This window comes from Haliotis asinina, chromosome 6 (assembly GCF_037392515.1).
Source record: "Haliotis asinina isolate JCU_RB_2024 chromosome 6, JCU_Hal_asi_v2, whole genome shotgun sequence".
Lineage (NCBI taxonomy): Eukaryota > Metazoa > Mollusca > Gastropoda > Lepetellida > Haliotidae > Haliotis > Haliotis asinina.
Window position 1 is genome coordinate 25997732 of NC_090285.1, and position 257481 is coordinate 26255212.

The following is a 257481-nucleotide window of genomic DNA, read 5'->3' on the forward strand; positions in this document are numbered from 1 at the left end:
CTCAGCACCATGGACATCATCATCCTGGGGGCAGAAATGGACCATGAAGTCCCCCAGAGGCAGTGACGACTGCCGAGAAGAACTCCATGGACAGAAGTATACGAAGCTGACAGAGGACCATAAAGGCAAGTAGACATCAATTAACATCAGTTATTTCAAACATTAAACTTCTCATTTTCTTTGCTCTCAGCACCATGGACATCATCATCCTGGGGGCAGAAATGGACCATGAAGTTCCCCAGAGGCAGTGACGACTGCCGAGAAGAGCTCCATGGACAGAAGTGGACCCAGGAGGGAGGGAGGGAGGGAGGACGAGTGCCACGAAGCCGACAGAGGACCAGGGAGGCAAGTGTTTCAATCTTTTCATGTTCACCATGACGTCATGTGCCCGTTACAACATGCATTTCAGAATACAAATTTTTCCATAATTCTGTATACATGTATATACATACTTTTGGCATTCATTACCTATGTAATCAATGTCAATGATTTCAAACATTAATTTATTCTTTATATATACAATTAGGACCATGGGCATCATCATCCTGGGAGCGAGAATGGACCGTGAAGTGGACCCAGGAGGGAGGGACGAAGGACCACTGCCACGAAGCTGACAGAGGACCATAAAGGCAAGTAGACATCAATTGACATCAGTTATTTCAAACATTAAACTTCTCATTATCTTTGCTCTCAGCACCATGGACATCATCATCCTGGGGGCAGAAATGGACCATGAAGTCCCCCAGAGGCAGTGACGACTGCCGAGAAGAGCTCCATGGACAGAAGTGGACCCAGGAGGGAGGGAGGGAGGGAGGACGAGTGCCACGAAGCCGACAGAGGACCAGGTAGGCAAGTGTTTCAATCTTTTCATGTTCACCATGACGTCATGTGCCCGTTACAACATGCATTTCAGAATACAAATTTTTCCATAATTCTGTATACATGTATATACATACTTTTGGCATTCATTACCTATGTAATCAATAGCAATGATTTCAAACATTAATTTATTCTTTATATATACAATTAGGACCATGGGCATCATCATCCTGGGACCGATGATGGACCGTGAAGTGGACCCAGGAGGGAGGGACGAAGGACCACTGCCACGAAGCTGACAGAGGACCATAAAGGCAAGTAGACATCAATTAACATCAGTTATTTCAAACATTAAACTTCTCATTTTCTTTGCTCTCAGCACCATGGACATCATCATCCTGGGGGCAGAAATGGACCATGAAGTCCCCCAGAGGCAGTGACGACTGCCGACAAGACCTCCAGGGACAGAAGTGGACGAAGCTGACAGAGGACCATAAAGGCAAGTAGACATCAATTAACATCAGTTATTTCAAACATTAAACTTCTCATTATCTTTGCTCTCAGCACCATGGACATCATCATCCTGGGGGCAGAAATGGACCATGAAGTCCCCCAGAGGCAGTGACGACTGCCGAGAAGAGCTCCATGGACAGAAGTGGACCCAGGAGGGAGGGAGGGAGGGAGGACGAGTGCCACGAAGCCGACAGAGGACCAGGGAGGCAAGTGTTTCAATCTTTTCATGTTCACCATGACGTCATGTGCCCGTTACAACATGCATTTCAGAATACAAATTTTTCCATAATTCTGTATACATGTATATACATACTTTTGGCATTCATTACCTATGTAATCAATGTCAATGATTTCAAACATTAATTTATTCTTTATATATACAATTAGGACCATGGACATCATCATCCTGGGAGCGAAAATGGACCGTGAAGTGGACCCAGGAGGGAGGGACGAAGGACCACTGCCACGAAGCTGACAGAGGACCATAAAGGCAAGTAGACATCAATTAACATCAGTTATTTCAAACATTAAACTTCTCATTTTCTTTGCTCTCAGCACCATGGACATCATCATCCTGGGGGCAGAAATAGACCATGAAGTCCCCCAGAGGCAGTGACAACTGCCGAGAAGAACTCCATGGACAGAAGTGGACGAAGCTGACAGAGGACCATAAAGGCAAGTAGACATCAATTAACATCAGTTATTTCAAACATTAAACTTCTCATTATCTTTGCTCTCAGCACCATGGACATCATCATCCTGGGGGCAGAAATGGACCATGAAGTCCCCCAGAGGCAGTGACGACTGCCGAGAAGAGCTCCATGGACAGAAGTGGACCCAGGAGGGAGGGAGGGAGGGAGGACGAGTGCCACGAAGCCGACAGAGGACCAGGGAGGCAAGTGTTTCAATCTTTTCATGTTCACCATGACGTCATGTGCCCGTTACAACATGCATTTCAGAATACAAATTTTTCCATAATTCTGTATACATGTATATACATACTTTTGGCATTCATTACCTATGTAATCAATGTCAATGATTTCAAACATTAATTTATTCTTTATATATACAATTAGGACCATGGGCATCATCATCCTGGGAGCGAAAATGGACCGTGAAGTGGACCCAGGAGGGAGTGACGAAGGACCACTGCCACGAAGCTGACAGAGGACCATAAAGGCAAGTAGACATCAATTAACATCAGTTATTTCAAACATTAAACTTCTCATTTTCTTTGCTCTCAGCACCATGGACATCATCATCCTGGGGGCAGAAATAGACCATGAAGTCCCCCAGAGGCAGTGACAACTGCCGAGAAAAACTCCATGGACAGAAGTGGACGAAGCTGACAGAGGACCATAAAGGCAAGTAGACATCAATTAACATCAGTTATTTCAAACATTAAACTTCTCATTATCTTTGCTCTCAGCACCATGGACATCATCATCCTGGGGGCAGAAATGGACCATGAAGTCCCCCAGAGGCAGTGACGACTGCCGAGAAGAGCTCCATGGACAGAAGTGGACCCAGGAGGGAGGGAGGGAGGGAGGACGAGTGCCACGAATCCGACTGAGGACCAGGGAGGCAAGTGTTTCAATCTTTTCATGTTCACCATGACGTCATGTGCCCGTTACAACATGCATTTCAGAATACAAATTTTTCCATAATTCTGTATACATGTATATACATACTTTTGGCATTCATTACCTATGTAATCAATAGCAATGATTTCAAACATTAATTTATTCTTTATATATACAATTAGGACCATGGGCATCATCATCCTGGGACCGATGATGGACCGTGAAGTGGACCCAGGAGGGAGGGACGAAGGACCACTGCCACAAAGCTGACAGAGGACCATAAAGGCAAGTAGACATCAATTAACATCAGTTATTTCAAACATTAAACTTCTCATTATCTTTGCTCTCAGCACCATGGACATCATCATCCTGGGGGCAGAAATGGACCATGAAGTCCCCCAGAGGCAGTGACGACTGCCGAGAAGAACTCCAGGGACAGAAGTATACGAAGCTGACAGAGGACCATAAAGGCAAGTAGACATCAATTAACATCAGTTATTTCAAACATTAAACTTCTCATTATCTTTGCTCTCAGCACCATGGACATCATCATCCTGGGGGCAGAAATGGACCATGAAGTCCCCCAGAGGCAGTGACGACTGCCGAGAAGAGCTCCATGGACAGAAGTGGACCCAGGAGGGAGGGAGGGAGGGAGGACGAGTGCCACGAAGCCGACAGAGGACCAGGGAGGCAAGTGTTTCAATCTTTTCATGTTCACCATGACGTCATGTGCCCGTTACAACATGCATTTCAGAATACAAATTTTTCCATAATTCTGTATACATGTATATACATACTTTTGGCATTCATTACCTATGTATTCAATGTCAACGATTTCAAACATTAATTTATTCTTTATATATACAAATAGGACCATGGGCATCATCATCCTGGGAGCGAAAATGGACCGTGAAGTGGACCCAGGAGGGAGGGACGAAGGACCACTGCCACGAAGCTGACAGAGGACCATAAAGGCAAGTAGACATCAATTAACATCAGTTATTTCAAACATTAAACTTCTCATTATCTTTGCTCTCAGCACCATGGACATCATCATCCTGGGGGCAGAAATGGACCATGAAGTCCCCCAGAGGCAGTGACGACTGCCGAGAAGACCTCCATGGACAGAAGTGGACGAAGCTGACAGAGGACCATAAAGGCAAGTAGACATCAATTAACATCAGTTATTTCAAACATTAAACTTCTCATGATCTTTGCTCTCAGCACCATTTACATCATCATCCTTGGGGCAGAAATGGACCATGAAGTCCCCCAGAGGCAGTGACGACTGCCGAGAAGAGCTCCATGGACAGAAGTGGACCCAGGAGGGAGGGAGGGAGGGAGGACGAGTGCCACGAAGCCGACAGAGGACCAGGGAGGCAAGTGTTTCAATCTTTTCATGTTCACCATGACGTCATGTGCCCGTTACAACATGCATTTCAGAATACAAATTTTTCCATAATTCTGTATACATGTATATACATACTTTTGGCATTCATTACCTATGTAATCAATGTCAATGATTTCAAACATTAATTTATTCTTTATATATACAATTAGGACCATGGGCATCATCATCCTGGGAGCGAAAATGGACCGTGAAGTGGACCCAGGAGGGAGGGACGAAGGACCACTGCCACGAAGCTGACAGAGGACCATAAAGGCAAGTAGACATCAATTAACATCAGTTATTTCAAACATTAAACTTCTCATTATCTTTGCTCTCAGCACCATGGACATCATCATCCTGGGGGCAGAAATGGACCATGAAGTCCCCCAGAGGCAGTGACGACTGCCGAGAAGACCTCCATGGACAGAAGTGGACGAAGCTGACAGAGGACCATAAAGGCAAGTAGACATCAATTAACATCAGTTATTTCAAACATTATACTTCTCATTATCTTTGCTCTCAGCACCATAGACATCATCATCCTGGGGGCAAAAGTGGACCATGAAGTCCCCCAGAGGCAGTGACGACTGCCGAGAAGAGCTCCATGGACAGAAGTGGACCCAGGAGGGAGGGAGGGAGGGAGGACGAGTGCCACGAAGCCGACAGAGGACCAGGGAGGCAAGTGTTTCAATCTTTTCATGTTCACCATGACGTCATGTGCCCGTTACAACATGCATTTCAGAATACAAATTTTTCCATAATTCTGTATACATGTATATACATACTTTTGGCATTCATTACCTATGTATTCAATGTCAACGATTTCAAACATTAATTTATTCTTTATATATACAAATAGGACCATGGGCATCATCATCCTGGGAGCGAAAATGGACCGTGAAGTGGACCCAGGAGGGAGGGACGAAGGACCACTGCCACGAAGCTGACAGAGGACCATAAAGGCAAGTAGACATCAATTAACATCAGTTATTTCAAACATTAAACTTCTCATTATCTTTGCTCTCAGCACCATGGACATCATCATCCTGGGGGCAGAAATGGACCATGAAGTCCCCCAGAGGCAGTGACGACTGCCGAGAAGACCTCCATGGACAGAAGTGGACGAAGCTGACAGAGGACCATAAAGGCAAGTAGACATCAATTAACATCAGTTATTTCAAACATTAAACTTCTCATGATCTTTGCTCTCAGCACCATTTACATCATCATCCTTGGGGCAGAAATGGACCATGAAGTCCCCCAGAGGCAGTGACGACTGCCGAGAAGAGCTCCATGGACAGAAGTGGACCCAGGAGGGAGGGAGGGAGGGAGGACGAGTGCCACGAAGCCGACAGAGGACCAGGGAGGCAAGTGTTTCAATCTTTTCATGTTCACCATGACGTCATGTGCCCGTTACAACATGCATTTCAGAATACAAATTTTTCCATAATTCTGTATACATGTATATACATACTTTTGGCATTCATTACCTATGTAATCAATGTCAATGATTTCAAACATTAATTTATTCTTTATATATACAATTAGGACCATGGGCATCATCATCCTGGGAGCGAAAATGGACCGTGAAGTGGACCCAGGAGGGAGGGACGAAGGACCACTGCCACGAAGCTGACAGAGGACCATAAAGGCAAGTAGACATCAATTAACATCAGTTATTTCAAACATTAAACTTCTCATTATCTTTGCTCTCAGCACCATGGACATCATCATCCTGGGGGCAGAAATGGACCATGAAGTCCCCCAGAGGCAGTGACGACTGCCGAGAAGACCTCCATGGACAGAAGTGGACGAAGCTGACAGAGGACCATAAAGGCAAGTAGACATCAATTAACATCAGTTATTTCAAACATTATACTTCTCATTATCTTTGCTCTCAGCACCATAGACATCATCATCCTGGGGGCAAAAGTGGACCATGAAGTCCCCCAGAGGCAGTGACGACTGCCGAGAAGAGCTCCATGGACAGAAGTGGACCCAGGAGGGAGGGAGGGAGGGAGGGAGGACGAGTGCCACGAAGCCGACAGAGGACCAGGGAGGCAAGTGTTTCAATCTTTTCATGTTCACCATGACGTCATGTGCCCGTTACAACATGCATTTCAGAATACAAATTTTTCCATAATTCTGTATACATGTATATACATACTTTTGGCATTCATTACCTATGTAATCAATGTCAATGATTTCAAACATTAATTTATTCTTTATATATACAACTAGGACCATGGACATCATCATCCTGGGAGCGAAAATGGACCGTGAAGTGGACCCAGGAGGGAGGGACGAAGGACCACTGCCACGAAGCTGACAGAGGACCATAAAGGCAAGTAGACATCAATTAACATCAGTTATTTCAAACATTAAACTTCTCATTATCTTTGCTCTCAGCACCATGGACATCATCATCCTGGGGGCAGAAATGGACCATGAAGTCCCCCAGAGGCAGTGACGACTGCCGAGAAGAGCTCCATGGACAGAAGTGGACCCAGGAGGGAGGGAGGGAGGGAGGGAGGACGAGTGCCACGAAGCCGACAGAGGACCAGGGAGGCAAGTGTTTCAATCTTTTCATGTTCACCATGACGTCATGTGCCCGTTACAACATGCATTTCAGAATGCAAATTTTTCCATAATTCTGTATACATGTATATACATACCTTTGGCATTCATTACCTATGTAATCAATGTCAATGATTTCAAACATTAATTTATTCTTTATATATACAATTAGGACCATGGGCATCATCATCCTGGGAGCGAAAATGGACCGTGAAGTGGACCCAGGAGGGAGGGACGAAGGACCACTGCCACGAAGCTGACAGAGGACCATAAAGGCAAGTAGACATCAATTAACATCAGTTATTTCAAACATTAAACTTCTCATTTTCTTTGCTCTCAGCACCATGGACATCATCATCCTGGGGGCAGAAATGGACCATGAAGTCCCCCAGAGGCAGTGACGACTGCCGAGAAGACCTCCATGGACAGAAGTGGACGAAGCTGACAGAGGACCATAAAGGCAAGTAGACATCAATTAACATCAGTTATTTCAAACATTAAACTTCTCATTATCTTTGCTCTCAGCACCATGGACACCATTATCCTGGGGGCAGAAGTGGACCATGAAGTCCCCCAGAGGCAGTGACGACTGCCGAGAAGAGCTCCATGGACAGAAGTGGACCCAGGAGGGAGGGAGGGAGGGAGGGAGGACGAGTGCCACGAAGCCGACAGAGGACCAGGGAGGCAAGTGTTTCAATCTTTTCATGTTCACCATGACGTCATGTGCCCGTTACAACATGCATTTCAGAATACAAATTTTTCCATAATTCTGTATACATGTATATACATACTTTTGGCATTCATTACCTATGTAATCAATGTCAATGATTTCAAACATTAATTTATTCTTTATGTATACAATTAGGACCATGGGCATCATCATCCTGGGAGCGAAAATGGACCGTGAAGTGGACCCAGGAGGGAGGGACGAAGGACCACTGCCACGAAGCTGACAGAGGACCATAAAGGCAAGTAGACATCAATTAACATCAGTTATTTCAAACATTAAACTTCTCATTGTCTTTGCTCTCAGCACCATGGACATCATCATCCTGGGGGCAGAAATGGACCATGAAGTCCCCCAGAGGCAGTGACGACTGCCGAGAAGAGCTCCATGGACAGAAGTGGACCCAGGAGGGAGGGAGGGAGGGAGGGAGGACGAGTGCCACGAAGCCGACAGAGGACCAGGGAGGCAAGTGTTTCAATCTTTTCATGTTCACCATGACGTCATGTGCCCGTTGCAACATGCATTTCAGAATGCAAATTTTTCCATAATTCTGTATACATGTATATACATACCTTTGGCATTCATTACCTATGTAATCAATGTCAATGATTTCAAACATTAATTTATTCTTTATATATACAATTAGGACCATGGGCATCATCATCCTGGGAGCGAAAATGGACCGTGAAGTGGACCCAGGATGGAGGGACGAAGGACCACTGCCACGAAGCTGACAGAGGACCATAAAGGCAAGTAGACATCAATTAACATCAGTTATTTCAAACATTAAACTTCTCATTTTCTTTGCTCTCAGCACCATGGACATCATCATCCTGGGGGCAGAAATGGACCATGAAGTCCCCCAGAGGCAGTGACGACTGCCGACAAGACCTCCATGGACAGAAGTGGACGAAGCTGACAGAGGACCATAAAGGCAAGTAGACATCAATTAACATCAGTTATTTCAAACATTAAACTTCTCATTATCTTTGCTCTCAGCACCATGGACATCATCATCCTGGGGGCAGAAATGGACCATGAAGTCCCCCAGAGGCAGTGACGACTGCCGAGAAGAGCTCCATGGACAGAAGGGGACCCAGGAGGGAGGGAGGGAGGGAGGACGAGTGCCACGAATCCGACAGAGGACCAGGGAGGCAAGTGTTTCAATCTTTTCATGTTCACCATGACGTCATGTGCCCGTTACAACATGCATTTCAGAATACAAATTTTTCCATAATTCTGTATACATGTATATACATACTTTTGGCATTCATTACCTATGTAATCAATGTCAATGATTTCAAACATTAATTTATTCTTTATATATACAATTAGGACCATGGGCATCATCATCCTGGGAGCGAAAATGGACCGTGAAGTGGACCCAGGAGGGAGGGACGAAGGACCACTGCCACGAAGCTGACAGAGGACCATAAAGGCAAGTAGACATCAATTAACATCAGTTATTTCAAACATTAAACTTCTCATTTTCTTTGCTCTCAGCACCATGGACATCATCATCCTGGGGGCAGAAATGGACCATGAAGTCCTCCAGAGGCAGTGACGACTGCCGAGAAGAACTTCATGGACAGAAGTGGACGAAGCTGACAGAGGACCATAAAGGCAAGTAGACATCAATTAACATCAGTTATTTCAAACATTAAACTTCTCATTATCTTTGCTCTCAGCACCATGGACATCATCATCATCGTGGGGGCAGAAATGGACCATGAAGTCCCCCAGAGGCAGTGACGACTGCCGAGAAGAACTCCATAGACAGAAGTGGACCCAGGAGGGAGGGAGGGAGGGAGGGAGGACGAGTGCCACGAATCCGACAGAGGACCAGGGAGGCAAGTGTTTCAATCTTTTCATGTTCACCATGACGTCATGTGCCCGTTACAACATGCATTTCAGAATACAAATTTTTTCATAACTCTGTATACATGCATATACATACTTTTGGCATTCATTACCTATGTAATCAATGTCAATGATTTCAAACATTAATTTATTCTTTATATATACAATTAGGACCATGGACATCATCATCCTGGGAGCGAAAATGGACCGTGAAGTGGACCCAGGAGGGAGGGACGAAGGACCACTGCCACGAAGCTGACAGAGGACCATAAAGGCAAGTAGACATCAATTAACATCAGTTATTTCAAACATTAAACTTCTCATTTTCTTTGCTCTCAGCACCATGGACCATGAAGCAGAAATGGACCATGAAGTCCCCCAGAGGCAGTGACGACTGCCGAGAAGAACTTCATGGACGGAAGTGGACGAAGCTGACAGAGGACCATAAAGGCAAGTAGACATCAATTAACATCAGTTATTTCAAACATTATACTTCTCATTATCTTTGCTCTCAGCACCATGGACATCATCATCATCGTGGGGGCAGAAATGGACCATGAAGTCACCCAGAGGCAGTGACGACTGCCGAGAAGAACTCCATGGACAGAAGTGGACCCAGGAGGGAGGGAGGGAGGGAGGACGAGTGCCACGAATCCGACAGAGGACCAGGGAGGCAAGTGTTTCAATCTTTTCATGTTCACCATGACGTCATGTGCCCGTTACAACATGCATTTCAGAATACAAATTTTTCCATAATTCTGTATACATGTATATACATACTTTTGGCATTCATCACCTATGTAATCAATGTCAATGATTTCAAACAATAATTTATTCTTTATATATACAATTAGGACCATGGACATCATCATCCTGGGAGCGAAAATGGACCGTGAAGTGGACCCAGGAGGGAGGGACGAAGGACCACTGCCACGAAGCTGACAGAGGACCATAAAGGCAAGTAGACATCAATTAACATCAGTTATTTCAAACATTAAACTTCTCATTTTCTTTGCTCTCAGCACCATGGACATCATCATCCTGGGGGCAGAAATGGACCATGAAGTCCCCCAGAGGCAGTGACGACTGCCGAGAAGAACTTCATGGACGGAAGTGGACGAAGCTGACAGAGGACCATAAAGGCAAGTAGACATCAATTAACATCAGTTATTTCAAACATTATACTTCTCATTATCTTTGCTCTCAGCACCATAGACATCATCATCCTGGGGGCAGAAATGGACCATGAAGTCCCCCAGAGGCAGTGACGACTGCCGAGAAGAGCTCCATAGACAGAAGTGGACCCAGGAGGGAGGGAGGGAGGGAGGGAGGACGAGTGCCACGAAGCCGACAGAGGACCAGGGAGGCAAGTGTTTCAATCTTTTCATGTTCACCATGACGTCATGTGCCCGTTACAACATGCATTTCAGAATGCAAATTTTTCCATAATTCTGTATACATGTATATACATACTTTTGGCATTCATTACCTATGTAATTAATGTCAATGATTTCAAACATTAATTTATTCTTTATATATACAATTAGGACCATGGGCATCATCATCCTGGGAGCGAAAATGGACCGTGAAGTGGACCCAGGAGGGAGGGACGAAGGACCACTGCCACGAAGCTGACAGAGGACCATAAAGGCAAGTAGACATCAATTAACATCAGTTATTTCAAACATTAAACTTCTCATTTTCTTTGCTCTCAGCACCATGGACATCATCATCCTGGGGGCAGAAATGGACCATGAAGTCCCCCAGAGGCAGTGACGACTGCCGAGAAGAACTTCATGGACGGAAGTGGACGAAGCTGACAGAGGACCATAAAGGCAAGTAGACATCAATTAACATCAGTTATTTCAAACATTATACTTCTCATTATCTTTGCTCTCAGCACCATAGACATCATCATCCTGGGGGCAGAAATGGACCATGAAGTCCCCCAGAGGCAGTGACGACTGCCGAGAAGAGCTCCATAGACAGAAGTGGACCCAGGAGGGAGGGAGGGAGGGAGGGAGGACGAGTGCCACGAAGCCGACAGAGGACCAGGGAGGCAAGTGTTTCAATCTTTTCATGTTCACCATGACGTCATGTGCCCGTTACAACATGCATTTCAGAATGCAAATTTTTCCATAATTCTGTATACATGTATATACATACTTTTGGCATTCATTACCTATGTAATTAATGTCAATGATTTCAAACATTAATTTATTCTTTATATATACAATTAGGACCATGGGCATCATCATCCTGGGAGCGAAAATGGACCGTGAAGTGGACCCAGGAGGGAGGGACGAAGGACCACTGCCACGAAGCTGACAGAGGACCATAAAGGCAAGTAGACATCAATTAACATCAGTTATTTCAAACATTAAACTTCTCATTTTCTTTGCTCTCAGCACCATGGACATCATCATCCTGGGGGCAGAAATGGACCATGAAGTCCCCCAGAGGCAGTGACGACTGCCGAGAAGAACTCCATGGACAGAAGTGGACGAAGCTGACAGAGGACCATAAAGGCAAGTAGACATCAATTAACATCAGTTATTTCAAACATTAAACTTCTCATTATCTTTGCTCTCAGCACCATGGACATCATCATCATCGTGGGGGCAGAAATGGACCATGAAGTCCCCCAGAGGCAGTGACGACTGCCGAGAAGAACTCCATAGACAGAAGTGGACCCAGGAGGGAGGGAGGGAGGGAGGGAGGACGAGTGCCACGAATCCGACAGAGGACCAGGGAGGCAAGTGTTTCAATCTTTTCATGTTCACCATGACGTCATGTGCCCGTTACAACATGCATTTCAGAATACAAATTTTTCCATAATTCTGTATACATGTATATACATACTTTTGGCATTCATTACCTATGTAATCAATGTCAATGATTTCAAACATTAATTTATTCTTTATATATACAACTAGGACCATGGACATCATCATCCTGGGAGCGAAAATGGACCGTGAAGTGGACCCAGGAGGGAGGGACGAAGGACCACTGCCACGAAGCTGACAGAGGACCATAAAGGCATGTAGACATCAATTAACATCAGTTATTTCAAACATTAAACTTCTCATTTTCTTTGCTCTCAGCACCATGGACCATGAAGCAGAAATGGACCATGAAGTCCCCCAGAGGCAGTGACGACTGCCGAGAAGAACTTCATGGACGGAAGTGGACGAAGCTGACAGAGGACCATAAAGGCAAGTAGACATCAATTAACATCAGTTATTTCAAACATTATACTTCTCATTATCTTTGCTCTCAGCACCATGGACATCATCATCCTGGGGGCAGAAATGGACCATGAAGTCCCCCAGAGGCAGTGACGACTGCCGAGAAGAACTCCATGGACAGAAGTGGACCCAGGAGGGAGGGAGGGAGGGAGGACGAGTGCCACGAATCCGACAGAGGACCAGGGAGGCAAGTGTTTCAATCTTTTCATGTTCACCATGACGTCATGTGCCCGTTACAACATGCATTTCAGAATACAAATTTTTCCATAAATCTGTATATATGTATATACATACTTTTGGCATTCATTACCTATGTAATCAATGTCAATGATTTCAAACATTAATTTATTCTTTATATATACAATTAGGACCATGGACATCATCATCCTGGGAGCGAAAATGGACCGTGAAGTGGACCCAGGAGGGAGGGACGAAGGACCACTGCCACGAAGCTGACAGAGGACCATAAAGGCAAGTAGACATCAATTAACATCAGTTATTTCAAACATTAAACTTCTCATTTTCTTTGCTCTCAGCACCATGGACATCATCATCCTGGGGGCAGAAATGGACCATGAAGTCCCCCAGAGGCAGTGACGACTGCCGAGAAGAACTTCATGGACGGAAGTGGACGAAGCTGACAGAGGACCATAAAGGCAAGTAGACATCAATTAACATCAGTTATTTCAAACATTATACTTCTCATTATCTTTGCTCTCAGCACCATGGACATCATCATCCTGGGGGCAGAAATGGACCATGAAGTCCCCCAGAGGCAGTGACGACTGCCGAGAAGAACTCCATGGACAGAAGTGGACGAAGCTGACAGAGGACCATAAAGGCAAGTAGACATCAATTAACATCAGTTATTTCAAACATTAAACTTCTCATTATCTTTGCTCTCAGCACCATGGACATCATCATCATCGTGGGGGCAGAAATGGACCATGAAGTCCCCCAGAGGCAGTGACGACTGCCGAGAAGAACTCCATAGACAGAAGTGGACCCAGGAGGGAGGGAGGGAGGGAGGGAGGACGAGTGCCACGAATCCGACAGAGGACCAGGGAGGCAAGTGTTTCAATCTTTTCATGTTCACCATGACGTCATGTGCCCGTTACAACATGCATTTCAGAATACAAATTTTTCCATAATTCTGTATACATGTATATACATACTTTTGGCATTCATTACCTATGTAATCAATGTCAATGATTTCAAACATTAATTTATTCTTTATATATACAACTAGGACCATGGACATCATCATCCTGGGAGCGAAAATGGACCGTGAAGTGGACCCAGGAGGGAGGGACGAAGGACCACTGCCACGAAGCTGACAGAGGACCATAAAGGCATGTAGACATCAATTAACATCAGTTATTTCAAACATTAAACTTCTCATTTTCTTTGCTCTCAGCACCATGGACCATGAAGCAGAAATGGACCATGAAGTCCCCCAGAGGCAGTGACGACTGCCGAGAAGAACTTCATGGACGGAAGTGGACGAAGCTGACAGAGGACCATAAAGGCAAGTAGACATCAATTAACATCAGTTATTTCAAACATTATACTTCTCATTATCTTTGCTCTCAGCACCATGGACATCATCATCCTGGGGGCAGAAATGGACCATGAAGTCCCCCAGAGGCAGTGACGACTGCCGAGAAGAACTCCATGGACAGAAGTGGACCCAGGAGGGAGGGAGGGAGGGAGGACGAGTGCCACGAAGCCGACAGAGGACCAGGGAGGCAAGTGTTTCAATCTTTTCATGTTCACCATGACGTCATGTGCCCGTTACAACATGCATTTCAGAATACAAATTTTTCCATAAATCTGTATATATGTATATACATACTTTTGGCATTCATTACCTATGTAATCAATGTCAATGATTTCAAACATTAATTTATTCTTTATATATACAACTAGGACCATGGACATCATCATCCTGGGAGCGAAAATGGACCGTGAAGTGGACCCAGGAGGGAGGGACGAAGGACCACTGCCACGAAGCTGACAGAGGACCATAAAGGCAAGTAGACATCAATTAACATCAGTTATTTCAAACATTAAACTTCTCATTATCTTTGCTCTCAGCACCATGGACATCATCATCCTGGGGGCAGAAATGGACCATGAAGTCCCCCAGAGGCAGTGACGACTGCCGAGAACAGCTCCATGGACAGGAGTGGACCCAGGAGGGAGGGAGGGATGACGAGTGCCACGAAGCCGACAGAGGACCAGGGAGGCAAGTGTTTCAATCTTTTCATGTTCACCATGACGTCATGTGCCCGTTACAACATGCATTTCAGAATGCAAATTTTTCCATAATTCTGTATACATGTATATACATACTTTTGGCATTCATTACCTATGTAATCAATGTCAATGATTCTTTATATATACAATAAGGACCATGGGCATCATCATCCTGGGAGCGAAAATGGACCGTGAAGTGGACCCAGGAGGGAGGGACGAAGGACCACTGCCACGAAGCTGACAGAGGACCATAAAGGCAAGTAGACATCAATTAACATCAGTTATTTCAAACATTAAACTTCTCATTTTCTTTGCTCTCAGCACCATGGACATCATCATCCTGGGGGCAGAAATGGACCATGAAGTCCCCCAGAGGCAGTGACGACTGCCGAGAAGAACTTCATGGACGGATGTGGACGAAGCTGACAGAGGACCATAAAGGCAAGTAGACATCAATTAACATCAGTTATTTCAAACATTATACTTCTCATTATCTTTGCTCTCAGCACCATGGACATCATCATCCTGGGGGCAGAAGTGGACCATGAAGTCCCCCAGAGGCAGTGACGACTGCCGAGAAGACCTCCATGGACAGAAGTGGACCCAGGAGGGAGGGAGGGAGGGAGGACGAGTGCCACGAAGCCGACAGAGGACCAGGGAGGCAAGTGTTTCAATCTTTTCATGTTCACCATGACGTCATGTGCCCGTTACAACCTGCATTTCAGAATACAATTTTTTCCATAATTCTGTATACATGTATATACATACTTTTGGCATTCATTACCTATGTAATCAATGTCAATGATTTCAAATATTAATTTATTCTTTATATATACAATTAGGACCATGGTCATCATCATCCTGGGAGCGAAAATGGACCGTGAAGTGGACCCAGGAGGGAGGGACGAAGGACCACTGCCACGAAGCTGACAGAGGACCATAAAGGCAAGTAGACATCAATTAACATCAGTTATTTCAAACATTATACTTCTCATTTTCTTTCCTCTCAGCACCATGGACATCATCATCCTGGGGGCAGAAATGGACCATGAAGTCCCCCAGAGGCAGTGACGACTGCCGAGAAGAACTTCATGGACAGAAGTGGACGAAGCTGACAGAGGACCATAAAGGCAAGTAGACATCAATTAACATCAGTTATTTCAAACATTATACTTCTCATTATCTTTGCTCTCAGCACCATGGACATCATCATCCTGGGGGACGAAATGGACCATGAAGTCCCCCAGAGGCAGTGACGACTGCCGAGAAGAGGTCCATGGACAGAAGTGGACCCAGGAGGGAGGGAGGGAGGGAGGGAGGACGAGTGCCACGAAGCCGACAGAGGACCAGGGAGGCAAGTGTTTCAATCTTTTCATGTTCACCATGACGTCATGTGCCCGTTACAACATGCATTTCAGAATACAATTTTTTCCATAATTCTGTATACATGTATATACATACTTTTGGCATTCATTACCTATGTAATCAATGTCAATGATTTCAAACATTAATTTATTCTTTATATATACAATTAGGACCATGGTCATCATCATCCTGGGAGCGAAAATGGACCGTGAAGTGGACCCAGGAGGGAGGGACAAAGGACCACTGCCACGAAGCTGACAGAGGACCATAAAGGCAAGTAGACATCAATTAACATCAGTTATTTCAAACATTAAACTTCTCATTTTCTTTGCTCTCAGCACCATGGACATCATCATCCTGGGGGCAGAAATGGACCATGAAGTCCCCCAGAGGCAGTGACGACTGCCGAGAAGACCTCCATGGACAGAAGTGGACGAAGCTGACAGAGGACCATAAAGGCAAGTAGACATCAATTAACATCAGTTATTTCAAACATTAAACTTCTCATTATCTTTGCTCTCAGCACCATGGACATCATCATCATCGTGGGGGCAGAAATGGACCATGAAGTCCCCCAGAGGCAGTGACGACTGCCGAGAAGAACTCCATAGACAGAAGTGGACCCAGGAGGGAGGGAGGGAGGGAGGGAGGACGAGTGCCACGAATCCGACAGAGGACCAGGGAGGCAAGTGTTTCAATCTTTTCATGTTCACCATGACGTCATGTGCCCGTTACAACATGCATTTCAGAATACAAATTTTTCCATAATTCTGTATACATGTATATACATACTTTTGGCATTCATTACCTATGTAATCAATGTCAATGATTTCAAACATTAATTTATTCTTTATATATACAACTAGGACCATGGACATCATCATCCTGGGAGCGAAAATGGACCGTGAAGTGGACCCAGGAGGGAGGGACGAAGGACCACTGCCACGAAGCTGACAGAGGACCATAAAGGCATGTAGACATCAATTAACATCAGTTATTTCAAACATTAAACTTCTCATTTTCTTTGCTCTCAGCACCATGGACCATGAAGCAGAAATGGACCATGAAGTCCCCCAGAGGCAGTGACGACTGCCGAGAAGAACTTCATGGACGGAAGTGGACGAAGCTGACAGAGGACCATAAAGGCAAGTAGACATCAATTAACATCAGTTATTTCAAACATTATACTTCTCATTATCTTTGCTCTCAGCACCATGGACATCATCATCCTGGGGGCAGAAATGGACCATGAAGTCCCCCAGAGGCAGTGACGACTGCCGAGAAGAACTCCATGGACAGAAGTGGACCCAGGAGGGAGGGAGGGAGGGAGGACGAGTGCCACGAAGCCGACAGAGGACCAGGGAGGCAAGTGTTTCAATCTTTTCATGTTCACCATGACGTCATGTGCCCGTTACAACATGCATTTCAGAATACAAATTTTTCCATAAATCTGTATATATGTATATACATACTTTTGGCATTCATTACCTATGTAATCAATGTCAATGATTTCAAACATTAATTTATTCTTTATATATACAACTAGGACCATGGACATCATCATCCTGGGAGCGAAAATGGACCGTGAAGTGGACCCAGGAGGGAGGGACGAAGGACCACTGCCACGAAGCTGACAGAGGACCATAAAGGCAAGTAGACATCAATTAACATCAGTTATTTCAAACATTAAACTTCTCATTATCTTTGCTCTCAGCACCATGGACATCATCATCCTGGGGGCAGAAATGGACCATGAAGTCCCCCAGAGGCAGTGACGACTGCCGAGAACAGCTCCATGGACAGGAGTGGACCCAGGAGGGAGGGAGGGATGACGAGTGCCACGAAGCCGACAGAGGACCAGGGAGGCAAGTGTTTCAATCTTTTCATGTTCACCATGACGTCATGTGCCCGTTACAACATGCATTTCAGAATGCAAATTTTTCCATAATTCTGTATACATGTATATACATACTTTTGGCATTCATTACCTATGTAATCAATGTCAATGATTCTTTATATATACAATAAGGACCATGGGCATCATCATCCTGGGAGCGAAAATGGACCGTGAAGTGGACCCAGGAGGGAGGGACGAAGGACCACTGCCACGAAGCTGACAGAGGACCATAAAGGCAAGTAGACATCAATTAACATCAGTTATTTCAAACATTAAACTTCTCATTTTCTTTGCTCTCAGCACCATGGACATCATCATCCTGGGGGCAGAAATGGACCATGAAGTCCCCCAGAGGCAGTGACGACTGCCGAGAAGAACTTCATGGACGGATGTGGACGAAGCTGACAGAGGACCATAAAGGCAAGTAGACATCAATTAACATCAGTTATTTCAAACATTATACTTCTCATTATCTTTGCTCTCAGCACCATGGACATCATCATCCTGGGGGCAGAAGTGGACCATGAAGTCCCCCAGAGGCAGTGACGACTGCCGAGAAGACCTCCATGGACAGAAGTGGACCCAGGAGGGAGGGAGGGAGGGAGGACGAGTGCCACGAAGCCGACAGAGGACCAGGGAGGCAAGTGTTTCAATCTTTTCATGTTCACCATGACGTCATGTGCCCGTTACAACCTGCATTTCAGAATACAATTTTTTCCATAATTCTGTATACATGTATATACATACTTTTGGCATTCATTACCTATGTAATCAATGTCAATGATTTCAAATATTAATTTATTCTTTATATATACAATTAGGACCATGGTCATCATCATCCTGGGAGCGAAAATGGACCGTGAAGTGGACCCAGGAGGGAGGGACGAAGGACCACTGCCACGAAGCTGACAGAGGACCATAAAGGCAAGTAGACATCAATTAACATCAGTTATTTCAAACATTATACTTCTCATTTTCTTTCCTCTCAGCACCATGGACATCATCATCCTGGGGGCAGAAATGGACCATGAAGTCCCCCAGAGGCAGTGACGACTGCCGAGAAGAACTTCATGGACAGAAGTGGACGAAGCTGACAGAGGACCATAAAGGCAAGTAGACATCAATTAACATCAGTTATTTCAAACATTATACTTCTCATTATCTTTGCTCTCAGCACCATGGACATCATCATCCTGGGGGACGAAATGGACCATGAAGTCCCCCAGAGGCAGTGACGACTGCCGAGAAGAGGTCCATGGACAGAAGTGGACCCAGGAGGGAGGGAGGGAGGGAGGGAGGACGAGTGCCACGAAGCCGACAGAGGACCAGGGAGGCAAGTGTTTCAATCTTTTCATGTTCACCATGACGTCATGTGCCCGTTACAACATGCATTTCAGAATACAATTTTTTCCATAATTCTGTATACATGTATATACATACTTTTGGCATTCATTACCTATGTAATCAATGTCAATGATTTCAAACATTAATTTATTCTTTATATATACAATTAGGACCATGGTCATCATCATCCTGGGAGCGAAAATGGACCGTGAAGTGGACCCAGGAGGGAGGGACAAAGGACCACTGCCACGAAGCTGACAGAGGACCATAAAGGCAAGTAGACATCAATTAACATCAGTTATTTCAAACATTAAACTTCTCATTTTCTTTGCTCTCAGCACCATGGACATCATCATCCTGGGGGCAGAAATGGACCATGAAGTCCCCCAGAGGCAGTGACGACTGCCGAGAAGACCTCCATGGACAGAAGTGGACGAAGCTGACAGAGGACCATAAAGGCAAGTAGACATCAATTAACATCAGTTATTTCAAACATTAAACTTCTCATTATCTTTGCTCTCAGCACCATGGACATCATCATCCTGGGGGCAGAAATGGACCATGAAGTCCCCCAGAGGCAGTGACGACTGCCGAGAAGACCTCCATGGACAGAAGTGGACCCAGGAGGGAGGGAGGGAGGGAGGGAGGACGAGTGCCACGAAGCCGACAGAGGACCAGGGAGGCAAGTGTTTCAATCTTTTCATGTTCACCATGACGTCATGTGCCCGTTACAACATGCATTTCAGAATACAATTTTTTCCATAATTCTGTATACATGTATATACATACTTTTGGCATTCATTACCTATGTAATCAATGTCAATGATTTCAAACATTAATTTATTCTTTATATATACAATTAGGACCATGGTTATCATCATCCTGGGAGCGAAAATGGACCGTGAAGTGGACCCAGGAGGGAGGGACGAAGGACCACTGCCACGAAGCTGACAGAGGACCATAAAGGCAAGTAGACATCAATTAACATCAGTTATTTCAAACATTAAACTTCTCATTTTCTTTGCTCTCAGCACCATGGACATCATCATCCTGGGGGCAGAAATGGACCATGAAGTCCCCCAGAGGCAGTGACGACTGCCGAGAAGACCTCCAGGGACAGAAGTGGACGAAGCTGACAGAGGACCATAAAGGCAAGTAGACATCAATTAACATCAGTTATTTCAAACATTAAACTTCTCATTATCTTTGCTCTCAGCACCATGGACATCATCATCCTGGGGGCAGAAATGGACCATGAAGTCCCCCAGAGGCAGTGACGACTGCCGAGAAGACCTCCATGGACAGAAGTGGACCCAGGAGGGAGGGAGGGAGGGAGGGAGGACGAGTGCCACGAAGCCGACAGAGGACCAGGGAGGCAAGTGTTTCAATCTTTTCATGTTCACCATGACGTCATGTGCCCGTTACAACATGCATTTCAGAATACAAATTTTTCCATAATTCTGTATACATGTATATACATACTTTTGGCATTCATTACCTATGTAATCAATGTCAATGATTTCAAACATTAATTTATTCTTCATATATACAATTAGGACCATGGGCATCATCATCCTGGGAGCGAAAATGGACCGTGAAGTGGACCCAGGAGGGAGGGACGAAGGACCACTGCCACGAAGCTGACAGAGGACCATAAAGGCAAGTAGACATCAATTAACATCAGTTATTTCAAACATTAAACTTCTCATTTTCTTTGCTCTCAGCACCATGGACATCATCATTCTGGGGGCAGAAATGGACCATGAAGTCCCCCAGAGGCAGTGACGACTGCCGAGAAGAACTCCATGGACAGAAGTGGACGAAGCTGACAGAGGACCATAAAGGCAAGTAGACATCAATTAACATCAGTTATTTCAAACATTATACTTCTTATTATCTTTGCTCTCAGCACCATGGACATCATCATCCTGGGGGAAGAAGTGGACCATGAAGTCCCCCAGAGGCAGTGACGACTGCCGAGAAGAACTCCATGGACAGAAGTGGACCCAGGAGGGAGGGAGGGAGGGAGGGAGGACGAGTGCCACGAAGCCGACAGAGGACCAGGGAGGCAAGTGTTTCAATCTTTTCATGTTCACCATGACGTCATGTGCCCGTTACAACATGCATTTCAGAATACAAATTTTTCCATAATTCTGTATACATGTATATACATACTTTTGGCATTCATTACCTATGTAATCAATGTCAATGATTTCAAACATTAATTTATTCTTTATATATACAATTAGGACCATGGTCATCATCATCCTGGGAGCGAAAATGGACCGTGAAGTGGACCCAGGAGGGAGGGACGAAGGACCACTGCCACGAAGCTGACAGAGGACCATAAAGGCAAGTAGACATCAATTAACATCAGTTATTTCAAACATTAAACTTCTCATTTTCTTTGCTCTCAGCACCATGGACATCATCATTCTGGGGGCAGAAATGGACCATGAAGTCCCCCAGAGGCAGTGACGACTGCCGAGAAGAACTTCATGGACGGAAGTGGACGAAGCTGACAGAGGACCATAAAGGCAAGTAGACATCAGTTAACATCAGTTATTTCAAACATTATACTTTTCATTATCTTTCCTCTCAGCACCATGGACATCATCATCCTGGGGGCAGAAATGGACCATGAAGTCCCCCAGAGGCAGTGACGACTGCCGAGAAGAGCTCCATGGACAGAAGTGGACCCAGGAGGGAGGGAGGGAGGGAGGACGAGTGCCACGAATCCGACAGAGGACCAGGGAGGCAAGTGTTTCAATCTTTTCATGTTCACCATGACGTCATGTGCCCGTTACAACATGCATTTCAGAATACAATTTTTTCCATAATTCTGTATACATGTATATACATACTTTTGGCATTCATTACCTATGTAATCAATGTCAATGATTTCAAACATTAATTTATTCTTTATATATACAATTAGGACCATGGGCATCATCATCCTGGGAGCGAAAATGGACCGTGAAGTGGACCCAGGAGGGAGGGACGAAGGACCACTGCCACGAAGCTGACAGAGGACCATAAAGGCAAGTAGACATCAATTAACATCAGTTATTTCAAACATTAAACTTCTCATTTTCTTTGCTCTCAGCACCATGGACATCATCATCCTGGGGGCAGAAATGGACCATGAAGTCCCCCAGAGGCAGTGACGACTGCCGAGAAGAACTTCATGGACAGAAGTGGACGAAGCTGACAGAGGACCATAAAGGCAAGTAGACATCAATTAACATCAGTTATTTCAAACATTATACTTCTCATTATCTTTGCTCTCAGCACCATGGACATCATCATCCTGGTTGACGAAGTGGACCATGAAGTCCCCCAGAGGCAGTGACGACTGCCGAGAAGAGGTCCATGGACAGAAGTGGACCCAGGAGGGAGGGAGGGAGGGAGGGAGGACGAGTGCCACGAAGCCGACAGAGGACCAGGGAGGCAAGTGTTTCAATCTTTTCATGTTCACCATGACGTCATGTGCCCGTTACAACATGCATTTCAGAATACAAATTTTTCCATAATTCTGTATACATGTATATACATACTTTTGGCATTCATTACCTATGTAATCAATGTCAATGATTTCAAACATTAATTTATTCTTCATATATACAATTAGGACCATGGGCATCATCATCCTGGGAGCGAAAATGGACCGTGAAGTGGACCCAGGAGGGAGGGACGAAGGACCACTGCCACGAAGCTGACAGAGGACCATAAAGGCAAGTAGACATCAATTAACATCAGTTATTTCAAACATTAAACTTCTCATTTTCTTTGCTCTCAGCACCATGGACATCATCATCATCGTGGGGGCAGAAATGGACCATGAAGTCCCCCAGAGGCAGTGACGACTGCCGAGAAGAACTCCATGGACAGAAGTGGACGAAGCTGACAGAGGACCGTAAAGGCAAGTAGACATCAATTAACATCAGTTATTTCAAACATTATACTTCTTATTATCTTTGCTCTCAGCACCATGGACATCATCATCCTGGGGGCAGAAGTGGACCATGAAGTCCCCCAGAGGCAGTGACGACTGCCGAGAAGAACTCCATGGACAGAAGTGGACCCAGGAGGGAGGGAGGGAGGGAGGGAGGACGAGTGCCACGAAGCCGACAGAGGACCAGGGAGGCAAGTGTTTCAATCTTTTCATGTTCACCATGACGTCATGTGCCCGTTACAACATGCATTTCAGAATACAAATTTTTCCATAATTCTGTATACATGTATATACATACTTTTGGCATTCATTACCTATGTAATCAATGTCAATGATTTCAAACATTAATTTATTCTTTATATATACAATTAGGACCATGGGCATCATCATCCTGGGAGCGAAAATGGACCGTGAAGTGGACCCAGGAGGGAGGGACGAAGGACCACTGCCACGAAGCTGACAGAGGACCATAAAGGCAAGTAGACATCAATTAACATCAGTTATTTCAAACATTAAACTTCTCATTTTCTTTGCTCTCAGCACCATGGACATCATCATCCTGGGGGCAGAAATGGACCATGAAGTCCCCCAGAGGCAGTGACGACTGCCGAGAAGACCTCCATGGACAGAAGTGGACGAAGCTGACAGAGGACCATAAAGGCAAGTAGACATCAATTAACATCAGTTATTTCAAACATTAAACTTCTCATTATCTTTGCTCTCAGCACCATGGACATCATCATCCTGGGGGCAGAAATGGACCATGAAGTCCCCCAGAGGCAGTGACGACTGCCGAGAAGACCTCCATGGACAGAAGTGGACCCAGGAGGGAGGGAGGGAGGGAGGGAGGACGAGTGCCACGAAGCCGACAGAGGACCAGGGAGGCAAGTGTTTCAATCTTTTCATGTTCACCATGACGTCATGTGCCCGTTACAACATGCATTTCAGAATACAAATTTTTCCATAATTCTGTATACATGTATATACATACTTTTGGCATTCATTACCTATGTAATCAATGTCAATGATTTCAAACATTAATTTATTCTTCATATATACAATTAGGACCATGGGCATCATCATCCTGGGAGCGAAAATGGACCGTGAAGTGGACCCAGGAGGGAGGGACGAAGGACCACTGCCACGAAGCTGACAGAGGACCATAAAGGCAAGTAGACATCAATTAACATCAGTTATTTTAAACATTAAACTTCTCATTTTCTTTGCTCTCAGCACCATGGACATCATCATTCTGGGGGCAGAAATGGACCATGAAGTCCCCCAGAGGCAGTGACGACTGCCGAGAAGAACTCCATGGACAGAAGTGGACGAAGCTGACAGAGGACCATAAAGGCAAGTAGACATCAATTAACATCAGTTATTTCAAACATTATACTTCTTATTATCTTTGCTCTCAGCACCATGGACATCATCATCCTGGGGGAAGAAGTGGACCATGAAGTCCCCCAGAGGCAGTGACGACTGCCGAGAAGAACTCCATGGACAGAAGTGGACCCAGGAGGGAGGGAGGGAGGGAGGGAGGACGAGTGCCACGAAGCCGACAGAGGACCAGGGAGGCAAGTGTTTCAATCTTTTCATGTTCACCATGACGTCATGTGCCCGTTACAACATGCATTTCAGAATACAATTTTTTCCATAATTCTGTATACATGTATATACATACTTTTGGCATTCATTACCTATGTAATCAATGTCAATGATTTCAAACATTAATTTATTCTTTATATATACAATTAGGACCATGGTCATCATCATCCTGGGAGCGAAAATGGACCGTGAAGTGGACCCAGGAGGGAGGGACGAAGGACCACTGCCACGAAGCTGACAGAGGACCATAAAGGCAAGTAGACATCAATTAACATCAGTTATTTCAAACATTAAACTTCTCATTTTCTTTGCTCTCAGCACCATGGACATCATCATCCTGGGGGCAGAAATGGACCATGAAGTCCCCCAGAGGCAGTGACGACTGCCGAGAAGACCTCCAGGGACAGAAGTGGACGAAGCTGACAGAGGACCATAAAGGCAAGTAGACATCAATTAACATCAGTTATTTCAAACATTAAACTTCTCATTATCTTTGCTCTCAGCACCATGGACATCATCATCCTGGGGGCAGAAATGGACCATGAAGTCCCCCAGAGGCAGTGACGACTGCCGAGAAGACCTCCATGGACAGAAGTGGACCCAGGAGGGAGGGAGGGAGGGAGGGAGGACGAGTGCCACGAAGCCGACAGAGGACCAGGGAGGCAAGTGTTTCAATCTTTTCATGTTCACCATGACGTCATGTGCCCGTTACAACATGCATTTCAGAATACAAATTTTTCCATAATTCTGTATACATGTATATACATACTTTTGGCATTCATTACCTATGTAATCAATGTCAATGATTTCAAACATTAATTTATTCTTCATATATACAATTAGGACCATGGGCATCATCATCCTGGGAGCGAAAATGGACCGTGAAGTGGACCCAGGAGGGAGGGACGAAGGACCACTGCCACGAAGCTGACAGAGGACCATAAAGGCAAGTAGACATCAATTAACATCAGTTATTTCAAACATTAAACTTCTCATTTTCTTTGCTCTCAGCACCATGGACATCATCATTCTGGGGGCAGAAATGGACCATGAAGTCCCCCAGAGGCAGTGACGACTGCCGAGAAGAACTCCATGGACAGAAGTGGACGAAGCTGACAGAGGACCATAAAGGCAAGTAGACATCAATTAACATCAGTTATTTCAAACATTATACTTCTTATTATCTTTGCTCTCAGCACCATGGACATCATCATCCTGGGGGAAGAAGTGGACCATGAAGTCCCCCAGAGGCAGTGACGACTGCCGAGAAGAACTCCATGGACAGAAGTGGACCCAGGAGGGAGGGAGGGAGGGAGGGAGGACGAGTGCCACGAATCCGACAGAGGACCAGGGAGGCAAGTGTTTCAATCTTTTCATGTTCACCATGACGTCATGTGCCCGTTACAACATGCATTTCAGAATACAAATTTTTCCATAATTCTGTATACATGTATATACATACTTTTGGCATTCATTACCTATGTAATCAATGTCAATGATTTCAAACATTAATTTATTCTTTATATATACAATTAGGACCATGGTCATCATCATCCTGGGAGCGAAAATGGACCGTGAAGTGGACCCAGGAGGGAGGGACGAAGGACCACTGCCACGAAGCTGACAGAGGACCATAAAGGCAAGTAGACATCAATTAACATCAGTTATTTCAAACATTAAACTTCTCATTTTCTTTGCTCTCAGCACCATGGACATCATCATTCTGGGGGCAGAAATGGACCATGAAGTCCCCCAGAGGCAGTGACGACTGCCGAGAAGAACTTCATGGACGGAAGTGGACGAAGCTGACAGAGGACCATAAAGGCAAGTAGACATCAGTTAACATCAGTTATTTCAAACATTATACTTTTCATTATCTTTCCTCTCAGCACCATGGACATCATCATCCTGGGGGCAGAAATGGACCATGAAGTCCCCCAGAGGCAGTGACGACTGCCGAGAAGAGCTCCATGGACAGAAGTGGACCCAGGAGGGAGGGAGGGAGGGAGGACGAGTGCCACGAATCCGACAGAGGACCAGGGAGGCAAGTGTTTCAATCTTTTCATGTTCACCATGACGTCATGTGCCCGTTACAACATGCATTTCAGAATACAATTTTTTCCATAATTCTGTATACATGTATATACATACTTTTGGCATTCATTACCTATGTAATCAATGTCAATGATTTCAAACATTAATTTATTCTTTATATATACAATTAGGACCATGGGCATCATCATCCTGGGAGCGAAAATGGACCGTGAAGTGGACCCAGGAGGGAGGGACGAAGGACCACTGCCACGAAGCTGACAGAGGACCATAAAGGCAAGTAGACATCAATTAACATCAGTTATTTCAAACATTAAACTTCTCATTTTCTTTGCTCTCAGCACCATGGACATCATCATCCTGGGGGCAGAAATGGACCATGAAGTCCCCCAGAGGCAGTGACGACTGCCGAGAAGAACTTCATGGACAGAAGTGGACGAAGCTGACAGAGGACCATAAAGGCAAGTAGACATCAATTAACATCAGTTATTTCAAACATTATACTTCTCATTATCTTTGCTCTCAGCACCATGGACATCATCATCCTGGTTGACGAAGTGGACCATGAAGTCCCCCAGAGGCAGTGACGACTGCCGAGAAGAGGTCCATGGACAGAAGTGGACCCAGGAGGGAGGGAGGGAGGGAGGGAGGACGAGTGCCACGAAGCCGACAGAGGACCAGGGAGGCAAGTGTTTCAATCTTTTCATGTTCACCATGACGTCATGTGCCCGTTACAACATGCATTTCAGAATACAAATTTTTCCATAATTCTGTATACATGTATATACATACTTTTGGCATTCATTACCTATGTAATCAATGTCAATGATTTCAAACATTAATTTATTCTTCATATATACAATTAGGACCATGGGCATCATCATCCTGGGAGCGAAAATGGACCGTGAAGTGGACCCAGGAGGGAGGGACGAAGGACCACTGCCACGAAGCTGACAGAGGACCATAAAGGCAAGTAGACATCAATTAACATCAGTTATTTCAAACATTAAACTTCTCATTTTCTTTGCTCTCAGCACCATGGACATCATCATTCTGGGGGCAGAAATGGACCATGAAGTCCCCCAGAGGCAGTGACGACTGCCGAGAAGAACTCCATGGACAGAAGTGGACGAAGCTGACAGAGGACCGTAAAGGCAAGTAGACATCAATTAACATCAGTTATTTCAAACATTATACTTCTTATTATCTTTGCTCTCAGCACCATGGACATCATCATCCTGGGGGCAGAAGTGGACCATGAAGTCCCCCAGAGGCAGTGACGACTGCCGAGAAGAACTCCATGGACAGAAGTGGACCCAGGAGGGAGGGAGGGAGGGAGGGAGGACGAGTGCCACGAAGCCGACAGAGGACCAGGGAGGCAAGTGTTTCAATCTTTTCATGTTCACCATGACGTCATGTGCCCGTTACAACATGCATTTCAGAATACAAATTTTTCCATAATTCTGTATACATGTATATACATACTTTTGGCATTCATTACCTATGTAATCAATGTCAATGATTTCAAACATTAATTTATTCTTTATATATACAATTAGGACCATGGTCATCATCATCCTGGGAGCGAAAATGGACCGTGAAGTGGACCCAGGAGGGAGGGACGAAGGACCACTGCCACGAAGCTGACAGAGGACCATAAAGGCAAGTAGACATCAATTAACATCAGTTATTTCAAACATTAAACTTCTCATTTTCTTTGCTCTCAGCACCATGGACATCATCATTCTGGGGGCAGAAATGGACCATGAAGTCCCCCAGAGGCAGTGACGACTGCCGAGAAGAACTTCATGGACGGAAGTGGACGAAGCTGACAGAGGACCATAAAGGCAAGTAGACATCAGTTAACATCAGTTATTTCAAACATACTTTTCATTATCTTTCCTCTCAGCACCATGGACATCATCATCCTGGGGGCAGAAATGGACCATGAAGTCCCCCAGAGGCAGTGACGACTGCCGAGAAGAGCTCCATGGACAGAAGTGGACCCAGGAGGGAGGGAGGGAGGGAGGACGAGTGCCACGAAGCCGACAGAGGACCAGGGAGGCAAGTGTTTCAATCTTTTCATGTTCACCATGACGTCATGTGCCCGTTACAACATGCATTTCAGAATACAATTTTTTCCATAATTCTGTATACATGTATATACATACTTTTGGCATTCATTACCTATGTAATCAATGTCAATGATTTCAAACATTAATTTATTCTTTATATATACAATTAGGACCATGGGCATCATCATCCTGGGGGCGAAAATGGACCGTGAAGTGGACCCAGGAGGGAGGGACGAAGGACCACTGCCACGAAGCTGACAGAGGACCATAAAGGCAAGTAGACATCAATTAACATCAGTTATTTCAAACATTAAACTTCTCATTTTCTTTGCTCTCAGCACCATGGACATCATCATCCTGGGGGCAGAAATGGACCATGAAGTTCCCCAGAGGCAGTGACCACTGCCGAGAAGAACTTCATGGAAGGAAGTGGACGAAGCTGACAGAGGACCACAAAGGCAAGTAGACATCAATTAACATCAGTTATTTTAAACATTAAACTGCTCATTATCTTTACTCTCAGCACCATGGACATCATCATCCTGGGGGCAGAAATGGACCATGAAGTCCCCCAGAGGCAGTGACGACTGCCGAGAAGACCTCCATGGACAGTAGTGGACCCAGGAGGGAGGGAGGGAGGGAGGGAGGACGAGTGCCACGAAGCCGACAGAGGACCAGGGAGGCAAGTGTTTCAATCTTTTCATGTTCACCATGGCGTCATGTGCCCGTTACAACATACATTTCAGGATACAAATTTTTCCATAATTCTGCATACATGTATTTACATACTTTTGGCATTCATCACCTATGTACTCGATGTCAATGATTTCAAACATTAATTTATTCCTTATATATACAATTAGGACCATGGGCATCATCATCCTGGGGGCGAAAATGTACCGTGAAGTGGACCCAGGAGGGAGGGACGAAGGACCACTGCCACGAAGCTGACAGAGGACCATAAAGGCAAGTAGACATCAATTAACATCAGTTATTTCAAACATTAAACTTCTCATTTTCTTTGCTCTCAGCACCATGGACATCATCATCCTGGGGGCAGAAATGGACCATGAAGTCCCCCAGAGGCAGTGACGACTGCCGATAAGACCTCCAGGGACAGAAGTGGACGAAGCTGACAGAGGACCATAAAGGCAAGTAGACATCAATTAACATCAGTTATTTCAAACATTAAACTTCTCATTATCTTTGCTCTCAGCACCATGGACATCATCATCCTGGGGGCAGAAATGGACCATGAAGTCCCCCAGAGGCAGTGACGACTGCCGAGAAGACCTCCATGGACAGAAGTGGACCCAGGAGGGAGGGAGGGAGGGAGGGAGGACGAGTGCCACGAAGCCGACAGAGGACCAGGGAGGCAAGTGTTTCAATCTTTTCATGTTCACCATGACGTCATGTGCCCGTTACAACATGCATTTCAGAATACAAATTTTTCCATAATTCTGTATACATGTATATACATACTTTTGGCATTCATTACCTATGTAATCAATGTCAATGATTTCAAACATTAATTTATTCTTCATATATACAATTAGGACCATGGGCATCATCATCCTGGGAGCGAAAATGAACCGTGAAGTGGACCCAGGAGGGAGGGACGAAGGACCACTGCCACGAAGCTGACAGAGGACCATAAAGGCAAGTAGACATCAATTAACATCAGTTATTTCAAACATTAAACTTCTCATTTTCTTTGCTCTCAGCACCATGGACATCATCATTCTGGGGGCAGAAATGGACCATGAAGTCCCCCAGAGGCAGTGACGACTGCCGAGAAGAACTCCATGGACAGAAGTGGACGAAGCTGACAGAGGACCATAAAGGCAAGTAGACATCAATTAACATCAGTTATTTCAAACATTATACTTCTTATTATCTTTGCTCTCAGCACCATGGACATCATCATCCTGGGGGAAGAAGTGGACCATGAAGTCCCCCAGAGGCAGTGACGACTGCCGAGAAGAACTCCATGGACAGAAGTGGACCCAGGAGGGAGGGAGGGAGGGAGGGAGGACGAGTGCCACGAAGCCGACAGAGGACCAGGGAGGCAAGTGTTTCAATCTTTTCATGTTCACCATGACGTCATGTGCCCGTTACAACATGCATTTCAGAATACAAATTTTTCCATAATTCTGTATACATGTATATACATACTTTTGGCATTCATTACCTATGTAATCAATGTCAATGATTTCAAACATTAATTTATTCTTTATATATACAATTAGGACCATGGTCATCATCATCCTGGGAGCGAAAATGGACCGTGAAGTGGACCCAGGAGGGAGGGACGAAGGACCACTGCCACGAAGCTGACAGAGGACCATAAAGGCAAGTAGACATCAATAAACATCAGTTATTTCAAACATTAAACTTCTCATTTTCTTTGCTCTCAGCACCATGGACATCATCATTCTGGGGGCAGAAATGGACCATGAAGTCCCCCAGAGGCAGTGACGACTGCCGAGAAGAACTTCATGGACGGAAGTGGACGAAGCTGACAGAGGACCATAAAGGCAAGTAGACATCAGTTAACATCAGTTATTTCAAACATTATACTTCTCATTTTCTTTCCTCTCAGCACCATGGACATCATCATCCTGGGGGCAGAAATGGACCATGAAGTCCCCCAGAGGCAGTGACGACTGCCGAGAAGAGCTCCATGGACAGAAGTGGACCCAGGAGGGAGGGAGGGAGGGAGGACGAGTGCCACGAAGCCGACAGAGGACCAGGGAGGCAAGTGTTTCAATCTTTTCATGTTCACCATGACGTCATGTGCCCGTTACAACATGCATTTCAGAATACAAATTTTTCCATAATTCTGTATACATGTATATACATACTTTTGGCATTCATTACCTATGTAATCAATGTCAATGATTTCAAACATTAATTTATTCTTTATATATACAATTAGGACCATGGTCATCATCATCCTGGGAGCGAAAATGGACCGTGAAGTGGACCCAGGAGGGAGGGACGAAGGACCACTGCCACGAAGCTGACAGAGGACCATAAAGGCAAGTAGACATCAATAAACATCAGTTATTTCAAACATTAAACTTCTCATTTTCTTTGCTCTCAGCACCATGGACATCATCATTCTGGGGGCAGAAATGGACCATGAAGTCCCCCAGAGGCAGTGACGACTGCCGAGAAGAACTTCATGGACGGAAGTGGACGAAGCTGACAGAGGACCATAAAGGCAAGTAGACATCAGTTAACATCAGTTATTTCAAACATTATACTTCTCATTTTCTTTCCTCTCAGCACCATGGACATCATCATCCTGGGGGCAGAAATGGACCATGAAGTCCCCCAGAGGCAGTGACGACTGCCGAGAAGAGCTCCATGGACAGAAGTGGACCCAGGAGGGAGGGAGGGAGGGAGGACGAGTGCCACGAAGCCGACAGAGGACCAGGGAGGCAAGTGTTTCAATCTTTTCATGTTCACCATGACGTCATGTGCCCGTTACAACATGCATTTCAGAATACAATTTTTTCCATAATTCTGTATACATGTATATACATACTTTTGGCATTCATTACCTATGTAATCAATGTCAATGATTTCAAACATTAATTTATTCTTTATATATACAATTAGGACCATGGGCATCATCATCCTGGGAGCGAAAATGGACCGTGAAGTGGACCCAGGAGGGAGGGACGAAGGACCACTGCCACGAAGCTGACAGAGGACCATAAAGGCAAGTAGACATCAATTAACATCAGTTATTTCAAACATTAAACTTCTCATTTTCTTTGCTCTCAGCACCATGGACATCATCATCCTGGGGGCAGAAATGGACCATGAAGTCCCCCAGAGGCAGTCACGACTGCCGAGAAGAACTTCATGGACAGAAGTGGACGAAGCTGACAGAGGACCATAAAGGCAAGTAGACATCAATTAACATCAGTTATTTCAAACATTATACTTCTCATTATCTTTGCTCTCAGCACCATGGACATCATCATCCTGGGGGCAGAAATGGACCATGAAGTCCCCCAGAGGCAGTGACGACTGCCGAGATGAGGTCCATGGACAGAAGTGGACCCAGGAGGGAGGGAGGGAGGGAGGGAGGACGAGTGCCACGAAGCCGACAGAGGACCAGGGAGGCAAGTGTTTCAATCTTTTCATGTTCACCATGACGTCATGTGCCCGTTACAACATGCATTTCAGAATACAAATTTTTCCATAATTCTGTATACATGTATATACATACTTTTGGCATTCATTACCTATGTAATCAATGTCAATGATTTCAAACATTAATTTATTCTTTATATATACAATTAGGACCATGGGCATCATCATCCTGGGAGCGAAAATGGACCGTGAAGTGGACCCAGGAGGGAGGGACGAAGGACCACTGCCACGAAGCTGACAGAGGACCATAAAGGCAAGTAGACATCAATTAACATCAGTTATTTCAAACATTAAACTTCTCATTTTCTTTGCTCTCACCACCATGGACATCATCATCCTGGGGGCAGAAATGGACCATGAAGTCCCCCAGAGGCAGTGACGACTGCCGAGAAGACCTCCAGGGACAGAAGTGGACGAAGCTGACAGAGGACCATAAAGGCAAGTAGACATCAATTAACATCAGTTATTTCAAACATTAAACTTCTCATTATCTTTGCTCTCAGCACCATGGACATCATCATCCTGGGGGCAGAAATGGACCATGAAGTCCCCCAGAGGCAGTGACGACTGCCAAGAAGAATTCCATGGACAGAAGTGGACCCAGGAGGGAGGGAGGGAGGGAGGACGAGTGCCACGAAGCCGACAGAGGACCAGGGAGGCAAGTGTTTCAATCTTTTCATGTTCACCATGACGTCATGTGCCCGTTACAACATGCATTTCAGGATACAAATTTTTGCATAATTCTGTATACATGTATATACATACTTTTGGCATTCATCACCTATGTAATCAATGTCAATGATTTCAAACATTAATTTATTCTTTATATATACAATAAGGACCATGGACATCATCATCCTGGGGGCGAAAATGGACCGTGAAGTGGACCCAGGAGGGAGGGACGAAGGACCACTGCCACGAAGCTGACAGAGGACCATAAAGGCAAGTAGACATCAATTAACATCAGTTATTTCAAACATTAAACTTCTCATTTTCTTTGCTCTCACCACCATGGACATCATCATCCGGGGGGCAGAAATGGACCATGAAGTTCCCCAGAGGCAGTGACCACTGCCGAGAAGAACTTCATGGAAGGAAGTGGACGAAGCTGACAGAGGACCACAAAGGCAAGTAGACATCAATTAACATCAGTTATTTTAAACATTAAACTGCTCATTATCTTTACTCTCAGCACCATGGACATCATCATCCTGGGGGCAGAAATGGACCATGAAGTCCCCCAGAGGCAGTGACGACTGCCGAGAAGACCTCCATGGACAGTAGTGGACCCAGGAGGGAGGGAGGGAGGGAGGGAGGACGAGTGCCACAAAGCCGACAGAGGACCAGGGAGGCAAGTGTTTCAATCTTTTCATGTTCACCATGGCGTCATGTGCCCGTTACAACATGCATTTCAGGATACAAATTTTTCCATAATTCTGTATACATGTATTTACATACTTTTGGCATTCATCACCTATGTACTCGATGTCAATGATTTCAAACATTAATTTATTCTTTATATATACAATTAGGACCATGGGCATCATCATCCTGGGGGCGAAAATGGACCGTGAAGTGGACCCAGGAGGGAGGGACGAAGGACCACTGCCACGAAGCTGACAGAGGACCATAAAGGCAAGTAGACATCAATTAACATCAGTTATTTCAAACATTAAACTTCTCATTACCTTTGCTCTCAGCACCATGGACAGCATCATCCTGGGGGCAGAAATGGACCATGAAGTCCCCCAGAGGCAGTGACGACTGCCGAGAAGACCTCCAGGGACAGAAGTGGACGAAGCTGACAGAGGACCATAAAGGCAAGTAGACATCAATTAACATCAGTTATTTCAAACATTAAACTTCTCATTATCTTTGCTCTCAGCACCATGGACATCATCATCCTGGGGGCAGAAATGGACCATGAAGTCCCCCAGAGGCAGTGACGACTGCCAAGAAGATTTCCATGGACAGAAGTGGACCCAGGAGGGAGGGAGGGAGGGAGGACGAGTGCCACGAAGCCGACAGAGGACCAGGGAGGCAAGTGTTTCAATCTTTTCATGTTCACCATGACGTCATGTGCCCGTTACAACATGCATTTCAGGATACAAATTTTTCCATAATTCTGTATACATGTATATACATACTTTTGGCATTCATCACCTATGTAATCAATGTCAATGATTTCAAACATTAATTTATTCTTTATATATACAATAAGGACCATGGACATCATCATCCTGGGGGCGAAAATGGACCGTGAAGTGGACCCAGGAGGGAGGGACGAAGGACCACTGCCACGAAGCTGACAGAGGACCATAAAGGCAAGTAGACATCAATTAACATCAGTTATTTCAAACATTAAACTTCTCATTTTCTTTGCTCTCACCACCATGGACATCATCATCCGGGGGGCAGAAATGGACCATGAAGTTCCCCAGAGGCAGTGACCACTGCCGAGAAGAACTTCATAGAAGGAAGTGGACGAAGCTGACAGAGGACCACAAAGGCAAGTAGACATCAATTAACATCAGTTATTTTCAACATTAAACTGCTCATTATCTTTGCTCTCAGCACCATGGACATCATCATCCTGGGGGCAGAAATGGACCATGAAGTCCCCCAGAGGCAGTGACGACTGCCGAGAAGACCTCCATGGACAGTAGTGGACCCAGGAGGGAGGGAGGGAGGGAGGACGAGTGCCACAAAGCCGACAGAGGACCAGGGAGGCAAGTGTTTCACTCTTTTCATGTTCACCATGGCGTCATGTGCCCGTTACAACATACATTTCAGGATACAAATTTTTCCATAATTCTGTATACATGTATTTACATACTTTTGGCATTCATCACCTATGTAATCGATGTCAATGATTTCAAACATTAATTTATTCTTTATATATACAATTAGGACCATGGGCATCATCATCCTGGGGGCGAAAATGGACCGTGAAGTGGACCCAGGAGGGAGGGACGAAGGACCACTGCCACGAAGCTGACAGAGGACCATAAAGGCAAGTAGACATCAATTAACATCAGTTATTTCAAACATTAAACTTCTCATTACCTTTGCTCTCAGCACCATGGACATCATCATCCTGGGGGCAGAAATGGACCATGAAGTCCCCCAGAGGCAGTGACGACTGCCGAGAAGACCTCCAGGGACAGAAGTGGACGAAGCTGACAGAGGACCATAAAGGCAAGTAGACATCAATTAACATCAGTTATTTCAAACATTAAACTTCTCATTATCTTTGCTCTCAGCACCATGGACATCATCATCCTGGGGGCAGAAATGGACCATGAAGTCCCCCAGAGGCAGTGACGACTGCCAAGAAGAATTTAATGGACAGAAGCGGACCCAGGAGGGAGGGAGGGAGGGAGGACGAGTGCCACGAAGCCGACAGAGGACCAGGGAGGCAAGTGTTTCAATCTTTTCATGTTCACCATGACGTCATGTGCCCGTTACAACATGCATTTCAGGATACAAATTTTTCCATAATTCTGTATACATGTATTTACATACTTTTGGCATTCGTCACCTATGTAATCGATGTCAATGATTTCAAACATTAATTTATTCTTTATATATACAATTAGGACCATGGGCATCATCATCCTGGGGGCGAAAATGGACCGTGAAGTGGACCCAGGAGGGAGGGACGAAGGACCACTGCCACGAAGCTGACAGAGGACCATAAAGGCAAGTAGACATCAATTAACATCAGTTATTTCAAACATTAAACTTCTCAATACCTTTGCTCTCAGCACCATGGACAGCATCATCCTGGGGGCAGAAATGGACCATGAAGTCCCCCAGAGGCAGTGACGACTGCCGAGAAGAGCTCCATGAACAGAAGTGGACCCAGGAGGGAGGGAGGGAGGGAGGACGAGTGCCACGAATCCGACAGAGGACCAGGGAGGCAAGTGTTTCAATCTTTTTATATTCACCATGACGTCATGTGCCCGTTGCAACATGCATTTCAGAATACAATTTTTTCCATAATTCTGTATACATGTTTATACATACTTTTGGCATTCATCACCTATGTACTCGATGTCAATGATTTCAAACATTAATTTATTCTTTATATATACAATTAGGACCATGGGCATCATCATCCTGGGGGCATAAATGGACCGTGAAGTGAACCCAGGAGGGAGGGACGAAGGACCACTGCCACGAAGCTGACAGAGGACCATAAAGGCAAGTAGACATCAATTAACATCAGTTATTTCAAACATTAAACTTCTCATTATCTTTGCTCTCAGCACCATGGACATCATCATCCTGGGGGCAGAAATGGACCATGAAGTTCCCCAGAGGCAGTGACGACTGCCGAGAAGAGCTCCATGGACAGAAGTGGACCCAGGAAGGAGGGAGGGAGGGAGGACGAGTGCCACGAAGCCGACAGAGGACCAGGGAGGCAAGTGTTTCAATCTTTTCATGTTCACCATGACGTCATGTGCCCGTTACAACATGCATTTCAGAATACAATTTTTTCCATAATTCTGTATACATGTATATACATACTTTTGGCATTCATCACCTATGTACTCGATGTCAATGATTTCAAACATTAATTTATTCTTTATATATACAATAAGGACCATTGGCATCATCATCCTGGGGGCGAAAATGGACCGTGAAGTGGACCCAGGAGGGAGGGACGAAGGACCACTGCCACGAAGCTGACAGAGGACCATAAAGGCAAGTAGACATCAATTAACATCAGTTATTTCAAACATTAAACTTCTCATTACCTTTGCTCTCAGCACCATGGACATCATCATCCTGGGGGCAGAAATGGACCATGAAGTCCCCCAGAGGCAGTGACGACTGCCGAGAAGACCTCCAGGGACAGAAGTGGACGAAGCTGACAGAGGACCATAAAGGCAAGTAGACATCAATTAACATCAGTTATTTCAAACATTAAACTTCTCATTATCTTTGCTCTCAGCACCATGGACATCATCATCCTGGGGGCAGAAATGGACCATGAAGTCCCCCAGAGGCAGTGACGACTGCCAAGAAGAATTTAATGGACAGAAGCGGACCCAGGAGGGAGGGAGGGAGGGAGGACGAGTGCCACGAAGCCGACAGAGGACCAGGGAGGCAAGTGTTTCAATCTTTTCATGTTCACCATGACGTCATGTGCCCGTTACAACATGCATTTCAGGATACAAATTTTTCCATAATTCTGTATACATGTATTTACATACTTTTGGCATTCGTCACCTATGTAATCGATGTCAATGATTTCAAACATTAATTTATTCTTTATATATACAATTAGGACCATGGGCATCATCATCCTGGGGGCGAAAATGGACCGTGAAGTGGACCCAGGAGGGAGGGACGAAGGACCACTGCCACGAAGCTGACAGAGGACCATAAAGGCAAGTAGACATCAATTAACATCAGTTATTTCAAACATTAAACTTCTCAATACCTTTGCTCTCAGCACCATGGACAGCATCATCCTGGGGGCAGAAATGGACCATGAAGTCCCCCAGAGGCAGTGACGACTGCCGAGAAGAGCTCCATGAACAGAAGTGGACCCAGGAGGGAGGGAGGGAGGGAGGACGAGTGCCACGAAGCCGACAGAGGACCAGGGAGGCAAGTGTTTCAATCTTTTCATATTCACCATGACGTCATGTGCCCGTTACAACATGCATTTCAGAATACAATTTTTTCCATAATTCTGTATACATGTTTATACATACTTTTGGCATTCATCACCTATGTACTCGATGTCAATGATTTCAAACATTAATTTATTCTTTATATATACAATTAGGACCATTGGCATCATCATCCTGGGGGCGAAAATGGACCGTGAAGTGGACCCAGGAGGGAGGGACGAAGGACCACTGCCACGAAGCTGACAGAGGACCATAAAGGCAAGCAGACATCAATTAACATCAGTTATTTCAAACATTAAACTTCTCATTATCTTTGCTCTCAGCACCATTGGCATCATCATCATCCTGGGGGCAGAAATGGACCATGAAGTCCCCCAGAGGCAGTGACGACTGCCGAGAAGAACTCCATGGACAGAAGTGGACCCAGGAGGGAGGGAGGGAGGGAGGACGAGTGCCACGAAGCCGACAGAGGACCAGGGAGGCAAGTGTTTCAATCTTTTCATGTTCACCATGACGTCATGTGCCCGTTACAACATGCATTTCAGAATACAATTTTTTCCATAATTCTGTATACATGTATATACATACTTTTGGCATTCATTACCTATGTAATCCATGTCAATGATTTCAAACATTAATTCATTCTTTATATATACAATTAGGACCATGGGCATCATCATCCTGGGGGCGAAAATGGACCGTGAAGTGGACCCAGGAGGGAGGGACGAAGGACCACTGCCACGAAGCTGACAGAGGATCATAAAGGCAAGCAGACATCAATTAACATCAGTTATTTCAAACATTAAACTTCTCATTATCTTTGCTCTCAGCACCATGGACATCATCATCCAGGGGACAGAAATGGACCATGAAGTCCCCCAGAGGCAGTGACGACTGCCGAGAAGAACTCCATGGACACAAGTGGACGAAGCTGACAGAGGACCATAAAGGCAAGTAGACATCAATTAACATCAGTTATTTCAAACATTAAACTTCTCATTATCTTTGCCCTCAGCACCATGGACATCATCATCCTTGGGTGCAGAAATGGACCATGAAGTCCCCCAGAGGCAGTGACGACTGCCGAGAAGAGCTCCATGGACAGAAGTGGACCCAGGAGGGAGGGAGGACGAGTGCCACGAAGCCGACAGAGGACCAGGGAGGCAAGTGTTTCAATCTTTTCATGTTCACCATGACGTCATGTGCCCGTTACAACATGCATTTCAGGATACAAATTTTTCCATAATTCTGTATACATGTATTTACATACTTTTGGCATTCATCACCTATGTAATCGATGTCAATGATTTGAAACATTAATTTATTCTTTATATATACAATTAGGACCATGGGCATCATCATCCTGGGGGCGAAAATGGACCGTGAAGTGGACCCAGGAGGGAGGGACGAAGGACCACTGCCACGAAGCTGACAGAGGACCATAAAGGCAAGTAGACATCAATTAACATCAGTTATTTCAAACATTAAACTTCTCAATACCTTTGCTCTCAGCACCATGGACAGCATCATCCTGGGGGCAGAAATGGACCATGAAGTCCCCCAGAGGCAGTGACGACTGCCGAGAAGAGCTCCATGAACAGAAGTGGACCCAGGAGGGAGGGAGGGAGGGAGGACGAGTGCCACGAAGCCGACAGAGGACCAGGGAGGCAAGTGTTTCAATCTTTTCATATTCACCATGACGTCATGTGCCCGTTACAACATGCATTTCAGAATACAATTTTTTCCATAATTCTGTATACATGTTTATACATACTTTTGGCATTCATCACCTATGTACTCGATGTCAATGATTTCAAACATTAATTTATTCTTTATATATACAATTAGGACCATTGGCATCATCATCCTGGGGGCGAAAATGGACCGTGAAGTGGACCCAGGAGGGAGGGACGAAGGACCACTGCCACGAAGCTGACAGAGGACCATAAAGGCAAGTAGACATCAATTAACATCAGTTATTTCAAACATTAAACTTCTCATTACCTTTGCTCTTAGCACCATGGACATCATCATCCTGGGGGCAGAAATGGACCATGAAGTTCCCCAGAGGCAGTGACGACTGCCGAGAAGACCTCCAGGGACAGAAGTGGACGAAGCTGACAGAGGACCATAAAGGCAAGTAGACATCAATTAACATCAGTTATTTCAAACATTAAACTTCTCATTATCTTTGCTCTCAGCACCATGGACATCATCATCCTGGGGGCAGAAATGGACCATGAAGTCCCCCAGAGGCAGTGACGACTGCCAAGAAGAATTCCATGGACAGAAGTGGACCCAGGAGGGAGGGAGGGAGGGAGGACGAGTGCCACGAAGCCGACAGAGGACCAGGGAGGCAAGTGTTTCAATCTTTTCATGTTCACCATGACGTCATGTGCCCGTTACAACATGCATTTCAGGATACAAATTTTTCCATAATTCTGTATACATGTATATACATACTTTTGGCATTCATCACCTATGTAATCAATGTCAATGATTTCAAACATTAATTTATTCTTTATATATACAATAAGGACCATGGACATCATCATCCTGGGGGCGAAAATGGACCGTGAAGTGGACCCAGGAGGGAGGGACGAAGGACCACTGCCACGAAGCTGCAAGAGGACCATAAAGGCAAGTAGACATCAATTAACATCAGTTATTTCAAACATTAAACTTCTCATTTTCTTTGCTCTCAGCACCATGGACATCATCATCCGGGGGGCAGAAATGGACCATGAAGTTCCCCAGAGGCAGTGACCACTGCCGAGAAGAACTTCATGGAAGGAAGTGGACGAAGCTGACAGAGGACCACAAAGGCAAGTAGACATCAATTAACATCAGTTATTTTCAACATTAAACTGCTCATTATCTTTGCTCTCAGCACCATGGACATCATCATCCTGGGGGCAGAAATGGACCATGAAGTCCCCCAGAGGCAGTGACGACTGCCAAGAAGAATTCCATGGACAGAAGTGGACCCAGGAGGGAGGGAGGGAGGGAGGACGAGTGCCACGAAGCCGACAGAGGACCAGGGAGGCAAGTGTTTCAATCTTTTCATGTTCACCATGACGTCATGTGCCCGTTACAACATGCATTTCAGGATACAAATTTTTCCATAATTCTGTATACATGTATATACATACTTTTGGCATTCATCACCTATGTAATCAATGTCAATGATTTCAAACATTAATTTATTCTTTATATATACAATAAGGACCATGGACATCATCATCCTGGGGGCGAAAATGGACCGTGAAGTGGACCCAGGAGGGAGGGACGAAGGACCACTGCCACGAAGCTGCAAGAGGACCATAAAGGCAAGTAGACATCAATTAACATCAGTTATTTCAAACATTAAACTTCTCATTTTCTTTGCACTCAGCACCATGGACATCATCATCCGGGGGGCAGAAATGGACCATGAAGTTCCCCAGAGGCAGTGACCACTGCCGAGAAGAACTTCATGGAAGGAAGTGGACGAAGCTGACAGAGGACCACAAAGGCAAGTAGACATCAATTAACATCAGTTATTTTCAACATTAAACTGCTCATTATCTTTGCTCTCAGCACCATGGACATCATCATCCTGGGGGCAGAAATGGACCATGAAGTCCCCCAGAGGCAGTGACGACTGCCGAGAAGACCTCCATGGACAGTAGTGGACCCAGGAGGGAGGGAGGGAGGGAGGGAGGACGAGTGCCACAAAGCCGACAGAGGACCAGGGAGGCAAGTGTTTTAATCTTTTCATGTTCACCATGGCGTCATGTGCCCGTTACAACATGCATTTTAGAATACAAATTTTTCCATAATTCTGTATACATGTATATACATACTTTTGGCATTCATTACCTATGTAATCAATGTCAATGATTTCAAACATTAATTTATTCTTTATATATACAATTAGGACCATGGGCATCATCATCCTGGGAGCGAAAATGGACCGTGAAGTGGACCCAGGAGGGAGGGACGAAGGACCACTGCCACGAAGCTGACAGAGGACCATAAAGGCAAGTAGACATCAATTAACATCAGTTATTTCAAACATTAAACTTCTCATTTTCTTTGCTCTCAGCACCATGGACATCATCATCCTGGGGGCAGAAATGGACCATGAAGTCCCCCAGAGGCAGTGACGACTGCCGAGAAGACCATGGACAGAAGTGGACGAAGCTGACAGAGGACCATAAAGGCAAGTAGACATCAATTAACATCAGTTATTTCAAACATAAAACTTCTCATTATCTTTGCTCTCAGCACCATGGACATCATCATCCTGGGGGCAGAAATGGACCATGAAGTCCCCCAGAGGCAGTGACGACTGCCAAGAAGAATTCCATGGACAGAAGTGGACCCAGGAGGGAGGGAGGGAGGGAGGACGAGTGCCACGAAGCCGACAGAGGACCAGGGAGGCAAGTGTTTCAATCTTTTCATGTTCACCATGACGTCATGTGCCCGTTACAACATGCATTTCAGGATACAAATTTTTCCATAATTCTGTATACATGTATATACATACTTTTGGCATTCATCACCTATGTAATCAATGTCAATGATTTCAAACATTAATTTATTCTTTATATATACAATAAGGACCATGGACATCATCATCCTGGGGGCGAAAATGGACCGTGAAGTGGACCCAGGAGGGAGGGACGAAGGACCACTGCCACGAAGCTGCAAGAGGACCATAAAGGCAAGTAGACATCAATTAACATCAGTTATTTCAAACATTAAACTTCTCATTTTCTTTGCTCTCAGCACCATGGACATCATCATCCGGGGGGCAGAAATGGACCATGAAGTTCCCCAGAGGCAGTGACCACTGCCGAGAAAAACTTCATGGAAGGAAGTGGACGAAGCTGACAGAGGACCACAAAGGCAAGTAGACATCAATTAACATCAGTTATTTTCAACATTAAACTGCTCATTATCTTTGCTCTCAGCACCATGGACATCATCATCCTGGGGGCAGAAATGGACCATGAAGTACCCAGAGGCAGTGACGACTGCCGAGAAGACCTCCATGGACAGTAGTGGACCCAGGAGGGAGGGAGGGAGGGAGGGAGGACGAGTGCCACAAAGCCGACAGAGGACCAGGGAGGCAAGTGTTTTAATCTTTTCATGTTCACCATGGCGTCATGTGCCCGTTACAACATGCATTTTAGAATACAAATTTTTCCATAATTCTGTATACATGTATATACATACTTTTGGCATTCATTACCTATGTAATCAATGTCAATGATTTCAAACATTAATTTATTCTTTATATATACAATTAGGACCATGGGCATCATCATCCTGGGAGCGAAAATGGACCGTGAAGTGGACCCAGGAGGGAGGGACGAAGGACCACTGCCACGAAGCTGACAGAGGACCATAAAGGCAAGTAGACATCAATTAACATCAGTTATTTCAAACATTAAACTTCTCATTTTCTTTGCTCTCAGCACCATGGACATCATCATCCTGGGGGCAGAAATGGACCATGAAGACCCCCAGAGGCAGTGACGACTGCCGAGAAGACCATGGACAGAAGTGGACGAAGCTGACAGAGGACCATAAAGGCAAGTAGACATCAATTAACATCAGTTATTTCAAACATAAAACTTCTCATTATCTTTGCTCTCAGCACCATGGACATCATCATCCTTGGGGGCAGAAATGGACCATGAAGTCCCCCAGAGGCAGTGACGACTGCCGAGAAGAATTCCATGGACAGAAGTGGACCCAGCAGGGAGGGAGGGAGGGAGGACGAGTGCCACGAAGCCGACAGAGGACCAGGGAGGCAAGTGTTTCAATCTTTTCATGTTCACCATGACGTCATGTGCCCGTTACAACATGCATTTCAGAGTACAAATTTTTCCATAATTCTGTATACATGTATATACATACTTTTGGCATTCATCACCTATGTAATCAATGTCAATGATTTCAAACATTAATTTATTCTTTATATATACAATAAGGACCATGGACATCATCATCCTGGGGGCGAAAATGGACCGTGAAGTGGACCAAGGAGGGAGGGACGAAGGACCACTGCCACGAAGCTGACAGAGGACCATAAAGGCAAGTAGACATCAATTAACATCAGTTATTTCAAACATTAAACTTCTCATTTTCTTTGCTCTCAGCACCATGGACATCATCATCCTGGGGGCAGAAATGGACCATGAAGTCCCCCAGAGGCAGTGACGACTGCCGAGAAGAACTCCAGGGACAGTAGTGGACCCAGGAGGGAGGGAGGGAGGGAGGACGAGTGCCACGAAGCCGACAGAGGACCAGGGAGGCAAGTGTTTCAATCATTTCATGTTCACCATGACGTCATGTGCCCGTTACAACATGCATTTCAGAATACAAATTTTTCCATAATTCTGTATACATGTATATACATACTTTTGGCATTCATCACCTATGTAATCAATGTCAATGATATCAAACATTAATTTATTCTTTATATATACAATTAGGACCATGGGCATCATCATCCTGGGGGCAGAAATGGACCGTGAAGTGGACCCAGGAGGGAGGGACGAAGGACCACTGCCACGAAGCTGACAGAGGACCATAAAGGCAAGTAGACTTCAATTAACATCAGTTATTTCAAACATTAAACTTCTCATTATCTTTGCTCTCAGCACCATGGACATCATCATCCTGGGGGCAGAAATGGACCATGAAGTCCCCCAGAGGCAGTGACCACTGCCGAGAAGAACTTCATGGAAGGAAGGGACGAAGCTGACAGAGGACCATAAAGGCAAGTAGACATCAATTAACATCAGTTATTTCAAACATTATACTTCTCATTATCTTTGCTCTCAGCACCATGGACATCATCATCCTGGGGGCAGAAATGGACCATGAAGTCCCCCAGAGGCAGTGACGACTGCCGAGAAGAGCTCCATGGACAGAAGTGGACCCAGGAAGGAGGGAGGGAGGGAGGACGAGTGCCACGAAGCCGACAGAGGACCAGGGAGGCAAGTGTTTCAATCTTTTCATATTCACCATGACGTCATGTGCCCGTTACAACATGCATTTCAGAATACAAATTTTTCCATAATTCTGTATACATGTATATACATACTTTTGGCATTCATCACCTATGTAATCAATGTCAATGATTTCAAACATCAATTTATTCTTTATATATACAATTACGACCATAGGCATCATCATCCTGGGGTCGAAAATGGACCGTGAAGTGGACCCAGGAGGGAGGGACGAAGGACCACTGCCACGAAGCTGACAGAGGACCATAAAGGCAAGTAGACATCAATTAACATCAGTTATTTCAAACATTAAACTTCTCATTTTCTTTGCTCTCAGCACCATGGACATCATCATCCTGGGGGCAGAAATGGACCATGAAGTCCCCCAGAGGCAGTGACGACTGCCGAGAAGAACTCCATGGACAGAAGTGGACCCAGGAGGGAGGGAGGGAGGGAGGACGAGTGCCACGAAGCCGACAGAGGACCAGGGAGGCAAGTGTTTCAATCATTTCATGTTCACCATGACGTCATGTGCCCGTTACAACATGCATTTCAGAATACAAATTTTTCCATAATTCTGTATACATGTATATACATACTTTTGGCATTCATCACCTATGTAATCAATGTCAATGATTTCAAACATTAATTCATTCTTTATATATACAATTAGGACCATGGGCATCATCATCCTGGGGGCAGAAATGGACCGTGAAGTGGACCCAGGAGGGAGGGACGAAGGACCACTGACACGAAGCTGACAGAGGACCATAAAGGCAAGTAGACTTCAATTAACATCAGTTATTTCAAACATTAAACTTCTCATTATCTTTGCTCTCAGCACCATGGACATCATCATCCTGGGGGCAGAAATGGACCATGAAGTCCCCCAGAGGCAGTGACGACTGCCGAGAAGACCTCCATGGACAGAAGTGGACGAAGCTGACAGAGGACCATAAAGGCAAGTAGACATCAATTTACATCAGTTCTTTCAAACATTAAACTTCTCATTATCTTTGCTCTCAGCACCATGGACATCATCATCCTGGGGGCAGAAATGGACCATGAAGTCCCCCAGAGGCAGTGACCACTGCCGAGAAGAACTTCATGGAAGGAAGGGACGAAGCTGACAGAGGACCATAAAGGCAAGTAGACATCAATTAACATCAGTTATTTCAAACATTATACTTCTCATTATCTTTGCTCTCAGCACAATGGACATCATCATCCTGGGGGCAGAAATGGACCATGAAGTCCCCCAGAGGCAGTGACGACTGCCGAGAAGAGCTCCATGGACAGAAGTGGACCCAGGAAGGAGGGAGGGAGGGAGGACGAGTGCCACGAAGCCGACAGAGGACCAGGGAGGCAAGTGTTTCAATCTTTTCATGTTCACCATGACGTCATGTGCCCGTTACAACATGCATTTCAGAATACAAATTTTTCCATAATTCTGTATACATGTATATACATACTTTTGGCATTCATCACCTATGTAATCAATGTCAATGATTTCAAACATCAATTTATTCTTTATATATACAATTACGACCATAGGCATCATCATCCTGGGGTCGAAAATGGACCGTGAAGTGGACCCAGGAGGGAGGGACGAAGGACCACTGCCACGAAGCTGACAGAGGACCATAAAGGCAAGTAGACATCAATTAACATCAGTTATTTCAAACATTAAACTTCTCATTTTCTTTGCTCTCAGCACCATGGACATCATCATCCTGGGGGCAGAAATGGACCATGAAGTCCCCCAGAGGCAGTGACGACTGCCGAGAAGAACTCCAGGGACAGAAGTGGACCCAGGAGGGAGGGAGGGAGGGAGGACGAGTGCCACGAAGCCGACAGAGGACCAGGGAGGCAAGTGTTTCAATCATTTCATGTTCACCATGACGTCATGTGCCCGTTACAACATGCATTTCAGAATACAAATTTTTCCATAATTCTGTATACATGTATATACATACTTTTGGCATTCATCACCTATGTAATCAATGTCAATGATTTCAAACATTAATTTATTCTTTATATATACAATTAGGACCATGGGCATCATCATCCTGGGGGCAGAAATGGACCGTGAAGTGGACCCAGGAGGGAGGGACGAAGGACCACTGACACGAAGCTGACAGAGGACCATAAAGGCAAGTAGACTTCAATTAACATCAGTTATTTCAAACATTAAACTTCTCATTATCTTTGCTCTCAGCACCATGGACATCATCATCCTGGGGGCAGAAATGGACCATGAAGTCCCCCAGAGGCAGTGACGACTGCCGAGAAGACCTCCATGGACAGAAGTGGACGAAGCTGACAGAGGACCATAAAGGCAAGTAGACATCAATTTACATCAGTTATTTCAAACATTAAACTTCTCATTATCTTTGCTCTCAGCACCATGGACATCATCATCCTGGGGGCAGAAATGGACCATGAAGTCCCCCAGAGGCAGTGACCACTGCCGAGAAGAACTTCATGGAAGGAAGGGACGAAGCTGACAGAGGACCATAAAGGCAAGTAGACATCAATTAACATCAGTTATTTCAAACATTATACTTCTCATTTTCTTTGCTCTCACCACCATGGACATCATCATCCTGTGGGCAGAAGTGGACCATGAAGTCCCCCAGAGGCAGTGACGACTGCCGAGAAGAACTTCATGGACAGAAGTGGACGAAGCTGACAGAGGACCATAAAGGCAAGTAGACATCAATTAACATCAGTTGTTTCAAGCATTAAACTTCTCATTATCTTTGCTCTCAGCACCATGGACATCATCATCCTGGGGGCAGAAATGGACCATGAAGTCCCCCAGAGGCAGTGACGACTGCCGAGAAGAACTCCATGGACAGAAGTGGACCCAGGAGGGAGGGCGGGAGGGAGGACGAGTGCCACGAAGCCGACAGAGGACCAGGGAGGCAAGTGTTTCAATCTTTTCATCTTCACCATAACGTCATGTGCCCGTTACAACATGCATTTCAGAATACAAGTTTTTCCATAATTCTGTATACATGTATATACATACTTTTGGCATTCATCACCTATGTAATCCATGTCAATGATTTCAAACATTAATTTATTCTTTATATATACAATTAGGACCATGGGCATCATCATCCTGGGGTCGAAGATGGACCGTGAAGTGGACCCAGGAGGGAGGGACGAAGGACCACTGCCACGAAGCTGACAGAGGACCATAAAGGCAAGCAGACATCAATTAACATCAGTTATTTCAAACATTAAACTTCTCATTATCTTTGCTCTCAGCACCATTGGCATCATCATCATCCTGGGGGCAGAAATGGACCATGAAGTCCCCCAGAGGCAGTGACGACTGCCGAGAAGAACTCCATGGACAGAAGTGGACCCAGGAGGGAGGGAGGGAGGGAGGACGAGTGCCACGAAGCCGACAGAGGACCAGGGAGGCAAGTGTTTCAATCTTTTCATGTTCACCATGACGTCATGTGCCCGTTACAACATGCATTTCAGAATACAATTTTTTCCATAATTCTGTATACATGTATATACATACTTTTGGCATTCATTACCTATGTAATCCATGTCAATGATTTCAAACATTAATTCATTCTTTATATATACAATTAGGACCATGGGCATCATCATCCTGGGGGCGAAAATGGACCGTGAAGTGGACCCAGGAGGGAGGGACGAAGGACCACTGCCACGAAGCTGACAGAGGATCATAAAGGCAAGCAGACATCAATTAACATCAGTTATATCAAACATTAAACTTCTCATTATCTTTGCTCTCAGCACCATGGACATCATCATCCAGGGGACAGAAATGGACCATGAAGTCCCCCAGAGGCAGTGACGACTGCCGAGAACAACTCCATGGACAGAAGTGGACGAAGCTGACAGAGGACCATAAAGGCAAGTAGACATCAATTAACATCAGTTATTTCAAACATTAAACTTCTCATTATCTTTGCCCTCAGCACCATGGACATCATCATCCTTGGGTGCAGAAATGGACCATGAAGTCCCCCAGAGGCAGTGACGACTGCCGAGAAGAGCTCCATGGACAGAAGTGGACCCAGGAGGGAGGGAGGACGAGTGCCACGAAGACGACAGAGGACCAGGGAGGCAAGTGTTTCAAGCTTTTCATGTTCACCAGGACGTCATGTGCCCGTTACAACATGCATTTCAGAATACAATTTTTTCCATAATTCTGTATACATGTATATACATACTTTTGGCATTCATCACCTATGTAATCAATGTCAATGATTTCAAACATTAATTTATTCTTTATATATACAATTAGGACCATGGGCATCATCATCCTGGGGGCGAAAATGGACCGTGAAGTGGACCCAGGAGGGAGGGACGAAGGACCACTGCCACGAAGCTGACAGAGGACCATAAAGGCAAGCAGACATCAATTAACATCAGTTATTTCAAACATTAAACTTCTCATTATCTTTGCTCTCACAACCATGGACATCATCATCCAGGGGACAGAAATGGACCATGAAGTCCCCGTGAGGCAGTGACGACTGCCGAGAACAACTCCATGGACAGAAGTGGACGAAGCTGACAGAGGACCATAAAGGCAAGTAGACATCAATTAACATCAGTTATTTCAAACATTAAACTTCTCATTATCTTTGCTCTCAGCACCATGGACAGCATCATCCTGGGGGCAGAAATGGACCATGAAGTCCCCCAGAGGCAGTGACGACTGCCGAGAAGAGCTCCATGGACAGAAGTGGACCCAGGAGGGAGGGAGGACGAGTGCCACGAAGCCGACAGAGGACCAGGGAGGCAAGTGTTTCAATCTTTTCATCTTCACCATGACGTCATGTGCCCGTTACAACATGCATTTCAGAATACAATTTTTTCCATAATTCTGTATACATGTATATACATACTTTTGGCATTCATCACCTATGTAATCAATGTCAATGATTTCAAACATTAATTTATTCTTTATATATACAATTAGGGCCATGGGCATCATCATCCTGGGGGCGAAAATGGACCGTGAAGTGGACCCAGGAGGGAGGGACGAAGGACCACTGCCACGAAGCTGACAGAGGACCATAAAGGCAAGTAGACATCAATTAACATCAGTTATTTCAAACATTAAACTTCTCATTATCTTTGCTCTCAGCACCATAGACATCATCATCCTGGGGACAGAAATGGACCATGAAGTCCCCCAGAGGCAGTGACGACTGCCGAGAAGAACTCCATGGACACAAGTGGACGAAGCTGACAGAGGACCATAAAGGCAAGTAGACATCAATTAACATCAGTTATTTCAAACATTAAACTTCTCATTTTCTTTGCTCTCAGCACCATGGACATCATCATCCTGGGGGCAGAAATGGACCATCAAGTCCCCCAGAGGCAGTGACGACTGCCGAGAAGAACTCCATGGACAGACGTGAACCCAGAAAGGAGGGAGGGAGGGAGGACGAGTGCCACGAAGCCGACAGAGGACCAGGGAGGCAAGTGTTTCAATCTTTTCATGTTCACCATGACGTCATGTGCCCGTTACAACATGCATTTCAGAATACAAATTTTTCCATAATTCTTTATACATGTATATACATACTTTTAGCATTCATTACCTATGTAATCAATGTCAATGATTTCAAGCATTAATTTATTCTTTATATATACAATTAGGACCATGGACAGAAGTGGACGAAGCTGACAGAGGACCATAAAGGCAAGTAGACATCAATTAACATCAGTTATTTCAAACATTAAACTTCTCGTTATCTTTGCTCTCAGCACCATGGACATCATCATCCTGGGGGCAGAAGTGGACCATGAAGTCCTCCAGACGCAGTGACGACTGCCGAGAACAACTCCATGGACAGAAGTGGACCCAGGGAGCAGGGAGGGAGGGAGGGAGGACGAGTGCCACGAAGCCGACAGAGGACCAGGGAGGCAAGTGTTTCAAGCTTTTCATGTTCACCATGACGTCATGTGCCCGTTACAACATGCATTTCAGAATACAAATTTTTCCATAATTCTGTATACATGTATATACATACTTTTGGCATTCATTACCTATGTAATCCATGTCAATGATTTCAAACATTAATTTATTCTTTATATATACAATTAGGACCATGGGCATCATCATCCTGGGGGCGAAAATGGACCGTGAAGTGGACCCAGGAGGGAGGGACGAAGGACCACTGCCACGAAGCTGACGGAGGACCATAAAGGCAAGCAGACATCAATTAACATCAGTTATTTCAAACATTAAACTTCTCATTATCTTTGCTCTCAGCACCATGGACATCATCATCCAGGGGACAGAAATGGACCATGAAGTCCCCGTGAGGCAGTGACGACTGCCAAGAACAACTCCATGGACAGAAGTGGACGAAGCTGACAGAGGACCATAAAGGCAAGTAGACATCAATTAACATCAGTTATTTCAAACATTAAACTTCTCGTTATCTTTGCTCTCAGCACCATGGACATCATCATCCTGGGGGCAGAAGTGGACCATGAAGTCCTCCAGACGCAGTGACGACTGCCGAGAACAACTCCATGGACAGAAGTTGACCCAGGGAGCAGGGAGGGAGGGAGGGAGGACGAGTGCCACGAAGCCGACAGAGGACCAGGGAGGCAAGTGTTTCAATCTTTTCATCTTCACCATGACGTCATGTGCCCGTTACAACATGCATTTCAGAATACAATTTTTTCCATAATTCTGTATACATGTATATACATACTTTTGGCATTCATTACCTATGTAATCAATGTCAATGATTTCAAACATTAATTTATTCTTTATATATACAATTAGGACCATGGGCATCATCATCCTGGGGGCGAAAATGGACCGTGAAGTGGACCCAGGAGGGAGGGACGAAGGACCACTGCCACGAAGCTGACAGAGGACCATAAAGGCAAGTAGACATCAATTAACATCAGTTATTTCAAACATAAAACTTCTCATTATCTTTGCTCTCAGCACCATAGACATCATCATCCTGGGGACAGAAATGGACCATGAAGTCCCCCAGAGGCAGTGACGACTGCCGAGAACAACTCCATGGACACAAGTGGACGAAGCTGACAGAGGACCATAAAGGCAAGTAGACATCAATTAACATCAGTTATTTCAAACATTACACTTCTCGTTATCTTTGCTCTCAGCACCATGGACATCATCATCCTGGGGGCAGAAATGGACCATGAAGTCCCCCAGAGGCAGTGACGACTGCCGAGAAGAACTCCATGGACAGAAGTGGACCCAGGAGGGAGGGAGGGAGGGAGGACGAGTGCCACGAAGCCGACAGAGGACCAGGGAGGCAAGTGTTTCAAGCTTTTCATGTTCACCATGACGTCATGTGCCCGTTACAACATGCATTTCAGAATACAAATTTTTCCATAATTCTGTATACATGTATATACATACTTTTGGCATTCATTACCTATCTAATCCATGTCAATGATTTCAAACATTAATTTATTCTTTATATATACAATTAGGACCATGGGCATCATCATCCTGGGGGCGAAAATGGACCGTGAAGTGGACCCAGGAGGGAGGGACGAAGGACCACTGCCACGAAGCTGACAGAGGACCATAAAGGCAAGCAGACATCAATTAACATCAGTTATTTCAAACATTAAACTTCTCATTATCTTTGCTCTCAGCACCATGGACATCATCATCCAGGGGACAGAAATGGACCATGAAGTCCCCGTCAGGCAGTGACGACTGCCGAGAACAACTCCATGGACACAAGTGGACGAAGCTGACAGAGGACCATAAAGGCAAGTAGACATCAATTAACATCAGTTATTTCAAACATTAAACTTCTCGTTATCTTTGCTCTCAGCACCATGGACATCATCATCCTGGGGGCAGAAGTGGACCATGAAGTCCTCCAGACGCAGTGACGACTGCCGAGAACAACTCCATGGACAGAAGTTGACCCAGGGAGCAGGGAGGGAGGGAGGGAGGACGAGTGCCACGAAGCCGACAGAGGACCAGGGAGGCAAGTGTTTCAATCTTTTCATGTTCACCATGACGTCATGTGCCCGTTACAACATGCATTTCAGAATACAATTTTTTCCATAATTCTGTATACATGTATATACATACTTTTGGCATTCATTACCTATGTAATCAATGTCAATGATTTCAAACATTAATTTATTCTTTATATATACAATTAGGACCATGGGCATCATCATCCTGGGGGCGAAAATGGACCGTGAAGTGGACCCAGGAGGGAGGGACGAAGGACCACTGCCACGAAGCTGACAGAGGACCATAAAGGCAAGTAGACATCAATTAACATCAGTTATTTCAAACATTAAACTTCTCATTATCTTTGCTCTCAGCACCATGGACATCATCATCCTGGGGACAGAAATGGACCATGAAGTCCCCCAGAGGCAGTGACGACTGCCGAGAACAACTCCATGGACAGAAGTGGACGAAGCTGACAGAGGACCATAAAGGCAAGTAGACATCAATTAACATCAGTTATTTCAAACATTACACTTCTCGTTATCTTTGCTCTCAGCACCATGGACATCATCATCCTGGGGGCAGAAATGGACCATGAAGTCCCCCAGAGGCAGTGACGACTGCCGAGAACAACTCCATGGACAGAAGTGGACCCAGGAGGGAGGGAGGGAGGGAGGACGAGTGCCACGAAGCCGACAGAGGACCAGGGAGGCAAGTGTTTCAATCTTTTCATGTTCACCATGACGTCATGTGCCCGTTACAACATGCATTTCAGAATACAAATTTTTCCATAATTCTGTATACATGTATATACATACTTTTGGCATTCATTACCTATCTAATCCATGTCAATGATTTCAAACATTAATTTATTCTTTATATATACAATTAGGACCATGGGCATCATCATCCTGGGGGCGAAAATGGACCGTGAAGTGGACCCAGGAGGGAGGGACGAAGGACCACTGCCACGAAGCTGACAGAGGACCATAAAGGCAAGCAGACATCAATTAACATCAGTTATTTCAAACATTAAACTTCTCATTATCTTTGCTCTCAGCACCATGGACATCATCATCCAGGGGACAGAAATGGACCACGAAGTCCCCGTGAGGCAGTGACGACTGCCGAGAACAACCCATGGACAGAAGTGGACGAAGCTGACAGAGGACCATAAAGGCAAGTAGACATCAATTAACATCAGTTATTTCAAACATTAAACTTCTCATTATCTTTGCTCTCAGCACCATAGACATCATCATCTTTGGGGGCAGAAATGGACCATGAAGTCCCCCAGAGGCAGTGACGACTGCCGAGAAGAACTCCATGGACAGAAGTGGACCCAGGAGTGAGGGAGGACGAGTGCCACGAAGCCGACAGAGGACCAGGGAGGCAAGTGTTTCAAGCTTTTCATGTTCACCATGACGTCATGTGCCCGTTACAACATGCATTTCAGAATACAATTTTTTCCATAATTCTGTATACATGTATATACATACTTTTGGCATTCATTACCTATGTAATCCATGTCAATGATTTCAAACATTAATTTATTCTTTATATATACAATTAGGACCATGGGCATCATCATCCTGGGGGCGAAAATGGACCGTGAAGTGGACCCAGGAGGGAGGGACGAAGGACCACTGCCACGAAGCTGACAGAGGACCATAAAGGCAAGTAGACATCAATTAACATACATCAGTTATTTCAAACATAAAACTTCTCATTATCTTTGCTCTCAGCACCATAGACATCATCATCCTGGGGACAGAAATGGACCATGAAGTCCCCCAGAGGCAGTGACGACTGCCGAGAACAACTCCATGGACAGAAGTGGACGAAGCTGACAGAGGACCATAAAGGCAAGTAGACATCAATTGACATCAGTTATTTCTAACATTAAACTTCTCGTTATCTTTGCTCTCAGCACCATGGACATCATCATCCTTGGGGGCAGAAATGGACCATGAAGTCCCCCAGAGGCAGTGACGACTGCCGAGAAGAACTCCATGGACAGAAGTGGACCCAGGAGGGAGGGAGGACGAGTGCCACGAAGCCGACAGAGGACCAGGGAGGCAAGTGTTTCAATCTTTTCATGTTCACCATGACGTCATGTGCCCGCTACAACATGCATTTCAGAATACAAATTTTTCCATAATTCTGTATACATGTATATACATACTTTTGGCATTCATTACCTATGTAATCCATGTCAATGATTTCAAACATTAATTTATTCTTTATATATACAATTAGGACCATGGGCATCATCATCCTGGGGGCGAAAATGGACCGTGAAGTGGACCCAGGAGGGAGGGACGAAGGACCACTGCCACGAAGCTGACAGAGGACCATAAAGGCAAGTAGACATCAATTAACATCAGTTACTTCAAACATTAAACTTCTCATTATCTTTGCTCTCAGCACCATGGACATCATCATCCTGGGGGCAGAAATGGACCATGAAGTCCCCCAGAGGCAGTGACGACTGCCGATAACAACTCCATGGACAGAAGTGGACGAAGCTGACAGAGGACCATAAAGGCAAGTAGACATCAATTGACATCAGTTATTTCAAACATTAAACTTCTCATTATCTTTGCTCTCAGCACCATGGACATCATCATCCTTGGGGGCAGAAATGGACCATGAAGTCCCCCAGAGGCAGTGACGACTGCCGAGAAGAATTCCATGGACAGAAGTGGACCCAGGAGGGAGGGAGGGAGGGAGGACGAGTGCCACGAAGCCGACAGAGGACCAGGGAGGCAAGTGTTTCAATCTTTTCATGTTCACCATGACGTCATGTGCCCGTTACAACATGCATTTCAGAATACAAATTTTTCCATAATTCTGTATACATGTATATACATACTTTTGGCATTCATTACCTATGTAATCAATGTCAATGATTTCAAACATTAATTTATTCTTTATATATACAATTAGGACCATGGGCATCATCATCCTGGGAGCGAAAATGGACCGTGAAGTGGACCCAGGAGGGAGGGACGAAGGACCACTGCCACGAAGCTGACAGAGGACCATAAAGGCAAGTAGACATCAATTAACATCAGTTATTTCAAACATAAAACTTCTCATTATCTTTGCTCTCAGCACCATGGACATCATCATCCTGGGGGCAGAAGTGGACCATGAAGTCCCCCAGAGGCAGTGACGACTGCCGAGAACAACTCCATGGACAGAAGTGGACCCAGGAGGGAGGGAGGGAGGGAGGACGAGTGCCACGAAGCCGACAGAGGACCAGGGAGGCAAGTGTTTCAATCTTTTCATGTTCACCATGACGTCATGTGCCCGTTACAACATGCATTTCAGAATACAAATTTTTCCATAATTCTGTACACATGTATATACATACTTTTGGCATTCATTACCTATGTAATCAATGTCAATGATTTCAAACATTAATTTATTCTTTATATATACAATTAGGACCATGGGCATCATCATCCTGGGGGCGAAAATGGACCGTGAAGTGGACCCAGGAGGGAGGGACGAAGGACCACTGCCACGAAGCTGACAGAGGACCATAAAGGCAAGTAGACATCAATTAACATCAGTTATTTCAAACATAAAACTTCTCATTATCTTTGCTCTCAGCACCATGGACATCATCATCCTGGGGGCAGAAGTGGACCATGAAGTCCCCCAGAGGCAGTGACGACTGCCGAGAACAACTCCATGGACAGAAGTGGACGAAGCTGACAGAGGACCATAAAGGCAAGCAGACATCAATTAACATCAGTTATTTCAAACATTAAACTTCTCATTATCTTTGCTCTCAGCACCATGGACATCATCATCCTGGGGGCAGAAGTGGACCATGAAGTCCTCCAGAGGCAGTGACGACTGCCGAGAAGAACTCCATGGATAGAAGTTGACCCAGGGAGGAGGGAGGGAGGGAGGGAGGACGAGTGCCACGAAGACGACAGAGGACCAGGGAGGCAAGTGTTTCATGCTTTTCATGTTCACCATGACGTCATGTGCCCGTTACAACATGCATTTCAGGATACAAATTTTTCCATAATTCTGTATACATGTATATACACACTTTTGGCATTCATTACCTATGTAATCAATATCAGTGATTTCAAACATTAATTTATTCTTTATATATACAATTAGGACCATGGACATCATCATCCTGGGGGCAAAAATGGACCGTGAAGTGGACCCAGGAGGGAGGGACGAAGGACCACTGCCACGAAGCTGACAGAGGACCATAAAGGCAAGTAGACATCAATTAACATCAGTTATTTCAAACATTAAACTTCTCATTATCTTTGCTCTCAGCACCATAGACATCATCATCCTGGGGACAGAAATGGACCATGAAGTCCCCCAGAGGCAGTGACGACTGCCGAGAACAACTCCATGGACAGAAGTGGACCCAGGAGGGAGGGAGGGAGGGAGGACGAGTGCCACGAAGCCGACAGAGGACCAGGGAGGCAAGTGTTTCAATCTTTTCATGTTCACCATGACGTCATGTGCCTGTGACAACATGCATTTCAGGATACAAATTTTTCCATAATTCTGTATACATGTATATACATATTTTTAGCATTCATTACCTATGTAATCAGTATCAATGGACATCATCATCCTGGGGACAAAAATGCACCGTGAAGTGGACCCAGGAGGGAGGGACGAAGGACCACTGCCACGAAGCTGACAGAGGACATTAAAGGCAAGTAGACATCAATTAACATCAGTTATTTCAAACATTAAACTTCTCATTATCTTTGCTCTCAGCACCATGGACATCATCATCAGACCAGTTAATCCCATCGCCCCGAGCAGGTGAATATTCATAATGCACAGACCAATTAATCCCATCGCCCCGAGCAAGTGATTTTTCATAATGCACAGATCAGTTAATCCCATTGCCCCGAGCAAGTGATTATTCATAATGCACAGACCAGTTAATCCCATCGCCCCGAGCAAGTGAATATTCATAATGCACAGACCAGTTAATCCCATCGCCCCGAGCAAGTGAATATTCATAATGCACAGACCAGTTAATCCCATCGCCCCCAGCAAGTGAATATTCATAATGCACAGATCAGTTAATCCCATCGCCCCCAGCAAGTGAATATTCATAATGCACAGACCAGTTAATCCCATTGCTCCGAGCAAGTGAATATTCATAATGCACAGACCAGTTAATCCCATTGCTCCGAGCAAGTGAATATTCATAATGCACAGACCAGTTAATCCCATCGCCCCGAGCAAGTGAATATTCATAATGCACAGACCAGTTAATCCCATCGCCCCGAGCAAGTGAATATTCATAATGCACAGACCAGTTAATCCCATCGCCCCCAGCAAGTGAATATTCATAATGCACAGATCAGTTAATCCCATCGCCCCCAGCAAGTGAATATTCATAATGCACAGACCAGTTAATCCCATTGCTCCGAGCAAGTGAATATTCATAATGCACAGACCAGTTAATCCCATCGCCCCGAGCAAGTGAATATTCATAATGCAGATTAGTTAATCCCATCGCCCCGAGCAAGTGAATACTCGCAATGCACAGATTAGTTAATACCAATGCATCTATTGTTCTGCAAACCTGTGACGGGTGTGGGAAATGGTCCTACTGGTTACAAAACAGATGTGGGGAAATGCCATGTGGGAAACTGTCCTGATGGGAACATGGTCTGCACTCGTTTCAACTGGTTGTCGTGAAGGGGTGCAGCTTTCTCAGTCGATTATCAACCTGTCCGAACAGCCGAGACTACTATTAGATTACTAGTGGGTTGCTGTTTGACATCTCAGTGTCGAGAAATAGTCAGCCATTTCCTTACCTTCTTTAATAAGAAAAATTACAGATGGTTTAATGGTTCCAATGCATGCATGTTTAGCAACGAACGCAACATTAATAACATCCTCCACTCTCCTATTCTAATGAAATTAAGTCGACCTGCCACGTGTGATGTTTGACCTCCCGGGTCAAGCTGAACAAGGTGTAATTAAGCATCCCCAGTATTTGGTGGGTTTTGATGGGGATTCCACATGTGCATCAAGCTTCTCGTGGTCATGAACACAGACTATGAGTTTTCTGACCTGTATGATTCCTTGAATAAAAACAAACGACAAAAAGATTGGAATTCATGTTGATTTAATTGCTCATGGACAAAATCACCTATTTCCATACAAAACCATGTCTGAACAAGTATGACACTGGAATCTTTTATGTTGAATTTATTGGTGAATGTGTACATTCACAATGCCGTATTGCGTCTGACACGATTCATGGTCAATGCAGAGTGCAACCTTTATGCGCCTGCATGACAGACAGCACTCTCCACCTTCCACCTCATACCCCATGTCAGCCCCCTGATCCTTTGAAGTGACAGCCTACACCTTTTATCGCGTAGAGAAACTTCCAGCTGGACCAGGCTCTGTACAGGGGGATTCCTTTGTTGAACTAATCATGTCCCAGATATGCTACAATCTGCAAGTATGTTAACATGCCTCCAATGAGCCGAATAGAATAACGATGAACATAAGTTAACATCCACGTGGGTGGGGCCGCACAGATTGTCCTTATTGCAAGTATACATCAAAGCTGATCATTGTGCACATTTCATATTTCTTCGATCCTGGAAAGTATAATCCGTTAGTGGTAACCAGTTCTTAATGAGGAGGAGCTCCCCTAGATTGTGTACGACCATGGTCACGGCGGCTATTCTGGCTACAAGACTAAATGGATGCACAACCGGATAGATGTCAAGAGATGGTCACTGTGGGAAATGAAACGTTCCCCACTGCTACACCTGGGAAAAACCATGAATTGAACTTCCAACTTCCTCATATGAAACAAGTGGAGCAGGGGTTAGGGTTACATTCAGTTAGAATAATGAGAAATGAAGGTTGAATCAACTTAGACGAATGTGAGGAATCAGAATACATGAATAACAAGGACTGCGTATGCTTGGCATAATATATGCTCATTTTCAGCTTTGTTACGTCTGGGATGTTATGCCTTATCTTATGAAATTGGCCTGTAAAGAGCAAACTAAGTATCTATGTCTTAGCGAAACCTAATGAACCTGCATGTCTTCTGCACGTTTCCTAGTCCAGATGCCACACTGACGATTAAATATTAAAACTTCCGAAGGATTTCACCAGAGATGGAATTAAATCCGTACTTGATGAATTGTGGAGCAGTGATGATCCCAGGCCTGTGCGATATCGTGGAGGCTGATGGTTGAGCCCAGGACTTTAAGAGGTTAAATTGTTCCTTGTCAGATGGCAACAGGATTACCCTTGAGAACATCCACCCAACATCTGTGATACCAGTACGATAATCCCCAATCGTACCCTACTTCCCACAATCACAATGTCACTTCTTACATTAGGCTACATAAAAAGAAGTGAAATGTTTCTTGGGCATCAGCATGTCTATTTTATTTGTGCAAGTAACATTTTTCATTGCCATATTTAAAAAAATGACTTTGCCACATTACTATCATCCATTTGTCCACTATAAGAATGAGTGTCCGTAAGAACGAGTGTGACTGAATATACAACTGATTGGCACGTGCTAAAATTTCCAAGCTGTACTTCTGAGTAACGTTTCATTTTTTTTATACAGCCTTAACAATCTTCATTCTAATATCAGTATAAACCATCTTGTCCATCACGATGGGGATTCCTGTACAACCAAGTACATGCACGTCCCAGTGTAGATGGTGTCAGTGTGTGCCACATACGACAAAGGTAGCTCATTTCAAGTCAATGTTTCGATATTAGTGTTACATGACACTGATACACAGTTTGAGCCAGCAAGATAAAACATGCATTATCAATTTCTTGTTAGGCCCGCCAGTCCCCAGGAGATTTCGACCTTTGAATTCACCTGTCATCCATCCATCCATCCTCAGCTTGGACAGATCACATTAGTATGTATCCAAATACAGTACTAAACAAATACATCCAACATGTTACTTGTATATACCAGCTTATGAAACAGATCTATTCAACATGTCACTTTATTTACCAGCTTATGAAACACAGATATATTCAACATGTCATTTCTATTCACACAGAGTCAAAAACAGCTCATGAAGCAAACATATACTTGACTTCTGGTATATATCACACAGAAAAACTATAGAGAACTTATGATTCTTTAATGACATAATGAGTCCAGCAGCACAAACATATGATGATAATGTATTTTGTGTTGCTGTCTGAACAACAGTTAAATCAAGCCACAATCTAGAACACCAGCTGGACACATCACAGTCTAGTCATGCTCTAGGACACAGTACTGTCTAGACAGCCAGTTCAATACATCAGTGGCTAGTCAGCCAGATGGACACCTCACTATCTAAACAGTCAGTTGGACAAATCACTGTCTAGACAGCCACTTGGACACTTCATTGTAGAGACAGCAGTGTGACATATAACTGGTGTAAAGTCAGTCTTTGTGTAGCTCGCATCTACCTCTTCTGTCTACCACCAACTTGTTTAAACATCTTTGCTTTCTTTCCAAACTTGTCCTTGCGATAACCATATGATTCTTCGCGTCCTCTACGTAAGGACGTCCTTCCTTTTAATTCTGGTGCATTGTGTTAAGGAAAAAACAGTTTGCATATACATGAAGTCTAAAGTGAACAGGTATGACCTTTGTTAAGAAATTGACTAAAATATCACGGTGATCAGAGTAACAGGACTGGGTGGTCAGGCTAGCTGACTTGGTTGACAAATATCATCATAGGGGTGGTGGAGTAGTCTTACGGCAAAGACTTGGGTTTGATTCCCCTATGTGAAGTCCATTTTTGGTGCTCCTGTAGTGGTATTGCTGGAGCATTGGTGAAGCAGTGTAAAATCATACTCACTCACTCTCCTCATCATATCCCCATTGCATAGATGGATGCTCACAAACTATATAAAGCACTATATAATACAATGCATCTTCAGATTCACTTAGAACACATTTTTCATAAGTTCATAAATATCACTTCACTTCACTTAAAGATTACATATTCTCTACTGGGTGCAAATGCATAAATCACTCATTGACATCGTTATAAATGAAAACTGCTCATTGCGATCTTTAATTACCTCATAGATCGACCTTTTTGACAACAGTGCACAATTCTCAACTGCAAATGAAATTTCAGTGTGAGTGAGTGAGTTTAGTTTTACGTCGCACTTAGCAATATTCCAGCTATATGGCGACGGTCTGTAAATAATCGGGTCTGGACCAGACAATCCAGTGATCAACAACATGAGCATCGATCTGCGCAATGGGGAACCGATGACATGTGTCAACCAAGTCAGCTAGTCTGACCACCCGATCCCGTTAGTCGCCTCTTACGACAAGCATAGTCACCTTTTGTGGCAAGCATGGGTTGCTGAAGGCCTATTCTACCCCGGGACCTTCACGGGTCAATGTAATTTCAACCAACTAGAGAGGCGAGTCTCCGTAATGAAAGAATAGGTATAGACATGAGGGTCTGTGCAGAATTCATCTACATTGCAGGGGGTAAACTATTTCATTTACAAGTTTGTACAAACCTGAAATCGCGACAGCTGTTGTGAAAAATGAGAGTTGTATGTTCTCACAATCCACTATCGTTTAGCTTTGTGTCCTGCTTTGCCTAGTTTCCGAGTTACAAACCTTGTTTTCATTAACGATTCTGTCAAAATCACTTGGTGTCGCTAGGTCGTAATCTGTGTTAGATGGTATAAACCTACATGTTACTTGTCATCATTCACTTGATACTCAGTTAATGAATTTATAACAGGTATAATTATTGGTAACGCCACTTAAATTACCCAACAAAGGTCCCCATTTGGGGTTTCTCGTCTGGATTGATCAAAGGATTAACCGATAACATGCTGATTGATTAATTCTTTTATGCAGATTTAAATGGGGATTTGTCAAAAGGTAGTGTTTATGTATGTACATGTACTAATCTATACTGAATACACTCTGTCGTGTCTGTGTCTATGCATAAACAAAAATCTTCTTTCCAAGGATTAACCGCCAATACATTGATTGACTGCTCATTATTGGCTAACTAAATTACTCTTTTGAAAGAATGACACACATTATGCAATTAGTTGCCAGGTGTGCTATCTTGGCTGACCAATGAGACTATACAGCAATATGAAAAACCTGAAACGATACATCACATTTTCCTACATTAGACTGTTAACAGACATCACTTGGGAAGAATGAGGAGTATGATTTATGGATATACAACTTCTTTTATTATGTGAGTGTGACAAGCAAATGGTACAGGGTAATCACCTCAGACATGCCTTCACAACCTATAACGAATACCCGCATGCCTTCACCTCAGATACGTCTTCACAACCTATAACGAATACCCGCCCTCCTTTGTCAACCAGGCCATCAAGGGCACCCTCCATCCAACCACCAAGAGCCCCAGATAATAATCAGCTCCCTTCACCATCAGCACCCCCTACACTGGATCAACCAGGAACCACATCCGCAGACTCCTGAAACAACAGGCCAACACCATCCAGAACCTCCTGCAAGCAACAGGCAGGCCCACAGCATCCCAGAAGCCAGAACCAGCAGGTGTAGTGTACCACATTGAATGTGATTGTGGCGACACCTATGTTGGTGAAACCTCCACACCCCTCATCCATAGACTCAAGGAACACCAGACCTCAGTTAGTAAACAGGACTCCAAATCAGCCATTGCCGACCACATCAGAGACCACCCAAACCACTCCATCAACTGGAACAACACCAAAATCTTAGAAAAGAACGAATCAGACTACAAAATCCGCAAGCTACTAGAGGCACTCCACATCACGTTATGCTACAACTTGTGTCATGCAAACTCGTTTTGGTCATGATTCAAATGCATATTTAACTACTAGTAGCAAGTAGCTTTGATTTTCTAAATTGATGAAAACAAACCATAATCTCATTAATTCAAATGGACTTTAGTCCGTGACTTCACAATTTTCATTGGCTGCGCCCTGTCTGAGGATGAATTTAAGTTTGTTTTCACCAACTAACAAGATCAAACATACTTTCTACTGGTAGTAAAATATGTATTTTATTGATGGATAATAGGATTTTGCTTATAACAAGAATTACACTCTTGGAAGTTAGGTGGAGGTCATTATGATATTACTTACCATATTAATGTCACTTTGTCCCACCTTGCTTCCATGGAAGAAGTCGTTATGTTACAAGTGTTGTCATGCAAAATCCTTTTGGCCATGATTCAAATACATATTTAACTACTAGTAAAAAGTAGGGGTTTTTTCCTAACTTGATGGAAACAAACCATAATCTCAATAATTCTAACGACTTCAGCCCGTGACTTCACCTTTTTAAAAAATGGCGTCGGCCTGTCTCAGGATAAATGCTATTTAAGTTTTTTTCACCAACTTACAAAATCAAAATTACTTTTCACTGGTAATAAAATACGTATTTTATTGATGGACATTAAGATGTTGCATGACATTGGTTATAACATAACAATTTCACTCTTGGAAGCAAGGCAGGGGTCAATATAATATTACTTCTGATAATATTGTCACTATGACCACCCTCCCTGCTTCTGAGGAAGAACACACACAAACAACCAATTGTGCATAGTGACACCTTCATCCGACCCTAAGAAGCAATTGACAGCAACACAACAATTCGGCATGTCTTTGGTGATGTCGAGAAATCAGCAAAATGAGCTTCCTACACATTTTCTATACAACTAACTGAAAATCGTTCCTTCTATGACGTCACTGCAGGGCTCTGGCGACAGAGTTACGTAACCCGTCTGTGGTTTCGTTTCCAAAAGACTAGCAGACAGCTTTTTAGCAAGTTTTAAGCGCTTGGTATTAATTAACCACATGTTTACTTTTAAAAAAAATGGACTTCCGTTTATGACTAATCAGAAGTCTTTCATATGCAGTGGTAAAGAGAGTACCAAAAAATTGAGTCTATTTGTTCTTTAAAGAGACAGATTGTGGGAGACAGCTCTTAAAAATTTCAAAATGTCCAAAGAGTTATATTTTTCAACAACACTTGCATGTCTCTTGGGTTTGTCACAGTACACTATTCTTTCGGGGGAAGCAACTCGCAACTCAAGACATTAAATTTAATTTAACAATCCTATCAAGATGGATGCCAGTTTCTTAGCCAGTTTGTTACTGAAGGTACTGTTTGTTGATAAATGTAGTTAAGTTATCTGATCAACAACACATTGTGTTCATGGATATAATATGAGATCCAGTTGAATAAATGGAACCCTAGAGGTGAGGAAGTGGGGAGTCACTTTTAGTTCTGATGGGGAGGACTTGTCCTAGGGGGCAGTTGTCCACAGGGTAGTTCGCCTGATACCCATTGGCCGCATAGCAGTCCCGGACAGACCACTTGGGTCTCATACACACTTTTATATTTAGTAAGTGAGTGAGTGAGTGAGGGGAAATCCTGAAGGTATCCTGAAATCCCAAGAGTGATGCAGGTATCAAATGAGGGGAAAACCCAAAAATGATGTAGGTATCAAATAAGTGGACGGCCTGAAGTGATGCAGGTATTAAATGAGGGGAAAGCCTGATATGACGCAGGTTCAAGTGAGGGGAAAGCCTGAAGTGATGCAGGTATCAAATGAGAGGAAAGCCTGATGTGATGCAAGTGTCAAATGAGAGGAAAACCTGAAGTGATGATGTAAGTATCAAATGAGGAGAAAGCCTGAAGTGATGCAGGTATCAAATGAGGGGAAAGTCTGAAGTGATGCAGGTATCAAACAAGATGAAAGCCTGAAGTGATGCAGATATCAAATGAGGGGAAGGCCTGAAGTGATATCAAATGTTTACCACTATGGTTCAACTCACAAGCACAGGTATGTCAGTTCAGGCCTTGAACCAATCAGTATGAGTGAAGACAGATGCAAACCCAAGATAATTCCCTGTATAGGAGTCATGTCACTGTGTACTGTAACTGGACCCCACAACTTTTAACAGGATCCTTAACAGAGGTTCTCATAACACCTAGGTATATAACACCTGTGACCTCCATATTCTAAACCCTTACTTAATGCTCCCTTGTCAAGTTCTGAGTGTCCAACTTTGAACAGAGACTTATCAGTGACTAACAGAAGAGAAAAGAAAGGAAAGAATGAGTGAAACTCCTGCCCACACTGCAGCAGAAAAATTGCTTCATCAGCCATCTCCACACTCATCCTCAACATCCATGACCTGAAGTCATGGTCATCTTTGCAAGTGACCATTATCTAATGCAGAATAAGTCCTGAACGCATTTTCCAAAGGTTTCTCTTTCCAGTCTTGATATCTACTGTGACACTTGGCAACTCATTGCTGTATGATCGCAGCCACTTAAATGTCTAGATAACTTTCCAATGTTTCCAATGGTCACAAAACCAACTTATTAAATACCAGTAATTTCCTTGATGACTGTAAACACTAGTCCAACATCCTCGATTACTATAAAGTTTTGAATCACAATGATAACTTTACCCTCTGACATACATAAAACATAACGTGTTTGGGGATGTGAGTTGCGAGGAGAGCAGACCAGCAACTATCATAGGCAATGCTCATGAGTTCCTAGGTGTGTACTTCAGTAAGACAAAAGGATACCCATGTTGGTCTGTGGAGGAACAGTCAAACCAAAGGAGAGAGCGACTTTCTTCAGGTCCAAAGTGCTGACATCAAATATCTGTTTTAGGCTATGACTTGCATATGCCCGGACATAAGACTTGTAAGCCAAGTCTGCTGATTTGTGTAGAAAGTAGTTCTGTGATATCAGTTTCTCCAGCTGAAACATCAAATAATTACCTTCACTACTTCAAATTGCAAAGGGCTGATTCACAGCGAATCAAACTGAAGTGATGTCTTACAGATATTAACATTTATATAAAACTTTCAACTTTCAGACCCTTTGCTTTTCTGAAAATATGGTCTGTTAAACTGGTTGACTAAGATCTGCTTTATCTTAATAAACCTGTAAAGTAATGGATTCAAACAAAATATATACAAGTTTCAAGTCCAGCACTTGCAACAGAAATATGAAGCACGTGACAGAAAAACTCTAACAGCGAAAAATGAGAAGTAGTCACGAGATAAGCTAACAAGGCACAAGTTAGCCATAATGAATAATCTGACTGTGAAGTCATCCAGTCCTACTGCCCTCTAATTCAGCGTACAAAATAAGTTGAAAATAAACAGACATCAAAGGTACATCAACCCACAGGCGATCGATGCATGGGGTATGCCCATATACTACTATAAGAACAAGGTAATTCTCCCACCATTTTGGATACGTCCATAAACATTGATTCTCGCTAATTTCTCGCTTGACATGGATAAACATGGATATAATCCGCGACGTGAGTATTTCCTTTTGCTCTACAACTATGGCTCACCTTCATAAAAACCTTTTATTTTGCCTTATTACGTCGTTTTGACCGCTTATAGACCGGTATCGCATTTCTGTAAAACAAACGTTTGCTTTACTCGATCCAGGACTCCGCACTGAGTGCCACTGAGCTCTCTGATTGGTCCACATTACGATCACAACACAACGCACATGGCAAGGTTGAAAATGTCACCACGTTAAATTTTCAAGGTTCTTATCGATGTCATATGCTTGGAAATGTATTCTTTAAACGCTGAACAGACACTTGCATATGAACTGATAAAACGTCAAAATGTAGTTGTTTTAAGACAGACTGGCACTGGAAAATCTCTTCTCATAAGGGAAATCTCCATCTTACAGAAATGCGATACCTGTCAATAAGCGGTCAAAATGGCGTAATAAGGCAAAATAAAAGGTTTTTATAAAGGTGAGCCATAGTTGTAGAGCAAAGGGAATACTTACGTCGCGGATTATATCAATGTTTATCCATGTCAAGTGAGAAATTAGCGAGAAACGAAGTTTCTGTGAATTACCTTGTTCTTACAGTCGTATTGGGGCATACCCTATGCATCGATTACATGTGCATCAACCCATGGGCACCAAGGGACCAGTGAGCAACACATTTACGTTACTGAGCACCTCAATGTTAATTTTAAAATGTATGAAGCATGGGTACAAAACTTTTTATGTAGCCATCGCTACATTTTGCAAATGATAAGAAAAACAGATTTGGAGTTATCTCCCTTCCATTGATTTGCACTTGCAAAACATCAGTAGTTTCCGTAGATCATATGTTAATGGAGCCAAAGAATTACTACCACGAAACACCAACTGAATTCGGCATTCCCCACTCAATATCATAGAAGTGTTACATGCTTGCAAGCTGGGTACACTGAAAATAGGGGAGTGCTCAGCCAATCAGAAAACAATACTTATGTGTGAAGTAAGATATATGAGTTGTCCCCTGGTCATGAGTGGGGCATGGGTTGATGTATCTTCGATGTTTGTTCATGCTGGAAGGTACATCAGCTCATGGGCCCTGATGGACCAGTGCACAATTTATCTATCTTACCGAATACCTCAATGTCTATTTTGAACTGTTCGAAGCATGGGTATCGAATCATACTATTCAAATCTTGCATCTTGCTGTTTTCCGGCAGGTACTGTCTTAGGAAAATGTAATTCATCTTCTTAATATTCACAGGGACAACATTTGAATGTCTTATCAAAATTTATATTTTGGAATCTTTTTGTAGCCATTGCTAGATTTTGCAGATGACACAAGCTAAACAAATTAAGAGTCATCTCCCCTCCATCGATTTGCATTTGCAAAACATCAGAAATTTCCGTGCATCTTGTGTGATTCAATGTTATTTGAGATAAAGAAGTACTACCATGAAGTACCGAATGAGCTGCCATTGGCAGAGGGGTCATTGAAATGTACCTCGCTTGTAAGTGGGGTACACTGAAAATAATAGGAGAGTGCTTAGCCAATCAGAAAACGACATTTATATGTGAGGTAAGATAATGAATGATCTCATCATGAAGTAATCCAGTTCTAATGTGATCATATAAAGTGTAGCATGAAGGGGAAGATACTGTGACTCACCTGAGGTTGGATGTTAGAGATTTTACTCCATGCAAATTCAAACTCATGGAGTGGGATTTTGGCTTGCTTCAGATATCGAAGGAAGCCTAGCTCTTCTGGTCGCAGAATGAGCAGTGCATGTCCACATCCACCATCACCACGAGCAGTTCTGCCGACTCTATGAATGTATTCCTGCAATATTTCATTAACTAGGATCATTTTAAAGTAAGTTTCTTATAGTTTACTTATACATATCTTCTTAATGACATATTACCACAAATCCTTCAAAATGATTCTACACACTAAACAGATCAACTGCATCTTGCAATGGTCAAATCCTTCATTGTGAGTTCAACATGACAATGTTCACAAACTGACAATGCAAATATAGTTCCAAACGTTTAAAGCAAGGGCTGACTCAATACTGTATGATGATGTTGATACGGTAAACACATTTAAAGCGAGGGCTGACTCAATACTGTATGATGATGTTGATACGGTAAACACATTTAAAGCGAGGGCTGACTCAATACTGTATGATGATGTTGATACGGTAAACACATTTAAAGCGAGGGCTGACTCAATACTGTATGATGATGTTGATACGGTAAACACATTTAAAGCGAGGGCTGACTCAATACTGTATGATGATGTTGATACGGTAAACACATTTAAAGCGAGGGCTGACTCAATACTGTATGATGATGTTGATACGGTAAACACATTTAAAGCGAGGGCTGACTCAATACTGTATGATGATGCTGATATCAAGGACAAGGTCAATAAGTTAGCTGATGATGTAGCGCATGTGCCAGATGAGGCTGCATGTAAAACATTCAGTGTTAGGTGAGCGCCAGTTCACACCAGTAAGACATGTAACACTCATCAGCCCTGGTTCAACAAAGAATGCAGTGATATGAGAAGACTCTACCATAATGCAAAATAACAGTACAGAAAAGACAGAAATCATGTTCTTATTATCTCCAATATGGAAAGTTGTAAAAACATGCTTAAACAAATATATTCAAAGATACAAAGATGAAACAAGCAATATCTTAAGAAACCAATATAAATATTTTCCCAAGCAATTCTGGACACCCTTATTAAAGAAAGAAGAAGAAAGTAGTGTCATTCTCCAAGTTTGAAAGAATTTCATGACTTCCTTAAAAGAATTAATGAGAAGTGTCACAATGATCTAAATGACATTGATAATACTACTTCTATATTACCTTATGATAATACTAAATTGAATAATAATATCACTGAGGAAGAAATAGCCTCAGCAATAAAAAAACTAAATCGCAATAAATCAGCAGGTTTTTACCAGATTGAAAATAACTATTTCATTGACTTTCTTTTTACACTTTACGCAACTTCTATATGTTTCGTATTTTAATTTGATTTTTTTTTTCATCTGGCATTACACCTGAAGCCTGGTTAACTGGGATCATCCGGCCTACATAGAAGAACAAGGGGAACTCCTCTGATTCAAACTCATACCAGCCAATTACCATTCTCAGTTGTTTCAATAAACTGTTAAAATTACTTTGAATGCAAGACTCAGTCAGAAGGAATTCTGATTTAGCCTATGCTTTGGAAAATACTAGTTCCATGCCAAGACACTGGCTTTGTCTCTGTAGTACAACTGACTATAAAACATCATGTTATACAAAAATGGATTGAAACCATATACCATAGTTCTAAAGGCATTTATTATAAACTATTCAAGGATAAGCCAATTGAACAAAAGGTAACTTGAATGCCTTGGGGCTCTTACCAATGTGATATCAAATCATTTATACAGTACAACTTCATAATGACTTAAACATATATACTATAGTGTTCTCATCAGAAGGAACATTCATGTCATGTATCAACTCTATCAGCATGATCAGTCAAGCAGTATCTGAGGAGACAATAATTAAGTTTATGCTGAGAGGACACCGCTCCACAGCAGTGACTGGGTTACCACAACACACAAGGCAATGTACTTTATACCTACTCCTTCACTAAGCCATTTTGCAGTGCCTAAATCCCCTACCCTCCACTGTTGAAATAGTATTCTCACTAACCAAGGGTAACTAACCAGGGTAACTAACACATCTGCCAAACCAGTCATGGAAAATAATAAAATTACACTTTTGTATGCTCTGAGTTTGATTTTCTGACATATGAAAAACTATCTTTGCCTATGTTTATGTTGATAAAAGAACCTAAGAGACAAGCAGAAACTTAGTAGGAGGGTGTTGCTACACCAGTCTTGATACAGGGGGTGAGGCAGCTATGTTCTGACAAGTCTATCTCACCTTGGGGTCATCCGGGGGATCATACTGTATGATCCAGTCAACAAGTGGGATATCGAGTCCACGGGCAGCAACATCAGTACACAATAATATCGCTTCTTTGGAATTGCAAAACTGGAAAAATGTCTGTGTTCGTTTACTCTGCTTTTGTTTACCCTGAAATAATAAAATATGATTTCTAAAGTAAGTGCTTATACATAGGACCAAAACATTATCAGGTGCTGCCACAGCATTATACTATCATCTACGATGTCTTCATCGCCAGAAATGGGCTTCACGCTATATTTTGCAAATGACAAAACCAGATATCACCCTTCAATCAATCTGTATTCGCAAAACATTGGTAATTTCTGTACATGACATGTGATTCTAACTTATTTGAGACAAGGAATTACTACCATGAAGTACTGAATGAGGTCGGCATTCCCAATGTGGTACATATAAATGTTACTCGCATGTTACTTTGACAGTAACAGAGGAGCGCTCAGCCAATTAGAAAGCTACATTTATGTGTGAGCTAAGATAAAATACATTGCTGTTTGATGTGAGACTACAGTATGTAACATATGACCTACTGTACATACATGGATACACATGACGGGCAGGTCAATGTAGTTTAGAAGTTCATTGTGGAACTTCACTGCCATACACGAACTGAAGAAAACCATTATCTTCTTCTTACGATTCTTCTTCAGGAAAGTGAATAAGAGTAGGAATCGTCTGTCTGATGGGGATACAACATAGCCCTGAAACATATAACAAGGCATCAAAAGATAAAGATTAGCAGCATCCAAACATACAACATAATCAAGAAACATACAACTTAACTTTGAATCATATGGTCCATCCCGATATCATCTCACCCATCCCTTGCCATCATCTCACAAATCCCCTTAGATCATCTCACCCATCCCATCCTCTCATCATCCCTTGCCATCATCATCTCACCCATCCCTTGACATCTCATCCACACCCCGATTTCATCTCATCCATTTCATGACATCACCTCACCCGTCCAATGACATCATCTCACCCATCCACTGACCAGTCCCAAATCTCATCCCTCCCATGACACCATCTCACCTGTCCCATGACATTTCATCATGCCATGACATCATCCTGTCTGATGGCATCAACCCGTGACCCAATCCCATGACATCCAGTCTGTCCGTTGACATCATCTAACCAATCCCAGGACACCATCTCATTTGTCCTATGACACAGCCCATCTGTCCATGACATTTCATTGTCCCGTGACACCATCTCACCTGCTCTAAGCCCTCTACTGTTGCAGATTCCTTCCGGTCATCAACACCCACATACAATGGTTCCTTTTTCAGTGACACTCGGGCGAGATCTTCTGTTTTTCTGGTGGGCGTTGCAGAAAAAAGCATGGTCTGTCGTCTTTCTGACAAAGTACATGAATAACTTTGCTAGTCTACAGAATCCTGAAGATGCACAGTGGTCCTGGAATGGTGACTGTCTACAGCCAAATACAAGATCAGCTAACAACAGTCATCTAGCTCAGGACGGGGAACTATTTCAAGAGCAAAGCACAGGTGCTGCACTGAGACAATGGCTGTCTATATGCCCTATCAGATGTGAGGTAACTTTGCATTGCATAGCTCTAGACTGTACCAAACATCATTTGTTGAACATGCGCAATCAACAACTGATAGACATTGTTTCATCTGTGTTAACCATTTATGTGGTCTGAGCAAACATGACATTACTGCAGTGTCTATGGGTCTTCTATACAACATGCCACTGTAAGCTAAGTTATAATATTCCGTAAAATTTCCTTTATGTTTTGTTCATGTGGCAGTTCTGCCGCAATGTTGTTTACAGATATAGAGATTATTACACAAGCAAGTGTGTCATACAATTTCATGCACTTTCTGGTGTAATAAATTCTTCATTATCCATTTTATTAATGTACATTTGTGTACTAAATCATTGTTGGCAAGTGTGACTGCCCTGTTCACTGATGTCACGTTCAATTGTTTAATGATGTCACAGACAATGAAATACAGATACAATGGTTGTTAGGCAAAACTGATATGTGCTCATGTATATATATAACATATGACAGATTGACACTGGTTAGGTAATACAATAATAGGATATGGGTAATAAATCACTATAAAACTCTGCTGGAGGAGTTAAGATAAGCATGAAGTCCTCCACATGAGACTGTCTGAGCATTGGGATTCCAAGACAGTGGGACAAGATTTAATAGACATAGGCAAAACACTGGAAGCAAGAAGAATACAACTTGGGATTACAGGAGCACTGTCTATCAACCAAATCATACGATGTTCTGTTGTCTGAGACAAAGGGAGGTAACTCAGTGAACTATTTTAACAAGAGTCATCAGAAGATTACACATTCCTCCGCCCCCAACATATTTGAAAGGAGAAATTATCTGACAATTTCTTGATGTTTTTTAGACTAAGTTTGAATCATTTCCATGGAAATCATGAAAAATCTAAATGCCATATATCTGTTAACAGCAAAAGGTACCACTTTAGGATCTGTCTCATGTATCTGCCAAGATCTGTTGAAAATATATGAAATGGGTTTCGAGTTGTGCTCTGGAAACAAAGCCCTTCCCTACCTTTTGAGAGTAAGTACTAATTGTTTCCATGGAAACCCAGAAAATGATAAATCACCAAAATCTGTAAATAGCAAAATGCATCACTTTGGGGTCTGCAACACATATCTACCAGGTTTTGCAGAAAGATATTAAGACGTTTTTGAGCTGCGCTCCGGAAATGAAGCCCATCCAAAACATTTCCATAGAAACCGAGAAAATAATAAATCACAAAAACCTGTATAAAGGGAAAAGGTACCACTTTAGGTTCTGTCTGATATATCTTTGACCAAGTTTAGCAGAAAAATATTGAATGGTTTTTGAGTTATGCTCCAGAAGTGAAGCCCACGCCTTCCATTAGACTGAGACAAATAAACAATAATGCCAAACATCTGTAAATAGCAAAAGGTCCAAACCTAGGTTAAGTTCATCATATCCATCAATTTTGGTCTAAAAATATTGAAAGGTTTTTAAGGTATCCTTTGGATATCCATTACACATGGGCAGATGGATGGACAGACAGACAAGGTGTCGCCTATATCCCCCTTCGCTACATCCCTGGGGGATAACAATATAAGTTATCACATCGTGTCGAGGGAAATACAGGGTTTTATCAGTCATAAGTAAGGTTGTATACAACCTTACGAGTGACTGATAAAACCCTGAAATTCCCTCGACATGATGTGATAACGCATTTATCTAGCTGAATCTTTTCACTAAATCAAAACAAAACACGCATCGAATCGACTTGCTGCCATGTTGACACCAGCTGATCGTTTGACCTCAATGCACTGGACGTTACTAAAGGCTTGTCGATGCATGCTTTTCTCACTTCGCGTCGTCACCAAGGCGTAGCAGGGTGATATGACTTTCGTAGCGGGAGTACACAACATATATGCTCCAGCTCGCGGATCGTGATGGATGTACATGGTATTTTATCATCTTACATGAGGCTAGATAATGAGTCATAGGACTGAATCATGTTGTTGCAGGATGTGAAATAATGTAATTTTCTGAATAAAATTGATATTTTATACTTATCTTGACTCATGCTTAATTGCTTATCTCCTCTTCCTGGCGAAGGTAGTGGAACAGTTGAAATCCCTTGAAATTCCCTTCTAAAAGAAGCTGAGGTAAAATTCACACTCACCCATATATTACCTCCCCTCACATGCACATGGTCAGCTGACCGCCATGATACTTCAATTCTCTCCTATAATCGCCCGACACGCAAATATGAGAATTCTGCGTGTCTGTGAGGGGAGGCTGTGAGGGCTTTCGCTACGAGTCAGGATAAGCATAAAATATCAATTTTACTCAGAAAATTACATATTTTTCCTTATCCTGACTCGTGCTTCATTGCTTGGGTCAGACCAAGCTGGATTCTGCTGTCTGTTCCAAATTACGTCCAATAATTTCCCCCCAAATGGGAACTTGTAACGACGATAATTCAGTCCTAGTCTTCTAATATTCATTGTAGATTTTGGGGGAATCACATCCAGTCGAACTTGTCTTCCATAGAAGGCTTTGTTGACATGATGGCACATGATGACACCAAAAGTAGCTAGCGTCCTGCTAGTTTCTGATGCAACTAAATGTCAAGACATAGCAATCGAGATTAGTTGCGACCTTTCTTCATGTTCACATATCTTCATAATGAATACAAGGTCCTAATCACTCATGCTAGTCTGTTCAAGATGTGTGCATAGACTTTCCACCAAAAATACTCCGCAGAGCATCTGTTTTTCACAAGTCACGTGATAAACCAGGTGAGTTAAGTCAACATCGCCAGGGAACTGTTAGTTGCTGAGCAATGACAACTGGTCCAAACTGATGAATGCCAGTGACGTCCGCCGTGGCTATGTCTTGCAGGTAATGGTTGGCAAACACTGTGTTTGACTTCCAAAAACAGCCTTCCATAGTAGTAGATAGCGATAGTAGATACCAATTCCCATGTAGCGCTAGTGTGCAGGCTAGGGCTGATACTTCATGTGGATTAGAATCTCGCGGCTTGTCTAATCCTGCTGCTTTATATGTTTTAAGTATAACAGTTCTAATCCACACTGAGATAGTGTTGCAGGATACTTCCATGGGTGTCTCAGTAGATATAGGGATAAACAGGATTTCTGTAAGGCTAAGGTGACTGTTTTCGCTGCTCTCACCGAATATCCTCTGCGTTTCAAACATGTCTTACTACGGTCCATACATGAAGACGAAATAATGCTGGTTGGCCGTGCATTTGCTTTGAGCAGCGGTGGAAGAGAAGATTCATCCACTCTGGTAACTGTAGTGTTGGTTGTCCTAGCTCTTCTATAAGCATGATAAGTGTTGGAAAGCAATCTCTCATTGGCCGGTAGGGCGCGACCAAAATCAGTTGTAACCTCTTCCTTTGTCTGATTTTCTCGATGACTTTGTGGTGGATGGCATGAATGACCGCTTTCATTTCCTGCTAGTTGATGTGAAGAGCCTGTTCCTCTTCGTTCCAGATTCCTGCTGCTACCTTGTTTCCTAGATGAGCTCCCCATCCTTGTAGAGATGCGTCTACATAGAGGTGGGTGTTGAATACCGGCTTTAACACATAGGTTCCTGTGCAGACATTTGATCGGCGAGTCCACCACATCAGAAAAGGCTTCAGGCTCTCTGGGAGCAGAATCTGTCCTCTGTTGTTGAGATGAAGATTCAAGAATTGTTGTAAGGGACGCAACTGCAGTCTTCCTCTTCTGGTCATATCTTGCACTGACGTGAGCAGACCTAGTAGACACTGCCATTGTCGAAGTGTTAACAGAGAGAGTAGACCTTGCATTATCATATCTTGAATCCTGATCCACCGGTCCTCCGGAACTACAATCTGATTCAATGTAGTGATGAAATAAATCCCGAGTAATCTGATATCTTGTTGAGGTTCCAGTTTCGACTTTGGGTGATTTTCTGACCAACCCAGTTGTGTTAGTAGCCTGATTGTGAAGTCAAATAAAAGTCTGAGCTGACTTTTCCGTTGATGCGCTTGTATGCCGTTGTCCAGATAAAAACCACTGCATAGCCCCCTGAGGTGTAGATAATTGACGATGGGTTTGGTTATCCATGTAAATAGCCATAGGGCCAAAGATATTCCAAACGGTAATTGGTAATGCTGGCCGTTGAAAAGGAAGCGCAGATATTTCCTGGATTCTCGATGTATCTGCTGGATTGTAGATCTATGCTGGCTAGATAATCTGTTGGTCAGATGAGGAGTCTTAGTTGAGGAAGATGTAACACCATGGAATGTTTTGGCTTCCGTAGAAATGTTTTGTTGAATTCCTTCATGTTGTAAATGGGCTGGAATTTCTCTCTGTGGAGAGACTCTGTGACTGTATTACTTCTACTGCTCCCTTCTGCAACAGTTTTGATATAGCATCGGTCAACTTGTCTAGGTGATTGCCTGTGTAGATGATGGGAGTTGGTAGTTTTGTGAGCGGAGGTGTAATCTTGTAGCCGTCTCGTAGAATATTCATGACATAGTTGTCATTGAGGATTCCCCAATTTTGCCAGTAGAGATGAAGACGTCCACCTACTTGAGACGGTCGTACGGGAACGGTTGGGGGTGGAAGCATTTATTCCCTCCACCGCCCCTATATGATCTTCATGACGTCTGAGAGCATTATTTCCTCCAAGGGGCGATGAAAGGAAGAAGACGATTTCTCCCCTCGATCGTTGAATTTCTTGTCCCTCGCTCTTTGAACCCTGGTGAACTTGGACTTGTTTGTGTAACGCTGATTTGTCTGTGTAAGGACAGAAGTCAAAGTGTCGATGAATTTTATCGTCATAACTTCCCTTAAATCTTGACTAACTGATCCTGCTACCTCTTCACTCCTTCCGTCAAACACAGTAGGTGCAGACAATGGGGCTTGATACAAAGACTTTGTGAAGTTCTCACTCCATGGTGCGGCAGACAGGAGCCCCTGTCTCCGAAGTAGATTAATACTCACAGCAGTAAAGGATAGATGTTTGGGCATAAACTGTTGATCCCTCTTCTGTGTAATAAGTGCAGACAGGATCATCCTCTCTTTCTCATTGCTGAAGTTTGTGACGAGAAATCTCGTTGATGGCTCTAGATCCAGCTAATCCGAAGAAAGTTTGCCTCGTAGCAGTGTCAAGTAGCGCCAGTCTCTTGTCTTCTACTTTTTAAAATCTGCTGCGAACTGATGATACCTTTATAACATTCCTCTTCATCAGGTGCTCTGATAAATGGCTCCATGTGATGAAGAGGGAAATGATGTGCGCTAAAAGGCAGCACATGCTGCTGTTAAAACTTGGTTGCTGATCTAAATACTGTAGACAAAGTCTCAGGGATCATAGATACAGGAACTATCGGTGGGAACGTTAACGTATCAATGTCATCATTCTTCATTTTATACGTGTTGAATTCATTGGAATCCTTAGATGGTGAAACAAGGTTTAAGCCATCCGTGATCCATGATGTGACTTCTGAGTCCAAAAATAGGGCTTCCTCCAGTGACAAATCATGAGTAAGATGAATTCATAGATTGCTGATGATCCCAACTGTGTGAGTCTAAGTCCAAAGGGGAGGATGACTGCATACGGCGTCTTCTATGAATAGGGGAGACTGAAGGAGACCTTCTCCGTTGACGAGTCCATCCACAAGTGCACTCACGCGAGCGCTTGAGTTGTCTACAATGCCCGAGATTGCAGCCCACATCTGCGATGTCTGTTGTAGATGAAAAGGATTCTAAGGCGTTGATGATGCCGTCGGTGTCGATCTAGTTGCCGATGTCCGTTGACTGCGTCTTCACTCCGTATCATCAACGGAGACTCGTAAAAAAATTGACATTCCTCTAAGGGGGATGATCTCTTCCCTGAATGATTTCTTCATCAAAGAGGGATGATTCTGCGATGATCTTACAGTCGAAGATTTCGACTTTGATGACTCAGATTTCTTGGCCTGCGAGTCTTGGGAGGGTACTTGCCTGACCCTGGACACAACCTCAGAGATATGGCTGGCAATATCGGTGGAATGAATCTCAGCATCAATAATTAAACGGTTTCCCGATTTTATTTCACCAGACTTAGACATGGCTAATGTGAGCCAACATCGTTTATCTCTAGCACATCTGTGAACAGACCATAAATAGACTAAGAATTCTGCTTCAGACAAATTAATACAAAATTTACGAGTATGAGCAGAACATAAAGGTTTACATGCCGGGTAAAGTAAACGCAGGTCAACCGCAGACAGCCGCAACCTGCACTGAAAATATGTGTTAGAAAAGGCACAATCATCACAAATTTGCATAATAACAATATATATAAGCCAAAAATCACATACAACACAAATTTAGTTAGAAAAATCAAAAGAATGAAAGACTTGTCGCCGCATATTGCCGTATCGCCTCGTCGGGCGATAGAGAGTGAAGTATCATGGCGGTCAGCTGACCATGTGCAAGGGAGGGGAGGTAATACATGGGTGAGTGTGAATTTTACTTCCGCTTCTTTTAGAACAAGGATAAGGAAAAATTTGTAAAATCCTCCAAAGACTTACTTGGCAACAGTTTGATAATTTGTCGCATTTCTTCTTCAAATCCCAAATCCAGTATTCGATCAGCTTCATCAATGATGAGGCACTGAAGGTTCTTGAACATGAAATCTGGAGTGTTCTGAAACACAATTAACTTCACTTCAAATATCATGGCCAACATTTGCACTTCCCAATTGTTAACCTGGCAACTGCTAAAGTTGGGTGCCTGACACACATCTCCCACGAGGAGTGTTTGACATGAGCGCTACAATAAGCACATGCATACTCACCTGAAGATGGTCAAGTAGGCGTCCTGGGGTGGCTACCAATATGTTGATTCCCTTCACCAATTTCTTCGCCTCCTGTTTACGATCTGTGCCCCCCATAATGAGTCCATAGGTGTGGCAGTGGTACTTCAACAGCTCCTTGAGCACCCCAAATGTCTGCATGGACAATTCCCGAGTTGGTGAGATAATGATGCACCCAGTTCCATTGCGAGGCATGAACTTGAGTTTGTACATCAAGTCAACAGCAGGAATAAGGAACGCCAGTGTTTTGCCGCTTCCAGTCTTCGCAGCTCCCATGAGATCCCTGCAAGTGTAACAATTTATTAAATAAACTTGTGAGGTTCATGATCTGTGCAGTTGAAGCAGCTGGGTCCACTGTAAGAGGGACCAAATTGTGCAGAATCGCAAGCCTGACACTGGGAAGTATGAAAATAGGTTTGAATACAATAGGGGTTGATGCCCTATATCCCGATATCAAATTTTCAAGATTAGGCTCGTGGTGACATGTTCGCCTCCCCTTGCTGCCACCTTTGATGTTATTTATGCAATTTCAGGATGCTATGGTTGCCGTTTTTGGATGCTGTGACTACCGTTTTGTGAGCTCGAGCGCTTTTGTAGCTGACACGCGAGTTTTGTTTCATTTCAAACTATTAGTTTTCCATTACAGAGCATTTGTTTCGGTTTAAGAGGCTATTGTTGCAATTTTTTGTGATTTTTTGTTTCGTTTTGGTGTATATAACTTTTCATGAGTTCAGTTTTGAAGATTTGTTCACCGTTTATATGGTAGGCCTGTAGACTTAACCCTGTACCCTATATATGTAATTCTTAGCTGCTCAACCTTATCAACACACGATACTGGAGGAGAGTTGTGAACATGATACACAATGAAGGACAAAAACAAGTTCTACGGATAGTCAATTTCTTTTATGGAAATGTTTTAGCATAAGTACTAAGTGACTTGCTTGATAAGGACGTCAGTACCTATGCTGAAACATCTCATTCATTGCAATAACGAAGTTGATTATCCACAGAACTTGTTTAGATCTTTACAACTTCTGTAATGGCTCTCAAAGAAGATATTATACACAATATTCGCATAGTACATAGTCAAACACTGAACACAGAAACATGCGGTTTGCTCTGAGTCTAGAAGACATAATGACCAGCAGATCTTACCTGCCTTCCAGTAAATGTGGAATGGACTTGGCCTGGATCTCAGTCATGTGGCTGAAACCCATATCTTCTATTCCTTTCAAAGTGTTTTCAGCCACTTTGCCCTTCAGACTTGCAAATGACAAGTCAGACACTATGCCAGCTCCAACACTGCTTCCTGGCACTGAAATGGGTGATAACAACAGTTACACACTTCCTGAGACCATCCTTGATGACTGTTGACAGATCACTACATTCTGTATCGCACCTAATTTTATGTGGAATGGAAAATTATTATTGAATAAAAATATGAATGTTGCATCTGGTTCATGGGAGTTGAGCTTCATAAATTGAAAAATTGTCTGTTAATGCCACATGTGGTGGGCAAACTCAAGTTTAACAATGTCTGTCAGAGTTAATGAGTACATGCTGCTTTTCCTTAAACAGCATTAGAAATAAGTATAGAAGTGAGCACAGTTCACATATCCCTGCTTCCCACTTTGGGACATGGAAATGACTGATATTGGAAATTTTAGCTAAAAATTCTATATTTATATATGTTTTTGTTGTTGTTTCCATGAAAACATGACTTGGTGCAAAATGTGTTTGATGGTTACCTGGCCACAGCATACCACCGAAACTATACATGTTAGGTTCACAAAACTTCATACATGACCCACAGATATGCCACAAGCTATTTATTTGCAAAATTTGATTACTGAAAGTGAGACACTACCTTCTCACTTTTTGTGTCTTTCTTTGTGTCATATGTACCATTATGTGGTTTACTCTCTGCATCTACACTAAGCAAAAGGATGCAGTTTGGCGGGGAATTAATGCCACCACAACATGATTTTATCAGGAGACAACAGTGATCTGGCACCCACGTAGTGATACATTCACATACAGGTGGTGAAACGGCATCAACGGCTCTAAACAAACACTGCCGCAAACATTCGATTCTTGCATCCACCATAATAGATGAGAATGAAGCTTCCTGAGTAACATGATCAATGCAGACAGGTCGCCCTTCCTGATATGAGGAGCAAGAAACATTTGCAAGGGTCAAAGCTGAAGTTGACCCTGAAAGTGGGAGCCTGAGCAGACGACAGTAACCCCAAAAGCTCCTGCCATTGCTGGAGCGTCCTGGGCTGAGACAAGGCAAGGGGAATCAGACGTAACATCTTATCAAACCTCCCTCTGCACAAAAAGTTTGCGGACCTCAGTGTCGAATATCGCCCTGATGACCTGCAGACGGCGTGCAGGGATCAGTTCCGACTTCTTTAGATTCACCAACCAGCCTAACTGGCGAAGAAGCCGCATCGCAAACTCCAGTGAAGTAGCAGAATGCTAGCGTTGTTCCGAGTCTGGATGCAATTGGCCCCTGCGATGCAGTAATTTGGTGATCGGCCTTGTGACCCGTGTGAATAGCCACAGGGTCTTTCAAAATCGCCAGATTTCATGATAAAAGTAGACAATGTATCATCCGAAGACACTGTAATTGTAGTTTGTCAGTGATCCACACAAGCAGTGAGGACGTATCAACTGCATCAAAACTTCCATCAGAACTCAAAGAACCATCTGACGACGGAGATGGTGAGATGGTGTAGCCGATCGCCGAAGTCTAGCCAACTCACGAGACGCTGTAGTCTGTAACGTGGTTACAGGCAACGGATCCTGAAGCTGAAGCGCCGCAATACAAAATCATCAAAGTCCATGGGCTGTGATGTAACTGCTTCCAATCCTGGAACCCATGAAACTGGTAAGCTAGGCACAGCAGTTGAAACCGGTACACCATACATTGTGAAATGCCACATTGATTCAAGAGGTTGAGCGAACGCCACATTATGTGGTTGAAACGTTCCCTATGAATCGAATCACTACCACGCAGAAGATGGGATAACTTTCTCAAAACAATTCCCTTCGTCTACCTCACACACTCTGGGATGTCACAATCTCAAGTAGACGATCAAAGCACATTCGAAAAGAATGCCGATCAATCTGCTGAATCAACAAGTGATCCGGAATTGTAACGACCGACATCGGGTGGGAAACAACCGGTGGTTGAGAAAGCACTACCGTATGTGGTGGGGACGAAACTATGCTAGCATCCCTTAAACTCCCCGAAGTCGGCAAACGAAATAACTGCCCGAGATCTTAAGATAAGAATCAGATGCCTCCTGTAAAAAGTCTTCATTTGTTGACCAAGATGCAGAACGCCGTGCCACCAACTTAGGGCGATCTTTTTGTTTGCCTTCTTAGATGAAGAACCATCTTCTGCCCTGCGCCTATCTCTATCTGACGTCCTCCTCTTATTCACCCGCTGGTACATATCATATTCATCGTCATCTAATCCCATACACAAACTACATCTAGATGACCTCTCAAACAAGCCAATACAGTCGACACAAGAATTGTGCAGATCTGCTGACGAAAAGTTGCAGTTACATTCACCACAACGCTTGCGTTTTTTAGCAGTTTTCTTCTCTTTAGGAACACCCATCGTAAATCGCTAAATCAAGCAATCAATTCTCTCGCAAAACAACATGTCCAGTTTGTGGTGTGTCAACCACATAATGGTAAACCACATAATGGTACATATGACACAAAGAAAGACACGAAAAGTGAGAAGGTAGTGTCACACTTTCAGTAATCAAATTTTGCAAATAAATAGCTTATGGCATATCTGTCGGTCATGTATTAAGTTTTGTGAACCTAACATGTATAGTTTTGGTGGTATGCTGTGGCCAGGTAACCATCAAACACATTTTGCACCAAGTCATATTTTCATGGAAACAACAACAAAAACAAACAAACAAAATCTGAAAAAGATTCAAAAGGCACATCTATGGGTAATGATTAACGTGTGTGTGAATTTTGGTGAACCAAGCATGTAAACTTTAAGAGATATGTTCTGGACAAAACCATCAAACACATTTGGCCCTAAGTCTTGATTCCATGGTAACAGCACAAAAACACAATTCTGGAAAAAACTTCAAAATAGTAAAAGGCACATCTATGAGTAATGATTACCTGTGTGTGAAGTTTGGTAACATAGCATGTAAACTTTAAGAGATATGCTCCGAACAAAGTTTCAGGATAGATGGACAGATGGACGGATGGAATAAACATTATATACCCCACATTATTTTGTAGCTGGGGCATAATAATGCAACTGTTTGTGGCAATAACTAGGATGAAGTAATATTACTCTCCCTCAATGTATAACTTGAAATTCTGTGTCAAAAAAAGTGATGATCTATTCTACTGGAAATGGGCATAGGAACACATGAAAGTACTACAAGTGTTCCTGTATTATTTATCAGGTTTCATTGCATTGCATGGTCGGTGAAAACCTGGGAATAAATAAAGAAACACTTGTATTTCTGCTTAGGCCCTGGTGTGAAGTTTCTTCATGTTGAATCTGCTTGAAACTGATTCCTGTCAACTACCTCATACTTAGAGAGAAGTATCAGTTTGACCATATTCATACTGATGGACCTGTTCCCGTTTAAACTGCATTCAATGAAGGACTCACACTGAAACCTATTTTGGTAAACTTTTAGTGAAACCGAAAATGACAGCGAGTAGGGGGCCGGTGGAAATCGGGGCTGGTGGAAATGTAAATCAGGGAATGGGCTCTATAGGTTTGCAGAAATATTTGACCTTAATCAAAACGGCAAATCTTTTCATTCTTACATTGTGATATTTCCATTGTGTGAACAGAGTTGTCACCCTGGTCTTCTCCTGAGGTGCTTGAACTGTCATCATCAGTATCTGTATTGACTTCATCATCACTGACGTCAGCAGGTGTACAGATCTTCTTGGCTGCTTCTGGTGGAAGGAAATATTGCATGTTGTTCATCTAAATTAAATAAAAACACACTGTAGCTCACCTCTCTTCTTGCAAAGTTGCTGAAGTCAACATCCAGACAAAACACAACTAAAATACTGTGTTCAGCATCTCTACTGATGATTAAGATGACAATGTCAAGCATAATCCAGGAAAAGAATTACCTGAATGTTTATTAGTCATCAACAAATGAAGGAAGATGTTATATTCTGGTGTTGGCCTCCTGGCAAAAGTACCAACAGTTTGATGGCCAGTCAGCAGTTTAACATCATTTTCTTACATTTACCAGCTTTACTGCTAGTTTACCCTTATCTGGATAACGACTGACTTTCTGCAAAAAGGTGTGATATCATCGCAACAGTCTTTGTGACAGTATTACATATCTTCCAGAATTTTAACATAATTGATTAATGTTGAGTGAGAACTAAGTTGTAACAGGTAGCCAAAACCTCTGACCTTTGTCAAAAAGCACCTTGTCAAAAGTATATGTCTTGTAGAGAGGCTAAATAGAAGCTTCCAGTTGCTTAGTCATGCTTATGTTGAACCACTTAGCTTTTGAGAAAAGGCACACTTGAAGCACCCATATGATATGGCTTTTTGGTTTAAACTTACTTTATCTTGCCATGTAAATCTAATGATTCAACAAATTTCTTATCAATTTTAATCGAAGTAAAACAGAGATAAAAACATTCTGTCCGTCTCATTTTCAACAATGTACTTAGAAATATATCAAGAATATGCAAGCACATATAAATATTCAAACAGTGTAAATGCTGATGTAAGGATTCACTCACATCATTAGGATATGATGACACACAATCAAGCAAGCCACTGATCATCCAAGTACTGAGTAGCTTCAAAGAAATAACTACTTACAAGCCCTGAGGAAAATGATTTTGTTTACTAGGGAATAGTTTCCTTAGTGTAACTTGTTTGCTTGGGTTAATATTAAAACCTGAGAATGTATGGAAAGTGCATAAAGACACTCGTTACATCCAGTGTTATTATGGTGTTCTCAATAAAAATGTTAGCTGCATGCCATTTTTGGTGTTGCCAAATCATCTATATTCTTATTTTGATCCATAATATGAAAAGAGGTTTTTTGAATAACTATTACTTCAGCACAAATGGAAAACATTTTATTGACTCTTGTGACCTTAACTTAATAACAACAAGTGAAGAAAACACAAAACCAAAGAGTCCAGCTTGTGTACATAAAGGTCAAACAGAAACTAAAGAAACCACTTCTCACAACTACCTGTATCACAACCCTGATCCACAGGCTATTGTGGACGTCCATGATCATTGAGACATTGCAAGAAAATATTGTCGGTATTTTTCTCAATTTGAACAAATACTTTCTTGGCATTTGTGCCAGGGGCCCTGATGTTCACATATGACGACAAAGCTCAAGATCAAGATATTTTTAAATACATGCTGAAAAAATACTTGCAAACTTGTTCAATCCAAAAACCAACTCACCTGCTCCTTTGATCTCGAGAGGTTTGGATGGTTTTCTCTTTCTGCCAGCACCATCAGCTTGTCTTGTTATCTCTTTACCTGAAAACAGGGGTCAGACTCATCAAAACAATGGCCACAGTGTCTGTTCAATGTCTGTGATGTAATTGGTTGTGTTACTGATTACCTCACTACTGTATCACCATGGCAGTCCAAAATGGATTGGACTCGTGAAGATACATGTTAAAATCTTCAGCAGCCAGTGCGAATCAAACTAGGACTGACCGTGCTTGTTGTAAGAGGTAATTAACACAATGGTTAGGTTAGGCTAGTCACTAAACTGTCTGATCCAGAGCCACTTTCATACTGACTGACAATATCTGTATAATACAAACCTTAGTGACTCAGAATATTGCACTGTCACCAATAATGCCATTATCAAATGTTGACAACCGATTAGTTGTTTGCTCTTGAGAAATATTGCAAGTTAGTCACTCATACACTTAGTGCAAAATGAGATGTTTACACTTGCAACAGTCAGTAAAGATATCTGTTTCACTTTCAAACAATGAAGTGCAAGTACCACAGACATGTCAAGGGTCAACTACAACAACTACCAAGAGACTTACAGTGAGACACTTCACCAGTAGACCAGCTGAGCAAGTGGACCAAGCATAATTACAGTGGAAGCCCTCAAAACCAGCATCCCTCCATTCCAGCATGCTCTCAATATGGGCACTAGAACTTGGTCGCGGCAGAAGCTAGTTAATATATGATCATTTGCAAGCCCTCTACTTCAGTGTCAGCCCACTTGGCACAATGAAGACGCACCATTTGACACTTTGTACACTACTTAACGCTCACAAAACCAGCATCCACTATCTTGGCTCTCATGTTGACTGGATTACAGTTAAGTACAGTTGTTATGTTAAGCATAAGTAGGCAGGGTAAATTCGTGGGCGGCATGTGTCACTTGGCAAATTAAATCAATTGGCGTCTCCCAGTTTGTCAGTCCCTCACTGTGTCACGATGGCTTGATGACGGTCGCTGAGAACATTGCTCTTGAGACAAAAGCAAAGAAACAGCAAGTAAAGCCTCCTGACTTTGTATTAGTTTTTAAAGCCCTAAATTATATACATGTATACTTGTGTTGTACTTTTTAATGTCATCTTTACTGATGAATAAAAAATATGATGAATATCAACACGCTGTTGAATTGTATTTTATGGCATATGGAATATCATTCTCAGGTTGAAAAGGAAAAAGTTCGCTAAACCGGTACACTCGCTTTACCAGCATATTTTGACAGCCCTAACGCATGCCAGTTTAGAGAACTTGCACTGTACACAGTTGTATTAACATGAAAACATCGAGCTGGAGTTCAGCAATAATTATGACGTCCTTTTTAATGTTCTACAGTTTGAAGACATTCATGATGACTATTTCTCCCCTACTGTTACCTGAATCCTCTATCTCACTACCCGTCGTCAGATCAACAGCCAGTCTTTTCTGTATTTTGGCCTCAAGTTTCTTCAATGTCTTCAACTCTAGTAAACAAAACAGGAAGAAATCAAGTAGTTGTCACAAATGTAATAATGACATTCCCTGTCAACATGAATTGGTTGAAATGAAATTGAGAAATTATTTTACAACAAATAAATCTGTTAGTATATATACTAAGTTATACAACTATAAGCAGTAGGGTTGTGCAGTATTACTGGTAAATTGCATTATTACCCACATGGTGAATGTATGGGTAGCTGCATACCAGCCTCATACATCACATGCAGGGACTGTGAAAGAGAACTTTGACAATGGGCCATTTTCAGGAATATTAGCCATTTCCTGAATTTTGTATGGGCCACTGAACTTGTATCAATAGCAAACTTCCTAATTTCAATGGGCCATTTTTCATTCCAATGTCACATGAGTGTCATATCGCATTGACCTGTGTTGTAACGATTTGACCTGAGATTCTAATGATTTGATGGGAAAACCATTGGCCTCTCAATTTAGATCACTATTATTTCATTCATAACAAACATGTAAATTCATTTATTATACAACATTGTGGCAATGTAAACACTGCAAACACTGTTGCTGATAAATTGTGAGTCGAAGTGTGACTGAAAAACAAACATAATGTTTCCACCAGTGATGTTAGCCATGTGAAGCAACTGCAAACCAAGAAACAGGGTGCTACAAAGCAGTTTACTGCAGGCAGCTGTACAAGGCGATAACTGAAATGCATCGTGACATCAGTTACCATGGGGCAGGTATAGTAACATCATTACAGTGTGATGTCATGCAAAAAGTATACAACAGTATAAAATTCTTCTGCAACATCTTCATGGAACCGGTTGCAGTTCGAAACCTAAAATTAACAAAAATATGCTACTTTGTCAATTTAGTGCATGTAAGATATGGATAATAAATAAAATACCACACATTGTCTCATTACAAATGAATTATATAAAACTTTTGACCTCCTTATGGTATCTGGCCACATGAAAGCTTGGTCAGATACCACAGGAAGGTCAAGAGTTTTGTATAAATTGTATGTACTGATATCTTCCATAGTATTCTCTCTAAATGCTTTTCAAACGACACTTATTGCAATATATTTTTTGGCAACTTTTATTGGGTAAAGATCATATTTGAAGTTTTTGTGATTATCATTATGGTTTAAATTAAAATGTACACACACTTTCATTCACAACAGATGTTTTTCAACAACAAAACTGCATACTGTAACAGGGATTTGGAAAGAGAACTTTGCCAATGGGCCATTTTCAGGATTATTAACCATTTCATGAATTGTGAATAGGCCACTGCCCTTGTATCAATAGTAAACTTCCAAATTTCAATGGGACATTTTTCATTCTAATATGCAAACATAAGATATATGTTTATGGACATGTAATGTAGAAAATAGGATGGACATGCACAAGTAGTATCACTCACTGTCAAACAATATCGTGATATGCAATTTATCTGCCAACGTCCCAGCTCTTACATGCACTCATTGTTGGAAGCCAAAAAGAGTAGAAATATCTTAAACGATCTCGCCTATTTGAAACATAGTAATTACCATGAAATGTTGTGTTCGCTGTAAGAAAGTGGGTTTACTGTATTTGGGACTTATTTCAACACCGCTCACGTGAGACATACCTAACCTCATAAAATCACAAAGATTACCTTTCACATCTAGACGCCCACCCTTAATCAATGATTGAATTTGTTTCAGCTTTTTCTTGTCTTTAAGTTGACTGTCATCGTGTTGTGCCATCTTCTTGCCAACACGTGTTTAAACGTACTGGCCTTTATTCAAGTCCAGCAATAGTCCAGTCCAAAACGGTCTCAGAACTGTTGATCAAAACGGCCCATATCGTGCAGCAGTGGGTTGACTTGCACAAAACAGTGGAAGCGTTACGACTACCGTAAACTCACATGTACACCCCAATGGACTACAGTAGTCAAATACACTTCCCTTAGAGGGGACCAATCATACTGCCTACACTGATGTACATGTCAGTACACAGTCTAACATCAGTTGTATTCTTCCTGTGAATGTCATTTCCACCTTATTAGTGGTGTTTCTGAAATATCATTATTCAGCTGATTTTAACCACGCCTGTGCTATCACTGTTTCCAACTGGGCCACCGGTCAGCTCAGCTGCTCTCATTCGTTGGGCAGTCATACTCACGAGGTCTCTTCCTCATATGACATTGGTACAACAGACAACATACAGTGTGTTCACATGAACATGTGTTAGTTACCTTGATGTATCCAACATTTCCAGACAAACAATGTGTACTAATTATAACAGTGTAATGTACAATGTACATACTGACGCATACAGTGTTCCCAGAAATGATTGAGGAAGATGTTTCGCCAAATATTAGAGACATGTAGGTATGTATATCAACTATAGATGTTTTACTTACATGAGTATGTTGAGTTATGATTCTCTCACAGTATAAGTATATTTTCAATACTTTGTGTGACCTCCTTGCCTTGCCATGCATGACTAATCAAAGTTTGTAGGGGATTGTGTGGCAGCCAATCCCAACATTCCACCACTTCTCTCTTCGTATCCTCAGTATTTCTAAGTCCTTTCTGGTTTATTCTGTTCTCCATTAGATGTCAACGCATCACTTTTTCATCTAATTTCTAGTGAAAATACACAACAGAGTCATTCCACGTGGTTATAATTTCACCCAACATGTGAAATTTTGGGCATTGGTAGATACGTTTCATAGTATCTTTAGTCTAAATTTTCACGGAAAACAACTTGACAGAACTTTCACCAGAAAGAGAAACGTTATCCCAGTCCTGATTTCCGTAAGTCCTACACCCTTCTTTGTGATTCTTTATTCAATGGTGATTTGACTTCACACAGTTAGGTCTTTATAATTCTTGTGTAAGGGTTTCAGTACATAACGGAGGACTTCCTCTGTTAAGAATCTCATTTCCGATATCCTCAACATTTTTCAATTTTCCCTACCCACAATCTCACAAAGTCAACAGTGATACATAGTATCAGGGATACTCTACAACAGGGATAGGTCACTCGCTTGTTTTCTTTACCATTTGTACTAATTAACCTCATCATGCTCCAACGCACACTGTGACTTGGCTCGTTCCCAGTGCAACTTGTGTTTAACCAGGGAGACTATATAGAGTGTATATGTTGTAGATTATCCCTGGTTTAACAGAACTTCAGCCAGTTTATTGTATCAGTCAGAATTTTACAATGAATGAATGAATTATAGTAAGAATTAAGGGCACGTATTATGTGAATGAATGAAAGAATAAATGATACACCGCGCCCTTCCCTCCCAAAACATGTTAAAGAACGCAAAAGTATTGCGAGAACATGTGTTAACATCAGCTGTCCTTTTAAAAAAATCTACTTTGAAACATTCTTGTTTACATTAATAATTTATTCAGATATCTTATTGCATGTGGGGAATTGAATGGACATTAACAAAATCTTAACTGACACTGTCACACTGCCCTCAAAAAATAAAGTGTAAAACTATCACAAAACGTTCTAAAGCATCTTTCTAGTTTTGTCAAATAATAAGATCAACAAGAAAGAAATAAGTTATGGAACTATAACCCTCAAGCATCAATGGCGAATCAGATCAGATCGGCAATATGTCATATTTTTCACACACCTCAAATACACCCTAACATTTTGTTTTAGATTATGAAACTATCACTATTACTTGCAGACACATTTCACCTGATAGTATATTCCCCTCATATGAATTAAAGGTGTATGTGAAAGATGTTTTCGAGGAAGTAACTAGGAATACTAAAACAACGGCATATAGCATTTCAATGGCAAAATGTCATATTTTTCACACATCTCAGTTACACCCTAACAATTTTGTAAGTCATAAGACTGTCACTATTACTTGCAAATACCTTTCAATTAAAGGTATGTTCTCCTTCTAAAAATTAAACGAAGCTTTTATCGGCACAATTTAGTCTATCTTCGCGGTGAATCGAATAGGGTTTCATACTACAAATCTACTGTCCTAATACGGACACTAATACCAATTATTTGACTTAACCTGAAGTGACAAAATAGTTAACCTATCTTCTACATGTATGATTTCAGTTGTTATAACAATCAGCGAACTTAATCAACTGTTGAAAATAAACGCTGCCAGCGTTTTGGCTACACTGGTTACGTAACGACCCGAGACATACGTTCAGCGGCATTTCGAGGAGTTTCTTCTCCCCATCTATATAGGCCCCCTGATAGTATTGAACTAAATCCTTGGCCTTCCAACCCCTAACTTGTGCTGAGTCCCAACTCCTGAGTCAATCTTCTTTAATTATCTCTACCAGCTAACTCTTTTACATTTTCACACCCTGTTCAAAATCATCTAGAACAAGCTTTCCTTTCTCTTCTGCCATCAACTCTGCCATGTCAACAAAGGATGCCGTCTACTACATCAGGGGAGATAACCCTTAATTTAGTATGGTTCATTCTGAAGCCAGCAAGAGTTGCCTCACGGATTGGGTACAACACTTAGGAGATAAACATCAATGCATTCCCGTGCTTCAAATACTCAATAACACCCGGAAATTGGCCAACACATGATGTTTATCTCCTAAGTGTACACCGCTGGGAATTCCGAACTCTTCTGGTGCGATATCTAGGGCTGAAGTGTGTACATTTAGGGTATGTGTACCTAACATTATATGTATCTACATAGAGGTTTTAATGAATATTACCATATTTGTCTGTTTTGATCAAAGTGACTGGTCAGTTTTGGCTCCATGCCGTTTCACTGCTATCGCTGCTTTTGTAAAGGTATTTGAAACTCCTCGTACCGTCATCGCTGTTCGACTAGCTCACAAAATCCCATGATGTGAGTGTTATGCGTTGTTATGGAGCTTGAACAAAGTTTCGGTAGCTGTCAGCTCCATACAGTGACACGGATACCCCTTGTTACTCATATGAATGTGTAATGCGCTGGAATGGAGCTTGTAACGACTGGTATTTAATATGTTTAGCTCTGTTATTTCGTGTCATACAGACGAACCCGGTCTTGTAACTACGCTTTTTGTTTGAAAATGGCGTCTGAAAATGATACAGGTAAGTCGACATTTCGAAGGTAGTTTGTATAGAGATAAGCGTCATAGAAAAGCCTGAAAACTTAACATGGTGGTCCTAGTGTTCTGTTCTAGTAGACCCGTTGTTTCTTCATCCGTTGGCAATGTTTACTCGCGCTGTAACGTGTGTAAGTGTTTTGGGGCCTACCTGTAGAATAATTTGTTTGATTGGCACTATTAGAAGCTGGTAAGTGATAAGAGGGTAAGATTCTTTATGAATAACAACTTCTTTATTGCATATGATGAGACAATAAGAGGAAGCCATTATAGTGGCTGTAGCTGTAACAAAGTATAATTGGCTGATAGGGTAATTAGTAATGGTGGCTGGTGAGCTCTAATCTGTTATTTTTATGAGTTCATTGTATGCAGTTGGGATGAGATATCCCTGATCTCTGTTGATTGAGGGCTTGTGTCTCCTGATTTGAACTGCTTCTGCCAGTTTTCTTTGCATGAAGTCCTTGTGGTTTTTGGATAATATCTCTACACTGTCCCAAATTATGCTGTGATTGGGAGTGTATTTGATGATGTGGTCGGATATGGCAGATTTCTGATCTGATTTGGTTGTAGATGATAAGTGTTCTTTGATTCTGATGTTTATGGGCCTTATTGTCTCATCATTACTACCACCCATTGTTGTTGTTGTTAATCCCCCGCCTTTGATTCGTACCTACATGTTGTTATTACTTTATCCCTGTTCATGTATATAAGTCTGTTCTGTGATGTATTACTCCACTCTTGCTTGACAACGGTCACATAATAAGGATCCATACCGAAACGTCGCATCATATGCAATAAAGAAGTTGTTATCCATAAAGAATCTTACCCTCTTACCTGTAGAATAGACCACAGCAAACTTTAAAAAAAACCTAAAGATACAACTAAAACTAAAGAAAACAAAGAAACACCCCCAAAACCTCCAAACCACGCAATAATACTCTTTTACATAATTGTCGGTGAGTAGGGTTAGGTTAATTAGTGTAAGAAGTCCTCACGTGAAGTGATGGCAATATGTGGTTGAGATGCCGTTGTCTTTTATGGGTTAGGGTTTTGTTGCGATGAAAAATAGCCTTTAGCCAAGAGTATCAACGGGGTCCATGACTTGACTGTATAGGTCAATATTCTCGAATATATGAATCACCAAAAATGAGAAACAGTGGCTTTGATTATTCCCTTTTCAATGCAGTGAGCAGCTGATGACAATGGACTTTCTCTAATCTAAATCAATTTCAGTGGTTTCACTCTTTATTTAGGAAATAAACATGCTGTGTTGGGAAATTTGATGAATATTATGCAGAACTGTTAGTCCTTAGACTTCATTTGGAACTGAACGTGTACAGCGTTTTGGAAAAATCACATAGTTGCATTTTTCAATTTTTAATAAATGTTTTGTAAGCATTGTTGATATTAGCCATGTTGGCAGTCAAGCTGTGCAACAGTGTTGTATACATGTGCAGTGAAGCATTGTGAAATCAGACGCATTTTTAAACCAAAGTGATACCGTCTGAGTTTATTGATTGACCAGTCAAATTTGAGCATTTCACGTAGCCATGGTAGAATGTAGACTAACACCTGGGCCTAGATTTTCGAAAGCTCCCTTAGCCCTAAGATAGTCATAAGTGCCATTCATGAACATTACCTTATCACTATCTTAGTGCTAAGAGAGCTTCGAAAATCTAGGTCCTGGTCTCTGTTTTTAAAGAAGGAATAAACTCAATGTTTTGGTACTCTTTTTACCACTGCATATGAAAGACTTCTGGTTAGTCATAAACGGAACACCATTTTTTTTTAAAAAAACCCTTGTGGTTAACTAATACCAAGCGCTTAAAAGTTGCTAAAAGCCGTCTGCTTCTTTCTCGGCCACAAACAAAACCACAGACAGGTTACGTAACTCTGTCGCCAGAGCCCTTCAGTGACGTCATAGAAGGAACGAATTTCAGTTAGTTGTATAGAAAATATGTAGGAAGCTCATCATTTTGCTGATTTCTCAATGTCACCAAAGACATGCTGAATTGTTGTGTTGCCGTCAATTGCTCCTTGGGGTTTGGTGATGGTGTCACTATGCACAGATTTCCACCAAACCCCGTAGTTTGTGCTTAAATTGGTTGTTTGTGTGTGTGAAGCGAGCGTTGTGGAAGCCTGTGGTATATACTAAATAGGATGGTCCGCCCCCTACCACGCTTAGAAAATGGAGTTCGAGTTTCATCGAGTTTATAAAATCCAGACTACTTACTGCACATTTCTGACCAAAAGGATTTTGCATGAATATAACGCTTTCTTTCTAAGTGACAATATTATCGTAAGTAGTATTGTATTAACCCCCACCTCGCTTCCAAGAGTGAAATTGTTATGTTATAAGCAATGTCATGTAAAATCCTAATGTCCATCAATAAAATACGTATTCTACTACCAATGAAAAGTAATTTTGATGTTGTAAGTCTTTGAAAACAAACTTGTAGCATCTATCCTCAGAAAATGGTGAAGTCACGGACTGAAGTCCGTTAGAATTATTGAGATTATGGTCTGTTTTCATCAAGTTAGAAAATCAAAACTACTTTTTACTAGTAGTTAAATATGTATTTGAATCATGACCAAAAGGAGTTTGCATGACACAACCTGTAACATAACATAAGCGAAGTTCGGGTCGAAGTGAAAATACTGCACGATGAATTTCTTCACTTGCTAAATTTACTTGGTTTGTAAACGTTCACTCACCAGTATGTAGACACTTGTCAATATACATCTTTATATTTGATCTCATAATCCTAATTAATTTATAGTCATACTTGTATGCATTTGGAAACTTAATAAAAATAAGCTATCTGCGAATGTATAACAGGAATGTAATATCTAGACATTTTATAGTTTGCCTATATGAATCATTATAAATTCGCACTCCCTAGTGTATGTTGTCTGTATCATTACACTTCACGACAAAAACAATGATTCTGTTGAAAACTATGACAACTTAATAAAACAAAATGCAAATATTAAAATTAATACAAATTAAAGTTATAGGAGCATTTTATGACGGGTTTTTACCTTGTTCGAGGAATGTATCCATCAATATCCACAAAAACGAGTGATATATAATACATCTGCAGATTTCCCAAGTGATGTGTCTTTTAACAGTCTAATATATGAAAACATGATGTATTGTTTCTGGTTTTTCACATTGCTGTATAGTTTCATTGGTCAACCAAGAAAGCATCACACCTGGCAACTAATTGCATAATGGACGTCATTCTTTTAAAAAAGTAATTTAGTTTTAGCCAATAATGAGCAATCAATGTCTTGGCGGTTAATCCTTTGAAAGAAGGGTGTTGTTCAGACACAGACATGACAGAGTATATTCAGTATAGATTAGTAAATGTACATACATAAACACTACCTTTTGACAAATCCCCATTTAAATCTGCATAAAAGTAATTAATCAATCAGCGTGTTATCAGTTAATCCTTTGATCAATCCAGATACAAGAAATGCCAAATGGGGACCATTTTCGGGTATTCTAAGTGACATTACCATTAATTATACCTGTTATAAATTCATTAACTGAGCATCAAGTGAATGATGACAAATAACGTGTAGGTTAATATAGTATACCACCTAACAATTACAACAATTACGACACCAAGTGATTTTGCCAGAATCGTCTATGAAACTCGGAAACTTAGGCAAAGCAGGAGACAAAACTAAATGATAGTAGACTGTGAGAACTTTTAGCTTTCATTTCACAACAGTTGTCACGATTTCCGGTTTGTACAAACTTGTAAACGAAATAGTTTACCCCCTGAAATATAGATAAATTCTGCATAGGCCCTCATATCTATACCTACTATTACGTCATGAAGACACGCCTCTCTGATTGGTTGAAATTTCATTTGCAGATGAGAATTGTGCACTGTTGTCAAAAGGGTAATTAAAGATCGAAATGAGCAGTTTTAATGATAGGGTTTCATTTATAACAATGTCATTGAGTGATTTGTACATTTGCACCTCATAGAATATATGTGATCTTTAAAACAATTGCTAGATGTCATTACCACATAATTGGTCGCAGCACATGCATTTGTTAATCAATATATGGTGGTCCCAAAGGGATAAAATAATCGTACAACCAAACACCTTAAGACTTCAGCAGCACATATACATCCTGTCGCTGTTGGACAATAATGGAATTCATTTATAATCATGATAATAAATCAGTGAGTCTAAGTGTAAGAACAATGCATAACTCTAAGGTCTGTAGGTCAATGGGGGTCAAAGGAGGTTTTTATGCATATCTCATTTCATGGAGTTTTAAAAATATTCAGTTTTGTAAGAAATACATATGTTTTCAGGCCTTGACAACTTGGAATATATGTTCCATCATCAAGCGTGACTTATCACACCTGGTGGTACACATACTGGGTCACCAGAGCAGAGGCAACTTTTTAACAAACTCACCTGCTTAAGATGAGACACATGCTTCTCTGTCTGGCAGGACTGAAGTGCTAGAAACTCTCAGTTCACCCATCCAAGGACTTTCCGAGCTTGACATTGTTTCTTCATCTGATTTGTGACCTGAGCTCTATGCACAGGATCACACACCACCAATTCAGTGATAACTGACCTGTTGTAGAGATCTTCCTCACCAGAAGTTGTGCTTCAAATTAAATGACTGATTCATTGTTGTTTCATACATATGCTGTTTGACTGTGAAGTGTGGTGATTTCATTTTCATGCTTGTTGGTTGTGTGTTATAAGTATTTGACTTTGAGTGATTATTACTTTATTTCTAGACCAAGATCATGTTGACTTTGGTAAATATTATTTTGCATTGATGACATGGAAATACATACCGAAACATGAGTCTCATTAAGCTATTTATATAATGACCTACTTTTCATCTGATCTGAATTTTCTCGTGGGAAAGTGAAAATAGACACCACAAACAACTCTGGTTACACTGAATGCCAATTCCTTGTTTCATAAGGAAGTGGTAATTACAAAAGTATTTTAATTTTAAACTTTAATAACACTGTATTTCTATATTTTATTGTGAAGTGTAGGCAGCATGACCTTAACTATTACCAAGAATATCCCTGTTTGATGAGGTTACAAAATGATTCACAATGCATCTGTCTCACTGGTTACACCTGTTACATGTTTTTTGTGCTTATTCAGAAAAGTAACGCACAATTAGATTGATAATGATTTAATATCAGTTCCATGCCACTCTGACCCCCTTTCTAGCGACAGAGACGAGATGTTTTGAGTTTTCCACAACAGAGCATGCTGTACAACAGAGCTCACTGTACAACAGAGCATGTTGTACAACATGTTTGCAAGGATTAGAGCTAATAGAAAGAGAGTAGTGTTGCTGCTGTATACAAGTGTTTTGATGTATCAAATCATATTGATTAATATTTATGTATCCAGTCAAAAGAATTAGTCTAAAATTCTGGACTGGTTATTGCCCTAAGTTGCGCAATAGGATGGAACCCAGTCAACAGGAAATGAGACTGTTCAGATGTTCAAGAATCCCATCACCCAATGCTCGGGCAATCAAATTATGGTATCTTACTTGTCCATGGGCTACTGGATAATTTCTGCCTGCGGTTTCAAACTGCAAATAAACTTGGATTTCATTTCGTTTGTGCTCAAAATGTACCAATTACATTTTGCAATGATAATAAAGTAGTGTTGTCTTTTTTTGCTATTTACCACTTCTCGATCAATAGTGCAGTAAACATCAACATCAAATGGCATGTTGATTGAATCTTTCTTAATTACATCATCATGATTTAATGTCACAGAAATCAGGGTAAGTGGAAAATTAGTAAGGACAAGTTTCTTTCTTAAACACAGTTCTTAAACTCTTAAACATGTGGCTTTTAAAACATTTTTGAACTCCTGCTGTTGACACTGTAATCAATGTTTTGACTTGATACTGGTAACCGTTTTCTCATGTCCCAGGACTTCCTCCTCCACTGGAAGATATGACTCACTTGTTGCAGCAGCTTCATCCAGACAGCCCTCTGACATCACCACCTCACTCCTCATCTCATCACCAGAAACACATGGTTAACACCATTCGGGTAGGTCATACAGTGACAAGTTGGTATTTGTGTCAAGCTTAGTTAGGTTTTCCTGATTCAAAGGTCTAACACAGATGATTCCTACGTTGAAAGTCCCTTTATTCACTTAGCAGATTTTTAAATATTGTCACACAAGAAGTATAGCATATGTATATCTTCACCCCAGCCTACATCATCTGCAAGGACTGATAAGTCAACAGAAAGAAAACCTAGTACCTCCACAAGCAAGGGAAAGAGTTCAGCTGCCAGAGGAGACTTTGGCGGGCTCAAGAAAGGCTTCCTGTTCGGCAGCTCTCCATCTTCAGCACGTACTACAGAACACAAGTCAGTCTCAGAGGAAGATCAGATGCCATTTATTCAAAAGAACAACTCTCAGACAAATTCCTTACATCTGCCTGAGCTGGAGCAAGCAATGAAACCAACACACCCATTATTTGACAACAAAGGTAACAATGGCCTCTACACACATACTGAAATTTTACAACCTGCTTGCTTATTAGTGGTGTTACTTCATTTAACTGATATAATCAAAGATTGGTCGCAGTGACCCAATGACCAAACAATTGATCACATTTTCTCATAATCAAACTCAGACTTACATTGACAATACTGGCCAGGGATGACTTTCTGGACAAAAACTCTCTCTCTCTCTCTCACTATTGATTGTTTCCATTTGATTTAATGTTGGACAAGTTATTTGTGAACCTTAGACACTTACTCAGTAGCTGTTCAAAGGTTACTGTTTCAACACAGTAATGAGCAGACAGTGTATACACACAGAGAGAGAGAGAAAGAGAGAGAGAGAGAGAGAGAGAGAGAGGGAGGGAGGCACAAGCTACTTCTAGTATCTTAGGCTGCTTTTTCATGTAACATCACACGATGAAACCCCAGAAAGAATTTTGGTGCTGTATTGGCCTTAAGTATTTGCAAATATACTGATATAAGTCCTTTTGTTTTAGATTTTGTTACAGATTCATTACTGGAGAAAGTCTCTAAAAATAAGGTTCTGTCTAAGCACCTTGCTGATCCTACGTTCTCCCAAGCAATCACAGAATTTCAGACCAACCCACAGGCAGCTCTCATCAAATACCAACATAACAAGGAAATCCAGCTTGTCTTCAAGGAATTCTGTGCATTGATGGGTGAGTAGCTCTCAAAGGAGACATATGTCCATGCAGAACACACTCATGGACTAATACGTGAATATAGATCTGACTGGACAACAGCTGGTTATAGTCCATGTTAATGAAGTCTAAGGCGAAGATATTTCACTAAAATTGTGACCGTGAAGGCAAGTACCTTGACACTTCAAATGTCAATGTCAATGTTTAAGGGATTTGACAGTGTAAACAGGGTGATCTGTTGTAAATAACTGATTTTGCACATTTCGAGCAATTTCTCAATCAAATTAACCATTTCCTGACATGTCTGGGTGGATCTGGAGTTGTTTCAAAAGTGAGGTGGATTAGTGTATGTGAAGTGTAAGTGAAACAACTATTTTACTATGGGCCTCTGCATAGTTAGTATGTTGATGGTCATGACAAGTGTTGGTTGATAAACTGCTGACATACATACAATGACAGAAAATGTATATTACTTGTCAGGTGATCATTTCTCAGAGCTTGGTGCAGATGGATCCAAGCATGACTCACTGCCTCAGTCTCAGCAGCAGCAGCAGCAGCAGTCACAGCCCTGTGATGAGGACATGCAGAAGATGCAGGAGATCCTGGCCAATGGCCAAGTACGAGAGATCCTCATGGACAACAAAATCCAAACCCTTCTCACACTTCTGAAAACTGATACTCAAAAAGCACAAAGGTGAACAGTGTTAATATTGTATTGGTTTACTGAAACTCATCCATATTAGTGGGATATACTGCAAGAGTAAAAGGGAAGACTCTTTTTATTCATTCAAGTCTGAGACAATAGGGTTCATTTGTATATTGTTTCTCATAGCATAGTAATCTCCTAATAATATAGAATTTCAGTTAGAGCTTGGTGAGTTTTGATGTCTAGGTATTGATCACACACCACAAAGCTGAGATTCCTCGAAACTCTCTATCTAAGAAACTGTATTTCTGTTTCAGATTTGTTCATGAAGGTGGTTTGGACATGAGAGTCAAGATCAACAAATTGATTGAAGTTGGACTTCTTCAAATGGAGCCTTTTTGATATTTTAAGTACTGTTTGAAATATGTGGTACATATATTGTTTTCCAAATCACTCTTTCCATAATGAAGCTACATGCTTTCAGATGGTGTGATAACTAATGAAACAATTTTAGATTCTTTCAGATGATCAGAATTGATACTGTACGCCAAGGTCTTTTTCCTTAAGCAGTCTTTGAATACTTGGGTCAATAATGTTCCACCAAAACCAGCCTCATACTGGGTGGTTAAGCTGTGCTAATTGCCCAAAGATATTCTGCACAACACTGGTCACAAGGTGTGACATTTCTGAGGGCTGCACCAGTTGGACGTGCTGGAAACCCAGGATTTGTATGTGAGTTTCAAACACCCGATTGATGTAAATCATGGGGGAAAGGGTGATATATGGCACGAGTAAACAGCAAACAGTGTCTGTCTTCAGCTACTTCTCGGTGCTCCTCTGGTCATAGATCAAGCTGATTTCCAGGAACTTCTGACTGCTCTGTAAATGAAAGACATAAATGTAGTGATGTGCATGTTCACTCCATAAAGAATCAAAACTATTTCATTCGTTTTTGAAATCATCCTTGCTGAGCTCATGTGTAATCTTCAACAAACAGTGCATTGATAATACAAGGCTGATCAGTGAGCCAGTGTCATCATCATGGCTGATCTGTGGACTCAGTGTCATCATCATCACATAAGGTGTATCAACAACACAAGACTGATGTATGGACCAGTGTTATCATCATCTCACAAGGTGCATCAACAACACACAGCTGATCTGTGGACCAGTGTTATCATCATCACATAAGGTGTATCAACAATACAAGGGTGGTGCGTGAACCTCTGCCAATAAAAACTAGCAAGGGTTTCTTAAAATCCCTAAGCCAATATTTCAGTAATTTTATGAAATCATTTGAAATATGATGACAAAATCACCGACTCTTGCAGGTATTACATGAAATCCGTGGTTTCACGCACACACACAAACACACACACGCGCACAATATGAAGTACACGTTTTCGCAATGAACACTTTCCGCTTTTTACAATGAATAATTTTCACCAGAGATTAATATAAAATTAGTTGATAGGAACACTGACACATTTTGTCGATCTAACAGAGATATGTATCACATGGTCAACACATAAATCCAGCTCGAGCATATGTGTAGAACGGTATTCTCCAAGATTAGGAAGTAATTTACCAACTAACAACAACCCGAAAAGTGGTATTTAATAAATATACTGTGATTGTGGATCAAGCAATATTGGCAAGACATCCCAACCCATCAACATACCAGTCAAAGAACATCAAACCATCTTTACCAATTTCGACAGCAAATCAGTCATCTCTGATCACAGCAAATCAATCCCCGGTCCCCATTTAAACTGGACTGACATCACCATTTTGGCAAACATCAAACTGACTTCACCAAACGCAAACTCACCGATACCAATCACACTGGACGCCAAAAGTCCCCCATCGAACGAGTTTCATTCCATTAGCCTCAACCATGCCCAATCAACAGTGTAAACATTTCCTTCGCTGGAAGCTATCCTTTTGATTTGACATCTCTGACTTTGACCTCTTATCTCTTTGTTAATTCACCGGCTTTATCAACCAACTGCCTAGCCAGTTGTGTTAATTACATATGTTGTTTCTTTGTTTCATTCAGAATATATACATGCCCTCCTTTTCATGTTGGGTTCATGCTTGACAAACCTTTCAGGAATCTGTATCTAACCGTCTTACTCATAAAATAAATGAAGTTGTTATCCAAAAGTCTGCAGTAAATTGGAACGTGTTATAAATACTGCGAGTTTGGCTATATCAGAAAAGAAGGATCCACCATGAAGATAAGGTTGGGAGGTTAAGTAATCTGCATGTGAGCAGCTTGATATAATCTTCATTGACAGGTTTCTCTCCATTTCCATGAAAGACGGACTGCAGATTCGGTTTCTGCTTTGCAGAATATAATCAGTGATACAAATAAGAGAACACATGAAAATATAAGTGTTCCTTTATTCTTTTCCCGGTTTTTTCACAAGGTATGTATTGCACTGTGAGTGAAATTCTGGAAATACACAAAGGAACACTAGTACTTTTTCCACGAGAATAAAGGCCATGAATGAAGGCCAGATTTCAAAATCAACCTCATTATTTAGCAATTGTGACGAGGCAAGATTAGGTGCTGTTTCATTGCCCTGTAAACCGATTTTAGCTGGAAACCAAATTATATCACATGAGAAGCATTGAGAATTCCAATGTCTGTCCTGTTTAAACATTTCGTAAACAATATCATTACTGGACTCATTTACTCCAGACTCAATACGGATTATGGCAGAGTCCTTGGACGGTCAGTATAAATGCGTGTAAAATCTGTATATTCCCCGCATCAAATCCTTAGCAATTGCTCTCACCACAGATGGATTCATAGCCGCCTTAAAACGATACAACTAACTTCATAGCACGGTCCTGGCTTAAGGGGAAGCTTTTTCAGAAGAAATATCTACTGGATCCATATAAACATTTCTATGTTGTGCTACAAATTTGAGAATGTTTAAACCAAAGAAGATCTTGCCATAGGACTGTAGCTGTACATGAGCGTTATCTTCATAAAGTATTTACGGGTTACTGCCGCTGTTACAATTCATTGGTTCCCTCCCTCTGCAAGCAGTCTACGTTCTGCTGTTTATTTTGTTGACAGTTACATAGGCAGATTCTTTCATACAAATGCATAAAATCGGTGATTTACAATGTGATTAGGTTGTCTTACAAAACACCCACTTGCAAAGTTTAATAATTTGAGATCGATTGGATCATTGGATAAAAAAAACGGGCCCACATGCATTTTATGCCAAACTGTAGTACATTTTGGCGTCTGAGAAACAAAGGCATGTCAGAACACTCAACCCGAGGAGCCAAGACTGCAGTAGTTACAAAAAATCAAATTATAAGAGCCATCAAGTTTGGCATTGAGGCATTCGTGCTTAAAAAATTGTGGAACTGTACTTTCAATGTACGATTGGGAGATTTATGGGATTGATTGATATAATAATAATGGATGTTTTGATAATGCATCACCACATGTATTTCATTCAAAGCAAAGCTGTTCGTTCAGTTATCACCCTTGTTAGTAGGTGACGGGAGTATGACATGAAAATTTCAGGTTTACAATTTTCTGTCAGTTGTGTGATTTGATCCTGAAAACACCGACCATGGACAGTAAAAGTTATCGGAAAAATGGTCTACAGTAATTTATGGACCTTCCTGAAAAACGTCAAGATTTATAATAACAACCCATGCAGGTGTAGGAGGCTCCCACGCAGTGCACTTGCTTCCCATGCATTGTGTTTGCGTGTGGTGATCACGTGCAATAATGCTGCATGCACAAGATGAATGTCATTATAACGTTCCTCAATGGGTTTTCTTTCTACCGGACTTCAAAGTTCAGGTTCCCCTACCTTTTGTTTAAGAGTATATAAACACTGACACAGGTGGAGGCAAGAAGATTGCGATTTTAGGACCTAGCCATACGTATAAGACCCCATAGGCAATCAACAGAGTTCAATAAGCATGTCCAGCTCTCGTATCAGTCTTTAAGTCACTGCATGGATAACAGTTCTAAACTGAATACAGATAAAAAGAAAAATAGTGTTTTAGTATCTCATTGCCGAATTGTTGCCATGTTACTCCGCGTTACAGCTTTAACAATCAATATTGCTACAGAAACATTATATGCACATTGTTTGGGAGCCTGTCCTGATACCAAAGAAAAGAAAATATGCTCACAACGGAAGACAACCACATTGTGACTATTTATATCAAATGAAAATTAGTGTTAATCTTGTGTTTCCTATATGTAATAGCCAAATTACTGTGCAAAGCATCACAGTCAAGATTTATATGAATCAAAAATCACCTTTAACAAGACATGGTGACATGTCCATATAATCCAACATCATTTAGATTCATACATTTTAATGAGGTGGATGCTTCGGTAGTATTTCAGCACATATATTTTACAGGTACTAGTTTCAAACTATAGAATCAAACAGAGTATATAAGAACCCTTTGAGGTTTAGGTCTAAAGCATTTGACGAGTGCATGTATATCACACACTATACTGTGTAGAAAGTTCATTTCCAACCTATCTGGAACCCGTAACCGCCCTATACCCTGTAAACCGATTCTGATCTTTTAAGGGCATTTGATATCCGTAATATACAGACGATATGGGCCCAGGTGTATCTGTCATCGAGTGACGTAAATATGTGACGTTCATCACATCATGACGTAACAGAAAATCATATTCACTACAGGCACAGGAGATACTCGATAAATACTTCCTTTCAAAGGTTTAGACTCACTAAAACATTATGCTGCTTTAAATAGTCTGATTAGAGAAACTAACTGGGAGAGCATGTTTTTTCTTCATAAACTCCCAGTGTTAACGACGCTAGTATAATATTTACTTTTGGAATATATGGTTAGATGTATCCACGCTTAGAACGTTACACTTAGACCTTAAGACAAACCTTGGTTTGACAGTCAACTTGGGAGAGAAATTAGAACAAAAGACCGTTTTAGGAAGAAAGCATTTCGAACATTAAATACTTCTGATGTATCTCAATTCAAAAGACAGAGGAATAAAGTAAACGTATTCTAAAAAAAATAGCCAAGGAATATTTTGATTCAAATTTACACATTTTTTTATGTTCTCTTCTCAGTCAGCATTTTATTGTAAGTTTTGTTTAAATTACTTGTTGTAAGGTTCTACTTGCCCCTCTCGTAACTGATGATTCCGGAGTACCTTCGATCAACACATACAGACTTTGACAAAGCCAAAACATTGAATAAATATTTTGTATCTGTTTCCAATATGATCGATGAGAGCAAGACTGTGCCACCTGTCAGCCATCGATGTCCTATTAGCATTACCAGCGTTAGTGTGACTGAAAAGGAAGTATCGGATATAATTAAGGCTTTATCAGGAAACAAATCTAGTAGACCTAATGGTATCAATATGAGAATATTAAAACAGATGTGTACATCAATAGCTAAACCTCTTTGTTTACTGCATAATGTTTCTTTAAGCCAGTGTGTGTTTCTTTCAGTCTGGAAAACAAGCAATGCTACCCTTATTTTTTAAAAAAGGAGATAAATCCCCTCCCTAGTAATTACAGACCAATAAGTTTATTATCTATCATTGGGAAAGTTTTTTTTAAAAATAATGTTAAAACGTTTACATAAACATTTCAATAACATAGCATTTTAAGTAAATTTCAATCTGGTTTTACTAAAAACCACTCTACCACATATGAAGTTATTGAAATTTATCATAATATATGTCCAACGCTAGATACTCATCACCTTTATTGTCTGATCTTTGCGACATTTCCGAGGCCTTTGATAGGGTGTGGTGTAAAGGGTTATTGCACAAATTAGTAAATTACGGTGTTCGTTCACAGTGTTTCCATCAGTGGTACATTATCAAAAGAATTAAATTTTACCGCAGTGGTTCCTCGAGGATCTGTTCTTGGGCCGATTTTGTTCCTTGTGTACATCAATGATTTACCTGAAACTCTAACAAATGATACAAAACAGTTTGTTGACGCCACTTCATTTGGTGTTGTGGGGAAACATGGGAATGTATATAAGCTACTCTTCACTATCACATGGCAAAATTGAATGACTTGGCTGGCAAATACTTACGTTTAACCCGAATAAGACAAAATTCATGTTTTCTAAAATGGAAATTTACCCTAAGTTCCTGATTCGATTTTCAATGATGTACACGTTCCACGTGTTCATCAACATAAACACCTCGGTGTCATCTATTCAGATAATTCAAAATAGTCGCATCATGTATCTGCTGTAACAGAAAAGGCCTAAAATATTTATTGTATCCTCATTACGGACGTCAAAGTACCTTTCGAGTGTGTATGAAATTCGGTCTGTTTTAGATTAAGTTCTTGGATCTGAGTTCTTGACTTGGCATTATTTGCGATAAACGTGAAATGTTACAACTTGAACCAACGAGAATTGTAACCAGACTGCTTAAATTCGCTTTTAGATACAGTTAATACAACGAAACTGGTCGGTTACCATTTGCAGGTAGACGAACACAAAGACAACTGTGTCCATTCTGCAAGCACCTGATTACCTGATCGATTTACTTCCACCTTGTACTGAAACCATTTCCGAATACAACTTGCGCAACAAATCACATTTGGCTATTCCTAAATTTCGCACCTCATTTTTCCAAAAGTCATTTATTTATGATTCTACAAGTTTATGAAATGCTCTCTCACAACAAAATGTACAAATTCATTATCGTCGTTTAGATCAAAGTTATCTGGAAAAAAATGACAAAGTTCCAATATATTCTCTATTTGTTGAAAGAAAGACAAATATTCTACACACAAAGTTAAGGCATTCGTGTAGTTCATTACATGCTGATCGTTTTCGTGTTAGTTTTTCAGAAAATGTTTCACCAAGAAACCATGAGCTACAAAGAAACATGACGGGCAGAGGGAAAAAATGAAAGTGTCAGTAAGCGTAACTTCAGCCTATCGAATGAAATAAAGCTCACTTGTAAAGTGCATGACTCAAGAGTTATGAACAGAGGTAGATTCTCGCGAAGGACTCGGCGCAACCCAGCGACCGAGTGACAGTCATACTATAGATATGTACGCTGAATGATCGGTTGGGGTCGCTTATCCGACTTGCTGACCAAATGCATTTGGTGAAATTCATATGTTTACATTATCATTTATTGTGTTGTGTAACAAGATACTAGACAGAAAGCTTTGTTGAGCTACGAAATAGTTTTTGCATGGAGAGCAAATTGATATTTTCAGTGCAGTGAAGATATCAAGTTCGACTCACTGCAGTGAAATATCACTTTCCTCAAACTCAGAAATCGCCTATTTAAATATATAGCACGTTCACAATTTTCATCTTTTCAATGAATGTTATAAAACAGTAGGTCTGGTTTAATTACCTGGCGAACAGCTTTGTTTTGTTTTTTTCAGCGAGCTGTCTAAGGCGCCAGGCTACTAATCAAGCGAGCTTGGGGGTGCCAGGATCGAACCCAGCTGTAACCGGGTGTAAATAATAAACCTGGGAGTCAGCTTTGTGTGCAGACTCTTTCAGTGTTGTCACAACCCCTAGTGTACAGTACACGACCCTGTGCACTTAAAAGAACCCATGAATCCGTTGGTAGATGACTAGTTGCATGGTGGCTACATGAACACGTGCAAACGCCTAGTTGCGGGTACAGCAACGTGCAGTAAACATAGACAAAGTACTGTGACTATCTGTCCCAGTCCACACAGCTGTGAATGGGTACCTGGTAAGGATGGGAAAACCACATTAACTCGGTGCACCTGGAGGCTGCAAGAGTTGTGTGATCCCCAGGCAGTTGAGATTGAAAATACTATGCTTGATGGACATCCATTGACCGGGGGAAAAACAAAGCGCCCTTGAGCAGTTGAAGCAACTGGATATCGGCGCTATACAAATATCTAGTAGCATAGCATAGCATAGCATAGCATAGCATAGCATAGCATAGCATAGCATAGCATAGCATTTTGTATCTATGAAATGGAAATACATTTGACTAAAAGATATAAATCCTAAATTGCGGTATTGTTTGAAATAGCAAGTCTGCAGTCCCTTCCGACTTAGTAAAAACTAACCATCTTATAAGAGTTATGTCCCTTTGAATATTGATCGCAGACGTTCATCTGTGACAAGTCACTCGCGGGAGAGATATTAGAGAAACCGAATGAAAACAGTTCCGAAATCCTCTTCAATTTGGCACGTGCAAATTCAAACGGGTAATAAAGTCGTTACTCGGCTATTGTTTTTAGGCAGCTTGGGATGGTACGGCCAGTTTGAATCCGTACTTCCTTCAGACCTCATATATGGATGTGAACGAGCCTCAGTTACCGTATCCCTCTGTCTGGCGCGTAACGCTACACTCCATTGGTCAATGGAGGAACTACGGTAATCTATGACGTCATACAGCGGCGAAGGGAATGTTGTAGCCGTTCGAGCGAAGTAAAGCTGGCTTTGTTGCAGCCAACGTACACATCCGGGTGAGCTGATAATATACTTGTAACATTTGTTCTCAACAGTTAATGAGTAGATTTGATGGGGGTTTGATACAGCACAAGGGCTCTCAGCAGTCATTTGGGATATCTGTTACTACCTCTGACCGACATTGTCATGTTGACGGGTTGGAGAGACATAAGGATATATTTAGTTGTGGACTGGCCTGTCTCGCGAGCCGTACGTGCGGCAAAGTTTGATAACAAATGTGGGTGACAGATAGACACCCTAGTATATGTGTTTGTAATGACGTTGTGTGACCTGAGATGGCAGGGTTCCCTTCCTATGTATGGATCTAGTGGAGAATGTTGACTCCTGGTACGTGACGTCAGTCACACATAACTGAAGCTGGGCCTGATAACCTTCTTACTTTGCGTTCGATCTACAGTGATCATGCAGTACATGAATGAAATGGAAAAATACATTGAATTGAAACGATCTTTTCCAGAAAATTACTACCCCATAACTATTTCACAAAGTGTGACAAAAGGACCAGTCCAAATTCTGGAGACGTGTAAAGTATGTGGATAAGGTGCCATCATAGCATACGTTTGACGCCTGATTGTATCCTTTCCTCTATCTTAGATATACTTATACACATGTATTATATACCAATACTTTTGAAAATACAGCTGTCCGAGTTAGGGTTAGGTTAGAACATAAACGCGGCTCGAAGTATCACATTCTCATGAACTGAATTCAGACTTATTACCAGTTTACTAGCAGTCTTAATTTTTAAAACAAATTATTCAATTTTAAGTCGATTCGTATAATAAATATCACAATGTATGATTTATGATATCATATCGTCCACAAATTCTTCTGCTGAATTGAAGTAAATGCATGAATATTTTAGCTTGGTGGCAGTCAGTGGTGTTCCCGTTGTGTGTGCCTCGTATATCGGAAATATAAACACAAGCGTTGGTAGTGCACGTGTATAACGACCAGATGAAAGACACGGGGTGTACAAGGGCTATACATATTGAATCTACTAGTGATACATGTTGATACTCGTATTAGATACTGTATTTTCTTTGTACATTTGGCTTGATACAGCAGGTGTGGCACTAGAGTTGGTTGTATTTACTGACCAATACTAGTAACTGTTACTTTAACAGCTGAATGACAAGGAAGGGCCAACAATTCCGTCATTGTTCTAAAATCATGTTATGAAAATATTGGGTTTTTTCTCTGTAATATGAAAATAGGTTTAAACCACTGACAGATTTCTTTGTTTCAATTTTCAAAGTTACTGTGTCCACGAACCTACTGTCACACTTGAGTGTACATCAGTAATCTGTATACTATACTGTGACCCTTTCGCACCCCGACAAAACGGCTATTTTTATTCAGCTTGTGGTCGAAGTCCAAATCGTGTGGCCCTGACTGGCATTTGAACAAGGTGTGTGGCAGGGTGGCTAGCGGAGTAGACGGTGTCGTCGCACGGTAAATGGTTTTATGTTTTATGCCTCAAATAGGGATGTCTTATTTACATTTTAACCACTGAGTGTTGTATGTGACGTGACTCCACCAGTAGCTATTCTGTATGCAGGGAGCGAGGCCTGTGTAATGTCTGTGGTTTGTGGGATGACATTTGTACATGTATCACGGTGACGTATAAAAGTATTGGTCTGGAGCTGGATAGTTAGACGTGGCTCACCCAGAAAGTCTATTAACATAATGTGTAGAAAATGGATTCATCATCAATGCCATACTAAACCCGAAGAAGCAAACAGTGGAACCATTTAACACCATATCCACCAAAAAAAGCAAAGTGTGTCCAGTCATCTTGGGGAAACTATATATAGCTATGGCAAATGTTTTCTTACATACGTGCACATACATATAATATTTGTATAGCGTCAGTATTAAGCTCAGATACACAGCCTTGTTTTCCTTCGATCGTTGAATGTCAATATCCACCGCACATGGAATTTCAGTATCATCTCCCTGGGGTATATATCTTGGTCGATAGGTCGCCTTGTTGAACTATCTCCCTCAACACCAGACCATACATGGAGCATGCTATGTCGCATCTTTGAGGTAATCATTGATGCAGTACCAAGGCAGCAGGTGACAGGTGTACACCTCAGGACAACGTCATGGTACAGCCGTCAGTCAGTGTCGTGGCGACAGCCCGCGGGCGATGGTGGTTTTGAACTGTTACAGTCTTATCGAACTTCTGCTTCCTTAATTCCATATCTCCAAAACTTGAATGAGACTCAAGCCGATGTCATAGCAAAAACGAAGACCTTTTCGGACGACCAAACCAAAAGTTCAGCGAAACTGGGATACAATGTCCAAAATATTTATTAACACCTATCACTTATATACGTGAGTATCTGGTAATGTGGCTGCATGCATAGACAGACTGTTTGCCTTGTCCACCGAATAATGCAACACCACTGTATGTATTTGGTCGACTGCACGGTTTGGAAACCTGACTGGCGTTCGTACGATAACAATCCAAATTCAAATAAGTGTGCAAGTTTTTTTAAAACATTGGTCTATCGGCTGATGTATAGTGTTAGATCACCCATTTCCGTAAAGTGACATTACATTACATCACACCTCATTGATACATCAAGTAGCATACGAAAGACGTGAATACACAAAGTCTTTCAAAATGTGGTGAAAAGCATCATATTTTATATTTGGTATTACGTTTTCTCGCAGATTCTATTATATTTGGGGTAGGGGTTTAAGCCCCATTCAGGATTCCATAACAGGGCATCTAAACGCCAGCATATCAGCTATTGTAAGCGATCTAACCAACTCAGCATCGCGCCCATGTTTGCTGACGACAAGGCCACGGTATAGCCACTCAGACTTAGTAATACTCGGAAATATATTTTCATACCGTTCACAGAAATATAATATTGTTCCAAGGAAGGATAGTATTATTTGGCACATTTTGTTCTGTTTGTTCTGCAGGTATTTCAATAGGCACCATGTGGTCCTTCAACCCAGTTGCCTTTGTGCTGTTTGTGGTGGAGCTGTATCATATCCTGGGTCATGCAGCCATTTTGTTCCGAGTTCGGTTACTGCCACGGAAAGACCTTGTCCGCATCCGCTTGTACTTCCTTGTTGATGCCGCCTCGGTCTTCGTTACCTGTTTCCTATACACCGGCAGGCTTAGATGGCTGGCGAGTCTGCATCTTATACAGCACCTCTTCTACTTCATCACCTGGAACAAATCGTCCCTGGCTAATAAGGTTTGTTTCTTCGTTTATTGAAAAAGGAAAATGCCACACCCGGCAACATTAGAGTATTTTCAATAATGTGTTATCCAGTATCAAATGTAAACGCAAATCGTCACCGGAGATGGTAATGGTGTAAGGGTTTATTGTTCGTTATGGCATTGTTACGACTACATCCCTTGTCCCGTGCTTCTTGTCCACACCGTGTCTTGTATGTTTCAGGATGTTTGTAGTCTGGTGACAATGACAGAATATCATATTAGCAGAAAAAATATTCTGTATACAACAGATTTGCCCCTTTCTTTCAAATATATGACTTATCTTCTTCTTTTATTTTGATTACAGATAATGGATTGGAGTTCTCTGGATTATTTCCGGAGTCACAAGAAAGATCGCTTGGAGCTGGATTCAATCCTTGGAACCGCGTTTGACATGGCTGTACATATCCTCAACGTGTACATGCTGACAAGCCATCTGACAACTGTGGGTGTCCTACTGGGTCTGGCGGTGGCTCACGGTAGCGCGTACTTCATCTTATACAACCCCCGCCTCGCCTGGAGCAGCCCCTCCAACATGCCAGCCTGGATAGAGAAGCGCATCAGACCACTGGAGACCTGACCATTAGTCTTAATGCAACAGTCACTATTTTATCGTATATTTTTACGCCTTTGTGTAAGGTTTGTTGTGCATTTGCACACGTATATGTCACACGATTTTATTGAACTCCACTTAACTCAAAGACCACGATCTGTCTACGTTATTATGAACGCAATGTTTTCAATGCAACTGTTTATGACAGAAACAGGTGCCCGGTGAACTCAGTATGTTTTAAATGTATAAAACTAGTCCTGAAGAACTATAAGGCCACAATATTTTCTATTGAAGCATACCTTGATATTGACACGCTGTTTTGTAGAACTGATTGATGGACTATTAAGTGTTTTCCTTACATGTGAGCTGATGTAATTTTATCTGCTACATTATACGACTACATGTATTTAACCAGCAGTATTGTGTTTTAGGTTCAAGAACGTAAGTAGAAGAGAAGCTTTGTCTGATTTATCACATCGATATGTGCTTCCACAAAGGTATAGCGTTTATAGTCACAGATGATCAGGGCATGTCTCCTACCCCAGGGAAGGGGTAGGGGTGGTACTGAGTAGTTAACACTCGCGAAGAAAACATGCCGTGTGTGCGTGCCGAATCGAAGAAACGAAATGAATCAAGAAATTCAAAGCCAGGACATGAGTACGTGGGATTTGGGCTCACTAAACACTGGTATGCTCAAATGCCAAAAGTGAGTTATGTAAAATGAAAATTAAATATCATTTTGAAAAATCTTTCACTTTTTTTCTTGTGCTACCAAGCAAGCTCTTCTGTTTTTTTTGGGTTTTTTTTTGTTGTTGTTGTTACAGCTTATTATAATACACTGTCAACTATTGCCCTTTACATGTGCTCTGTGTTAACGTCTCTTAAGGTTCTACAAATCACACGACGTCTATTCATTTATAGTGTTTTCCTTATTGATCCCCAACCCATCGTGGTGGAACGACAAATGGAACTCACATGACTGACTGGCTTAAGTAGTGGTGGAAACAGAAAAAAAACAATCCGCATTTATATCTTCAGTTGATGTAATTTAGTTACTGTGTGCAAGTGTGAAATATTTGATAATCTAAGTTCGGCCTGACTGCAGTCTCAGTGGTAGGGAGATACGACACATAGAAAAGGTACTTCATTGAGGAGAGATTAGTGCAGAAATGAGCTAAGCCTAAAACGACTTATTCGGAACAGACCATGACTAAATGCATGACTAATTAGTGTGCGATGACACTGCATTACAAAGAAAACTTTTCAAATGCCCATTTTTGAATAACCTCAAACTTGAAAATAGCTTCTTTGTAAAGGAAAGCTGACGTAAAAAATGATAACCTTAATACTGAAACTATGAAGGATGCAGCTACCATGAAGTTATACAAATAAAACAGGAAGGAGGGGTCATCTCAAAAGCGAAAACAGCTCGGGTGTCGTAAACAGTGGTTGGGGATCGGTCTTGGGGATAGATATATCAGATAAGATAATCTTGTAGAGGAATTCAACTGGGGAAGTAAACGGCGTGTCATAACAATAATCCACAAATAATATCCAGTCCTGTCCATCTTAGGGTGGTCATGTCACCTATATATTTTGAGACCTTTATCACCATGGCGGATTTAAGCTTTTCTCTGGGTGTCATACTTTTACTTAACTAAACATAACTTTATGAAAGAAAGACATGTAAGATGTTAATCAATAGGTGAGGCATATTAAACACACATTTAAAAGCGTAAAATACCTTTGAGATGTAGCCCAGCGCATGCATTTCATTCAGGTGTGTCGGTCGGGTAGCGATCTGTCGAATTTCTGATTCGTAGTAAAATGCGTTGGACGGATAAGCTCTTTGATCTTAGCTATTTATTAGCTACAACCTATAAATATTAATTTTCTGTTACCAGTGTTCGACGTCAGGGTTGTCCCCTTACTGTTGTACTGTGAGGAATGGGGTCGTGAAAATCTTGTTCCTGTTGAAAGCGTTCACCTAAGGTTTTAAAATTTGTGGTTGGTCTCAATACCACTACTCCTTCCGTTCTTGCTTTGCAGTGAATTTAGAAGATATCCACTGTACGTAGCTATTTATGAAAGATATGTTTCCTCCTGGACTCTCCCAGTGTGTTAACGCGGTCTCAAATTAGACCGATTAGCATAGAGTGGTTACTCGACAAATAGGAACTGCCGGATGTTTGAACTTTGACGGATTAGGCCGTAATCGGTGAGTCGACGGCCTGTCGTCATACCGGACTGAGCCACCTATTTGTATTTTGTAGTCTGATCTGTTGTTTTTAGCAGCCCGCTATGTCGATGCCGGTATATTTTTTTTTGTATTTCCGACAATACTTTAATCATTTAGCACAATGTCCGCTTTTGTAAGGGTCACCGACCTGGCATACCTTTATATGAATGGGATGCAGATAGAATCCACGTTAAACCAACCTCACTCATGCACTTACATCCTATTTCAATGTCTTGGGACTACCGTGCATGCTCTGTATGAAACATCTTGAGTCGCATCTGTTGTATTTCAGCCATCTCGTAACTAAAACATGTTGTATATTCATGAAACACACAAACTTAGAATGTATGAAAGGACAGGAAAAACAGTTGATGTTCAATCTATTGTCAACTCAAATGCGAATACCTCTCTTCTTCCTTTGAGCGATTGAGTTTAGTGTTACGCTGTTTAGGCATGTTCAGCAATATCACGACTGGGGACACCAGGGCCCACTTGCACAAAACGATCTTAGAGCTACAATTATTGTAAATCCTTAAGATCGCGATCTTAGGCTTCGGCTACAATCGCCATCCACTTGCACAGAGCGATTGTAGGCTAAGATCATTGTAAGTTACAATCAAAACTTACAATTGGTCGGAACCAATTGTAAGGAGCTAAGATCATTGTAGTCAGTCGCAAAATGGCGTTCAAGTTGGTGTCAGTTTCACGCAAATAATTAGCTTTACGTGTGGGGACTGCCTTTATATTGCATAAAACTGTATGATTCGCCTCGACACTTCAACAACACGGAGAATGCAACATCGATTTAACGTCTGAAATACCGTTATTCGAGGTAATGAACAACATCATTATCGAGTCGATATCATAGAGTACAATTCTCACCCGATTCAGTGCTGGAAAAAGTATGAACACCATACCTTTTTGATAAACAAGGAAAGGATAGTAACGAAAGGTGTCTGCATGCGATTAGCAGTGGCCATGACCTTTTCAATAACTCAAGGGCAGCTAATCTTGGTTTTTACGCAAGATGGGAGTGGTGTCCCTTTGCGTATTATACCGTTGCTGTAAAATCTGCCATGCCCCAATATAATGTATGTTATATTGTGACAGCGCAGATCTCCACATATATTTCTTTTCGATCATAGACCTGTCAATAATCTACAGTTTGTTAACGTACAAATGTATGTTTCTTTCTGACGTGAGAATTGAGTTTTAATCTATGCATTTTAAATATAATACAAGTATTCTTCAAACAGGAAAATACACATGCTGAGGCATGTGAAATTTGCGTAAAAGGGTTTATTAACAAAATGAAAAAATAATTGTCAACAAAATAGCGTAAAGCAATTAACATACTATAGATAAGTATTTAACAACACATACAAAACACACGGAATAATAACGTTTTCATATTTCCCTGCCATGCACTCCCACTTTAATGTCACACTTTCATATCTTTACACATCTAATGCATACACCAACTATATAACACCAACCAGATTCCAAACACAGATTCACTGACAGCCATTGACAAATCATGGTACATTTAGGTGCTCTATCATGAGGACATATTGTTTATAATTTATGTTATCTTTTAATTTTCATGAGTACTAGGTCAGTAACTCAAAACCCAAATTTGTTAATGTCTTTGTTTGTATTTCAATATTTTATCATAAAACGTGATATTTCTGTGGTTGCAGTATGACATTCATAGTTCATAAATAATATTAGAATGTAGAAAAATCAGAGAATAGCCCACGAGGTACGAGTTACCACATATGTTATCTTCCACGTTATCATTGCGTTATCGTTATTCATTTGTGGGGTTTTCTTGCTTGTTTTCTCTTCTTTTTTTGCCCTGTTTTGTTTTGCTTTCATGAAAAATCTGCAAGGTGCGATTAAGGAAGGGATGTCATTTGCGTGCAGTAACCAGTTCCACGTTTTATTTGCGCTGCATGCTATGCGCACTTACAGACACCTGTAGACAGGAGTCCAGTTGAAGAAATGTCTACCTCCAACGTTGAAGAGTTCGATCTTAGTTAAGATTACGATCTTAAATCCATGCTGTCTTAAGATCGTGTTTGTGCAAGTGGATTAGAGCAATTGTATGGTGATTGTAAAGTTGATTGTAGGGGCCTAAGATTGATTGTAACAAAGATTGCTCTGTGCAAGCGGGCCCAGGAATGGGCTCTACACTTTGTGTCCATGTGGGGAATCGAACTCAGTTTTCAGCGTCACGTTACTCGGTTCTTATGACAAGCATGGGTGGCCGGGGAACAAGTCTAACCCGGACATTCACGGGGCCACAAATCAACTTACTAGGCAGGAGACGAAAATGAAAGAATATATACAAGTATTCTTCTTATAGTTTGAAATTACTTTACTTTACTTGGTCATATAGGTTTGACCTCCAACTGAAACTGAAAACATTTGACAAGTGCGATTGGGCGGTAACTAATGTTTACCAGGGAGCCAATATGTTGTAGAGTATCCCTGTGTTTACGATGGAGTACTTCTTTCTCAATAACTTAACTGTCAATTCGAAGTGATTATATGCACAATTATAGGTGACATGCTGAGTAGTCACAGACTTCCATCAGCCGATTCTAAAGAATAGGCAACCAAGGAAAAAGACCGGACATTGTAATAAAACGCCGTGATTCCGACGAGTGATGATAAATGCTAGTGTCAGGACACATGCAGCAGTATTACTGTAACTATATATAGTATATAGACTTGGGTTCTGGCCATGGGCGGATCTGGGGGAGGGAGGTTTGACACTGCCCTGCACCTCGTCCACATCATGAAATACATTCTGGCACACTTGCCTGGTCCTCCACAAATCAGTGCCGTGAGCAGTTCCACTTTATCATATTTTTCTTAAACAGAACTCAAATGGTACTTTTTACACAGAATACAAAGATTCCCTGAAATGGGGAGATAATTAAAACACAACATCAAAGAGTCAACGATATCTATTTCATCCAATGTTTTACACTGTTTGAAACACATAATGACAGAGTTCACATTAAATATATTTATGCTGACACATAGATGCATAAGTTAAATACGATTCCATTTGTATACAAGTCAATATAAGCCCAGTCCTTCTGATCGTATCACAGCATAATGCATATCATGACACAAACAATCCAAGGCCAGGAATTTCCAAGTTTGTTTTCCAAAAGATGTTATTGCTAGAATGGTACCATGAAGATGCCTGATTAATTCAACATTTTGCAATACTTTCCTGAATTCATTTTAATCAACATGTAAATCAATGATTGAGTATTTCTGATCACCTTCCCAATTTGAATTTCATATTCTTTTTCCTCATTCTGTGTGATCTTTAATATTCATGTCAACCACCTGTTACATTTGAGCTGTTGTAAGTAATCTTGTCACATGTAGAGAATCTAACAACTGTTTCTGAAAGCCTTAATGACACAGACTTGTTGGCCATTCTTGTAATTATCACACCATGTCCTGTATAGTTACCAACCTCCAACTAGCACTGACTTCATCATCCCCATTCTCTAGGCATCTTCACTCCCACTCCCACCCACATTAGCTAAAGTGTTCACCCTCATACACCAAAGGGGAATCTGTACTGGCACTAGGACAACTGTCCAACTAGCCCTGCACACAACCATCCCAACACAAACTATTGCTGTAGTGTAGAAGCACCTGCAAATATTCACACTACTCTCCAAACCTTAACACCTCATCTCTCGCATGTAGTAGTCATCACAAAAATAATGTACTACCCAGCTCAGGCAGTCAGAGTGACAAGAACAGTTGTATGTTTCTACCATGCATCTTAAATCAATTAACTTCATTCTAAATGTACATTGAATCGAATATTTAAATGTATATTTGGTATATTTAATATTCCATACTAGATGTACCAACGGTAATACATGTCCATACATGAGCCCCAAGACTCCCATAAACAAAGAGCTTCAAACACCCAGAGTAAAATGGGTTAGCTTATATGATTTATGTACATGAGTCATACACACAGAGGAGAGCATTATATTTACACTTTGAGAAAAAATTCATCTCTTAAAGGGGTAGTCTACTGGAAATACAGGTTGCCTGCCTGGAATTAGCCTACAAACGTTTAGTGCCCAAAGAACATTTTTCCTTCAAGATACAATAATGCTGGGCTTACATATGATGTACAAACAATAACCCTCGAATAAATAACAAAACAATGTAAATCAGCAAACAAAAGTAAGAGACAATACACAATGTGCTGTCAGTTCACATAGAGAAAATACTCTCTCAATTCTGAAGACAAACCATCATATTTTAATTACCCAAAGTGAATCATGAGTAAATCAACCCACCCTACTTCTATGTGTCCATTTGAAATAATTTAAAGCTAGTCTATTGGCGTGTGGCTTTTAAATGTAAGAAGTGTGTGTGTGAAGAAAGTCAACCATTTCACACAGTTCTTTGTACATGAGCAACCTCTACATTTTGTCACAACCAAGGCAAAGTCAGACAGACTCTTCCAGCTTCATCCTGTAATAGTGTTCAGGACCATTAACTGAAGGTGTTAATTTCCAGCACTGTTTCATGTCCTAAAAGCAGTAACATCACATGGGCACATTCATGATGTAGAGCCGCCGAATCAGGAGCAGTAGAATTGTGAGCCCCACTACCAGTATCAGTGCTGCTGACACCATTCCTCCTGCATTTGGCTGACCTTGACCTTCATTGAAGACAGGGGCAGGATGAGGGGCTGTTGTCTGAGGGACAGTAGTCTGTGGTCTTGTTGCCTGCCTCTGTCGCACACCCTCTGTTGAGCTTACAGTGGGTGTTGATTGTGTCGGTGTTTGCACTGCTCCTGCTGCTATTGACTGAGATGATGATGATGATGATGATGATGATACAGGGCTGGGACTTGACTGGCTGGAGGTCGCTGTGGTGGAAGGTGACTGGGTTGGAGCTGACAGGGGCGTGCTGGGTGCTGGAGACTGCACTGGAGTTGTCTTAGTTGAGTCAGTTGTAGATTCTGAAGGCCTCTGCTTTTCTGACATTACCGGTCTGTTGCTTGAAGCTGTGGTACTCGTCTGGCCCATGGGTGGCCGAGGGAACCATGGGGGCATGTGGGCCATGTGGGGCATGTGAGAATCACTGGTCATTGTTGAAGGGGGGTGGAAAAACGATGGATGCATGAAATAAGGTGGAAATCGTGGAATTTGACTGGCAGAACTGCTAGTGTGGTTTTGCCATGCTGGTGGAACCATGAAAGGGGGTGGTGGGAAGGGGAACTGCTGGAGTGACTGGTTGCCAGGGCTACCATGAAAGGGAGCCATACCAGGAGGCAATGGCCACGGAAAGTTGGGAGGGGAAGGGGGAGAAGGAGAGGTTGCCGAGGCACCATCTGGGGAAGCTGTGCTTTCATTGGTTGGTCCAGATGAAGCTCCACTTTCATTGGTTGGTGAAGAGCAGGGTTCCTTCTTTTCTTTCTCACCCTTCAACATAAAATATATGAACATATAATAATGTCTAATGGAAATGAACTAGAATAGATTCTATCAAACAATTCCCTTAAAAATTGTGCACTTAAGAGTACTTTGCAATGAAGGTACATCTTTACTTAAAACTCAAGAAATTTCCAATTCTCTTCCCACAGAGGTTACACCAATCATATATTCTACGTAGCCTCTGTTCTAATATGGCCTCTTCATGGTGCGAGAGTTCTGGATTCATAATTGGTTGCAATCAGATTTAGTTGTGCAGTCAGCGACATCGTTTCAACAGTGATCATTCGCAAAGCCTCGGTAATTTCTCTATGCTTCAGGAAAACTAGAACCTCTTCCCCAGCACGATCTGCGAACGTTTCATCTAGACAGAACTCAGGATCAACTACAACCCCCTTGTTGATAATTGACAAACTAGAAAGGAGATAATTTGTGTTGTGATTTTTGGATGCTAGGGGATTTTTATGAGAACCCGAAAATATGGATGTGTTAGAACAGAGGCTACATAGGAAGATATGACAGGAGTAACCTCCTTTTGAAGAAATGGACTTTTCCATGAAAAAAGATAAAAAGACATAAAGATAGAATTTACATCATTTTGGGAAAAAGAACCCTTTGACTTATAAATATATAGTGTTTGTTTGATATCAATTACATTAACAGTAGTTCAAAATATGCAAATTATCAACAACTGACATTCAACAGGGAATATTAACCACAAGTAACTTCAATGAAGGCAAACTGTCGAAACACTGGCCCCTTGACCACTTCCATACAGATGATAAATACAATGTCCCAATACAATTCATCTGTCAAGGATGACTACCTGGAAGTTAATCTGGGATGCCAATTCCTTTGCCTCCTGTTTTGTTTTCTCTGATGCCTCTGTGACTGGCTTCAGGGTGTTGTTCACACTTCCACATACTGTACACTTGAAGTCCTGCGACCTGTTGATACATCATACACAACAAAACTATTAATCCTGTTTATGACCGTGATCTGATCAGTGTGTCCTGCATTGCAACATTCTATTTTGTGATCAGTGGGTAATGTAAGTTTCATGATAAAACTGATATTTTAATACTTACCCTGACTCATGCTTTGTTGCTTATCTCCCCTTCCTTCCGAACAGATAGTGAAAACTTGAATCCCTTCAAATTCCCTAGAAGCTAATGTACAATCACCTAGAGCCACCTCCATGGAAGGTGAGTGTTGAGGCCAATGCTGTTACTTCATGAGGGTTCTGCGGTTGATCCAGAACTTAAAGGATCTCAATAAACCCACTAATTCCGGAACCTTCGTCAACTTCTTTCATGTTTTCATAGTGATATCTGAGTCTGCTACTTGTGGGTGAGTTGCTCTTCTGGCCATAAACAGCTTACGAGTAGCGTATTGGTTGAAACTTCTCCACTTGTTGTCATTTTGGTTACGTGCAGATCAACGTAAAGGGAGTGTTACAGTTTTGTTGCCCTGGTGGAGTACACTCTTCTCTGTAAACAGGACGTAATATATTCCATATGTGTAAATGGAACACTTCAGGTTTCCCATGCTTTTGCCTGGTGTAATAGGAGGTTTGGGCAATGGGTTTGCAGTGTTTCTCTATGAGGTTTGGAAACCAGGATCTCACTGGCCAGTAAGGCGCAACCAAAATCAGTTGCAGGATTTTTTTCTGTTTGATTTAGTAAAGTACTTCTGGTGAAAGGATTGGCAGAGCAAATGCCTCAGTGTTCAAGCCCTCCCAAGATACGGCTATGGCGTTGACAGCCCATGCTAGTGGATTGGGCACTGGTGAGATGAATGCCATAACCTGATTGTTGAATCGGGTTGCGAACTGATCAATGACAGGACGTCCAACTGTTTCTGTTATCCATTGGGAAACTTCTACATGAAGCAACCACACTGTGGATGATGGACATACCAGTCTGGATAGGGCATTGGCTAGGATGTTCTTTGCTGAAACGTTAATTGCAGTAGGGGCATTGATCTGGTGGACCCTTGCAGGGTGATGTAAAAATCCACCACTGAGTTGTCCACATGTATCATCAGGGCTTTAGTTGGGCTCTCCAGTGTAGAATGCTTCTATTACTGATTACTGCTTTTTTCAGTGGTTATTTACATGAATATTCCAAATGGCAGTACCTTTCATTGGTAGTATTTGCTATTGAACAGGAACTAAGAATATTTCCTTGATTCTGGATGCACTGGGACATGGACGTATGCATCCTGCAGATCTACACTCGTCATAAAGTCGTTAGGTCTGATGAGATGTTTCAGTTGTGGCAGATGTATCATCTTGAACTTCTCTGGCCTCAATAGGTATTGAGTGTCTCATACTGTATATGAGCTGTAACTGTTCTCTTGAGTTCTTTTTGGGCACTGGGAAGATTGGACACTAGAGCCTGGGCATGACTTTGTGTTGATCTAGAACTTCTGCAGGTGCTCTCTGTAGTAACGTGTCGACAGCTTTTCTCAACTTGCTTCTCTATAAGTCTGGATATGTTTGGTCCAACGGTCTGCTGGTCAACAGAGACTTCAACTTCAGATGGATCTTGTAGCCTTCTTGTAGAACAACTAAAATGTAATTGTTTCCCAGTATTCTCAAGTTCTTCAAATACTGCCCCAGAGACGTCTGCCCACAATTGACAGTTCCACAGGAACGACTGAATGCGGGAGCAACCAATCATTCCAAACCTGACCTTCAGAACTGGGATCTTCGTGCACAACTTTAGGAGTAACTTCTTTTGTTGCTGGCACAATGAAAAGACCCAGAGTAACCACCATGAGAGGTTGGACACTTCATTTCTTTGGACTGCTGGATTCCTGAAGAACGGGATCTCAGATGACTAAGTTGTGACAACTGCCGATACATGTTCATAGTCTGGGCAGACTTAATTAACACTAAGTCCTTAGAGTCTTGCGATACTTCAGACGACACCTTACAGATGCCATCGTCAAACAAAGTAGGCGCCATCCAGATTTCCGCAAAAGAAGCTTTGTGTGAACATCTGGCCATGTACAGGAGCTCAGCAACCCTTGACAACACAGGAGTGTAACTCCTGCTGATGTAGAAGCCAAATGAAGAGAAACATCCTTTATCTTCACACTGTGTGACATGTGCAGACAGGATCATCCTCTCTTCTTCAGTCTCGGGATTCTTGAGGATGCTTAAAAGCACCTCATTAATGGCCCTGGCTCTCGCTAAGCCATAGAACGCCCTCTGGGCTGTTGCATCAAGATGAGATAACCTCATATCTTCGACTCTGTAGCTTCGTGACCTTCAGAGTCCAGGTAGAAATCTTCATCTACCTCTGGTGCCTTCATAAAATGTTCTATGTTGTGATGTCTAAATTTTCTTGCACTAAGCACAGGAGTACATTGACGTTGAGTCTTCGAAGCTTTGCTAAAACCTGCTTTCAAATTATCAGCAACGTCGGAGACACTCTTCATCGGTGGGATGGTGATAGACTCAAAGTCGTCAGTCACCCATTATGTCTAGGCCGGATTTTATGTCTTCGTCGGGGATGATATCGGAAGGCTGTCAGCCACCTAAGATAAGACTTCAAAATCTGGGTAGATATATGGGTCATCTTCAACATCGTGGTCTTCTGCAAACACTGACTCTGGATGCATATCCTCAACATTGGTTGCTTATAATGCAGTACTAGACCGCTAATCAATACCCCGATGACTACTGCAAGCAAACGTGCTATCTATCAATAAACCACAAAGAGACCCAAGAAAAACCGCCCAACAGTCTGCTCAGGCAATTAAGGAGAGAGTGAGGTCTGGCATGTGTATGGTCACGTGGGCGCTTTAGGCAAGAAAAGGGAGGTCCCTCAAGTTTGCTTTAGGGAATTTGAAGGGATTCAAGTTTCCACTGACTGTTCGGAAGAAAGGGGAGAAGAAGCAATAAAGCATGAGTCAAGGAAAAATAATAGTCTTCCTATTAATTTCCAATGATATTACTGCGTCACAATGTTTGGTCAAGTCAGCAACAATGAGCATATACAGAATGGAGAAGCCATTAGTTTGATTAAAATGTTTTCCCACTTATCTACAGCACAGAAATCCAAATACACTTTCTCCGTTAACAACATTTGTCCATGTTCAGAATTAAAGGGGCACTGATGCGGAGCGAATAATGCTTCTCGCCAACGGTCTAATTACGAAAGCAGACCGCAAATTGGCCAGCGCCCACTCCTTCGACAGTGACGGACAAAGGAACTGGGCTCCTGTCCATATTAGCAAAATTTCTTCACTTAAACAGTCAGGAGGCCGGATGCCCATCACATGCCATTTGTTTAAAAGTATCCATGGTATTCCTTGTCTGATCGTAACCATATATCCCAGCAGTGTAGTTCTTTTTGGATGCTTGGATGGTATACTTACTGATCCAATTTGATCCTATTTCTGTGTTTTTAACCTCGATATTTAATCATGTTACATGAAAATATGATGTCTACAGGCACTTAGCAAGCCATTTGTTTCACTCCGGAAGATTGCAAAGCTTTATATTTAGGTAGTTTTGAGTGTTGGTTGAGCTGTGATAGCAAATAGCATACGTAAATTTTGGTAGCTATGGTAGCTACAATGGTTTATTATTTATGATAATAAAACACACAGTTGATTTATTTGAATTCGTAAACAAAATAAACGATGACCTTGGCTTTGGTAGAGAAATCTGAAAATTGTCTTACGTAAAAAAAAACTTATTTCACTTATTTACCAAAGTACACAGCAAATGCCTGTGTGTATTCCTTATGTAACGAAATTCCGTTGGTATCCTCAAAACAGTTTCGGCCCATAAGTGTTTTCAGGCTGCATGCCACACAGAGATTACATCTTCCTTGCTGTAACTCGCGTTTGATGGTGTAAACCTACACGTGTTATTTGTCATCATTCTCTTGATGGTCAATTCATGAATTTATAACAGGTATAATTAGTAGCAACACTACTTCGGTTACTCAACAAAGGTTCCCATTTGGCATTTCTCCTGTCTGGAGTAAATACTCAACATTATAAATTAAGGTCTGTAATGGCAAATGTATTGTATGTTATGTAATATGTGCATGTAAGTGATGCAAGAGGGTTTATCAGCTGAGTTACAAAAACAAACATCGATCAAAGGATTAACAGATAACACACTGATTGATTAATTACTTTTATCTTCTAGCGGATTTGTCAAAAGGCAGTGTGTGTAGATGACTACACCCTGTCGTAAAGTGTGAGTGCAAAAACAACATCCTCCCTTCAAAGAATTAACCACGCTTGCGTTGATTGATTGATTGCTCAATATTGGTGAACTAGATTACTTCGAATAGTTGACATCATACAATTAGTTGCCAGGTGTGCTATCTTGGGAGACCAATGAGAGGTTTATCTAGTTTTCACCAACGAAAGACGTGAAACGATGTGTTACATTTTCGCAAAGGAGACAGTTGTAAGACACGCGACACAGAGCAGGATTATTTACCAGCTGCAGATGAATGGAATACGATTTCTTTTACGTGGATATTGATGGATACATTCCTGAACAAGGTAGTAGCCTGACATTGTTGCTATAAAATTATTCTGTTTTACATTCATTATTTGCATTTTGTTTTAATTTATCTGTTGTAGCATTCAGCAGAATCTGTATGACAGAAAACACACACTAGATCGCGTATGTGTGTGAAATAGGATCCACATTGGCAATCTATACAATGTATAAATGTTGCTGTTATGTTAGAAATTTACGATGAGTATAAGCAAATCGTGTGTTCTTTTATCAATTTTCAGAATCATACAAATATGACAATAAACTAATTAGGGTTATGAGACAAAATATAGAGACGTACATTGGTTTCGTTATTTTTCCGTCCTAATAGTTTTTTACCATTTCTACCACTGGCAGATGATTAACCTTCAAAGTGTTTCATTTGTTTTCATAATACATTTGTAATGAAGTACAAATGACTTCACCTCAGTTGATCTGTCTATAATCAAACTATCAATTGCGCTTACGGACTGCGCAGCAGAGGTCACGAACCAGTCACGAATTCTGGGATATCATCCGGGTACTCACGGGAGAAAAACAATAACAAAAGTTTACACCAGTCCACGGAAATTGCTCCGCATCAGTGCCCCTTTAAGCCCAGTCACGTGTGATGGGCAATTGTTTTCCCACTTGGCAGAACCACAAAATCCTTACACTTACTTCTTTGACAGAATCTTTCTTTCTTCAGCACTATAGTCCAGAGATCCAATAGCACCTCCACCATGGGTGGGCATAAACCCGATGATGGCTAACAATGCAGTCCGAACTGTGGGAAACATATGAAACATGTCAAATGTAACATTCAACAGCTGTATTAGGGCAATCTCCATTGTACTTCTTTATGAATATCATGGATATACGTCATCCCCACCTGGTCATGACCTCGTAACAGATGAATTATAATCCATTACAGGAATTAACTTCTGAGAGTTTCTAGGACTTTAGTCCTGTCCCACAAAGAAGAACATGTAACATATGTGGTGAGGCAAGTGAGTCTGTTCAAAAGTGCCTCTGTTCAACAAGCAGACAAATGGGTACCCAGTGAAATAAGTCGTGAGATTTCACAACCTTCTAGCACCTCACAGGCAGCTTGGGTTCTCCAGCGTAATAATGTGTTATCGCTTTGAGCATGCACCACTGTGTGGAAAAGACGTTGTATAACTAGTCATTAATATCAATATTACTTTATGCTATAGGCAAAGGGAAGTAATCCTTAAAGGAGAATACTAGACAACTGAAATGAAATGTTGGGTGAAAGTTAAAGTAATCAGAAACACAATTTTCAATTCAAACATATGGGCATTTATGTTTTATGAACCAAAATGTAATTTTCTGATTAAAATTGATATTTTATACTTATCCTGACTCATGCTTATTATGCTTGTCTCCTTCTTCTATCCAAACATAGAGGAAGAATCTGTTGAAGTTCCCTTCTCTAAAGAGGACGAAAAATTAGTACTCACCCAACGAGTAATCTCCCTTGAGCCTGTGCATTTGGTGTGCACATTGGTGGTCACATGACATGCCATGCTCTTCACTCTCTCCGAATGCTTGTCTGGCACCCAGATTTGCAGGGAAATCCAGAGTGTCAAGAGACAGGAGGACGGGAGGGTTGACCTCATGAGTCAGGGTAAGTATAAAATATCAATTTTAATCAGAAAAATACATATTTTTCCTTATCCTGACTCCTGCTCCTGCTTAGAATTTGACGGAATTGGTGGTGGGTCATGCCACATCCTGGATTCTCTGGTTGTCATGTATTTACCTCCTGTAACCCCACCTCTGGGGACTTGAAACGGCACTGTACATTTGCAGACATTCAACTTTCATTCTTGTATCTTTGGGAGGACCACAATTGTCAAAACCTTTTCCCAAAAGTTTATTTTTGACATCTTCCTGAGGTTTTTTGATATACTAGTTTCCTACTAGTTATCTTATAGCAACTTCATCAATTGACACATGTGTCAATTGAAGATTCCATCCCCTCTTCAGGTACAAGTATAGCATACAAGTACAGAGACATATTCACTCATGCTATCCTGTTCTGAGATGAGTGCATTGACTCTCAACCATTTTACTCCAAGGAGTGTACTGGCATTGGCAAGTGACATGATAAAAAGAGGGTGAGATTTTCTCATTTTCTGTCTCCTTGCTTTTGCCCATAGCAGGCAGATTTTCAATGCTCTGATGGAACACGAGGATAAATCTTGCATTTCGTTTGGACCAACTACTGTAGATAGTCCTGGCAGATGAACTTGTCTGTCAGGTTGTCCTGGCAACTGATTGTTTGGAATAAAATCCCATCTGAGTCCTAGGTGCACGCTGTCTTGATGCACTGATTCCTAAAGCCTGTTCATGCATAATCCAGTGCATATATTTCTGACATCCGAGCAGCTGTTGCTTGGTCAACCAGAAATAGTGTTTTCTGTGGTAGCACGTCCAAGGAAGTCCATTCTAGAGGCTCAAAAGGATCGCTTGTAAGATATTGTAGTACTATGTTGAGATTCCATGTGGGTGCCTTGAATTTCTTTAGTTGGTCTTCCAACTTAAAAGAACGTAGTAATGCCAGTAGTTCTGGTACTTTAGTCAACTTTATTCCAGTCTTCATAGTGATGACTGTACAGAGTGCCAGTAAGTATGGTGACAACATTGAGCCTTTAATGTGTCTTGTGTGTCTCAAATGAAACAATTAGTCAGCCATTTGAGGATGAGAAGCTTTACTTGCAGTAAATACTTTCCGCCTTGCACATGTCTAAAATCTCTTCCACTTATCAGTGTACAGTGTCCGAGTAGATGTTTGTAGTCTATGGAGTGTCTCTGAAGAGAAGTACCTCAACATCCGTGAAGAACTTGACGAAGTCTTCGAAGCTAACGATTACTTTTTCCCACACGCCATTGTAGACATGTGCTTCATAGTCTGGGATGACAGCAACTCTGGGGACAATGGTCTCTTCTGACTAGACACGGTAGATGCCACTGACCCAGATGACTGTCCCCGAAAGCCGCTAGGCAATGCACTAGAATGATGATTTCAGCATCAGTCAACAGACAGTTACTAGTGCTTTTATTAGTATATTTACCCGATATGACTTGGTCCGACCTTCTATTGTAAAGAGCAGCAAATATATAACTACTGAACTGTTGAATAGTTAAATTTTGATAAAGATACAATATGAACAAATGTCAGTGCAAAAAGGACAACAGTAATGCAGGTCAGCTGCAGACAATGCATATTTGCAACGTAAACTGGTTTTCATCAAATGTTATGAAACATACAATGATAAATACTAGTTAAAAAGATAAACAAATTATATACTAGTTAATGATATGTGCTATATCGGGACCACGGTCCCTCACGTCCATGCTTTAGGGCGAATAAGGAGAGAGTGAAGAGCATGGCATGTCATGTGACTTTTTTTTTTTGCACCAAATGCACGGGTTCAAGGGAGGGTAGTCGTTGAGCGAGTACTGATTTTACGTCGGTGTTAAAGAAGGGAACTTCAAGGGATTCAAGTGTTCCACTATGTTTGGATAGAAGAAGGAGACAAACATAATAAGCATGAGTCAGGATAAGGAAAAACAAAACAGTTTCTGTTATCTGGGATTTGTCCTTTTTTCATATTCTGTTGGAATTCACGTGTTCGCTGGTGACATCATATGTGACTTGAGTCTGCCATATCGCACAGCCTCATCCAACAATAGAAAAAGCCTGTTTTCCAAGTAAAAGATTTAGGTTTGAGTAATGTTCCGATCAAGTCTGCCTCATATGAGACATGTTGTTAACAGATTAAATGAAGTCCGATTGTGATGAAATAGGGTATCAGTCAAAATGCCCCAGATACAAAATGTGGCGGCAAATTTGGTTAAATTGTCTCTGGGTGGCAGTCAAAATTCCCCAATTCATATAAAATGATTAAATGTATGCAATAAATCAGGGGTTAAAAAATCCCATCACCCGATCCCTGTGACAAGTCAGTTTTCATTTCAGGCATCTTATTTGTCCGTGGACTACTAGATAATTTCCACTTATGGTTTCAAACTGTCATTAAACTTGGATTTCATTTCATATCTGCTCATTAAAGCTATCACATTTCGCAATATGTAATTTTCTGAATAAAACTGATATTTCATTGCTTTACAGAATCTGATGGAAATGGTGGTGGGTCAGGCCACACTGGATTCTGCTGGCTGTCAAAATTACATCCAATAATTTCCCCCCTGCAAGGGGAACTTGTAACAGTGATAATTCGGTCCTGCTCTTCTGAAGTTCATTGCAGATTCTGGGGGGATCACATCCAGTCAAACTTATCTTCAGCAGAAGGCTTCATTGATTGGAATGTGTTTACATCGAAAGTAGCTGGCATCCTGTTAGTTTCAGATGCAACTAAATGTCAAGATATTGTAATCAAGACTGGTTGCAACCCCTCTTCATGTACAAGTATCTTCATTACGAGTACAGGGTCCTAATCACTCATGCTAGTCTGTTTGAGACATGCACATATACTTTCCACCATTATACTCAGCAGAGTGTCTGGCTTCCCCAAGTCACTTGATAAACCAGGTAAGTGAACTCAGCACCTTCGAAGAACTGTTAGTTGCTGAGCAACGACAAGTGGCCCAAACTGATGAATGCCGTAGACATCCTCCATGGCTATGTCTCGCAGATAATGGTTGGCAAACACCATATCTGACTTCCCAAAGCAGCCCTCCATTATAGTTGATAGCGAGCGATTCCCATGTAGCGCTAGTGTAGAAGCCAAGGCTCTACTTCATGTGGGTTGGAAGCTCGCGGAGGATCCAATCCTGCTGCCTTATAGGCCCTCAATATAACAACTCTGATCCACACTGAGATAGTGTTGTGGGATACTTCCGTAGGTGTCTCAGTCAACATAGGGATAAACAGATGCTTGAACCGTTGCCTTCAGGACTTGGTACGTGTAATGTATGTATCTTCAAGGCTCTCACTTGACATAACGATAAATCTTGAGTATCCTGTGGTCCTATTACTGAAAATAATGCCGGTATGTGAAATTGTCTATCCGATTGACCTGGCGATTGATTTTTCGCAATAAAATCCCATCGTAAACCCAGATGGGCTGTCTATTGATTATTTGCATCAAAACTTGTGCGGTTAAAGTCTAAAGCATGAATTTCTGACATTCGTGCAGCTGTAGCCAAGGCAACTAAAAACAGCGTCTTCTGAGTTAGCAATTCAACTGATGTCCGATCAAGCGGTTTGTACGCGTCACTTGTGAGATGTTGAAATACGATGTTTAGATCCCATGCTGGAGCTCTAAATCAATGCTGTTGATCTTCCAACTTGAAAGAGCATAGTAAGGCAAGTAACTCAGGTACTTTAGTCAACTTGGTTCCTGTTTCCATGGTGACAATTGAGCTGAGAGCTGCCAAATATGTAGATAATGTAGAACCTTTCAGACCTCTGGAATGTTGTAGGTGACATAGATATTCTGCTATCTGCGGATATGTGGCCTTCATCTCTGTGAAACCTTTCTTCATGGCGTATGTCTCAAACCGCTTCCATTTGTCATCATGAAGGCTAAAGTAACTGCTTTAGCTGCTCTCGCCGAGTATCCTCTGTGTTTTAAACAGTTTTTAATATGCTGCACACGTGAAGTCAGAATACACATGGGTTTCCGTGCACCTGTTTCATGTGTGGGTGAACGAGAAGATTTTTCCAATCTGGTAGTTGTAGAATTGGTTGTCCTAACTCCTCTATGAGTATTGGAATCCAATGTCTTGTTGGCCAATAAGGCGCGATCAAAGTCAGTTGTAGCCTCCTGGTCTGTTTTATTTTCTCCATGACTTTTGGAGGGGGAAATGCGAATGTGTTCAGTCCTTCCCATGGGATGCTGAGAGCGTCTGTTGCTAACGGATCCGGTACTGGTGATACAAATGTTGTTGTCTGTTGAACCTTGTTGCAAATAAGTCTATTTGCAGCAATCCAAATGTCTGGCTGATAGTTGAAACGCATCCACTCTGTTGGTGATGGATGAAGAGGACGAGACAAGGCATCTGCCATAATGTTGCAAGCTCCTGGTATGTGACATGCTTTTATTTGGAGATTCACACTATCGACTAGATCGAAGAGTTGAAATGTCAGGTGTGGAAGAGATGGTGATCTTGTTGACCTGTTTGTTTATGTAAAAGGCCTCTGTTGAGTTGTCTGTGTGTATCATCAGTAGTTTATCTTTCAACAGTGTCGCCTATTGAAGGATCACATGAATGACCGCTTTCATCTCCGACTGGTTGATATGGAGAGCTTGCTCTCATAACGTCCACATCCCTGCTACTACTTCGTTGTCTAGATGGGCTCCCCATCCTTGCATCGATGCATCTACGTTGAGATGGTTGTTGAATGCCGGCTCTAACATATAAGTCACTGAGCAAACGTTCGATCAGTGTGTCCACCAAAGAACAAATGGCTCCAGGTTGGCTGGGAGCGGAATCTGATCTCTGTTGTTGAGATGAAGATTCAAGAATCGTTGTAACAGATGCAGCTGTAGTCTTCTTCTTCTGGTCATGTCTTGTGCTGACGTGAGGAGACCCTATAGACACTGCCATTGTCGAACTGTCAGTGGAGAGAGTAGAGCTTGCTTTATCATGTCTTGAATCTTGACCCATCAGTCCCCTTCGACGATAATCTGATTTGATGTTGTGATGAAACGAATCCCGAGGAAATTGAGATCTCGGTGAGGTTCTAACTCCACTTCATGTGGTTTACTAACCACCCCAGTTGTGTTAGTAGCCTGATGGTGAAATCTAGCTGTAGTCTGAGCTGACTTTTCTCTTGATGCGCTTGTAAGTCGTTGTCCAGATAAAACTCACTGTGTAAGGTGTAGATAGTTGACTATGGGCTTGGTTACCCGAAGATATTCCAAACGGTAGGATTGTCCATTGGTAGTGTTGACCATTGAAAAGGAAGCGCAGATATTTCCTAGACTCTTGTAGTATCGGGATGTGCAGGTATGCATCTTCTAAATCAATGCTGGCGAGGTAATCTTCTGGACGAATAAGGAGACGTACCATCTTGAAACGCTCTGGTTTCTGAAGGAAGTTCTTGTTGACAGCCTTCATGTTGTATAAAAGATGAAATTTCTCTCTGGAATTCTTCTTGGGTACCAGGAAGATTGGGGAATAGAAACCGGGCGTCAGACTCTGTGGCTCTATAACTTCTACTGCTCCTTTTCTTAACAACGTTGCTATGGCTTCGGTCAACTTGTCCAGTTGATGCGTTGCATAGATAAAAGGAGTTGGTGTTCTTGAGAGCGGTGGAATGGTTCCCAGCGAGATCTTGTAGCCCTCTCTCAGAATTTTCATGACATAATTGTGTTTGACGATTGTCCAATTTTTCCAGTAAAGTTGAAGACATCCACCCACTTGAGATGGTTGTATGGGAATGACTGGGGACACACATGTGACAGTCGTTCCAAACCTGATCTTCAATAACGCCCTGTTCTCCCACCCTTAGACACACTGCTGGATGTCTGGGGGAGCTTGTTTCCTCCACGGGAGCGACGAAAAGAACATGTCCTCTCTTCATGTGGATTGAACTTTTTATCTCTTGCTCTCTGAACCCTGGAGAACTTGGACTTAAGGGTGTAATGTTGATTAGTCTGCTTAAGTACTGATGTCAGAGTGTCCATAGACTTGATCATCATAACTTCTCTCAAGTCTTGAGCAACCGTCCTAGCTACCTCTTCAATCTTCCAATCGAAGAGAGTAGGTGTTGACCATGGAACTTGATACAAAGGTTTGGCAAAGTTCTCACTCCATGACACTGTAGATACGAGACCTTGTTGACGAAGAAAATTCAATCCCGCTGTAGTAGACGCTAGGTGATCGGCCATAAATTGCTGATCCTTCTTCTGAGCTACCGATGCTGACAGGATTATTCTTCCCTCCTCACTATCTGGATTACTGAACTTTACAAATAGAGTTTCGTTGATGGCTTTGGAACGAGCCAGTCTAAAGAAAGTATGCCATGTAGTGGTGTCGAGCTGTGAAAGCCTCTTGTCATCTACCTTGTAAGATTTATTGTGGGTTGGACTGATGATCCTATAAGCTTCATCCACGTCTGGTGCTCTGACGAATGGCTCCATATGATGTAGAGGGAAGCGACATGCGTTGAACGATGGCAAATGTTGTTGTTGAAACTTAGTTGCTGACTTAAATGCCATAGATAACGTCTCGGAGGTATCGGCGGGAACATTAGTGTATCAATGTGGTCATCCTTCATCATATAGGTATTGGCTTCATTAGCGTCCTTGGATGGTGAAGCTAAGTGAAGTCCATTCATGATCCATGATGTAACTTCAGAGTCCAAAAATAGGGTTTCCTCTGATGATGACGCTCGATAATGTCTATCTTCATCACTCCATGATTGTGAAACATTCATTCTGTGCTCAAGATCGCTCCTATACGAGTCCACGATAAGGGGGGTGATGATTGTCGACAGTGTCTTCGATGAACTGGGAGAGTGACGAAAGACCTTCTGCATTGATGAAGTGAACCCGTGAGTGCACTCACGCGAGTGCCAATCCTCACCGGTGTGAGTGCACCCACGCAAGCATGACTCTTCACTAGCGCGACTGCACACACGCAAGCACGAATCCTCACTCCTGCGACTGCACTCACTCGGTGTGATTGGATCTCTCTCTTGACTGTGACGTGAAGAGGGGGATGCTGATGAAGATCTTCCTCTAGTGTGTGCAGATGTGAGTGCCGCTCTAGGTGAGTGCTCATGCTGAGCTGTAGTCAACGATGATGACAAGAGCAGTCGTCTCTCCTCTTCTAAATGCCGCTCCATCAGATTCATCATCTGCATTGTAAACTGTTGCATGAAGGCGCCTGGGTCGAATTGCTGCAATGCTTGTAGCGACGGTTGAGCTGTAAAGTTGTCTACTGATGACGAAGTCTCCGCTGTCTGACGATTCTGCGTTGTCTGACGATCAAACTCGTTGTGTAGAATCAACAGTGGTTTGTTGAAGATAAGTCGTTTATGTAGAGGGACGATTTCTACAGGAGACAACACGCCGGACCCCAGACATAGTCCTGGAGAAACGCCAGACATTTCACTGGAATGAATCTCAGCAGACGTAGTTAACAAATTACCCGAATTTAAATCACTTGTTTTAGACATGACTAATGCAAGCCGATGTTGCTTATCCCTAACACGTCTGTAAACAGACTGTGTATTGAGAGTAAATTCTATGCAAAATTGATTAGAAGAACATATGGGTTTGCACGGACAAATTAAAAGAGGATCAACTAAGTCTCAATTGAAGAAATACATGCTTAATAAGACATAATTGTGACAAATTTGATAACATATAATGCATATACAAATCCAAATACCGTATACGAGCAGAATTTAGTTTAAAGACCAAAATAAAGAAAGAGCTTATCGCCGTATCAGGACCCTCAGGTGCCTCCAGCCGCCCACGTTGGGCGATAAGGAGAGAGTGCCAAACATGGCCGGTCACATGACCTAAGCGCGGGAAAAGGGAGGACACACATGGGTGAGTGTATTTTACGTCCGCTTCTTTTTAGAAGGGAACTTCAAGGGATTTCAGGTGTTCCACTACCTTTGCTAAGGAAGAGGAGATAAGCAATTAGAATAAGTCAGGATAAGGAAAAATATATGTTATCAAAATCAACAAGAAACTGCCAAATACACAGGCAAATCATGAAGTACTTGTTACATTCATTGTCTTCTATTTCAGGGGTTCAAAAATATGTTAAGGAAAAGCCACTTGCCTGAGAGCAAGTGACTTCAAGAAAGTAACTTGACCCAACTAATTTTCCGCCCTGAATTTAGGACACAATGTTTGATGTTAATGTTTACTGGACTATTTATCGAAGAGTGATAAATTTCGAAGAACGATAGCTGTAAATTCTTATTATTGCAAAATGTAATAGCTACACTATGAGCAGATGTGAAATGAAATCCAAGTTTATTGGCAGTTTGATTGCACCAGGTCCTTCGGACTGCTTACTTGACTTGGACCTTTAGATTAGTAACTGGACCAGGAAATTTAAGCCATTCATTGAACAAGGATGTCGAGACTTTTTTCTGGATCAGGACCTTCAGACTATTTAATGGACAAGGATCTTCAAGCTATTGACTGGACCAGGTCCTTCAGACTACTTACCTGATCTTGACCTTCAGACCAGTAACTGGACCAGGGAATTCAGGCTACTTATTGAACAAGGACCTTCAGACAACTTACTGAACAAGGACCTTTAGCCTACTAACTGGACAAGGCAATTCTGACTACTAACTGGGCCAGGAGGTTCCGGCTACTTACTAGACCAGGATGGCTGCCAGGATTCTGGGTGATGGCCTGATATACTCAAACATATCTTCTTCAAGATTTCAAATCTGCCATTGGGCTGCAAAACAAGAATATTAAAATGTTTCTACTGTACAAAAAGATGGCTTGGTGGTTTTAGTCTGCTTGGACTTGTTTTACCTTTGTTTTGGGGAGGAAAGGCAGAGGAACTTGTAGTATATACCCTCAAACTCCTATAATATTACCCTAACCATTTCCTTCAAATTTGTACCAATGGTGACCAAATGACCTACTTTTTGCCACAGGTTCCCTTTGTGTGCAGATAACCTAAACATAAATGGTGTCAGACTACTGGGTGTGAAGGAGAAAGATATGAATTTCTAATTCTGAGCATTGCAAGAGACACCATAGTTAAGACATTTCACATCAAGCTTCATGGCACATCTCTAAAAGGGTCTTGCAGTGTCAGAGGAGATGTTGAAATAGCAGTTAGGTTACATAGGCATGGGAAAGTCATAGTAAATAGTTGGATAAATAAATAAAACTATTCCCCAAAATAGAAAACGTTTTGTGTTCTTAAAAAAAACATACCTGCTACATACCTAATGGCAGAGAGATACAGATATTGCCAAGCAGATACTCAAACTTGATATTTCCAATATGGCCGCTGACATGGCCACTTTGGAAATTCATTAGCATTCTGGGTTCACATATCAGAGACACCATAGCGGGGATAATTCAAAGAAGCTTTCAGGTTAAATAGGAATTGAAATTTCAGAGGAGAAGTAGTATAGGGAATAGTGATTCTAAAACACTTTACATATAGGGTGTGCTAAAGCTAAGCAAAGCTAAGCAAAGCTAAGCAAATTGCTTAGCTTTGCTTAGCTTTGCTTAGCTTTAGCACACCCTATATGTAAAGTGTTTTAGAATCACTATTCCCTATACTACTGGAGATGCTGTAAGAAATGTGCTAACCCTCAGCTAAAATTGAATCAGCAAAGTACATTGCACGAAACTGAAACAGAAGTAAAGTGAGAGGACTGACTGTGAGCATCATGATGCTGGGGGGCTTCATAGGGTACTCTGGGGGCAGGATGATGCGCCCGTGGAATATACCACCTTCAAACTCAGAGTCAGAGGGTCCACGGATGGTAAAATGCCACTCAAACAGATTGTCCTGAAACACAAAATATGCATCTTATGAAGCACAGGACTGAATCTATTCAGTGATAGTGTTTGGGTGGATTATTATTGTTCATAAGAGATTATTATTAAATAATGTTCACAAAGAAAATTTTTAAAATTCAACCAACAAATGTTTACTCATAAAATATGTCATATTTATAAAAAACATAACTTGTGACAAAGAACAATTCTTAACTTGTACTAAAACAATTACACAGTGTTCGAAATTGACTTTTTTTAGCAAGTAGCAAGTACTTGCAAAATACCTTAGCAGGTAGCTATCGTTTGGAAATACTGACGAGCTAATAACTACAACATACCAACTAGCAAGTTGTTGTTACTGTGTGTTTTTTTCTGGTAACAAAATATGACTTTGAATGGCAAATTTGCTACATGGATGTGTTAATTTCAAACCCTGCTTGCATCTACAAGATCTGGAAGACCCCTCTTAACTTCTGGACTGAATTAAGGTTGTTGAGTCTGTGATTAGATAACTGCAAATACTCATTTAAAAAGAAACTTTGGATTTTAAAAAAATGTCATGCAAACTCCTGTATCACTGTGGATCTGTTAATGCATGACACATTAAATTAACCATAATAAAGTCCAAAGTGTGAGAATCATCTATGAATCTGCTTACATCGAGAGGCTGAGCAAAGTACTGTTCTGTCGGTTCTCTCAGCTCCTGTGCCTCCTTCATTAGCCGCTTCACAGCTGAAACAAATATCAGTGTAATGTCAGTACAAACTGGGTGGGAGACAGAATGAAACAAACATCAGTGCAATGTCAGTATATACTGGGTGGCAGACAGAATGAAACAAACATCAGTGTCATGTCAGTACACACTGGGTGGGAGACAGAATGAAACAAACATCAGTGCAATGTCAGTATACACTGGGTGGGAGACAGAATGAAACAAACATCAGTGCAATGTCAGTATACACTGGGTGGGAGACAGAATGAAGCAAACATCAGTGCAATGTCAGTATACACTGGGTGGGAGACAGAATGAAACAAACATCAGTGTAACGGAATGAAACAAACATCAGTGCAATGTCAGTATACACAGGGTGGGAGACGGAATGAAACAAACATCAGTGTAACGGAATGAAACAAACATCAGTGCAATGTCAGTATACACTGGGTAGGAGATGGAATGAAACAAATATCAGTGTAATGTCAGTATACACAGGGTGGGAGACAGAATGAAACAAACATCAGTGCAATGTGAGTATACATGGGGTGGGAGATGCAATGAAAAAAACATCAGTGTATTGTCAGTATACACAGGGTGGGAGATGGAATGAAACAAACATCAGTGTAAAGTCATTATACACTGGGTGAGAGACCGAATGAAACAAACATCAGTGTAACAGAATGAAACAAACATCAGTGTAATGTCAGCATACACTGGGTGGGAGACAGAATGAAACAAACATCAGTGTAATGTCAGTATACACTGGGTAGGAGATGGAATGAAACAAACATCAGTCTAATGTCAGTATACACTGGCTGGGTGACGGACTGAAACAAACATCAGTGTAATGTCAGTATACACTGGGTGGAAGATGGAATGAAACAAACATTAGGACTATGTTTGCATACACTCGTCAAGAAATGGAATGAAACAAACATCAGCATTTATGTCAGCATACGGGGTAGGAGATGAAATGAAACAAATGTCAGGATTATGTCAGCATACGGGGTTGGAGATGAAATGAAACAAATGTCAGGATTATGTCAGTATACACGGGGCAGGTGACAGAATGAAACAAAGAGCAGTTGGTGTTTTTTTCCTGTTTACTTTGGCGTTAGTTTGAGTCATTTACGATTATTTGATTTTGAGTTAGAGTGCAATTCATTGGGGATTTCGACACAAATAGATCGTAACTCAAGGTTAGCAAAACATGTAGTTGTCTTATTGACATTTCATACTTATCCTGAATCATGCATATTATGCTTGTCTCCTTCTTCTATCTGAACATAGTGGAACGCCTGAATCCCTTGAAGTTCCCTTCATTGAAGAGGACATAAAATCAACATTTACCAACGAGTAGCCTCCCTCTAGCCCGTGCATTGGCACACAAATTGGTCACATGGCTGGCCACTCTCTCCTAATCAAGCAGCCCAACACCCAGATTTACAGTGAAATCCAGAGTGCTATGAGGGAAGGATGGGAGGGCTGATCTCATGAGTCAGGATAAGTATAAAATATCAATTTTATGCAGTAAATTACATATTTTTCCTTATCCTGAATCATGCTTATTATGCTTGACAGAATCCAACGGAATTGGTGGTGGACCATGCCACTTCCTAGATTGTCTTTGTTTCATGTCCTGTAACTCCCAATGGGAACATGAAAACAGCACTGTGGATTTGCGGTAATAACATAAACACAACGCCCCTCGGAAGGAATGTCAGTAGTACTTGAAACGCACTGGGCCATCTTCGGAGATTTCTCGGTTCCATTCCGTGATTTGTTGGTCGCGCTCTGAAACTCACACATCTAAACATGGCGTCACTGGAAGGAACACCCGTCTCGGTGAGTTTTGTTTTTAGTTTCTGTTTCATTTTTATAGCTATCCATCTTTGAACACCCGTGTTGAATGCGTTTATATATGAGGTTCGCCATTATGTATGGCTACCACGAGCCGAGACAGTGTGATGCTTGTTGCTCAAAGTCGCAGACAAATAACCTTAAATCTGCTGACAGAAGACCTCTATGACCCATGAAGATAGTCAAACAATGCTGTACACTGCTATGTGGATTGTAAATGAAGCCTTTCCCATGCTGAAAGGATGGTTTACATCTGTAGATGACTTCCTGATAAATATACTGTGACACTGACAGAGTTATGGGCAGGGCATTGTCAGCAATGGACGAATCAGATTCCAGAAAAATGATGTCACTGGTGTTGCAGTCAAATGATCATTGTGGAATCTTGTGCAGTCACTGATTTTTCCATCAACACTTAGCCTTGTACGTAAAGTCACTCTACGGCCTGTCCGTACGTAGTAACATGTTTCATGAACATGTCCGAGACACAGTTCTACGATGTGTGGCGAAGCTTGACATGATATAATGGAAAAGTTCTGGGAACACTAAGGAGCAGTTTACACCTTCCTGAAGCTGTAATTTCGTAGAACCTCCCTTGATGATCATACTTGCTTTGCTTTCATGGAACCTGCATATGTAAAACTTGCTGCAGTCAGGGAATCTTTCAGGCTTCTAATAGTTGAGACAGCTAATGAATGTGAACATTCGTGCAGGTCCACCTCTTCAAGAGATCATGTGTGCTGAATGAAGCCTGATGAAAGGAATCTGTTTGCACAGGCCTGCATGTAGGTGAACGATCTTGATAAATTCCCTCGAAGAGTCTCGTGATGAGTAGTCTTGATGACAACCCCAGTCCCAGTGTGCAGGGTTGTGTCGATGCTCCATGTCCGACAATGATGACTAATCATGTCTGCTATGATGTTTGTTGGGTGAATAGCATATCCCCCCCAAAAAATGACATCATGATGGATTAAACCTATGGCAGACTTATGTTGTCTTGGTGGAATCCCGGACCATCCACCCACAACATCGAAAATACAGTAGCTGTAGCACTGCAGTGCAGGGCCACTCCCATCGAAATTGAAGAATCTGCAAGCCTTCTCTTTGACAAAGCATTGCTCCACCATCTTCTCAGAGAAGTGTAGATAAACAGGACCATGTCGAAGTTCTGCGATGAATCCTGACTGTGATGAAGGGGAGTTGACACTGGTAAAGGTTTTTGCATGCAAAGTCTGGGGTGGCTGTAGGTCTGGAACCAAGTTCTGTTGCAAGTGTTGAAACTGTAGTTGTTGCACTAGTAGTTGTGGGTGGCTTAGATCTGTGACTGAAGACTGTAACCTCCGTCAGGAAGAGAATGACTTCGACTTCAGTGATGAACCAAAACTTCTGTGATGAACCACAACAGGAGCTTGACGAAGTCTTTTGGGCTGTTGTCTTCCTTCTTCCCCATAGATGATGGGCTAGGGATGACGACAGTTTGGTGGGTGACAATCTCTTCTGAGTGGAGACAGAGCCTGCCACTGTAGCACACGACTGTCCCCTGGAGATGCTAGGTGATCCTCACTAAAATGATGAATATCAGCAGCAGTTAACACATGATTACTAGCGCTTAAAGTGTTTTTACCGGACATGACTCGGCTATGCCTTCTAATATGATCCCTTGCATGCCTTAGAACAGCAAAAACACAACTGTTGAACTCTGTAATAGTTAAGCTTTGTTGGGTTTTTTTCATAGGATACAACAGGAGCTGAAAGAGAAAACTGTACTGCAAGAAGGACAATATACAATACAGATCAATTGCAGACAACTGGTATATACGACCCAAGTAAGTTTCAATAAATGTTACCAAACACACAATACACGACAAACTACGTACAAAATATGTACAATTTGATAATAATTCTGCTACATAATGTAAATATACAGACAAAAAACCAGATACAGCTGTAATTTAGATGATATAAGGTTAAAAAGAAAAAGGATATGGTGCCATATAGGGATCCAGGTGCAGTCACATCTGTCCTCTAGGGGGATGGATAGTCAATGCATGGGCTAAAGGGAGGCTACAGATGGGTGAGTGTTGATTTTACTTCAAGGGATTCAAGTGTTTCACTATGTTCAGATACCAAAAGAGGGAGACAAGCATAATAAGCACACTTTCATGACATTACCATAAAAAGAAATTAGGTCTTTGTCTTACATCATGAACAAGAGTCATCAGAAGATGACGTATCCCCCCGGTCCCCACGTTTGAAAGGACAAATCATCTCACAGTTACTCATTGGTTTTTTAGACCAAGTTTGAACTGTTTCCATGTTATTCATGAAAAATATAAATGCCATATATCTGTAATCAGCAAAGTCACAATTTCAAGATCTGTCTCATGTATCTGCCAAGATCTGTTGAAAGATATGAAATGGTTTTCGAGTTGTGCTCTGGGAACGAAGCCCATCCCTCCATTTTGAGACTACATCCGAAACGTTTCCATGGAAACTGAGAAAATAATACATCACAAAAATCTTTAATAACCAAAAGGCACCACTTTGGGGTCTGCCACACATATATGCCAAGTTGTACTGACAGATATTAAGAAGTGTTTGAGTTCTGCTCTGGAAACGAAACACACTACTCACTTTTCAGACTAGGTCCAAAATGTTTCCATGGAAACCGAGAAAATAATGAACTACAAAACCTGTAAATACCAAAAGGCACCATTAGGTTCCGATTGATATATCTATCAAGTTTTGCAGAAAATTATTGAATGGTTTTTGAGTTATGTTCCGGAAACGAAGCCCACCCCACCATAAGACTAACACCAAAATGTTCCATGGAAAAACAAAAGAAATATAAATGCCAAACATCTGTAAATAGCAAAAGGCACAACCATAGGTTGAGATTACTATATCTATCATGTTTGGTCTAATGATATTGAACGGTTTCTGAGTTATGCTCCGGAAACAATGTGATTACGGATGGATGGACAGACAGACAGACAGACAGACAGACGAGGCGTTGACTATATCCCCCTGCATTACATGCCAGGGCGATAAAAACATGTTGGGATACAGATGGAGGGCATTTCACATTTTTAGTGTGATTCATCCTGCTAGTTGTAAATGCTACATCTGCTGATGCATCTAAAATATTAACAGCAAATTCAAATAAGGACATATGGAGACTAGAGCAAAAATCAACTGATAGGTGGAGTCCTAATGACAGCCAAACATCATGCTCCTTGACAGTTTTACATGCACAAGTGCATGCACGCACACGATTGACACATCATTTTCCAGTATTTGCCACTCTGCAATAAACTTAAAGGTCACATGCAACGTAAAACACAACTTTGCAGATTCTGATACCTTTTGGCATGCACTTACCGAAACAAATCATCAAAAATGCCAATTCAACCTTTAAAGTGAAAAAAAATACATGAAGAAAAAGAGCCTGTGAAATCGGAGTGGTTTCAACAGCTATGCTGTGCTGTGCTGTGCTGCGCTCATAACGAATGCACAGTGAATAGGTTCGCGGAGCTTGAAACAGTATGCCTGCCTGGAATATGAAGTCGTGAGCAGTAGTCTACTCTTGGTTGTATACACAAACATGTAAATAATCTACTCATTACATAAAAAAAAAAAAAACACATGTTGACTGTGATAAGCAGATTGTCTAAGAGGAACCTCAAAGTCTGTTTACTGACACTTATGATACATGTTTGACAATACGCAATGCACAACTTTAATCACTAACCACATGTCATGTAATTAACACCTAACGGGCTTATATGCCATAATCAAAGAGCTGGCTAAGCGTATCGGCAAATGAACCAGTGGCCAATGACATGGTTGCGTTACACTTGGGTGCACATCCACCTCAGTCTAAGTAAATCTATCCTCAGTACTTTTCGTTCCACTCCACTACTGAACCTAACAAAACCTTATGGGAGGCCACGTCAGGTAACCTTTGAGACTGACCAATCAGAACACAGCTTACCAAATCGCGAAAGTGCACATTCGCACATACCTTTTGAACTTTTTGTCTCAAAAAGGTTTCGTACCCAAACGATTCCGAATGCTATTTAGCATACTCTCGCTTGCAGGTGATGCACATGACGTACGTACAACCATGACAACGGTGAAAATAGTGTTTTTGGCAATAATCAACGAAATGTTATCTTGCGGAAATATTAGCTAATGGTAACCATGTCAACAGAAACCCCAAAGCGTATATACTGCAGGTCAAATAACTGTGTTATATGTGGAGTTTTGTTTCTGGAGAGATCTGTATCATTGACCTGAATATTTTGAAAGTCCCTCTGATCCCTAAATAGTAGCCGTTGTCTGATTGGCTAAATCTATTCAAACATCTTGCGTTTGATTTGACGTCATTGGTCACTCAAAGGTTACCTGACGCGATATTCTACTAGGTTTTGTGGCCTACCTTTAGAATACAGCACCACAAACTTTAAAAACATGTCATAATACTATTTTACGTAATTGCATGTGATTTTGTTCAAAAGCATGTTCTTGAAACAATGCCCTATGATGCTGGCATAGCAACAAGGTCGTCAAGCTCAGCGAGTGCATATAAGCTCCACTCACTGATGTTTCATCTCTACCAGTCATGTCATTACAGAAACCCAATGATGTTGTGAGTTTCTAGTAGTAGTTCCCGGCGGATGTGCAATTTTTCACAAGCACCAGTTTTAAATATTTTTTCTTTCTTGACTAATATGCTCATATTTCTTTGTATTAAGAGGTGCTGAGGTGTTATATTTTGTGTATTTATATGTTTTTCATTTTTAAATTTAGTGAGAATGGCTTACATTGGTCACATTGCGCCATCTTTTATTATTCGCAGTTTTGGTCAATTAAAATAATCTAAATATTATATATTTCGCTTTCAAACGTAACTATTTGGATCAAAGTAATTTTAACTGTAAACTAATATACATACGTATCTTTGTCATTCAGAAATTTACACCATTACAAGGAAATATTTATTTTTCGAAGCGGTAAGAATTCATTACACTGAATACGTCACCCATTTTCGTGCAGGTTCGGCGAGCATATTCAATTTATTAGGATTATTCCAAGGGTTAGGGTTAGGGTGAGGTTTAGGGTTTAGGGCTAGGGTAAGGGACCTAATCCAATATAGTAGGTAAATGTGTGAGTACCAGTTGTTTACCTTTTCCATTTTTAATACTCTGTTCACAAAGAAAAAACAGGAGACCAAAAATGTCAAAAGTTAAATAAACGATGAAATGGTTTAATGTTGAAAATTTCGGGCTGATGGAAATCGGCCTCCAGCAACTTTCACCTCTAGATCTACATATTTTCAATAATGATTCGAAGTCTAACTCACCCTTGTGTTGTCACCAAACATGCCCATGTCTCACACATTCCTTAGCGCGATCCACATTATCCTTACTGGGTTCCCTACAACTTTTTTCTGTCACGAAAACACACAATGATTTTCTACAAACCCGCCATTGATGCATGCACCGTGAAATCAACGTCTAACGTCGGACGGCAACAACCGTTTTCAGTTCGAATCATATTGGCTCATTCAACACAGCATGGTATCTTGTAGATTACGGAATAGGACGATTGTGCCAAATGATATCGGGACCATTCGGCAACCATCAGTAGATTGAGAGCACGAGGCACCAAGTCTACCCGTAACCTTCGTAACTGTCTGCAACCTATTCGACTCTTTCCGTGCATTTCCGTGACGTCACAGGAATGACTAGCTAAATTTGCACATTGTGCAACAATGTGGACGTAGCTCAGTCGGTTAGGTGTCGGGCTAACAATCCGAAGGTCGCGGGTTCGCGTCCGACGTGTTCTCACAAACTGGTTGCCTGTCTCACTGACATGTGACCTACGGCTGAGAACGTCCTCACAAGAAATTGTGGTGCTGAATTCTAAAGGTGCTCCAGTTTTGTTAGACTCAGTGGTGGAGTGTAACGAAATACTCTGAGACTAAGTTTACTCAGACTGACATCCACTGGCTCTGATTCAGTACCGCAGCTGCTTCGTTTCGAAGGAGGTTGACTCAAGAATAAACTATAGCACTTTTGATTTGCGATTATAAGCTTAAAATTTTGCATATTTGTTTTTTCTTAATCAGACATGCATTTTTTTGTATCATCAATAAGTGATAACTGTGTTTTACTTATGTTTGATTTTTTGGTTGCATGTGACCTTTAACTAGGCGACAAAAACTCAACTAAGTGACAAATCGCAATGGCATCTGTAAAAATACTACAAAATCGAAACTAACTGATCTCAGAATGAACACGACAGGTGCCCGTCACTGTATTTTAGTAAGACGGGCATCGAATACCAAATCTAAGTTATATTAAGTGAGTTAATATTTACGTCACATCGGCCAAATCTAAGAGCCTGTGTTGTATAGCTGTGATCCCAAATCAACAAACCTGGACTGCGCATGTTATATCTTCCCTCCATGGCTTATAGCAGACAGAATATCTTTGCACAGAGTACTGTGACACTCAGAAAAGATTCAATTAAATCAAATTACGAAAGACGTGTTGTTGACAAACGTGTCTCTCTCTTACGCTTCCACGATCAATGGAATAGTCACAAGCGATATGATTGGCTACTCCATAGATCTAACCAATCATATGTTGTGTTACATTTTACCAATCGTCATGCGCTGTCAGTTTTCACCACTCTATTCCGCTTCCGTCGGCTGTGGCTATATACACGACATCGTGTATATAATGCTCTTATATACACGACAAGACAATGTCGTGTATATAAGTCTGTTATATGCACGACGGTCCTTTTATATAATGGTGCCATTCACCCTGCAATTAACTAATTTAATATATGGTAGCATAATAATTGATACTGAAGTTTTTTTGCGTCACTACCAGTGTCGACTCAAATTTCTGTCTAAAATTTGAAGTTATGGTACAAATGCTGTGTAGATATATTTTCGGGGCTTTTTATAAGACTTTGTGAAATGAATTTAATTATTACTAATCTTGCATGCAGATATATTTTGTGCTGCGATTTTTTAAATTTATAAATAAAATCTAACACAAACTAAGTTCATTCAATATTCGTACAAGTGTTATTTTCAACATATTTGTACATGCTCATATATTCAGCATATCTGTAACAAACAATACGATATCTGCAACAAAAGATTTATTTTCCGTAAGTATTAAATGTGGTATTTTCCCTTATAGAAAGGCAATATAAGCTCTGCAAGGCAGCTGGTCAGCAGTTACATATGTTTGGAGATGAAATGCTAAAAAGCAGCGGTTACCCCTGTATATGTCAGATGACAAAGTACACACCTGGTGGGAACTAAGTAATTAATTAATGAATATGTAATAAGGAATAAACCACCCTGAAACCACAATAAGCTTGTGATTGTGTATGTGAGCGTGTGATTATCCGATTGCTAATCTGTGTAAATGATTGATTGCGTGTATGCATGGGAGAGTGTATGAGTGAGGAAGAGCATTATTGTGTGCATGCGTGCGTCAACGTGGTTATAACTTCCATGTGATTGTTTTCTCTTACTTTATTGTAAAGCTGTGATATTCTGGCCATACAGCCCAAGTGCTTATATATTTAATGTATGTACATATTGTAAAAGCACGTGACACTTTAGAAAACAGTTTCTCTATATATGTCTTAGGAGAAAGGCACCGTGTCCCATGTCTGTGTTAGGAGAAAAAAATCTACAAGGCAATTTCCTTTGAGTGTGTTTGGGGACAAAACTCTACCAAACACAGGGTAAATGCGAGTGTTAAGAGATAAAACCATACTAGGCAGCTGACATCTCTAAATGTATCAGGCGATAAAACTCTACAAGACCGCAGATGCCTCTGTTTATTTTAGGAGAAATAAGTAACCAAGGCAACGGTTACATCAACCGGGTATCAGTGTGTATTAGGAGACAAATTCTACTACGCAGCGGGTACTTGTGTGTATTAGGAGATAAACCTACAACGCAACAGGTACATGTGTGTATGAGGAGTTAAGTCTACAAGGATGCGGGTATCTGCGTGTTAGGATATATACCACCCAAGGAAGCGGGTACCCGTGAGTCTCAGGATATAAAATCTTCAAGGCAGCGGGTACCTGTGTGTATTAGGAGATAAACTCTACAACGCAGCGGGTGCATGTGTGTATTAAGAGAGAAACTCTATAACACAGAATGACAAGTATGTGACATATTTTAGTCCAAATAAGTCTTAACATGTCATGGAATACACTTATGCAATATGACAATATTATAATAGAAGACACGAATACAGTACAGGTGGGACAACAAACATATATGCGGAATGACACTCATATAGGTGGGACAACCCCTGTGCAGCTGGAAAAACACCCATGCAGGTAGAACAACACTCATACAGGTGTGACAACACCGACATAGGTAGGACAAGACCCATATAAGTGGAATGATGCTCATGCAGGTGGGACAACACTTATATAGGTGCGACACTCATACTGGTAGAATGCTCGTGCTGGTGGAATATCAGGTGGAATGACACTCATGCAAGTGGGACAGCACCGATACAGGTGCAATGACACTCATACAAGTGGAATATCACAATGGTGGAATGTCGCTCACATAGCTAGAATATCAAACAGGTGAAATGACAGTGAAATGATTTCCAGTCATATAAGATTCATGACGTGTTTACGGTGTGATTTCAGTGATATCCCTACTGTATTTGAACATTTGCAAAGGTATATCGTTGTTTACACCTTCGCATATTTCAGGGTCTGCAAACGCGTCGCGATATAACAAAATTTGCGACAATATAGCCCACGATGTGCGTTTGAAAACCATCACATACAGTAGGGTTATCACTTAAATAGCACCAGCACCAAATAATAATAGAACTACATGTATGTCTACGTTCTGAGTGACAAATCTTCTGCAGTCACACATTGCATATAAAACATCCAGTCATTCACCAGTGACGAATGTAAACAAGACGGGGTTCATACTATAGAGCAAAGTGGACACATGTATCGGCCTTTCAGTTGCTCTTCAATTCCAGCACAAACGAAATGGCACCAACGGCCACAACCACCGCAGAAGACCCACTGATGTTTCTTTTGCCTTTCGGGGGGATCACTACAAAATGGTAGGTCGCAAAGAGTGTCTCGATTGTCCTTCATTTTCTCCACAAATGTAGCGGCTGCAATTCCCCTGAAGTACTCGCAGTGACACTGTCGGAATACACAACACGACATGCCAATGAGTACCGTCACAGCATTCTGAAGCATACTGACAAATAAGCAAGGTGTGTTTCAAGACTCCACTCATTTTAGTTTGCCCACTTCACATAAGATATTACTCTGTTCATTAAATGTGTACTGAATTGTAGATAGACTTCTCAATGGATGTGTCAAGAGTGTTTTTATTACAGCCGATTTCTGTATTGCAGCTCTTTTTTGTTTTTGTATTTATTGTTTTTAGGAACCACTTTACCATAAGAACAAATACGCCACAGCTACTTCCATCCGCCTGTAGGCTACAGGGCACTTCTTTTTGTGTCCAGCATGCATCCCCAGGATATCGTTTTTTTTCATGAACTCCCTGTAATATATATATTTTGAAAGGTATGCATAATGTAGACACAGTAGCGTTTCACATTCAGTACATTTACGATGATATATATTTTTGTATAAAACACATAAATGATTGCTGTGGGCAAAATACCAGGAACTGGACATGACATGCCCCTAAACGTAATGTGATTTGTGCCCTGTCCACGTATTGGTTGTGTTCTACAGACTGTTCCCAAGAACATAGCCTGGTACAGATATGGCAAATGTCCGAGGCATCTATTAAGCCCAACAGCAAAACTGTGTATCTGGGTTTTTTATAATATGCATGTACAACGCATATGAGTAAAGAGGTACTCCTCTGCGGAATCACGGCACTATATTAATTTTGATTGATTAGATTAGATGATTAGTCTGGCAAATAGAAAGAATATTAGGTAAGTGGACACCTATTAAATGTAATAAACCTAAGAAAAGTTGCCTGACGACTATAGTCATCACAAATAGTTGACGAATAATTGACGAGTGACATTGGCGTAGTCGTGAGTATCGGGTACTGTTGGGTCCGTCTTGTCGAATTGAGGCTTCACTTGCAATTAAATGTCGACTTCACTCGCAATCCATCGTGGAAAAGTTAACTACCGACGTCTTCAGCCTGACCAGCATTACCCAACAAAGATAATGGCCGTTATGTCATTGTGACAGGTACATACCATATTGTGTATAGAACGGCAGTGTACAGGGAGGCAGGAACGCTCACAGATATACTTATGTCACGCTGTAAGTTGGACCATTTTAGGTGGATGTAACGGAAGAGGTCAAATTGTTAGTACTTACCGCCAGTGTGAAATGTATCTTGTAGCTCTCACTGTTGACTTTATGGAATCCAGAATACGTATATCATGCGTCCTCATATTGGCAACCATAAGTATCCAGTGGTGACTAGTGCAGATCGACAGAAGGACCTAGTGGTATTCTGCAAGTGGTACCTATATCGAAGTCAAAACTCATTACTGTCAGAGCATTTATTTATCACCTTTATATAACCTCAGGTGAATTTCATAACTGCAAAAAGTTACATGTAAAACGACGACATATGCCAGATGATACTTACCTGATTGAAAAAAAACAGAACGTTGAGCAGAAAACTGTTTCTTTTAATACACCAAGACTATGTCAAGTTATCCATTCTCCGTTAAATTGCAACATGATTTGAATGCCGATAGCGTTGACAGACATAACAAGGACAGTTCATGCTTCTCTAATTGTCATACTTAAAACAAAGTTACGTGAACGTTCTTGACATTTGAATAGATGTAATCATTTTGCTGACTCTCCAATAGTTGGAGTATAAATATCAAATCGTCCCATAGTTTTCCTAGAATGATTACACTCCCATAGTTCAAGAAGAGCCATGACCCTCCCATAATACAGCAGGATTTGCACAAAATTATGTTGTGACAAATTCCCGGACGACCTTACACCAGGGAATGCGTTTTATGTTCTCAACTGTCTTAATAAATAACAATAGATTATGTCATGGCCGGTATAACGTTTATTCTCAACTCAGAATGTCAGCGACAAGACAACACCGTCCCTCAGAACAAGTTTCAAATCACGTTCCTTTTCCGAAGCAGTGCCGTCATCACTCTTGTTGGTGGTGGTCAAAACTGGTGCGGCTGTTGGTGACGGTGCCGTGTCTGTCTCAGTAGGCTTGCTGACTGTCGATAGAGCCGCGCATGTACTTTTACTGGACTTCCTCTGAATGACACCATCTACGCGGGCTTCCATCTCTGCTGAGGTCCTCTACAATAAAGGAATGAATTATAGGTTATGGAAATAGTTCCCTTGAGATTTTTCTTATGCGCACACTGAACGATTTTCATTCTTTATATTTCGGAAAAGCAAACAATACAAACAACATTCAAATGTATCAGCTAGCCATGCCTTGTAGCTTCAGATTGCCAGAGACTTGTGTCCTGTCCTCTCAGCTATCAGCTGCTTGTCTAGGCCAGAATCATAGAGACGTGTTACTGTAGTCGCCCTCAGTGAATGATTTGAATAAAATCCACCAAATCCTGCCATTTTACACAGTCGTCCGACAGTGCCTCTCAAAGGGTGCAACCTAACCGGAATATCTGCATACCACGCATCTCTTCGAATAAATTTCAGAGGCCTCAAGTAAAATGCGGTGCACTTTCCGTCTTTAGGTCTTAAAATAGGATCAATTTTCAAATGTAATTACCATAAACACACGTTTCCAAAGTGTGAAGGGAGGGAGTTTAGTTTTACGCCGCACTCAGCAATATTCCAGCTATATGGCGGCGGTCTGTAAATAATCGAGTCTGGACCAGACAATCCAGTGATCAACAACATGAGTATCGATCTGCGCAATTGGGAACCGATGACATGTGCCAACCAAGTCAGCGAGCCGGACCATCCGATCCCGTTAGTCTCTTACGACAAGCTGAGTCGCCCTTTATCGCAAGCATGGGTTTCTGAAGGCTTATTCTACCCCGGGACCTTCACGGGTCTCCAAAGAGTGAAACATAGTATAGTTAAAGTGATTAATGATACTGTCCCTTGCATAGATTTAAGCATCTCATTTTAATTATGCGTTAGTGAGTGAGTCTACTTTTACGTCGGACTCAACAATATTGTAGCGTCATGGCGGCGGTCTGTGAATAATCGAGTCTGGACAAACAAGTGATCAGTAACATGAGCAATTGGAATTAATATACGATTATGTGCGTCAAACAAGTCAGCGAACCTGAACACTCGACCCGTTAGTCGCTTCTTACTAGCAAACAAGGATAAGATGGACTGGAGCAGAAAGAGTTTTACGAGAAGCATGCGCTGTATACGGCAATGACTAAACCCATTTGGTTTGTAAAAGGTAGAGCAGATGAAACTAATTCTGCGCGTAGCTCATAAGACTCCGACGTCTATACAAACTATGAAGATATATCAGGAAGCATATTTTCCTGCCAAATCCATTGATAACTCACATGAGTGACACGTATTTTTCATAAAGCTGGACAAGGCACTAAATTCTGGGAGACGTAGACACATTTTCTTTGACACTTTCGATGTTTTAAGCCACCTCTTTTGGTTTTCGATACATCCTCCATGTATCTGAGACGTTTTGACCCATCTACACCTACTGTTATTTCGAACTGTGAGTTTGGACTCGTTCTGAGATACCTATGCTCATCGCCTTCTCTAGGAGCACAATTGAGGCCAATGAGGTACATCACTGTATCTAATAGCTGTTGCGGACTGTGCTCCCCTAAGATCTCCTTCTCCCACAACACGTCCTCCTTATCTACACTGATCACTTCAGCCTGTCTTTTCTCTATTCCAATTCCGTGTCTAGCCAGCGACTTCATTCTTGCATCTAACAAAGACCTTAATCCCTGAAAGAAGTAAGACTCGAAAAGGTTTAAATGCGTCCATTTCTTCTGAGAAAGAGAAGAGACAATTTCGTAAAGCGTATTTCCACGATATTCCTCGCCCTTCTGATTTCTGACCTCAGCTATGAAAAACATCAAGTTTTATTTAGTTCAAATTCCTTCTGAGCCAGTGGCATAATGCCAGGGTTTAAATCCATATCCTCTCTCCTACCCCTCTTACGCCGTTCTCTCACCCACACTTGATACAAACGAAGTGCCCACTTACTCTTGCTTTCAGTATTCGATGAATATGCTGAGTCGCACAATTTCTTAATGTCAAAATCTGATGCTGGCTGGCCAAACCTTGCTGAATTAAAATCTACGCTATGTTCTGGAGTTTCAGGTGTCGGGGGTTCCTTTCACGTCACTTGCGGGGGAGGGTTACAGGGCAACATATTAAAAAGGTTGGATTCAATCTCTTGGCTTGCTTTGTACAAATCAGTATCAGAACCAGAAGAAAAAGCTTCAAGATCAACCAGTTCACATTTTCCCACGTCAAAGTTAGGAAGTGCATTATAATTACAATCAGAATTTAATAACATCTCAAAATCTGAATTAACGTCAACCTCAAAAGTGTCTGTGAAACGGTGTTGTGTAACAAACACGTCGATGTCGGAATCACTCATACTGCATAGGCCTACCGCGTCCCACGATGTTCACTGATGTACGTGTCATGATGTACGTGAATATATAACCACCGCCCTCCCATAGTTGAGCACGTTTATTTGCGTGTTTGAACGACACTTTTGGTCATGGCCATGTACAGCTAGAACAGTCCTCCATTAGTTTGGCTCGTGAACGGCCTCGAACAAGCTTCACGTGCGAAAATAATAGCGAGGTTTCGGACATTCTCCTATACATAATGCCATACATTACTGTTTCTCCACATGCAATTAATACATCTAATTATAACTAAATTCATTCTTCTATTTAAAGGGATTCAGCATGAACACATTTATGGTAACAGCGTGTGCGTGCATGGTGGGCGAACTGGTTGAGGCACCAGGCTCGTGATCTAGCAAGTTTGAGGTGTCGGTATCGAGCCCAACTATACTGACGCTTTAAGTGTTGTCACAAATCCTAGTGTACAGTACACGACCCTGTACGCTTAAAAGAATACAAGAATCCGTTGGCAGATGACCAGATGATGGACAGTGAAATACGTGCAAACACTTAGTTACGGGTTCAGGAATGCGCAGTAAAATTGGACAAAGCACTGTATGCGTCCCAGCTGATATATGCTGATATATAGCAATTGTATCATTATTAATATTGTGTCAGCTCATTCTATACTTGCTTGTATCTCTATATTTTAACATGGGAGCGACGTTCGTCCATTCATGACTTGTATATTTTCATGAATAAAATATGTTTAAAGAAACAATGCAATGCGCCCGCCCCAAACCCCCAGACACAATACATATTATGAAACTGTGAAAATATAGACTTGCCACATATTCTACACTTGCATGGGTTTTCTTGGACATATTTATGTATTTTTGGGTCTGTATGACAGATTATGGATAGCTTATACGCACTACTTACCTTCTATAATCAATACTCTAGTGTCGCACAAGATACCTACTGCAGCGGATACCTTTGTATAACACCAGTTTAGGCTGCAGAAAAATAATTAAACGTTTCTCGGGCACATGTTTTTCAAACGTGACGAGGGCGGTTGGACCTTGTTTTTTAATTTTTGATAGAAAAAAAGGTGACGAGAGAGGGAAACGTTTTTATTTTTTCTCTCTCAGAAATACCGCTTGGAAAGTTTAGCACATGTTAATGAGTTGTAGATTCAGTACAACTCGTTCTTACAGACACTGATTCTTATAGTGGACAAATGTATGAACGGGACGAGGCAAAGTCAAACTTATTATTTTTAAAATGACAATAAAAATTGTTACGCTCACAAATAATATTTCACTCTTTTATATAGCCTTAAAGTATCAACATGTCTGGTTCAGTGCATAACTAATGCCCAAGCTGATACCAATGGATCAGTCCAGAGGAATCAATTAGACAAACGGTTATGTTTATTCAGTATATTTATTACAAGTTCAGCAGAGATATAAGAAGAAAGTAAGTAATAAATAGTAAATAATAAATATGGTACTATGTTCATCATGACCATTCGTGACATATTAAGCACAGCGTTTCCACAGAATTTACAAAACAAAATATTTGTATCTCTAGCATGTACTACTTATGGCCATTATCATTATAACTGATCGTGTACATTCTTGACACTTTAAGCACTGGATGTATATGTAAGCCTGATACAAGACCCCTTCATCTTGTGAGGAGATTTTCAAAGGTAAACATATCATGGATTTGAATGAATATTGGTGGTAATGTCTGCTTACGGTTTGGTGAAAGTGCATTAAAGTACAAGTATAAACAGTAGCACTTTCAAAATTTAATAGTGAGTACTGTTAAGGTGGAGGCATGTTCTACTTTCCAACTGAGAAATGTATTCGTGTAATATGCGTCTCTCTCTCTCTCTCTCTCTCTCTCTCTCTCTCTCTCTCTCTCTCTCTCTCTCTCTCTCTCTCTCTCTCTCTCTCTCTCTCTCTCTCTCTCTCTCTCTCTCTCTCTCTCTCTCTCTCTCTCTCTGCCTGATTACATTGTGGAGATCAGTTCCGTAGCCCCTACTATTGGACAATATGACGGAATATCTTGATTGGGAATAATATGTAACTGATAATTTATTTAAAAAGACATTCGAGAACCAAAAATATAATATTGCAATAATAGAATACGAGACAGGGCCCAGTTCAATGTAGCGCTTGTCCTCCGACGGCACAAGGGCTTGTAACCGGTGTACAAGCGATCTACCAATCACAGCGCGTCTTGCAAAGCGGGGAAGGAAATTATCCAGTCGTGTATATTGTACCACAATATACACGACGTCGTGTATATAGACGATTCGCTTCCGTCACACGTGCGTTTGTTTTGAACGACCAAATGACATTGGATGGAAACCACATTTTGTAAAAATGTTTAAGTCTGTGCTCACCTGTGGCCGGTTCCATTTGAGAAAACCGACATTACTTGAATTCAAGAGATTCCGTTTCAAAAAGAAATGGGTATGGAAGTGAAATTCTAACATTCAAGTCTTGAAAGAGATTTTTATTTTTCCAATGAGTGTCGAGTATCCTGTCGTTCGTTGAAGGTACAGTGGGTAAGGGTATTCCGGATCACGGCTATTCCGGACTACTGCCACGTACATTAACCCAAAGAAACTGTCAATCTCGATGGATTTCTCCACGTAATCTCTCATTTTAAAGCTGAGACAGTGCTCTTTAAGGTGATATATTTTGTTTTACTTGATCTGAACCAGAGGTTTACTTGCGCGCCCTGAAACGCGTAATTTGTCGTTGGCACGCCACGAAAAGGTAACTCATGAGGAACGGCCCGTCTCAAATAAGAATAGAATCAAGTTGCTTCATGTTAACAATTCATTACATGCATATATACTTTTTCCCTATAAAAAGCAACAAAAATCTTCTCTACATCTGCCATATTTTTGGAGAAATGAGCAATTTATGGAACCACAGGTTTAAGTCAGTTCGGGTCACTAGAAAATAAGGATCACCAGAAAACTGTCAACCACCATAAAATGTTAATTACTGTTGAAATATAGTAATTAGTTTTACAATGTTACTTCGGTTCCTTTAATTTGAAATGTACACTCACTCTAGGGTCTGTCTTAGATGTTCTTTGCACGAAGTAGATACAAAAAACGTTTTGGTCTTCATTTCACCAAAACGTAATTGGTGGTACAGAACAGTCTGCCAGGTAAAGGGTAATGAATATTGGAAAAACCAACTTGACAATGCTTTTGGGTTGGAATTGTTTTTTTTTTCAAGCCACTTTAATGTATTTTTTAATAACTTGTATTTTTTAATAACTTGTTGCATTTTAGTAAGGTATGACTCACTGCAAGTGCTAACCAGTCTTGCAGGGTCTTTCAGGCAAATTCTTGATGTTTGTGGCAGTGTGTTTGTTGAGCCAGCTGGAGAACCTGTTCAAAGTTTTCTTCCTTGGCCTGCTGCACTAGCAGAGAAAGGAGGAGGCATGGTCATACCATGTCATTACATTATTAATCACAGCAACAGAAAGTGAGCTTTCATGACAATCAAAAATGCCCTGTTACTTATGCCAGAGGCAGAATCAATGAGGCTGGAGCAGACACAAGCTATAGTTTGTTTCATTTTTAGACATACGAAGATACACACCCATAAAGAGTTCAAATATGCTGGTATTAATAAATTATGCTCGTTAGCTTTACTTTCAGGAACTGAGGATGTGACAATCTTCATATTGACTGAATGAAGCGTTAAAGCTTCTGAAAAAATGGGTTATTTTGTCTCGAAAATTGTACTTTACAAGTTGAAGTCGCATGTAAAAGTCACAGCAAAATATTATATATCAATACGGAAGAGATCAGTACCATAAACCACGTGTGTATAAACTCCCAAGAGAATATATTTCAGACCACATTAGTACCTGGAATCATGATTCCGGAATGTGTTGTTATGAGCAGCAAGTGTTAAACCTATCTACCAAGTGGATGTTGTCATCAACTGCAGTATTTGTTAATTATTCGTTTATCAAACATTATGAATATTGTTAACACATCTATTCAATTAAATGCGTGTTAGTGTTTGACACAGACCCCTGTTGCCCTAAACGAGCATCAGTAACCAAACACTGCATCATTATGTCACATGATCCGGAATACCCTGAAATGATTTGGAAATGCCGTAATGGCGGAGCGTTTCGTTTGCAATATTTCTTATGTCAATCATCCCCGAATAAATTTCATATTTTGGTATGAGTAACATAAAACATTGCTCAGACAGACATTGCCCTTAGGCGCTTCAGGTATATTTTTGCGGAGGCGCATGCAGTCGGTGTTTCGTTAGTGATCCGGAACTGCCTTATGCACTGTACCTAGCAAACCCCAGGTTAGCATACGGTTTCTGGAGTTACATCGGACTGACCGGTGGTTTAATGTTAGAAGCGATTCAAACAGTATGTCGTGTATGGGAGTACTGCACTTTACCAGGGGCACTTTTTGAGATTGATTAGTGTTCCCAAAAGATTGGAAAGGGTACCAAACCCTAACCACAAACCCTAACCCAAAGTATCGCAAAGGGTGCCTAACCCAACCTCGAAACTCTAACCCAAATTTTGTTGTACCCAGAAATGTTAGAAAAATTTGTTAAGAAATAATAGGAGGTGGAAGGTGGATGTCACTGATTTTGCACATGACATAAAGGGGGCGGGGCCGTTGTTCTCTTACTTTGTACATACATTTTAAGGGGTGGGGTGGGCTGTCCTTCATGTTGTACACGTTTCTCCATCTCAACACACCTGTTCATATCTGATGGTTATATTATGAACAGTAGCACTTTGTGTATGTAGTTGACACCTTGTTTGTCTGCCTGTCAATCATCTCATTACTGGAGGATGACTAAAATTATGTTCACTATCTCACATCAAAACTTGGCAAATATATCCAACAGGAAATATTGGTTGATGTCTTTCTTTTGTGGATTTTTTATGTTATATTTTTTGTGATGTTTCCATGGGAACAAGTTAGATATAGTCTAAATGTTTGTTGCAGTCATTTCTGGACAAAAGCTTTTCCATAGTTTTCTTCCAAACTAGGGTCATCTGGGACTACATTTGTGCCGTTTTAAAAGTTTAATTTTTCCATGTCAACAAGTGTGACTTTATCTCCTGGTTCTATGTGTTTGTTCGAACCCAATCTCCAAAACTAACATGTATTCTTACAGGAAACTGAACAAATGTTATGGATGACAACTTCACAACAGTGCAGTCACATGCAATGTAATACAACTGCTGACCCCTTCAGCACTATTTAGGGATGTTTAGAATTTATGGTTCTTCTGTTTCCATGCTAGCAAGTTTGATTTTGAACCTGTTCACTCTGCTGTGTTGACTCAGATTCTATCGCTAAAGCCAATAAATATTCTTTCATGAAGTTGTGCACACATGTAGACTCATTTGTTAGCTGTTGCCTTATTCTGTTTAGGGATTATTTGAGTTTGTTTTTTTTTTTATGTTTGATTCCAACTCTTGTTGTTTGCTATCCTGACAAAGAAAACAGACCCCTCTTTTATCTGGACAGAACGATTTAACAAGTTCCCTCATCAAGTGGACTTAAAATAAATGTCAGATGATTTGTTCTTTTGACTTTGTTTGTGCTGGTTAGACTTGTCATCTTTTGATGATTCCTGTATGAATCTGTAAGCTGAAGTTAATTGCTGCAAAACAAATATGGATTTGCTGTATACAAAACAGTAAACAACTGCACATTTTGTTTGATTGCTGTCTGTTGGCTTTTGCAGAAATTCATTGATGTTTGCTGTATGCTGTTACAAAATACCTCAGTAGATCAGGGTGCGTAATCAGTGTATACGATTGCATTAAGACAAAGTCTCTTTCCTCATAGAGTCTAAATTTGCTGCTGTTATTGCTGGTAGCCCAGTTTCCCTTATGAATGCATATATGATCATTATCTTCCTGAAGAAGGGGCAAGAACACCCCAAAACAAACCAAGAAGCTGTTAATCATAAGTTTTGTCTTGTATTATATGAAATAGATTGACAAATTATTGCAAAGTTCATTTTATGCAGGCAACAAAACTGAAAGAAAAACCACACTCTTCATTGGCTTTGGAACACTTTGACACCTTTTACAAGCCGGTGTATGGAGAGGCATGGCCCTCCATCAGGGTGGCACTGATGTCTCAACAGAAATACTCTGCCCTTGTTAACAACTATTCAGATTGGGAGGAGTCGTGTAGCAGACTGGAAAGCCTGGGGGCTAAAAACATCATCCAAACTGCCCAACACACATCAGTGAACAAACTACTGAAGACTAGCAAACAAGAGCCTGATGAACTGCTGGGTGCAGGGAGGAACGTAGGTCTTGAGAGTGAACACTGGAATCTCCAAGATCATGCTGCAACAAAAACTAAGTTTGACAATACGTCTTTTCAACCATCAAAATCTAACTTGCCTAGCAAAGAGTTGAAACACAGTGGTAATGATCTCATTGACCCTTTGTCATTGAATCCAGACACAAATTTAAGTGAGTTTATGCCTGTGGATAAAGTGTACTCAGAGAAAGAGATCCTGAAGATGGCAGAGGTGGAGCTGAGCATGTTTGAGCCTAGAGACATCCAAGTGAGCACTGTTACTTCAATACCACCTACCTTACCAGAGGAGTTAAGAATTTATGCCTTCAACAAAGGTGACGTGTCAACCTTCCCTGCTCCCAAATTAGATTCTACAAACCTTGTGAGTGAGTGTGCATTTGTTTCTCAATGGCTTTTGGCTAGAACTAGTGATAACCCTGGTTGATTGTTTCACAAACCAAAAGACATAGAATCTTTATCACTGTGGTGTTACACATTTATTGGTCTTTAACCCTGTGCTAGAAGTACATTGCAGTCTTAGCTTTAGTAAATACACATGATATGGGATTGATAGCAATTAGGCATAAAAATCAACCTTGTACATGCAAACTAGTCCAACATATGTAGCACAGATATGTATTGGTAGAGCTCATCTTCCAGAACCAGATTACACTACCCAAATGCAGCTAACCATGAAACCATTGTGGCAATCAGCCTGTTTGTATCAGTCACACTGTTTGCTCCATCCACACCATGTCTTCACATATCACCCGGATGTGTAAAATGTGTCAGGTCAGTAGTTTCAAACTGGTGTCTAGGTAACCATGGTAACCTCAACAGTCCTGCCTTGATATTGATATGGTGGAAGTCAGATTCCTTTTCTCATGGATGAGGACTTTCTTTGTTTTTTCTTCAGGTTACTACCTACTTGATGCAGCATCAATTTTACCGGTCATTGCACTTGACCTCCATCCACATGACTCAGTCCTTGACCTTTGTGCAGCACCAGGGGGAAAGACACTTGCAACGCTTCAGTTGGTGTCTGCAGGTTAGTACTTTTCTAATTGTTAGATTCATACAACTGATTTTATAACAAGGATGGTGGTGTGTGCTCATGTTGTCTTTTTTAATGAAGAGACATGATAGTACCAGTCACAGTCATTTTCTTGTATCTCACTAACCATTCAGGGGCTTTAATACCAAGAACACTTTGAGTTCTTTCATGAAATATAGTGTAGTAAACGTAATTAAGTAAATATCTTTCCTTTTTCAGTAAGCCAAGACAAATTATTTGTTAATTTAGCATGTACAGTATTTTTAAGAGTGGTCAGATAGCACTATGTGTAGTTTGTTCAATGTGCCCCATGAATTATGAACTGACCATGTTGTCTTTTGACACAAATCCATTGGTATATGGCCAGATGGTGTCCACATGAATACATGCAAACACCAACTAGTGGGTACAGCAACGTGCAGTAAACATGGACAAAGTACTGTTACTACATGTCCCAGTCCACCCAGCCACATTAATGTGGTGCACATTAAGAGCAAGAGTTGTATGGTCCTCAGGGAGTTGAGATTGAAAAGACTATGTGCTGTTGTACATCCTGTGTTTGAGGAAAACAAATGCCTTTGAGCAATTGAACTGGATATCAGTCCTCTACAAATGTTAGTATGTATGCTATCCTCGAAGATCACACAAAGCTGTGGGTATTTAACTTTGGGTATTAAAACAGCCATTCAAGCATATTCATTGCACATGGCATGGATATGATTGTTAGTTGACTCTAGGAATCAGATTATTGGTGTGCATAAAGGATGAATATCCTTTAGGCCATTGGATGAAATCTGGGCTACCATTAAAACTTTGTTTGCTGTTTAGTCAAGAAACTTGTGCAAACCAGAAGAACCCTTCAGTACAAACCCTCAGTTGAAAACACTGTGGTTACCCAATCAAGCCATAAACACCAAAACAGTTTCAAATCGTCTCAAAGTGGCAGGATTGAAGGGCAGAAGAGTCATTAAACATCCCAATGTTGAGAAACCACCATAAAACATGAATGTTTGGCATGGTTCATGGCCAGACGACACAGGATTCTGAGGACCTAGAGGAAAATCCATTGGTTGGACGAAAGCCGCTTCTTACTCCATGTTACTGATAGGCACAAGAACACAACTTACACCACAGGAACACTCTGCCAACTATTGCCTATGGAGAAGGACCTGTCATGGTGTGGAGATGCCTCTCTCATGATTGCAAGCTGGATTTGGTCATCATCAGGGGCAACTTAATGGGAGCTCAATACATCCAGGACGTCCTTCAGCCAGTTGTTGCCCCTCATTATGATAACTATCCACTTGCTACACAACCTCAGTACATGAATGACAATGTCAGGCCTGCATGATTACATGAGGACCAGTGCAGTGATGTGTAAGAGAAAACATGCCTCCAAGGTTTTAGTAGATTGCCCTCCCCCTCCCTTCCGTTTTACATTGCCTACCAAAACGAAGGAGAAATGTTTTCTCTGATATATATACTGTCAGTGATGGATAATTACAATGTAGATGATGATTTAATGAAGCTGTATAACAGTAACTGAAGCGCATGTAAATTCAATTTAATGACAGTAAGTATAAATAGATAATTCAACTCTACTTCCTTTGTCGGCCTGGTGGCCATGTGGTAGAGCGTCTGCTTACAAATCTGCAAGTTCCAGTTTTGCTAGGGAAAACATTTGCACTTTGAGCTTAATCTTGAACGGTATTTTTCAATTGATTTCAAACATATGATGTGTCATTTGAATGTTGATGTTCATATAGAGCTAGGAAAAGATGACTGCACATAGTGAAACCTGGGAAATGAAAAGTAAAACCTGTCCCTAAGTAAACAAAAACCTTAAATACGGTTATTCTGGGAAAACAAGGGACGACCTAATATATAGTGAGAAGTGCACTTCAGGTTTATATAGCTCTACACGGACCAACATTTAGCCCAGATCTGAACCTTCTGGAGCATGTGTAGGACATTATAGACATTATCTTGGCACTGACCCCTCCGGTATTGAATTTACGTCAGTTGGAGGCAGAGCTGCGTGCTGAATGGTTGTTATAGATGCGAGAACAGATCGGACATCTGACTGGAGGCATGAGATGTAGGGTGGAACGTGTCATCAGGGTACATGGTGGGTTCATCCTGTTCTGATTAGTCTCACTGAGCATGTACACTAGTGTCTTCAAGGACCATTGTAATTTACAGTGTCAATGTCAACCTTCTTTCATTAACGTACAGCGCCATATGTTTGGTGAGATGACATGGTGTAATCACCAATGAATTCTAACCACTGCCAACTGATGTTGCGTTTCTGTCTTGCCAGGTGGTTGTTCTATCAAATGGTATTTGGATATCCAAGGCTTTAGGACCATTGGGGACCTGATTATTTTTAGCCATTTAGCATTGTGAAAGTATCATGAGAGGCTTAACCTTTTTCTTTGCATATATACACCAGTGAGTGACTGTCTTAGTTCAGTTATTTATAGATGTCATGGTGGAATGCCAGTTTTATTGCTGATTATGGTATAAATCAGTTTATACTCACATTTGTCAAAATATGTTGTGTTTAGAACAGACCTCCTCACTGCTTACTGAACATTACAGACTACCTTACATGTAATGATGTATCAACTGCCCGGCTGAGGAGACTGAAGGAAGTACTGAAGTGGTACCACCCACACTACAGTAATATCGACATACTGCAGAGGGACGCCAGACAGATGCACGAATGTCTTTACTCTAAGGTGAAATGTTACTGGTTCTGCTGTAGTATGTTTGGTTTGTGCTTCCCTCCTTTGCCATTTGTAACAATATAGGTTAATCATACTGTTAATCAAAGGTACACTTAATGTCTTTTGATCTAGTATCATCTTTAAGGTGTCTCTTTGGCAATACTCAGTCTGTCATGTTTCTCAAACAAGCAAGCCTTGTAACAACACTAGTAATGACACAAGAATAAACAAACTTTTCAGGTGTAAAGTTGATGTTCCATGTAGCACTGACTGCCATGTTGTGTTGCAGGTGCTTGTTGATGTTCCATGTAACACTGACTGCTGTGTTGTGTTGCAGGTGCTTGTTGATGTTCCATGTAACACTGACTGCTGTGTTGTGTTGCAGGTGCTTGTTGATGTTCCATGTAACACTGACTGCTGTGTTGTGTTGCAGGTGCTTGTTGATCTTCCATGTAACACTGACTGCTGTGTTGTGTTGCAGGTGCTTGTTGATGTTCCATGCAACACTGACCGTCATGTTGTGTTGGAAGATGAGAACAATCTGTTCAAGCCCTCACGAGTCAATGAGAGACTTGAACTGCCACGCAGACAGAAGGACTTACTCATGTGAGAGTAACCTTTGTACATCCACTCTTCATGTCTTTAAGGAAATTAGTTATTAATTAGTCTTCCATCCTTAAGAAACAATGCCATGGCAGTGTAGATCACTGTGGTGTAGAGGATATTGTTCAGGATGGTTGCAGTTGCATATACCAGATTTTATTACTAAATTTCAAACTATTGGGTTAATGCCAGTGGTAGGAGCACTAAGGTTTTAGTTTCATTTCATTTTCAAGTGTTTTGGGGAAAATTGTTTTTGCAGTGCAAGAAAATGCATTTCAATAGAATTAAGTGCAAAGGCTAAAATGTAAGATAAAAATATGACACTTTGCAACTAGCTATACACATGCCAAACATCATTATAACTTTCAAATGTATTTGCCATAAAGACAACTAAGAGGAAAACTGAACTCACTCACTCACTCACCCAACTAAGAGGATTGGGTGGTAAGACTCACAGACTTGGTTGACACATATCATTGTATCCCAAATGAGTAGATTGAAGCTATCCCTGTTGATAACTGGATTGTCTGGCCCAGACTCAGTTATTTGAGACTGCTGTCATATTGCTGAAATATTGCTGAGTGTGCTGTTAAACAACAAACAAAGAAACGAATAAAAGCCATAAGATGTTTCACCAATCGATATGATTAATGTGCAATGGTGAAATCAAGTTTGTCTAAATGTATATTTTTTTTCTATTATTTTTAATGTGGGGGATATATTCAATGCCTTGTCTGTCCGTCTGTAACCATTTTGTTTCCAGAGCATAATTAAAAAACGGTTCAGTATTTTAGAACAAAAATTGGTAGAGCTATCAAACAGAACCCAAAGTGGTGCCTTTTGCTATTTACAGATTTTTTTGCAGTTAGGTTTTTCAGGATTTCCAAGGAAACAATTTGGACTTTGTCTTTAAAAAATCATGGAGGACTTTAAGTAACTGTTAGATCATTTGTTATTTCAAATATGTAGGGGTTGGAGTGATATGTCATCTTCTGAAGACTCTGTTAAATTTCAAAGCCCAAACTTACATGTTGAACCCCATTACTGTCGACAAGTTTCACAATATTCAGTACATTTTCCACAAATGGCAGCTAAACAGCAAGTACTAAATCCAAATTGAAGATAATTGTTGGGAAAAGCATGTGGTGTATCAGTGTTATTTCTGTTGTGAATGATAAGGAGTCATGACTCACAACAGACTGTGTAGAATATGGTGCATACAGTGGGTTAAACAAGAAAATCTTAACTAACACTGCTCCATTAAACATATTCAGTTAATCCAAATAATAGCAAGTATGAATTCTTTCCTTTGTAAAGTGTATCCATCTCATGTTATGCACTTTCTCTAGATCTTTCAACCATGGAGGAGAATCAGGGTAGAACAGGTTTACAGGCTCTTTAAGCATTTGCCCAAACACATCCCAGATCTTCTTCTCTTTGCAGACAGAATCCCCTCTTGAGTAGCAATATATTGTTAGCAGTGTCTCCAACTTGGGTGAAACTTCTACAGCCTATGTTAACACTACAATTATGCAATTCTGTCTGATCCTCTTCCTTCTCATCTATCATCCAGGGTGTTTTACGTCCTATGTGTCTTTCCCGTTTGCCTACTGTGGTCATACGCCAATCATTCTCTTGCCTTCAATAATCTTAAGTTCAAGGACCCATCAGTCTAGTATGCTGCAGTTCTCAACTGTGATAATACAGTTGGACAAACCCACAGTGATTTGGTGTATCAATTGCTTGAGATCAACATTGTCCACACTCCTGCAGGAGTTCAATGTTAAAGCCAAATGCATAATGGTAGCTTGAAATGTCATAGCCAATGTTCTCTTGTCCACATCGCCAATTACCGGCTAAATGGAAGCTTCATCTGCGAATTTTTCAATTGATTGCAAAGTAGTTTGCAAGTAGTGTGAAGGAGACCTCTTTCTTAGTGATTCAGTAATCAGTGTCTCTGATTCTTCTGCCATGGGTCCACCGCAGACTTGAAGTTACAAAGAAAATACATCTACTTTTGGTTTTACATCTACTTAGAGTAAGCTTTTACATATGTATTCTATCTATCATGACAGATTCCCACCAGATCAGCCCTGCTATGCAAATTAATGCAGTGGTTCCAGATCCAAGAAGGAGAATGAAAATAACTAGAAGTCACATGATCGAACGGATTTGGGTTGTGTTGAATGGTTTTCCTGTGACTGCCTGCAATAGCTGGAGCTAGGGTGTGTTTGGGGTGTTTAAAGAGTCATTGTTTATAAAGAGGCTGAAAAACTTTGTTCCAGGTCTTTGTACACTCCATATTCATAAGAACATGAGAAAGTGTATGTGAGATAGGATAGGTGTTTATAATATATAATTTATAGTTAATATTTACAATTACTGTGTTTTCTTGTTTTCCTCTTATCTTTAAGTAGACAGGCTAGTCCCAGAAATGACAAGGTCCACCTGTAGAGCAGAGTTCTTTATTTGTGTCCAAGCCAGGTGGTGGTGTTCAACACTCAGTTCAGGAACATGTCATAATACATGTATATGTGTCTTAGACATCTCAAATTTAAATACAACTAAACCTTTGCAAAACATATCGCATAAACATTAAAATAAATACATGTGATAAGTGATATAGATAGAGACTACCAAAAAGCACATAAATACCATGGGCCAAGGCTGAATCAAATGGCCTGATGCAACAACAGAACGCTGTCAATAGTATGTATACAATAATATATCTAAACACAATGGTTTTACACAAATCTATCACTAATATATTGAAAAGAAAAGTATTTTATATCAACAATAATACATTAAAGTACCTTAATAAAATATGTTGTAGTACATAAAACTAACTTTGAATTTCCTGAAAACAAATCCAGTGTAATCCTCGTCTAGTGGACGGCCAGGATGAAAATTAGGGGCGCCCTTGCCTTGCTTGCTTGAAAAACATGAGCTGCAACTTACGGCCAATGAGAAGTTACATGGCCTCTTTGTAAACTTGCCAGTAAGCACAATTGCTGGAAAAAATTAACTGCGATATATATACTTGCACAGATGTCAATTCTATAAATGAGTGATACTGAGGGTCTCTATCTCATTATGAAATTAAGACGTTTTAAAGCTTATAATTAAAACATATCATAAACAATACCGAAATGAATACAAGCTAACACATATTTTGAAATGTCAGTCTAAGGCATATATAATGCTAGAATTGGTTAAGATCCAGAAGACATAACAGGTGGATTAGATGTGGTCAGATACATGAAGCAGAGCTGGTGCATATAGTGACTATATGTCTGTTGTACTTTCAGAGCTGGCATCCAATGTTGTAAACCTGGTGGGTCAGTGGTGTACTCCACCTGTACGCTGTCCCCAGCACAGAATGATGGGGTCATACAGGCCGTTGTGGAGGAAATATGGCAGCAATCATCCATAGACATTGTTATTCAGGATCTCAGCTGGATGGCCTCCAAGTTTCGCAATACTTTCAAATTCCATAGAAATTGTCGGCATGGGCAGCTAGTGCTGCCTTGTTTAACTGCCAATTTTGGACCTATGTACTTCAGCAAGATAACAAGAATCAAGTAGCTTGTGTTTCTCAAATAAACTGTGCTGAATTTCAACTACTGTTTACTTTTCTTAATTTGCATGTGCATCAGCTAGAGGTGGTGCTTGCACCATGTGCGAATCATGAAGTCATCTCAGTATATCACATATGCATTTGTGATTGCAACTCATCACCTGGAACATATGATCTCAAAAAATAAAATAAAAAATCACAAGATCTCAACATTCATATTTTTGTTGTAATTGCAACTAATCACTACAGGACATGATCTCAAAACATCACCAACGTAAGATGTCAACATATCACGTATATGTTTGTGATTGCAGCAATTTGGGGTATTTAAATCAAATGCCCACAATTTACTTTTCAGCAAATCTATTCCTTACCAAAGTACTGTGTGGCACAAGTTCTTTGCAAAATGTTTGTTCTTGGTTGTACAGAACTTTTGTTCATATGCTACACAGAGGCCACGTCAACCATTTTGAGAATAAAGTTTTCACAGAAATTGTGGGATATCATTTGGGATGAGTTTCTCAGTTTGCATGGAGCTGAGCATTCTGAAATGTCCAAAAGGAACGAAGTTTGAATATCAATAGGATCAAGAGGGCTTTAGCTGAATTTCAGCTTGAAAATGCCACATACAATGTATTAAGTGAAGTATCGTCTGTCGTTGCTAAGCAGTGTTCAAATGATCCAAAATGAGAATATTTGTTCACATTTGGTATATGATATTAACCATCAGGTATAAAAATAAACAGTATAGGCTATAAAACCTATTTACGTTGTGACGTTATTCTACACTCTCACTGTAAAACATTCACCACCCTTTGTTATAGGGCAGTAACTGGGTTTTGATACTAGGCATATAAAAAGTCTTATAATTTCCTTGTTTCACAATATTGAGTGCCATTATTCGAAATGTGAGTAGAGTGTTTGCTCAACTATAGTATGGTATATGCCTGTTTTGTAAACTTTTCTCATGAATTGTAATAAAAACTGAAACTTATCATAGGTTTCAGGTAGGTCAAGTTGCTGCGGGAAATGTTGGCAGCAGAGGTTCAGATTAAGAGCTCATGTGGTGTTCTTTCACCCACACCTTTCCAGATGTCTCCATTTTCACTGCCTGAAATATATCTCACATGTCTATAGTAATTTGTTTTATCACAAAATGCCACACTGGTTGCATGAAACAACTAGGCGTCAAAGCCGTGCGCCCGTCAGTTACTATTACGAACAACCCCATGAAGATAAACCAGAACCAAGTACTGTTGGTTAGATTCCCAAACCTGGGTGAGAATGTGCCATAGTGCCAGGGACGGCATGATTGACATTTAACATCATGTTGACTTCAAGCAACGACAAACGTGAGCTCGTGAATAATGTGGGTCGTCAAGAAGACCACCATAAAAATTAGTAGTAACGAGGTGCTTAGCATAGACGACAGTGATGTGTATTACTGTAAAAGTGAGAGAGAATGCGCCAACAGCGTGTACCAGGGAATCAGCAGCAGAAAATCGAATAAGTTACGTATCCGGTACACCTTCACATCAGAAGAGACATCTAAACTACCGAATAGTGAAAAAGCAATCGCCGAAGCGTATGGGAATAGGTTTTGTATCCCGCTTGACTTTGAGTTGCTAACTGGGCACGCGCCGTTTTACCAAGCCACATTGGGTAACAGGCTGGAATACAAACTCACATTCAATGATTACAACACAGTCGTGCGTACGCCGGGCGGTGATCAGGGTAGTTACGAGATCAACAACATTTCATTAGAGTTCGACATGGTGACTAGTCCAGATCTTGCCCGGCAGATTCGAAATCAGTACTCTGGAAAAATGACCATCCTATACTATAGGATACTGCGACACAGAATGATACTACGTGACAAGAGCGACACGATATGGAATATCAACATGAACGTGCCGGCGCGATCAATGAAAGGTATTTTAATCATTCCCGTGGAGGAATAAGGCCAATTCGAAAGAGACAGCTAGAAACTTTTCAATCCAGAAATCACCAAAGTACCATAGAGGGAGTGCCTAATCAGTTATTTAGCCATGGAATGAGAGCGCACCAGCAGTGGGAAGAAATAATGAAGCTACCGGCGATCAAACGAAACTCAATAGTCGACAACGTGGTCAGTGAACTGGATCTATACTCCGTGAATACTGGTAATTACTTGACCAGAAAGTTTGCGTTGTGGTTGGATATGAGGTCGAGAGATGATAACACTCTACACGTTAGTGGGCGTCACATTGACAACGGAAGCGAGGGTATAACAATTCAAACAACTAAGAAGACTCAAAGACCTGGCAAATTGAAATTATATTTATATGTAATTATGGACGCTCAATTTGATATAGACAATGGGAGATTCGTGCAAGCCATCTACTAGTGGGGGGTCTGCTCTATTGGGAGGCACCATCAAAGTAAGTTTACTGGGGGTATGGGGTCTCCCCCATTTACCCCACGATCCACACTGCGCTATAATATGCAAGCAGACGGGATGTGGTAAGACTGTTTTCGTACTGGATTTGTTGGAGGGATATTATAAGGAAGCATTTGATAAAATCTTTATCTTGTGCCCTACTATAGACATGAACAAGACTTACAAGGATAGATCCTGGGTGATGACGGACCCAGACATACACAGAGTCGACCCGAGGACACGGCTACAAGAGTATTTAAAATTTTTCCACAACCAATTTAAAGGAAAGCCAACGTTGTTTATCCTGGATGACTGCAGCGTTAACAGAGAGATAACAAAAAAGAGAGACGTGCTATCGTACCTGGCCTTCTCTGGCTGGCACGCAAATCACAGCATCTGGGTGCTGACACAAAAATTCAACTTTGTGTTGAAAGATTTGAGGGAGCAGACGCGATGGGTGGCATGATTTCACTGCAAGGACAGGGATTCGTTCGAAGATTGTTTGAGAGAGAACGATGTCATGAGTAAATCAGAACGGGAATGTTTGAAGAAACAGCTCGCGGAAACTAAACATGCCAAGCTCGTGTTGAAAACCGATCAGCCAGTGGATTACCAAGTGGCCTGCGGCCAGCCTTCATTTTAGTAATGTTTTAGTAATTTTTAGTATTGTTTTCATAATGTTTTAGTAATTTTTAGTAATGTTTCAGTAATTTTAGTAAAATGTCTGTTTTTGAAGTTCTGGTCGTGTGTAACCTAACCTTTATCTCTATGTGTTTAGTGTATGCTGGTTATTATTTTTTAAAAATAAAAACCAGAGTGCTATGTTATAAAATGGAGTGCGATGAATTACTAGAGCAGATGTTAGTTGCAGAGGAACAGAAAGGCAACAAGCAGCGTCACAGACTGCTAATGCTAGTCATAATGCTAGTCGTGGGTGATAAGGGAAAACAGTATTTAGGAGAAAACATCACTGCTGATAAAATTCAGAAAGTGACAGACGGGGAAGTCAATAAATTATACGCTAGGTATGAGACACAACTCGGAGCCAAGATGACAAAAGTCATAGGTTCTTCTATTACCCAGATTTACTCAGGCACTTTTTACCAATCCCACCCGATCGAAGACTCTATTTGTGGGAGGACTTAGAGAAGGACCCAAGTATTAATAATGCCTTGAGCCATATCAGTTGTGCTTTGTATCACAAATATGACATGTATCTAGCCCCGATAATGGCAGCGATCATCACAGCAAAGCATTGTAAATTTAATAAAACAAATAATAACAATAATATTATAAAAGATGGATGCTGCTCAGTGTCCAGAGTCCAGTGGAGAGTCCTGCGGACAGCAAACAAGGGTCAGTGATGCAAGTCACCAAGAAGAACCAAAAACGAGTTGAAGCTGGTAGAAAAAATGTCTTAGCAAGGCACAAAGAAATAATAATTACATGTGAGTGGCTGCACGTGGTGTAGTAGCCACTGCTGCTGTTTCATTATACATGGTCCTGCGGGCAGCCGACTACAAGTCACCACAGCCAGTACGGACTCCCCACTTCAAGTCACCCCTAGTGGGGGTGTGGGGGAACCCCCATCGACCCTCATATAATGCTATAATTAAAATTATATATTTCCCTATTATATATTATGTCTGCGGGGAAAACATTCGTTAACGATGCATACCACCCATTGGTGGTTCCGAGATTAGCAGTAGTGTATGCTCGGTTGACTAAAATGATTATAAAACAACCGACTATAAAGATTTTTTATGCTTACTATGAATATTGGTATGGCGATGGCCACCAAGGACGTTCTGGTAAAGCAAGGTGTTATACCTGAAAATATTTTAAAGCAACGTATGGTTGGTGGAGCTCTCGTGAATGCCCTAGCATTTTCTGGGAGTAATTTTCTATTCCCTTAATTAAGAGCGTCAAACGTGGCTGAGATAGAAGCAGAGCGAAAACGACACAATATAGCTGTAGAAAAGCTACAGGCCGCACAGGCTGAATACGCTATGAGACGAATGAAGAGACTAGATTTTTATCAATGATCAACTCCAGTGCGAAAGTCATGCTGTTAGAACTTTCACGGATGTCGACGAAGCTATGATAGAATACTACGTTAATGGGTAAACAGCTGGAACCATTAAATGAACCAACGATGTCTCAGTATTACACTCCTTCAGAGGGACAGAAAGATCGTGAGTTGGTCTTCATGGCACTTGGTTTAGCAGCTACACTGTTGATTGTTAAACAGTTTGACTAATTACATAAAGTATTATATCACAAAATGAGAACAACTCCACATTTTTGTCAATGGGTACTTACGGGGAAAACTGAAATTTGTGGTAAAATAAGCCACAGCGAGGGTTATTGTTCTTATCACGGTAAAGATAGTATCAACTATACGTGCTCGGTGTGTGGCATAGGGGTGAAAGGTCATTACCGATTATGTAAAGCCCATGGCGCGGAGAAAAAACGATTTGAGCTTATTTACGAGAAGAAAAAAGACTACATCAGCGAAGTTAAATGCCTGTTAAAGAACAAGGTATGATTTGTAATTTCTCGCGAATGAATCCTCTACGCAGCCCATTTACCAGGAAGTTCGACTCCCCGTCTTTTATATCTACTCGATCGATATTGTACGTTTCCATAGATCAAATAGGATCTGTAGCACGTTTAGGGGTGTATCCCTCGTATTCACCTGGTTGATATATATATCTAACGAGTGCGCGATCTGGAATTATTTTTTTCTTTTTCGATTGGGTGCTGCTGCCTCTGATACAACAGATTTCATATGGATTGCGTCAGCTGGGGTGGGGGATGCCCCCACAGCCCCAAGTACTCCAGTTGTTTCACGATTCATAAAGTCAACCACACGAGGAAGTCGTATTACCCATTCAGTGTTGCGGCCAGCTGACTGCAAGTCACGTGAATATTGGTGCGCAAACAAACATTCCGCTATGGAGCGATTGAATCTCTCAACTATGGCTTGACTTCAATGTTCCCGGCCGCACCATGCATTATCTCGACATTGTGTTTGGCTAGCAGCACGCATGAATTCCTGCCCTGAGTTTACTTGCAACACAAAAGGCCACGTCAGCCGACTGCGTTTGTATATTCGCTTCATCTTTCATCTAACCTAATACTTTCTTGTTGACTTGACTGTGCATGGGGGTGATCTCTCAGGTATTCGCTGGTATCCTACATGTGTATATTGTTTTTCATATCCTCATACACGTCCTTGGTTTCAATCTCCATCAACAGTGAATCGGTATCCGTGTGCAACACATCACACCTGCCACTATATTGTTTCTTGAGCTTGTTATAGTAGAAGTCGTACACCAGGTGTTTTGAAAGGTCTAGAATGCTCATACTGACATAGACCGGTGGATTAAGTTTAATGAGACTCTTTTTCATATGTATAGCCACCAAGTCATCATCGAACATAGTACTTCTATTGTACGCAGGGCTCACTATCAGTTTCCTGATCTTGTCTTCCTCGTTTGACTGGACTAGACCACATACCCAAACCCACATGCTTTGTGTTCTTGATTTTTCTGCGTGAAACTTTGATTAGGTGACTGGGCCACTATATTGATTGGTTTAATAATAACTTCAAAATCTGCGTAGATAATGTATGGTACTGGCATCTGATTTTTGTGGTTGATAAATTTCAAGATATTGTTGTTTTTGGTTGGCATACCTACACCCTACACCTCGGTAAGTACGATCCACCTCGTACATAGTTTTCTATATTCAGGTAGATCATATTAATCATATCAACAACCTAACCAGACGCCCCATAAGTGTAACGTTCTAGTGTTTCTCGAATTTTCCCAAATGATCTGTCTATAGAAGAGTTGATAGTATCTGGTTGTGTTGTAACTTCCTGATTACCTTTGAAGTAAACAATGGTCTGGTCAGTTCTTCATTTACTTTATCAAATACCAATTGTTTTATATCTTCAACGTCTATGTTTCTTTGAACCTCCATCTTCCACCCTCTTAAATATCTTCCTATAGCACGCTCGGTAGGCGTGAATTGTAATTCTATAGGTTGTTGTTCCTTTAGTAATTCAGTGAGCTCAGACTTCCTCAAATGTGAATACCCCCCGCATTCCACGGTCATGCGCTTGCTTGATATTATAGCGGTGTCCATATGTTTACGGAAGTGACGTCACAAACCACGCTCACTCAGGCATGGGTAGGCAGAAAGCCACAATGGTTGATGATAACGATGGGAACCGGTGTAGCGTGAAAGGCAAACAATGGTCGGATTATGTACTTAACATTTTATTTCTATCAGATAGACACCCCAGGTCAGTTCACCCTCGAATCTGTGAGACCCTTCAAGTAACTGAAAGCATATGAATATGTGGAAAGTGGACACGTTTTTCCGACACAGTACCACAATGTCGATGACAAAACACCTCTGTGCTTGCTGGATATCTGCTACGAGAAAATTATGTCTGTGAGATGACTGTTTAACTTACATATTGAATTGTTAAGAATAAAGAATATATTGCTGATGCCTACTACAAGTGTGTCTGGAAAGTTTTGAAACCACCCTGTTGGTGAGATTAGCCTAGATCAAGGCTGCTTTTGTATGTGTTTTTTATAAGTAGGAATTAATGTGATGACATGGTAACTCAATGCCATTTAAAGATTTAGCTTAGATCAATGCTACTTCTTTCTCTGTTTTCATAAGAAGGAAAAGCTGTGATAAAATGGTAACTCAATGCCATTTAGATGCATGTGTTGTTATAGTTGACAAGGAAGGTTTGGGGTGGTGTTTATGTAACATGTATGACTGGCAGGTGAGGCAGATTACTCACCTTTCCTGATTATGTCATTGACAATATGTAAGCAAAGAAACAGTAAGTGAGGGATTATTTGTTTAAAATTTGTATTGTTTGAAAGAAATGCGAGACAAACACTTGGGAGTTTTTGCATTACATTCTTGCTTTAAAAAACGAAGACTTGCAGTATTGGACCAGAGTGAAGTATGAAATCTGGATATTGTCAATTAGATACTTTCCACAAATGTTTTAGAAAAATAAAGGTTGTGTACCTGTCTCATTATACAACACACCAAACGAAAAAAGAAAACCAGATCGGGAGGAGTTGTTACGCATGACAAGTCAACGATCAAATGTATGCAGCTTGTGTGGTTCTCTCGTGTTTATGTTTAACTTCTGCCTACCGGAAGTACTCGGGCGCGTCACGTGATCAAAACACTGACGTCACCGTGGCCTCTCCTATATAGCTTATATATTGGGTGTGGTCCAGAACCACTATTAATAATACTACTATACCAGAAAAGAAAACAGAAGAAACTATATACGAACATAAAAACAAAGCAAAAGGCATTTGTGCTATAGTCTCTTCACCCATGAACGTGCAAATCGTCTAAACTGCATCAAAAGTGTCTGTCAAACATATCATAAACTTAAACCTTGACCTATAGGTCCAGGTCGGAGTTAAAGGGCCACTGATGCGCAGCAATTTCCGTGGACTGGTTGTTTCTTTTGTTTTTGTCTTATAACCATAATTAGTTTCTTGATACATTTGTATGTATTTTGAAAGTTAGTAAAAACAACTCCACATGGTCTGCTCATACTTACAGTGAATATAAAACTTGATTGTGATATCTAAACATTGTATCGATTGCCAACGTCAATCATATTTCACACACCCCTTATTCGCGACCTAGTGCGTGTTTTCTGCAATACAGATCTGCTGAATTCTACAAGAAAAAAAAATTAAAACAAAATGCAAATATTAAATTTAAAACAGTCTATACCTACTTTGTCAGGCTGTTACCTCGTTCAGGAATGTAACCATCAATATCCATGCGATATTCCATTCATCTGCAGGTGGTAAATAATCCTGCTCTATGTCTTGTGTCTTTCAACAGTCCAATATGCCAAAAAGTGACAAGTCGTGTCAGAATCTTTCTCACTATAGTTTCATTGGTCACCCTAAGACAGCACACCTGTCAACTAATTGTATTATATCCGCCATTAGTTATCCAATAATAAGCAAGCAAGCAAGCAATCAAGGTAGTGGTGGTTAATTCTTTGAAGGAAGGATGTTGTTTTTACACTCACACTTTACCACAGGGTGTAGTCAGTATAGATTAGTAAATCCACATGCTTAAACACTGCCTTTTGACAAATCCGCTGTGGAAGTAATTAATCAATCAGCTTAAGTTAATCCTTTGATCGATGTTTGTTTTTCAAACTCCGCTGACAAACCACCTTGCATCATTTACATCCACATATTACATAACATGCAACGCATTTGCTACATCAGATCTTCATTTGTAATGTTGAGCGTTTACTCCAGACTGGAGAAGTGCCAAATGGGAACCTTTGTCGAGTAGTCGTAGTGGTGTTACCATGAATTATACCTGTTATAAATTCATTAACTGACCCATCAAGTGAATGATGACAAATAACACATGTAAGTTTATGCAATCAAAGCGGGCTACAGCAATGAAGATGTAATCTCTGAGTCGCATGTAGCCTGAAAACGCTTATGGGCTGAAACTGTTTTGAGGATACCAAGGGAACTTTGTTGTTTCATAAGAAATACATATATTGGCCTTTGCTGTGTACTTGGGTAAATAGGTATAATTAATTCTTTCTCAAAACTTTTCAGGTATCTCTACCGATGGCAAAGTCATTGTTATTAGTTTACTAATTCAAATAAATCAATTATGTGTTTTTAATATCACAGATAATAAATCAGGGGCGTAGCTATCAGAATTTACATATGATTTTTGCTATGACAGGTGGGCCATATAAAACTTGGCAAGCTATTGGACTTATATGAAACAAATGGCTTGCTAGGTACGTGCCCGTAGACATAATATTTTTACATTACATGATTAAATATCGAGGTCAAAAACACAGAAATTGGATGAAACTGGATCAGTCACTATACCATCCAGGCATCAGACAAAATTACACTGCTGGGATATTTTATTGTAAACATACCAGGAATACGAGGGATATTTTCGAACAACGGCATGTGATGGTCATCTGGCCTCCTCACTGTTTAGGGTGAGGAAATTATTGTGTCCGTCACGGTCGAGGGAGCGGGTGCTGACCAATTTGAAACTTGGTTTCGTAATTAGGCCCTTGACGAGAAACATAATTCGCTCCCCATCAGTGCCCCACTCACTCAAATCAGACTTGCAAGACCACTGGAATTTACGAAAATTCCGATTATTCATGAATGCAAAAGTTACAGTTCCTGTGACAAGGGATCTAATAGTTATTCATGACGTAGACATGAATAAATTGTATTACACCTCACCTTACAGTATAAAATGGAATATGACTCGCATGTGAAAACTGTAAACAAAATTGTAAACCAAAATCACTGTGTTCTGTAATCTGATTGGTTGAAAAACATGATCAAATAGGATTAGATTCTCAGAAACTGCAAGACTATTCACTGCGTATTGACACATAGAAACACCGCAAACAATTGTTTTGTTGTGTCATCAACAGTGGTGACGTCATTCAAATCACATTTTGACGTAAAGTTAGAATGACGTCATAAAGCAGCCACCCCAGATGGTACCATGGGAACCAGGTGAAACGGCCAGCAGATGACACTTCACTGCTGTACCCCTACTGGATGTAAACGAGTGCAGACAGTAAAACCCCTTTGGTTTACTTTTTTGTTTACAATGTCAATAAACATCATGTGTTGTCCAATTTCCAGGTGTTATTGAGTATTTGAAGCATGGCGTCAGGCTGAGGTTTCAAATGCATTCCCGTGCTTCAAATACCCAATAACACCTGGAAATTGGACAACACATGATGTTTATCTCCGAAATGATAGATTTACTACTGATCTGAGTACTTACGCATAGACACATTTGAGCAGAAGTCTTAGAAATGTCCAATAACAAACGATGCACAAATTTGAAGAGAGGAAAAACTAAACAAAACTGTCGCATCTATGCATTTTGTTGTGATGTTTGTCTCACGGTGCCTGATCGACATCAATTGTTCTCCATTCGTCGTGGGAACTTTTCCTGATTTGGAGACTGATGTCTATTCCCCTCTCCAGAATTCGAGTCTGCATCTTATATTTCTTTCTGGGCTCAAACGCTCAGTTAGGTAGATTCCCTCTCTGTTTCTTCAGGGGAACTGGGAGGTCAGTGCGGACTGTAACTTTCTTTACTTTAAGGGAAGCCCACCCTTTGACCGACGCACTGAAAATTCTCTTTGTCCTCTGCCCTAACGAATTTCACTATGATACGTTTTGGCATTGATGCACGATAATTGGCTGGGTCGGTGCTTTTTGAATCCCAGCAGGGAGTCGGCGAATCTGAGGGTAAACCTGAATTCATCGCTAAAGACGACTTGATTCCAGTCTCTCTGTGTCCATTTTTTCCTTTTTTTTCGTTTTGGATCGTTTTGAATATGGACGGTTTTTATGGCATTTTGTCTGTGGCTGTTTTGATCTTATTCTTCCAGATTGTTCTGGTATGTGGCTGTTTTGATTTCCTGCCGAGTGGTTCTGCGAGGAAATGGGTGGCAATGCTCATACGCAGCGCTTCGTGACTCTCCCCGCACAATAGTACAGAGAGCTCCGTGACTATCGCTGTGACGAGCTTTAAGGGGACGCAACTCCAATTTCGTTCTCTAGATGAGACTTCGAAATGAATCCTAAAGTCCAGACAGCATTTAAACAAAGTCGACGGAAAGACGATGTATCGAAAGGTCACAAAAAGAAATTCAAGAAGCAACATTACTCGCGAAAACCAAAACTAGCGGATGTCACCGACAGTGAGATCGCCGAGTTGAAAACGCGGTATCAGTTTGTAAGTATACTGCAACACGTGGTCAGGCATCAGTCCGAAACTTGAGTTTCACACTCCACGGAGCAATGACTTACTTAGGAGATAGCTGCGGTAGTACCGAACTGAAATGGGTTGAATAGGTGATAGAAACTTATGAATGTAAGGCTTTGTGTCTTGATAACAATCCATGGATTTAGAGGGTAACATAACTTTAACTCCTCTGGATGCCACAGGGACATGAATGTCCCTCCTCTTCACCCCTCACTTTGAAAGTCCAATAAAATTCTAAATATACCACGCACACATATATCCTTCACAGTTTGAATTCTTCGGAAAATTCCCTGTTTCCAGATAGCATCCACTATTATCAAGCTAAAGTGCTTAAAATTGCCTATCAAAATAGGCTTCATCGTAAGTGTCGCCATTTTTCACACTATACAAAATCGAGATTCAGAGCGTTATTTGCTGTATGTTTTGAAATGAGAAAATCGGATAATTACTGGGATATTGAATTTCAAAAATAGCATATTAATGGTCACTGATATCTATTTTTAATGTAACCAGTAATGATATTTCTGAAACGTCGCTGATGAACCTAGAATCGGTTGGCATGTTTTCGAAAATACACTTACATGAACGCCTAAGTGTGTTTCCCTCATATTGGATGGTGTTTACAAAATCACGTTTCGAGAAGGCTGTTATTGAGATGACTATTACATCATGTATATTTCATAGTCAGCTGCGACAAATGCATCATTTATTTCCCCAAACATCTTTGAATCAAGTTACATATGGTCTTTGTCACCAATACCAACTGTCTAAATAAAACGAAACAAAATACACTTGGTATGAAAACGAACACTGTGTTCAAAAGACAGAACTTGTTTGAAATGTTAACAAAGAAGAAATCCGATTTTACACTGCGTAGCATTTTTGGAAATTTGCCAGCATCCAGCTGTGTAATCATTCCTTACAATGGCTCAATAGAAATAGCAAATTAAAAATAGGTACAATGCACTCATTTCATAATTCGTAAGAAACTGTCAAACTTTTAGTGCTGCATGACGCCATGACTGACGCAAAATCATGCAGAACGACGATGGTACTTATCAGCATTTCTGGCTTCTTCTATCATTTACAATGCAAACGATAAAAACATATGACAATACACTGATAATCAGAATAATTCTGATTACTTACATCTCACATTTATGTACAAAAGATCCCCCAATCAAGGAAAGAGTCCTCATAAAATCCTGTATCCTTGTCAGTGAAGCCGCCAATTTGAAAGAAATCTGTTATCTGTGGTGATGTCACATGTCAACATTGTTACACATATTAGGCATATATTTCTTTAAGAGGGAGGTCTTTTGAACAAGAGTAAACACTATGGCCATATCATTCCGATTGCACTTTCAGTATTGTGATGTATATTTTGAGTATCGTTCAGATAATTTTTCATGAAACTGATTTCAGTATCTACATATATCCATGTTCAACACCATATCATATGTGGATATAGGGTATGCGTTTTTATTCTTTGAAAGCTTTTGATTGTTTGAATAATATTTACATGGGAAATTGACTCAGTAAGTGTACTATACCACATTTTAAACCTCAACACAAGTGTGAGAAGATCAAATGTAGCCATTACTGCAACATGTGGTTTAGTTAACTTTGATGTACAATATTCAATACGTTGGGATAAATATTGCAGTTTCTTATGAACAGGTTAATAAACAGAGATTTAATTCCAACTTATAAGTAAAACTGATAATATTAATGAAAATGATTGCTACATTTTATGAAATGTAGAGGCTCACATATTTAAAGGAATTGTCTTGTTCAATGTTTTGGTTTATGTCGTTTTTATAGACAAAACAATTATGAATATTGATTGACCATGTGCGAGTTTGTGAAAAAATTTTTATGATTCTTTATCATTTTTCTAGATAATATAGTCAGTTCAGATTCGATTAAAACATATTTGATGGCGGAATATCTAACTCATACAATATTTATATGAAAATTGTTCAAAATATATAAACCAGGTCATGTCTTAATGTGGACAAATCTTACATCCATTTTCTAATAGTTCTGTCCTGAAAAAGCGATCTCTGTACCTTTCATTGCATACCTATGAAGTGAAATAATCAGAAACTGAGATCTTTTACACATTGAGTGGAAATTAGGTTAGATATATACTAATCAACAAACCAGTGTTGTCTCTTTCCGACATCACAAAATGCACAAAACATACCTTGACGTCAACTAAAATGTCGCATTATTTTCAGTTATTTCATTACATTTGAAAATGTGGGTGGTACTCTGGTAATAATGATACAAAATTAGTCAAAATACATGTACACAAACAGGAGAATATGGGAATCTAAGAACTAAATTATGTATCATATAGGGCCATCCAAATTGCTATTACCTACTTTCTGATGTAGTACATTGGCATCTTTTCTTACAAATTGTGAAACTACTAAAAAGTATCCTCTGACATTGGGGAACTTTGTATTGGAATAGTTTGGTTCACTGTGAACAAAACATAAAACTGCAACTTGCTGTTGATGATTTACTCAAGCTACCTGGCACTGAAAACATGCTAATGCATTCATGCAAACCTGTTGCCTTCTTTGCAAAGTCAACAAAAGCAAACAATTTGATACAATATTAGTCTTCACTGTTGTTGTTCAAGTTGTTTTCTACATAGATAGTCAGTCGTTCTTGTCCAGTATTCTTCAGTGGTACATGTTCATCAATCAACACATATATATTCTTTCATAACACTCACATTTGGAAACCTAAATTCTCATATAGCTAATGTTTCAAACACAATAAATACCATTGACGTGATCTCCGTTCATTAGCACCTGTGAAGGTCCCGTTGTAGAATAGGCCTTCAGCAACCCATGCTTGCCATAAAAGGTGACTATGCATGTCGTAAGAGGCGACTAACAGGATTGGGTGGTCAGGCTCACTGACTTGGTTGACACATGTCATCGGTTCCCAATTGCACAGATCGATGCTCCTGTTGTTGGTCACTGGATTGTCTGGTCTAGACTCGATTATACACAGACCGCCGCCATATAGCTGGAATATTGCTAAGCGCGGTGTAAAACTAAACTCACTCACTCACTCTGTTCAGTAGAGTTTCTGAAGAAGATATTCAGTGCAGTGTTAATTACTCAAAAAATGCTTAGTCTTTAGTTTGAAACCAAAACATTTTCACTATAAGAAGTCTCAAATAAACATCAATCCTGTTTTACATATTTTAGTCTGTAAGTTCCATAGTCAAACCATCTGTATCCAATGCAGAACCAATCAATGAATGCTATGTCTAGATATCTTCCAGCTTGTACACATGTTTTGCTGCAGTTAAACCATGATTGATGTTAATTAATAATGTGTTTTACTTTCATATAGACACTGAGTATCAATGCCTTTATTCAAGAACATTTAGATTCACATATACATGTTCCGTTATTCGTAGACGTTATTTAAAGAGACTTTGATTGTTATGAATGGATACTGTTAGTATAGGACTAGTGATTCACTGTCAGTATATGATGAGTGATATTTTTATGTAATCATTTCCATTATATTTAAACTGGTTTTGATTTATGACTTAAACTGGTGCTTGTTTAATAAACTTACTCCCTGACATGTTGAGTGTGTTTCGTTTTCCGTTACCCACTGCTTTCAAATATGGGATATTTCAATCATTTTCCTCACCTAAGTATATATCATTGGGTAAGTTAACTAAGCAGATATGTACTGTTATGTCACACCTAATCAAAACCAACTTGAATATAATGGAAATGATTCCATAAAAATCACTCATCCTGTACGGTGTACCTATACTAAGGGTCCAACATGAAAATCAGTCATCATGTACGGTGTACCTATACTAAGGGTCCAACATAAAAATCACTCATGTACGGTGTACCTATACTAAGGGTCCAACATAAAAATCACTCATCCTGTACGGTGTACCTATACTAAGGGTCCAACATAAAAATCACTCATCCTGTACGGTGTACCAACACTAAGGGTCCAACATAAAAATCACTCATCACGTACGGTGTACCTATACTAAGGGTCCAACATAAAAATCACTCATCCTGTACGGTGTACCTATACTAAGGGTCCAACATAAAAATCACTCATCCTGTACGGTGTACCTATACTAAGGGTCCAACATAAAAATCACTCATCCTGTACGGTGTACCTATACTAAGGGTCCAACATAAAAATCACTTATCCTGTACAGTGTACCTATACTAAGGGTCCAACATAAAAATCACTTATCCTGTACGGTGTACCTATACTAAGGGTCCAACATAAAAATCACTCATCCTGTACGGTGTACCTATACTAAGGGTCCAACATAAAAATCACTCATCCTGTACGGTGTACCTATACTAAGGGTCCAACATAAAAATCACTCATCACGTATGGTGTACCGATACTAAGGGTCCAACATAAAAATCACTCATCCTGTACGGTGTACCTATACTAAGGGTCCAACATAAAAATCACTCATCACGTACGGTGTACCTATACTAAGGGTCCAACATAAAAATCACTCATCCTGTACGGTGTACCTATACTAAGGGTCCAACATAAAAATCACTTATCCTGTACGGTGTACCTATACTAAGGGTCCAACATAAAAATCACTTATCCTGTACGGTGTACCTATACTAAGGGTCCAACATAAAAATCACTCATCCTGTACGGTGTACCTATACTAAGGGTCCAACATGAAAATCACTCAGCCTGTACGGTGTACCTATACTAAGGGTCCAACATAAAAATCACTTATCCTGTACGGTACCTATACTAAGGGTCCAACATGAAAATCACTCATCCTGTACGGTGTACCTATACTAAGGGTCCAACATAAAAATCACTCATCACGTACGGTGTACCTATACTAAGGGTCCAACATAAAAATCACTCATCCTGTATGGTGTACTAAACTAAGGGTCCAGCATGATTGTAATCGATGTCCTTTTTTTTTCGTGCAAGCGATTTTGATAAATATATTTTGTATGCATATGTTTAAAACTTTTTGCATGTCTAACACTTTAAATGTGTAAGTAGTACACATCAGTTATTTTTCAAAATGTAATTGGAAATTTTCCATGCATATTTTACCCAGATACCCGGGTGGCTGCAGTAGTGAGTACTGTACCCCCTTAATCTTATCAAGGGTGCTGGCAATATCAATCAGTTAGTCCTTAGTGCTGTTATTTTTTTAATATGATTTGTAAAAGCTACAACTGAAAAAACTTGATTTTCGGTGATAAAGTTTCTGATAAAATAACACTTTCAATTGAACATCGCAGAAAAATTCTTTGAATGGATATATTTTATGTAATCACAAGTAAATTTGTTAAGTTTCAGTGTTTATGGTAAATAAAGTTTTTCTGTGCCTGATTTGGATACTTTGCTCAAAGTAAACAACTGTTTCATTTGAAAGTTCAAACATTTTTATGTAGATTGCATTCAGACAGGCTCTTTTTTTTCAGACAGGCTCTTTTTTTTCATAATATTTTGCACTTTGATAAGTAAATGACTGGAGTGCTGGGTGTTTGCTGTGTCAGATTTGTTATAGTCAGCATATTTGTTTTTGTTTACAGATTGTTCCAGCAAATATTGAGACATTTGCTGATCTACCATTGTGTGAAAGGACACAGAAAGGTAAACACAACCAGAGGCTCCTTTCTTGAAGCAACCTAACCTAAGGTTAACCTTACCTCACATACTTACATTGCACTAGAGTTACCTTAGTCCCTTACGCTTGCCTTAGAGCTTTATGAAAGGAGACCCTAATCCAGTTTGTTTGACCAAAGTCTTCCCTGCCAGTCCTATATGTTTCCAAAGGTTGACTAAAGTACTGTAGGAAATGGAAGAATGTTTTTAGGCTGTTACTCTGTATCCCTAAAATTTATACAACTGCCAGTACCATACGTCGAAAAACCCCACATCATCCCAACTGGGCATTCAGTGGGATGTGTAACAGGATATCCAGAAAGGCATGTTGACTCGTAAAATCAGGCAAAACTTTGAAAAAATATGAATAGCTGCTGAAAACATTATGTAAAACTACAGATGGCAGTTATGTCTCTCATACACAGGGGGTCATCTCAAAAACAATTTTATGCTTTAACATGTCTGTTGAACATGTCTCATCTATTGATTAACAGCTTATGTGTCTTTCTTTTATAAAGTTTATGTTGAGGTATGTAAAAGACCTGGAGAAAAGCTTCAATACACCATCCTATTAAATGTCTCAAAATATACAGGTGACATGACCACCCAAAGATGGATAGGACTGTTTCGACACCCGTCCTGATGTTCCTTTTGAGATGACCCCTCCTACCTAGTGAGACTTCATAGTAACTTTATCCTTAATGGTTTCAGTATTGAAGGGATTATTTTTTTACATCAGCTGTCGTATATAATGAATCTGATTTCAAAATGGACGTTTAAAGAATCCTTTGAAATACAATATCTTAGTGCACTAATTGGCATAAAATCTGTTCGAAATAAGTCACTTTGCTCTTGGAAAAAAAATGCATTATTTTTCCTTATCCTGACTCATGCTTAATTGCTTATCTCCTCTTCCTGGCGAAGGTAGTGGAACACCTGAAATCCGTTGAAGTTCCCTTCCAAAAGAAGCGGACGTTAAATTTACACTCACCCACAAGTAACCTCCCCTCCCGCGCACATGGTCTGCTGATTGGCCATGATAATCAGTTTCTCCCTATCACCTGACGAGGGTGGCTGGAGGCACCTGGGTTCCTGATTACGGCGATAAGTTTTTCAAATAATTCGGACTTTTAACTAATTTGTTGTATGCAGTATTTGGTTTATGAATAATTGGTTAAATTTGTGATTATATTGTGTGTCCTCACGCTCATAATGAGCAGTATTGACGATCGGAAAACAAAGAATGACGTATCTTCACAGGATACAAGTTCTTCATGAGAGAAGTCAACTCAGTCTACAGTTGGACTTCACTATCAGGCTACTAACTCAGCTCAGATGAAATGTGAATCTAAATTCCTTGGGATTTGATTCACCACTACATGGAAATACACCGCCGTCCCAGAGAATTGGTGGGTTAAAGTTCAAATTGATGTTAGAACAAGTTCTACTCTCTCCGCCTCTGACAGTGTTACTGTCTACTTGATCTGCTCACGTCATCTCAGCATACGACCAGACGAAGAAGTCTACAACTACGTCCATGATAGCGATTTCTGAGTCACGGTTTCACATCCTTACTGGTTTACGATTCTGGACATATTTAGTCCACACCCACTATGGGGCCAGTCAAAGGTACTTCTGTGTTACAGTCGGCATTCAACAACCATACCCGTGAAGGTCCCAGGGTGGAATAGGCCTTCAGCAACCCATGCTTGCCATAAAAGGCGACTATGCTTCTCATAAGAGGCGACTAAAAGGATCAGGTGGTCAGGCTCACTGACTTGGGTGACACATGTCATCAGTTCCCCCCAGTTGCACAGATCGATGCTCATGTTGTTGATCACTGCCATATAGCTGGAATATTGCTAAGTGCGGTGTAAAACTAAACACACTCACTCACTCATTCAACAACCATCTATGTTGACACATCTTTCCAAGGATGGGGTGACCATCTTAACAACGATGTTGCAACAGGAATCTGGAAGAAGGAAGATCAAACTCTTCCCATCAACCATTTGGAAATGAAAGTGGGGATTCATGCTATCCATCACTAGTCGACAACACTGAGAGACAAGCTACTGATGATCCACACAGACAACTCAACAGTGGCCTTCTACATAAGCAAGCAAGGGTGAATGAGACTGCCATCTCTACTACACCGACTTTTCGACATGGTCGACAGTCTGAATCTCCAAATAAAAGCATGTCACATACAAGGAGTCTGCAACCACGTCACATGCCAGGAGCCTGCAACATCATGGTAGACACCTTATCTTGTCCTTTTCGTCCATCAATAACACAGTGGGTGCTGTGTCGAGAGGTGTTTTAAGTAATCAGCCAGACATTTGGATCACCACAAATAGACTTATTTACAGCAAGGTTCAACAAACAGACAACAACCTTTGTGTCATCGGTACCAGATCCATTAGTCTGAGCTACAGATGCACACAGCATCCTCTGGGAAGGTCTAAACATGTTTGCGTTTCCCCCTCCAGTGCTGCTACCAAAAAGTCCTCAAGAAAATCAAACAAGACGAAGGGGCTACAACTGATCTTGGTCGCGCCTCACTGGTCAGTGAGACATTGGTTCCCAACACTTATAGAAGAATTACATCAACCAGTGCTACAATTACCGGACTGGAAGAATCTTCTCATCCATCCTCACACAAAACAGGCGCACAGCAAGCCATCTGCGTTCCGACTACGCGTATGGATCGTATTAAAACCTGTTGAAACACAGAGGATATTCGTTGAGAGCACCAAAAGCAACCATCTTAGCCTTATGGGAATCCACTCGTACACTATATGATGACAAATGGAAACGATTTGAGGCAAACGCCAGGAGGCAGATTATGTAGATTATCTATGTCATCCACGTCATTCTGGAGGTCTGAATGTTATCTACATACTTGGCAGCTATCAGCTCAGTCGTCACCATGGGAACGGGGACCAAGCTGACTAAAGTACCAGGCTTACTTGCCTTGTTACGGAAGATCAACTACGTAGATTTGGAGCTGCAGCTTGGGATCTAAGTGTTGTACTCCCAACATCTCACAAGTGATGCGTATGAGTCGCTAGGTCGGACCTCAATGGAATGCTGACTCAAAAGACGCTATTTTTTGCTTGTCTGGGCTATAGCTGCAAGAATGTCAGATATTCATGCTCAAGACTTTAATCGAACGAATGCAGGAATCAACTGCCAGGTCAACTGGACAGACAGCTCCGTATACTGACCTCGTCTTCAATATGGGGACCTCATGATACAAGAATTGTCATTATGTCCAGTCAGAGCATTGAAGATATACATTGCACATACCAAGTCTAGAAGACCTATTTTATCCCAATATCTACTTAGGACCGCACGATACACAAGATTAATCATTATGTCCAGTCACAGCATTGAAAATATACATTGCACATACCAAGTCTAGAAGACAACGTTTCAAGTGCCTGTTAATCTCTATATCCGCTGAGACACCTGCGGAAGTATCCCACAACACTATCTCAGTGTGGATCAGAGCTGTTATACTTAGAGTATATAGTAGTGTGCAGGTATCATGTTAATTTTGTGTGTATGTAAATTGGTATGAATGTATAGAGTGGTTGCATTTCGGTAGCATGAGTGAGTGGATTGAGTTCAAATGATATGTGTACTAAGTTTGCATGCTAAGTGTGTAAGTTTTTAAGTGTTAATATCAAGTGATATTAGTGTGTGTGATTAAATGATTGATTTATGAGATGAGAGAGAGAGAGATTTATTAGGTGATTCAATTGCCTAGACTAAGGTAAGTCGGGTAACTCTAGATGGGTGACTGAGAGGCACATGGTTGAGAGAGTTGGGCAGTGAGAGTGTCGCACAATAGATTGGATGAATGTGGAGGTCAAACAAAATGGTATGTACTCCAGTTTATTGTTATATATATTTGGGTAGCTTTATACTGATTTGGTAATTTTGAGTGTCTATATTTTGCTTTAGGAGGTAACTTAGTCAGGGAATGGATGTCAGCCATTTTCTCTAGTTCACCGTGGACTGGACTGAAACCTAAGATTCTTTGCTTTTTGTTATTTCAGTCAATCTTCAGACTTCAGCATTTATGAAGAATAAATTTGAGGAATTGACATTTGTCTCAATTGGATTTTTGTGAAATAAAACAAGAACTCTATACATATAAAACAGCAGGATTAGACCCTCAGCGGGCCTCTAAGTGGCATGATGTCAGAGCCCTAGCCTCTACACTAGTGCTGCATGGAAATCGCTCGCTATCAACTATAATGGAGGGCTGCTTTTGGAAGTCAAACACAGTGTTTGCCAACCATTATCTACGAGACATAGCCACAGAGGACATCTAGGGCATTCATCAGTTTGGGCTTCTTGTCGTTGCTCAGCTACTAACAGTCCCCCGAAGACGCTGACTTAACTCATCCGATTTATCACATGACTTGTGGAAGCCAGAGGCTCGGCGGAGTATAATGGTGGAAAGTCCATGCACACGTCATGAACATGACTAGCATGAGCGATTATGACCCTGTACTCGTAATGTAGCAGAGTCGCAACTAGTCTTGATTGCTGTATCTTGACATTTAGTTGCATCAGAAGCTAGCAGGACGCTAGTTACTTTGATGTCATCACGTGCCAGTCAACGAAGCAATCTACGGAAGACAAGTTCAACTGGATGTGATCCCCCCCAGAATCTACAATGAATATTAGAAGAACTGGAACAAATTATTGCCGTTACATGTTCCTGTCAAGGGGGAAAATTTATTGAATGTAATTTTGAACAGCCAGCAGAATCCAGTGTGGTCTGACCCACCACCGTTTCCATCGGATTCTGTAAGCAATTAAGCATGAGTCAGGATAAGTAAAAATATGTAATTTCGTAATACTTATCCTGACTCATGATGAAAGCCCTCCCAGCCGCCCCACACAGACACGCTGAATTCTCATATTCTTGTGTAGGCGATTATAGGAGAGAGTGATTATCATGGCCGATCAGCAGACCATGTGTACGGGAGGGGAGGTTACTCGTGGGTGAGTGTAAATTTTACGTCCGCCTCTTTTAGAAGGGAACTTCAACAAATTTCAGGTGTTCTACTACCTTCTTCAGGAAAAGGAGATAAGCAATTAAGCATGAGTCAGGATAAGTATAAAATATCAGTTTTATTCAGAAAATTTCATGCTCATTTCTGGACCAATCTCTCCTCTTTAAAGCTCCCTTTTTTAAAATGTTTCCTAGCTTCCTGCCACTGCAACTGTAGTTAGGATAAACTTAGTTTTACAGATAATTCACACTTTCACATATCAACTTGAATTTATTAACTACATAAATCCATAATTTTTAAAGTTTCCAACAATACTGTAATAATCTTGACATTGCATGAGTAGTTAATATACATTGTCAGCATTAATTAATACATTCCTACAGGAGGTTTGTTTTGACTTTTGTCCCTAAACTTAGAGCAGCATGATGCTGATGCATTTGTTTGAATATAAAACATATATGAAATATGAAATGCTGTTTTAATCTAAATTCTAGCAAATACTGCCCAATTATGTTTGTTCATGCATATTCTACAAAAATAAGAAATAATTCAATGAAGAACAAAAAGCATTGACAAAAGCGCGACCTTTTATCTGACAATGTGATTGGCATGTACACCTGTGTTTCCTGGTCTTGATTGTTCACCTTCACGGGCACCGCCTTGACTAGTGTTTAGAGTGTTTCATTGCTCTATTGTAACATTTAGAGCTGCTAGGGGTTTCTTTGACTTGTGAGTGGGCAAAATTCATGAAGTTTCATCTCGTTGGTTTCAATGCACCCATTAGACTTATATCAACCGAAATAAGAGGGTGAAGTAATGTTATATAAACACAGAAATATGTTTGTTACACTGTTAGTAAACATGGTAAGTACCTGGTGGGTTCCTGTGCAGCTGTTTCTGAATGACACATGTAACCAAACATAGGTTCGTCCTACTGGGTATTCTACCTCCTCCAGGGACAATGATGTATCCTAGGGATTGCATCAGTGGCTCATCACACTGAAGACCAGTTTGATTCCCTACTGGTACAGTGTGTGAAGTCCTTGTCTGGTGTCCCTTGCTTAGGTATTGCCGAAGTTCTGCTAAAGCTGTGTATAACTCACTCACTCACTCACTCACTCACTCACTCACTCACTCACTCACTCACTCACTCACTCACTCACTCACTCACTCACTCACTCACTCACTCATTTACTTTGCCGTGATTTGTTTCAAACCGAACAAATCATCCAGTGTTCCTCTCTGTTTCAGGTTTGCAGTCTGCCAAGTATACATCCCCCACAGAAATTCAGCGGCAATCGATTGGTCTCTCTCTCCAAGGACAGGACATCTTGGGAGCAGCTCAGACAGGATCAGGGAAAACCTTGGCATTTCTCATACCTGTAGGTTGTTGGTGGCCACAGGCATGTGCTTAACATACATACAGTAGAACATATATTTAGCGAACATGGATACAGCGTACAAACAGATATAGCAACCAAATGTAAAAGTTCCATCAGTAGTCCTTTATAATATCTTTAACATTATATGCGAACAACAAACTCATGAGCTATAGCGAACTGATTTCCCACCCACAAGATCCAATTAAAGAAGTGATTAACGAATTCACTCATTGTCAGCTCAACCACTTAGCGGTATACATCAACCTTGTTGGTGGCAAATCATCATTGTTTGATAGTCATTAATTAACAAAACAAACATACCATGTTTAAAACCCTGACTGGTATACAGGTCTTCAGTTCACTCTTGTGACTATGGCAGGCAAATCTAAAGCTGTCACCTTTTGACACCAAGCTTCCGATGATTTGGGCTGTAGATTCAGGTATAAAATGTAAGATAAACATCACTTTTGACTTTGGCATTCCAAAATCCACTCTCAGTTCCATTTTTAAGAATCGCGAAGATATTCTTGCAAAATCTGTGTCTACTGATTTTGGCCCTGCTGTCAAAAGGTTACTTGTTCAATGGGCATTCTAGAGGATGGTGAGTCAGAAATGAAACATACAGCTTTATGGATGACAACTTCTTGTTTATTACGTTCAGCAATGTTTCCATGTAGATTCTTACATCCTTTTCAAGCTAAATGTGAAAACAACCAAACAGTGAGAAGCTTATATACATGGTATGTTGTGACAAACAGCGGATTAACATTAACAACAGTATTTGATAGAGTAAACAAGTGGTACATAATTGGAAGAGGTCAGTAGCAGGCCCCCCTAAGTAATTGAAGGAATTACAGCAAATTTGAAGGAATTGCATCTCAAATGTAAACAAACGCAGCCCACTCGCGAAACAATTGCAGCGATATCGGTAATTTAGCGGTAATGACAGAAATACATCGGCCCTATCGGAAGCAATGTCGGTAATACTGGAAACACGATCGGCCATCTTCGGAGATTTTTCGGTCGTGAGCGGAAACTCACGCAGCAAAACATGGCGTCGTTGGAACAAGCACCCGTCTCGGTGAGATTTGTTTTTAGTTCCTACTATTACAATTTTATACTTATCCATCTTTGACCACCCGTGTTGAATGCGTTTAGGTATGAGGTGTTGTCGGGGCAATAGCTTATGTTTTTAGGAAAAGATAGTCACTCTAGGAGAGTGTCACAAGTCATGCCCCTGCAGTTTGTTTACATCTGAACATCGAAGTCGTGCCGATATAACGTGCGCCAGATATAACATCATTTTTTTTAAAAAAATGTGTTTAAATTTGTCATTTGCACTTCATAGCAAGACAAATTATGGCTCATAAACTTCTTCATGCCGCACGTTCATGATGTTCGTAATCATCGGCACGACTTCGATGTTCAGATGTAAACAATCTCCAGGGGCATGACTTGTGACACTCTTCTGCAGTGACAATCTTTTCCTAAAAACATAAGTTATTGCCCCGACAACACCTCATACCTAAACGCATTCAACACGGGTGGTCAAAGATGGATAAGTATAAAAATGTAATAGTAGGAACTAAAAACAAATCTCTCCGAGACGGGTGCTTGTTCCAACGACGCCATGTTTTGCTGCGTGAGTTTCCGCTCGCGACCGAAAAATCTCCGAAGATGGCCGATCGTGTTTCCAGCATTACCGACATTGCTTCCGATAGGGCCGATGTGTTTCTGTTATTACCGCTAAACTACCGATATCGCTGCAATTGTTTCGCGAGTGGGCTGCGTTTGTTTACATTTGAGATGCAATTCCTTCAGATTTGCTGTAATTCCTTCAATTACTTATGGGGGCCTGAGTAGGTAACTAAAACAGCAAAGAGCACTAGTGATGAGTGGGACAACAACCAGACACGATGCTTAGTCAGTCTATGGTTTCATTAGTTCTTCACAGGTCGACGGTATGTAGGATCCTTGGTCTCTATTGATCAAAGGCTTTTGGTGGCGGATTTCGATGACTTCCTTTTTGTGAAGTCCTGGTTTTTGGTTGACAGGACTTCGAATTTGTCAAACTAGGTTCAATGAGTGGGGAATTTTTGTTGATGGTCTGAGAAGGCTGATTTACTGTCTGCCTTGGCTGTAGAGGATTTGTGTTCTTTTATGCGGGTGTCAGTGGGGCGGGAGGTTTCACCTATATATGAATCGCCACATTCACATTTGATCTTGTAAATCACTCCTTTTGGGGGCTGCATGCTGGAGGGTCATTAGAGGGTTCGAGAGCCAGAGAAGATGGTGTCAGTGCCGATCAGCAAGATGTAGAAGATACTATCTACAAATGGTTTCAAGCTGCTAGAAGTGAGAACATTTTGTTAAATGGTCCCATGTTGCAAACTAAGGCAAATGAATTGGCATTTAAGTTAGGTCATTTAGATTTTATTTGCAATAGTGCTTGGATTGACAGGTTCAAACTGAAGCTTGGCATTGTATGTAAATCATCTCACAGGGAAAGTGCATCTATTGACCCAGACCTGCTCAATATTTGGCTGAAAACTCGCCAGCCTGGCTATCTTGATGAGTACAAGCCTGATGACATTTTCAGTGCTGATGAAACTGGCCTCTTTTTACAAAATTAAACCAAACAGAACACTTCACATAATCTGAAAAATGAAGTGCAGATAAAAATCCTAAAGAGAGAATAACATTGTTGGTATCGGTAAACATGACTTGGAGTGAAAAACTTCAGCTGTTAGTTGTAGGGAAGTCAGAAAAGCTAAGATGCTTAAAAATGTACGCAGTTTGCCAATAATGTACAGATCAAATGCCAAGGCCTGGATGAATGGTGAATTATTCACAGAGTGGATCAAAAGCCTGGATAACAGTATGACAAGACAAAAATGACCGATCCTGATGTTTGTAGACAATGGTCCTGCTCATCCTGTTGTGAAACACCGCTCACACATCAAACTGGTCTTCCTTCCACTGAACACTAAATGTAAGATTCAACCCATGGACCAGGGTATCATGACAAAACTGAAACAACTGAACAAGGACCAGGTATTGAGGACTGCCTATGCTCAGAGGAAAAATCATCAGATCACTCTCCTTGATGCCATCCTGAGGATTCATGCTGCTTGGAGACAGGACACATCTAAGGAAATTGCCAACTGCTAATGGAAGGGAGGTTTGTCCTTCCTGAGCAAGATAAACATTCATCAGATTATGAGACAGATAACATGTTTTTTTGCGACCTCATAGTTATTTTTTATGAAATGTCAGATAAATCAGAAGAAATCCTGGCTGATGTCACTTTGGACGACTTTATCAACACTGACAATGACATTGTTGTAGCCGAACCCCCTCCTGAAGACGCGATTCTGATGTCAGTAGCCATTCAGTTTTTCTTGCCCACTGTCACATCCGCTCCTGACTCTGACAGTGAAAATGATGAACCTTGCCCAAAGCCATCCTTTGCTGAGGCCAATGCAGCATCCTAGATGCTAAGTCATCTTGTTTGTGAAGGTTCAGATAGTTCTACCTTCGGCTCTCTTGCACATGTCTCTGATGCAGATGTCAAAATGAAGTCGGCAAGATGTGATGTGCAGATTGTTGTCTTTGTTAAACACAGTTAAGTTATGTATTGCTGAGATTGTTGTGATTGTTAAATATGTTCTAGCTTCTGTCTGTGAATGATAAATCAGAATTTTAATGTTATGTCAGTGTACAAGAGTAAAGATTTGTAGCCTCAGCATATGCATGTCTCTAGATGGCGGGCAGATGTAATAGTAAACAACAGATACAGCAAACTAAATTTCTTGGTCCCTTTGAGTTTGTTATATCCATGTTGTACTATGTAGTACATGTACTGGGCAGAATGTCCCTGCATGTTGACATTTCTATACTTGTAGTAGGGCAGAATGTCTCTGTACCTTGACAGGTGCAGTACTTTTAGAAGGGCAGTATGTCTCTGTACCTTGACAGTTGTTGTACTTGTGGCAGGGCAGTATGTCTCTGTACCTTGACTGGTGCAGTACTTGTAGTTGGACAGTATGTCTCTGTACTTTGACAGTTGTAGTACTTGTAGTTGGGCAGTATGTCTCTGTACTTTGACAGTTGTAGTACTTGTAGTTGGACAGTATGTCTCTGTACTTTGACAGTTGTAGTACTTGTAGTAGGGCAGTATGTCTCTGTACCTTGACAGGTGCAGTACTTTTAGAAGGGCAGTATGTCTCTGTACCTTGACAGTTGTAGTACTTGTAGTTGGGCAGTATGTCTCTGTACTTTGACAGTTGTAGTACTTGTAGTTGGGCAGTATGTCTCTGTACTTTGACAGTTGTAGTACTTGTAGTTGGGCAGTATGTCTCTGTACTTTGACAGTTGTAGTACTTGTAGTAGGGCAGTATGTCTCTGTACTTTGACAGTTGTAGTACTTGTAGTAGGGCAGTATGTCTCTGTACTTTGACAGTTGTAGTACTTGTAGTTGGGCAGTATGTCTCTGTACTTTGACAGTTGTAGTACTTGTAGTAGGGCAGTATGTCTCTGTACTTTGACAGTTGTAGTACTTGTAGTAGGGCAGTATGTCTCTGTACCTTGACAGGTGCAGTACTTTTAGAAGGGCAGTATGTCTCTGTACCTTGACAGTTGTAGTACTTGTAGTTGGGCAGTATGCCTCTGTACTTTGACAGTTGTAGTACTTGTAGTTGGGCAGTATGTCTCTGTACTTTGACAGTTGTAGTACTTGTAGTTGGGCAGTATGTCTCTGTACTTTGACAGTTGTAGTACTTGTAGTAGGGCAGTATGTCTCTGTACTTTGACAGTTGTAGTACTTGTAGTAGGGCAGTATGTCTCTGTACCTTGACAGGTGCAGTACTTTTAGAAGGGCAGTATGTCTCTGTACCTTGACAGTTGTAGTTGGACAGTATGTCTCTGTACCTTGACAGGTGCAGTACTTTTAGAAGGGCAGTATGTCTCTGTACTTTGACAGTTGTAGTACTTGTAGTAGGGCAGTATGTCTCTGTACCTTGACAGGTGCAGTACTTTTAGAAGGGCAGTATGTCTCTGTACCTTGACAGTTGTAGTACTTGTAGTTGGACAGAATGTCTCTGTACCTTGACATTTGTACCTAAGATTTCTGCAGTGGACCTGACTGCACAGAGAAGATGAATTCATACTCATTGTCCCTGATACCAAGCTAGAATAAACAATGATAAAAGTTTAAAGACTGACATCATCCTGGATGTATTTAGGAAGAGTCTTCAGTGAAAGAATTGTTTTTCCACACTAGATTTAATGTTCAAAGTGTCATAGACTTACGTGTTAATATTAATCCATGTGAAAGGAATGTAACTACTAGAGTACTATAGTGTTGTTTTGGAGTATAAGCTTCAGCATAAACCAGATTGTAAGCTTCACATGAGGCAAATGTGTAGTGTAAAAGATTATTATTAAAGGTCCATAAACATGGTAAGTGTTAATTGAAACTTTACTGTTTGTGTTTATGCTGAAATCTTATTAGAATTGTAACCTGACACCACAAGAAAATTTGGTGTTTGCAGACAGTGAACTGCAATAATATAAGAAAAGCAGTTGTCCCTGTATTTCCCAACAGACAGTCTGACTATTTGCATTAGGCAGACAACCCTTTGAGTATTTAGCGGGGTTGAATCTGATGGAAGAATGTTCTGTATGCAGGTGTTGGAGTGCCTTTATAGACAAAAATGGAGCTCCTTGGATGGGATGGGAGCATTGATTATCTCCCCTACACGAGAACTGGCATACCAGACATTCGAGGTGCTCCGGAAGATTGGCAAGTTTCATGACTTCTCAGCTGGTCTTGTTATTGGTGGAAAGGTGAGAGGGAGAATTGGTCTAGGTTTATGGCACATTCTGAGGTTACTGTCAATCAGTTATATTGTGAATCAGTCCAATGTTGGCGCAAGTGTAATTCTTTTTCAGAAGAAGTCCTCCTTGGGGTACATGATAAGCAATTTTATGTCCATTAAAAATCCCTACGACAGTTGTAACTATTTTGATAATAAAATATTTACGAAACAAAAAGCTCGTTTTTGTCTTGTGGGACCACCTTTACAGGGCCCTCAGGCCCCCTACAGCCAAGAGCAGGGAACTCTGGCCGTCTACCTCCCACCTCACTTTTCATGCTGTCGTTCGACTAGAAAGATGTTCATGGTCCATTTAGATACTCTTTGCGCTATCTACCTAAGGAATTCTGAGTAAGAGAGAGTCAACTATGTATGGTTCCTTTTCTTTCAGATTGGCGTTAGTTGGAATTTCTTGACTAAAATTTTAATTCATAAATTGTTGAATGGTCGAGTCCTATCTTCCTGTCATGTGGCAGGTAAGATGGTGACCTTTATGGTTTCTTTTTAGTGTCTGAAGTGTTTCGCTTGTGTCTCGCTTGTTCCTGTTGGTTTCTTGTTAGTATGTTTTTACATGCTAAGATGTCTTAACCCATTTGTTCTTGTTTCAGTCAAAATGGGTAAATTGGTTTCAAGACTTTTAGTCTTTTTCATAGCATTACGCAATTATATGTGCACACTTGCTGCTTGCATTTATCTGCTTATACCTTGTTGTTTAGCTGGGTTAAATGTATTCTGGCAATTTATTATCGCCTGTGCGTTTATGTTTTGCATGTTGTGTGTTCAATTGCGTATGTTTTCTGTACATCAGTTACCATTAGTTTGGTTCTGATTGTTACAGTTTCTCCTCTGTGTTACCTACTAGCTGGCTCCAGGGGATATGCGGGCTAGGTCGGAGGATAAACCCTCTTCTTTCCCTCTTTCCTCTACATCTCAAATGCCACCTAGGCTCAGGCACGGGTGCTGTTCCTGTGGGAGTGTCAGATCCAAGCTACAGCTCTGGTGACGGTCTCACTGCTGGCCCTAAGGGTTCTGCGCCGAGTATGGCCACAAGCCTCCTCCTTTTGCTGGGATTTGCTGCACTCCAGTGACGAAGTCGCCGGAAAAGGTGATAATCCCATGTTCCAAAATACAGTCCTTACTGGACATTGGCGGCTATAGAGATTGTTCCATTGGACCAGGAGATAATGGGGTTCTACTCCATTTTTTCTTGGTTACCAAGATGGACGCAAGATTCAGACCCATTCTAAATCTCAAGTGTCTGAACAGCACGATAGTCTTTCAAGATGGAGACACTGCGGTCAGTGATCTCATCTGTAGAGGCAGAGGATTGTCTCCCATCAATCAACCTCAAAGACGCATACCTCCATGTACTGATGCATCCCGAGTTCAGGAAATACCTCACGTTTTCCGTCGATGGGGTTTGTTATCAGTTTCATTCATGTGCTCCCCTTTGGCATCTCCACGGCGGCTAGGGTGTTCACCAAACTCATGCTAGTACCAGCTCAGGTCGCCAGGGCATAGGGAAACTTTTGTTTCGCTCACAATTCAGACGTATGCCTTCCTCCCAGGGTGGGGGTGCATCCTGGACAAACTCAGTGTCTGGCCTATGGTCCGAGCACGAGCAGTCATGTTGGTGTTAGAACAATTCGTGGATCAGGTTGGAAGCCGTATGGTTCGTCTGGAGATGGACAACCAGATGGCGATGTCATACATTCTGAAGCATGGTGGCATGGTGTCTCCATTGCTTCTTCAGGAGACGTGGCAGTTTCTGCTACGGAGCGATCAGTTCAGCATACAGGTTGTGCCTGTCTACCTCCCTGGGGTGGACAACATGCGTGCAGATGCACTCTTACAACGTGTTCTAGCTCCCCATGAGTGGTTGCTTGATCGGGAGATATTCGGGATTATCTCCCAGTTGTTCGGGTTATTCCAGGTTTCTGGTGACAAATATGATTCTGGTGTTTGTTTTCCGATTTCGGATCCGGGAGCGATTGCTGGGGATGCCTTCCACCTGGACTGGACGGACAGGGTGTTGTGGGCATTTCCGCCAATTTCCCAGATTTCCAAAGTCTTGGACCTGTGAAGGTCCCGGTGTAGAATAGGCCTTCAGCAACCCATGCTTGCCATAAAAGGCTACTATGCTTGTCGTAAGAGGCGACTAATGGGATCAGGTGGTCAGACTTGCTGACTTGGATGACACATGTCATCGGTTCCCAATTGCGCAGATCGATGCTCATGTTGTTGGTCACTGGATTGTCTGGTCCAGACTCAATTATTCACAGATCACTGCCATATAGCTGTAATATTGCTGAGTGCGGTGTAAAACTAAACTCACTCACTCACTCACTCACTCACTCACTCACTCACTCACTCACTCCAAAGTCCTGTCTCAGCTTGCCACCCAACCAGTGCGGCTACTAGTGCTTCTTGCACCTCCGTGGTTTCCGGTAATACTCAGGTCGCTAGTGCAGCCGCCTGTACTATTACCACGGCGACCGAACCTGCTATCCCAAAACGGCCAGCCACACCCTAATTCTAGGATTCAGTGGGTGTCAGGAGTCGCCTCCAAGCAAGTGGAATTCCTGCATCAGTTGCAGACATAATTCTGGCTTTGCGGAGGGATCCCACAAATGTACAGTATGAGGATAGATGGGCCTGTTATGTGTGCTGGTGTGGATTCTCGATCCCTTAGTTGAATTGTTGGAGTTTTTACAGTCTCGATTAGAATCTGGCTTAAGCCGCTGCTACTATTCAAGGCTACTCCACGGCTATTTCAGCTTTCCACATACCCGCTGAGGGTGCCTTGTTGGGGCAATACCCCCTGGTACAGCGTTTTCTTGCAGGCGTGGACAGACTGCGTCCGGTTGTTAGACGAACAAGTCCTCCATGGGATTTGTCTAGAGTATTGGAATGGTTGCCCACTCCTCTCGTTTGACTTGACCAACCTGTCGTTACAACTGTTAAGTTGGAAAACAGTGTTAGCGACTTGCATGTCATGTCTTCAGACCCGGTACTTACTGTGTTGCATAAGGATTGGGTTAGCATACGCTAACTGGATTCATACCGCCCAAAGATTGATCATTCGCTTCATGTGACAGCGCCTATCGATCTACCTGTGTTTATGCTGCTTGCATCGTCTGATAATACATACCGTAAGACTCATGTATTAGACGTTAGGAAAACTCTTAAAGCATACATTAAGAGAACAGCCATACTCCGTAAGGAAACAGCTATTTTGCTGTTATGGTGGTAGCAAAGCTGGTTATCCGGCTAACACACAAACGGTATCCCGATGGATTGTATTGGCAGGCTGCATGGCCTATGCACATAAAGGCTCATCTCCCCAAGAGAGGTTGAAGTGAGTTTTTTGTTTTGTAAAGATTTTATTATCAAAATAGTTACAACTGTCGTAGGGATTTTTAATGGACCTAAAAATGTGTATATGTACCCCAAGGAGGACATTCTTCAAAGAATCCATAACCTCTACAGGTTTGTATAAGTTTTAATACTTTTATCCAGGTGTTTAAAGACAGAATGTCATGCATACTTTTGAATTTTGCCGTGAGTATGCATTCTGTATATGTGTTCACACTGGTATGCTGTGTATAAACTGTCATGAGTCACCTCATGTTATGTGTGTAACAGGTTTGGTGTGTGCAAGTTGCTACCAGTGTGCTGTGTGAGTTACCACTGGTGTTGCCTTGCATACGAGGGTTGGCTGAAAAGTTCTCAGCCTGAGTGGTTTTTCCCCACCAGGTAGAGACAGGTGTTTGCCACCAATGAGGACAATCATTTAGTGAATCATAGACACAAGAACTACAAACGTACTAATAGTTTTATCTCAACTACAGCTCTTTTGGTAAACCTACCCTCTGAAATCATCAGAAATGGACAAAACTGAATACAGGGCAGTCATCAAGTACTTGCAAAAGAAAGGGATGTCCCCAACACAGATACATGCTGACATGGTCTCCACTCTAGGGGATGATGCGCCTTCATTTTCCACAGTAATGAAGTGGGCTGCAGAATTTAAGCGTGGCAGACAAAGCCTTGATGATGACCCACGCTCAGGAAGGCCTTCAACAGCAACCACTCCAGAAAACATCACGCGAGTGCTCGATATGTTAATGGATGATCGACGATTGACTACTCGACATATTGCTAGTGTAGTGGGCATCTCTCATGAGAGGGTTGAGCATATTATCACCAACGAATTAGGAATGACTAAAGTTTCTGCAAGATGGGTGCCAAAGCTCTTGACAGCAGAACAGAAACGTGTCAGGTTCCAGACGTCCCTTGACAATTTGCGTCGTTTTGAAGCAGATCCCGATGATTTTGTGGCACGATTTGTAACCATGGATGAGACCTGGATACATCACTTTCAACCAGAAACAAAACTACAGTCAAAACAGTGGAAGCATCCTGATTCACCAGCTCCGAAGAAAGCCAAGTCTGTTCCTTCAGCTGGAAAGGTGATGGCATCAGTCTTTTGGGATTCCAGGGGTATTCTGCTCATTGATTATCTTGAAAAAGGTCAAACTATCAACGGCAGATACTATGCTGATCTACTGAACCAGTTGCGAGAAGCAATCAAAGCCAAACTGACGAGGGATGATCGCTAAAGGTGTCCTCTTCCACCGAGACAATGCGCCTGTTCACAAATCGGTGGTGGCCATGTCAACAATCCGCGATTGTGGCTTTGAACTCATTGACCATCCTCCTTATTCACCTGATTTGTCTCCTTCTGACTTCCACCTGTTCCCCAAAATGAAAAAGGAACTCACCGTTTTGCAAGTAATGATGACGTCATTTCCACTGTGACTGATTTTTTTAGGGTAGCTGAAGAAGATTTCTTCCTGACAGGGATTCGGGCCTTGCAGCATCGCTGGCAAAAGTGTGTGAACTTGGAAGGAGACTATGTAGAAAAATAAATTACAAACGTGGACTTTATAACTTTTTTTCACAGTGAGGCTTAGAACTTTTCAGCCAACCCTTGTAGAATCTTCTTAACTTGTTATGGGTAGTGTTGTCATCAGCGCAGTAGTAGTGAGGATGGTGGGTGACATCAGGGTACATGTTTATGAGTATAGTGCAGGTGTATGATACAGCTGTATGATACTTTCAGCATCTAAAAGAGGAGTCTGAACGTATCAACCACACCAACATCGTGATCTGCACGCCGGGGCGACTCTTGCAGCACATGGATGAGACTGTCAACTTTACAGCAGATGCTCTACAGGTTCTAGGTAAGACTGCACCTTCTCCGTCAATGTTGGACAGTGTTCCATGCAGGGCTTTCCTAAAGTCGGGTCCTCTTTTGTTAACCCCCCAGATCCCACAGGGACATATATCAATCCAATAAAATCCAATAAAATTCTAAATATACCACGCACATATATATACGTCACAGTTTTGAATTCTATGGAAAATTCCCTGTTTCTTGATATGATCCACCATTACCTCAGACAAAGCTAAAGTGCTTAAAAATACCTTTGAAAGTAGGCTTCATCGTATATGTTTCCATTTTTCACACTATACAAAATTGTGATTCAGAGCGTTATTTACTGTAGGTTAGAAATGTGAAAATTGGATAAATACTCTGAGTATTGAAATTCAAAATTAGCATATTTTTTATCACTGATGTAAAGTTTTCATGTAACCAGTAATGATAATTCTGAAACGTCACTGATGAACCCAGAATAGCTTGGGATGTTTTTGCAAATACACTCACACGAACGCTGAAGAGCACTTTCCGCCATATTGGATAGTGTGTATACAAAATCCCATTTCGAGAAGGCCAGTATTGAGATGCCTATTACATCATGTATATTTCATAGTCAGCTGCGACAAATGCATCATTGAATTCTCCTCACGTCTTAGAATCAAATTGCAAATAGTCTTTGTCACCAATACCAACTGTCTAGATAAAACGAAATGAAACATACTGGGTATGAAAACGAATGCTGTGCTTGAAATTTGCTTATTTTAAAAATTGAGTGAAAATTGACTGACAGCCGCAATGAAATGTAGAGTTAATGTCAAAAGTAGGATTGGTTAGACATAAAACGAACTGACATATTTACTGTAACAACATTTTCAAAATAATCATTATTAAAGATGCTTTATCAATAAAGGAAGTTTTAGGCATCTTTCAAATAATAATACATGGATTTGACACTGCTATTACATTCTCAAAACTGATCATTCTGAAAATTATTTCATATTTAGTTTAAATATAAAATTGTAATTTGCATGAAACCGGATGTGTGGGTGCTCTGTCATCAAACTTAGTCACAATGTGATGCGTACTGTCAACTTAACTTTACATCTGTGTTTTAGAATTAAACTATAAAGGTCTGTATAATGTTTTTGTTGTTTTTCCTAAATGTTTTGACTCCGGAATGTTTTGCAGAATATAGAAAAGTAGGATGTAGAATTTGCTTAAATTTGCCACAGAGTTCTTAAAAATTTGCCTCGGAATCCAGGAGGTACTGGTAATCATTGCTTACAATGGCTCAATATGTTTAGTAATATTCAGGGGAAGAGTATCATGGCAAGAAATAGCAAATTAAAATTAGTTACTGCAAGACACATATTAGATGATCCCGCGCACTAAACGCATTTGTGACAAGAGAGGTGGTACAATGAATTGGGCGAGTACACTTGGCTGCTACAGGTAGCTTGACGACTATGCTCGTGCAATACATGCTAACCGTGAAATCAACAGCGCTACTGTGTAACACCAGTCTCGCTACTGTTTTACACCTTTCTCAATACTGTTAAACAGATTTCAGTTGTAGTAAAAAATGTACAAGTTAGGAAAACATGGGCAAATAGTTCATTCTCAGGCAAGGGAGATAGCATACAATGTTATCATGTATATGGACAAAAATTGTGCAGCCAAAGCAGATTCTCTTTTACAAAGTAGCCTTGCTACTGGACTCTCAATGGCAACTTTAAAGCGCATTAAGACAGAAGGTGATAGGAGTGCGAGTGGACCTACATTTATCAGTCCCACCAAGTTGCGCAAACCCAAAACTTGCAGTTACAAACTTGATGATTTCGACCGGTGTGCAGTCCGTCATTTTGTACAAAGTTTATATGGCGTAAAAAGACAACTACCCACTCTGGATATGATGTTTGATATGGCAAAGTGCCAGTTGAACTACAAGGGTTCTAAGGAAAGTTTTCGAAAAAATCTCAAAGACATGGGGTTTAGGTGGCAACAAACGCAGTCAAACCGTAAACTTATAATGGAATGTAAAGACATTGTTTCCAAGCGGTTGCAATACTTGCGTGCAGTAAAGAAATACAGTGAGGAAAATCAAACACTCGTCTTTATCAATGAAACATGGTTGCATGTACACCATATTGTCCCAAAGTGTTGGCAACTTGAGGGTGAAGTCGTAATAAATGGGGTTCAACCTCCGTCTGGCACCGGACCTCGGCTTATTGTGGTTCACGCAGGGGGTGAAAACGGTTTTGTTTCAAATGCTTTACTTGTTTTTGATTCCAAACTTAAATCAGCAGACTGTCATGACGAGATGAACTTTGATAATTTTTCCAAATGGCTCCAGGAAAAGTTGATCCCAAACCTTCCACTGCACTCTGTCATCGTTATGGATAATGCACCATATCATAGCAAGCAAGTGGACAAATGTCCGACAACGGCCAACAGAAAAGATGACATAAAAACGTGGCTACAAAGTATCTCATTTTATGAGAAAATGCTTAAAGCCAAACTATTGTTAAATCCAACAAATCGGGCCCTGTCTACAGAGTAGACACGATGTTGAAGCAACATGGTCATGATGTACTACGTCTCCCTTCATACCACACAGAACTAAACCCGATTGAGTTATTTTGGGCAAATGTGAAAAATTGTTGCTTCACAAAACTTGCAGTTCACAAAAAGTTCCTTAAGAGTTGCCAGAAATGAAAGGATGTCTGCAGTCGGTGCAAAAGAATGGTCGGAATGTTGTAAACATGTTAAAACAATTGAAGATGGTTACTGGCAACGCCAAATCGCAGTAGAAAGGGAAATTGACAGACTAGTGATTGACTTAGGACTTCAGACACCAAGACTGATTCAGAGAGTGATAATTAAAGCATAAATCAGTAAGTCCACCTAATTTTCCAGCATTGTTGTGTCTTGTATAACAATTGACACATACTATATCAGGTTTTTACTGTTCCCATACTTTGTCATAAAAAAAAGTAATCTGTGGTGAGTTGTCTGTATTTTATATTTTTTTAGTCACTGATAAATCTACTGAGTCTGGTACTGAGTAATCCCCAAACCGACAGATTTGTGTACAAAGATATTTCTCACTGACTTATCAATGTCAAAAGGTATTTTCAGTTTTCTGGACACAATTTTTGTGACCATAATAAAAATATGACAGAAATTTGGAAATATTGTTTGAATACTAACCATTTCTCTGGAACCGGTTATATAAATTTCCAAGACATGTATTTCCGGTCGATCACCAATGGAATTATGGACGAAAATCAGCCCGTACAGAGAAATAAGAACAAAATTATGGGATAAAAATATTTCCCCCTTGCTACTCTGATTTAGCCACCACCATTCAGTAACAGATAACCTTTAACATATTAAAAAGTTAAATGAAACACAATTAACTATATGTAGTTATTATCTATTTAATATTTAGCAGATGAAAAGTCAACTTTACGCATTAAAACAACACCGCATATTCCTTCGAATGATAAGACTGCAATTTCAGGCATAAGATACTGATATTCCATGCTAACCTTTAGTTAAGACGAAGACAAATAGATGATTGGGGCATTGACAAGCATTTTAGATATTCAACAATTTTGTTAACCCAGGAAAATGTCATTTGCTTTGTGAAATGGATCGGTGGTCCTAAACATATTTGCTCAGTATATTGTGTTGATTCAATTCGTTGGGATTGTACCTGTTCCCAAATCGAGTGTGCTATAACAATTCATGTGTGAAACGCACGGGGAAAATGAACTTCTCGATATTTTTCAGACAACCGTCTCCCTCTTGTTTCAAGTGGATCGTTCTGTTGGGCGTTCCCAAGTATGCAAATTGGGGTCATTTGTCAGGTTGTGGATCATCTTATATGTGTTTACCAGTACAATGCAATCATTTCATAACTTGTGTGAAACTGGCAAACTTTTCGTGCAGCGTGACGCCATGACTGATGCAAAATCACACCGAACGACAACGGTACTTATCAGCATTTCTGGCTTCTTACAATGTAAATGATAAAACATATAACAATACACAGATAGTCAGAATAATTCTAATTACTTACATCTCACATTTATGTACAAAAGATCCCTGAATAAAGAAAAGAGTCCTCGCAAAAGCCTGTGTACCCTTGTCAGTGAAGCTGTCATTTTGAAAGAAATCTGTTATCTGTGGTGATGTCACATGTCCACATTGTTGCACATATGAGGCAATTTCTTTAAGGTGGAGGTCGGTTGAACAAGAGTAAACACAATGGCCATATCATTCTGATTGCACTTTCAGTATTGTGATGTATATTTGTGTATCATTCAGATATTTTTTCCTGGATTTTTTCAGCTGATTTCATTATCTACATATATCCAACATCATATCACATGTGGATATAGGATGTGTGTTTTTAGTCTTTGAAAGGTTTTTATTGTTTGAATAATATTTACATCGGAAATTGACTCAGTAGGTGTACGATACCACATTTTAAGCCTCAACACAAGTGTGAGAAGATCACAGGTAGCCATTACTGCAACATGTGCTCTAGTTCCTGTGATGTACAGTATTCAGTACATTGGGACAAATATTGCAGTTTCATATGAACAGGTTAATAAACAGCAATATAAGTAAAACTTATAAGTAAAACTGATAATATTAATGAAAATGATTAGTATATTTTATGAAGTGTATAGGCATACATATTTAAAGGAATTGTCTCGTTCATTGCATTGGTTTGTGTCTTTTTTATTGACAAAACAAATATTAAGATTGATTGACCATGTGCGAGTTTGTCAAAAACGTTTTGTGATTCTTTATCATTGTTTTAGACAAGAAAGTCAATTCAAATTCGATTGAAACATATTTGATGGCGGAATATCTAACTCAGACAATATTTGTATGAAAATTGTTTAGAAATATATAAACCAGGTCATGTCTTAATTTGGACAAATCTTACATCCATTTTCTAATAGTTCCATACTAAAAAAACTACCTTTCATTGCATACCTATGAAGTGAAATAATTACATAATATTAAGCAGAAAAGTTTATATCCTAAATGAATATTCAGTGAAAATTCAGGTGTTGTGAAATTTTCATTTACGATAAATTGATGCCAGATAGGTGCGCGTGTTGCTCACAATAAGATACGTAGTAAAACCGTGTAATTGTTGATATATTCAGGACACTATTTCAGTGGTAAAACCATTCATTTTATGTTTTGTCTAAAAAGTGTTGAATTCTGACACAGAAGCCAAGATCTTTTACACATTGAGTGAAAATTAGGTTAGATATATACTAATCAGCAAACCAGTGTTGTCTTTTTCCGACGTCACAAAATGCACAAAACATGCCATGATGCCAACTAAAATGTCGCATAATTTTCAGTTATTTCATTACATTTGAAAATGTGGGTGCTACTCTGTTAATAATGCTGCTAAATTAATCAAAATACATCTACACAAACAGGAGAATATGGGAATCTAAGAACTAGGTTATAGATCAGATAGGTCCATCCAAATTGCTATTGTATTTGTGTATGACGTTATGTATTAGCAATATACATCCATTTCATATACTCTTATGTCGTTCAGATATCAAGCTCACACTTTCCGTAAAGACGACAAATTAAAAAAGTTGCAGAAGAGTGCGTTTATTGGTGCACGATAAAAAAAATGGAGAAATTTACTGTTTTTCCACACACACAAAAGTTTTAGACAGCATTTAGCAGTGTCTATTTCTCAAAGCCTGGAGGTAGTTGCAGTTATATTTATATCAATGGACAGGAAATTAAATATTCTACATTTGTGTGTAATTTTATAGTCGTACACAGACTCATGACCATGCGAGCGCAATTTTCGCATAACATTCAGTTTTCAAACCTTACGAAAATGTGCACCTGAAAAAAAACATCGGCTACCAGGGGGTTAAAATAGTCAGATATGTCGTGTGATTTTCCTGTTATGGTGATGTGTAAGCAACAAAGTCTGAACCATCTAGTGCAGTGATTGATATCAAGAACATTGCTGTATGCAGTGATGAGGATACAAAGACATGTATCAGCCAATTCAGTCTGACCATTGAGATAGGGATCAAGTTTTTTTACTCATGGACTAGGTAAGTGTGAAGTTCGTGAAGTATACTTGGTGGTAGCTGCTAGGATGTTTTGCTGGGTGATGTCAGTATGACAGTACTGTGGTCATCTTAAAATGAGATGACAATTCATGTTTCAGTGCTCGATGAAGCTGATCGTATTCTTGACATGGGTTTTGCTCAGACTATGAATGCCATCATTGAGAATCTACCAGCAGAAAGACAGACACTCCTCTTCTCTGCCACACAAACCAAGTAAGTTACACAATAGTTCATTCAGCATACATGTCTCATATGACTTGATACACATGTCATGTGACCTGATACATGACTTGATGCATGTTTCATATGACTTGATACACATATCATATGACCTGATACATGACTCAATGCATGTCTCATATGACTTGATACATGACTCGATGCATGTCTAATATGACTTGATACATGTGTCATATGACCTGATACATGACTCGATGCATGTCTCATATGACTCAAAACATCTGTTGGACTGTTCCATGTGGCTCTGTTGACACCTTGATAATATAGGTAAACTGTTCCATGTGGCTCTGTTGACATGTTGACATACCTTGATAATATAGTTGAACTGTTCCACATGTGTCTGTTGATGTACCTTGATAATATAGTTGAACTGTTCATATGTCTCTGTTGACATGCCTTGATAATTATAGTCTGTTTGGCTCAAAAGCGAACCGATGATTTGCAGTGTAATTCGAAAACTAATAAGCATAACATACTCAATGAAACTCAGATCATAATCAAAACATCTTACCAACTCTGTCAGGGTTTTGCAGAATTTTTGTCCTAATAATAAAAAGTTGTTCAACAAACTATCATTAAAATATTGACACAGTTCACTGTTTATTATGAGGGAGAAGTGCAAAGAAAGGGACAGCCAGGTATTCGAGGAGCATGTGCACAAGTGCCAAGAAAGTTCATTATTCATTAACCTGTGCTGTACTGTCTCCATGCTGTCTCACAGGTTAAGTTAATCAGTAACTTCAGAAGGACATAAATATGGTGGTTTAGGTTTTGTAGTAAAACTGTATATTTTGAAGTTGCATAATGGTTTGAAAGTTTACATGTATTTGTCACTATCCATGTTCCTACCGAGCCAATCTTTGTCTTTCAGGTCGGTGAAAGATCTTGCTCGACTGAGTTTATCCAACCCGATGTATGTCTCTGTCCATGAACACTCCCAACACAGCACTCCAGCAAAACTGACACAGGTAATACCCTCAATACACCTCCATTAGAAACACTGGAATCACTTCAAGAGGTTCTGTTTCAATTTTTAGCATGAATCTTATACAACATGCACATAACTGCATTGAGTGGACACTTCATCACCTCTTGGCCAATGTTTCACCTATCTATTTCTCTTATGAGGACGAGATATGTGGTTGATATAATTATCTTTAACTAATTATCTTTGATTCCCCACATGGGTACAATGTGTGAGGCCCATTGTCTGGTGTCCCCCACCGCGATATTGCTGGAATATTGCTAAAAGCGGCGTAAAACCAAACTCACTCACTCACTCCTGAGTCCTTAGCTTAAAGTATTTGTCAGCAGCCGTTGTTTGGTGTCCTTGTGATTTACAGTGTTGTCTGAATAGTCAGGGAATAATGTGTCCAAATGGTAACCAGCTGATATTCTGATTGAAACTCTCTATGCACATCTTGTGGTAAATAATGGAATGTATTGGTGACATACCTAGAGCACTGCAATGTGAGTGTGATGACATCCAGGACATTTATGAACACATACAAAACACTGAGATGTGACGAACATGTACATGTAATGCTGTGATTGAATTGCTCCAAATGAAGGTGGATATATTGATGTAGTATTGTACTTAACTGAAGGGGATATAGCGATGTAGTAATGTACTCCTGATGAAGGTGGATATATTGATGTAGTATTGTACTCCTGATGGTGGATATATTGGTGTAATATTGTACACGTAATGAAGGGGATTTATAGATGTAGTACTGTACTCATAATGAAGGGGGATATATTGATGTAGTATTGTACTCCAAATAAACTGGGCTTTATTGAAGTAGTTTTGTACTCCTGATGAAGGGGATATATTGATGACTTTATCTTGTCGTTCATGTGTGCATACCAGTAGACCCATGGAGACAAGTTGTCTCCTCTGGGGGGTAATGTGTATGCAAGATAAACTTCTCTCTTGTGTGATGTGACCAGCATGATTGCTGGATACCTTCACAAGATGGAATACAATGTTCTATGGGTCATGTATGTGACACTCACAAATAAACTGGGCTTTATTGATGTAGTGTTGTACATGAAGGGGGATATATTTAGGAGATAAACATTGTCGGCTCCAAATGTATTCCCGTGCTTCAAATACTCAATAACACCCGGATATTGGCCAACACATGATGTTTATCGACATTGTAAACAGAAAAAGTAAACCAAAGGGTTTACTGTCTGACTCATTTACATCAAGTACGAGTATAGCAGTAAAGTGTCATCAGCTGGAAATTGCAGCTGGTTCCCATGGTAGCATCTGGAGCTGCACATTTGTTACATCATTCTGACTTTACGTCACAATGATTTGAATGACGTCACCACTTTTGATGACACAGCAAAACAATTGTTTCCGATGTTTCTACGTGTCAATACGCAGAGAATAATCTTGCAATACCATTTGATCATGTTTTTCAAATAATCAGATTACAGAACACAGTGACTTTTGGTTTACAATGATCTTTGTTGAACTTTATCTTGTCGCGTCTTTGGGCATACCAGTAGACCCATGGAGACAAGTTGTCTCCTCTGGGGGGTAATGTGTATGCAAGATAAACTTCTCTCTTGTGTGATGTGACCAGCATGATTGCTGGATACCAACACAAGATGGAATACAATGTTCTATGGGTCATGTCTGTGACACTCAATGAACATTTTCCTTGCCTCCTTGAATGTATGAACTATTGTCTGTTTCTGTTCTTCCAGAGCTACATCGTCTGTGAGCTGCATGAGAAGATTGGTATGTTGTGGTCTTTCATCAAGAATCACCTCAAGTCCAAGGTCCTGGTCTTCTTGTCCTGCTGCAAGGAGGTATGGTTCCCGACTGGTGTCTTGGCAGCTTGTGCTGTTGACTTCAGGACTTTGATTCAGTGATCTTGTTTCATGTATCACAACATTCCTGGTCTGACAACACCCAAGGATCTGGACTACAATTAGTCCTCAGTGTTGTAACAGGCCACTGACCATGGTGTCAGACCTGTTTGGTTCAAGTCATTGTATGTTTATTGTGTCGGTCAGTGCTCATGAAGTCCAGTAATGGATTGTCTGGACTGAAGATTTGAAGGCTGCCATCATATAGCTGGAATATTGTGGATTGTTCAATAGCAATAAAATGATCTCACACATCAAATGTGCGTAATGCTGTTAATATACTCTTCAAAAAAGTAGGGGATAATGAACTTTCAATTTGGATAGGAAGTGTAAATGTTAACAAATGTTTCAAGGACAGACATCTTATGAACACACCACCATTTCCCCCTATTACCACAACGGTGATGGACTCTCAAATATTCAATAATATCATATCAATATTGATTGACACTGATAAATCAACTAAATATTTCTAATCATAAATACAAAAAATGAAGATCCCCTACTTTTTTTTTGAAGAGTATGTATAGCACACAGTATAAACATTAGTAATTTTGTCATCATACAGTGTTTCACAATATCCTTTTTGTTTGTTTATGTCCATGATGCTTAGTGCATATGGATGTGCCATATTAGAGATTCAAAAACTGGTAATTATTTTCTATTTGGCATTTGGTATGAGAGATTTCCCTTAACAGTGCTCATTGGGATCTAACAATTCACATTTGTGTCAAATCTTATAAGATATAGTCAGCATGATGTTTCTGTCAGTGATATTTTTATCCCTTTAGGTGAAATATGTCTATGAGGCCTTCAAGCGCATGCGGCCAGGCGTGACAGTGTTGTGTCTGCATGGAGCCATGAACCAGCTGAGGAGGGTGGAGGTGTATAACTCCTTCTGCCGGAAACACAGTGCTCTGCTGCTGGCCACAGATGTTGCTGCCAGGGGACTAGGTGTGTTGTTCTTGAACATTGTCTCGTGGCATATTGAGAACATTTGGCATAGCTGGTTTGTACAGCATTTCTTTTGCCTGCATTTCATTGTGCTTAATTTGAGTAACGATAGAATTTGTCTTCAAGGAAGGGTGATAAGTTTTGAATGAGCATAGTAAACAAAGAAACATGTTATCACCTTCCACCAGGTTTAGCGTCTGTTTACTTATTGACCAATCTTATTAAAATTACATTTTAGTTTACCAAATATACCTGTCACGTCGGAACGATCTTTTGCAAACTATGGCTGATTATATGACTATCAAGATGTTGACATATGCCAGCCAGAAAGCAGCCTTCTTCAGCTATAGGTCAGTGTTGTCAAACATGCAACTCCTATTGCAGACTTGAATCTACCCTTTGAGAAATATCATGACATAGGTCACAATACTAACATGCACAGTTACTCATTGTGGCCAAGATTGTGTGACCAACAACTCTTGTTCAGATGTTAATCCCATTGATGGGAAAGATGATTTGGTAGGAATCAGTCATACAGCTCTAACTATTTATCAGAATACTCCACTTCTTACCTGATGTTCTGGTGAGTTGCTGTGATGTGACAGGCAAGGGATGGCCATAGATATTCATTTAGTGGTCAGGCTTGCTTACTAGGCTGAATGGCATCATTTCCAAATTGTGCAGATTGATGCTCATGTTGATCATTAGATTATCCAGTCCGAATCCAGTTATTAAATACTGTCACCAAATAGCTGAAATATTGCTGGGAGTGACATTAAACAACAATCATTCAATCATTTACTAGTAGAAGTAGGTAAAATCTGCTTTCATGATTTTATTGAGATATCCTATTTCAGTTTTAGGATTGATATTATTTTTTGCAACTGAGAAGTTTTTGGATCTGCAATTTTGTGACAGTAAGTTATTACCTACATTAATCAGGACATTTTGACTTGGTTAAAGCATTTATATTTGACCCTGAAAATATTCCAAGAACCAGTGGCTGTAGTTTGGGTGTTGTGTGATACAGATTTCCCAGCTGTGAACTGGGTGCTGCAGCTGGACTGCCCGGAGGATGCGAACACCTACATCCACAGAGCTGGACGTACAGCCAGGTAGGTGCATCATGTGCAGGTGTAGGCGGACCATATGCAAGTGTAGTGTAGGTGGACAGTGTACAGATGTAGTGTAGGTGGTCATTGATGCATTTGTAGTGTAGATGGACAGTGTGTAGGTGTAGTTTAGGTGGACGCTGTACAGGTGTAGTTTAGGTGTACAGGTGTGGTGTGGGTGAACGATGTACAGGTGTAGTGTAGGTGGACAGTGTACAGGTGTAGTGTAGGTAGACAGTGTGCAACTGTAGTTTAGATGGTCAATGTACAGGTGTAGTGTAGGTAGACAGTGTGCAGGTGATGTGTAGGTGGACAGTAGTATAGTGTAGGTGGACACTGTACAGGTGATGTGTAGGTGGACAACAGTATAGTGTAGGTGGACAATGTACAGGTGATGTGTAGGTGGACAACAGTATAGTGTAGGTGGACAGTGTACAGGTGATGTGTAGGTAGACAATAGTATAGTGTAGGTGGACAATAGTATAGTGTAGGTGGACAGTGTACAGGTGATGTGTAGGTAGACAATAGTATAGTGTATGTGGACAGTGTACAAGTGATGTGTAGGTGGACAATAGTATAGTGTATGTGGACAGTGTACAGGTGATGTGTAGGTAGACAATAGCATAGTGTATGTGGACAATAGTATAGTGTAGGTGGACAACAGTATAGTGTAGGTGGATAGTGTACAGGTGATGTGTAGGTGGACAACAGTATAGTGTAGGTGGACAACAGTATAGTGTAGGTGGACAATGTACAAGTGATGTGTAGGTAGACAATAGTATAGTGTAGGTGGACAATAGTATAGTGTAGGTAGACAGTGTACAGGTGATGTGTAGGTAGACAATAGTATAGTGTATGTGGACAGTGTACAAGTGATGTGTAGGTGGACAATAGTATAGTGTAGGTGGACAGTGCACTGGTGATGTGTAGGTAGACAATAGCATAGTGTATGTGGACAATAGTATAGTGTAGGTGGACAACAGCATAATGTAGGTAGACAATAGTATAGTGTAGGTGGACAATAGTATTGTGTAGTTGGACAATAGTATAGTGTAGGTGGACAGTGTACAGGTGATGTGTAGGTAGACAATAGTATAGTGTATGTGGACAGTGTACAAGTGATGTGTAGGTGGACAATAGTATAGTGTATGTGGACAGTGTACAGGTGATGTGTAGGTAGACAATAGCATAGTGTATGTGGACAATAGTATAGTGTAGGTGGACAACAGTATAGTGTAGGTGGACAGTGTACAGGTGATGTGTAGGTGGACAACAGTATAGTGTAGGTGGACAACAGTATAGTGTAGGTGGACAATGTACAAGTGATGTGTAGGTAGACAATAGTATAGTGTAGGTGGACAATAGTATAGTGTAGGTAGACAGTGTACAGGTGATGTGTAGGTAGACAATAGTATAGTGTATGTGGACAGTGTACAAGTGATGTGTAGGTGGACAATAGTATAGTGTAGGTGGACAGTGCACTGGTGATGTGTAGGTAGACAATAGCATAGTGTATGTGGACAATAGTATAGTGTAGGTGGACAACAGCATAATGTAGGTAGACAATAGTATAGTGTAGGTGGACAATAGTATTGTGTGGTTGGACAATAGTATAGTGTAGGTGGACAGTGTACAAGTGATGTGTAGGTAGACAATAGTATAGTGTAGGTGGACAGTGTACAGGTGATGTGTAGGTAGACTGTACTATAGTGTAGGTGGATGATGTACAGGTACAGGTGGACAGTGTACAGGTGATGTGTAGGTGGACAGTGTACAGGTGATGTGTAGGTGGACAATAGTATAGTGTAGGTGGACAGTGTACAGGTGATGTGTAGGTAGACAGTACTATAGTGTAGGTGGATGATGTACAGGTACAGGTGGACAGTGTACAGGTTTAGTGCAAGTGTTGTCGATATGTACATTCACTTACAAAATCCATACACTACAGTCAAAACCAATAGGTTGTTTGGGACAAATTCTGATGCAGAAATGGAGCCTAGACATCAGTATTTGACTCGTACATGTCTGACTTGTGTGAAGTTAAAATGTTGAAATAAAATAGGATGATATGTTTTTGATATTCCATCAGGTGAAGAGATTGAACCATCAACCATGCCAGTCTCTGTAAGCAGAGTATATAGTGAAACAGTTACATTGTATTGTGTGTCCTGATGAAAGTTGTGTTGCTGTAGGTATGAGAAGGATGGTGAGGCACTGTTGGTGTTGCTGCCGTCGGAAGAGGATGCTATGGTACAGCAGTTGCAGGACAAGAAGATACCCATCAACAAGATCAAGTGAGCTCAACGCACATATGGCATGAGTATATATCTTCCAGGGAACATCTTATATTCCAGAATTCTATTAAAGTTCATGTAATGAAAACATGAGATTCTAAAGGGGCTTCTACAGGCACTGTTACCTGATGGAGAATTGCCTCTGGACATCCTCGATATCTCCAGGGTATACGTTCAGATAAATCTCCATTTTCCCTGGGTGCATCAGCTGGGCCCAATAATTTTATTATCTCCCTTTTCTCAGATTTGAGGGAAATCATACAAATTGTCAGGTCTGACACTTTAAAAGAATGTATGCAAGAACCAATCCTATCTCTTTCAGAGTTCTTCTACATGATCTGTGTTGCCAAGTTTAATCAGTGAGATAATTTAAAAAGTGAAAGTGAGTTGTGATTGATATGCTCAACTTCCCAGTGTATTCACCTGACTGGATTAAAAGCAAGCCAAGTGAGGTCAAGCCATAGATGCACCCAGGGTATAGTGGAGACTTATCGGAAATTATCCTCAGGAGATATCGAGGATGGACTCTGCCTACATCCTCCACAAACAGGTTTGGTTACAGGTGAACACTTATCTAGTACCAGCAGAAGGAAGTGTTCATGTGGTCTTGTGTCCTCAAACAGCAGACTGCAATTGACCAATTGTTTTATATATTTCTGACAGAGCTCTTGTCAAGTGAGTGAACAGTGTGTTTGTTGCAGGGTGAATGCCAAGAAGCTGAGCAGTGTGCAGCCCAAGCTGGAGTCCCTGTGTGCTGCTGAACCTGCACTGAAGGAGATGGCTCAGAGGGTGAGGAGGCAGCAATTCCAGCTCTGTTGGAGACAGTATAAATATTCAGGGCTGTCACTATAGAAACAGCCTGGAGGCTAACACACATCAATATATATGGTGCTGATGATGCATACTTGTAGACCTGTCTGTGATACAGATGTTGCTGACAGGGGGATAGATGTATGCAACATTACTGTGAAGCTGGCTGCTGTATTACAGATGACACACAATGTCACTGCTGTCGTACCTGCTCACAACAACTCAGAGTTCTGCTTTAAGAAACCATCATAACAGGGCTCAAGCTTCAGATTGCAAGTAGTGCAGATGTGCACTCAATAAATCCTTTCTGTAAGGTTATGTTTGATTATTGTACACAATGATCTGTGAAGCAGAGACTGTGTGATGACTGTACACAATGATCTGTGAAGCAGAGACTGTGTGATGACTGTAGATAATGATCTGTGAAGCAGAGACTGTGTGATGACTGTAGATAATGATCTGTGAAGCAGAGACTGTGTGATGACTACATAATGATCTGTGAATCAGAGACTATGTGATGACTGTACACAATGATCTGTGAAGCAGAGACTGTGTGATGACTGTGGATAATGATCTGTGAAGCAGAGACTGTGTGATGACTGTACACAATGATCTGTGAAGCAGAGACTGTGTGATGACTGTACATAATGATCTGTGAAGCAGAGACTGTGTGATGACTGTACACAATGATCTGTGAAGCAGTGACTGTGTGATGACTGGATAATGATCTGTGAAGCAGAGACTGTGTGATGACTGTACATAATGATCTGTGAAGCAGAGACTGTGTGATGACTGTACATAATGATCTGTGAAGCAGAGACTGTGTGATGACTGTACATAATGATCTGTGAAGCAGAGACTGTGTGATGACTACATAATGATCTGTGAAGCAGAGACTGTGTGATGACTGTACATAATGATCTGTGAAGCAGAGACTGTGTGATGACTGTACATAATGATCTGTGAAGCAGAGACTATGTGATGACTGTACACAATGATCTGTGAAGCAGTGACTGTGTGATGACTGTGGATAATGATCTGTGAAGCAGAGACTGTGTGATGACTGTACACAATGATCTGTGAAGCAGAGACTGTGTGATGACTGTACATAATGATCTGTGAAGCAGAGACTGTGTGATGACTGTAGATAATGATCTGTGAAGCAGAGACTGTGTGATGACTGTAGATAATGATCTGTGAAGCAGAGACTGTGTGATGACTACATAATGATCTGTGAAGCAGAGACTATGTGATGACTGTACACAATGATCTGTGAAGCAGAGACTGTGTGATGACTGTGGATAATGATCTGTGAAGCAGAGACTGTGTGATGACTGTACACAATGATCTGTGAAGCAGAGACTGTGTGATGACTGTACATAATGATCTGTGAAGCAGAGACTGTGTGATGACTGTACACAATGATCTGTGAAGCAGTGACTGTGTGATGACTGGATAATGATCTGTGAAGCAGAGACTGTGTGATGACTGTACATAATGATCTGTGAAGCAGAGACTGTGTGATGACTGTAGATAATGATCTGTGAATCAGAGACTGTATGATGACTGTAGATAATGATCTGTGAAGCAGAGACTGTGTGATGACTACATAATGATCTGTGAAGCAGAGACTGTGTGATGACTGTACATAATGATCTGTGAAGCAGAGACTGTGTGATGACTGTACATAATGATCTGTGAAGCAGAGACTGTGTGATGACTGTACATAATGATCTGTGAAGCAGAGACTGTGTGATGACTGTACATAATGATCTGTGAAGCAGAGACTGTGTGATGACTGTACACAATGATCTGTGAAGCAGAGACTGTGTGATGACTGTGGATAATGATCTGTGAAGCAGAGACTGTGTGATGACTGTACATAATGATCTGTGAAGCAGAGACTGTGTGATGACTGTACATAATGCATGATGACTACTGCTGGATATTGTTACAGGCATTCGTGGCCTACTTGCGTGGGGTATTTCTGATGAGCAACAAGGCTGTGTTTGATGTCAGGAAGTTGGACATAGACAAATTTGCCAGGTAAAAACTCTTATCTATTCCTGAATGATCAGATATTTCTGATGACACAGTACCATTTGGGATTATACTTTCTTCGTAAAGTACAGATTCAAGTACTTTTGTTGGTTTGAGTCCCATATGGGAATTGAACGCACACCCAGTGTAATAACAAATGTAGCATGTTCAATTTGACCACTTTCTAAATGGCATTCAGTAATCTTAGTTTTCGGCCGTGAGAGTCATGCCAATTTATGTTATTTTTCCTTATTGTGACTCCTGCTTTATTGCTTATCTCCCCTTCCTTCCAAATGGTTGGTGGAAACTTGTATTCCCTTCAGATTCCATAGAAGTAAACGTACAATCACTTTGAGCCACCTCCCTTTTCTTGCCAAAAGTGCCCATGTGACTGCATATATGCCAAACCTCACTGCCAATTGTGGGTGGACGGCTAGGGCAGTATTGGAAGAACTGACGAATACTACACGACAATTACTTCATAGATGTTCTACGAAAAGGCTGCATGATCAATTTGAAGTAGAAGCCTCCTTTGACAACAGACTGTTGATCCACTCATATCCACATTTACAGAGAAGCAACTTGAGAGAAGCATTGCTGACTTTATGCTACTACAGAAAGCAGCTGTAGAAGTTCTAGATCAACACAGACTTACGTTTGGTACATCAGATATCTATTCACTAATCTACCCCGTACTCAAAAAGAACACCAAAGGAAAGTTCCAACTCATATGCATATGAGACACTTCAACACAGAATTCCTATTGAGACCGGAGCAGTTCAAGATAGTACGTCTGCCTCAGCTGAAACATCTCATGGCGACTTTATGGTGAGTATAGTTCAGCAGGATGAATACCTCCGTGTCCCGATGCATCCCGAATCCAGGAAATTTCTTCGGTTACTGTCCGACGGCAAACACTACCAATGAAAGGTACTGCCATTTGGAATTTCGTCAGCCCCGTGGTTATTTAGGTGAATATCCAAACTGATCGTCATACCTACATCAGAAATTTCAACACAGTGCCTTTTATTTAGACGACGGTATACAGGCACATCGAAAGGCAGATCTATTCAGACAACAGCTGCAGGTTGACACAGTTGGGTTGTTGGTAAATCTCATGAAGTCAGAATTGGAACCTTTGCAGGACTTGAAGTTCATGGGCATCAGATTCTTAACTTCTGAGAACTGAATACAGGTTCCAGGCAACAGACTGAAGACAACTGTCAATACCAGAAGCCCTCAGCAAGCCTCTGAACCTTTGCACATGGCAGCATCTGTTAGGTTTACTAATGTTGGCACAGCATCTTACATGTAGAGGAAGACTGCAGTTAAGACCTTTGCAGCGCTTCCTGATAAAACATATCAATGATACGCAGAAGCTTATCCTGCGACAACATCTAAAGCATTACCTGCTGTTGTGGACAGTGAGATCGAATGTTTGCGGCAGAACTTGTTTGAGAGAGCCGTTGTACGTCCTCCATCTCTATGTAGATGCATGTCCCCAAGGATCGGGGTTGCATTGCAACAAGGAAGGCACACGGTCAACAGAAGAGAGGAGCCTACATCCTTCTTTCCAGACCTCACAGAGAAACACAGCAAACCCATGTTGCACCTCCAAGATTGGCCGAACCTCCTCATCCATCATCACACCAGGGAAAAGCATGGGAACCCATAAGTGGTCTGCTTAAATGTATAGAACATATTACGTTCTGTTTACAGATATGAGTGTACTCCATCAGGGCAGCAAAAGGTGTAACATTGGCATTAGGCCAATGTACATGTAACCTGCATGACGACAAGTGGAGAAGTTTTGACCAATACACTACTCATAAATGGTTTACGGCCAGAAGAGTGACTCAACCACAAGTAGCAGACTGCTTATGTCACTTGAGGTCTGTCAGATGCTTGACAGGAGTGAAGTCGACAAAGGTTCCACAATTAGTTGCTTTATTGAGATCCTTTACGTTAGAGGATCAACAGCAGAAGTTCAAAGCACCTGTTTGGGATCTTAATGTAGTATTGTGGCACCTCATCAGTGAAGATTATGAGCCTCTGATGCAGACATCTTTTGCTCATTCAGAAACAATGTTTCTGCTCGCCACAGCACCTGCAGGAAGAATGTACGAAATCCATGCCTTAGATTTCGGCTGTTCAAGATTTGAAGCTGACAACGACGCTGCTCACAACATTGAAGAGAATCACGCAGACTCATTGACGCCAAGCAACTGATCCATCTCTACCATCAGAGAGTCCATGTTCCCCTGTCTACAAGGGGTCTCTACTGACCGTTTGGAAGGAAGGGGAGATAAGCAATAAAGTATGAGTCAGTATAAGTATAAGATATCAATTTTATCATAAAAATTATATTATCAAAGAGCTACCAGTATTCATTGTAGGGAAAAAAGCCTTTGTGTTTCTAAGAAACACAGCCCTAAGAATCTTGCATGTGCATGGACAGCAGGTGTATGCCAGAGCCAGAAAGCCTCCTATCCTTTTTGTTCTAAACATGTTGCCATCATTTGCAAGTCAAATGTTTCTGTTCCTTGGGCAAAAGACCAGTGAAGGTCCCGGGTTAGAATAGGCCTTCAGCAATCCATGCTTGCCATAAAAGGCGACTATGCTTGTCGTAAGAGGCGACTAACAGGATCGGGTGGTCATGCTTGCTGACTTCATTGACACATATCATCGGTTCCCAATTGTGCAGATTGATGTTCATGCTGTTAATCACTGGATTGTCTGGTCCAGACTCGATTAATTACAGACCACCGCCATAAAGCTGGAATATTGCTGAGTGCGGCGCAAAACTAAACACTCACTCCTTGTTCAGAATAAGTTTTCTGGTTGCTTGTTCCCAGAACATGAAATTCTTTGTGTGCAGAACATTCAAGTGGAAAATATCGCGCGTGAAATGTAGATTCATTTGCAGGAATACAGGGTGTGCGAAGGTCCACAGTCTAGGCTACCAGTTTTCCTACTTCCATTTTTGTGGAAGTCATGATGACATCGGTTTTGGTGGCTGGCTTTGTGTGCTGGCGATTAGGTGCCTGACTGTGAGGGTGTAGTTTGGAATCCCAGATGGGACTCAACCCTTTAAAAGTACTAGAACCTGTACTTTACTATGAAAATGTAATCCCAACTATAACATACATTAGATATTTTTGGATTCATTCATGCTATGCTTTACCACATGAACACACATCCACATGCTTCCATTTCAGGTGTGACACTGTACACACACATCACTTACTCCAGATGTTGTGGTGATGGATTCTCATTGTGTATTCCCTTAACATGCTTATCGCAAGTTGGTGATTTGTGACAGTTTCAGTTACCATTCCTTCACTTCAGATCACTGGGCTTGGCTATTGTGCCACGGGTAAGATTCTTACAGCGTGACGAGAAGCGTCGCCAGGACCGACTTCAAGACCAGCAGCAGGAAATGCAGGCCAGTAGCACCAAAGTGCTGGTGAGGGCCACACGTGCTGCCTCTGACACATCACGAAGGAAGGAGAGTCCTGGGGGCACATCATCCAGTGCTTCATCAGAGGACGAGGGTGATCTGCAGCAGATAATCCAAAGGAAGTTTAATGAGTCATCCTCATGCTCACAAGGAAATAAACATGCTTTGAAATCTTTGATAAGGGAGGGGACTTCTGATTCATCTGGAAGTGAGGATTCTGAAACAGACAAAGGTGAAAGTGGTGACAGTGATGTTGACTCTAATTCTGGTGATGATTTAGTGGAAGGAAGTGGTGACAGTAGTACAGATACAGAGACCAACATGAGGACTAACGCGAATGCAGAAGTCAGACCTTACAAGACTGACCGTAGTGTTCCTTTCACATTTGATGTCCATGATGATGATGAACTGTTTAAAGTCAAACGAACAATACATTTGGAGGAAGAAGATAGTGAAGATGAGGTACCACAAAATGTGCAGTTTGGTTTTACTTGGGCTTCAGCAATGTTGAATTGTGTATATTTTTCTTTGTATATAGATATGTTTCTTGATAAGAAAACTACAGTAACCTGGTATTTCTTGTATCTTGTAACAGTTGAATTGAAGTCTGTTGATCAGATACACCTGTAGACCTGTGAGGGGATGGGTTACATCTTGTATCCCCCATCATCTGTAGTGATCAGATATGCCTGTAGACCTGTGAGGGGATGGGTTACATCTTGTATCCCCTATCATCTGTAGTGATCAGATATGCCTGTAGACCTGTGAGGGGATGGGTTACATCTTGCATCCACCATCATCAGTAGTGATCAGATATATCTGTAGACCTGTGAGGGGTTGGGTTACATCATATATCCCCCATCATCTGCAGTGATGAATTACCAGTGGTAAGTTTTCATGTTGTGTTTGTTTTATTAGATGGAGAAGAGGAAGAAAGAAAGTATTGTCAAGAAAAAGCCAACAACAAAAGCAAAAACTGTGAAGAAACTACTTAAGAAAAACATCCAGCTTAATACCAAGATCAAGTTTGATGATACAGGGGAGGTAATCTAACCTTTTTCAAATGACATTGTTTTCACTTCAAAATATACTTAGAAAAACAAATAACAGTGTCTAATTTACTTTTCAGATCAAGCGGGCCCTGAGCCCATGGTTGATTAAAGTATTTGGACATTTGCCATTGTAGGTAGATCATCAGATAAAAACAAGGGAGACAATGCATTCACTCTGCAATTTTAAGGAATTTGTGATTCAAATAGCGTTTCAGTTGTGTCAGTTAAAGTGTCAATTTAAATTGAATAGCTGACTTTACCATGAAGCATATCTTTCACTGCCATTTTCATTTGACCCTTCAAACATTCAGTTTATGGTAAGTTCTTGTCTTCTCAACTTCATTTATCACCGTTTGATATAAACCTGGGAAATACACTGATAAGGGGCATATTGCGAAACAGCATGCCTGCTACATATTATAAGCTATATGCATTTATTCAGGCACTGCGTTAGATGCAGGAAATCGTGTACAGCACTGCAGGGATTATGAATGCTGATTTATCACTCAAAATTGTGAAAATATTTGGAAAGGTATGTTTTTACTAGGTCAATAGGAGTCAAATTATTGTTATAGTCTGCCAGGTTAAGGAACAGTGTGTCATTTTTAACTATCATGTGCCAATGGCACAAGGGCACGGTCTAAATTAGACGTTGAAATAAGGGAATACATGAAAGCACAAGTGTTCCTCTATTTTTTTCCAGATTTCTTCCACATCTCTTCACACACAGTGTGATACAAAGCTTATGAAAAAACCTGGGAAGAAATAAAGGACCGCTTGTGCTTCCTTATCTGTTACCTTCAGTATGTTCTGATCTATTTAAGTTATATGTTGAGAGAGACACAAAGCCTTTGTCATGAGATCATAAGTTTAGAGATCAAATAAAAGCTTTGCAACCTGTCAGTCATACATGAAAACAATGGTTTGCTACATGCCTGACATGTGACATGTGCCTTTAGAATTCAGTTATGATTTGAAAATTGACAGTGAAGTGAGAAATGATGCATGATACTGTGGTTTACAGACTTAGATTATTACAGCTTCGTGACAATATTCAGGGCCAGCTCCAAGTTCATGGGTGGTGATGCATTTACTGAAATTGATCCATCTGGCTGTCTTGTGAATACTCATAGACTCTTTGTTGTAGGAAGTTTCTGACATCTACAGAAAGCCTCAGGTAAAAAAGACATTCGAGGATGATGATGACCTGGGGGGAATAAACATTGCTGCTGCTAGACAGAGGTTGCAAGAAGAAGACAAGTTTGATAAACAGTTACACCGAGAGAAGGTCAAATTGAAGCACAGAGTAAGTAGAATTATAGTTACATCATAGTTAAGGGAGAAAACATAGGGTGAGGTAATAAACAGTTACTCTTGAGACAAAGTTAAGGGACTTGTTTCCCTTAAATGTTATGAAAATCCTTCCAAAGCATGATGTCTATCTTTGTCACAGTGTCTTGCACCAGTTCTGTATACTGCTTCTATACTGTTTCACTGATGACATCTGTGTGTGACAGGAGGAAAGATTCAAAAAGAAAGATGAGAGACGAAAGAAGAAACAGGCTGCAGAGGAGCTTAGTGTAAGTAGATGCTGCAACTTATAAGATCAATTGTATGCACTGACAATATAAACAGATGAGTTGCATTTATCACAGAGTAATAGATGAGCTGTATTTATCACAGAGTAATAGATAAGCTGTATTTATCACAGAGTAATAGATAAGCTGTATTTATCACAGGGTAATAGATGAGCTGTATTTATCACAGAGTAATAGATGAGCTGTATTTATCACAGGGTAATAGATCAGCTGTATTTATCAGAGTAATAGATGAGCTGTATTTATCACAGGGTAATAGATGAGCTGTATTTATCACAGAGTAATAGATGAGCTGTATTTATCAGAGTAATAGATGAGCTGTATTTATCACAGGGTAATAGATGAGCTGTATTTATCACAGGGTAATAGATGAGCTGTATGTATTGATGTGTAAGTAGATGAGCTGCATGTACAGACAGTGTAAATAGCTCAGATGCATTCAGAGACAGTGTAAATAATTCAGCTTCATGTACCACACCGTAGGAGTTGATCATTTGCATTGCTTCTGACTGTTCCTTACATCACCTATCTTTACTTTCTTTGGTGGACATGCTGATTCTTGAATTCTACATAGTAAAGAAGTTCTAGGAGTTTTTCAGGTTCCTTGGAAACAACAATTTCCTTATCAATTTTATTTGGCACTTATCTGAAATCTTTTGTACGCATTTGAGTTTACAAGTTATTTCACATAAACATATTTTTGTAACAATAACTGTCTTATCCCCGGCAATGTCAATATAGTGGTACATCACCCCACTGAAGTCTTGAAAATGCTCAGAACAGTAGTAGCACTGACATAGTGACATTTCCATCGTTTCAACAGTAAATCTGCAGAATGGAATACAGATTGATAGTTAGTGATAATGCTGAAAAGCACATTGGATGATGAGGTTTGGTTGTCCGTAAATTGTTCACCAACAGAAGATGCAATCGTTCAACATTACCATTTGTATGGGTTCTTCACTCGTTCACTAACAATTCTATGGTGTCGGCCTTTCAAGGATGAAAGTTTCTAAACTGCAACACACAAACCATTCAAATTTGGCACAAAGATAATATGATACTTACTCTAAATATTGGTGTATTTTATTTTGGATTTATACAACAATGATACCTAAAACTTTGATAAGTTTATGTATCTTTACGGCAAGAAAGGCGAAGCTAGACATGTTTCTCTGGCTCGTGGGTTTGAATACTGACGGAATGGAAAGATATTTGGTGGGAATATGCAAATGTATCTTCTATTCCACAGAATGAATTTTGGGGACAATATGACCAATAGAAATTCAGATATTGACAATTTTCCTACACCTGAAAAATAAAACGTGCTCTTCTCTAGCATGAGAAGTCGTTCACTTCCTGCGATGAACTATTTCCTGCCGTTCACCGCTCCTACAGTGTGTGTACTGACAGAGTAACAAGAGCAGCTTCATGTACTGACAGTGTAAATAGATGAACTGCATGTACTGTGTAACTATACATATGGAAATTAATTAAGCAACACCAAATTCAAAGACACATAAAAACTTAACAAAGTTTAACGAAGTAATTTTGATGATTGATTATTCAATTTTGATGTATTGACATACAGCATGAGCTTTTCATGGGTTGATATGACGCGCGTGAAGCTTGCACAGCGCACGTGCATTGCTTTAACCTCAACTTTCGAAAAATGCACTTTTTCCCTGGGGTGTTTACAAGCGCAGGTTGTCGATTGCATTCGGTTTTTCATTCATTTCAATGTCATGGCACGTAGGAAATTATCAGAGGCCACTCGTTGGCAAATAATCGGCATGAGGAATGCTGGTATGTCTCTAAGACAAATCGGGACTCAAATCGGACGACATCATTCCATAATTTCAAAACTTTTGAAAAAATACCGGGCCACTAATGAAGTTAAAGACCTGCCTAGACCAGGAAGACCCAGGAAGACCACAGTCCGGGAGGACAGAGCTTTACTGAGACTTGTACGGCGCAGGTCCTTCGACTCGAGCTCTCGGTTGAGACAGGAGTGGCTTCCAGGGAGACCCATCTCGAACAGGACTGTTCGGAATCGTCTGAAAGCTGCAGGATACCGGGCAAGGAGGCCAATCAAGCGACCCAGACTGTCTCCAGCCCATAAGGCAGCCCGACTGGCCTGGTGTAATGACCGTTTGCACTGGAACATTGCCTCTTGGAGGAAGGTCCATTTCTCAGATGAGAGCCGGTTCTTGCTGCACATGGTGGACGGTCGTACTCGGGTCTGGAGGCAGAGGAACACAGCAATGGCTCCACGGAACATCCAGGAGACTGTGGCCTTTGGGGGAGGTTCCGTTATGGTATGGGGGTGCATTTCCATGAACTGCAAGTTGGATATCATTACCATCCGTGGCAACCTTAACGGTGTTCGTTACCAACAGGAGGTTCTTGACAGGGCTGTGGTACCTCATTTTGAGAACCATCCTCTGGCAACGAGACCCATATTTATGGACGACAATGCTAGACCTCACAGGGCGCATGCTGTAAATGATTTTTTGCGGCAAAATGCAATTGACAGAATTCCATGGCCTGCCATGAGCCCTGACCTCAACCCCATTGAACATTTGTGGGACTTTATTGGCCGTCGTGTGAGGCAGAGAGACCCACCAGTCCATAATCTCAACGAATTGACGGCTGCCCTGCATGAGGAGTGGAACAGGATCCCCCAGAATCAGATCCGGAGACTCATCCAAGGAATGAGGAGGCGTCTGGAATCGGTGGTGCGTGCGCAGGGAGGACACACTAGATATTGATGAAAGTCGGTGTGCAGACTCTCAGATGACTGTTCTTTCTTTCCATGTGACATTTGTGTTAATACACCTGACAACAACGTCTGTGGATGAATAGTAAATTGTGTCCATTTTTTCATGAATTTAAGACAGTTTTAAGAATTTGGATTTCGTTGCAATAAAGCAAAGTCTTGATACTTTTTCCCTTTAAGTTGTTTGTCAGAGATCGTCTGTTGAATAAAAAAGTGTCAAACTATATCAACCCGGCATATTTTGATTGTCAGAACACTTCAAAGTTGCTCCAATAGAAAAAATTGGGGTGTTGCTTGATTAATTTCCAGGTGTATAGATCAGCAGTGTTTACTGACAGTACATAGATCAGCTGTAAGTGCGGATGCATGCCATGTTGCTGGTGTGGGAGTACTGTTGTCCCTTCCAGAAATGCCTTCCCTTTGTAAGCTCTTCATTGAATCTTACTTATTTTGCAGGATGCCGAAGCAGTCATGGACACTGAAGCAAGTGAATCCGCCATTGACTTCATCCCTGATCCAGACAAGATTTACGGCCCTGGGAGCTTTGATGATGATGATGATGATGATGATGATGATGACAGGTCTGTACCTTCTTTTGTGAGAATAGTCATGTGAGCCTGTAGAACCCTGTTGCATTTGCAAGGAGACACACATATACCAAACTTTTGTATTTTCTGGAGCAAGCCTTTTATTGACAACTGGAAATGAATGCTATTTAGCTGGCATCCAAAGCTCACAGACACTACTTAAGTGTTTAAATATTTGCTAGAGATTTCACATACTTGTAGACCCAGTTTGAGTGGAGAGTCTCGCCGGGGGGGGGAGTGTATGCTGGTGGTGACTGCAGCAGACTACAGTTGCTAGCATCATACACGCTCTGCTGACGGACCCCAACTGGGATGGTCTTGTGAGAACAACAGAAATGCTCCTTTAATAGTTTAATTCAAATTGTGCCCAGTATTGATTGTTAAAGATGCTCCAAAACACTGTTCTACCTGGTCCAGATAGATAATGTGTTATCAAGAATAACATATTTGTGAGCTTTGGAGAGATTTTTGTCAGTAACACAAAGAAAAAAGGGAGACTGTAAGTGTTAGTCTTGTCTGTGACCAGTTAAATTTGTTCTATCATGAAGAAAGTTAATGTTTGTTTAACAAGAAACGTAAATTTCATCTTTGAATGATTGTTGCAGACCTAGTCCATCAAAGAGGAAGAGAACAGCATCTCCGGATGAGGAAGAGGAGAGTGAAGAGGAAGAGGAGAGTGATGATGAGCACTTATCAGGGGATGATGAATTACAAGACAGGAAGCTGGGTGTGGATGATACACTTGAAGTAGAGGAGGAAATGGCACTTCGCTTGTTGCGGGGTTGTGTTTGATGACTCTGATATGATTCATGACTCTTATTTGGCAACACTGTACAGATGTGAATATTATGTAAATAAAATTATCATTATGAAGTACTTTCTTTGCTTACTCTGACAAACACACACACATTGAATTTACTAAGCATTGTTGAGCTAAATACATTATGCTATTTCATAACCATCCCAAAACACTTAATGTCTAATGACCTCTTCATCATGTAATGTCTTTCTATGTTTGTACTCACTCACTCAAACAGTATTTAAACATTTCAAGTTCAAAGCAATGAATGCAGCTCCAACTGAAACTTGTTTCTTAGACAGTGGTAAACATCCCTGGACATATTTTGTTCCCTTGGCTACAGCAACAACCAACTGGTCTGCCAACAAGAGTATCTGCCCTCAACAGCAAACTGTTTTAGTCTGAAACATGACAGTAACTGTTGTTTATAGTCTTCATGGTCTAACATAAGGTTTTGATTTTGAAGACTTAAAAAAATATAATGCAGACCTCATGTCTGTATTATATTGTTTTTTGGTCTTCTGCGTTGTTAAACATGTTATCTTTGTAGCGCCTGTATACACCCCTTGGTACTCCCTACTAATCATCTGATGATGGAGCAAGCACTTAAACAATAAAGAAGTTGACATCCATAAATGTGGCTTTTCGTAATTCAAGATTGAGTTGTTAGTTTTATCTCACATCAACAGTATTGCAGTCAAATTGTGGATGAGATTTGAACATCTATCAATGGTTGAGAGTAGAATAGATTTATGTCAATTTTGTTTCAAAATTATTATTTGAGCAGTGAAACCCATTATGATTGAACCCACATTACAGATGGATAGCAGCCGTAGGTAGAACACCATACTAGGACCTCCTATGAAGTAGCAGGATTTACATCACCCGACCAGATGTTAACTTTGAGAGGCATTTAGAAGATGGAGTAGTAAGGGAAGATGACAGTATATGGATAAACAACTGTTTTATTGCCGTGAGAGTGATGTCGCACAAAATGTGCCTATACCACATGAATTTTGTGGTGAAAAAAAGGGTTGAGGATTGAAACAGCCAAGATTACTATGACATAATTTGGTTTCTATGAAGATTTTCACCAATTTCCCTTTTCTTGCACATACTTAACTGTCAGTACCAAGCACACACCATGTTCATGATATGGAAGGATGTCTAGCATGTCGAAACACTGGCTTTCCATCAGTATCTTGTGTAATCACCTCGCAGACAAACAGTCAGTTGAGATATGTCCTGATTCCATGGATCAGTCTCTGGATTTGATTCCCGGGAATCCTGTTCCATTCCTCACACTTTGCAGCAGTCATTTCATGGAGAGTCTGGACAGCTGGGTCTCTCTGTTGAACACAATGGCCCAAAATGTCCCACAGTCACTCAATGCGATTGAGATCTGAATCCATGGCTGGCCATGGGATGGTCTTAAAAGCACTCTGTTGCAAGAACAGGGTGACAGTAGGTATTATGTGAGGCTTCGTCATCCATAAAGATTGGTCATGTGGGTAAAGGATGGTTTTGGAAATGTAGGACAACCACCCACACAAGGATTTACTGTTGATAAGGTTACTCTTGAGGCTAAGGTTACTAATGAGGCTCAATTTCCAACCCAAAGAAAGACATTGCCATATCATGGTTGAATTTGCACGGTGCAAAATGTTAGTAAATAATTCCGAAAAATAGTATGTTTTATTACTTCACAGAATTAATTATGAGTCTGCGAATTAGATGTTGCTTGATTAATTTTAATATGAAGAGATAAGATCCAAAATCAGATTTACAAATATACTTCATATTTCAAAAAGAGAAAGAAAATAAACTTAACATGCTTAACATGGAGTTTTTTTTACAGAGAGCATCTATTTGATTCAAACACAACAATCGTTGCTCAATTACAGTAAAATCACCAGTTTTCCAAAACATGATTATGCAGAAAGTGTTAGGCAAAACCACAGCAGGCAGTTAGAGCTGCTTGGTCACAGTAAAATGTCAGTATCTGACCACTTTGGGTGTCAATAACAGCTTGGTAGCGGTGACCCACAGAAGAAAGGATATGCCGAATGCTGTATTGAGGAATGTTTTGATACTGTTGAAGTGCTGTATACAGTTCTTGTAGTGTCTGAGGTGGCGGATTTCACTGACGCAAGCGTTGATCAAACGTATCTCGTAGATGTGCAGTGGGTGAAGGTAACAACACCAGAACACTGGGGTGAAGGTAACACCAGAACACTGGGGTGAAGGTAACACCAGAACATTAATTGTTTTGTTGGAGGAAGCCCTGTCACAAGCGTGCAGGTCGAGCATTGTCATGCCCCAGAGATCAACCGTTGACATTGATGAAGGGAACGACGAGACGTTGAACTGGTCTTCTGGCAAAAAGTCTGGCTTCCCATATCCAGCTGCGCACTGCTTGTTCGGAGATTCGGCGCAGTCCGGGGATTTTGATTGTTGTGGATTATGCTTCCGTAGTGTTTGAACGAAGATGATTCAACGGGATGTAGCGATCATGGGTCGCGGTGCAGGGTAACAATAGGCAGGGTAACTATAGGCAAGAAGCCTATATAGAGGAGCATATATATGTTGTACAGTATCCCTGCTATATGTTGACTTCACCTGGATCTGTTACTAACACTCCCAATACGGTTGTATTAGGTCCTTATGTTTGATCTGGTCTGTCTGCACACGCTAAAGTGTCTTGTCATCTCAAGCAGCGATGCCTGTCCTTGCAAACGGTCGATGGCTAATGAGCTTCTGTCAGCCTTTTCATTCTCTTGTCGTCTACAGTGGCTTAAAGCAGGGATAATCTATATATAGTCTCCCTGCTTCAAGCAGTCCATGTGGAGTATCAGTGATGTGGCTTTTAAGGAGTGCGGGCATAGACTTCAGCCCAGGGTGATACATAATTTCATGATGTACATACACCTAGGCCAAATGTAGAGATAGCATCAAAATCAGGCAATATGATACACCCAGCCTTATCACCCATACTGCGTATCTTGACTATGTTGAACACCAGTGCTTGTGCGTGCTCGAGGGTGCATTTTAGCAGGGAGACTCTGACAGTATAAACAAAAATGTCTCAAAGCAGATTTTTTAAAAGGACAACTGATGTTAACTCGTGTTCTAGCGATAGTTTTGCATTCTTTTACATGCTTTGGGAGGGAAGGCCGCGATGTATCATTTATCCTTTCATTCATTCACATGCACTTCTTTCATTGTTCGTTTTCTTTACTTCTTTCATTCATTCACATAAAATTCTTGCTCTTAATTCTTACTATAATTCATTCATTCATTCATTATAAAAATCCGACTGATACAATGAACTGGCTGAAGATTTCGAGAGTTAAGCACTTGTCTACAAGGCTGTGTGACAAGACGTATAACTGCAACTTTCAAACTCAAACATTCAACGGTCCTTTACGGAAACGCAGCAGCTCAATGAGCGTGCATGTCCTTTCTATGAAGCTTTTAGAGAACATCATACGACATCCTTCAAGCAAAACATGACTGATTGGGATTATTACACCATAAGGTGGGCGATGGTCACCTTTTAATAAGTATGTGTACCGAGGATGACCAATGTGGCATCGTCGCGGAATAATCTCTTCGAACCTGCACTCACATTATAATATATTGGGGATACCCAGTAGTTGGTTTAATTGATGCAATGTGTTAATATCTGCTTAGGTGTCCCGCTTTGATGCAATGTGTTAATATCTGCTTAGGTGTCCCGCTTTGATGCAATGTGTTAATATCTGCTTAGGTGTCCCGCTTTGATGCAATGTGTTAATATCTGCTTAGGTGTCCCGCTTCTTCAGCACCAGATATGATGCATAATCTTGTTAAATATTACTGTATAGTAGAACGTGGAGTTAAAGATGGCTGACTGGTCTTTGTTGCTGCATCAGCCATGGTACCAGTGACTCCCACACGGCTGGGTGACCAGCAGGAAGGTCACTATGTAATGTACCAGTTTGTTTATGGACGACTAAGTGATACCACGGTGCATTGTAAATAACATGTAAGTGAGATAAACTATTTCTATTCCAACTGGTCTTGTTATTGACACATTACTGCGTTCAGATGGCAACTGATTCTGCTACCAAATTGGGTTACTATCAGGTCTCGATTTTGATTAACTGATAATGGCGCTCGCGCCGACTCCGTTCTTGGATCTTTTTGTAAATACTTGTTTATAACTGTTGTGCTTCTCAGTGTATTACGTTTTTTGCTAGTACTGAAATTGATTTTTGATTTGGGGACCACAGAAGTTACAAAGGAGATGGATTGTCACGTTCTACGTTGATAGGTCAGCTAAAGGGACAATTTGATATGGCGATGTAGAGATCAAGCTTAGTGTACATCTGAATAGGGAAATATACCGACATGCCCACTTCCTACATTGAACTGAAAACCCAGTGCTTTCAGACATTCTTCTACTTTATACGGCGCGGGATGATCTGTGTCATGGTGATACTCTCAGTGTTGCACCCTGGAAGTTGGCCTCCTTAACAAACTTTACTCTCACTGAATTGTTGGTCTGTCCAAACATGTGGCTGGTGATCAATACAAATTGAGACTAAACCACGTTAGACCGTCAGGTTGTTGCCATTCCATCTTCTGCGACAGCCGTAATTGTCCTTGTACAAAGTACATATTTCTTCCATGACAAGATACATTAGAATCATTGCCATATTATATTATATTAAACTTTGGGGAACTATTTGTTATGCCAAAGATAAAGGAACTAGTCTTCTGTTAGAAACTGTGGTATAAAATTATGGTAACGGTCTTTGCAAACCTAACTGATGAAAATCATATGACGACATGTGGATCTGATGAGTTTGCCATCTGAACTGGCAGTCAATAATACTCATGGTTTTTGTTTTGTTTTGTTGTTGTTGTTTGTTTGTTTGTTTTATTTTGCCCTTAACCGTATATAAATGTAATTGCAAAGATATTATGTATTTCCAATTACGATATAAACCGATTGCTATATCGGCATTCTAGAAGTTAGTGTGTCAACACTGAAGCATACGACTTTATGGATAAGGTTTTGTTTATTGTAATGATCCTTACTGTTTTCAAGTAAAGTAGATGTTAGGTGGGGAGTACGAACACCGGGCAGTTATGACATATGTCGCTACAATGAATTAAGCAAGCGGGTACAGCATGTAGCTGGGCAGCAGTCAGACTATGGTTGACTGCCTCTCAGCTGACGGACACGCCGGCCGCAGCAACACCTGTACCTATATTTTCTTTCTATTTCCCAGGTGTACAACTATCTGTATGTACAGCTGAATTCGCGCTGGTATATAAAGTTGCAATATTAGAAATAAATGCACGCCATTATGGCTTTGACTTGTGTGGATACTAAACTGAACCAAAAGTGGATCCGTAACGTAAGTTTAAGGTGACACTTTTACTTTGAAAACATTCTATCTGTTTGATTCCTCAGAACGAAGTGAACATAAAGTCCAATCTTGTAACGTTTTAAATTAGCATCGGTCTTCATTAACACATGTTTGTCATATGAAGTTATTAGCGGCACCGGGTGGCTGGGGTCGTCGACTTGGTTGGAACATCATCAGAACGCAATAGCTAGAACCGATGGTCATTGTGTCAGTCACTTGATTGTGTGGGCCAGACTGTTTTTTTTTTTTTTTTTTGTGTGTGTGTTTTTTTTTGTTTTTTTTGTTTTTGTTTTCTTTTTTAAAAACTGCAGCGCTGCTGACTGCCATGTTCAACAGCGAAACAAAAAAAACACAGCCTTAACGTACTGATAGTGTAACAGTCAATAAGTAAAATGTAAGTCATTATGGGAACTTCAGTGTGCCTAAATATACAGAAATTTTGGAAATAGATTAGAATGGCAGCTAAGATTGTCTGACCCCCTATGTCTATATTGCACAACCAAACGTTTTCTCAAAACAGTATATTCTTTTACGTTTGGTGAAAATCATTTTGAAACCCAAAGGCAAGAGATTTTGAAATCATAAACAAAGCTGATTACCACACTGATAATCACTTGAGAAAGAAATTTCACGTTGTTATTTACTAACATCTAGAAAAATCCTATTGTTTTAAATTCGGACCAACAAATACAAAGCTAATACCCTAAATTTGTAATTCTATTACATCAACATTAGGAAGGCATGAGCGTATTTATTTTGGCAAAACAAACAGTTCCATTGTGTTTATTAGTTAGAACTTAATTGAAGGGGCGGGGTCAAGTACGAGGACATTTGCTCTATATTTTATTTTGTAAACTGTAATTTTCTTAATTTGATATAATTTTCTTTTCTTCATATCACGTGATTCTAAATTCAAAACTTTCCCTTGAGGCAAATTTGGTCGCTCGTATTCCCAGCATTAAGAAGCTATACATCCAAGTACGCCCCCTTATTTTAGACCAAATATTTGTGCTTCTTCTCAGATCAGAATTCGAAAGATATATGACCTAAATATCTAATGATTTTAATCAACTTCACAGATCTATCAAATTAGATATAAGGCAATTCATTCCAGAAGACAAAGTGACATTTAGGTATATAGTGTCTAGATTTTCCAGTGGCGGTGACGACAGAGCTTGGAAATACAGCATTTGTTGCAAGTCTGTTTGTTATCATTCTGCATTACCCATATTGCTGATATTAATTTTTTTCGGGACATATTGTCCGTAATCAATCGTATCTCGTGGGTTCTTCTCTAATTATTCAGCAAGGTGCAAAATATTCGTTGAAATTGTTAGCGTGGACAAGATAAGCTTGAAACATCTAGGTGATGTACACAGACAGAATGTTAAACGTGATGACAGCATCTTCAACACTTGGAGCTCTTTTCTTTCACTGTGGATATAATTCACCTACACGTCTTTGTTTTGCAAGACAGTAGTGCTGACAAAGTGTAGATCAGAGCGCTTGACAACACTGAAAATACTTGACGCTTAAAATACTAACCCGCCAGCCATGAATGTGACGAGGAGTTTTCCTTTTATTGCTCTTCAGAAACCACACTCAAACATACTGGATGTATAATTACTGGCAGTATGTACGAACTGTGATCACTTTTGTACTTTGTACTTCATAAATCATTATCATAGGTGTGTTGGTTTAGTTTAAACGTAAAATATTTACTTAGCTCAAAATCTGTAACAACATACTATCAAACATGGTTTCATTAACGCCATTTATGGGATCTTACATCTTTTGTGAACGAAGTACCAGATTTCTCTTTCACGGAAAACCTGACATACTGAGACGAAATAATCGCAATACAATTATCAAATGACCACGTGCTCACATTGCAGGCAAAGTATGAACAATTGCTATTACCTGCAAGTTTTAAAATTAAGTGAAAACAGCATAGTGAGTAGTTACAATATCTGTTCTATTTTTGTCTACATATCCTTAGAATATCATTTAGGGTTAAAGGTTCTCACTGTTCAAATATTTGTAAAGCGCTTCCTGGAAACCCCTAAAATCAGCTTTTTAAAAACACATACAAACCTTACTTATTTACTTAAAAGCCACATTTCATAAGTAATTTATGTATTAAAATGAAATTTTGATTTATGTTCATTTCAACAGATCTGATAGCACCTCGTCAAATATTCTTTCCCAACTCTCTAAGTCCTTCTTTCTATATCCAAAACAGTGAATTATGAACACAAGGTGACGAAACCCTAAGATACGTCAGTTGTGGAAAGATTTCGTTATCAGCACTCACTCCTATAACGGCTGCGTATGTTAACCAAGTGGCATCATTTGTACTAAGACGTTTCCTTCGTATGACGCCCGGAAAGTGATGTGTTCGTATTGAAGGTGTTAGAAGTAACTTACATATTATTACAGTTAAATTATGTGTCAGTGCTGTGTAGTAAGTTTTACTTTGGGTACGTAAGAAAAAAAAAATGACGATCTTCCCTGGTAAGTTTTAAAGTGGATTATGACTGGACGGACCGGGAAGTAAACTGCAAATCAGGTTTTTTACATTAACGAATAAAAGGTGGAATTAGAATAACTGCCTTAAGCAAAACCTTTGTTTCAGAAAAAGTGGATGATTAACCATGAATTTTGTGTGTGTGTGTGTGTGTGTGTGTGTGTGTGTGTGTGTGTGTGTGTGTGTGTGTGTGTGTGTGTGTGTGTGTGTTTTAGCATGACGCCAGTGTGGATCAGATAAAAGGCACTTCACGAAAGGTTGCATTAAACTTGTGTCCCCTGCGACAAGAGATAGTCAGATAGTTACAACACACATTTCCTCAAGTGTAAACATAGTAGTTGACAATGAATGGTCTGTAGGGCGTCAGTTCATCATGTTTGTTTTTGTTTTCCTGGTTTGGTTATAGTCAGCGTGTAGAGACTTCTTCGTCAGTATACTTCTGATGAAGTACATCTCTATGCTACACTCGTACTCTGGTGCTACACTCGTACCCTGTGCACACTGTCCTAGATGTTTCTGTGACTGCTGTTTCAAGATTGGCAATTACCCAATCTAGTTGTGGGATATGTCCGTCGTTGTGGTTTGCAGTACAATAAGATTTTTGCAAGATTCTTCACCCTGTGTGTTGTTTGTCTGATGTGTGATGGGCACAAGCTTTCTACGTCTACATATAGCAGTAGAATAATAGATACAAACTGTAAACAGTAACCACACGTGCCGACATGTCAATATTTGGACAGGTTAACCATACATGCCTGTCGGTGAATTGCCCAAGACCTACTGGCGGTAATCTATAATCACACTACTGCCTACACAATGATGCTTACCGTAGTGGGATGGTGGTGTGTAAGACTGCCCACAAGCAACATTCAACCAGGGCGGATCACATCCCCTAATTCCCTTCAGCATTATGTAGAAATAATATTTCCCACTTACTAAGCCGTGCGACATAAGCCATACTGTTGCTCCTCGTCAGAAAAGAATAAGTGGTAAACAATGGTGGCTTATAAAAGGAAACATCTTTCACGTGTAGCCTCCATATTCTGTTTAAACATATACTGCATGCATGTGTAAGGTGTGGTGTTCCTGGTTCCTGAAAAGCATGCATATGGACCTATACATACTATACTCAGTGGCATATCGTCTTAACCTTATATCTATCTAATAGATACTATAACAATTAGTATTACCCTCTCTTCCAGCAATGTTATTATTGATCTCCATTGCCGCGGGCACCTCATCACCCTCGACTGTACATGGGTAAAGAAATTCAGACTAAGGACCAACCATTTACACTTTGTACAACTGGAGGTCAAATTATTTTATTCTTCTTGCATTCGAAAATCATTGAAAAGTGAAAACCATGCAGACTGACAGGTGGGACAACGGCACTCCCGAATACACATTCCTGTGTAGGCTTTCTTGGTTAGGTTTATCTGGTCGTTCTCGGTCGGCGGCAGTGCATATCTGCATGCTACAATATTTAAGTAAGAGATGTAAACTTTCGAAAATATTTGTTATTGACGTGTATGAAACGTACCAGGATTTGGTGTACATATAATGTAAAACTATCCGCTGATATATATGTAGCGGAAGTGGTAGATTTCTGTGTGGGCATTAGATGTTCTCAGGCCCTAGGCCCACTTATACACGAATAAACACAGTTACATAAAACGTTCCTTAAAGATAAAATGTGGTCAACAAGATATTCTCGAGTTAGTTTGTAGTTCAAGATTTTTTAACAAATACTTTCATGAAAACAGCAGTGTTCATGACAAAATCGTATTCAAATTTAAGCCATTTAAGCATATATCCAGAAATACAATGGGTAGGTTTGAGACTGTTGCCTAGTGAGAGCTCACTATAAGTGTATGCATTCAATGGCTGTACATTCCAAACCTGTCTGTCTCCCCAAATGACACAGTGAAGATTGTCGTTTGTACAGCATTAACCAAGACCAAGATTTGATCAATGCTCTGATGAGCCAATCGTCCTGTTTATCACTAATAGTATTGACACAGGCTCTCTAAATCAATTTAAGGGCGAAATGCGATACCGACACTCGCCGCTAAGAAGGCAGGTGGTTTGAATTTCACAAAGTCCGCCATCTTGAATCGAACCGTGACCCAGGAGTTCACTTGCGCCATTCATGCACGTGCATTACACGCGCGCTGTCCTACAGAAATTCATTGGTCAATATGCTGTGTCCGTTTTAAGTGGTCGCTGATAAAATGTGGACCCTGTTTAACCTCGTTGAGAATCACATGGTGAAAAGAAGACGTTAGAACGCTAATTTGTGTCATTTCCCACTGTTTTTGTAATCCCTATTCACGCGCTCAGGATAGAAGCTGATATCTCCGGCACAAGATTCCAAAAGGTTTTTCAATAATTCCGGCTTTTGAGTGTCCACTAGAGCTGAAATATAATGCCGGATTCAAATTCATAATATTTTCTGTCTCCTTATCTTAAGTGTCGTCGGGTGAATTTATCAATCTTCTGTCGTGATAGATAAACACATTTCAATATTGCAGTTCTATTTCTCTTGACGCCATCATTAGATAGCTGTTCTGTTGCTATGTACTTATGTCAAACAAACTTCAAATACTGAGTATCTAACTAATGTCATTTTTAAAGATTATTTAAAAAGAACAAGAACAGGCAATCTTCTAAATCACGTATCATAAATACTAAAAGTTTGAACAACGTGTGAGAATAGGGATTTATGCATGACGACAGGCCAGGTGGAGAGTTTAATTCAAATATACGTAAACTGCATAATCAACATGGGAAAACAGAAAGTTGTCTACTATGTACTATTCTGGTTTAAAGTGTGAACAAAGGACACAAACTTTTATTTTGGATTCGAGGCTTTCCTAAAGATATAGTAGTGAGCTGTTTTTGTTTGGTAAGAACAGTAGCCTACAATATTTCCAATTCAGTCTAATTTAATGCGGAAGTTGTGCATGTACTGCCGTAGTATCATGCTGCCTTATGTCTTGGTTGTTAACCTTTACACATGTATGCATAAACCAACAACAATGAATAAAACAAATACTCCCCACTCTTAAAGAATAATTGGGAATCAATGTGTTAGAAGTCCGAGTCATATTCTATAATTTTACTACAAGCAGCAGATAACAACACACACACACACGCGCGCGCGCGCGCACGCACAGACAGAGAGACAGACAGACACAGACAGACAGACTGAAGATTTTTTCCCGCTTTTGCAAAGTCAAGGGCAGTGTTCAGGGGGGTCGAACCCCCACCACCCCCACCCTTCAACATTTCTGGTTCCGCCCATGTTATATAGCCTTTGTATTGCATTTATGAATATGACTATTAGCTCCAAGTAAATGTTGATGGTGCGTGGACTGTGTGTAAAGACAAGAGTATACCTTAGTATAGAGCTGTGCCAATGATTGCTAGTTCGGTATGTTATTTATTACCTAAAATAGTAATAATTAAATCATCTACACCATAGATATGTTGAAAAAGTACACCCAGCTGGAGATTTTGCATTTACAACGAACGATGTTTTGTAGAGAATAATACCGTTGACATATGTCTGTGCATAGTGTAACTAGAGTTCAGAATGTAAGATTGTAATAGTATATGTGTGCTAGTGTTATATGTTACAAAAGACGGTAAGAGTATGTGAATGCTAGTGTTATATGTTACTTGTAAATCTGGTACATCTATCGGGAAGCCAAGTTCAGGTATATGTTGCCTACTTCGTAAGGAGATGTACATACAGGAGATGTACACACAGGAGATGTGCACACGTCAGTGTATCAAGTAAAGCAACGTTGGAAGGACATTTATGTTCATCAAGAATGGCACGAATCTACCGGCGTCTTTAAAATACCTGGCGTATTACTTTTGTATTATATGTTGACTTCAACTAAAAGCCATGTGTGACAAATGACTCATTTGATGCTGTTCAGGATTCAGGATTCACAAGAAAGGTTCATACATGTATGTATGTATGCATGTATGATATCTTTGAAGGTGAAAATGATATCATGTGTTCTCCTTGTTTGCAACAAACATGCTAACCTGATGTTAATGTATCTCTCCTGGTTATGAAATTACATCGGAACAAATATACTGCAGCAAACCTGTTAACTGTTGCAAATTGCTGAATGGTAAGAAAAAATCAATTTGCTTTAAAAATGTAGTTTCAAATTTCGAGACACATATATTTATTCAAATGCGTAATATGCCATATTGTTAGACGTCCGGAGTTTCAGATTCAGTGTCTCAAGATGATGAGAAGCCCGCAATATTGGTTGAAAGAATAGGCGGTTGTCTCGTGGTCCGGAGTAAGTTTATAATAGATTATTTACTAGGCACAAACCAGTAAATACTCTGTCTCTTACATATGTAAGTTATATAGACTTACATGTTATCTCGGTGTGAGTTCAGAATGGATCTTTGTACAATTTGACAGACAAGAGTGAAATCATCTAAGCTCTGTGCACATAATTTCAGTTCCATTTTCCGACCACTCTAACTGAATGACGTCACATTTATCAACTTACGCATGGCTCCACAATGCACAACCCGATAGGCCACCATGTTAAAGGAGCTCACGGCACTGTACCTATATTGATTTAATTGTTGCCTTTCGATAAATAAGCACCGGAAAATATAACAGAGATTATACAATCGTAGGTTAGATAATTCCTTACAAATGTGCGAAATTTGACTTGGATCTTACGAAACTTGAATTGATGAAATTTATGATATACTGAATTATTATGTACATTTATGGAAATTACTTCAAGTAAGTGGCACGGATCTGTATAAAGGTTGTTCATGGGGCGAGGGTTGTTCTTGGTTTGCCAAAGATTTTTTGTAATGCTCAAACATTACACTGTACGTTCTCTGATAACACGATGGAGTATTTCAGCATTGTTCCTCCAGTTGATCTGGCGAGATCCACTAACCTCCCTGTGTGTTGTGATGCCAGATCTCTGCTTCACACTGGCCACTTATATCGGGAGACGAGGTTATAGTAATGCATTCCTCTTGGCTGGTTTTCAAAACGTAATAGTCGCTGAAATATTTTCCGTTGCCAGTTAGCACATCAGATAATGATTCATCATATAGGCAGAACTTTTTGATAACTTTGACAACACTTGCATAAAATATATAAGGGGAACCGATGTGAACTTTAATACTAGTACTTTCAGGCCTTGGTCCACGGCTTTACAAGAGCAAAGCCTTTTATAATAGTGATAAAACCACAGCACAGGCATGCTTGCAACCAAACAAATACAGGCAATTATAAGATATTGGTTAACATGTTAGGGAAGTGTTTGCATAATATTATAAAAGGACCTAATTTTTCAACCATCCAATCTTTCTAGTGGATAATAGCAAAACAAAATTCAGAAGATTGGTATATGCGTACGGTTAATATATCGGTGTACAAATATTTCTCTTTTGCAAAACCAAGAACAGATGAAAATATAACGAAACTCGTCACCGATGTCTCTTATGTCATATAATGAGCATAATCTATTTGCTGGCAGTATTTTGATGCAATTCGAGAAAATGGCATATTTATATTCTGTATTTATTATCCAAATTGTTGAGATATGGCTCAAACAATATGCAAAATTAAAAACTGAAATAGCTTACATGTAGTAAAAATGTAGGTCTTGTCTGTTTCGTTTCTCTGTACTATATAGGGATACAAGGATGTGCTCATGAAACGCGTATATACCATAAACTACCGGACTCTCTGAATACCTCACTTGACCAGGGTGTGGCAAGTCAGAATCATTCACAAGTTCTTTTCAGTTTGAAAACATGAAAATTCTCCAGAATAGAAAACACACATTAACTCACTGTGATACGTGTAGAATTTCATCATATTTAATTGTATCCCTTGTCTATGAACACAATGAGAATGTTTGAGACAACGTATTCTTTCATTAACACTCAGTTAGGACATATTCATAGTTCCATTTCCATGTGTTGCTTGAAACAGACATGCACCTTTCACAAGGAAGAAGTATACATAGCACAACACACACGAGTGTGACGTGATGTTCTGCTAGAGAGCTGCAGTAGTCTCCATTTAAACATGACTACCAAGCATATCCAGCCTCATTAGTGTTTCATCAAATCAAATGGTAAATATTATCAAAGTGCTGAGCGTAACTAAGATGACAAACACTTCACTACATGCAGTGCAAATGAATGATATAGAGCGAGTGTTGGAGGTCGCCAGTGTGGCAATGGGACGAGCTATCAAATCGAATGCTGGCGATGGATTTAAATCTAAACGTAATTTGTCAGTGTTGCACAGTTAGGAGATACTATTATTAAGTTCATTTTCTGTTAAAACAAACAAAACTTTATAGACATTTGAAACAAAGCAGTTTTATTTTGTAAAACAACGTATTGCACAAATAACGACAGACAACAATACGGTAAGAAAGTCCTACCTCGTTATACACAGGAGTAGATACCCACATTTACTTTGTCGGCGTACACGCCCTCACATTGTTGTTGGGGTTATATACCAGAAACAGTGGACACCGTTCATCACATGTTCACAATACAATACATCTGTCATTTTAGCACTTCTAGATGCCTCTCGTACAGGGGCCCGTTTCGCCCTGTACAAAATGTCAGTCTCACTTAAGTCAATTTTGTCTCTCCTTCTTCACCCGTTTCTTTAAGATAGGTTTGTCATCAGATTCTGTGGCTTTTCTCTTGGTGACAGTGTCCCCCTGGTCGTCCAGCAATGTCTGCAGGTGCTTGATGTACTGGATGGCGGCACGGAGAGTCTCCACCTTGCTGATCCTCCTTTCCTTGTTGTCTAGAGGCAGGTGCTCCTTCAGCCTCTCGTAACCATCGTTCACACACCGCACCCTCTCCCTCTCACGCTCGTTGCGTTTCCGGATAAATGAAGGTTCGAGTCCGGAATCTAGAGCAAACTGAGTTGGGACTGGGATCATACACACTGGAGAAAAAGGGTTGCTCTTCATGGAGTCGTACCTGATACCATCGATATGAAGTCCACTACTACGGATGAGACCGCGCCGACAAAATGAGTAGGCTATATCTTCAGCTTCTGTAGGGATACCAAGGTCCTCACACGTTGGGGACGTCATCTTCACGGGATTCAGGTCAATGTAGTTGTTCAACGTATATCTCTGCATTATTTGTCGTCTTGTAAATCTGAAAATTGAACATTTCAATGTTAGATAATGAAATAAGTGAATTGTTGGTAAATATATATACATTTTACAGCACAGCTCCCAACATGGGTATATTGTAGCAAAGGCTTATATAGAAGGGTGCGGCGGATATCGCGCTGATAATATATACACTGGACTATTTCATGATTATACAATTGCATCATAAGTTCTTACTTAAAGAGGATCCGCAATATAGTTTTCCTAAGTCTCTCTCTCTCTCTCTCTCACACACACACACACACGCACGCACGCACACACACACACACACACACACATGTAAGTTTGTTTCGTACACATATTGCCATGCATTGGATTTTATAATTTTTTTCAACCTCAAATGAATTCTGGAAAACATTTTTTATGCAAATCTATAAATCAAGATTAACTGGTTTGTTTAGATAACTTTGTATGTCCTTAAATACTAGAATTTAGTGTCCATACATTTTTCATACCGTATCATATTAGTCAATTTGAAATCGTGTAAATACGGATTACAGTAAAGTGAAGACTTTCCGGCTTCCTATGTCATATTGGCTATAAATAGTCAAACAGACGTAAGGAGGACTACCAACAAAAATTTTAAAAATCTAGTAATGTCTATCAAAGCTAAATAATCGAAAAAACACATGAATTACGAAATCACTTATCGACAAATAGAACACGGTTGTACTCCAGTGAGTTGGCCTCTTGTTTAATGCGACTGACAACAAGCACACATGTATAGCGATCAAACATAAATTTACCTTTGTTGATTGCGTTACAACGTTTCTTCCAGGTATCTCGCTCAAGCCGTTTCACTGATTATTTGTTACGATGGTGCTAATTTCATTCAAGGTTAACCATCAATTTATATGCCCCGACTTGAAAAATACAGCTCCGCCCTCGCTGATTGTAGTATCTGATACGCCGGGCTCGCCGCCTCCGATTGGTCAATCCGTTGTTCCGATCTACAGGTATTGAACCAGCGATCAGCTAGCCTCGACTTCGCCTCCGGGAAGGGAATTAATAAAGAGATTAGTACTTTTAGTGTCAATGAGTGTTAAATGAAAGACGCCTAGGATTAAAGATTAAGTTCCTTAAGACGCATGTTTAAAACAGAAAGCAAATGGCACACTTACCAATCAAGCTTTTGTTCCTAACTGCCATTGGAGATAGTTCATTGTATCGTCAGGTGCGTTAGACTCGTGTCAGCTCACAAATTCAAACGTTCACTGGCAGGCATAGTTTGTATTTAAAAGAAAATATTTTTAAAGCTTTAAATGATTATCAGTAATTAAATAAACACAGAATATTTTACCTTTTATTTCAGTGCTGGACACCAGCACCTCGTTTCAAGGACACAGATGTACTGATATAGAGTGAGTGAGTGAGTTTTAGTTTAACGCCGCACTCAGCAATATTCCAGCTATATGGCGGCGGTCTGTAAATAATCGAGTCTGGACCAGACAATCCAGTGATCAACAACATGAGCATCGATCTGCGTAATTGGGAACCGATGACATGTGTCAACCAAGTCAGCGAGTCTGACCACCCGATCCCGTTAGTCGCCTCTTACGACAAGCTGAGTCGCCTGTTATGGCAAGCATGGGTTGCTGAAGGCCTATTCTACACTGATATAGAAACACTATACACTAACCAGTGAAAACATATATACGTATGCATCCATTTTTGCCATCATTGTTGTTCTCATGACATACAGTGAGGACACATCCGAATAAAAGTAATTTATACTCCGTTCACACTTGAGGCGGAATGGACCGGAATGCTGTCTGAATGAAAATTTCTGGAGATTCATGGAAATTCGAACTGAAATTTAAAACTTTTTACTAAATTCCGAATTTACTTGCATTCCAACTGTTCGTGTCAATTCTTGTAACATGCCCGATTTTTTTTGCATGTTCAAAACTTTCGAGGTACATTCGAAGTGCAAAATTATTGAACAGTATTTGAGGTGCATTTTACTGCATTCTAAGTATTCTTACTGCATTCAGACTACATTCTAAGTACTTGTTTAATGGGCATTCTAGAAGTTGGTGAGTGAAAAATGAAACATACAGCTTTATGGATTACAATTTCTTGTTTGAGCGACGTTTCGATGTGGATTCTTACATCGTTTTCAAGCTAAATGTGAATACAGTATTCTGTATTCTGAACATATTCGAGGGAGAATAGAACAGACAGGCCACTTCAAATCCTGTCAGAATGTTTCGAGTGCCTCTCGTATGAATCGGGATGTATCTTGATTTGCTGATGGGTTTCGGGTGGAATAGTCTTGAAATGTATCGGAATATTTCGTTTGAAGTTCGGATACAGTTTGAATGTACCTTGAATACAGCTCGAACACCGTGAGAGCGTCCCGAATGCTTTTCAAATGAGTCATCCGTACAATGGCGACTAGCATAGAAAACGAAACCACCTGTCACTAAATCGTCAGATAGCATTTGGGAGTCGCATTCTTACAAAGCTTGAAAAAAATGTTTTTTGGGACATTCTCTTCCGAATGCAGTTGGAAGTTTTGAAAGATATTTTCTGCCTAATTCTCCTTGATACCTGTCAATTTGAAATCAGCGTGAAGGAGCCTTTATGGTGCCACCATCGTATCTCAGTTGCGCTGATCGCTGCTTATATCTGTCGGTCACTGGATTGTCTGGTCCACACGCGACTATTTGCAGACTGCCGCCTAGTAGCTTGAATGGCGCTGAGTTCGGCATTAAACAGCAAGCAAACAAGACGACAACAAAGTGTTCAATGTAAACCAACCAGAGGTGGAACTAGGTGTAATATTGTCAGGAGAAATGTCGGAAAAGTCTTTCATCTTTGCGGTTTCGTCAGAAATATTACATTTTGCATTTTTTTCACGTTCTCTTGTGTCATGAAGTTTCGGTGTGGTATACAATAGCGTAAAACAACCCTACTGATTTGAAGACGTGACTTTGTTGATTGAACACATAAATATTTAATGTTATGATAATAGATGAAATAGTTAACTTTCAAATTACGATATTCAGGAGATATCTTCTTACATATTCCACGACGACACTCGCCAAAAGCTACCACATGCAGTTCGTACTAGATTCTCTGTCCTATGTTATCAACCTGTAGGGTGTATAAAGTTGGGTATGGAACAGTGTAGTTCAGGTCATAACAAGAATTGGGAAGCTTCACTGTTGATTGAAAACAATACAAGACTCAAGGCAGGTTTGCGAATAATATTATTGATTCTACGGGCAGTTAAAATATAATAACAGATGTAGAAATATCCATTTTCTACTTGTGCCGAGCAGTTAATCCCCGGTCGTCTGCTTGTCTGGCACGTGCATGTGCGTTCATTCCGACGACACACTCCACCGTAGAAGGCGGGACACCGGCCACTGGCGGGAGTGATGTCACTCTCCTTATTTCTGTGCCTGACGCCATGATTGTATGCATGGTCACTTTCCGTAATGGTTGGGTCCTTTATACAGCTGAGGGCATATCAACCACTGTTCTACACATGAAACACGTTGACGAATGTAAGGCAAACCATTCTATAAACGGACGTTGGAGATAGTGCTGACTGCACTTAAATATTTACTAATTTTAGTTGTTGGAAAATGCAAGAATCAGCAAGAAAGTACATGACTACAAAGTCAGGAATACCGGTGCAGTACAAAGATTGTTCTACTCTGACCTGAACATAATGTATTCGTCGCAACATTCAGGCGGCGCTCGTGCGAAACGAAAGCTCCACTGATACCACACACAGACATTGCCTCTATTGTGTATTCCACATGTAAACTCCCCAAATCGCCCTATAACACATACCTTGTCACTGTTGTAAACCCCATATGTCAACTCCTGCCATTGCCCTATAACACATACCTTGTCACTATCGTACATTCTATATGTAAACACATCCCATCACCCTATAACACATACCATGCGACGTTTGTATATTCTATATGTAAACACATCCTATCATTCTATAACACATGCCTTGTCACAGCTGCCCTGTATACTGTGGTGGTGAGGTGTATACAGCGGTGGTGAGGTGTAAATAGGGGTGGTGAGGTGTACATAGTGGTCGTGAGGTGTAAGTAGGGGTGATGAGGTGTATACTGTGGTGGTGAGGTGTGTACTGTGGTGGTGAGGTGTGTACTGTGATGGTGATGTGTATACTGTGGTGGTGAGGTGTATACAGTGCTGGTGTGGTGCATATAGTGCTGGTGTGGTGTATACAGTGGTGGTGAGGTTTATACAGTGGCGGTGAGGTGTATACAGTGGCGGTGAGGTGTATACGGTGGTGGCGAAGTGTGTACTGTGGTGGTGAGGTGTGCACTGTGGTGGTGAGGTGTATAAACCAATACACTGTCCACGGTGTTGATTTTAGTCGTAATTGCTGACCATGTCATTTCAACAGTAACTTGATAATCGTATGCAAAAGTCTGTATTCATCACAATTACCGACTGGTACTCTAAATATCCTTAATCGATATCCAGTATCAAATTCGTACACGTGCTATCATTTCCTAGATTAAAGTTTTTTCGGGTGACGGGCGGGTATTATCTGACGGTAGTCCGTGCTTCCCACCCGTTCACCATAACGGAGGTTATACCGTCCCACCTTGTCCCCTCCAGGGGCGTGTCCGACACGCGACCAGGCGCGAGGGACTTTCTGTTGCGTTTCATCACAGGCAGGGGGAAGATAGTGTTTCAGCGTGCTCCACTGGCATACTGCTTGGTCGTGACATTCCACCATTGTTGACGGCATGTTCTTGGGAAAGTGATCTTGGACTAAGTGCTTGAGCACAATGATCATGTCTGTCAACGTTGCAGCACAGGTGTAGAGCCGCTTCAGGTGTGCCGGATCGGCGACCCTCGTCACTCACAGCTGATTCACTCTCCCTGTGGACAGGTTCACAAAACCTGGATTCATACATAGGTTGACTTATTTTCAGCAGTTTTGAATTAGAATATTCAGATGTACATATAAATCGTTTGAAAAAATGTGTATAGAAAACACACATTCAGAAAACTGCCATTTCGAGCAAATGCAAATGCTCTTCTCATAACAATAATAAATCACACAAGCTTGTAATACACAATGGATGTTTACGACACATTGCCCAAAGTACTTTACAGGCGGAAGTATTGGGAGATCTCTATAAATAAGCAGAAGTCTTTAACAAGTAGCAACAATTAAAAACATTCAGTTAAAGATATGTGTAATTAATTATAAAATATAAAATACCAGGATCTGAAATAGGGATAGTAACATCGCAGTATAGATATCACCACCACTGTATATACCCACAACCACTGTATATACCCACTACCACAGTATATACCCACCACCACAGTATATACCCACTACCACAGTATATACCACACAATATAACATGTGATTGTCGGACCAGGCAGATAAAGCTGGCTCTTCAACTCCCCGAAGTGAATATCCCATTATCCAGAGAGTAAGGCTACAACACATCATAACAAGTGATTCTCCCAAAAGAGACAAAGGAAACTATAAAATCTACTACAAAAACCATTAAAATATATAAAGCTACCATAAATGTAAACAAGCTGCCAGGGCGATCATCACAGAGCGGTGCTGCTGGACAGCCTTACATCATTTACACAGAAGTGTTCTGTTTGAAGATCTGCTACGTTAAGAAATCTGTTACATTACGCAGTGGTAATCGTGTGCCCGTCATTGCGAACAATTGTGACTGTGATCTGGTCAACGTGCATGTTCCACGGACTCACTGGCTTGAAATCTCTGCCACTGTCTACCACTGTTATCTCCCAATTGACAGACACCCATTTGACAGACAGTCTACTGACATACACTGAAGCAGAATGTTAAATAAGGTAATACCTAGGGGTATAACGGAACAGTCCACTGTCGAGTGAGTAGAGAGGGTCAGCCTGAAACAGGTTCGTTACTGAAACGTTGTGTGTAAATAGAACTTCGTTTTGATTAAAACATTTCGCTTGAGAGAAATAGATAACTGGCATGGTGTAATTATAGATACAAATAAGTAGATATTTGAGAACATTCGGCTTTTCAGTCACTGAGAGACCTCCATTGACATGTAAGATAAGATTAATACTAATCAGAATTCTAATTTTAGCAATTCTAAAAAATTGTGACAGTTTACTTTGATCAGTATACAATGGACGTTCCACGACGGAAGTAATGAAAAACATTCTCACGTCTATGGTCATATTGACATTATGCGTATTTTATATATATGTAGACACACAGCAAGGTCAAAGCCATGTCTAGACGGAACATAGCAATCGAAAGAATGCACGCCGTTTGAAAATACAATATTTTCGCAGCAGATTTCTAGTCTATGCGTTTCTTTATTTCTTTTTTTCTTGATAGTACAGTTTCAGTGTTCTTCTTGTGTTTGTATCTGGACTATTATAATGTATTGGTAACAGGTAGTAGCTCATCTGTTCACTGAACGTAAATGTTGCTGTTTTAAGGCGTCTGCGAACGACATGTCTGCGTTATGGAAGGAGACTTCTACCAATAGCACTGTGACTCACATTGAAACGGACAACAACCTGCCGCTGTGATTGACCAGATTCCATATTTTGACCAACACCCTGGCCTCTTTCAGTAAGTGTAAAAACAACCGCCTCATTTTAATCTGCGAATTCAAGTAGGTACCTGAACAGTGAACGAGAGTGAAAAAGCACCAATTTTTTTTATTGTTCTTCACTTTCCATGGACAAAGCGACTTGCATGTTCAAATCATTAACATTAAGTGATAGGTGGATTTCCATACTGACAATTTAAATATTAAATGTGTCATTTATAACAGAATATAACAGTAACTTTTCAACGATCAGATGTGACTTTTCATACTGTTAAAAAGTTGGTAAAACTTTCAACTGTATGTATTTCCAACAAAATATTTCACAGCTTTAAACACATCATGTTACACCAGTAGGTTGATCCTTCATTAATGACGCCGAGTATAATTCAACGGTGCCCACCTTATCCCCGCACCCATGGAAAAACAAATCAACAACAAAACAAAATATCCCACTCAACGTGATAAATATCTATGTAAAAACTGAGTAGGTTGTGTGAACACTCCCAGAAAGGAGCATGGCTGAAAACGAAATTGAGAGCATATATTTTATCATACATGGATTTGCACGCGAGCGAGTTCATTAAGGTAGATGACCTTTTTGTTCCATAGAATCTGTAAGAAAAATCAAATGAGATTAACCTAACCCTATTACCGTTCCTAAGCAAGATGTAAAACATTTTGTTGTAAACGGACTATTTATTGTTGTAGACAGGCGATGTATACGAAGATCACACGCCCCGCCGACTAGTGTAATCTCCTTGTCTGCTCGCCCAGTCCGCCTACTGCCGTGGAGTTGGTCTAGCGTTCATTAGGCAACATTCAGCCTAGTAAGTCACTTAAGCATGTTAATAGTGTACCTGATTAAAAAGACAAAATACAATTATATCTCCAAATGAGCCACAATGATTCCTGCATCCTTGTAACAACAATCGTCATGGATAGCTGGCCAGGGCGTTACTTCCCCTCCGTAAATGGTGAGGTTCAGCGATGAAAAAGTACTTCCTTCATATGTTTCTTACCTATATTACTAGTACCATATTACATTCTTTCACATTCAGTTTGTTGACAAAAATAAGAATTCGTTTCAGGAAAATTACTATGACATTACAATATCGCGTGGCACGTGGCAATTTCAAGCACCAATTCGAGTCACATCCGCATTAAACGTCAAGGCTACAAACAAACAAAGTGATTCTAATTTCACTTTTATCCTGGCTCAAGAATGCAACCATTTCTCGAATTCCCCACTCCGTTCTGGAACACAGTTGAAACTGGGGTAGTTCATATTGTGTACAGATATCACTTTGCTTAATGCTTAGTGTTCGACGTTCAGTCGACCCATTCCATACATACTGTCAATACAAGATACTGAACATGGAGAGCAGTTGTGTATAGATTTGTTAAAACATCTTACGATTGGTAACAGCTCTGTAGGGTGGGGGTGGAGCGAGGCGGGTGTAATAAAACAACATCAAATACATCATTGCAGATACTGCGACAAGACACTGTGTACGGCCACAATAGTGCTCAGTTAATGAAAACAGATATTTGAAACCGACATGAATATATAGTCAAACTAATGTGCGATATGTTTAACGTAGAGACATATTCCTTATGGTCGGTGGTGGGATTTTGAGTGTTGTGACACTGGGCCTCCAACGTACACAACAAAACACGATAAACAACAAGGTAATGTATGTGCCACCAACTTTACCACCAAACAATGGAAACAATATACTATATATTTATTATATATATTTCTTGTAGGGCACAGGTCCATTCTACATTTAGAATTAACCTATTGGTGCAATCGAGAACTAATAACTTATGACATTTTTCACAAATCTCGTATCAAGCCTATTGCAACGGTCCATTAATAAGTAAAATATACATCGGATAACGTCCACATTCACCTCTGACAGAATAGGTACGACGTTCAGGATTTAACCCCAAGAAATTGTTTATATGCAAACATTTGAAACCTTCTGAAGATGGGTAGTGTGCATCTCACTGTTTCCATATTAAGCATGAAACGAAATGTGAATAGTTACTCCCAAACGTAGTGGCAAAGTTGTGTTTACGAAACTGTTAACATACACTTTACGTAGTCGTTACATATCCTAAAGCTCATGCATTGGCTATGTGCAGGTATGTTGACGACTACCCAAGTAGAACATGTTCCGGAGGGTATTTAAGACTGGGGGTTCTCTCGGACACATGTGATATATTTCCATATATAACACCCGGGAACAATCTAAAAGTCATACTTAAAAACAGACAGTCTGTTCATACCAATTACACATATGTGGTTCTCACCAAAATGTTTATTGTTGAAAAATAGCATAGATTTAAGGTTATTATAAACAAATATCTAAATGAAGAAAACATTATTTCAGATTTTATGAGACGCTTGTATAAGTTTGCTGGTGTGATGACAGGTTCTACAAACAACACAACAACAGCCATTAGAGAGGCGTGAAACGGTGGCTATGTAAATACTAAGCCCCAGTTGCGGTTGATGTGCAAATACAGTCCCCGGAGAACCAGATATTGTTGTGTCCAGATGGGTCAGGTGGACTAAATCTGATACCATTACCTGACAACTGGCACCGAGTCAGGCTCCATCGGCCCAGGGGTAATTGTTCAGCAAAGTGTGCAGTTTGGCGGAGGTTCATGTCATATTACAAAAGTACAATTGCACAAGAAATGCATTGTTGACAGTGAAAAAAGTGAAATATGAAGAATCAACGCGAGTTGGAGAAAGTCACACCCACTCTCCCACATCACCACGGCAGGCATTGTATACAAGGAAGTGGAGACTCTTTATTGAACAAAGAACTGATATTTAAGTCGAGCATGGTGCCAGACCCAAATAGTGCCTGAGTGTGGAGCTGATCAACACTTGGAGAATGAAAGAAACACTGCTTGCGAGTTCAATAAAGAAGACCGAGGTAACTGTGTATACACCAACAGTCAATGTATAAAACAAACCTGTGTCGTGTGTAAGGACACACACCGAGGTAACTGTGTATACACCGACAGTCAATGTATAAAACAAACCTGTGTCGAGTGTATGGACATACACCGAGGTAACTGTGTATACACCGACAGTCAATGTATAAAACAAACCTGTGTCGAGTGTAAGGACACACACCGAGGTAACTGTGTATACACCGACAGTCAATGTATAAAACAAACCTGTGTCGAGTGTATGGACATACACCGAGGTAACTGTGTATACACCGACAGTCAATGTATAAAACAAACCTGTGTCGAGTGTATGGACATACACCGAGGTAACTGTGTATACACCGACAGTCAATGTATAAAACAAACCTGTGTCGAGTGTATGGACATACACCGAGGTAACTGTGTATACACCGACAGTCAATGCATAAAACAAACCTGTGTCGCGTGTATGGACATACACCGAGGTAACTGTGTATACACCGACAGTCAATGCATAAAACAAACCTGTGTCGCGTGTAAGGACATACACCGAAGTAACTGTGTATACACCAACAGTCAATGCATAAAACAAACCTGTGTCGCGTGTAAGGACATACACAAACATGTTTCACCATTTTGTAGCTTTATACATTATATTTTGAGCATTTAATAACTACATGCTTATCCAACTGGCATTACCGGTTTGTGAAAACGTCAGCACAACGTCTGACGTCATGACATATTGGTAACATTTCCAGGCTGCTCCCCTCCATAAGAACTCAATGCCTGATTAACAAAAATCTGATTTGGTATTCAGTTTACTTCAGAATGAAGACTTGAAAAAAGAACCGATTGTCATCCTCGGCGTTTATGTTGTTGGTCTTAATGTACACATTGTTTCACTACCACCTTTAGTTTGCTAACTTTAGTTTTGTTGTTGAGCACAACGTATTCTCATAATTGTCGTGGAAATGGAAACAAACATATTTTAACCAGAATTCAAGTGTAGAAATGGTGAAGAAATAGAAAAGACCAAACCGATTAAATAGCAACATTTGCCAGCTGTGGTTTGAGCACATTTTGCTGCAGTTGTTGACGATTCTTGTTGTTTCCCCATTATGCCATTGACAGACATGTCATAATCGCCGATCGTCTTGAACAACACAGCCGCCAGAAGGACTATGTATGAGGTCTTACAGGAGGGCAACAGACTGGAGGAATGTCAGATCTGTCCCTCCCTAAGCGTATATCATAGCGTTCCTTTTCTAGGCCTGCTGACTAAGTTGATTACAGAACCGAATAAAATATGTTTCAACTGAACAGAACACTATGTGCAGTGGTACAGGCCGCACAGCATGTTACAGGACTCACAGCATGTTACAGGACTCACAACATGTTACAGGACTCACAGCCTCACAGCATGTTACAGGACTCACAACATGTTACAGGACTCACAGCATGTTACAGGACTCACAGCATGTTACAGGACTCAGACCATCATTCACGAAAGAAAGAACCTCCAGCGCTGTTAACTTACATAACCTGTCAAATGAACGATGTTTCATACTCCTCAAATCCACCTTCAAGTCTCAAACAGTTTCAGTTTTACAGTCACAATATGTTAATATATCTTTTACAGAAATCATATAATGTATTGAATTCTAAAAGTTTAAAATATCATGTTTACAAATATTTTCTTGTGACTGGAAATCCGAATATTAGCTATAAAATGATTTCAATGAAGTGTGATCTATTAATTGTGATCTTTTCACCACAAGGAAAACAGTTATGACCCTCAGCAAACATTCATATGTATTTAGACTATGTCATCGTCGAATAGTGACTGACAACCGAAGCTTATATGCTTTATAGCATGACGTTTACATGTATTAATACCTACTTACAAATTCCCTGAAAATTAACATTGATGTGAAACGCAGTGTGGCTGTGTGAAACGTTAGGGACGGAACCTATCCGTGTCTCGTGACCTATTGTTAGAAATGACGCCGCATTGGTTTGTGTATAATTATCCGGAAAAAGTAATCTAGCGTGATGCAAGTTCCTCTAGTTCTAACACTTGGACGGACACTGTGTAATCTTCCGGCAAGGGACGGCGCACGCTGGTTGTCATGGCACGATGCGATTATTTCGATATTGTCGGAATATTTTGCTCTCTATTTGCAGCGAAAGTATACCGATGAATTTCACTTTAAACAAGAAAGTAAATCGAATAAGGTGAAATTAAGATCGCGAATTCTCAT

At 40.9% G+C, this 257481-nt stretch overlaps 7 protein-coding genes and 2 pseudogenes across 18 annotated transcripts; 4 read left to right on the top strand and 5 right to left on the bottom strand.

The window, feature by feature from the left end:
• Positions 1-60209: 60209 nt before the first annotated feature.
• Positions 60210-90892, bottom strand: LOC137286631 (uncharacterized). The gene is made up of 13 exons (XM_067818585.1): positions 90430-90892; positions 88692-88778; positions 87256-87333; positions 85620-85754; positions 81945-82104; positions 80772-81072; positions 80506-80620; positions 73645-73784; positions 72961-73122; positions 72380-72532; positions 70095-70265; positions 67708-67885; positions 60210-62674 (listed from the first exon to the last, which is right to left on the bottom strand). Exons 1-13 carry the CDS (start codon positions 90518-90520, stop codon positions 62556-62558), a joined length of 1890 nt encoding a protein of 629 aa, XP_067674686.1. The 5' UTR covers positions 90521-90892; the 3' UTR covers positions 60210-62555.
• Positions 90607-186440, top strand: LOC137286634 (uncharacterized). Of its 9 annotated transcripts, XM_067818592.1 has the most exons (7): positions 93736-93851; positions 99827-99948; positions 100115-100394; positions 100908-101090; positions 101553-101766; positions 102036-102128; positions 186428-186440. In XM_067818592.1, exons 1-6 carry the CDS (start codon positions 93830-93832, stop codon positions 102118-102120), a joined length of 906 nt encoding a protein of 301 aa, XP_067674693.1. In that variant the 5' UTR covers positions 93736-93829; the 3' UTR covers positions 102121-102128; positions 186428-186440. The 9 variants fall into 9 exon arrangements, with proteins under 9 accessions (XP_067674695.1, XP_067674701.1, XP_067674696.1 ...); XM_067818594.1 differs by lacking the exons at positions 93736-93851; positions 186428-186440 and adding an exon at positions 90607-91147 and having other exon boundaries at positions 102036-102989; XM_067818600.1 differs by lacking the exons at positions 93736-93851; positions 186428-186440 and adding an exon at positions 90864-91147 and having other exon boundaries at positions 101568-101766; positions 102036-102989.
• On the top strand, positions 109874-114760 carry LOC137287227 (uncharacterized). 3 transcript variants are annotated; one of them, XM_067819415.1, is made up of 4 exons: positions 109875-110207; positions 111574-111666; positions 113155-113435; positions 113766-114760. In XM_067819415.1, exons 3-4 carry the CDS (start codon positions 113172-113174, stop codon positions 114036-114038), a joined length of 537 nt encoding a protein of 178 aa, XP_067675516.1. In that variant the 5' UTR covers positions 109875-110207; positions 111574-111666; positions 113155-113171; the 3' UTR covers positions 114039-114760. The 3 variants fall into 3 exon arrangements, with proteins under 3 accessions (XP_067675517.1, XP_067675516.1, XP_067675518.1); XM_067819416.1 differs by lacking the exon at positions 111574-111666 and having other exon boundaries at positions 109874-110207; XM_067819417.1 differs by lacking the exons at positions 109875-110207; positions 111574-111666 and adding an exon at positions 112201-112554.
• Positions 119208-147950, bottom strand: LOC137287167 (ubiquitin-conjugating enzyme E2 J1-like). The gene is made up of 7 exons (XM_067819333.1): positions 147780-147950; positions 139420-139493; positions 138640-138771; positions 137610-137694; positions 127942-128047; positions 122572-122692; positions 119208-121736 (listed from the first exon to the last, which is right to left on the bottom strand). Exons 1-7 carry the CDS (start codon positions 147808-147810, stop codon positions 120855-120857), a joined length of 1431 nt encoding a protein of 476 aa, XP_067675434.1. The 5' UTR covers positions 147811-147950; the 3' UTR covers positions 119208-120854.
• LOC137286642 (uncharacterized) lies at positions 132026-133145 on the bottom strand (annotated as a pseudogene).
• Positions 152458-154987, bottom strand: LOC137287778 (uncharacterized protein KIAA1958-like; annotated as a pseudogene).
• LOC137286633 (5-methylcytosine rRNA methyltransferase NSUN4-like) lies at positions 157274-169322 on the top strand. The gene is made up of 6 exons (XM_067818590.1): positions 157274-157450; positions 161033-161702; positions 162233-162364; positions 164972-165111; positions 165581-165705; positions 169011-169322. The coding sequence occupies exons 1-6, from the start codon at positions 157361-157363 to the stop codon at positions 169285-169287; spliced, it is 1434 nt and encodes a 477-aa protein (XP_067674691.1). The 5' UTR covers positions 157274-157360; the 3' UTR covers positions 169288-169322.
• Positions 180203-230588, top strand: LOC137286628 (probable ATP-dependent RNA helicase DDX10). 2 transcript variants are annotated; one of them, XM_067818578.1, is made up of 19 exons: positions 180203-180539; positions 186173-186233; positions 192533-192663; positions 198352-198510; positions 203665-203785; positions 210002-210116; positions 211015-211111; positions 212865-212969; positions 213821-213983; positions 215014-215098; positions 217288-217389; positions 218091-218178; positions 220157-220245; positions 223588-224161; positions 224618-224743; positions 225899-226057; positions 226269-226331; positions 229585-229717; positions 230323-230588. In XM_067818578.1, exons 1-19 carry the CDS (start codon positions 180378-180380, stop codon positions 230505-230507), a joined length of 2718 nt encoding a protein of 905 aa, XP_067674679.1. In that variant the 5' UTR covers positions 180203-180377; the 3' UTR covers positions 230508-230588. The 2 variants fall into 2 exon arrangements, with proteins under 2 accessions (XP_067674679.1, XP_067674680.1); XM_067818579.1 differs by having other exon boundaries at positions 229585-229709; positions 230321-230588.
• Positions 230589-245123: 14535 nt separating this feature from the next.
• Positions 245124-245642, bottom strand: LOC137288163 (achaete-scute homolog 3-like). The gene has a single exon (XM_067820582.1). It carries the CDS (start codon positions 245640-245642, stop codon positions 245124-245126), a length of 519 nt encoding a protein of 172 aa, XP_067676683.1.
• Positions 245643-257481: the final 11839 nt, after the last annotated feature.

Coding starts and splice junctions, on each gene's coding strand:
- LOC137286631 (XM_067818585.1), bottom strand. CDS start 90,520: ATGGCACAACACGATGACAGTCAACTTAAAGACAAGAAAAAGCTGAAA. Junction 88,779..90,429: donor TGGGCGTCTAGATGTGAAAG/GTAATCTTTGTG, acceptor TTTGTTTACTAG/AGTTGAAGACATTGAAGAAA. Junction 85,755..87,255: donor TCTCGAGATCAAAGGAGCAG/GTGAGTTGGTTT, acceptor TCCTTCCACCAG/AAGCAGCCAAGAAGATCTGT.
- LOC137286634 (XM_067818591.1), top strand. CDS start 93,830: ATGGCGTCTGAAAATGATACAG. Junction 101,091..101,552: donor GGAATTCTGTGCATTGATGG/GTGAGTAGCTCT, acceptor ATTACTTGTCAG/GTGATCATTTCTCAGAGCTT. Junction 101,767..102,035: donor GATACTCAAAAAGCACAAAG/GTGAACAGTGTT, acceptor TTTCTGTTTCAG/ATTTGTTCATGAAGGTGGTT.
- LOC137287227 (XM_067819416.1), top strand. CDS start 113,172: ATGTGGTCCTTCAACCCAGTTGCCTTTGTGCTGTTTGTGGTGGAGCTG. Junction 113,436..113,765: donor AATCGTCCCTGGCTAATAAG/GTTTGTTTCTTC, acceptor TTTTGATTACAG/ATAATGGATTGGAGTTCTCT.
- LOC137287167 (XM_067819333.1), bottom strand. CDS start 147,810: ATGGAGGGAAGATATAACATGCGCAGTCCAG. Junction 139,494..147,779: donor ATATAACATGCGCAGTCCAG/GTTTGTTGATTT, acceptor TATTTGTTTCAG/CTGTGAAGCGGCTAATGAAG. Junction 138,772..139,419: donor ACTTTGCTCAGCCTCTCGAT/GTAAGCAGATTC, acceptor TTTGTGTTTCAG/GACAATCTGTTTGAGTGGCA.
- LOC137286633 (XM_067818590.1), top strand. CDS start 157,361: ATGTTTAAGTCTGTGCTCACCTGTGGCCGGTTCCATTTGAGAAAACCG. Junction 165,112..165,580: donor ACGAATGTCTTTACTCTAAG/GTGAAATGTTAC, acceptor GTTGTGTTGCAG/GTGCTTGTTGATGTTCCATG. Junction 165,706..169,010: donor AGACAGAAGGACTTACTCAT/GTGAGAGTAACC, acceptor TTGTACTTTCAG/AGCTGGCATCCAATGTTGTA.
- LOC137286628 (XM_067818578.1), top strand. CDS start 180,378: ATGAATCCTAAAGTCCAGACAGCATTTAAACAAAGTCGACGGAAAGAC. Junction 186,234..192,532: donor GTGTGAAAGGACACAGAAAG/GTAAACACAACC, acceptor TCTCTGTTTCAG/GTTTGCAGTCTGCCAAGTAT. Junction 198,511..203,664: donor GTCTTGTTATTGGTGGAAAG/GTGAGAGGGAGA, acceptor TGATACTTTCAG/CATCTAAAAGAGGAGTCTGA.
- LOC137288163 (XM_067820582.1), bottom strand. CDS start 245,642: ATGCAGAGATATACGTTGAACAACTACATTGACCTGAATCCCGTGAAG.